The sequence below is a fragment of the Hippopotamus amphibius genome, chromosome 17 (assembly GCF_030028045.1).
Source record: "Hippopotamus amphibius kiboko isolate mHipAmp2 chromosome 17, mHipAmp2.hap2, whole genome shotgun sequence".
NCBI classification, from domain to species: domain Eukaryota; kingdom Metazoa; phylum Chordata; class Mammalia; order Artiodactyla; family Hippopotamidae; genus Hippopotamus; species Hippopotamus amphibius.
This window is the reverse complement of record NC_080202.1, coordinates 56,863,552-57,122,068: the sequence shown is the minus strand read 5'-3', so window position 1 is coordinate 57,122,068 and position 258,517 is coordinate 56,863,552. Positions and strand designations below refer to the sequence as shown.

At 55.9% G+C, this 258,517-nt stretch overlaps 11 protein-coding genes across 57 annotated transcripts; 8 read left to right on the top strand and 3 right to left on the bottom strand.

Moving 5' to 3' along the window:
- The first annotated feature begins 28,246 nt into the window (after window positions 1-28,246).
- Window positions 28,247-47,735, top strand: TMEM94 (transmembrane protein 94). 8 transcript variants are annotated; one of them, XM_057715982.1, is made up of 31 exons: window positions 28,249-28,458; window positions 34,295-34,414; window positions 34,752-34,879; window positions 35,163-35,299; window positions 35,884-36,086; window positions 36,432-36,583; window positions 36,915-37,017; window positions 37,260-37,346; window positions 37,632-37,748; window positions 38,138-38,194; window positions 38,492-38,596; window positions 38,698-38,862; window positions 39,040-39,252; window positions 39,900-40,215; window positions 40,639-40,812; window positions 41,215-41,317; window positions 41,439-41,656; window positions 42,347-42,525; window positions 42,613-42,751; window positions 43,000-43,115; window positions 43,230-43,329; window positions 43,673-43,781; window positions 43,956-44,145; window positions 44,385-44,462; window positions 44,751-44,836; window positions 45,103-45,184; window positions 45,447-45,595; window positions 45,685-45,779; window positions 45,888-45,981; window positions 46,157-46,327; window positions 46,508-47,735. In XM_057715982.1, exons 1-31 carry the CDS (start codon window positions 28,405-28,407, stop codon window positions 46,578-46,580), a joined length of 4,113 nt encoding a protein of 1,370 aa, XP_057571965.1. In that variant the 5' UTR covers window positions 28,249-28,404; the 3' UTR covers window positions 46,581-47,735. The 8 variants fall into 8 exon arrangements, 7 of the variants coding, with proteins under 7 accessions (XP_057571967.1, XP_057571968.1, XP_057571969.1 ...); XM_057715980.1 differs by having other exon boundaries at window positions 28,250-28,458; window positions 42,344-42,525; XR_009050006.1 differs by lacking the exons at window positions 45,685-45,779; window positions 45,888-45,981; window positions 46,157-46,327; window positions 46,508-47,735 and having other exon boundaries at window positions 28,247-28,458; window positions 42,344-42,525; window positions 44,949-45,184; window positions 45,447-45,582.
- CASKIN2 (CASK interacting protein 2) lies at window positions 47,544-62,190 on the bottom strand. 2 transcript variants are annotated; one of them, XM_057715989.1, is made up of 21 exons: window positions 61,353-62,190; window positions 59,655-60,201; window positions 55,524-55,575; window positions 54,916-55,013; window positions 54,356-54,501; window positions 54,158-54,253; window positions 53,937-54,067; window positions 53,623-53,731; window positions 53,179-53,287; window positions 52,851-52,945; window positions 52,123-52,384; window positions 51,881-52,002; window positions 51,728-51,788; window positions 51,523-51,614; window positions 51,212-51,322; window positions 51,034-51,135; window positions 50,805-50,943; window positions 50,640-50,665; window positions 49,181-50,204; window positions 48,869-49,091; window positions 47,544-48,423 (listed from the first exon to the last, which is right to left on the bottom strand). In XM_057715989.1, the coding sequence occupies exons 2-21, from the start codon at window positions 59,746-59,748 to the stop codon at window positions 48,333-48,335; spliced, it is 3,183 nt and encodes a 1,060-aa protein (XP_057571972.1). In that variant the 5' UTR covers window positions 59,749-60,201; window positions 61,353-62,190; the 3' UTR covers window positions 47,544-48,332. The 2 variants fall into 2 exon arrangements, with proteins under 2 accessions (XP_057571972.1, XP_057571971.1); XM_057715988.1 differs by having other exon boundaries at window positions 49,181-50,665.
- TSEN54 (tRNA splicing endonuclease subunit 54) lies at window positions 61,720-69,448 on the top strand. 5 transcript variants are annotated; one of them, XM_057716010.1, is made up of 11 exons: window positions 61,722-62,682; window positions 62,836-63,000; window positions 63,099-63,162; window positions 63,248-63,331; window positions 63,654-63,752; window positions 64,704-64,756; window positions 66,305-66,406; window positions 66,607-67,250; window positions 67,942-68,002; window positions 68,320-68,447; window positions 68,945-69,448. In XM_057716010.1, the coding sequence occupies exons 1-11, from the start codon at window positions 62,627-62,629 to the stop codon at window positions 69,013-69,015; spliced, it is 1,527 nt and encodes a 508-aa protein (XP_057571993.1). In that variant the 5' UTR covers window positions 61,722-62,626; the 3' UTR covers window positions 69,016-69,448. The 5 variants fall into 5 exon arrangements, with proteins under 5 accessions (XP_057571996.1, XP_057571993.1, XP_057571995.1 ...); XM_057716012.1 differs by having other exon boundaries at window positions 61,723-62,682; window positions 68,320-68,405; XM_057716009.1 differs by having other exon boundaries at window positions 61,731-62,682; window positions 68,320-68,436.
- A 1,024-nt stretch (window positions 69,449-70,472) lies between these two features.
- On the top strand, window positions 70,473-103,512 carry LLGL2 (LLGL scribble cell polarity complex component 2). 23 transcript variants are annotated; one of them, XM_057715991.1, is made up of 26 exons: window positions 70,474-70,673; window positions 80,891-80,987; window positions 81,186-81,278; window positions 90,057-90,279; window positions 91,913-92,028; window positions 92,404-92,562; window positions 94,311-94,473; window positions 94,614-94,746; window positions 95,016-95,070; window positions 95,598-95,752; window positions 97,563-97,780; window positions 97,854-97,921; window positions 98,061-98,214; window positions 98,304-98,408; window positions 98,760-99,052; window positions 99,158-99,308; window positions 99,660-99,810; window positions 100,444-100,560; window positions 100,741-100,907; window positions 101,254-101,518; window positions 101,750-101,903; window positions 102,163-102,191; window positions 102,482-102,529; window positions 102,739-102,781; window positions 102,854-102,941; window positions 103,170-103,512. In XM_057715991.1, the coding sequence occupies exons 3-26, from the start codon at window positions 81,229-81,231 to the stop codon at window positions 103,218-103,220; spliced, it is 3,156 nt and encodes a 1,051-aa protein (XP_057571974.1). In that variant the 5' UTR covers window positions 70,474-70,673; window positions 80,891-80,987; window positions 81,186-81,228; the 3' UTR covers window positions 103,221-103,512. The 23 variants fall into 23 exon arrangements, 17 of the variants coding, with proteins under 17 accessions (XP_057571974.1, XP_057571975.1, XP_057571976.1 ...); XM_057715992.1 differs by lacking the exon at window positions 80,891-80,987 and adding an exon at window positions 71,360-71,494; XM_057715997.1 differs by having other exon boundaries at window positions 70,476-70,673; window positions 90,116-90,317.
- A 6,018-nt stretch (window positions 103,513-109,530) lies between these two features.
- Window positions 109,531-142,240, top strand: MYO15B (myosin XVB). Its single transcript, XM_057713870.1, is given in 64 exon segments — window positions 109,531-111,596; window positions 111,951-112,014; window positions 112,247-112,356; window positions 112,525-112,603; window positions 112,887-113,003; window positions 113,242-113,345; window positions 113,524-113,587; window positions 113,759-113,872; window positions 113,972-114,133; window positions 114,858-114,971; window positions 115,082-115,140; window positions 115,220-115,352; window positions 116,965-117,060; window positions 117,309-117,440; window positions 118,909-119,034; window positions 121,888-121,965; window positions 122,155-122,270; window positions 122,359-122,404; window positions 122,553-122,677; window positions 123,381-123,498; window positions 123,734-123,897; window positions 126,895-126,988; window positions 127,660-127,716; window positions 128,033-128,090; window positions 128,270-128,400; window positions 129,082-129,177; window positions 129,282-129,517; window positions 129,602-129,780; window positions 129,996-130,068; window positions 130,547-130,708; window positions 130,909-131,009; window positions 131,100-131,176; window positions 131,302-131,386; window positions 131,585-131,683; window positions 131,832-131,941; window positions 132,038-132,234; window positions 132,437-132,516; window positions 132,687-132,791; window positions 132,875-133,112; window positions 133,201-133,291; window positions 133,406-133,613; window positions 134,062-134,174; window positions 134,401-134,460; window positions 135,012-135,087; window positions 135,219-135,337; window positions 135,530-135,648; window positions 135,718-135,859; window positions 136,093-136,204; window positions 136,315-136,469; window positions 136,858-137,003; window positions 137,170-137,233; window positions 137,325-137,397; window positions 137,778-137,854; window positions 139,187-139,260; window positions 139,359-139,474; window positions 139,567-139,661; window positions 139,766-139,843; window positions 139,973-140,069; window positions 140,219-140,364; window positions 140,555-140,670; window positions 140,933-141,066; window positions 141,247-141,380; window positions 141,500-141,640; window positions 141,812-142,240. Coding segments are annotated over 64 exon segments (9,111 nt in total). The 3' UTR covers window positions 141,872-142,240.
- On the bottom strand, window positions 142,236-176,915 carry RECQL5 (RecQ like helicase 5). 8 transcript variants are annotated; one of them, XM_057714456.1, is made up of 20 exons: window positions 176,758-176,915; window positions 176,132-176,268; window positions 175,175-175,296; window positions 173,523-174,041; window positions 172,661-172,766; window positions 171,993-172,104; window positions 170,665-170,827; window positions 164,725-164,804; window positions 146,606-146,824; window positions 146,232-146,331; window positions 146,062-146,098; window positions 145,882-145,940; window positions 145,722-145,795; window positions 145,274-145,367; window positions 144,898-145,032; window positions 144,014-144,555; window positions 143,781-143,871; window positions 143,337-143,555; window positions 143,044-143,113; window positions 142,236-142,959 (listed from the first exon to the last, which is right to left on the bottom strand). In XM_057714456.1, exons 2-20 carry the CDS (start codon window positions 176,256-176,258, stop codon window positions 142,859-142,861), a joined length of 2,970 nt encoding a protein of 989 aa, XP_057570439.1. In that variant the 5' UTR covers window positions 176,259-176,268; window positions 176,758-176,915; the 3' UTR covers window positions 142,236-142,858. The 8 variants fall into 8 exon arrangements, 5 of the variants coding, with proteins under 5 accessions (XP_057570439.1, XP_057570436.1, XP_057570440.1 ...); XM_057714453.1 differs by having other exon boundaries at window positions 144,014-145,032; XM_057714457.1 differs by lacking the exon at window positions 144,898-145,032.
- On the top strand, window positions 154,299-156,809 carry SMIM5 (small integral membrane protein 5). Its single transcript, XM_057714459.1, has 3 exons — window positions 154,299-154,318; window positions 155,128-155,288; window positions 155,742-156,809. The coding sequence occupies exons 1-3, from the start codon at window positions 154,314-154,316 to the stop codon at window positions 155,864-155,866; spliced, it is 291 nt and encodes a 96-aa protein (XP_057570442.1). The 5' UTR covers window positions 154,299-154,313; the 3' UTR covers window positions 155,867-156,809.
- On the top strand, window positions 156,989-162,396 carry SMIM6 (small integral membrane protein 6). 2 transcript variants are annotated; one of them, XM_057714461.1, is made up of 3 exons: window positions 156,989-160,248; window positions 161,017-161,094; window positions 161,960-162,395. In XM_057714461.1, exon 3 carries the CDS (start codon window positions 161,966-161,968, stop codon window positions 162,143-162,145), a length of 180 nt encoding a protein of 59 aa, XP_057570444.1. In that variant the 5' UTR covers window positions 156,989-160,248; window positions 161,017-161,094; window positions 161,960-161,965; the 3' UTR covers window positions 162,146-162,395. The 2 variants fall into 2 exon arrangements, with proteins under 2 accessions (XP_057570444.1, XP_057570443.1); XM_057714460.1 differs by having other exon boundaries at window positions 156,989-161,094; window positions 161,960-162,396.
- A 154-nt stretch (window positions 176,916-177,069) lies between the features above and the next one.
- On the top strand, window positions 177,070-209,061 carry SAP30BP (SAP30 binding protein). Its single transcript, XM_057716102.1, has 11 exons — window positions 177,070-177,215; window positions 178,470-178,579; window positions 181,088-181,135; window positions 197,567-197,609; window positions 202,409-202,497; window positions 204,646-204,737; window positions 205,574-205,634; window positions 206,041-206,092; window positions 207,075-207,133; window positions 208,298-208,382; window positions 208,641-209,061. Exons 1-11 carry the CDS (start codon window positions 177,110-177,112, stop codon window positions 208,820-208,822), a joined length of 927 nt encoding a protein of 308 aa, XP_057572085.1. The 5' UTR covers window positions 177,070-177,109; the 3' UTR covers window positions 208,823-209,061.
- A 10,180-nt stretch (window positions 209,062-219,241) lies between these two features.
- ITGB4 (integrin subunit beta 4) lies at window positions 219,242-251,118 on the top strand. Of its 5 annotated transcripts, none has more exons than XM_057714108.1 (41): window positions 219,242-219,474; window positions 222,585-222,673; window positions 223,678-223,760; window positions 223,995-224,096; window positions 224,229-224,433; window positions 225,109-225,205; window positions 225,391-225,562; window positions 226,681-226,944; window positions 227,279-227,368; window positions 227,637-227,759; window positions 228,179-228,343; window positions 228,519-228,595; window positions 229,318-229,520; window positions 231,097-231,200; window positions 231,318-231,416; window positions 231,588-231,717; window positions 232,446-232,568; window positions 232,668-232,774; window positions 233,517-233,550; window positions 233,729-233,920; window positions 234,172-234,275; window positions 234,574-234,632; window positions 234,763-234,786; window positions 235,776-235,924; window positions 236,019-236,198; window positions 237,012-237,160; window positions 240,227-240,431; window positions 241,225-241,382; window positions 241,727-241,907; window positions 242,029-242,166; window positions 245,820-246,002; window positions 246,094-246,225; window positions 247,348-247,542; window positions 248,070-248,306; window positions 248,454-248,612; window positions 249,040-249,189; window positions 249,701-249,889; window positions 249,968-250,123; window positions 250,206-250,370; window positions 250,465-250,575; window positions 250,684-251,118. In XM_057714108.1, the coding sequence occupies exons 2-41, from the start codon at window positions 222,595-222,597 to the stop codon at window positions 250,821-250,823; spliced, it is 5,613 nt and encodes a 1,870-aa protein (XP_057570091.1). In that variant the 5' UTR covers window positions 219,242-219,474; window positions 222,585-222,594; the 3' UTR covers window positions 250,824-251,118. The 5 variants fall into 5 exon arrangements, with proteins under 5 accessions (XP_057570091.1, XP_057570088.1, XP_057570087.1 ...); XM_057714105.1 differs by lacking the exon at window positions 248,454-248,612 and adding an exon at window positions 221,787-221,859 and having other exon boundaries at window positions 219,245-219,474; XM_057714104.1 differs by lacking the exon at window positions 248,454-248,612 and having other exon boundaries at window positions 219,245-219,474.
- A 109-nt stretch (window positions 251,119-251,227) lies between these two features.
- GALK1 (galactokinase 1) lies at window positions 251,228-257,121 on the bottom strand. Its single transcript, XM_057713869.1, is given in 11 exon segments — window positions 251,228-251,378; window positions 251,475-251,637; window positions 251,741-251,891; window positions 254,172-254,353; window positions 254,459-254,594; window positions 254,803-254,922; window positions 255,367-255,556; window positions 256,250-256,473; window positions 256,476-256,545; window positions 256,548-256,720; window positions 257,112-257,121. Coding segments are annotated over 11 exon segments (1,491 nt in total). The 3' UTR covers window positions 251,228-251,306.
- Window positions 257,122-258,517: the final 1,396 nt, after the last annotated feature.

Here is a 258,517-nt window from a genome sequence, read left to right as displayed (position 1 = left end):
ACATCCAAGTGGAGATGCCAAGTAAGTGAATCTGGAATTAAGAGGAGAGATTAAGACTGATGTAAGTGTGGGACTCGTCAGCATATACATGATGTTTAGGACCATAAGACTGAATTTGGCCACCTAGAGAGAGACTTTAGCAGGGAAAAGAGGAGGTCCTCCCCACTCTAATATCCGGAGGCTGATCAGAAGGGGAGCTAGTAAGGGGGATCAAGAAGGACTAACCAGTGAGGTGGGAGGTGAACTAGAGCGACCCAGACACCAGCAGAAAAATGCATTCTTCCAAGAGAGAGGAGAGGGCTGAGAGTAGCTGTTTATGTTCCAGGAAGCATGTCTGTTACCCTCTATGGTCCTGACTGCTCACTACTCACTGACCTCTGCTGGATGTTTTACTGTTTCTTTAATGCGCTCCATCCTGTTTGACTGATATGGTCCCCTCTGCCGATAAGCCAATGTCCTCTTGCACTGGGAGGAAGCTGGCTGTGTCCTCCCGTTAGCATATCTACCAGGGAAGAGGGCTCCTGTGACAGCTATGTAAACGTAGTTCAGATATCAGCAGGGGATTTCTTAGTCCTTTTAGATAGAGACAACATTAACTTGAACCCCATTTGAAAGAATTCTCTGCAGGGTCTTATGTTCTCATGAGGTTTTCTGGTTCCCAGCTGAACTGGTTTACTTCAGGGATTCTCCCACAATCCCACTGGTGTAGTTCTGTTATCTACCTCCCTGCCCCTTAATTTTAACTAAACTAACCACTCACACAGGCATCTATAGGAGTAGATCTCTCTATTGAAGGACTGGGGAGATGCAGGGGTTTACATTGTAGAAGCACAAGCAACTTTAATTAATTAATTAATTTATTTATTAATTTATTTATTTATTTATCGGCCGCGCTGAACAGCTTTCGGGAACTTATTTCCCCAACCAGGGATTGAACCCCGGGCCCTCAGCAGTGAGAGCACAGAGTCCTAACCACTGGACTGCCAGGGAAGTCCCCAAACACAAGCAACTTTAAATCCATACTAGGATATATTTTTTTTCCTAAAAGTCCTTTACTGTTTCCACAATTCAGGCTCCAACCTCCCTTCACATCACTGAAGCTTCCTCTCTGCTCTTTCCTTTCTTTCTCATCCAGCTCCAATTTTGGGGTTCACTTTTTCATGCAGAGCATTTGGGCTTATTCTCTCTTGGCACTTGCTGACCTAGGCCTTTTGGGTCTCATCTCTCCTTAAAATATTTATCAAGTATTTTCCTAAACAAAGACAGTTTCCTGCCGTTTCAGGACTTTTGGTGCCACTGTAAGGACACAACGTACATGTAAACAGCACTCTGATAATCTGTGAGGAATTACAAAGCAGTAAGGTGCTGTCCATGCTCTCAGAGAGCTCAGAAGTTAATGACATGATATTTACACCTAAAGTGCTAAGAGGCAGTGCAAAAAGGAGTCCAGAATGCCAGACAAGAAGCCTGGAGTTGGTGTTTGGGAAACAAAGTGCTGGCGATGGTACCTGGGGTTGGGGTGGGGTGTAAGGATGGTGGCTGCCTTGTCATCTGGCACCTGAACCACCTCCGATGGCTCCCTGTCTCCACTGGCTCCTCTTTCGAGTTCATCTACAAATTCATCTTTCTTCCTCCCAAACCTGACTGTCTCATTTCTCAATTTAAAAGCACGGGCGGGGGGGAGTGTTCTCCTCTTTCTTCAGGTAATAACTTTTATGGCTCCTCAGAAAACGGCCCCAACCTCCTTGAGCAAGATTTTCTGCTTCAGCCCTTCCATGAAATGCACCAAACTCTCTGACCACAACAGGCAGAGTAGATCTGTCTCAATTCCCACCGATAAGCAGTGAAATACAGCTTTCACTCTGGAAGAGTAAAACGGCTACTTTGTGGCACGCAAAAGACCTGGATGTCAGTGAGCTGATGTTATTTCTGGAAAACAAACAACATTCTCCTATATGGAATCCCAAAGATCAGTAAGATGATACAGTGACGGTGTTTCACCTAAGGCTACACAGGATTTCTCAACCTTGGTACCACTGACATTTTGGAACAGATAAATTTTCGTTGTTGGGGCTGTCCTGTGCCTTATGGTTTATTTAGCAACATTTCTGGCCTCTACACATTAGATGTCAGTCGCAGTCCCCAGTCGTGACAACCAATGTCTCTCTGGAGAGACATTGCTAAAATGACTCTGGGGGCAAAAATCACACCCAGTTGAGAGAAGAGATTGTGTTTTTTATATATATATATATACACACACTTATGCATATATATACATATACCTCTATATCAATATATATGTATTAGATACAATATCTAGATATAGATGTATATATCTATATATGTATCTTTATACATGTATATCTATATATACATGTATAAAGATATATGTATATATATCTACATTTATTAAATTATACCTCAATAAGAATATATACATATTTTATATATGTATTTCTTACTGAGGTACAATTTAAATACACTAAAACATATAGATTTTAAGTGTATAGTTTGATGAGTTTTGATAAATAGATAAACCTATATAACTCTCACTCTAATCAAGATATAGAACATTTGCTTCATCCCCCAAATTTCCCTCATGCCCCTTTGAAGTTGGTCCTCAGCCACACCCCCCATCCCTGTCCTGGATGTTCGTATAAATGGAATCGTACGGTATGTAATCTTCTCTGTCTGACTTCTTGCCTTCAGTATAGTGTCTGTGAAATTCATTCATATTGTGGTGTGTATCAGTGGTTCGTCCTTTTTTACTGCTGCAGGGTGTTCCCTTTTGTGGTTGTACCACCATCGTGTATCCCTTCTCCTGCTGATGGACATTTGAGTTGTCTCCCATTTGGGGCTACAGTAAGTCCCCTATATACGAATCTTCAAGTTGTGAACTTTCACAGATGCAAATGTGCCCCTGTATGCCAGCTGTTGTGCTGCACTGCTGTGCTTTTAAAGGTACTGTACTGTAAGATTAAAAATGTTTATTTTTTGTGTTTCTTTTTTATGTATTATTTGTGTGAAAGGTATTATACACCTATTACAGTACCGTACCATATAGCTGATTGTGTTTGTTGGGTACCTAAAGTAGCTTTGTTGGACTTACAAACAAATTGCACTTACGAACACGCTCTCGGAATGGAACTCGTTCGTATGTAGGGGACTTACTATATTATGAACCAAGTCTTTTGTGTGGATATTACCATCATCCAGAGATTTAAGTTTCAAAAAGGGAATGCAGCCAGATACTCATATTGTGTTGCAAAGTTGTGCTCTTGTTTCAGGACTGCTTTTCAGGAGGACAAATGAGCATCAGAATAGCTTCATTCTCAGTATTTACAACAAAGTTCCCCCAGAGGACCTCTCCAGTGAATCAAAGGGCTCTAGAGAAGGCCCTCATCAGCGAGACATCACTACGGCTTTCTGCAAATATTAAAGGAGCAGCTTCTCCTAAAAATATCACTCACAACTTAGAGGCAAAAGGCTCTTGGCAGTGGAGGAAGGAACGTACGACCCGCCCTTTCAAGAATCAACATTCCAAGGACTTCCCTGGTGGTCCAGTGGGTAAGACTCTGCACTCCCAATACAGGGGGCCTGGGTTCCATCCCTAGTTGGGGAACTAGAAACTGCATGCATGCTGCAACTAAGAGCCTGAATGCTGCAACTAAGACCTGGTGCAGCCTAAATAAATAAATATTAAAAAAAAAAAAAAGAAAGAATCAACATCCCAGATAATTTCTCCTGGCTTCACGTCCCAGTTATCCTCAGGCACAGCCCCAAATGCCAGGCCCTGTCATCAACGTGTCTTTCACAGGCTCTGGGCCATTTCCGGCACTTCTATCTCTCTCCAAACCTTCCCCCTGTGTTATCTGCAGCACTTGTTTCTTTGTGAACAAAATCTCCAACAGCCTCAGCTTCTTCAAAGGACACTCCGGCTACCCCGTCCTTTACCTGGGGAGTGGCTTTCCCATGAAGAGGCCACTTCTCCTGCAGCTCTTGAGCGGAGTGAGAATTCTCCTGAACCCAAGTTGGTAAGGGAAGCAGCAGCACGGTTTTCCTTGCTTTTGTAGCTCCTTCCATACCGTTCTGCTTCCTTCCTCATGAAAACTCCCTCTTTCGAGGTGCATGCCATCTGCCGAGCATCTGTGACCCCACATTTCATACTCTGCTCCAAGTTCTGTGACTCTGTATGGACAACCCATCCAAGAGCTTAGATGTCAAGTTTCTTTTTTTTTAATCGAGATATAGTTGACAAATGACATTTTGGAAACTTAAAGGGTACAAAATGTTGATTTAATACATTTATATATTGCAGTGATGGTCACTGTAACAGCGTTACCTAATATCTCTATCAAGTCGTGTATTATCATGTCTTTTTTTGTGTTGAGAACATTTAAGATCTAGTCTCTTAGGGAATTTCCTGGTGGTCCAGTGGTTAGGACTCCAAGCGTTCACTGCCGAGGGCCCAGGTTCAACCCCTGGTTGGGGAACTAGGATCCCACAAGCTGTGCGGCTCGGCCAAAAAAAAAAAAAAGAAAAGAAAAGAAAAAGATTTAGTCTCTTAGCAATTTGTAAATTTATTTATGTATTTATTTATTTATATTGGCTGCGTTGGTTCTAAGTTGCTGTGCACGGGCTTTCTCTAGTTGCAGAGAGTGGGGGACAGGGGACACTACATTGCGGTGCACGGGCTTCTCATTGTGGTGGCTTCTCTCATTGCGAAGCACAGGGTCTAGGCGTGTGGGCTTTGGTAGTTACGGCACATGGGCTCAGTAGTTGTGGCGCACGGGGTTGGTTGCTCCTTGGCATGTGGGATCTTCCTGGACCAGGGCTCGAAACCCTGTCCCCTGCATCGGCAGGCGGATTCTTAACCATTTTGCTACCCGCAATTTGAAGTATATAATACATTTGAAGTATATAATCACTATGTTGTGTTTTCGATCTCTAGAACTCAACTATCTTGCAGTTGCAGGTTAGCTACTAAGTTTCCTCCCCTCTTAGATGATAAGAATCCCTGACATCCATGTTATTTCAGCCCCTGACACCCATGCCACACCCTGGACTTTGTCATCATCTGAATAAACAAAGAAACACAAAAACAAATCCATTTAGGACTTGAGACATATCAAGCCCCCGCTTATATCCACCCAACTCTGTTAACAGATTTGAAGTGTCGGCCATCAGATCCTGCAAGAGAAATGACTGTGTGAAAACACACACACACACACACACACACACACACATATTGTTCAAAATAACTTCCAATAGTGTCCAGAGGGTTGTAAGAGTTATCCAGAGAATTCACAGGAAGGGGCTGACTTATATTCCTAAAGTCCAGACCAAAATCATTCAGCAACTGCTGTAGATACAATAATGCTTATACATGAGTGTAAGTGCAAAATGCATTAAATCAGGTGTTTGCTCAAATACATGTTCTCAGTGAAGCCTTCTCTGGTTACCGAATCTCAAAATACCCCAACCCTCAGCTTTCTCCATTCACCTCCCCAACTTGATATTTTTCTCTATATCATGTACCATCATCTGACACACTATTTTACTTACTTGTGTTTTTATCAGTCAGCAACTCTCCCCCATGCCTCCAACTACAATGGGAGCTCCGTGAGAGAAGGGATTTTTATCTACTTGTTCATTGCTGTATCTGCCGCCCACCCACCCACACAAGGCTTCGGAATTATTTCCTAAAGCTGTACTATCATAAAAAGACATAATCAAGAGTTGATCCCTTAATGGTTCTTCATCACCTGTTGTCAGATTGCCCAGTACAGATATTATAACAATGTAGATTGCAATCAAAAAGTAATGTTTAAACCTACCAGTTTCACTACAGCATTATTAAATTTTATTATTTTATTTTTTTAAATTTTATTTATTTATTTATTATTTTTTGGGGGGTACGCCAAGTTCAATCATCTGTTTTTATACACATATCCCTGTATAAATTTTATTATTTTATTTAACTGAACAGATGAGAAATGGCTCCTCTGGGTTTGTTTTCATTTTTCTTTTTTGGGGAGGGCCACACTGCGTAGCTTGTGGGATCTTAGATCCCTAACCAGGGATCGAACCCAGGCCCTCGGCAGTGAAAGTGCTGACTCCTAACCACTGGACTACCAGGGAAGTCCCTGGATTTATTTTAATGTTCTTTGCTTATTAGTGAGATTGAATCTTTCTTCCAAAATAACAATTCCTAATATTTGGTTTCTTCTAGTGTAAATTGTCTGCTCACATCCTTTGATCATTTTGTCCATCCTTTCAAAGAGCTTGGAAGTGTCCGTAGGTGGGTCTGAAACTTCGGCTGCAGCAACGATCAGTACTTAGCTATTTGCAGAATGTGGTTTCTGAAAATGTGATTTCTGGCAGCGGACTCTAATTCTGATTGTGGTGTTTAGCTCAGATGAGTTACAGAATTTCAGCCCAGGAATCTTAAATCTGGGCTGAAACCATCTCACCCTGTCACCTTTAAACACCTGATTAGGCTGAAAGGATGGCGCAAGACGAAGGATGCTCCAGAGCGAGGGGGCGGCGGGGGGAGTGTGTTTCTGCACGGATGGGATTCAGCGTGTCACTCCTTGTTCAAAAGCCTGAATCAGCCCTGCTGAGTTACTCACGTTTCCTGACTCAGATCTCAGATCTCCATCTAGGTGAAGTGAAGTCATAAATAAACAGGAATGTTTTCTCGCTGATGTTTTGTTCAGTACTTTGCTCTAAATTAGCCTCTTCGAAGCACCTGGAGCTGAACAGGTACTGTGTCATTATAACTGACACTATATGAGGTCCAGGGTGCAGAAACCTAGGAGTCATTCCCCTCTCTTTGTCCCCAGACTTTAAATCCAATCAATCACTAAGTTTTGCCTAGTGTACCTGCTAAAGATCTCTGACGACCTCTACATCTCGCCACCCAGGCTGCCACCGCCTTAGCACAGGGACTGTGTTGCTCACATTACTGCCAAGCCTCCTCTCTGGGCCTCTCACAGCTGCTCTTGCTCCCTTATGATCCATTCTCTACTCAGCAGCCAACCTGTGTATTCTTATAAATGCCAATCAGATTGTGGGCACTCTTTCACTTAAAACCCTTCAGTGGGTTTTCTTCCTTCCTTCCTTCCTAATATTTATTTATTTTAATTTTTGGCAGCCTTGGGTCTTCATTGCTGCACACAGGCTTTCTCTAGTTGCGGTGAGCAGGGTCTACTCTTCGTTGTGGTTCGCGGGCTTCTCATTGCGGTGGCTTCTCTTGTTGCAGAGCACGAGCTCTAGAACACAGGCTCAGTAGTTGTGGTGCACAGGCTTGGTTGCTCTGTGGCATGTGGGATCTTCCCAGACCAGGGCTTGAACCCATGTCTCCTGCATTGGCAGGCAGCTTCTTAACCACTGTGCCATCCTCCAATGGGTTTTCGATACTCTCAGAATAAATCTCAAAACCCTTAACATGGTGCAGAAAACCCCAAGTGAGCTTCCATCTGACTTCTCCAGCTTGGTCTCTCATCACTCCACTCTCCCCTATCCTGCAGAAATCCCCTCTAGTTCCTCAGTCTCATACCCTCCTTCCTCAGGGCCTTTGCACATGCCACCTCCTCCCTCATCTTCCCCAGCCCCCCAAGGTGTGGTCCAGGATCCCACTAGAGATGCTCATTTGCTGTACTTTGCACACTTGCGATGACATAATTATTTACTTGTTTAAGGTCTTATCTCCTCCACCAGAATATTAGCCACTTGAGGGCAGGGATCCTGACAGTTTTGTTACCACAGTTGCCCAACATCCAGCCCCAGGCCTGGCACATGCAGGGGACTCAGTAAACACTGCTAAGCGATTAGCAGGTAGACCACCGCAGCATCACATTATTGGTCGATCTTGAAAGAGTTTATTCCAAGCTGATCTAACAATATTTGAAATTTGGTTCTTAAAGTCATACAACATTGAGTTTTTCAGCTACATCTCTTAAATATTCCCCAGGGTCACAAAACAAATGAAGCACTGATTCTATGTTGACTGTAGTAGCTAAGTCATTGGGTGTTACTACACTGGCTAGTATGACAGACACATAACGTCACAGACAGAGAAGGAGCTCCTTCTTCTTTTTTTTTTTCGGTTGCGTTGAGAACCCTCGCCCCCTGCAGTGGAAGCACAGAGTCTTAACCACTGGACCACTAGGGAAGTCCCCCCTTTATTAAAAATTATTTTTTTTATGAAGGCTTTATTTTTTTAGAGCAGTTTTAGGTTCACAGAGAGGGAGCTTATTGCTCGTTGATTCATTAGCCACGTGGCAGAGAGTGTCATGTAGACCAGACCATTTCATGTCGAAGGCCTCTTCCTGTTCCTCCTCCTCTTTCCTCTTTCTTCCTTCTCCCCTTCTCCTTCTCTTTTCCCTCTACTGTGCCCCCTCCTTCTTTTGTTCTAAGGAGAGATGAGAACTGTAAATGTTTATATAGCTAGGGGAAAGGATCCAATGGACAGGAAACAACTGAAGATGCTAGAGGGACTTCCCTGGTGGCGCAGTGGTTAAGAATCCGCCTGCCAATGCAGGGGACACGGGTTCAATCCCTGGTCTGGGAAGATCCCACATGCCGCGGAGCAACTAAGTCCGTGAGCCACAACTACCAAACCTGTGTGCCACAACTACTGAAGCCAACGTGCCTAGAGCCTGTGTTCCGCAACAAGAGAAGTTACCACAATGAGAAGCCCGCACACAGCAATGAAGGGTAGCCCCCGCTCACCACAACTAGAGAAAGCCCGTGCGCAGCAATGAAGACCCAAAGCAGCCAATCAATCAATCAATCAATCAATCAATCAATCAATAAAATTTTAAAAATATTAAAAAAAATAAAGATGCTAGAGAGAGAGGATAATTGAGCACCAGCTCATTTATTCAACAAATGTTTATCAGATACCTCCTGTGTGCCGGGTACTCTGTTAATCAACAGTGACAGAAAGATGAATAAGACAGAGTCCTTGGACACGAGGGGCTCCCAGGAAGAGAGAGGACACGTAATTAGACAATATTATTAACTACATAAAGCCTAGGGATGGATATATCCAGTCTCTATACAGAATCATACACAAAGAAATAATTGGCACCTGAAAATAATTGCAAAGCATCTTCAAATCTCATTGTAGTCTCGAGAATATTGCCAAAGGGGGAATTACATAAATGATTTACAAGAAACCTTCTTAAAATCCTGTTCTTCATTTCTCTTTCCCTCCTCCTGTCTGCTAAGGGGGATTCTGTCTACCTGTTAGCTTCCCAGGTCACTCATTGTACAGTAACAGACTAACAGGGGAAAGGTATTCCACCTAATGGCCTAAGGCATTTCTCACTCTGCCCTAAAGCTTCTCTTTTTCCTCTCTCCAAACTTCCTCCAACTCTTCCCTAACCCGCACCATCCTGGTTCTTCTCTCTTCACTTTCTCCTGCTCCCTTTGCAAACCCATCTGCTCTCATCTGCCGGTCACTCTGCATCCTATTCAAAGTAAACCCAATCACTCAAGGCTTGCCTTTCTCAGTCCTACATTTCCCCTATTCTTCTGATACTGTGCAATGATCTGGCAACCTGACAGGCACAGACAGAATACTCCTTCTCAGGCAGGAGGAGAGAAAGAGACCTTGGATACTAATGCATTATTAATATTATTTCCCCGTCAAAGACATAAAACAATGTGGTAAGTGAAATGATACAGTTATTTACAGAGCAGGGACAAGCCAACCTGATCTTAAAGGATGATTGGGAGTTCAAAAGAAAGGAGGAGGGCATTTCAGGCACTGCAAACAGCATAAGCTAAGCCTAGAGATGGGAAATAGGCTGGGGTCAGGGAAAGGATTGAGGATACAGATGGGGAAAGGAAGAGGAGTATTTCTTCCTTGGTGAATGTTGAAAGGGAAGTGGAATTAAATGAAGTGGGTGAGACATCACCACTAGAAGGCCTTGGTCTTCCTATCAAGGTCATTTTGGTAGGGAGAGACAGGGAAAGCTCCAGAAAAGTGAAGAAGGATTGGTACAGCTACCTGGGGTTGCTAGACAACCAACAACACATGGCCATAGAGACCTAAGAGCCACAAAAAGGCTAGCCGGGGTGAATTTAGAGTGAGTGTATTGGTAAGTTTTGAACTGAGTGCTTTGATTCACTTCTCAGGCAAAGTGTTGTTGTTGTTGTTTTTTAATTTTTATTTTTTAGGACACACTGCCCAGCATGTGGGATCCTAGTTCGCCAACCAGGGATTGAACCCGGGTCCCCGGAGTCTTAACCACTGGACTGCCATGGAATACCATTTTAGGTGAGGTTTTATGACTGGGGGTGGAGCGTGGGTTGACAGAAGGAATAGTCAGTGGGTGAAGGACTTTGGCACAGCCCCTGAAACTGGTAGGCACTCAGTTCAAATTTGTTGAGTGATATTCATAAAACCCAATGGAACAGAGAAACGAGTATGGCCAGAGGCGACTGGGGTACAAAGTGGAGCAGGGCAGGACGACTATGTTATATTTGCTAACCTTCCAAATGCAGCCATATAAGCCTTCTGGGATGAGGTGAAAAGGCATAAGACATAGGCAATTGACTGGTTCAATTCAGCAAAATTTACTAGGTACCAGGCTCCAAGTAAGGTGCTGTGGGGACTGCCAGGATAAGCCAGCTGCCTTCAGGGAGCCTGAAGTCTTACAAAATTAATTCTGCACAAAGCATACTTTTGTAAAGGCAGCAGTGGAGACACAGAAAAGCTTAGTACCTTTCAGTGTCTAAAAGTCAGGGAAGGCTTTTGGGAAGGTAGTGTTTGAGGTAGATCTTTAGGATGGGTGTGTATTTGTTTTTGTTTTGTTTTCTTTAAGAACTTTCATTGAGATACAATTGACATACAACAAACCGCATATGTTTAAAACATACAATTTGATTATTTTTTTCCTTATTAGTAATGTATGTGTGGCAATCCCAATCGCCCAATTCATCCCACCCCAACACCCCCCCCCAGTCCCGCTTTCCCCACTAGGTGTCCATATGTTTGTTCTCTACATCTGTGTCTCTATTTCAGCCTTGCAAACCGGTTGATTTGTACCATTTTTTTATATTCTGCATATATGTGTTAATATACCATATTTGTTTTTCTCTTTCTGACTCACTTCACCTTGTATGACGGTCTCTAGGTCCAGAACGGGTGTGTATTTGAACACTGATTTTATTGGTAGGAAGGAACCTACAAAGCACAGGGAACCTCTCAGGCAAAGAAACAGAGACAGGAGGGTCCCAGGGACATTTAGGGGATGGTGGTGAATCTATGTGGCTGTAGGAGTAGTTTGGCTTGTGGGGAATTAAGCCGGAAATATATGTCTGAGTCAATTTATGAGGGGCTTTGAATGTCAGGCAGAGAGATTTGGACTTTTTCTATTTGCAAAGAAAAAACTGCAGAAGATTTTTGTTTGCGGGAAAGTGACACAATTTTACCAGTTTTAGACAACAGCTAAAACAGTTCAAACATACAAGATTAGGCACTGAAATGGTACCTTCTTGTCCAGCTGAAAAGAAAGAGAGATTTTAATTACATAATTAAATTCATTAACAGGGAGAAGGGGCTCTTACTTCCCAGGGCCAGCCATGACCTTCTTCCAATTTTATAAACAGACTAAAAACCAAAAAACTGAAAACTCTCCAGACTTAGATCTCTGGGAAAACAGAAGTAAATACTGACACAGGCTTGCTTTGTTTTCCCAAGAGAGGTCTCCCAGGCGACTTCTCTAATTATCTAGAAAAAAAATTTTTTTAAACTTGTTTTTCCCTTTAGAGTTCAGCCGAGCTGAGGAGAAAAACTGCAGTATTGCCTTCGATTCTCCAGCTTTGGTTTGGAAGCAGTATTGGTCCCAGAGGGACCCCCTCCAAGGTCTCTGAGCGAGGTGTCTCGAGGCATTTGTTCCCAGCAACAAGAAGGGAGCTTAGAAGCAGGAGACACAGGCGCTCCGCAAAGAGGAGGTCCTGTCTATCTTTTTAGGATAATTCCGTAGGAAAACTAATCGAGGTGAAAGCCGTGCCCTCGCCTCTGGTCAGGAGCTCTGGATCAGAAAACACCATGGCATGACGCTCAAGGATGGACAGTAGCTGCGCGCTCTCGCGCCGGCATCACTTGGCACCTAATTCCGCCAGGCTCCCAGAGGGGCGGTTGTGGCTACAGCCTTCCGCTCAGCTCAGCCAATAAGAAGGCAGGAATCCCCGCCTGTCTCGGATTTTGACCAATCGGCGCCCAGAACTTTAGCTAGCCAGCCGACGTCTCCGTAGTCGGAGAAGGGAAGCAAACCCCCTTGGGGTTGCCAGTAACGGACATGGCTGCGGCCCCTGGAGGAGGGGACGTGAAGTGAGGAGGGGCAGGGAGGGGAGAGGAAGCCGGCGAGGAAGACTGGTCCTCGGGTCCCGGTAAGTACAAGAAGGCCCGTGGCCCGAAGCAAGGGGGGCAAAGGGGCGTGGGGCTCGGTCTTCCGCGTCCTCGGGACTGTTGGCCGAGGGGAGGGGAGGGGAGGCTGGGGTCTGCACCCAGGGAATGGCCTCGGGGGATCTCTTCTGTGGAGGAGTCAAGAGACCGGCTCTTGCCTCCGGCTCTTGGCCGTTTCCTTCCCCCAGGTGCTCACACTTGCCCTCGGTCCTGGCTTGTCCCCTTGGGGGTCCCGCGTCAGAAATCCAAGCCTCCTGCCAACAAAGACTCCCTGCCCCAGGATTGCCGTGCCTGGGCCCGGGCCCAAAGGGCTTCCAGCGCTGGTGTCCAGTTTATTTACGGGTCTCTGGGAGCCCCCACCCCGGCCCCAGTTAGGACGGTTGTCTCCCCTGCGCGCGCTCTCAGCTGCCGCCCGGGGCCCTCGTGCTGCCCACGTCCCCCGGGTCCAGGGGGAGGGAGCCCGAGGGGCTTTTCAACCCTGAGCAGCGACGCTGCCGTTGGGAGCATGCGTTGCCTCCCCCTCGCCCCACCCCCCGCCCCCTCTGCCTCTCCTGAGTATCGTTTAAAGACTCCTTAGAAGCAGCCAGAGGAACGTGACTTGCCACCCTATAAACTGATCTCGGTGCTGTGCACCGCTGGAGCCAGTTCTTAAGAGTCCCTCGTGTGCTGTGGTGTGAGCCCCTGCCCGGTGCCAGATACGAGGGAAACCCTGCTCTTTCATTGGCGTGTAACCACGGGCTGCACTTTGGCGTGTGCACTGATTTGGTCACGTGCTGCTACATCCCACCCTCTTTTTTGTGTGTGTGGCTCTTGGGGAAGAAAAAAAAAAAAGGAGGGACTCTGTATTGATCCCTTTTCCTTCTTGTGTGTGATTTCGTGTATTGGGGAGAATGATAGTTTTCTCCAGCTTTTTCCAAGATACCCACCTCAGCTGTAGTGACACAGTTCAGTTAAGCCTGGGTACTCTTAGAAGGTGGAAGTCAGGAGGGAGTTTTAAGGTTTTATTTTACAGATGTGGAGACTACCTGTTGGCAGCGGCAAAGGGCCAGGGCCAGGGTCACCAGGGTCCCAGGACTGGAACTCTGAAGGCCAGATTCATGAGTTCTTTATCCACTAGAGCCGGTTGTTCCCTAGGTGTGATCTGAGAAAACCAAGTTCCCTCACTTCTCTCACCATCTTGCAGGGTGGTTGGGAGCATTAAATGAGGTGGCCTGTATATAGGATCCCTGGCATGGGTCTAGCACTTACTAGGTTCTTAACATATTTCTCCATTTATTAATTTTCAGTAACCAGCAAGTATTCACTGGCTGATTTCTTGTATTAATATTGGTTGTGGTCTCTATATTTGTGGGTGTAAATTAGTGATTCTCAGGGAAGGCAGGGAGGGGTGGAGTCAGGGGAAGGGAGCCCTTCCCCCCTTTGGGGGAACCACTGTAGTGTCATTAGAGGTGTCATGAGTGAGAGTGTGATTGTGTGTGAGAACGGTGCGGAGGCAGAAAAAGGTTAAGAGGCCCTGAAGAAAGGAGAAATACCATGGTGGTAAGTCTTTATGGTGATCTTGGCAAAAGAAGAGCCAAGCTTAGTATTCCAATGAGGTAGTTTTAATTTAAAAAAAAAAATGGCACAAGTAAGGTTTATTTTCTAAAAAGTCAAATAAAAGTGATCCATGGAGTTTTAAAAAAAAAAATCACTGTAAAGATCAGAAGACATCAGAAGGTAGATTGTCATTAAGCCTGGAAGTGGGTGGGGATAGATGTTCACATAAAATCCACGTACTGTATGTACACTGCAAGCTTCAAGTCTAATTTCAGCTGCCATGTCAGCTGTAACTTCCTTGCTCACTGGTTTTTGTCAGAACAAGGAACAGGGAAACTGGTGGAGACCAGGGAGAAGTGCATGGGCTGGGGAGGTGGAGTACAAACCATCCCCTTGATAACCAGACGCCAAAGAATTGAGAGTTAACTACCCTTGAACCCCCACCCCACCCCCACTCCCACCCCTTGTTTGTGGTGACCCGACATCAGAAGATTAGGCCAGGAGAACCAGGGCTGGGCGGTGAGATGGAAGAAAACAGAAAGCCCTTCACATTTCTATTTTGAGAAGTTGCTAGGGAGTGCCAGCTCCAAGCATTGAGAATCAGCCTTTTGGAAAGCTTAACTCCTGCGGAACTCAGGAGGAATGAAGGTCGCTATCCTTCAGTTCCTCCCACTGCTCCTTCCCTAATGTTGGGCTTGGGAAATAATTTCTATAGGGCAAGGGAGGGGCGCTATTGTAAATATGACCTACACCCAAGGCTGGACTGAACCTCACCTGAGTTGAGTTTGAGCTCTGACAATCGCCTTTCCCAAATCCGTTCCTAGTGTTTAAGTGAGAAAGTTCCCAGTTGTGGCTGGCACTTCGCCGCTGGTCAACGTATGTTAATCTTTTTAATCTGGGTATTGTGTCCCCTTTTTTTCACCAGAGCATCTTTCTTGACCTAAAGGATAGGCTCCTTTAAAAATATTGTTTGAACTCTGGTTTCTGAGCAGGCCCAGATTTGTTTACAGTACACAGGTGAACTAAAGGCTAAGCCGTGGCTGCAGCAGGAATGTTTTTCTTCCGAGCGGACCAGCCGGCCAGAATGTGTGGTTTTGTGACCAGGGGTTCGTGTAATAATAAGCTTTGCCTGTGGCTGCCCAGCCAGTAGTAAACAGGATCACATGGCCTGGTGAGTAGGTTAAGGGCCAGATTTAGATCCGGCCTGATGCCTGCATCCAAAGGCCTAGAGTGATGGGGAGTGAGGGGTGCCCAAAGGAAGGAGACCCTTTCAGGGCTCACAGCTGCCTTTGGGAAACTAGAAATAGTGTAATGATATGAACCCAGTTTTCTTAATTGCAGGATCTTCTTGAAAAAGAGATTCCTCATAGCAGTCTTCCTTAGTAGGGAGGTAAGGAGAAAAATATTGGGAACACCTAGAAAACGATATATACTGGAGAGTCAAAGGTGTATTTAAAAGAGCATAGGGACTTCCCTGGTGGTCCAGTGGATAAGACTCCGTGCTCCCAATGCAAGGGTCCCAGGTTTGATCCCTGGTCAGGGAACTAGGTCCCGCATGCATGCAGTAACTAAGAGTTTGAATGCTGCAACTAAGACCCGGTGCAGCCAAAATAAGTAAATAAATATAAAAAAAAAAAAAAAGCATAAACATCCCTAAAGTTGACATGGAATGCAATGGGGGGATATTCCCTGTACTATAAGCCAGAACGAATTGCAAAATCAGAAGTTGCTGATTTTTCTTTTTTTTTTTTTTTGGCCACACCGCGAGGCTTGTGGGATCTTGGTTCCCCCACCAGGGATCGAACCTGGGCCATGGCAGTGAAAGCGCCAAGTCCTAACCACTGGACCGCCAGGGAATTCCCAGAAGTTGTTGCTTTTTTTTTTTTAATTGTGGTAAAATATACATGATACAAAACTTGCCATTTTAACCAGTTAGGTGGCATTAAGTACATTCTTGTTGTTATGCAGCCATCACCACCATCCATCTCTAGAACTTTTTTGTTTTCCCAAAACTGAAACACTTAATTTCCCATTCCCCACTCCTCTAGTCCCCGGCAATCACCATTCTACTTTCTGTCTCTAGGAATTTGACTATTCTAGGCACCTCAAATAAGAGGAATCATACAATATTTGTCCTTTTGTGACTGGCTTTTTTCACTTAGCATAAGGTCTTCACAGTTCATCGATGTGGTAGCATGTGTCAGCATTGTCTTCCTTTTTTTAAAATTAATTAATTAGTTTATTTATTTATTGGCTGCATTGGGTCTTCATTGCTGCACACAGGCTTTCTCTAGTTGCGACGAACAGGGGCTACTCTTTGTTGTGGTGCGTGGGCTTCTCAGTGTGGTGGCTTCTCTTGTTGCGGAGCACGGGCTTTAGGTGCACAGGCTTCAGTAGTTGTGGCACGTGGGCTCTAGAGCGGAGGCTCAGTAGTTGTGGCGAACGAGCTTAGTTGCTCCGAGGCATGTGGGATCTTCCTGGACCAGGGATCGAACCCCTGTCCCCTGCATTGACAAGCGGATTCTTAACCACTGCACCACCAGGGAAGTCCCTGTCTTCCTTTTTAAGGCTGAATAATATTCCATTGTAGGTTTAGGCCACATTTTGTTTATCCATTCATTTGTTGATGGACACTTGGGTGGCTTCCACCTTTGCTATTGTGAGTAATGCTGCTGTGAACGTGAGTGTTCAAATAATCCATTTGGGTCCCTGTTGTCACTTCTTGTGGGTATATATATATCTTTTTTTAAAGATACATTTGGTACATTCACATGGTTTGAAAATCAAAAGGCACAAAAGTATGCACAGTGAAAATTCTCCCTTCCACTCCTATCCTCATCCACTCAGTTCCAATTTATTAATATCTTCTTTTGTGGGTTATGCTCTTGGTAGTGACTCTAAGAAAATCCAACGCACAAAGATTTTCTCCTATTATTTCTTCTAGAAATCTTATAGTTTTACTTTTCCACTTAGGTCTATGATCCATTTTTAGTTAATTCTTGTATATGGTGCAAGCTGTATTTACAAATTATTATTTTTGTGTTTGAATAGTCAGTTGTTCCAGCACAATTTGTTGAAAAGACTATATTTTCTCCACTGAATTGCCTTTGTACGTTTTCTCGAAAATCAATTGACCACGTATGTCTGGGTCTATTTCTAGACTCTATTACCAGGCCGATACCACACTGCATCGATTACTGTAGCAATATAAACCTTGACGTCAGGTGGTGAAAATATTCCAGCTTTGTTCCCCTGGGGTAGTCTAATTTGAATGTCTCTTATTGGAGTGGAGTTGAGCATCTTTTCATAGGTGGGTGCTACTGGATTTCTTGATTTCATAGTTTCTCAGAGTTAGAAGAGACCACAAAAACTGGTTTATTTGCTACCTGATGTATTTATTAGCTGCATAATTCCCCACCTCTGCTTGGATCCCTCTAGTGATGGGGAGCTCATTGCCTCTCAGGGTGGCCTCTTCCGTTCTTTAATACATTTCTAATTATGTATGGAAGATATTGCTCAGGAGTTCCCTGGAGGCCTAGTGGTTAGGGTTCCAGGCTTTCACTGCCGTGGCCCGGTTCAATCCCTGGTTGGGGAACTGAGATCCCACAAGCCACGTGGCCGAAAAAATAAAAATAAAAAGACATTGCTCATATTAAGTCCCAATCAGCCTGCTGATAGCTTCTTTTCCCTTATCTAGTCCCTGTGTTTGGAGCCTCCCAGAGTAAGTCTGGCTCTTCTTTCCCCTGGCAGCCATCACGCCCTTCTGGACCTGCTTTAACCTGATGTGTTTTTGGTGTCCTGGCTAAGTGTCTTGTGTTCCTTCAACTAATTTCCATGTCATGGTTTCTCCAGCCTGGTTGCTGCTCTCTGGAAACTTTCCACTTTTGTCATTGTCCTTCTCACAGTGTGTGATGCACAAATGAACAGACTATTTCAGATGTGCTCTGAAATGGACAGAAATCAGTCTTACCCCTCTCTTTTGGGGGACTTGGCATGTCTGTTAATGCTGCCTAAATACGAGTGAACTCTTGGTGGCCATACCGTTTGTTTCAAAATTGCGTTTAACTAAGCCATTTGCATTTAACTAAACTGCGGTAGTTTTTGAACCTAAGTGCAGGAGTTAATGTTGAATCTCTTACAGTTAAATTGAATCTATTAGATTTGGCCCATCATTACTGCCTGTTGAGATCATCTTCCTGGAGCTTAACTTTGATCTCCTTTCCAGCTTTATGCTATCCAAGAATTTGATTAGCATACCATCTGTTTCCTCAGCCAAGTCATTGATAAAAATATTGACTAGGATGCCATCAAGAATAGAATCCTGAGACTTGTGATTAAAAACCTCCCTTCCGCTGAATACCCATACATCCATCAGTGGATGGGCACAGCTATTTAGCTGAATAGGAGTCCACCAAATTGTGTTTTTGGTGTGTTGGGCATGCCTAGAATGCCAACATAGCTAATGAAGATTGTGTTGCAAAAGATAAGGACAGCTTGCCCTCACCCTGAACCTTGGGCACCAATACTGGCTCTTTTTATTTATTTTTTGTTAATATTTATTTATTTTGTTGTGCTGGGTCTTAGTTGTGGCAGGCAGGCTCCTTAGTTGCAGCATGGGAACTCTTAGTTGCAGCATGCATGTGGCATCTAGTTCCCTGACCAGGGATCAAACCCAGGCCCGCTGCATTGGGAGCGAGCATCTTAACCACTGCACCACCAGGGAAGTCCCCACACTAGCTCTTTTTGATGCTGGTTCTGAGCTTGGCAGCGGGAAGCATCCACCCCTTGGTTCTCAGTTCTGCCTTTGTCTAGATACTCATCATGGCAAACCAGGGTTATTGTAATTTTCTTCTAACTCTTCTGCCTGTATTTTCTTTCCCTTTCCCCTCTGATCCATTCTCTACCCTTTAAAAATCCTGGAACCTACTCAGAAACCTTCAGTGACTCCTCAGGGTGTCTTCGTTTCTAGGGCCCCTGATTCCCTGTCCTACGTGGTCCTTCATTTATTTCTTCACGCTGACCCACTCAGGCCTCCTGCTCTAACCAAATAGGTCAGATCACCGTCTTTCAAAAAGGCTGCTGGAGGGGAGGGATAAATCGGGAGATTGGGATTGACACACACACACTACTATATATAAAATAGATAACTAATAAGGACCTACTGTATAGCACAGGGAACACTACTCAATACTCTGTAATGGCCTATATGGGAAAAGAAGCTAAAAAAAAAGAGTGGATATATGTATGTGTATAACAGATTCACCTTGCTGTACACCTGAAACTAACACAACATTGTAAATTATACCCCAATTAAAAAACAAAATAAAACAAAACCCAAAAAGCCTCCTACATTTCTACCCTGGCGCCTTGGTTGGGACTTGCGGCTCTTACTTGGGTAGCTTTTCCTCTTCTTACTCCTAAGCACCTATTTGCAATTCTCATTTAGCATTTCAATGCCAACTTGAATTTTTGTTATCTTTCTTCACAATAACCTAAACCACTATATTATAAATCCCTCTAGGGAATGGACCACATCTTATACTTCTTTGAAAACAGGACCATTCCTTATACTTATTAAGTATCTGCAATTGTAATACCATAGGCACTGGATAAATGTTTGCTGCCTCATCCCTTCTCTTTTATATCTGCCAAATCTTGCATGTGTTAGGCATTTTAGAGGTTAGGTGAGCTCAGATTCCACTGTACTTTTTTTTTTTTTTTTTAGAACTTCATCCCCCTTTTAAAAAAATATTTATTTATTTTGGCTGCATTGGGTTTTAGTTGCAGCACATGGGATCTTTTGTTGTAGTGTGCGGGCTCTTGATTGCAGTGCACGGGCTTCTCTCTCTAGTTGCAGCACAAAGGCTCTCTGGTTGTGGCACACGGGCTCATTGGCTGCAGCGTGAGGGCTTAATTGCCCTGTGGCATGTGGGATCTTACTTCCGCGACTGGGGATCAAACCCGTGTCCCCTGCGTTGGAAGGTGGGTTCTTAACCACTGGACCACCAGTGGAAGTCCCTTCACTGTACTTTTTTAAAAAAATTTATTTATTTTTGTTTATTTATTTGTTTATTGACTGTGTTGGGTCTTCGTTGCTGTGCACAGGCTTTCTCTAGTTGTGGCGAGTGGGGGCTACTCTTCATTTTGGTGCTTGGGCTCCTCGTGGTGGCTTCTCTTGTTGCGGAACACGGGCTCTAAGGCTCAAAGGCTTCAGTAGTTGCAGCATATGTGCTCAATAGTTGTGGCTCATGGGCTCTAGAGTGCAGGCTCAATAGTGTGGCACACAGGCTTAGTTGCTCCGCGGCATGTGGGGTCTTCCTGGATCAGGGATTGAACCCGTGTCCCCTGCATTGGCAGGTGGATTGTCAACCACTGTGCCACCAGGGAAGTCCTTCCTCCACTGTACTTTTTTAAAATCAACTCTATGGAGGCAACTCTATTTCCATACAGTGATATGCACCTGTTTAAGTATATAGTTCAAAAAATTTTGACAAATGTATACACCCCTATAACCACCACCCACAGTCAAGATATTAAAGAAAAAGATCCCTGTGCCCTTTGCAGTCATTCCCTCCTCCTGCCCCCAGGCAACGCCTGGTCTGCTTGCTGCCACTATTGATTAGTTTTGCCTCTTCTGAATTTTATACAGATCGAATCATACAGTAGGCACTCTTTTGTGTGTGGCTTCTTTCATTCATCAAACGTTTTTGAGATTCACCCATATTGTTGTGAGTATCAGTGCTTTATTCTGTTTTGTTGCTGGGCAGAATTTGATTGTGTGGATTTACCACAATGTGTTCATCCATTCACCTGTAAGCAGAGGTTTGGATTATTTCCAGTTTGGGGCTATTTTGAATAAAACTGCTATGAACATTTGTATGCAGTTCTTTTTGAGGACATATGGTTTCATTACTGGGTCATATAGTGTCTATAGTTGACCCTTGAACTGTATGAGTCCACTTACATGTGGATTTCTTTAACTAAATGTGTACCAGAATGCTACACAATCTGTGGTTGGTTGAGTCCATGAATGCAAAAAAAATTGTAGATTTGGAGGAGTAACTGTAAAGTTATATGTGGATTTCCCACTGCACTCGGGGGGTGGGAGGATGGTGTCAGGGGTTGGTGTCTCTAACCCCCACTTTGTTCAAGAGTCACCTGTACTTTATCAAAAACTGCCAAAATGTTTTCCTAAGTGGTTATACCATGTTGTATTCCCACCAGCAATTTATGAAATCATATCCTCACCAACTCTAGGTACTGTCAGTCTTTTTCATTTTAGTCATTCTGATGGGTGTGTATTAATGTTAATACTGATAAAAAGTGTATTGATATGAATATTATTTATTTAAATATTAAAACATTAATATTAATATTGAGCCTTCCATTCCATGAACATGGTATAGCTCTCTATTTATTTAGGTCTTCCTTAATGTCTCTCAGCAGTGTGTTGGACTTATGTGTATTTTTATTAAAGTCATCCCTAAGTATTTCCTTTTTCTTTGTACTATACGTGATATTTACACATTTTTATTTTCCTATATTTCATTATCACATATAGAAATCTAATTTATATTTGCATTTTGTATTTTGACCTTGTGTTGTGCAACCTTACACACTTATTTGTAGATTCCTGAGGATTTTCTACATGTATGATCTAGTCTTCTGCAAATAAAGATAGTTTTACTCATCTCTCTACAATCTTTTTTTTTTTTTGGCCGTGCCTGCAGCTTGCAGGATCTTAGTTCCCAACCAGGGATTGAACCCAGACCCTGGCAGTGAAAGCACCGAGTCCTAACTACTGCATTGCCAGGGAATTCACTGTTTACAATCTTTATGCCTTTTGTTTCTTTTTCTTCTCCGTACTTTTGAGTTCTCATTCTTGACTTACGTGACTCTTTGTTCATTATTTCTTGCTTGCTGATGATAGTAGATGATAGTAATGGCAACTATTAAGACCTGCCATGAGCCAAAGACTGTACTAGGCCCTCTGCAGTAGTACTTTAAATAATTCCTGTTGCATATCTGTGAAATAGGTATCATCACTTCCGTTCAATAAACAAGGACACTGAGGCTCAGAGAGACAACTGACCCGCCAAGGTCATTTGGCACTTGATACACGATGGAGCCAGGATTCGAACCCAGAGTGTTTGGCTTTGAAGCCTGTGCTTTTTTTCACAATGGGCGGGGAGTAGACCTGGCCCTTTAAGGCTACAGCTGCTGGTTTCAGATCTGACAGTTAAGGACAGCTCTCTCCCAGAATCCCATGTATGGAGTGATGGAAAAACAGAGACTCTTAGAAAAATGTCGTGCTCCTGGCTGTCCTTTCAGAACTGCCGTGGTTCCAGCTGGCTGCAGAGTTATTTCACTCTTGGAGTGTTGGCAGGAGTTAAGCATAATCCCCATCTGGCTCCAGGTGCCTTTCCCTGTGTGGTGACTGCCTCCTCCAGCCCCTGCTGGCAAGGGGTGTCCTGGGGACCTGGAGCCGTACTGGTAAACAGGGCCTGGGGGCCTGAGTCAGAGTGGCCTTGGGGAAAGATGTGCATTCGGCCTCTCAGGATCCCATTTCAGTCGGCTACCAAACACCGAATGTTGCTGCATTGCGGGGCTGCTCCCAGCGTGGCTGTCTGTCTCTGACCCTCCAGGGCTGGCTCAGCTTTGAGAGCCCTGGTTGGAAAAGCAGAGGTAGGGACAGACTTGGCAGCGCAGGCCTGTGACGTCGGCCCTGGTGCCGCCTTGCGAGGAATTGGACAGGATTGTGGCTCAAATTTAGTGCCTGAGGAGCCTGGGCCTTCTGCCTGGGGTCCTCTGGACACAGCTTTTTTTTTTTTTTTAATTGTTTCTAGACAGCTCTTCTATGGTTGAGTTCTCCTGGGCTTCTGACCAGCTCTTCTTCACAAGGCTTTGCTGCAGGCCCCCCAAAGAACTGCCCCAGTCAGCAGGTTCATGCTTTCTCCGCGAGTAGTCACCTGGCACCGAACCAGATTACTCAGTGGCACTCTTTACCCAGACACAGGTCTGAAATCATTTAAGGTGTGTTGGCCGTCAGGATGGATGGGCGAGGGTCGGGGTTGTGTGGGAAAGGGGTGGTGGGCAGGGAGGAGGCGAATCTTCATTTTCCAGATTGTTGTTGCCTTGGATTCCCCATCCTCGTGGACACCCGCCCAGGTGCCTGTCGAGCACTGCCCCGTTGGCCAGCTGCACGAGAGGCCCACCAACTGTGGGCACGTACGCGAGGGCGTGTGTGGCGTGTGTGGCGTGTGCTTCCCAGCTGTGCTCCTGGGGGTGGTGGAGTGAGCAGGTCTCTGCTTTGATTGTCTCTGCTGCTCTCCCCACCATTTACCTGATTCTTCAAGATGTATCTAGACTCTAATTTACCTTTACTTTTTTTTTTTTTTTTTGGCTGCACTGTGCAGCACACGGGATACTAGATCCCCGACCAGGGATCAAACCCACGCCCCCTGCAGTGGAAGCTCGGCGTCTTCACCACTGGACCACCAGGGAATTCCCTCAGCTATTTAAAAGTGAAGGCATGGGACTTCCCTGGCGGTCCAGTGGTTAAGACTCTGTGCTTCCACTGCAGGGGGCATGGATTCGATCCCTAGTTCGGGATCTAAGATCCCACATGCCTCACGGTGCAGCCAAATAAAAGAAAAATAATAATAAAGAGCTGATGAGCCATGGCTTTTCCTGCTTGCTTGAAGTCAGCAAGTCAAAGAGTACACATGGAACGAAACACACGTGCCTCCAAAAATTAGGGTTAAAAGCCGGAAAGGGTGCAGCCCTCCAGCATCCCCCGCCCCGTAGCCCTCTCCCTGCTGGCCTTCGAGAGTGGAATTCTGACTGCTGCCAGGACAGGCCGGGGCCCCGGGGGTCAGCGGCACCATCTTCTCCACGTCCTGCTCGACTGTTTAGATGATACTGTTGTGTTTCACAATAGCTGCCCCTTCCAGTAACCCGGCTTTATGGGGCCTCTTTCTTTTTTTCCCCCAGATGCTGTGATGGTGACAGAGTCACTGGGGTTCGTACATGTTGGGGAGGAGCCTTCCTTTCGGGGGTGACCGCCTTCCTCTGGGTATGCCTGCAGTACCCTGGGCCCATGGACCTGAAGGAGAAGCACGAGGTAGGCCGTGATCGGTTCCCTCGTGGGGACTGTCTGTATGTCTCTGGTGGACTTTCTTTACTGTGTTTGCCTGGGAGGTCCTCATGTGGGGGCTTTACACCAAAAGTGAGGGAGGGGGCGCGGCTCTGAGGCTTGGGGTATGTGATCTGATCCCTCAACGGTGCTATCGCTCGGCTGGAACGCACAGACTCGGGGAGCCAGGACTCAAGGACAGAGGGTGGACCAGTTAACACGGCCGCATGGGAGCCAGTTTCTGATCCGGGGTTGGCTGCAAGCCAGTCCTCCGCTCCTTGCCCAGGGGTGTGTAATTTCGCTTGTTTGCTCTTTGCTGGGCTCTGCCCCAACCTGCTGAGCCATGTCGAGTACTGCTGGGCACCCTCTCTGTGGTTAGGGAAGAGCTTCCCAGTCAGGCTCCAGACACAGCTGCCGAATCAGCTGGGGGTGAGCAGCCTGGGGGTCCAGGCGTCCTCCCCCGACTCACGCACCCTGGCCTCCAGGGACACTGTCTTTACGAGGAGCTAGATTTGTCATCCATCAGAGCATCCCTCTCCTGGGATGGGGATTGCCCTGGGGGAGGTCCTTGCCCTAGGTCCTTGCCGGGCCTTCTGTTTTTCTTTTCTTTCTTTTTTTTTTTAGCTGCACCACACAGCCTGTGGGATCTTAGTTTCCCAACCAGGAATCAAACCCGTGCCCCTTGCAGTGGAAGCTTGGAATCTTAACCACTGGACCACTAGGGAAGTCCTCAGCTTGCCTGGCCTTCTGTCACACCTCCCTAATAGGTCCCTCTGTCTCTGATGCCCTGCCTCCACTCACCGGGCAGGGAAGACTATCCCAAATGCAGAGCTGAACTTTTGTTGCCCCTGCTTAAAAGTTATCATACCACCTGCCTTAACCTTTAGCGTGGGGTCCAGAGCCCTCCATAATCCCACTTCTGCCCATCGGCCCAACATCCCTCACCTCCCCATCTCAGCCTTTACTGCTGGTAATTCTGAACACTTCAGGGTGTGGGCACACACTCCACGTTTAGGCTGTTACCCAAAAATCCCCCCTACCCTTTTTCCTGCCAATCTCCTACTTTTTTTTTCTTCAAGACCCAGTTTAGGGCCTTCCCTGGTGGTCCAGTGGCTGAGACTCTGCTCTCCCAATGCAGGGGGCCCAGGTTCAGTCCCTGGTCAGGGAACTAGATCCCACATGCCGCAACTAAGATCCAGCACAGCCACATAAATAAATATTAAAAAAAAAGGGGGGGGACCCAGTTTGGGCGTGACCTTCTCCAGATATATCCTCCTCATCCCTCCAGAGTCCCTCCTGTCAACATGCACAGCACCTCCACCATCATACTGGCTATGCTGTGTTGACACCATCTGTCTGTGCCACTTTGTCTCAGTGTCCCTGGCTCCTAGCACAGAGCCTGGCATGGAGCAGGGGCTTAGTAAATATTTATTGACTTGAACTTATGGATAGTGAGCTTCCTGCCAAAGAGATCTTGGGCGGTCTGGGGAAGGAGCTGTGGGTCCACACATCGGTGCCTGGCTGACGTGTTCAGCTCCATGTTTCATATGCCTCTGGATCAGCTGTGAAACAGGCTTGTGGACCTGAACTTGAAGCATGTCTTTTCAGCCTCCAGTTCACAGATGCCTCTGGCTGCTCTGCAGGTGCTCATCCTAGCGGTGATTGGCGCACAAGGAAAGCTACACTTGCCCCTTACCAGTCTGCGTGCAGGGCTGCTGCAAACGGTTGCAAGGGCCGTGCACTGCTCAATTCCAGGGAGCACCTCCCAGAGGCTATGATGTTGTGTGATGCGGTGGCCTGCCTGGATGAGGCTACATGTCCCCAAAACAGAGGACAGTATTGTCCTCTGGTTCCAACCTGTGGCTGAAACACCCATTCCTAGTGAATTGGGGAAACAAAGTTCTGTGGTCCAGCAGCTGGCTTCTCTCTCAAGCCTGAGAAGGAATACTTGTGAACCCAGGCTGGCTGTCTCTCAGGGGCCTTTTGTCAGGAAGGGTGTTTCTTCATCCTCTTCTTTTTCTTTCTGGATAGATGCTTTCCTGACCTAGAAAGCACCATCACCATCATCGTCAGCCGTATTTATGGAATGCTTCCTTTGGGTGGTAGAAATCCAAGCCCTGGGGGGTGGCCTCTGATTTGCAGAGGCTTACAGGCTAGTTGAGGAATTAATAGGACAAGCCCCTGAGTGGTAGATCTGACGACGTTTCTGCCTTTTGAATTGTGTAAATATGGGCTTCTAAAGTGGATCTCTGGGGCCTCCAACCGCAGAAGCCTTCTTGGAGGCATAGAAGTGGGCGAGCTGGTGTGGTGCGAGTTGGTGGTAAGATGGCCCGTCGTCGCCTGGCTACAGCCCAGGGTCAGTTTGGCTGTTGCTGGTCAGTCCTTCACACCTTGCCCTCCTTCTCACTGGTCCTCAGTGTCTCCTGCAGGCCTTCCTCTCCCTTCTCCAGTCCTCCAGCCCATGGTGGAGATGCCATGGCTGTGATGGTCTGGGCATCTCCTTCTCAGATGCAGAGCTTCCCTTTTCACTTGCTGAAGTGGGCGTTGTCGGAGGGCGGGTCGGATGCCAGAGGGCTGCGTTGGGGGCGCTACGGAACACCTGGGTTAGACCCTATGAGCTGTTATTCTAGGGCCTGTTGCACAGGAGGGAGAGTGTTTGCTGAGCTGTGGGTCCCACAGAGCAGTGCCTTGGTAGAAAGCTAAAGGGGAGTGTGACCTGGGAGCCGGGGACAGGGGGACAGGAGTCTCTCCTTGGCAGTTTGGTGAGGCTGCAGGCCGACTGCACAGGCGGCAGCCGTCCTCAGAGTGACTAGCTCGGAAGCCGACCCTTCCTTCCCTGGCCTCACGGAGACTTCCTGCCCTTAACCTCTGGACTGCCCAGGCCCCTCCTTTTCTGTTCCCATTCAGCTCTGGGTTTGGCGGGGCCCCACAGGGAGCTGTACTGGAGAAGGGGGAGGGGAGAGGCCGGCTGGAACTCAGCTGAGGCGCTCTCTTCCCTTCCCTGCAGATGAGATGGTGTCGTCTAGGAAACAGGGCCCTGGAGAAATGGTCTCAGCCTGCAGCCCGTGCTCCGGTTATTGGACCTGTTAGGCCGTTTCCTCCCCCTTGAGGTTTTCTAGCCCTATCCTCAGGGTGGCCTGGATGGAGGCAGAGAAGTTTCCTGTCCACTCCCAGGGTCTTTTGCCCCAAAATCGCACAGGGGGTCTGTTCTGACAGCTTCTTGTATATCAGATTCAGGGTCCCAGGGTGAAGGCCAGGCCCCGCTTGAAGCCCCAGGAGGTGCCAAGACGTGAGCCCAGGTCACCGGCCTCTTTCTTCCTGGGATGAGGCTCGGTGTCCGCAGGCAGCGTCCTGGTCCCAGCAGCACCTGGGCAGGTGTGTCTGCATGCGGCTGGGCAGTGTTGGCTGCTGGCTGAGCCCTGCACTTGCATTGATTAGTGGCTCTTGGAGCCCTGCCCCCGCCCCGCCCTCACCTGGTGGGAAGGTGTTGCGTCCTAGGTGTTGGAATCCCAGAGGCCCGTCCTTTCAGCTGGCTCTCCCCTCTCCCACTGGCTTCCTCTGCTCACTCGCTTCCAGGCCCCCTGCTCTGCCCTCCGAGAAGTCGTCGCTGCTCCAGTTTTCTCAGTTGCCGGTCCTTCCCCCAGCATGTGGGTTGTGCTGCTATTAATAACTGTCAGGCCCCCTCTCCCCTCCTTCCCGCAGCTCTGACTGTGGAGAGGGCTGTTGGTGGCGTGCTCCATGCTGGAGTCTCAGAGGGATCTGGGGGGCCCCCTCCCGAGTGGGGCTCCCCACCTTGCCCAGGAAAGGGAGTCTGGGGGGAGAGGCCAGGTACTCCTCGGTGCCGGCAGATGCCCTCGGGGCTCCGGGCCCACAGCAGCCATTTCCTGCACAGCTGCCCCTCCGGTGGGCGGTGGGCACGTCCGAACCCCTGGGCTGCACGGCCCCCGCTGCTCAGCCTGCGGTGCCTCCTCTGGTGAATGGGCCCAGCCCCTGGACGTCTGGCAGAGCCCCGACCAACGTTCTCCTCTCAGCCCCCTCCCTCCCCCCTCCCTCTCCCCAGCCGCTCCTTCCCTCCCGCCCGCACCGGCAGCCGTGTCTCCTCCTCCCTCCCTGAATCTGCAGCCACTGGAAACAGGCTGAATTAATCAGCTGCTGCCGCTGCAGCGGCTCCTCGCTCACACGCGCTCCCTCGCTCCTCTCCTCTTTCCTCACTCTTTCCCTCTCGGTTTTGCTCTGTCTCCTCCTCTCCCTCTCTGCGGGTGGTGCTGCCAGTTCTGCAGCTGACTCGCTGCGGCTCAGGCTCTACCCCATGCTCTTTAAACGGGCAGAGCTATGGACGGCCCATCAGGGCAAAGGCAGCAAAGTGAGTATGCCAGCTGGGCTCGATGCCCCCGTTCCACCGCCTGCTTCCCCGCTCTGTGTCGGGGGCTCTGGGTTAACGGTTGAAGATGAATGCTGGACCAGAGGCAGCTTGGATTACGAGGTAGCGAGGACCGGACCGTGGAAGGAGGCTGGGGATGGGAGCCAGAAAGCCGGTGTGTGTAGCTGCGCGCCAGGCTCCTGAGTCACCCAGAGCGGGACGGGAGCCTGAGTTTCCCCGAGGGGCACCCTGTCAAGGTGTGCTGGGACCCGGGTCGTCAGGCACAAGGCTCGGATGCCAGCCCCTCCTCGGGGCCATTAAGGAGGCTTTTCTCGCCAGACCATATGGGTCACTGAGATAGGAGCCACCAGGGCCGCCGGGGGGATTTCTTCCTAGGTGTTGGCCGCATGAGGGGAGGAAGGAGACGGGTGAAAGTGCCAAGGTCCGTGTGAGCGGAAGAGTGAGGAAGAGGAGGGGGCGCCTCTGCTTGAGGCTTTTGAGTTGCTTGTCTACAGACAGTGTTGATTTGTGTCTGGCCAAACTCAGAAGAGATTTATCGTGACACCTACAATAGACCCCGGTGGACAGTGGCCGAATCTTTGCTTCAGTGCTTCAGACATCGTGGAGTCCAGCTTTGGGTCCCCTCCCCACCTGCACCAGCCAGGAAGGCTGTGACCATGGGGCCTGGCCAAAGGGCCAGCTGGTTCTAATTAGTGGTTATCTGCAGTTACTAAGGCCAAAGGCCAAGGCCAATTCATAATCTGTCTACGTGAGCCTAGGGCACCTTGATTCCACTTTCTCCTGAAACAGGTAGAATAGGAAAGAAAACAGCTGCTGTGCTGACAGAACCTCAGAGGAGTCCCAAAGGGACAGGGGTTGGGGGCTGGGGGCTTCTGGTTCTGAGCCACCTGAGAAACCTGACCGAGGTGGCACAGGAGAGCCCAGGTGTGCGGGCTCTTGAAGCCTCATTAGACCGACCCAGATGCTTACTTTGGGCCCTGGCGAGTTGGTCCCGTTCAGTAGCAGGTTCCTTGCAGTTCTGATTTGACAGGGCTGGGTCACCGCCTGCCGCTGCCCCAGGGCCCAGGCCCTGCCCGTGTTCCCCTTAGATGATGAAGCGGGCTACGATGGGCGAGTGCTGGCAGCCTCTCCCGAGCCTCCACTCCCAGAGCCTCGAGTTCCTCTGTCAGGTCCAGTTGAGGCTGAGCACTTAAAACAGTGGGGTAGGGCTGCTCCTACCCAAAAACCTTCAGTGTCGGGAGAAGCAGGGCCACGCCTCCCCTCTCTGGTGTGGAGGTCTCGCATAGCCAGCGCGCCTCAGCCTCGGGAACATCCTGGAGGTGCCTGGGGGTGGGGAGTGAGGGTTTCTGAGCGTCTGGGAGGCCGGAAGAATTGCCTTTGGGTACTTAAGTCCAGGGCAGATTCTCCTCGCCCTCCTCGGCCCTGGTAGAGGCAAGAAGAGCAGACCCCAGATGGCACGTGTGTGACGGGGCTTCCTGTTTCTCACACCATCCCTGTCCTTGCATAGACACCCCCCACCCCCACCCCGGTGGGTGCCCAGGCACTGGGTGCCCAGCCTGACTCTGTGCCCTGAGGCCAGCGGAGCCTGCTCGCCTACGAGCCCTTTCTGAATTTCCTCTGGAAACGGTGAAGGTCTTTCACGAGTTTCCTCAGCTTTGCTTCTCACACCGCATGGGGAAAAGCCATGGGGTGATGAGAGAAACAGTGATTTTATCTTCCCCGGGACCCTCCTGCTGGAGACGGGGTGAGGAGTTGCCACTGGGCCTCAGTGCGCAGCCGCGGCAGTGGGATGAGCGGGGCTGGGGCCGTGGAGGGTCAGCTGGCCTGGAGGGCTGTGTCCTGGCCCTGGGGCGCTGTGCGGGCGGGCACTCTCTTCAGGAGGCATGTAATTACAGAATGGCTTATTTTTTCTCTGCTGCGCTGTCTTTAATCTCCAGTCTGGAGTTGGTGCTGCAAGCCAGACACAGCAAGCAGGGGCGGACACACGCCCTCAGCTCTGCCGTCCACATCCCACCTCTGCCGGCCCTGCCCCGGGAGCATCTGCCACCCTCCGGCCCTTCCTCCCACACCTGGAGAGGAGCAGAGTGCAGGTTCTCAGAACCTGGAGGCAGGGAAGGATTGCTTGGGGGTGGGGGTGGGAGGTGGTGCCTGGAAGCAGGCAGCAGATGCAGGACAGCCACGGGGCAAGCAGAGGGCGCTTCCTGAGTGTCCGAGGTCTAAAGGTCTCGCCCAGAGGAAAGCCGCCGCCCTGGCTCCCTGGCTGCTCCCCTTAGCCTTTCCCTGCCTTCCAGAGCCTGGCACTCGTTCCAGACCCAGCAGCTTCCCAGGTGATTCTGCAGCCCCATGGGATTTGTCGGCCCTTCCTTTCTTCCGCCCTCTGGCATGCAGCCTTTCCACCTCTGCTGGCATGCAGCCTTTCCACCTCTGCAGGCCTGCCCTTCCCTGCCTGCAGGAGGTTTGCTCACTTTATCGTTTCTAGAGACTTGGCCTAGGCAAGTCCATCCTGGGAACCCACACATCCCACTGGGGAGGGAGCTCGGAAGGTTGCGCCTGAGGGAGGAAGGGGCAGGGGGAGAGGAGGCTGGGCCTCCCAAAGTCTCTTCTTCTTGGGCTTTCTTGGGATAAGAGGGGCAGGCATCCTCCTCTGGGCCGGCCCCTTGGACTTGAGAAGGTCTGTGGTCTCCCTTTGCTGTTCTCTTCCCTTCCCACCCCTGGCGGCTTTCTTGCCTCATGCCAGGAGTCTAGGAGGCAGAGGTGCAGGCCTTACCTGCCACTCCTTTGTCCTGGACCACGGCCTCTCAGGGAGGCCCCTGGATCCCTGCCAGAGGCAGGTGGGCGCTTTGGAGTACAGTATTTACCCTTGTGGGTGTGGCGGCTCCCTGCCCGGAGGGCCGTTTCTTCCGGAGCTGAAATAACCAGTTATCCCCTCTGGGAAGAAGCAGCTCTCATCCTCATAATCCCCCAAAGCCACTGTGGAGAGCGGGGATTAGGTGAGATTTAGCCAAGGGATCTGGGAGGTCTTTGGGCCGGGCCCACTCTGGAGCCCGTACTCACCCCTCAGGCCGAGGGAGCTGGCGTCAGGCCAGCGTGGGGCCTCCACTGGGGGGCACCCCACCGTGCCAGGTCTGCGCCCAGGGGATACAGCCCCCAGCCTGTCAACTCCTAGTCATGGAGATGTGTGTCTGCAGAGGGTCAAGGCTGCCAAGGAGGGGGTGGATGTGGAGACCGACAGGGAGGAGGAAACCCAGATGGTTTGTGGGCAAAGCCAGGGCAGGACCCCAGGGATAGGAGGGAACGGGGAGGGCCGTGAGTCCAGGCAGCCGGGGCATCACTGGCTCAGTGACTCTAGGCCAGGACTCAGTAGATAAGCCCAGCCCCTTTCTTGGTGCCCCAGGTCCAGGGCTTCGTTCTTCCTACTCAGGAACTTTCCCTGGTGGAAGCCCACACTGGTGCTCTTCAGGTGGCCCCTGGGAAACACCTACTCCTCTGCTAGGCCCTGCCTTCCTTGGGGGCCTTCTTTTTCCCAGGACCCCCGACTGGGGATCTGTGCATCAGATCCAACGCGGGCTAGGTCTCACTTCCAGAAGTTTTGATGCAGTAGGTCTGGGGTGGGGCCTGGGCATCCACATCTGTAAAAGGCTCCAGGTGTTTCTGCTACAGATCCTGGGTTGACAACCCTGAGGAAGGTGTCATCAGGCCCCATGAAACTACATGTGCGTTCACTCATTCACTCACTCAGTGTTCACTGAGCTGCCGCCATGTGCCAGGCACTGTCTTATTGGTTGGTGGAGGGGTGTGGAGATGGAAGAATCCAGTACCTGTTTTCAGGGCATTGGCAGTCTGGCACGAGAGCCAGACAAGTAAATCTATAATGACAGTCCTGTGCGATGCTGCCTGTGAGCCAGGTTGCCTGGGGTGCCGTTGGAATACAGACCTCCCCCTGTACGTGCAGCCCTGGGTTTTGGGAAAATTTCCCAGGGCTGGTGGTGTTTGAGCTGAGTCTCGAAGGAGAAGTAAGAGTTGTCTGGGGCAGGGAGAGTGTTCTTGGCTAGGAAAATCCTAGCTGGCACAGGAGCTGGGGGAGGCTGCATGCGGCAGGCGCAGCAGGGAAGGAGGCTGGAGGAGCTGGCAGATCCCAGGCCACGCTCAGGAGTCTGGGCTGGACTTTAGAGGTAAACAGTGTCAGTTGATCAGACGTGCGCTCACTGGCTGGGGTGTGGCGGTTGGTTTGGAAAAGGGTAGGGGCTGGGAGGTGGGAGGGGGAGGCAGGGGTTGGGGGGAGGGGGAAGGGCTGGGGTGTCTGGGTGAGATGGTAGCTGCAGGAGGGCTGCTGGCTCTGGCGGGGAGGGCCGGGTGGCAGTTTCGGGGTTTTGGACGTATCGACTCATAGGTACCTATGAAACAGCTGTGAGGCAGTTCAGGAAATGGGTCAGAATTTGGGGTAGCGGTGAGGCTACAGGTGAAATTTAGGAGTTGTAAGCTTATGAGTGGTGGGTGAATCCACATGGCTGAGGTTGCCCTGGAAACGTACATAAAGCTATGGAGAAGATGTCATAGAGTGGACTGTGGGCTAGACGGACAGGGGAAAACAGGAGAAGAGCGCAGGAAAAGGGGATCTCAATGGAATAGGTTAGGCCATGGGATCACATAGGACAACGTACTGGGAACCACCTCCATCCATACCGCATTCCACCCACCCTCGGTGAGATGAGAGCGTGGTGCGGTCCGTGCAGGTCCTTTCCTGGAGCAGCTGTCTTTTTTCTGAGATTGTGTCCTTCCTGATGTCGTAGGGTTGCGGTAGCCTCCCTTTAATGAAATGGTGGTAACAGAAGTTGGTGGGGTTTTTTGCTTAATGCTTTTACTAGGAACAACGTAAAACTAGCATCTCTAAGTTAGTTCTGTTCTCCCAGAACTTTGTTTGTTTGTTTGTTTCCAATCATCTTATTACAAACAGTGCTACAATAAATATTTTTGTACAGATATCATTTGACATAATTTTTGTCTCAGAACTTAAAAATAAATTTATGTATGTATGTATGTATGTATTGGCTGTGTTGGGTCTTTGTTGCTGCGCACGAGCTTTCTCTAGTTGCAGCAAGTGGGGGCTGCTCTTCATTGCAGTGCACGGGCATCTTATTGCGGTGGCTTCTCTTGTTCCAGAGCGTGGTCTCTAGGCGCGCAGCCTCAGTAGTTGTGGTGCACGGGCTTTAGTAATTGTGGCACATGGGCTTTAGTAATTGTGGCACATGGGCTTCAGTAGTTGTGGCACGTGGGCTCTAGAGAGCCGCCTCAGTAGTTGTGGCGCACAGGCTTAGCCGCTCCGAGGCATGTGGGATCTTCCCGGCCCAGGGCTCCAACCCTCGTCCCCTGCATTAGCAGGCGGGTTCTTAAGCACTGCGCCACCAGAGAAGTGCCTGTTCTCTCCACTTAAACAATACATATTTTCTGGCCCAGGAAATCGGAAGGATGGCCCCAGTGCAGGAAGGTGGGGGCTCAGTGGTGAGCACGGTCTTAGTGGGGCCAGGGGATGCTGATGGTGGTGGGTTGGGAGTTGAGTGAACGGTGAGTTAGAAGACTGAGTATACAAAGGTTTCTTTCTGGTTTTGTTTTAAACTTGGCTTTGAAGAGCAGAGGACTGAGCACTCGAATGTCTTTTAATTTGGTGGAGATCTGAACATGCTCACGCCCTGAGGAGCCAGGGTTAGTGGAGGGAGGGTGGGCGGGGATTTGGGAGGAGGGAGGAAGGTTCTAGGGAGGTGGGAGGGAGAGGACCTGGGCCTTCTGAGAGATGCTGAGCGCCTCTTCCGCTTCCCTCCAGGGCGAGCCACCCTTGGCCCTGGGTCTGTCCACCTGGAAGGCCCTCAGCATCCTGAAGGAGCAGCTGGAGGCGGTGCTGGACGGACACCTGAGAGAACGGAAGAAATGTCTTACGTGGAAGGTAAGGTGTCCTCACGGGGAGCCCAGAGCCTAGTGGGGGGCGGCGGAAAAGCTTGGGAGGCCTGTTCTTGGGGCCATTGACTTGCCCTGCCACCCTGGACGGTGTGATGCAACCAAGGCATCACTAAAAATCAGTAAGAATCCGGGGTTCCTTTCAGAGTGATGTCCTTACCCCAGCTGAGACCAAAACGAGAGGACAGAGGTGGCCGCGGGGACTGGATTTGGTGGTGAGGGAGGAAGGCGGCCAGATCCTAGTGGGACAGAAAATCTTGCCTCCTTCCTGCCCCGCCGTGGCCCCGGGGCCTCTCACTCCTGGCCTCCTGCCCCTTCCTCCTCAGGAGATGTGGAGAAGCAGCTTCCTGCACCACAGTAACCGCTGCTCCTGTTTCCACTGGCCCGGAGCCTCGCTCATGCTCCTGGCCGTGCTGCTGCTGCTGGGCTGCTACGGGGGCCAGCCGGCGGGCAGGTACTTAGCCCGCGGCCCTGCGAGGGGCTTCTTCCCACCTCTCGCAGCACAGGGTTTGGGCTTGTCCCTCTCCTGCCGCCTAGGACATCCTGGGGAGAGGGGAGCTGCCCCACAGTCAGCGCCCAGGTCGCGCAGGAATCTGCAGTCCCTTGGCCGGCTGCTGTCGGAACCATAAGGAGCCCCTCTCTTCGGAAGGGAGTAGGGCGGGCAGTGTGGGGCCCTGGGTGGGCTGGGCTGGAGAGCCCGCGCTCCCCGCCAGCACCCCTTCGCCTCTCCCGGCCAGCCGCGGGGTGGAGCTGGTGAACGCCTCTGCGCTCTTCCTGTTGCTGCTCCTCAGCCTCGTCCTCACTGGGCGCCAAGATCGGCTGAAGCGTCGGGAGGTAGAACGGAGACTCCGAGGGATCATTGACCAGATCCACGGTGAGGCCAAGGGGTGGGCGAGGCGCTTGGGAAAAGATGCCCTGGGATGTGTCAGAGCCCTGGAGCCCCCGTCCCAAGCCCCAGCAAGGAACCCCAGCATGTTGGTGTTGCCTGCGGTCAGCATTCTGGGGATAAGGATGCCCTGCTCTTTCGTTATTGGTGCAGCAAGAGCCATGGGTACCCAGGCAGTTGCGGGGGGCCGGGGGTGGGGGTGCGGGGAGGGGGTGGGCAGGAAGGCTAATGGCTCCTCAAAGCCAGGAACCAAATTATCTTAACCTTTGACATTTGTATCCCTCGTGGAGCTCAGCACACTCCTCAAAGCCCTCAGAAAAGTTAGCAAAATGTATTTGAATGGAAGTGGGGTACAGAGAATAGCAGTGTTCAGAGGAGGTGCAAGTGCCTGGGCTGCAGTGGTTGGGAGGCGACCTTGCAGAGGGAGGGGAAGTGTTGGAATGAGCGGTGTAGGTTGATGCAGGCCTTCTGGGGAGGGGAGGAGAGCAGACACAGCTCCATAGGTATGGGCTGGATCTGGGCGGTGTGTGGATCCGTGGGTGAGGCTGTTTCCCTCTTTCCATTGTCATCAGATGCCCTCAGGGATGGCAGGGAGATCAAGTGGCCAGATGCCATGTACCCAGACCTCCACATGCCCTTTGCACCATCCTGGTCCCTGCACTGGGCCTACAGAGACGGACATCTGGTCAACCTGCCAGTTAGCCTGTTGGTAGAAGGAGACATCATAGCTCTGAGGCCTGGCCAAGAATCGTTTGCTTCTCTGAGGGGGATCAAGGTAGCTGGAGGCTTTCCTCCTTCCCTGGAAATGCCGTGGGAATGTCTACCGGCAATGGTGGGAGGGTCCCTGGGCTTCATCCGGACGCTTCCAGCCCAGCTCATGGGTTTCTTGGCAAGGGCTGTAAGAGAATGGAGAAAAGCTGGAACATCTTTCTCCTTGTTCTATTCTTTCTTCTCTCTGATCCACAAGCTGCTAGGAATTCAGACCCCCAGGCCCCACCCTGACTGACTCCTTGCTTACTGAAGGTCCCTAACCCACTGAGCTGTCTCCAATGGTCCAGGATGAGTGGCTTCCCTGGAACCCATTAATTACCCTCGATCTCCTCCCCTTCGTCGCTGGCAGGATGATGAGCACATCGTCTTGGAGCCAGGAGACCTGTTTCCGCCTTTCTCTCCCCCTCCCTCCCCCCGAGGAGAGGTGAAGAAAGGGCCACAGAACCCCCAACAGCACCGGCTCTTCCGCGTCCTTGAGACCCCTGTGATTGACAACATCAGGTAGGGGCGCTGCCCTGCCTTCCTCCTGTCCCCCGACATCCTGTGAGCAGGGGGCATGGTGGGGGTGGTGCCAGGAAGGAGCTTGGTTCATACTGAGGCCCCTTGGGGCAGGCATCTCTGGAGGGCCTTCTCTTTAGCATCTTGTGAGACTTCTTAGACTGGGCGATTTGACCCCCTTGCCGTCTGAACCCTGTGGGGGCAGTTTCGGAGGCTGCCACAGGCCCCGGGCCACAGTGACCGGCAGACCACTCGGCTAGGGAATACGAGAGAATTGCAGGGCCCAGTGATGCTCAGTGAAGGGGTGGGCTTCCGGCCTCTCCTCTTTCTGCAGGTGGTGCCTGGACATGGCCCTGTCCCGCCCAGTCACTGCTCTGGACAACGAGAGGTTCACGGTGCAGTCAGTGATGCTGCGTTACGCAGTGCCCGTGGTCCTGGTGCGTGAGGCGGGGCTGCCTGGCGGGGGGGGGGGGGGGGGGGAGGGGGGAGGGTTGGGGAGGCCAGGACTTGGGGGAGCCCAGGGGCCAGACTCAGGTGAGCATGTGAGTGAAGACTGGAGGGTCCCAGCATGAGCTGGCCAGTGCTGCGGGCAGGGGTGTGAGTGGCAGAAGACAGGGAGCCTCAGAGCCTGTATCCCCCTCTCAGGGGGTTAAGGCAGTGTCTCTCCTGTTCCCAACAGGCTGGCTTCCTCATCACCAACGCCCTGCGCTTCATGCTAAATGCCCCCGGCGTCACGACCTGGCAGTACACCCTCCTCCAGCTACAGGTAATGACTGCCCTCTCCTCTCTGTGATGCTTTTCTCCTTCCCTGAGACTGGGTCCCCTCATGGTGCCCTCACTGCCCCTCCCTCTCTGCAGTCCAGGGGTCTCTCAGGCTTCAGCTTCAGAGCGCCTGCTTCCCTTCCTCCCTTCTGCCCGCTGCCTCCAGCTGTCCCTTTTTACTCGGGGGAGGACCCAGGGCCAGGGAAGCCCTTCCCTCCCTCTCCCTCCCTCCCCTCTAGCAGCTCTCGGGGAGCCTCAGTGTGGCTCGCTCTTTCTCGGTCTTTCCCAGGTGAATGGTGTCCTGCCCATCCTCCCCCTGCTCTTCCCTGTCCTCTGGGTCCTGGCAACCGCCTGCGGAGAAGCCCGTGTCCTGGCCCAGATGAGCAAGGCCTCCCCCAGCTCCCTGGTAGGTTATTCCAAGGCATTGGGGCAGGTGGGGGTGGGGGACAGTGCATAAAGAACCCAAGACAGGAGCACAAAGAGTCGGCTCTGCCCCAGCAAACAGGGGCAGAGGTCCAGCCCCCACCCCCACCCCACAGCCCAGCGCACAGGCAGGCCCTGGGCAGCTCTCCAAGGGCTTTGCCTTCTCCGGCCAGAAGGGTCTCCAGACCAGGCTCCAGGGGTGGCTGAACGTCTGCCCTGGCTCTTAGCAGATGGGGGGTTCAGGGGCTGCCCGGGCATCCTTCCCCAAAGGCACGGCGAGCCTTGCTGGCATGAAGCCCCCACCCTCCAGCCTGGAGGCCTGTGAGAGGGTGGCAGTTCCTCCCCGAGGCTCATACCCTCTTCTCTGCGCAGCTGGCCAAGTTCTCGGAGGACACTCTGAGCAGCTACACAGAAGCCGTCTCCTCTCAGGTACACGCGCCCGGGATGGATTCTTCTCCAGGCCCTGTACCTCCAGGCCGCACCCCCTCGGGCCCCTTCCGGAACCCTGCGACTCCCCTACCTTATGGCTTTTGAGCCTCCCATGGGCTCTTAGAGCCCCGCGGTCCACTGGTCCCACGTGGGTGTGTCACTGCCGTGCAAGACACAGGCTTTTCCACCCGACTTGCTGGTGCCCCCCAGACCTTTCCTCTGTCGGCCCCAGAGGCCATCTCCAGGGAAATATGGCCGAGCCCTAGACGGCCTTGCGAGCTTTGTCTCTGCCCCCAGGAGATGCTGCGCTGCATTTGGGGCCACTTCCTGCGTGTGATCCAGGGGACATCGCCTACGCTGAGCCACAGCTCCAGCCTGCTGCACAGCCTGGGCTCCGTCACGGTGAGGGCGGCCCCGCGGGAGGCCCCGGCCTCGGCAGGCAGCTCTCTGGCCGTGTCTGGGGGGCATCAAGCCCGCTGCCCGGTCCCCATCTCTCCCTGCAGGTCCTGTGCTGTGTGGACAAGCAGGGGGTCCTGTCGTGGCCCAACCCCAGCCCGGAGACCGTGCTGTTCTTCAGCGGCAAGGTGGAGCCCCCGCACAGCAGCCACGAGGACCTGACGGACGACCTGTCCACCCGCTCCTTCTGCCATCCCGAGATCGAGGAGGAGGTGCGGCCTGGGCCCAGCTGGTAGCCTCGGGGAGGGCGCGGCGAGGAGCTGGGGGAGGGCTCAGGCCTCAGGATCTGCTTCTGAGACGGGGTACCGAGGGATGTGCTGGCCCTGCCTCCCTAGCCCGTGGCGGTCGTCGGGACCCCGGTCCGAGGCCTGTGCTCCTTGTTCTTCCAGCCCCATGAACGAGACGCCCTCCTGGCCGGCTCCCTGAACGCGACCCTGCACCTTTCCAATGAGCCGGAGCGCGGCAACTGGCCAGGCGACGGCCCCAAGGCCCCCGAGCACTACTCTCACCACAGAGCACACGGCCGCAGCAAACACCTGTCCGGCTCCAGCGTGAGCTTCAGCAGGGACACAGAGGGCGGTGAAGAGGACGACCCCGGCAAGGTGAGGCGAGAGGCTGGAGAACAGCCACCTCACCAGCCACAGGGGCTGCAGGGATGCAGCCCAGCCTGGACAGACGCAGCCCGAAGCACAGGCGTCTTGGCCTCCATTACTGGGCCTCCTGAGGCCTCGCCTCTGGCTCTTCCGTGAAGTAGGCCCTTGCCCACTTTCCGGGTTTCGCCGATGGTGGTAATCGGTTGAGGCAAGACCCCTGCTCCTAATCACAGCCTTCAAGAGACAGAAAGCCGGGACTGCCCCAGTGGTCCAGTGGCTAAGACTCTGCTTCCACTGTAGGGGTCTCGGGTTCCATCCCTGGTCAGGGAACTAAGATCCCACATGCTGCTTGGCTGGAAAAAAAAAAAAAAAGTACAAAAGACAGAAAGCCAGTAGCTCCCTCTAGAAATATTTCCCCTGGCTGAGGAAGGGTCTTGGTTGCTTGTTGCTTGGTCTGCTCAGCCTCCTCTGAGCTCGTGACAGTGTTGTTGGCCACAGATCCTAGAAGCAGCCAGGAGCCAGGAAGGATGGGGAGGGGCTTTGGGGAGGGATGGGAGCGTGTGAGCACGTCCTGCTGGGAGGGGGTGCCATCTCTTGGGGACGCCCCCATTCCCCTCCCTGTCTGAGGCCCCCCTTCCCCTCCACGTTTCCTCCAGACCCAGCATGGGCTGGAGGCGGAGCCCTACGAGGCTGAGGACTTCGTGTGTGACTACCACCTGGAGATGCTGAGCCTGTCCCAGGACCAGCAGAATCCCTCCTGCATCCAGTTCGATGACTCCAACTGGCAGCTCCACCTCAGCTCGCTCAAGCCCCTGGGCCTCAACGTGCTGCTGAACCTGTGCAATGCCAGTGTCACCGAGCGGCTGTGCCGCTTCTCAGACCACCTGTGCAACATCGCCCTGCAGGAGAGCCACAGCGCCGTGCTGCCTGTGCATGTGCCCTGGGGCCTCTGCGAGCTTGCCCGTCTGATCGGTACGCGGCTGCCGCCAGCCTCTTCCAAGAAGCTGGGCCACCGGCTCCAGACGCGCCAGCCCCAGGCGTGGCCTTGGTCAAGAGCACCGGCAAACCTCTGGGCTTCTGATCGACCCCTCTATTTACTCTTTTGGCTGCACTGCTTGAGGGATTTTAGTTCCCCAACCAGGGATTGAACCCGGGCCCTCAGCAGTGAGAGTGCCGAGTGCTAACCACTGGACCACCAGGGAAGTCCCTGATCAGCCCCTCTGACCAGGCACCGCCGCTTGCCGGCGCTTCCTCACCCAGGAAGATAACTGCCCGCGGGATGGACGGGTGGAGGGAAGCCACGCAGCCTGACTGGAGTTCTCTCCCCACCGGGGAGGGCGGTGCGGGGACGGGCTTCCTCCCAGAGGCCCAGAGCTGCCGTCCCTCCTCCTGCAGGCTTCACTCCCGGGGCCAAGGAGCTCTTCAGACAGGGCAACCACCTTGCGCTCTACCGCCTCCCCAGTGCCGAGACCGTGAAGGAGATCTCGCTGGGGAGGCTGTCCTGTGTCACCAAGCGGCGCCCGCCACTCAGCCACATGATCAGCCTCTTCATCAAGGACACCACCACCAGTGAGCCTCCCCGGCCTCGCCCACTTCAGGCCAAACCTCCCAGGAGTGGGGCGGGGCTGGGCTCTTTTTAGGGTGTCTTTTTTTAGGGAGCCCTGGGCCGATGAGCGTTAGATTCTTCCCGAGACCTCACACATGGCAGAGATTGGCTTCGGGGACGGGGGCAGGGATGCTGGCGGCCACAGATGATGAGACTGTCTGGAGGACGGGCGGCTTAGTGCCTGCAATACATGCCCAGTGGCCTTGCCTACAGGTTTGCTGCCATGAGGCCTGGGGAGGTCCCACCCCCAGGGGCTCCATTAGTGCCCTTCTCAAGGGTGGCAGTATGTCCCCGGAGGTCAGGGGGAGGGGCGGGGTGGCTTGGGCACCCACGGCTTGGCCTTCCTCTCCCCCCACTGCCCTCAGGCACAGAACAGATGCTGTCTCACGGCACGGCCGACGTGGTCTTGGAGGCCTGCACGGACTTCTGGGACGGAGCCGACATCTACCCTCTTTCGGGTTCCGACAGGTAGGTAAGGAAGCAGGTGCCGGTGGCCAGAGCAGGCAGCTCTGGCAGTCTGCCTGCCCGGCGCCCGGGGTGGGGACATCCCGGGACCACTCACCTCACGTCCACCCCCCTTCCCTGGCAGAAAGAAAGTGCTGGATTTCTACCAGCGAGCCTGCCTGTCTGGTTACTGCTCTGCCTTTGCCTACAAGCCCATGAGCTGCGCCCTGTCCTCCCAGCTCAACGGCAAGTGCATCGAGCTGGTGCAGGCGCCCGGCCAGAGCAGCATCTTCACGACATGCGAGCTGCCCAGCACCATCCCCATCAAGCTGAGCGCCCGTCGCGGCAGCTGGAGCTCAGACGGTAGCGTGGGCCCCGTCCCCAGGGGCCAGGGGCCAGGAGGGCTTCCAGGGGCCTTGACGAGATCGTAGCGGAGGGCACAGCAGGCACAGCACTGGGCCTGGACTACCGCGGTGGCTCTCACTGTCTGGTGACGTGGGCGAGCCCCGTAGTCTCATCTATAACCAGGTGCTTCCTCTGCCCTGCTCACGGGTTCATTGTGCCGCTGCAGGGGGATGACGTATAGGAAAGTGCTTTCTTTGAAGGTTACGAAGAAGTAGCATGTATAGAGCATTAGCCTTGTTTGAATCAGACAAAAGACCGGGTCACAAACTCTGCTGGAGCAGGGCTCCACCCACCCCTCCCCTCTCCGCCAAACACACAGCCTTCCGGGGTCTCATGACCCAAGAGACCATGAACTGAAGCCATTGCTGAGGGTGGGGCCCGGCCCCTAGCCCTGGACCAGGGATTGTCACCTGACTGATGAGTACCTTTCCTTGTCTTTTTCCCTGTGTCTGTTGGCTCCTTTATGTCGTGGTTGTGCACGTGTGTGACTGTGTGTGTGTGTGGTCCCCTGGGGCCTGCGTGCTCATTGATTTGGGCGTGGCATCTGCATGTGTGGCCCTGGGCTGCCTCCTGGAATCTGCCGGTTCCTGGCTGTCCTGCCTGGGCCGCGTCCTGGCCGGGCTCTGTGTCTTGTGCCTCCTGAAGAAGGGATCGGGGAGGTGCTGGAGAAGGAAGACTGCATGCAGGCCCTGAGTGGCCAGATCTTCATGGGCATGGTGTCCTCCCAGTACCAGGCCCGGCTGGACATCGTGCGCCTCATCGACGGGCTGGTCAACGCCTGCATCCGCTTCGTCTACTTCTCTTTGGAGGATGAGCTCAAAAGCAAGGTCGGGGAGCCACCCCCACTGCTCCCACGGACCCTGTTCCCCACGGCCTTTTGGGCCCATCTGTTCATTGCCGTCTGCCTGGTGCAGGTGTTTGCAGAAAAGATGGGCCTGGAGACGGGTTGGAATTGCCATATCTCCCTCACACCCAATGGTGACATGCCCGGCTCTGAGATCCCCCCCTCCAGCCCCAGCCACGCTGGCTCCCTGCACGATGACCTGAATCAGGGTGAGGGCAAAGGTTTGGTGGAGGACATGAGGTGGGCGTGGGCTGCTCCCCTTCCTTGGCGCTACGGCTAGAAAGGGCCTCCGTGGAGCCCTCCCTTGGGAAAGGGCTCTGATTTCCCTGTGGTAACGGCGGTCGACAAGGTGAGGGGAGAGGACACCTCAAAATGGGAAGTGTACGCCCCCTGCAAGGCAAGGAAAGGACCCCAGAAGGCTGGCCCCAAGGTGAGGGACAGGCTTTTGTCCCCACAGTGTCACGAGATGATGCGGAAGGGCTCCTCCTAATGGAGGAGGAGGGTCACTCGGACCTCATCAGCTTCCAGCCCACGGACAGCGACCTGCCCAGCTTTCTAGAGGACTGCAACCGGGTATGATGGCGGGGTCTGTTCCCCTGGAGCCCCGGGGTTGGCACGTGGCTGATCCAGGGCAGAGGCGTGAGGGAGGAGGGACCCTGAGGCCACTGACATCTTTGCTGTCTGCAGGCCAAGCTGCCCCGGGGCATCCACCAGGTGCGGCCCCACCTGCAGAACATCGACAACGTGCCCCTGCTCGTGCCCCTCTTCACCGACTGCACCCCTGAGAGTGAGGAGCGTGGCTGCGGCTACGCGGCCAGCCCGGTTGTGCAGAGCGCTGCCAGTGCCTGGGCACCCCGTGGGCTCTGGAGGGATGTCGGCTTCCCACACAGGGAGCGGAGGAACCTGGGCTGGGAGGAGCTGGGGGCCTTGTGGGCTGAAGCTGTGGGCGGCCCGTTCTAGGGAGTCAGGAGTGACAGTGTTCATACGATGTTCACGAAACTGGGGGCAGGATGGTCCCAAAGAGGGGCCTGTTTTCCCTTGTCTCCTGCTTTGTCCTGTGGGTCTGTGCCCGGCGCCCCATGTGGGCCTCCGCCTGCCTGACTCTCGTGCCCCTGCCCCTGCCCCCTCAGCCATGTGTGAGATGATCAGGATCATGCAGGAGTACGGGGAGGTGACCTGCTGCCTGGGCAGCTCTGCCAATCTGCGGAACAGCTGCCTCTTCCTCCAGAGTGACGTCAGGTCAGGGCACCGACCTTTTCCTCCCCGAGACCCCACAACCAGGCTTGCCCTGGTCGAGACCAAGGGCCCCGGGCTTGACAGGGAGAAGAGGGAGTGGGTGCTGGCTCAGTCCCGTGGGAGCTGGGGTCTTGGCACGCTTCAGCTGACGGGTGGCTTCCCCCCTGCGTGGACCAGCATTGCCTTGGATCCCTTGTACCCGTCCCGCTGCTCCTGGGAGACCTTTGGCTACGCCACCAGCACCAGCATGGCCCAGGCCTCGGACGGCATTTCTCCTCTGCAGCTCTCAGGGCAGCTCAACAGCCTGCCCTGCTCCCTGACCTTCCGCCAGGAGGACACCATCAGCATCATCCGGCTCATCGAGCAGGTGGGGGTGGGGGTGGGGGGGGTGGCGCAAGGGGGCAGGGCCTGCTCGGGATGGGGGTGGTCTCGACACAGGACCGGCCTGAGCTCCCGAGGGTGGTTCACCTCCAGGCACAGCTCTCCCAGGCAATGTAGTTTGCCTCCGCCCCTCCCTAGTGGGAACATCTGGGGCCTGGCTCTTGGCTGAAGCTTAGCAGCTGTGGGGCCTGAGAGAGGCCACAACCTGTCCCTTCTGGTCCCTAGGCTCGGCACGCCACCTATGGCATTCGCAAGTGCTTCCTCTTCCTGCTGCAGTGCCAGTTGACTCTCGTGGTCATCCAGGTGAGGTGGGGCCAGCATGGCCGTCGCCCTTCCCTGCTGGCCCCTCCTCTGCTCAAGGGCCAACTGAGAGGCCAGGGGGATGCAGCGCAGCCTGGGGGGCCCCCAGAGCCTCTGGGAACCCCCTTGGCTTTTGGAGATGACCCCACGGGCAGAATAGTGTCCCCTCCAACGCCATCTCCTCTCAGCCAGGACATGAGTCTCTGGGCACAGGGCGAGGCAGCCCTAGGGCTCCTAGCGTCTTACTCTTTGCCAGAATCTAATCGTGCTTCCTGGCTCCTTCTGGTCCAGTTCTTCTCTTGCCTCGTCCAGCTGCCGCCAATCCTAAGTACCACTGATATCCTGTGGCTATCCTGCTTTTGCTACCCTCTGCTCAGGTGAGAGGCTGGGCCGCCCCTCCGTGCCCAGACAGGCAGGGTTGGGAGGTCACCAAGTGTCCCCAGGAGCCCAGGTTCAGGAAGCCACGATCAGTGCTCACTTCTGGCACAGGAGGCCCCAGGGGACTCTCTCCCCATCTCATCCCATCTGCCCAGCAGACTTGCCCTCACTCTCAGGACGCCTGAAATCCTTCCCACATGAGAATTTGGGGGCAGAGGGTCACAGTCGCCAAGTCACCACCCTTCACCGAGCCCCTGCTTTTCAGCATCTCTCTGCTGGGGAAGCCCCCCCATAGCTCCATCATGTCGATGGCAACAGGGAAAAACCTTCAGTCCATTCCTAAGAAGGTAAGCAACGTGGTGCCCCATGAGCCTGGGCTTTTCCTGAGGAATGCCAGTGCGGAGGGGGCTGAGGCTTGGGGAGGGAAGTGGGGGGTGGGGGGGTGGGGAATTCCATTGGAACTTCCCTAGGGCAAGGGGGAGGGGTGGCACAGAGCTGGGAAAGATCCTTGCTCCTTATCCCCCAGGCCTGCCCACTTACTGAGGACCCCGTTGGATCCGGGTGCCCATGGGGCAGCTCCCTCGGGTGACGGGCCTTCTCTTCCCGCAGACCCAGCACTATTTCCTGCTCTGCTTCCTGCTCAAGTTCAGCCTCACCATCAGCTCGTGCCTCATCTGCTTTGGCTTCACACTGCAGAGCTTCTGCGACAGCTCCCGGGCCCGCAACCTCACCAACTGCTCCTCCATCATGCTGCCCAGGTAGGTCCCCCCCCGACCCCCCCACCCCCCACCCCCAGTCCACCTCCCCGGGGCGCGGAGGAGGCTGAGCCCACACCTTGCTCTCGCAGCCACACCGACACGGCTCCAGCCTGGTTTGACGACTTTGCCAATGGGCTGCTGCCAGCTCAGAAGCTCGCCGCCGCCCTGACTGTCCTACACACTGGTGAGGGGCTCCCTGGCGTAGGGGTGCTGGGGGCTGGTGGGGCACCCTAGGGACGAGGCCTGTGGCCATGCAAAGCCTGACATCCGCCACCAACCCCATGTCCTCCAGTGTTCATCTCTGTCACCCACGTGCATCGCACCAAGCCCCTGTGGAGAAAAAGCCCCTTGACGAACCTCTGGTGGGCGGTGACCGTGCCCGTGGTGTGAGTCTCTCTGGGATGCAGGGCGGGAGCAGGGCAGGGGCTGCAGTGCGGCTGTGATGTGAGGGCAGGCTTTGGGCCAGAGGTTGAAGGGTGCCCTCCTTAAGCTACTCCTACTGAGAAGAGCAGGGAAGGAAGCAGGAGACCCCAGCTGATGCGGGGCTGCCACTTCCTGCAGGCTGCTGGGGCAGGTGGTCCAGACGGCAGTGGACCTGCAGCTGTGGACACACAGGGACAGTCGTGTCCACTTTGGCCTGGAGGACGTGCCTCTGCTGACGTGGCTCCTGGGCTGCCTCTCCCTGGTCCTCGTGGTGGTCACCAACGAGGTCGTGAAACTGCACGAGATTCGGTGAGCCACCGGCTGGGTGCCTCCTCTGGGCTCAGGCATGTTCCCTAAGCCCATCACCCCCAGGGCACCGTTTCTGCCACCCTCCCACCGCTCCTGCCTCCCTCCTCCTTGGGTGTCCTGGCCGTGCCCTGATCTGGGGGTCTGCACTAACCTGGACTTTAATCCCTGTCCCCCTGCCAGGGTCCGGGTCCGCTACCAGAAGCGACAGAAGCTGCAGTTTGAAACTAAGCTGGGCATGAACTCTCCCTTCTGAGCCATGGGCCGTGGTGGTCATAGTTGCCCTGGTCCCTGGGGCTAAAGCCAGACCCATTTCTGAGTCTGGGGAGTTGATATCATGAATGTTTCAGGGTTTGCTCTTGCATCCCATGGCACTGGAGGCCCAGCTCCTGGTGTCAGACCCAGCTGTCATCCTGCCTGTGTCCCCCGGGGCTTCCTGAAGAGATGCTGAGCTGCGGCCTCAGTGTCAGGACAGCCTGGCTCTTCCTTGCCAGGGGGAGACCCCTGGGCACTTGAATGTATGACCTCATGCGCTTAATAGAGAGCCGCCCCCCTTCAGGGTTCCTGAACCCAGAGCCCTCTGCTCTTGGGTTTTTGGGCAGGGCCATGAACCGTGGCGCCTGAGCTTCCATCTTTTGTGCGAGAACGGCTGTGGGAGGTCCCAACAGCTCTCCAGGCCACTGTTGAAGGCAGGGGTGGTGGTTCATCCTCCCTGTGCCCCTCTCATCCTGTCTTCCTGGGGCAGGGCCTAGATTTGGCCCTGAGTACTCTCCCTCCGTTCCTCTGCGGGGGAGCCTCATGCTGGGACCCGAAGATGGAGCAGAGCCCCCGCCTGGCCCTGGAACCTCCTCCTGTGTCTGCCCTCAAGCTGGCCGTGAGAGCCAGTCTTGAGGTACAGCCCAGGCTCCTTTCAGCCCCTGCCCTAGTTATCCTGTGAGACTGTTTTTACTGGTGTATATTTTTTACTGGAAATGAGCCTTTTGGGAATGAATACAGACTGGTTTGTATTAAAACTTATAAATTGCTGACGAAAAACCTGTGGCTGGTCCATGAGGCAGCCACTAAGGGGCCCACCCAAGGCTTCGTCCAGTGAGGGAGCCCCTCCCCAAAGGAGGGCCCAAGCCTTCCTCCTTGCACGTGGGCGGGAGCACTTGGGTCCGGCTCAAGCGCGACCCCTGGCCTCAGAGGTCCGTGGCGCACATCCAAACACACAGCCCGATCACGTGGAATGACACTTTCATTGGTGTTAGTTGGGGGAAGAGGTTAATGGTTACAGAGCCGGGGCTTAGGCCAACCAGGTCAGGCTTCCAGCCCCAAGGTGGGCAGGGGGTGCTCTTGCTGTGGTCTGAAGCCCCTCCCCCACTGCGTCCTCTCAGGCAGTTATAGATAGAATAAATTCCATTTAAAATATATGCATTTCTCTCTGCTTAAAAAATAACATTTACAGTTGGAAAAGTTTGGACTTTGGGGTATCTGTTTAAGGGATTTGTTAATCCCACTGCCCCCACCCCTGCCAGCTTTGCCTCACTGAGGGCAGGCAGGGGCGGGGGCAGAGGCTGGCCCCTGGCCGCTTATTTACATGTCTGGGGGACCATACCAGACACACCGCTTCCTCCAGCCTCTCAGGGCGCCAAGACAGCACAGCGGGTGGACAGAGGACCTTGGCTCAGGGACTTGAGACACTGGGGGGACAGAGAAGACACCCCAGAAGCCCGGCCACCACCTCTTTCTTCCTGGAGAGGAAGCTCTTACCAGGGTCCCTGTCCAAGAGGCAGGGCCATCCTGTCAGATTACACACTGGGAGGGGGCTTTGCTGAGATGTCAGTTCCAACAAGTCCTCTCGGCTCCCCACGGGGCGCCTCCTGGAGCCTCAGTGCTGACAGTCGCTGGCTTGGAGCAGCAGGAGAGACCCCGCTAGGGCAGCAGGGGCGTCTTCCATGCTGGGGCGAAAGGCAGTGGCCACAGAAGGTCATGGTGGGCACTGCTGAAGGCTGCCGGCAGGTCCAGCTCAATCTAGCATGGCATCCAGCTGGTTAGCCAGGGCATCGAACATGGTGCTGATGTCATCCAGGATGTGCTTGGTGGAGGTGCCAGGGGGGCTGCCGCAGGGGAAGGACTGGGTCAGATCAGCCAGTGGTCTGCACCCTGCTGGCCCTGGGCAAGGGGGCTGCCACTGGGAGTGTGGTTGGTGCAAGCACTTTGTGTGCATCTTCTCCTAATTCTCACAACTTCCCCAGGCAGCAGGAGTTACCGTTCCCTTCCTTGCACAGACGGGCTGGGGCTCACAGGGAGAAGAGACTTGCCCAAGCTCACATGCCTCTAGGGGCAGCCACCAGGATTCCCTGCAGGTCAGATCTGGGTGACCCCAGAACACAGACTTCCCCCATCCCAACAGGGGCTCCCAGCCTGAGGATCTGCCTGACATGACCATTAAGGTCCCCCTCCCAACATTCCCAGAACCCTGAGAAAAGGATTCAGGATTCCAGAGGAGCTGCTCTTATGCTGCCTTTTCCACCTCCCCGCCCAGCAGCCAGCACCCCTCACCCCTCTCGCTCCTCAGCACCAATGCTCTTCTCTGCGGCCCGCAGTGCAGCTGCCAGGGATGAGCTGGTCTGCTCCAGTCTCTGCTGGTCCCGGCCTGGGCCCGTGGCCCCAGTACTCTCTGGCCTTGGAGGGGGCACGGGGCGGGGACCGAGCCGGGGAGCCAGCTTAGGGCCAGAAAATGCCAGCTGGGTGCAGGCCACAGACACAGGCTTGGGGGCTGTTCCTGCAGAGACAAAGAGGGTGGCTTGTGACTCGGCTGGGCTGGGCACAAGCCCTGCAAACACCACCCTCCCCACAGGCCCTGCCTCATACCTGCTCCGGGCACCTTGATGAGGGCAGCAGGGGGAGCCAGGGGCTCCATCTCCCCGGGCCGCCAACTGTTCTCCAGAGCCGGCCCCTGGCAGGGAGGCACGGGGGGCTGGGTCGGGGTGCCAAGGGAGAGAGGAGCTGGAGCTCCAGGGGTTGGAAGGCTGCTAGGGTCAGGCTGGGGAGGGCTGGGAGAGGCCGAGGGGGGCTCGCCGGGGGTCTGCGAGGGCAGGGGGGCAGGGGGGCTGGCCGCGGCGCCGGCCACCCCGAAGGCCAGGAGTGCCGTCTGCAGGGGCTCCCTCTCCCGGCATTTGGGCCTCCGCTTAACAGTGTCTGACTCTGTGAGGTTGAAGTCGAGACTGGCGGGCACAGGCGTCTCCCGGGGTGGGGGGCCCGTCTCCCGGGGTGGGGGGCCCGCCGGCTTGGGTCGCTGTTTGATAGTCAGGTTTCCCTCCTCTGCAAACGGGAGCCCTTCCCCCGAGCTGCCCCGCGACGGGGGTGTCCCCTCGGGGCCTGGGTCCTCTTCCTCCGTGTCCGATGCGGCGCCGGCTGGGGCAGGGGGGCCGGGGGGCTCCGAGGGGCCCGTGGGTTCGCTCAGTGTTCGCCTCCGGGGCCCCGCGGCCCCCTCCTTGGGCGCCGGGCTCCCCTCGGGCGGCGGCGGCTCCGCGGTGGGGCCAGAGACCGAGCTGAGGCGCTTGGGGGGCGGGGGCGGGGGGCCTTTGCGGCGGGCCCGGAGTGCAAAGGACTGGCTGCGGGGAGCCCCGCGGGCGGGGGTCGGGCTGGGGCTGGTCCGCGCGAGGGCGCTGCGTCCTGGTCGCCGGGTGAGGGTGGCGTAGCTGCCCAAGGCGCTATCCACCGGCCCCTCGGCCTCCCCCTCGGCCTCCCCCTCGGCTGGGCCGGGGCGGCTCAGGCTGTGGGACCGGCGCTTGGGCCGCGGCGGGTCCGGAGGAGCGGCAGGGGGTCCGGCCAAGTAGGAGAAGGCCCGGGGTGCGCCAGGAGGCGGCCCAGGGGCTGGGCTGGAGAGCGAGCCCTGGGGGTACATGAGAACGTAAGGGGGGGCCCCTTGGCCAGGAAGTGGGGAACACAGCTTAGGGGGCCGCTCTGTGCCCTCCGGAAGGTTCCTCTCCTGAGGGGTGTTGGGGTCTCCGCCACTGGGCTGGGGGGCAGGCTGTTCCTGCGAGTGGCCGGACCCCCGTGAGCGCGCCCCAATGCTCTCCTGGCTGGGGGAGCGGGCAGGGGGCCGGGGGAGCGGCTCAGGGGCCCCCCCTGCCATGGCCGCCTGTAGCTCCGGGCTCAGCTCGCTGCCCTGGAAGGTGAGGAGGCGCGGGCCAGCTGCAGCCTGCCCGTCCCCATTCTCCAGCCCCTCAATGGCCATCAGCTCCGGGCCCCTGGCCAGCCGGCGGCCACCTTCACCTGGGGCCTCCCCCTGCAGTAGGCCCCTCCGAAGCTCAGCCAGCCGCCTCACCCCCAGCATAAGCTTCTTTTGATGACCTGAGAAGGGGTGGAGAGAGGCGGCAGCGTTAACTGTGGCTGGAAAAGGTCACCCTCGTCCCTCCTGGACCCCAAAATGTTTTTGGAGACCCGTGGAGGCACGTGGGGGCCCAGCCAGAAGGCCCAGGGTGGTCCTCACCGAGCTTGTTGACGCCAATCTCCTGCAGCTCCTCCCACGTGAGGTCGGCCACTAGCCCCATGGAATCGTAGCCACTGCTCACCAGCTGCTTGTGGTACTGGGGCAGCCCCAGCGCGCACAGCCACTCCAGCAAGTCCGCCTGCAAGAGCAGCAGCGTCGGCCCCCAAGCCAGGAAGGCACCGCAAAGCCGCAGCTGAGGGTGGGAGCCCGGGCCCCGTCACCCACTCACCGGGATGTAGTTGGGCAGCCACTCGGCGATGCTGAGCTGGGCGATCTCTGAGGCAATCTTCTTCCTGTGCCCAGGCTTGGTCACCCCGATGGCCGTCAGGTCCTGCCACACAGAGTCGTGCCATGAGACCCCGCCTCTGCCCACGCGTCCTGCACTGCCCTCCTGCTGCAGCACCTACCTCGGGCGTCATGCGGCTGATGGTGGGCACGTCGTAGCCAGCCTGCAGAAAGTGGGCAGTGTAGCCCTCTAGCTGGAACTCGCTCAGCCAGTTATGAATGGCCTGAGCATCCTGTGGCGTGGGGGGAGGGGTGAAGTTAATGGAGCTGAGTCTGCCGGCGTTGGTGGGGGGGCAGGGTGCCAAGGCCACAGTCCAGCCATCGACCCCAGCCTCCCCAGGGGCCTGGTCTGAGCAGGGACTTAAGTCCACACTGAGGCCCGTCCCACCCCCTACCGTGGGCCCACAGCCGGACTCCCCAGTGGAGGTCACACCTTCCCCTCCAGCAGCTGCTCCGGCCTCACGTCCTGGGTGAAGAGCGGCTCCCCGGAGCGGTAGTTGGCCAGAGGGCGGTGGTTCGGGTTGTCTTCAAGGAGCGAGAGGAATAGAATCAGGGTGGTAGGATGAAGGGGCGCCAAGCCTTCAGCCTCCCCCCCTGCACCTCTCCTAGCCCACCCAGGCCCCAGTCTCCCTTCCTACCTGGCAGGGACGGGGGGTGCAGTCCCAGCAGCACCTGGTCCTCTCCGGCAGAGGGCAGCGGCTGGAGACAGGGAAGGAGCTGACTCTTGTTTGGGGAACTGGCAGTGGGGGTGAGGGGGCCTGGCCCTGGTCCCAACGCCCCCTCCCTCCTACCTGGGCATTCTCAATAAGGAGGCCGGTGCTGTGACCATTGGTGCCCTCGGAACTCTGCCCGCTGCCGGCACTGCGGATGCTGCCCACGCTGCCCTCACTGCCCACACTGTTCCTGTCACCTGCTGCAGGGGGCAGAAGCCAAGGGGTTAGAGCCCCAGTTGGCCCTGCCAACAGCTGACTGGCAGTTGGCCGGAGCCAGACGCCCACCCCGGTGCCCAGCACTGACCCCTGGGAGGATGTACCTGGGCTGTCTGGGCTGAGGCCCACCCGCGGCAGCTGGCCATAGGTAAGGGGGTGCAGGGGGTCATCGGCAGGGGCCTGCGGTGTCCTGGAGAAGCCTGGGCGCAGGGGGGTGGGCACAGAGGGGAGGCGGGGTGCAAGGATGCCCACCCGCTTGCTGACCACTTCGACGATGCCTGGGGGAAAGTAGCCCACACGGTCCGTGCCCTTCTGGCTCTCATGGATGTGGCCCTTCCAGCGGCCGTCAGGATGCTGCTCTAGCACCTGTGGCAGGTGGACGGGGCGATGGACAATGACACGGTCACTTCCTGCACCAAGCACCCAGCCCTGCAGCCGCAGTCCAGCTCTTCCCCTCCCCCTGGAGAGCTGGCCTCTGACGCCCAAGTCGGCCCACGGTTCTGCCCCTGTTGCCAGCATCCAGCCCAATCCCCTGCGTCCCTCCAGAGTGTACAGACGGGAGTCTGGAGTCAGCCTGGGTTCAGATCCGGGCTCCACCGCTCGCTAGCTTGTGACTTACTAGCTTTAGACAAAAAGCTTTCATTCTCTAAGCTGCAATTTTGTCAGCTCTAAAAAGCAGATGGTAAGAGCGCCTACCTTACCTGGATTGGGAAGAATTCAATGAGATCGTGCACGTAAAGACCTTAACACAGAGCCTGACCCACAGTAGGTGCCTAAGTAAGTGACAGCAATCATTTGTGTTGTCAGAGGAAAGCCTGCATGGGGTCCTCACCGTGATGACGTCCCCTGCCCGGACATTGAGGGCAGTGGGGTCGTGGAGGTTCCAGAAATCCTTGAGTGCTCGGACCTTCAGGATCCCTGAGGCCTCTAAGAGAAGAAGGAGGACAGGTGTCTTCTGAGGGTCCTTAGGGCGTCTTCCCACCCCTCCAGTCCCCTTCATGACCCTCCCTCAGGTCCCTGCCGCATCATCCCTGCAGCTTCCCCCCCAACCAGCCCCAGGACCAGGAGTGTGACATCCACTCCTGCTCCACTTCCTGGGACCCTCTGGAGTAGTTCCGGATCCCCTGGGCTGGGTCTTCTCCCCCCACCCCACCACTCACCCCTCAGTAGCTGCTTGATTTCCCGGCTGGCCTGGGAGGTGGTGAACTGATTCACGATGTCCAGCGCCGTCTGGTTATACGTGTTCCGAATATTCACATCCACCCCGCCCTGGGTGCACAGTGCGGGGTGAGCCTGTGCTGAGCCCCTGGTTTGTCATTTCTCCCAATTCTCACAACTACCCAGGAGGTAGTTACTATTTTCAGATTTTACAGATGAGGAAATGCAAGCTCAGAGATAGGGTCAAGGTCAAAGTCAAGGCTAGTAAAAGGCAGAACTGGGGCTCGAACCAGGTCCATCTGCTCTCCAGCCACTCGGCCCCCACCCATGCAAAATACCATGTTGCCAGTGGAGACCCCCTCCCTTGTCTCCCCAGCCGGTTGTGGACCCGGCACATGGTGGGGATCCGTATACACCTGCAGGATGACTGTGGGGTCCACACCCACCTCCAGGAGAAGCCGCACCACCTCAGTCTTGCCGTACAGTGCGGCCTCGTGGAGCGCAGTGCCTGTCTTTGTCTGGCGGTTGATCTCAATCCCAGCTCTCAGGAGCTGCCTGTCGGAGGGGCGGGGGGGGGGGGGGGGGGGCGAGTTACAGGGGCGGGGGACAGGGGGTGGGGGAAGGAGAGGAAGCCGATTGCTGGGGGCTGGGAGAGAGACCCAGAACAAGGGTGAAGAGGACAGCAGGGCAGGGCACTCAGGGGACATCACCAGTCCCACAGGAAGAGGATGAGGAAGTGGGGGGGGGCCCCGGTGGGTACCTGATGACCTCTCTGTGGCCATTCTTGGCAGCCAAGTGCAGAGGTGTGGTATAGTTGGGGTCACACGGGTCCTTGGCCTCACCTTCCAGCAGCGCCACACATAAGTGGCTGTTCAGTAACAGCTGGGCCACCTACAGCAACCAGCACTCAGGGAGGGCTTCCTCCTGAGACCCCCCCACCAGACGCCCAGAACCCAGTACCCCAAGGGCAGCAGGCCCCACCTTGAGCCGTCCAAATTCACAGGCCAGGTCCAAGGGCGTCTTCTTGGCCTTGTTGACCAGGCACGGGTTGGACTGATGCTGGAGGAGCATTTCTGACTGGGGTCGGGGGAGCCAAGTGAGGGGTCTGGCCTTGGCCGGCCCCCGCGCCAGCCCTCGCCCCCGGCCCCCGCGCCCCTGTCAGTTGGCAGGCTCACGTACCACTTCATAGTGCCCGTACTGGGCGGCCAGGTGCAGCGGGATCTGCCCGTCCAGCGAGGCGGCGTTCACGGCCGCAGAGGCCCGCAGCAGCAGCCTCACGGGCTCCAGCCGGCCCTGCCAGGCCGCATAGTGCAGCGGGCGCATGCCTGCCGGAGGGAAGGAATTTCTCAAGGAGGTCCTGGGATGGCATGGGGCCAGAGAAGGGAACTGAGCAGGGTCTGGAGCCATCCCAGCTGGAGAGGAGACAGACCCACAGGGAAGCGATGCTGGCTTCACCCGGGTTTGGTCGGGGAGGGATCCAGCTGTATGGGGCCAAAGCCAGAAACCCACCTTACCCACCACGGATGATCTGGTAACCTTGTAATGGCGATGTAACCTCAATTTCCTTATCTGGATAATGGGATACCAGTACCACCCACTACCCCAGAAGGCTGGGAAGACTAAAGAGGTAAAGCATCTGCAAGCTCAGAGAAGCTACGCCAACATCTGTCAGCATTGCTACGATGCAGCAGGGGCAAAGTGACCACACGGTCTGGGGCAGGGGTACACCGGACTCTCACCATTGCTGTCCTTGATGTCTACGGTGGCCTGAGCCTCCAGCAGCAGGGCTATGAGCTCCAGGCTGCCCCCCAAGGCAGCATGGTGGAGAGCCGAGAATCTGGTGTGGTGGGACACAAGGTCGGCGGTGTCAGGGAGCAGTCCCCCACCCCCCCAATCCTGGTCTTCCTGGGGGCTGGAGGGGATGAGCTGCTTGCCCACTGCGCCCCTGCCCCCCCACCCTGCCAGCCCTGCCATGGGAGCACAGAGCCGCCGGGCTGCAGCATGAAAGGGCTCAGTGTCTCGGCTGAGAGGCCTGTTTGTCTGGCCTCCCCCCTAGCCGGCCCAGGGGAGGGGGCCGTGGGAGCAGGAGCCCGAGGGCTCCTACCCTCCAGGGAGAAAAGGGGGCCCAGCAGGAATCTGACCCAAGGAGGCCCCTCAGAGAGGCACCAGGGCCCCCTCCCCTCACTCAGGGATAGCTCCACAGGCCGGCAGGCGGGCAGGGCCCAGAGCTCTCAGCAAACACACTTCAAGGGCCAAGTTTGAGAGAGGAAGGGACTCTAGGCCCATGTCTTTCCCCTTGCCCCTCCCCCACCACCCAGCTTTCAAGAGGGACCAGGCTCCCACTCACCCGTCAGCATCCTGGTAGTTGACATTGAGTCTCTTCGTAGAGCCGAGGAGCTCTGGGTGTCAGAGGGGAGACATCAGGGCACCCTTGAATGATCCGCCCTTACCCACACCTAACCCAGTGCCCCCACCCCGCCCACCTCCCGCTCACCTCCTGGAGTGCAGGAAAGCACCTGCCCCATGGCCCTTTCGCTGTCCAGTTCCTAGGGCTCCCCACCCCGGCCCATCAGCTGGCAGGCGCCAAGTGCAGGGAGCCGCTGCTGCAGAAACCTGGCTTCTCCGGGCCCCCAGCCCCGCTAGTTTATAGAGTCAAAGGGGGCGGAGATGGGGGGGACTGGCATGCTGTGCCCTCAAAGGACAGGCCCACGAGCGCATGGTTAGCATTCCTGCCTGAACGGGCCAAGGAGCGAGTCTCATTGTCCCACTGGGCTGAGGGGGCTGGGAGAGAAAGGAGAGGACACTAGAAGCTTGAGAGTAGAGGGCGGATGCCAGGGCCAGACTCAAGGGCCACACTGCCCAGCCCTGGGGCATCCCTGAGTGGGCAAGGTGGCATCATACAGACCTCACCATACCCTGGCCCTGTCATGTACTAGCTGTGTGACCTTGGGCATGTCACTTAACCTCTGGGGCTCAGTGTCCTCATCTGTAAAATGGGCTGATCACAGAAGCTGCTCACAAGAGTTGTGAGTACAATGCCTGACCCTTGTAAAAGATGGGAGCTCTCACTGTTTAGCCCTCATTACACGTTAGCCATTACTACCAAGATACTGTCCTCCAGCGAAAGTTGGTACAGTCCCCCTACCAGCCCCTACTGGGGGAGTAACTGCTGACTCTGCACCCACGGGCTCCTAGCAGAGAGCTCCACGTCCCGGGTCAGGGGGCTCTCTGCAGGGTGGTGGCAAGAGGAGCAAGGGGCATGGGTAGGACACTGGTGCATCCCCCTCTCGGGGACAGGGACAGGGTTCATGCAGGTGTGCTCCACGTGTGAGCCAGGGCGCGGGAGGGGGCGGCCCTTGATGAGTGTCAGGGAGGAGAAGGAGAGTGCCTGTCACAGGCGGCCGGCCTCTGCCTCCTGGTGGAACCCACCCCTGCCGGGAAGGAGGAGGCCTGGCTCAACCCGGCCGGGCAGGGTGCCAAGCATGCTGGTCCAGGCCTGCCCCCCAGGCCCTGGTGGGCCCCTGAATACCCCAGCAAGACAGGGCCTCATTCCAATAGGGAGGGACCAAGCCTGCAGTGAGGAGCACAGGATGGGGCGAGGGGGGACAGCTACATCTAGGGCTGAGCCGAATTACACTACAGCGAAAAGGTAAATGCAGAGCCAAGGAGCGATGGAAGAAGTGAGGGGGTGGGGGCTGCTGGAAAGACACCCAGGCCTCCCGGCCTTCCTGTAGCCCCCCTGGAAAGTCCTTGTCACAGAGAACCATTCAGGGCGGTGCAAAGAACAGGGGCCCTAGAAGCAGGAAGTGCGTGGTTCAAACTCTTCTCCCTCTTACTGGCTGTGTGACCTTGGCCAGCCCTGGTACCTCTCTGAGCCTCAGTAAAGAGATCAAGGTCAAACAGGGAAGAGGCACAGAAAGTCCCTCCACCTGCTGCCAGCCTGGAGAGTCTGGCCCAGGGCATCTCAGCAGAGAGATGCAGCCCCTCCAGGGAGTGGCAGGACAACGTGACAGAAGGGACAGGAACAGGGGCAGGGCCAGGCTGGGTGGCTCTGTTCTTTCCAGAACAATGGCCGGAAAGGCGGTGGGAGAGGCTCAGAGTGACTGGGCTGGGGACCTTGGTGGGAGGGTGGAGGGTCCTAGGTTCCTGGCAGTGGCTCCAGGCGCTTCCCCTGCGGCACAACCTTCTTCCCAGGCCTGGCTCTGGGGGTGGAAGGGGCGCTCCTGATTTAGGCTCAGGCGGAGGATGTGAGCTCAGCGGGCCACCCCCAGCCCACTCCATTTCCTCTGGCCAGAGAAGGAGACAGCTCAGAAAAGGGAGCAGGGGAGGGAGGGAGGAAGGGTAGAGGCAAGGCAAGGGCAACTGTAGTCCTCTCCTCCCCGCCGCCTGCTCCCTGAAGAGGACCTGGGGAGGCAGGGAAAGCAGGCCCCCAGGGACCAGATATCAAATGGAGGAGGCTGAGGGAGCACCTCTCTTTGCACAGCCAGAAAGCTCCAGCCACCGCCCAGAGGGAAAACAGGGAGCCCTGACGCCTCCCTCCTGGCAGGTTCCTTTGCCTTTCTGGGTATGCAGCAGGGGTTTCCAGCCTCCCTTCTCAGAACTTTCAGAACCATCTGAAGAACTTACTGATCTGCAGAGTCCGGGGCGCTCTGTGATGATTCTGATTCTGGGGGAGACCAGGGAGTCCGTGTTTTCCGAACAATCCCTAGGTAATTCTTACGGGCAGCCAAGTGTGGCAGCACTGGGGAGAGGGCTCGGGTTTGTCTTTGATCTGCCACACAATGGCTGTGTGACCTTGGGCAAATCACTAACCCTCTCTGAGAGTCAGTTTCCTTATCTGTAAAGTGGATGGAGAAGTACCCATCTCCCAGGGAATAGAGGGGATTACAATATTTCATAAACTGCAGGGTCTGCAAAGGTCACCTTGTGATCTTTTTGTCACCAGCTTTCCCAGCTTCTCAGAGGACTGGGATGGGAGACAGCGAGTCCCAGGACCCTATCACTCTGTACCTGTGCCTACACTCTGTGCAAGTCTCCTGGGGGGTGGGGGAAGGCTCATCTTCCCCCCCCACCCCCCGACATTTCCCCCTGGACACAGGGGAACTTCCCAGAGCCTAGGAGCCTGGCTGCAAGGTTCCTGCCACCAGCCTCCAGCCACTTGCCCTCCTGAGGGCCTCAATTTGAGGCCCCAGGGCTGTGGCCAGCAGCAGCTCAACCAAGGCCCCACTGGGCAGGTTGCCAAAAACAACACAGAGGTGAGGGGAGGAGGGGGAGTGGCTCCCACTCTTGGGCCTCCAGGGCCCTTCCCGGGCCCTCCCTGGCACTTTCCACTCATCGGGCTCACCCTGCATCCACTTCCCCAGGGCACGGAGAGCACCCCCACAACTCCATCTCCCTACACCCTGGGTGTCCTGCCCTGGTGTGTAAGGGGCCACTCACACGTGTGCACAACTCCCAGGCCCTTAAACGCCTTCCTTCCGGCACCCCATTCTCCCATGTGTGGGTGGGGATAATTACATGCCTTCGGGTAGCCTGAGGGACTCCTTCCTGTGCACAGGGCCAAGCTGTGTCTTGGGGCTAGAGCCCCAGTACTCCTCTCTCCCCCAGCCCGAGTCTGGTGGCAGGAGCCATCTCCTGTCCCTGCTGGTCTAGGAACTCAAGGGGACAAGTCCAGTGTCCTCCTGGGACAGCCCAGAGAGCTTGCCCTGAAGCCCAGAGGTCTGCTCTCCTTGGAAGGGGTGGGTCTCACTGCAGAGGTACTCAGGAGATGGAAGTCAGGTGTGGCCCCCTGTGCACAGATGGAGCCCCCATAACCCTGTCGACTAGAGACCCCGGGCTGCAAAGAGACCTCCAGAAAATTAACTTTGGACACATTCCCCCAGGGGACACAGGCAGGTAAGCCGGGGGATTGGGGGCTTTAGTAAGCAGTTAGATAATGTTGAACTTTGTTTTAAGCAGAATTCTCTTTAAAAAGCTATCTTACAGATATCTCCATCAAGCTGACAAAAACGCAGAGACGCTATGGTTGAAATGGGGGGTGGGGGTGGGAGTGGGGCTCTATCTACTCAGTCTTTCCCAACCCACTGCCAGAAACCCCACGGCTCCAAAGAACACTTTGGAAAAACCACCTGCTAAAGGCAACTCCATGAGGGCAGGGATTTGGGGTTGTTTTGTCCACTGCTGTGGCTCAAGGCTTAGAACAGAGCCTGGCACACAACAGGCACTCAAAAAATTAGAATGAATGTACTTTGATCCTTTTACTTTACAGGTAAGGAAACTGAGGCCCAGAGAGGTTAAGTGATTTGCCTAAAGATACACAGCAAGGGGCACCCAACTTCCTCTCTTGGCTCTCCCACACAGAGACACTCCCACCCCAAGTCCCCAGATCAGAATGACGTCCCTCCGCCCCAGGCCTCTTTCTATAGCCTAGCACTCAGGGGAGGGTCTCAGCTGGACAGTCACCCCACCATGTACTCACTTGTTTTTGTGGCCTTGACCTTAGCCACCAGTTTCTGCACACCAGTCACATCTCCATTCTTGACAGCGAGGATCAGGTCCTGTTCGCGACCCATCCTGGTCCCTGGGCTGGGCTCTGGGCTCAGGAGTCCAGGGCAGAGGCTGGGAAACTGGTCTAAGCCGAGGTGTCAGGGTGCCATCCCTTGGCCCTCTGAAGGGCCAGGCATCCAGGGGGAGTGGGTCTGGTGTTCCAGGCAGTGGACTTCTTGTTAGGTGCTGTTGAGTACTCCCTCAAGGTGCTTCGTGAGCTGCCGCCACAAACAGGAAAGCTGGTCTCTGAGGGGGTGGAGGCTGTGTGGAAATCTGGATGGATATCAGCTTGCAGCTTCTGACAGCCCAGAGATGGGCTGGGACTGGGGGGCGCCACTCTTCCCAATGTGGCTCAGAAGCACCAGTACACACCCAGAGAGCAGCCAGCATTCCCTCGTGCGTCAGGCAGCAGTGGTAGACAGGTCTCAGGGGTCTGGAAAAGGTGTCCGCTGAAGGTCTGCTGAAGGCCGGCCTAGAACCTGTAAGGATCCCAGAAGCAGGGCTCAGAGACAGAACAGGACAGGGCTTCTGGGGAGCCCCCACATCACCCAGGCTGCCCTTCTGAGTCAAGGGAGGGGCTGAGCCACTCAAAGGGGTAGGGAGCCGTCATGCACGAAAGGAGTATTTGGAGGGGGGGAGGTGGTGTTCTGGGAGGGGGAGGCTGAGTCACTGAGGCCCCAGGGCACCTGGCAGCACCTCAGTTTGGGGCAGGAGGGGCCCTGGCAGCACGACACACTGGGGCAGGTCGGGCCAGCAGCCTGTTCTCCACAGCCTGAGGCTCTGACACCCACAGACAACTGGTGGGCCAGGAGGTGAGGCCTGGGAGGGTCCGGCACAGGCAGACGGGCAGGGGTCACTCCCTGTGGAAGGTGCCTGCCCCCAGACTCCTCCCTATCTAAGCTTTGCTCTAATAGCTGGATACCCTAGCCCCAGGACTCTTTCTGAATTCAGAGGGTGGAGTGGGGAGCTATGGGCCCCCATCTCTGGCTGTGGGGTCTGCCTGCAGGACAGGGAGGCTTTACAGCACCTGTTGTTGACCCATCCTCACCCCTTGTGCGGGATGGGGAAGCAGCTGGGCAGAGAACAGAGATGAGAGCTGGGGCACTGCTGGTAAATGGGGCTGCCTGCCCTCCCAAGCCGGAATCTGAGGCGCAGAGCCCCGACTTCACTTTAGAAAAGCTTACGTCAGTTCCTAGGTGGCCGAGAATTTGTTGCCCGAGTCCTGTGGCATGAGACCCGTGCAGGCCTGGGGCCCTAGCTGGAGTCCTCTTATTCCCCAAAAGTCCCAAGCCCGAACCAGATGGCACTCCAGCTCACGGCCCGCGGCCGACATTGGGGGAGGGCGCCCCTGGCCGTGCATGGGGTCGGGCTGGCTCCCCCGCCCCCCGGAATGCCAGTCCAGCGCCGCGCAACCCCCCAACCCAGCCCAGCCCAGGCGGACCGGGGAACAAAGCGGCGGGAGGGACCGGGAGGGCCAAGCGCTGGAGGGATTGATGCGGGAGGACGGTACAGGGGCGCGAAGAGGACGGAAGAACCCGACAGATGAAGGCGCCAGCGGATCCCGCAAGAAAAGTTAGTGTGCGCCCGCCCTCAAGGGTGCTGACCCCCAGATCCGGCCCCGCAGTCTCACCTTTCCCAGCCGTCCCGCCGGGGGTCCGGCTGGTCCTGCTCTGCCCCTGGCACTCTGGACGGTGGCTCCCACTGGCCCCCTTACCCCTTTTCTCCTCCTCCTCCTTTTCCAAGGCCGGCTCGGCGCCTCCCGCAGGAAATCCCGCCCCTCCCCCCTCCCTCCCGCCGGATCGGGAGCGGAGGGACCGTCCCGGCCGCGCAGTCGGGCTGTCAGTCAGTGCCCGCGGCCCCGCCCCGCCTCGCGTCAGGCCCCGCCCCATCTCTCGGGTCCGGACCGAGGACGCCGGCCGGGTCAGCGCATGCGCCCAGGTGAAGCGGCGGGGGCGGGAACGAGAGTTCGCGCCGCGGCGTCCTGGCTGTGTAGGCTGGGGCGACCCGGGGCTGTGGAGTTCAGACCGAAGGGAGAGATAGCCTGTTTGTGACTGGGTGGGCGAGGAGACGTGATGTGAAGAGATCTGGGAACCAAGACCCAAGCATCCCATTTGGGAAGCCCCCCCCTTCCTCTCCGCCCCTCGCCCTTTCCGGGACTCCCGCGGCGACCTCCGCCCGCGGCCAGAGTCGCCGACCGACGGCCACTGGTTGGAGCGACGGTGCCACCTAGCGGGCCGTGTCGGAACGACCCACGGGGGAGGCGGCGGGGACCCCAGCCTCGAGGAGGCGCTGAGGACGGGCTGGGGCGGCGCTTCAGCACCACCGAGGGCCGGACAGCGCCTCCCGCCCCTTCCCGGCCCTGGAAACCCGGCGTCCGAGCCCCCAGGAAGGGGCCGAACGGAAGACCCTGAAGGAACTGCGAGCCTCCGCAGACCGCACCTGACAGCGCTCGGTGGCCTTCAGCTCGCGAAGCTGTAATTCAGGAACCTAACGCTCTCCCTCCTCTAAATCACCGCTTCTTCCCTCCCTGTCCAGGGTGGGTGGTGGGGACTAAGCAGCCACCGGGGCTGCGGAGGCGAGGGTCACGCATTTGACTCTTCACACTGCACTCTGTAACGCCGGGCTCTTTGAGTGTTACTAGAGAGAGGCCCAGAGGAGGGCGGGCTGGGCATAGGAGAGGCGAGCGCCTACAAATCCAGAAACCTGCAAGCTCTCCGTCCCTGGAATCGAGGCACAGATGTGTCGGCAGGCGCTAGGACCCGGGCACCCAGGACGGTGGAAAGCAGGGGGGTCGATCCGGAGACCCGAGGAGCAGAGGTCGGACCCGCGGGCGCTAGGGCCGCGCGGAGTTCCGGCGGTGGGCGGGGCACGGGCGGCGCGCGCGCAGCCGCAGACGGCGACCCGATGGAGCCCGAAGCCGAGGCCGCCGCGGTGGAGGTTCCCGCCGGGCGCGTGCTCAGGTGCTGCGCGGCCCGGCCCGGCCCGGCCCGGGGGAGGCGCCGGCACCGCGGGGTGGACGCGGGGAAGGGCCCAGGGAACCAGGACGGGGGTCCCGGCCTGGGCCCGAGCGGCCCGACTGCGCGGCGCTAACCGCGCGTCCCTTCCTTCCCCAGTGCCCCGGAGCTCTTCGCCGCCCGTTCCCGGTCCCAGAAGCTGCCCCAGCGCTCGCATGGCCCCAAGGACTTCCTCCCTGACGGCTCGGCGGCCCAAGCGGAGCGGCTGCGCTTGTGCCGCGAGGAGCTCTGGCAGCTGCTGGCGGAGGAGCGCGTGGAGCGCCTGTGAGGGGGGCGGGCCGGGGCGGGGGCGGAGCCGGGGCGGGCGGACCCGGTAGACCGAACTGGTAGACTGAGATGGACCCCTCCCCACTCCTCGTCAGGGGCAGTTTGGTGGCCTCCGAGTGGAGACCGGAAGAAGGCTTCGTGGAGTTGAAGTCTTCTGCGGTGAGCCGTGGGGTTCAGAGACAAGGGGACCCGCCTTCTCTGCCCTCCTGGCTCCTTTGTGACATTTGCTCTGGGTCCCACGCAGGGTAAATTCTGGCAGACCATGGGCTTCTCAGAGCAGGGTCGGCAACGGCTTCACCCGGAGGAGGCCTTGTATTTGCTGGAGTGTGTGAGTGGGGCCCTGGGAGAGTGGAGAAGGGGTTGGGACCTAGGAACCTGAAGGACGTTTTTACTGGAAAAAAAAGTGTATATAAGTGAGTATTCAGGGTGCTTGTAACCTGATTGCTAGAGCAGGAAACAATACCACGTGAGGAAGCAGGCATTCAGGTCTAAGTTAGTGATGCTGCCTCCCTCTACCCCGCCCCTTCCTGGTTGGCCGTATTCCGTGATGAAGGGGGTGTAGCACGCAGATACCAGAGCAGGGAAGTTGCCCCATTGGCTCTGCCACCGCAGGAAGAGTTCACAAGCCGAGCTGTTGGCCCCACTTCCAGGGCTCCATCCAGCTCTTCCACCAAGACCTGCCGCTCTCTATCCAAGAGGCCTACCAGCTGCTGCTGACCGAGGACACTGTGACTTTCTTGCAGTACCAGGTATCTGCCACCTTTCCCAGGAGAGAAGCCACCCATCCACTAAACTAATGAGTATTTATAAGTACCTACAAGGTGGTAGGCACAGAGCCATGTGCTGAGGCTGCAAGACCAGCAAGGGCTCTGTTGTCATGGTGCTTACATCCTAGTGGTGGCACTTGGGTAACATATAAGTAAGCAAGCAAGTGGATGATTGACTTCACAGCTGAGTCCCAGGAAAAAGACAAAGAGGAGGAGGGACACAAGGCTGGAGACATAAATGTGGACCCCATTGGGCTGTATGAAGGTGTGGCCAGAGTAGAGGGCTGTGTCTGAGACCTGGGGCACTCTAACATGAGGAGGTCAGGGGGAAGATAAAACACCTGAGGAGTGTCCGACAATGCAGGAGAAAAACCAGGAGACGTGACATCACAGAAGCCAAGAGAAGGTCTTTCCAGGAAGAAGTGCTTGGCTATGTTAAAGGCTACTGAGAGATCAAGCAAGCTGGGAGCATTCCTGCATACATCTCTCAGATATGGATACAGGGACACAAGGATGAACATGGGGTCCATCCAAAGACCATTCCCCCCACCCCGCCCGTCTACAGAGGTGTTGCAGGGCGGCTAGATGTCCACCACCTGCTGTCTTGTCTGTCTTGTAGTCAGGAGCTTCACTCGTGACAGCTTTGGTGTCAGAATATTCTAGGGTGTAGTTTTTCTCCTGGTCCACCCGTTATCAGCTTTTTGGGATTTGTGTTTAAATCAAGAAACTGCTAAATATCATTTGTGCCCAGAGTAAGGTAAGTGAGAGCCAGGAATTCAGACTTGAGACCTTAGTTTGGGGACAGTGTTGATGATGGAATATGGTCCTACCAGTCCCAGAGTTTGGAATCTGGGGGTGGGGCAAATGACTTCTGTCTGGAGAAACTATTTTCCAAAGTGGACGTGTGACCTCTACTCTTTTTTTTTTTTTGAGGTCTTCAGCCACCTGAAGAGACTGGGCTATGTGGTTCGACGATTCCAACCAAGGTAAATCCCTATCTTATTTCCCCTCGAATTTATTCTAGTCCTGGAACCTGGCCGACTGGCCCCAAAGTAGAAAGTGGCATCTCCTTACCTGGAATCCATGGGGAACCGCAGTTCCCTGAACGTGGGCTGGGGGCCTCTGCTAGAAGTGCTTTATTGACAGGCATGTTGGGACAAATCTGGGTCATTTCACCTTATCCTGGGCTATCCATCTTCAGCTCATTCACTCCACAGGTAACAGCTGAGCACCTACAGCTCAGTGTGAGCATGGAGATTTGGCACCGGAACAGTACCTGGCACTTAGTATGTGTGCCAGCAGATTTGTGGAGTGAAAATATGCATGAAGGACCAAGTGAGGAATTGACCTTGAGTAGGGCTTCACATTCCTTTTGCTAGGCTAGATGTTCTTTCCTTCCGGGGCTTCTGAGGATTGACTCCTTGGTAATCCAGCATAGCTAAGAGCCACAGAGACTTTCAGATTCAGGAGGGGAAACTGGTACAGCCTTTGCAGGTTCACAGTATGTCAGGAACGCTGTAGAACAGGCACATCCTTTAACTCCTGAAAGTGGAACATATCCTAAGGAAATAGTCACAGATGTGTGCGTAAGTTCACCTGTGAAAATATTTGTTTGGTCATTTGTTTCACAATATTTATTGACTACTTGCTGGGTGCCAGGCCCTGTGCTGGCTACTGAGGAAGAGCAGAGAGCAAAGCCACTGCCCTCACAGAACTTGTATTTAGTGGGGAGCTTACACCAAACACCATCACTTTGCAAAATCAGTGATCTTGCAAACATCCTGTGAGCCCAACGGGAAAAGCATGGTCATACAGATTAAAGTTTATCCCTTAGAGCAGCGCTATCTGATAGAACTTTCTGTAGTGATAAAAGATATTTTAGGTCTGTGTTGTATATGTGGCTTGGGTAACCATGGGACTGAATTTTTAATTTTGTTCAATTTTAATAGATTTAAATTTAACTTACATAGCCCCTTGTGTCCAGGGCTACCATATTGGACAGTGCAGCCTCACGGCCATAAAAGAATCACGGCAGGGAAGAATGCTATAATAATAAGGGGTCGTATCCACAATATGTTGTTGAGTGTTAAAAAAGACGACAGAGCAGTATGTTAGTACAGTGCCATTTCTGACAGAGAAGAACATATGGAGAAAGTATATGTGTTTGTAAGAAACAAAACAGTGGTACCCATGGGTTTTATTTCAGTTTTCTTTATTTTCCAAGTTTTCTAGTCCTCCTGATTTTTCTCATTAGTGATTAATTATTTATTGCTGGCTCTGCAGGAGCCCTGGTTCCAGGGAACCTCCGTTCAAGGATGCCGTTGATGAGACCCAGAGGCCTGAACAAAGATGCCTGGGCAGGCCCCTGTGTCTTCCCCCATGTACCCCGTGTGCTGGTCTGCCCGGGGCCTTAGCCCTTGGGTGTGGCTCTAACCCTGGCCCACTGACTTGCTCTGGGCCAGCCCCTCACACATTCCACGGAGAGCATCAGACTGAGGAGGTGGATCTATTGCCCGCCCCATTCTCACCCACAGCTCCGTCCTCTCCCCTTACGAGAGGCAGCTGAACTTGGATGGCAGCGCCCAGCACTTGGAGGATCAGAATGGCAAGAGGAAGAGGAGGAGCTCCAGCTCTCAGTAATGCTCCCCACGTGGCCACCCCCCAGGGAGAGCTTTGAGGGCGTGCTGGTGTTTGGGACCTTGGAGAACACCTGGGCTTAAGAGCTGGGCTTGGGCGGCTCCCATGTAGGCTCAGGGAGGCAGTAGGGCACGTGTGGGTCACGTGCCCCTCGGCAGTCAGGAGCAGATGTGCTGCATTTCCTCCCCACGTCCCTCAGGTCCATTAATAAGAAGCCCAAGGCCCTGGAGAACCCCCTGCAGGGGGTGGATGGGACACCTGAGAGCCTGGCAACCTCCAGCCCACCTCCCCGAAACCAGAACAGCCGATGCCCAGAGGAGAAACCCCAGGAGTCAAGCCCCGTAAAGGGCCCAGTGGGCCCCTTTCAGCTTCCGGGGTCCCTGGAGCCCTGCCCTGGTCTGGCCAGGGAGGGGGTGCGGCGCAGCCAGGAGGGTGGCAAAATAGAGAATGGGGTCCTGGGGGCTCGTAAGCCACGCTGGAACTTTGAGCAGATCTCCTTCCCCAACATGGCTTCAGACAGCCGCCATACCCTCCTGCTTGCCCCCGCCCCAGAGCTGCTCCCGGCCAACGTGGAGGGGCGGGAGACAGATGCTGAGTCCTGGTGCCAGAAGCTAAACCAGCGGAAGGAGAAGCTCTCCAGGTGGGAACGGGAGCAACAGGCAGAGGCCCAGCACTTCCGGGAGGATGTGAATTCGGATCCCGAGGTGCAGCGCTGCTCCAGCTGGCAGGAGTACAAGCAGCTGCTGCAGAGGCGGCACCTGCAGAAGACCCAGAGCCGCCCCCCACACCTGTGGGACCAGCCTGTCACCCCCTTGCTGAGTCCCAGTCAGGCAGACTCCCCAGGTACCCCCTCACCCCGCCATAGGCCACTGGCAGCTGAGGAGTCACAAGACTTTGAAAGGGGCATGGATTGACCATAACTGATGGAGGCTTAAGAAAGATGGGGGAGGAGAGAACTGTTGGTGGAGTGGAACCCACAAGGGTAGTCAGCTCTGGGAAGCAGCAGAGAGACCCAGGTGGGAAGGTTTAGAAATGGCAAGTCAGTGCCCAAGGAGCGGCAAGGAGGAATGAAAACTACAAGCCCGTCCTTAAAATCATACACAAGATGCATGTGGATGGCTCTGCCACCAGCTGGCTGCGGTCCCCTGTTCTCCCACCTCTGTTAAGAGGGGAACGAGGGGGTGATATGTTGCTTGAGTGAAAGGAAGCTTCCTGTATGCCCTGCATGTTAAGAATAGAGAACCAATAGGCAAGAATGGTTTTAACTAATTCAGAACTACAGTCCTTACGGGAACATGGTGAGTTGTAAGTAACTAGAGTAGTGTTGCCAGAGCAGTTAAATTTGAATTTCAGGTAACCAACTAACTTTTTTAGTGTAAGTATGTTCCAAAAATTGCATGGGACATACCTGTACTAAAAAAAAAAAATCGGCTAAATCTGGCAACCCTAAACTAGATGGCAGATTCAGAAATTTCAGGGGGAGTCTAGATGGTTGACTCCCCTCACCAACGCCTTGTTTTCCCTGTCCTTGTAGCCACAGTCCTTAAGCATATCTCTGTGCTGCAGACAACACACCTTGTTGATGGAGGTGTCCGGTGAGTTTCCAGGTAGTGCCTGTCTCCACGGTATTTTGGGTGCCAGCAGCAGTTGGCCGCTGGGATTTTACTCCTGAAGTTGGGCATGCGCTGGGGAATCATCCCAGGGGCCCCTACCCTGGCTGATAGTCGTGTGTGTCTAGGGGAGAGGGTGAGTGAGAGATTTATCCCACGGGGTCTGAGACAGGGTAACTGTCCCTCCTTAGTCCCCCTGGAGGAGGCTGCTCCCTGGCACTAGAGGAGGGAAAAGGTGGTGTGTAGAGAAAAGGTGGGGGAGGAGAGCCCCTGTTTCCTAAGGTTTCTTACTCTGTCCTCAGGCTGCTGGAGAAGTCTGGGGGATTGGAGATCAGCTTTGATGTTTACCAGGCTGACGCCGTGGCCACCTTCCGAAAGAATAACCCTGGCAAGCCCTATGTCCGAATGTGCATTAGTGGGTATGAAACCAGTGAGCACTGCCCCCAGGGTGCTGCCAGTTCTCTTATAAACCAGGTGGACCTCCTCTCCATGCCCCTGGCTAGTTTGTCAGTCCCTGAGAAGAACCAGTGGTCCAGAGAGAAGACACATAGCCAGCTGGTGCTCTGGGAACCCAAGCTTCCCAGTCCTCAGCTCTCATTCCTGGCATTTTCGAGTAGTCTCTCTCCTGTGCCCCTTTAGTCCCAGGCTCACCCAGCAGAAGGGATGTGAATCAGAGGGATTTCCAGGCTAAGAGTGGTGAGAATCTCACTCTTTCTAGTCCCCCTACCCAACCAGGGGCTCTGGGTGTTACTTGGAGAACTTAATCAGAGCCATGCAGTTTGCAGACAGGAGAGCGCAGGGGCCAGGCTTCTTGTACCCCCAACCCCTGTCTTACAATCCCCCTTCCCTGGGAGCCTCAGAGGGCTGGGTTCTCAAAGCTTATGGGTGGGCTCTGTTCAGGTCTCAGTCTAACCTTGGTTCTCGCAGATTTGATGAGCCAGCCCCAGACCTCTGCACCCTCAAGCGGTTGTCCTACCAGAGTGGAGATGTTCCTTTGATCTTTGCCATTGTGGATCACGGAGACATCTCCTTCTACAGCTTCAGGGACTTCACGCTGCCCAGGGATCTGGAACACTGACCACGCAGCTCTGGCAGGGCCTGGGGTCTGCTCTGGGGGACCTGGACTGTCTACTCTCAGGGACCATCTCAGATGCCTCCTACACCCAGACTCTGACCTGTAGCTTCAGAGGCTAGTCTGGGCCTTGACCGTGGGTGTCTGATGCTTGCAGGAGAGCGAAGCCTTGCCCTTCTACCTGGCTGCTGCAGCACTTCCACACTCCAGGCCTGAGATTGCTGCCTTGCAGTAATCATCTCAGAACTCAGGACTAGCTTTCAGAGACCAGCCAGGTGGGGCGGAAGAGAGGACTCTGTGCCTTTAAATGAGAGGGTGCCTGCTTCATGCGATAAAGCCAAAGCCATTAAAAAATAGATCCCTTTTCTGCTGTGGCTGGATATACTGGATGAGTCCTCCCTACCCCACCATCCCATTATCCGTGGAACTGGCCCTCAGGCTTTGCACCCCCTCCCCAGCCCTCCCCCCCCCCCACCCCCCGCCCCCGGAGAGCGAGGCTTTCTCTGGTTGCAAAAGCTAAGAGCAGCCCACGGGAGGGCAGGAATGCGACCCGGAGTCTTTCTCGGGGAAGTCACTTACCTCTAGTTAGTGTGGCTTTCAGAAGGGTAGTCCGAGGAGGGAAGTCGGCACATTGCTGGGTTTTCCCTGAACGCAGCCGGGTCCGGGTAGGGGGGCGGCCGAGAGGCGCCACGTCGATGTGGCTTGAACCCTAGTTGTTCGGAGCTGTGCGGTGGAGCGTGCCATTCACGCCCAGGCCTCGGGCCTAGCCTCTGCGCCCCTTCTCCCAAGTCTCGTCGTTCCAGTCTCCTCTCTCGTGCTAAAAACTCCGATCACTGTTGCTGTCGGTGACTCGGAGGAGGGTCCAGGCCTGGGGCCCGCCCGGAGAGGAGGTGCCTCGGCGACGCCCTTGTCTCCAAACCACCTAGCTCTTGGGTCCCGAAACTTGGCCCTATGTTCTCCGGTCAGCCTCTCTGGGTTGGGCGCTTTCGGAAGAGCCGGCCGGGCTATGCCCCTCCCCCCGGGGCAGCTCGGGGCCGGGTTGTGGGAGGGATCGCTGCCCTCTGCAGTCGAGCTTGGGAGGCGGCCCGAGGCCGCCGCGCCTTCCGGGAACTATTTCCTCCTCCAGGAGGCGGCGGGACACTGGGCGCGGCGCGGCGTACTGCGGCCAGGTGCGCACAGGTGCGCACAGGTGAGGCCAGGGGCGGGCCGGCAGTCTCGTGCGTATTCACGCAGGCCTCGGCCCCGCCCTCGCGCTCCACGGAGCCGCGGATTGGCCGTGGCATGGCTCCCGCCCCTCCGAGGGCGCCGGCGCTGCGCCCCCGCCTCGACGGCTCGGAGCTGCCGGGGGCGGGGCCAGGCCCAGGAGGGCGGGCCGCTGGGGCCCTGAGCTCCGGGTTCCGCGGGCCCGGCGGGCTCACCCTTTATGTAAATAGCGGCGGCTCCGCCCCCTGCTCGCCGAGCCGGAGGTGAGCAGGAAGGAGACGGCCGCCCAGCAGCCCGTGGGCCCGCGGCAGAGCGAGCCGAGCCGGCGGCGGGCGCCGAGGGACGCGGAGGCCTCGGGCGGGGGCCGGCCCGGGGTTCCAGGTGAGGTGCGGGCCGGGACCCACCTAGTCGAGCCCGCCCCCTCGGGGCGCCCGCCACTCGGGGCGGGAGGCAGGGCAGGGCCGGGACCCCTGGCTTCCCCGGGCCGGGCGGGGAGGGCTGCGCGCGGATCCGCTCGCCTCGCCCTGAATCCCGTCGCTCGCTCGTCTGGGAGAAAGACACCTGTGGAAAGTGCCGCTGGGAACTTTTCTGTGCCTGATCCGCCCACGATTCCAGAATCTGGGTTTCGGGTTTGCACAACAGTGTTGGCTTCGGAGAGCAGGGAAGCAGGTGCGCGGCCCGGCTGGGTGTGAGGGTCCCTGCGGGCGGAGACGGAGTCCCCCGGTCTCGGGCCCCACGTGTAAGGCGCCTGGCCGGAGAGGCCGGCGACGCGCGTCTCCAGGGGCCTTCTCTCTGCCAGCGGGGCCGGCAGCGCGCTGTGTCGGCGGCTTAGCCCCTGCTCCTGCCATCTGGGCCCTCTGCCTGCCGGCCCTTTGTGCCTCCTAATCCCCGGACGCAGGAAGCCCGCGGGAGGGACTTGGGTCTTGGAGCCTTTCTCCGCTTCGGGCGGCTTTGGATACCTTTAGGGGACGCTCCGGAGACCCAGTCTCTTTTCCACGACCACCGGAGTGGGGTTGCGCTGCGGGACGTTGGGACTTGGCGAGAAGTGAAAAATTCCGTCTTGCCAGAGAAACTGTGCAAAGTTTGCTCTTGGTTTGCCCGGGCTGGACGGTTCGCGGACGCACCGAGCTTTGGCTGTGGGGAGAACTGACCGTAACCAGGAGAGCTGTGGTGTGGCCCCCTGAGGCTCTCACCTGAGACAGGTGAGCTTCGGGTGAGGTGGGCGGGGCGTAGGCTCAACGCCCTTCCCATGGGGCTCCGTGTGCCAGGTGCAGGGCATCTTAACCTGGGCTCTGGGGACCCTGTGCAGAGTTTACAACTCAAGGTCCTGTCAGGCTGCAGAGGGGATTCTGAGCAGGGAGGGGAGGAGGGAGGGGATGAGTGTGTCAGGGAGACAGGAAACCCCAGGTGGAAGGAAGAGAGCAGCAGTACCGAAGAGCCCTGGCCCAGCACTCAAGGTCAGAAGCGGCTTCAGAGGAACAGTCTGGGTCTTTGTGAGCTGAAGCATGGGAATGGTCCAGCTTCTTTGTTTTATGCACAGGGGACTCGGATTTGGTTTCTTCAGCTATTTGCCTACTGTGCTCACTTATGTCAGTGAGGACTCAAACCCAGCTCTGGGAGTTCTGACCAGTGCTTGCTCCTATACTCTGTAGTTAGACTGGGCTAGTGTCTGTGGGAGCCACTGAACAGTGTTTCCAAGGTCTGGGGTCATCCTGTATCCCTACTCTTCCCTGAGGCAGTGAAATACCCCCTTTAGCAGCAGATTCATATACTTTTAATAACTTAATAACTTAGTACTTAGTAGTGTTTTAATGCACAATAGCATTAAAATTTTTTTAAAAGTGCCTAAATCTCATATGATCCCTATTGGGTTAAAAAATTAAAACAGTAATAGGAGCCCACTGGGGCAAATGAAGTGTTTTAGAAAGTGTAAAATAAGAGGGAAAAAATTACTTCTCCCTCTTGCCTCACAGTCTTTCCTCAGATGTAGTGCTCGATAAGTTTTTTAGTGTCTTTCGGGACTCAGGTGTAGTTTTGAATTGTGCCTTGCCGGTTCCTTGCTGCATGACCTTGGCTCCGTCACTTAACCGTGCCAGACATCAGCGAGCATTGTCTTCACAGATGTTGACGAGGATGAAAAATGTCATAAACACGCGTGGCCTGGCACGTAGCTGGCACCAGGTGAGGGGAGGCGCTTGGCATCCCCACAAAGCAAAGCATAAAAAGTTTGGTCACTTGTGGGCCTTCGGGCAGATGTCTGGGCCTTTTGGACATGCCTGACGGGTTGTAAGGGAATTTGGCTTCTCTGTCCAGAAATCCTGATTTTTGAAAGCCTCTCGAGATGAGGCTGCTACTCCTTGGAGGGCAGAGTGAGAGGGCAGTGGCCTTTCCTAACCTCACTTGGGGTTCCAGTGGCCCTTGGGACCTCTGCTGTCCTTGGAAAAGCCAGGAGTGAAGCCTCACGGCCAGACCCCAGCTCGGGGGCCTTTCCTGGAAGGAGTGTGTGTGTACAATCTAATCTGCTCTGCTTTCTGCTCAGGGAAGGCTTGGCTGCATACATCTGCACCCTGGTGGGTGGGGGGGTGGGGGGAGCACATTCTTGTGCTGCTCTGTGGTCATTAAGATTTTCTGTGAACTCTTGTAGTGCCTCCTTTCAGCCTCATTCAGGGAAGGGGTATCCTCTCCTGCCAGAACTTCCTGGCCTCAGGACCCTCCCTCCCATAGAGAAAGTGGTACACGAGCTGGAAAGTTTGGCTCCTCTGCCAGCAGTCTGTGCCCCCCTGTCTACCCCATTAGAGACATTGAGCTTCCCTGGCAAGAGTCTTCCCTGGGCAATGTTGTGTTCCCTGAAGGGTCCTTCCAGACATGTCCGAGGCAGCTTTTGAGACACCTGAATCGAGGGGGCCAGGGTAGAGGCCCGAGAGGCCAATGGCCCCTGTTCCTGGGTTGGCTGCTTTGAGCAGCACTGGCTGCCTGGACTCACTTAACCTGAGTACTCAGCTCGGAGAGGCCTTCTTATCTCACTCAAGCGATATCACTATCAGGGCTCCTCCTGGGTCGAGGCATGCCAGGTCTGTTTGGCCACTTTGGTTTCCCCTGCCCAGGAGTAGTTTGCAGGGAGAAGTGGGGTATGGGATGGAAGATGGGCGTCCCCCAGTGGGGCCACTGGTACTGTTTGCCCTTCTCCAGCCCTGGCTCCCTAGGGCTACCCAGGACACCCTCCCCTCCCCGTGCCCTGTCACCACAGGGCTTTGCCCATTTCCCTTGGGGTGGCCTTCCCTCCCTGCCCTGCCTCATAGAGGAAACTGGTCCTTTGAAGAGTCACCTCACTCATTCCCCTTCCCAGGAACCACAGTGAATTCTTGAGCTAGGAGAGGCTCCTCTGGGCGTGGGGACAGGGAAGCTGCTAGGTACTTGACTCTGCCCTTCAGGAATTCAGCAGAGATCGGAGACTTTTCTCGAGACACCTGACTCAGTGTTCCCAGGGTTTGACGAGAGGGACATCTAGGCACAGGGCTGTTTGATTCTAGTAAATAATGTTATTGTTGGCTCTCCTTGCCAAGGAGCTGGGTATCCTGGAGCCTCGGGCTGAGGCAGGGCTGGTAAGGGTATCCCCCAGCAGGATGTCAGGCATGACGGGCACGTGGCCCTGGCCTTGGCCAGAGACTTGAGGACAGGGTGGGGCCCTAGCCCAGTGCTCTTTGGGGTCCGTGGTTCCTGACTGGAGAACACCTTTGCCTAATTGATCCCCATTCAGTCCCAGCTGTTCGTTTACTCAACAAGTATTTATTGGTGTCTCTGTATGTGCGGTGTGGTTGAGACACCGGGTATAATCCTTGCACCAAGAGAAGGTCTCTGCCATCACAGGCTCAGATTCTAAAGGGTGGGAAGCATCAGTGACTGGAAATAAGTGTAGGTAATAAATAATATGTTAGAAGGCAATACGAGCCACAGAGTAAAAACTAAAGCTGGGGATCGAGACCCCTTGGGAGGGGGCAGGTTGCGACTCTAAAAAGCGGCCAGGATGGGCCTTATCAAAAAGGTCACATTTGAGCAAAGACTTGCAGGAGGTGAGGGAGTTCTTTAAATAAAATTTGGGTGCCTCTCGTGTCAGGACACTGGAGATACCACCATGGATGGGTCAGGCACGGCCCGCTCCCTCCCGTCTGGAGCTGGCATATCCTGGAGGCTCCTTGGGTCAGCCTTTCAAGTTCTGAGGCGAGTCAGAGGCCATGGGAGGGAGCTTGATGGGATGAGCCAGGCAGCCTAACCCCCCCCCCAACTTCCACACCCCCACCCCAGGCAAATGGTCAGTCTTCTCCCCAGAATGGCTTTGCCTTTCCTTGTGCTTGGCCACATCCGATCTGTCACTTCCCTGGAGAGGCTGGTGTTGGATTACAGAAGGGGACTGAGGCCCCCGAAGTGGGGATGTGGAGGGGATGCGTACATTCCGACTTACCGCCCGGCCCTGCAGGAGGAGCCTGGGGGTGGCGGGAGGGCCCTCCCAGGATGGTGGGACTGGTCTGTGGCTCTGTGGGATGGACAGGGAGGGTGAGGTCAGACTCTGGCTGCTGACACCAGGTGGTCCCATCCAGCCTGCTGTTGGCGAGCCCCTTTGTCCTGGGAGGGAGGCTTGAACTGAGCAGACTGTCTATAGTCTGGTTGGCATTCAGACTGGGACTTGGACTCTTACTGCCCGGGTTGGATAGCTCTCAGAATTAGCTATTTCATAAGTCATAGTAAGAATTACATGAGATGATGCTTGTAAAGTGCTTCACGTAGCATCTGGCCACAGTTCCCCCTCAATCCCTTTTATTACCTAACAACAGCAGCGACAACAGTTCTGTGGTTCCCGCCCCCCTCTCTGTGTTCTAGTCCCACCTCCACGGAGGTGCCCTTTCAGCCAAGGTTTGGTTGCTAAGCTGCTGGCCGGGGGCTGCCCGCTGCCCCTGGGAGATTGGGTTTCCCAGGACATCTCAGGCGCTGGCAGAGCAGCCATGGGCTTCTGAGTTGGCACGGACAGATGCCCGAGGGGTCAGCAGCTGCCCCAGCCGGCCGCTTAGAGCCCTGCCTTAGCATCGCCTGGGGTGGGAGGTGCAGGGGCGTACTCACACCCGGCAGACGGAGGCCAAAGCCACACACAGCCTCACACAGGATGTCGGGGAAGGGAGGGCAGCTTAGCAGCAGCCGGCTGTGGGGAGCACAAGCAGAGGGGAGAGGAGAGGAGAGCTTGGGACTCCACCTCATGCTGTGTGTGCTCCTGGAGATTGTGAACACAGGCAGGTGCTAGTGTGGCTCCAGGAATCTTCTCTCCCGTGAGCCCGAGATGTCCAGAGTCTGGCTTCCGGATGTAGCCTCTCCTAGCAGCTCAGTGTAAATGCCCACGCTGTGGAAGCACCTTCTAGGGGGGCTGGCCCATCACATACCTCCAGGACAGGCTGGTGCAGCTTGGCCAAGCCTTGGTGTCCTGGCAATAGATTAGTCCAGGCTCCCCAAACAGTGCCAGCGTGGGAGGAGCTGTCTGCTCTGGGAACCCCCTTCTTCCTCCCTGTGACACCATCAGACCTGCTGCTTAGAGCGAGGAGCTGAGGCAAACCCACCCCCGTGCATTTATTCCTTCTCTGCCTCCAGTGGTCTCTGTCCTGAGCTCCTGAGATGCAGGGGTAGGGGCGGGGTCTACGTGCATCCCCCTTGCACGATCTGAGCAGAGGATGGAAAGGGAAGACAGGGTGTGAATTTGCTGGCCTGTTGCCAAGTAGACAGTTCCCCTATTTTTTTCCAGGATGAGCATCAGGGTGTGGGGAGACCAGTTCTAGGTCCTGGTATGTTTCACTGGCCGGCAGCAGCGTTGGATGATTAGAACAGTGAGAGGGAAGGGAATCGCCAGGTCAGCTAGCTGGCTACGGGGGACTCTCCGGCCAACTCCACGAACGCCGCACAGAACTGTGGGGAGAACGCATATGCGTCAGCCACAGATCAGCAAGCCTCATGGCCAGGCCAGCCCTGAACCCCGAGGGACCAGAGAGCCTGGTAGAGCAGGGAGGGCGGCTCCAAGGTACGTCTGGGCACGGACAGAGGGTGCGATAGACAGGAACGAAGGCCGAGGTTGGACGATCTTTAGAAGTTCAGGGGATGGAGGTGTTTCTTCTCAGGCAGCCCCCCTGCCAGGGGTCGTGCTCTAGCCAGGTGGCACCCCCAGCACAGGAAGCCAGGACCCTTGGAGCTCCCTCCATCGCCAGTGACTTTGCCTCAGCTCCTTCTTGGCATCAGACATGGGGGGCTCCTCAGCTTGGGGGGCCCCTGAAGTCTCTTCCCCCAAAGCCCTCGAGGTAGGAGCTGCATCGATGCGGACAGCCCCCGAGAGCCCGCCAGCCCCCTCCCGGGCTTTCCTGTCGAAGCTCACAGCCGCCACCAGTCACAGCCTGCAAAGTAGTAACATCCTTTCTCCCTGGCCCCTGAAGCCTGAGGTCACACAGCTGGTTCCACCCACCTGTCTACTCCCCGCCCCTGCACCCATTGGGTGTCCCCAGCAGTGGCAGCCTGGTGGGGGGGGTGGCAGGAGTGATCCTCCAACAGGACCGAGTGCCAACTTGGGGAGTGCAAGGCCACCCTCATGCCTGATCGTGGCCTGGGCCCCTCCCGTGTGATCCTCTTATCTCCCCTGCCTGGGAGGCAGATAAACAGAAGAAAAAGCATCGCCAGTAATCCCATAACCATTCCAGTGTGTTGTCGATTTATGTAAATATTTTTAATAGATTCTACCTGACTCTTGGATACATCGGACCTATGTTTCCAGGGCCATCGTCTCCTGCCCTTTTCATGAATGTGCGCCTTCCATCGTGGGGCTGAGCACCCTTCACCTGCCCCCTGTTATTGGCTGGTGAACAGGGAGGAATTGCTTCTGATTTCTCCTAGTAGCTTAATAACCAGCACGACAAGGCGGGGGAGACCATCCATGGAGGTAGACAGGTGCCCAAGTCCGCAGTGGTTTTAGGCATCCTTTTAGCATAAGGCGTGGTCAGGCACTGAGGGTGCACGGTGACTGTGGTCAGGATGGGTTCAGACGGAGAGGCTTTCTGGAAGGTGATTTTCTATATGCTGCCTGAGGGGCAAGAAGGTTACTGCAGAGGGAATCATGGAGGCAAAAGCATGGAGACTGTAGTGAATGGGCTGGTGTGGGGGCTAAGCAGATGGACCCAGGGCCAAGCAGAGGGGGACATGGGGTGGGGGAGGGGAGGGCGGACCACATCACGCCCCTGCCTAGGACTGTCAGGGGTTCCCAGCGGAGTTGAACTGCAGCTCTTCGCTGTGGTCCACCAGGCTGCCCTTCTGACCCACGTCATCCCTCCTTGTTGCCTGCGTCTGGCCCCTCCTGGCAGACGTGAACCTGCTCTGGCTGCCTGACGCCCTGCCCCGAACCCTCCCGTGGCTGACCACTTCCTACCGTTCAGCTGGGTGGAGGTGTCCTCACCACCATTCATTCAGAGTGCACACAGTGCAGTGGAGGCGAGGGTGGGAGGCATGTGGGTACCTGGAGGAAAAGTGCCTCAGGCAGAAGGAACCGCAAATGCCTGGGCCCAGACTCGGGAAAGTTCACCGAGTCCTTCCGCCCACCAAACCCTGGTCACTCCATCTGAGTGTCTTCCCTTATTTTCTTGTTGGCTCTGAACTTTATCTGAAATCACCCCGCTGACTGAATCGTGTACCTGTGAGTCAGCGCACTCCCCTGCAAGGATGTAAGCTGGGTGAACTTGAGGATCTTGTCGGTCTGTCACAGCTGTGTGCCCAGTCCTAGGACAGTGTTTGCTCCGTGCCAGGAACTGGCTTTTAGCATTGCTCCCACTGCTCACAGCAGACAAGCTCTCTGGGCTCCAGGAGCTGTCCTGGGGGGCCACCCAGCTTGGAGGAGCTGAGCTGCGATGCCTGAGCCCTGGCTGTGGGTCCCAAGCCCTAGGCTCTTTTCCTTATGTCTCCCTGCCCCCCTCAGGAGTGGGTTGAGTAGGTAGGATTTGCTCCACACCAGGAAGCTCCAGGCCCAGGTTCCTGAAGCTTCTCCACAGAGAACCTCTTGTCTGGGGTGAGTGGAGCTGGACCGTTCGCCTGGAGGCGAGACCTATCCGCCTTCCAGAAGGGATGGCACTTCTTTATGCCTTGACATGGACCCTTTTTTCTGTATTGGGAGCTACACTGAAGGGTTGGTTGGAGTGAGGAGCAGACACGGTGGCTGCCCTGCCTTGGTCCTGGCTCCATCACCCCAGGCCAGTGGCATCCCAGCCCCCAGCAGAATGAGTGGCAGGTCAGGCAAGGCCACCCAGCCCTGCCCAGCCAGCCCTCGCCAGCGGCCAGGCCCCACACTGCTTGGTTGGCTCTGAGTGGAAGGCATGTGGGAGTGTGTGTGTCTGCGTGTGTCTGCGCCTTTGAACTGCACGGCTGTAACTAGGCATCCTCTGTCCTGTCATAAGCATCCTGTGCTGCCTCCCCAGAGCCCTGAGAGTTGGGAATTTGCCACACCTCGGGTTAAATCCAAGTTCTGTTGGTTCCTTCTCAGTGACTTGGATGAGTTGCCCAGCTTCTGTGGTCTTCGCTTCCTTGTCTGCCAAGTGGGGATATTCCACTCACCTTCCGGGGGGGCTTCTGGAAGGTGAACGAACATCCAAGATGAGGTTTAGCTGCACCTTGTTCTAACACACAGAGGTCTGGTCCAGGGCCTGGTGGGCAGCAGGGGCTCCGAGGGGCAGCCGGGTGGACGGAGTGCCTGCCCTCCCTCCCCAAGTGGGGCTGCGGCCCACAGCTCCACATCCTGACTCCCTCCCTTCTGCCTGCATGTCTGCCCCCAGGGCTGTGCCGTGTACCTTTGAACCTGTGTGGGTCCTCAGCACAGATGGCCCTGTGCCCTCTTGTCCCCACCCTGAGGCCTGAGAGGGTCCCCAGGGCAGAGCCCAGGGCAGCCTCTCCCTGAAGTCTGCAGGCCCCTTTCCTCCTCCAGGGTGTCCCTCCCAACGTCCTCTGACTTCTGACCCAGTGACCCAGGCCGGGGGAGGGAGAGCGTGCATCCCCAGGAGCCCGGGGCCACCGATGGATGAGCTGGCGCTGCCCTCCCCCGTGGCTGGAATGCGAGGCCACCAGCTCAGCTGTTTGTCCAGGAGGCCGAGGTCACAGGCCCCAAGTCTGTTTTCACTCCCAGGCCCAAGAGCCTCCGGGACTTTCCCGTGTTTATTCCCTGAACCCGCTGCAGGGCTTCGGGTCAAGCGGGCACCTGGGAGTTTCCCAGCTACCTGCTGTTCCCTGGAGAAGTGGACCCCCCGCTCTGCTCTGGCTCCCCCCAGATGTGAAAGCATAGACCTCTACTATCCACCCCTCTGACAAGTGGTGGCCTTTTCAGTGTCCCCAGGAGGCGAGGCGCTTTGAGGGCTGGTCTCCACCTGTTCCCGGCTGGAGGTGTTTGGATTGCCCTGGGACGTGCGTGCGTCTCTGCCAGAAAGTCCCCCAGCTCTGCCACGCGTGTGCCTGCCAGGGTCCTTTCATAGGCAAAGTCCTGGCCTGCCGGTTAATTTTTGTCACCTTTCAAGATGCCAGAAACTTCAGGGCATCCTTCAGATCTCAGCTTAGCTACTTCCTTCTCCCATAGGACACTCCCCCACCTCCCAGTCTGGGCCGGGTGCCCCCTGTGTACTGTCCTGTCTTGACCCGCCCCCACCCCAGAGTAAGCTCCTCCAGGGAAGGGCCTGGCTCTGCCTCCTTCCCTTATAGTGCCACGCGCGGACAGAGCCGTTTCCGGGGTGGGCCTGTGCCCCTGTGTTTCCGAGGACGGGCTTTGGTGTCCTGTGGTCAGTGGGAGGTCGTGCTCCTGGAAGCCGGAAGCTGGAGCACACGTGATCCCACCCCTTCCCCAAGAATGAGCCAGAAATAGTTCGCGTTGGATTGGGAAGGCGTTCTGTGGTGGGCGGATGGTTTGGGGGCCTTGAGCTGGTTCTTTTATTGGGAGCAGGTTTCCTCTCCTGATTAGCCTGCACTTGGGCCCACGGGAAAGGGAGCCTTTCTGAGCGCACCCCAGCAGAGCCCAGGGGAGCTGGAACTGGGAGCGCCAGAGATGAGGGTGGGCGGTGGGGCAGCCCCAGAGGCCTGGGGCTGGGGCTGCAGGGACCCCACCAGCCGTGGGGGTGGACCCAGCTCTGGCGTGGGTCCCGGGTGAGGGGTGGGAGGGGCCGGCACCCCCTGACTGTGTGCTCTGCCCCTCGCCCGCTCAGGTTCCTGACGGCTGTGGCTGGTGGGAGCAGCCTAAGCCCAGAGCCCCTGGACAGCCTTCCCTGAAGTTAGAAGGAAGCGTCTGCCCAGGTGTGCTGACCCCGCGAGGGGCTTCTGCTGGCCGCTGGCCTAGAGTTGACCCGGCCTTTCCCCTCGCCTGTCTGGGCTCTGATCTGGGAGTCGGGGTCGGGGTGGACGACAGCCTTCGCTTTCCCCACCTTCCAGCCGGCTCTGGAGACAGGCTTGTGACGTTTCCCTTTCTGTTCAGCCAGAGTTTTATAGTTTTTCAGAAAACAGGTTAACAATTAAGCTTAATTAACCTCAGGGCCTCTGGCCCACTTTGTTCCCACGAGGCTACGTGGCTTCCTCCCCAGACGTCCCGCGTTGGCTTTATTAGGCCTCAGGTGGCCGGGAGCGCGCATCAGAGCATTAACCAGCCTCGGCCTCCAGGTACCGCGCGCCCTCTGGTTTCCTCGGTTTCCCCTCGGGGAGCCACACTCCGTGGATGGGGCGTGGGGCAGCCGAGGGTGAAGCTGGCCGGGCCTGGGGGCGGCCGCCTGCCGCGCTCGGCGGGAGAGGCCGCCTAAGCTGGGCGCTGGCCCGGGGCCTCCCCCGCCTGGCGCTCACCAGCTGCCCCCCTTTCCCCAGGGGGCTGCGCACAGCACGATGAGGAGGTTCCTGAGGCCGGGACATGACCCTGCGAGGGAGAGGCTCAAGCGGGACCTCTTCCAGTTTAACAAGGTAAGGGGAGCGGGGGGCCGGCACGAAGGTATCACCCTTTCCAGGGAGTTCCCTGGAGGCCCAGTGGTTAGGACTCCACGCTCTCACTGCCGAGGGCGAGGGTTCGATCCCTGGTCAGAGAACTAAGATCCCTCAAGCCGCGCAGTGGGGCCAAAAAACCAAAAAATATATCACCCACCCCACAGCTGGCGCTGGGGGCGCCTTCATCTGGACTGAGGTGCTTCCCTGGCACTGCCTGCTGTGCCCCGTGGGAATCTGACTTTGGAAGTGGGGTCTGGTTAGAGGCTTTCCTGGGAAAGGGCAGCAGGATGCCCAGGAGTCGGCTCTCTTTGTCCCACGTCTCTCTCTGGCCGTGTGACGTCTGCAAGTCACTCCGCCTCGTCCAGCCTCGGTTTCCCCACCTATAAAATGGGGATAAAACAACCTGTCCTGCCTACCTCCTCACAGGATTGTGAAGGAGGCTTCGAGCCGGGAAAGATGAAAGTATGTTGAACCCTGCAAGGTGTAGTGATGTTCCTATGATGCCAGTTTCCTTGGAGCCCTGAGGCCACAGGCTATGGCTGTTCCCTCCCTCCTCAAATTGCCCCCAAAGGAAAACACAGCTTTCCCTGCAGGCAGAACGCGTGATTCCTTCTGGCAGGCTCTAGGCTGAGTGAGTGGGGAGAGGCACCTGGGAGAAGGTGCCCGGGTTGGCATTTGACTACCCCAACCCCACACACCTGCTCCTAAGGCCCCCGAAGCGGGTGTGGGTGTCCTCTTACCCGAGACCACGGGGCTTCCCCAGGGGCTGGCCTGGGAGGGCCAGAGCTGGCCTGTAAAGGGGAAGGAGCACGGCGTGGTGTATTAGCTCCGAGGCCACCTAGCAATCTGCAGCCGGTTTGGGGTAATTAGCCCCTCTCACCTCTGCTTTGATCTAGGCCCTTGGCCTCCATGCCTGAGCTTCCCTCCGCCCCGGAAGGTGGACTGCAGGAAGGGGAGCAGCGAAATGCTCTTCCCCTCAGGGGTCCCAGGACCCCTCCAGGACATGCTGCCGGGTGGGCTTCAAATCCAGCTCAGCCACTTGGAAGCTGGGTGACCCTGTGCCTATTGCCCACTGCATAGGCTTGTTATGAGGGGTACATGGAAGAGATCATTTAAGTGCTGGGCACAGTGGTCCAGACGTGTCAGGTACTGCTTTCAGGGGCCGCCTGCCTCCGGGAGAGAGAGAGCTCCCTAGGGCTTGTTCCAGGCGGGTCAGGGTCCGGACGTGTTCTGCCTGTTTCCTCTGATTTTCTTGATGTGCGGCTGTGAGGCTACTCGCCTCTGGGATCAGGGCTTCGCTAAATGAACACCTCCTCCCACCAGGGGAAGGAAGCTGTGGGCAGGGCTTTTGGGGCCTTGGGATATGGGGTGCGTGTGTTATGAATGGGGGATCTCGGGGCCCCGGGGGCCTGCCATTCTCACTCCTGAGGGGGCAGCCCGTGGCTGTTGGGTGTGGGTCTCAGAACCTCAGCAGCCACCACGGGGCCTGGGTGACCCCCGTCGCCTTCCGTTGCCCCGATGATGCTGGGATCTCACACCCCAAAAAGGTGGCCAGTTCCAGTGGAAACCGGATAGACAGGCTCAGCAAAGGGGGGTGAACCCTCACCCCAAGTTCCGACTGTGCGGCAGCAGGGTGGGGCTGGGACAGGACTGGGGCAGAGGAATCACACCCCCCCCCATTCCCCCAAACTTGACTGCCCCACCCTCAGGCCTGGCCAGGGAGGGGGCGGGGAGGCTCCTGGAATTCCTTCTTCCTTCCATTCATTTCTAAGAAACACACATTGAATACCTACTGTATACACAACCCAGGGCTGGGGTTTTGGGAATCTCAGATAAGACCTTTGCCCTCCAGGATGTTTATAGTCTGGTGGAAGGAAGGGGGCTGATGGTCTGAAATTCCACGTCCTGGGAGGGGAAAGTCTTGGGAGGGGAGCCTTGGGGCGGGGAGGGACTTAGACTCATCTAGCCTCTGGGTGAACGGTGGGGATTGGAGGGTGAGGCCAGATGCTGGAAGATTCGGGAGCCTGGGTGGTCCTACCGTGCCAGCCCCGCCCCAGCCCCCGGGCTGTGGGGTCAAGCTCTGAGTCCTGACACCAGAGCCTGGTGGGTTTTGAGCAGGGGAGTAAGCGATCTCATTTGTGACGTAGAGAAGGGAACTTTGGAACCTTTTTCTTTCAACCTTTCAGGGAGAAGCAGGTAAGCTCAGAACACTTCCTTGACTGTTGCCTTGACTGGGTGGGGCCCAGCAGTGGGGGTGGGGCGCAGGGCTCCGCACTGTTGCCGTTTGGGGCCTTAGGGGGCTGCTGAGTTGTGAAACTGTTTGTTTAGCAGCATCCCTGGCCCCGCCTCCCCACGGCGTGACAACCAAAAATGTCTCTGGACACTGCCCAGTGTCCCCTGGCAGGTAGAATGGCCCCCGGATGAGAACTAATTCGGGATGGGGAGCCCAGGAGGGGCAAGGAGCAGAGTTGAGGGAAGTGATACGTTTGATTTAGACAGAATAGCAGCAACGGTGATCACCTATTTATCAAGAGGCAGTCTTGCCCGGGGATGAGTGGCGCCAACCCTAGCACCTGACTGCCTGGGTTCCCCAGCTGGGTGACCTTGGACAAATGACTCGTCTCTAAATGGAGAGGATAATAGAAGCCACCCCGCAGTGCTGGCGTGTGGATTAAATGAGTAAATGTGTAAGTCTGAGGGGCTTCAGTGGCTGGTGGTTCTAGGATCAGCACAGCTCTGTGAATGTTATCTGGCTCGAGGTTGAGTTTGGAGAGTCTTGGCACCCTCCGGTGAGGGTGGGTCCCAGCAGACAGTGGGATACACAGAACTGCAGCTCTGAGCCTCCCATCTGGGGAAGCAGGCAGTGTCCATCCTGGAATTGCTGGTCTGCAGGGCACTGAGCTGGGAGGTGGGATGGTGGCACCGTCATTGTCCGGTGCCAAGCGGCTTGCAGACGCCGGCTTCTAAACCAGGGCTGGGCCTCTCCCCCCAGCACCTTCTGGCCAAACTCCTTGACACCCACACCAAGCAAGGTGCCTCAGAGAGAGCAGGGACACGGCCCCCCAGGGGCCGAGAGCAGCATGTCCTGTTTCTTTGGCTTTGGTACCTGGGAAGGAGCTGTGTCTGTGGACAGATGCTCGGAACCCCCTGCTGGGGACTGACTGTCCGAAGGGCAGCTCCGGTTCACCAAGGGCTCTGTGCCAAGCAGCGAAGGGGCCAGGCAGTGCAGTGGTTGGGGTGGGGACTCTGGAGCCAGGTGGCCTGGGTCTAGATGCCAGCTGTGCTGCTTCCTCACTGAGTGACTGCAGAAACGTTACTTAACCTCTCTGCTCCTCAGTTTCCTCATCTGTAAAGTGGGCATTATACTAACCCCCACGCCCAGGTTGGCGGGCTGAGTGAGTTAAATTGCTTTGAATGGCACCCACACACACGGCAGGTGCCGTACAGTCTGCCTCATCCTCCTGATGACTCACAGGTGGGTGCTGTTCCCACCCTGCAGGGGAGGAAACTGAGGCCTCCAGGCTTTCACAGCTTGAGCACCTGAGGGGGGCACCAGCTGGGGATGCGACTCCCGGTTCCATCTGCCCACAGCTGTGTGGCCTCAGGGTGCGGCCTTCTGTCTCTTCACCTGTGCCGGGTGCTGGGTCCTTGGGCCTGTTGGGAAGACAGAGAAGTCGGCTGGCTGTGCCAGCGGGGCCACTGAGGACCAAACGAGGGAACTGTGGGACCCACCGGGCACTCAGGAGGGAGGAAGTGACCCGAGGGGATGTAAGCTCATGTTAAAGTAAATCCCCTTCCCTGAAAATCCCTCAAGGCCCTGCCTCCCCTGGGGAAACCTGCCAGCTGGTTGATAAGGGCTCTGGGGCCCTTCCTGCCTGGGCCCACCCTCCCCCACACCAGGCCCTGAGCAGTGTGTTCCTGACCAGCTGCCCTGTCCAGGGCCAGGCGGTTTGATCTTGGCTTTTGCGTGGCTGGGCCCTGGTGTCAGGTGACAGCCACACAGGGAGGGCCAGGTTGCTGCCACCGCCAGGAATCTGGGCTGGCCACACCCAGTATGGGGCAGTATCTCTCTGTCCCCCAGCCCACTCCCTTCTCACCCCCTGTGCCCCTGGGCAGCCTTCCTTCCTGCCCCCAGCAAGTGCTAGGGACTCCTCATCCCTTGACCATGGATGGGGTCCCCCCTTGCTCTCAGACAAACCATCTTTGCTCTCTCTGCTTTCCGGAAACCTGAAATGGTGTCCCGGAGCCGATGTGAGACAGACCGGCTTTCTCTCTCTCCCAACACCAAGCTAATGTTGCAGTTTGGTGGCTCCTTTCAAATCTCTCCTTTCCCAACTCCCTGTCAAAAGAGTTCATTGTTCTCTCTTCTCTTGGCAGGGGTCACCTGAGCCAGGTAGCGGGGTGGGGGCAGTGCCAGGTGGGCTGAATGCTGGGCTCAGGAGGTAGGGGAGGATGGCCCCACTGTGGTCAGCCTCCTAGCTTGAACCCGAGCTGGAGATGGCTGGGATCTCTGGCTGGGAGGGCCGGCCCTTGAACCCAGGCCCGCTGTCCCGGGCGGAGGGCTGATTGGGGTCACTGTGTGCCTTTGAAGTCCACAGCAGGACCCCCAGGGGCTGAGCCCCTCCTGTGCCCAGGGGGGTGCTTGCATTTTAAGGGAGATCAGATACCTTCCATGCTCCGGGGTCCTGAAACTGTGCCTAAACCCTAAACCAGCCTGGAGGGGTCCCTGTACCTGGTACTCCAGTAGGGGGAAACAAGTCTTAAAGGGCCATTAGGAGTTGGTGGGAGGGGCAACCAGGGGATGGGAAGGGCACCCGACCTTGGGAGGCAGCTGGAGCTCAGGCCAAAGGGTCCTCACGGAACCTTGCTGCTTCCCCAGGCCTCTCGGGCCCTGGGTGTCCAGCCCCTCCCTGTTGCCCTCAATTAACTGCCCTCTGTTCTCTCCCCATATCCAAATCCCTCCCTCCCTCAATCTCAGCAAGACCCCCTGGGCCTCTCGTAACTGGGGTCCCCACGCCTCCTTATCCTGCCAGGTGCCGGAGGTCACGCCTCATCATATGTTGCCTTGTTCAGGGAGCGTGGGTCTTATTTGCATGTTGAAGCAGGACCTGGGGAATCCCCTGTCACCACACTATTTACATTCGAACCCACTCTCTTGGCCCCAGCCAGTTAGGATCACCATGAAATTCCCTTCCCTGATTTTGTTTCGGAGGGAGCCTTGGTCCCTCCCCAGTTGTCAACTTGGAGAAGATGCCCCAAGGGAATGAGGGAGACCCTTTGAAGGAAGTGGGGGGCCTTAAGGGGCAAGGAGGCCAGCCGAGCCCTCCAGCCACGGTCAGGTGGTTGTCCTGAGGCTCGTCTTGTTCGAGCCAAGAACAGCCCTGCTCAATGCAGTCGTTAGGAGCGTCCCATGTCCCACACGTGAAACGAGGCGAAGTAGCTCACCTAAGTCCAGACACCTTGCAGGTGGTATCGGGGATTCTAAGTTTCACGGGCTTGACCCAGTTCCTGTTCTTTCTTAACCTGCCTGTGGAAGAGAAGTTGGTTCTGGAGGGAGGGGTGGCACAGTGTCCTCAGGACCCCGAAGGAAATGAGGAATGAGTATGAGTGACTGAATGATGGGGCCGACCTTTGTCTCCCCCTGAGTTGGGGAAAAGAGCTGACCCGCAGCGGGTGTGACTCAGATAAGATGTTAGAACTTCCTGGTGGTGAGTTGATAGGATAACCTGTGGCCTGAGCACCTGACAAAAAGCTGCAGCCTGTCAAGTTTTCTAATTACTGAATTGAGCGTCCATCCTCGAATTTGAGTTAAAGTTAAACAATTAAAAGTTCAGGTCCTTGGTGGCAGTAGCCACATTGCAGAGGCTTAGGACCTGCACGCGGCCTTGTGGCTGTTACACTGGCATCGGGGCCTGGGCCCCCTGCCGGCCACCAGGCCCCTGCTGGGTGTTGCCCCCGGAGTCCTCCAAATTCCCGAGGCTTTGGCCCTGAGCTGCTACTGCTGCTGGTGATGATGGGAAAATGCTCTCATCCCAGGAACCTTCTCCGCAGCTCTGGCTGCTGACTCCCCGAGCCCCCAGCAACCTGAGACCACCAAGGCCTAGAGGGGGCTCCTGGGGAAGCTTGTCCCACACACTGCATCGCGTGCCCTGCCCTCATTTTCCTGGGAAATGTTTACATTCCAGATACCCTGCTATCTCCCCAAGGCTTTTCCAGGCTCTGCATTTTTTACATAGCTAAACAGGAACCTGGGCTGGGGGGGCCGGGGGCCAGGGGGTAGGGGGGCTCCTGCTGGTGCACTGCTGTCCTCCCAGCTGACCCTTCCAGGTACAGCCATTTGCAGGGCAGACTGTGTGTCTGGCAGAGAACCAGGCTTGAGGGGCCCCCACATCTATGCGTCCCCAGAATAGGCGCTCTTTGGAGCTCTTGTCCCTGGGCCGACCCCAGCACAGGGCCCCCTTCCATGAACCACTGGCCTGGGCAGGCAGGCAGGCAGCAGTTGGGTGTGCTAAGCTGTCGATCCAGCTGTCACCAGGACATCTCTTTCTGCTCCTTGGAGGCCAAGTGAAGCCCAGAGCAGAGCCTTGGGCCTAAGGAGAACTGCCTCATTGGAGCAACCTTTTTCTGCAGAGCAGTCTCCATGGTTTAAAAAAAAAAAAAAAAAATCTTTGAAGTAACTGGCTGGCATCCTCTGTCCTGCTCTAATCTAGCTTTACAGGTTCAGTATCCCCTGGGGTGGGGGTGGGGAGGTGGGGTTAGCTGACTAACAAACAAGTGAAAACCTTCCCGAAGATGGTTTGTCAATCTCCATCTCTGGTGCTTACATCCATACCTTTTTAACCTGTAATTTCACCTCTGGGACATCTGCCTAAGGCAATACCGAGTTGCAGGGAGAGATAGGAGCCCAAGAATAGTCATCATTGCGACTGGTAGTTGCAGAACCTCTAAACACAAAGCATATGTCCAATCACAGAGGCCTGGTGACTTAGGGCACCTCCCCCTAAGAAATATTCTTTAGCCATTTAAAAGTCATTTCAGGGAGTTCCCTGGTGGTCTAGTGGTTAGGACTCGGCACTGCTGTGGCCCAGCTTCAATCCCTGGTTGGGGAACTGAGATCCTGCAAGCTGCGTGGTACAACCAAAATTTAAAAAAAAATAATGAAAAAAAAAGTCGTTTTAGTGCTCCTAGCAGCCTGGGCTGGCTATAGGTGGAAAGACAGACTAGAGAGCTATATGTGCATATGTGCATCCCTGTGGCATGGTCCCAGTTGGGTCTCTGGGTTGCTGTTGGTTTTTTTTTTTCCTTTTTATTTATTTTTATTTTATTTTATTTATATTTTTTATTTAAAAAATTATGCAGGATCTTAGTTCAGGGATCAGACCTGTGCCCCCTGCGATGGAAGTGCTGAGTCTTAACCACTGGACTGCCAGGCAAGTCCCAAAATTAAAAAAAATTTTAATACAATTTTCAAAGGTTACTTTCCATTTACAGGTAGTACAAAATGTTGGCTATGTTCCCTGTGTTGTACAATACATCTTTGAGCCTATCTTACACCCAGTAACTTGTACCTCATACTCACCACCTCTTTTTTTTTTTTTAATTTATTTATTGGCTGTGTTGGGTCTTCGTTGCTACGCGCAGGCTTTCTCTAGTTGTGCCGAACGAGGGCTACTCTTCGTTGCGGTGCTCGGGCTTCTCATTGCAGTGGCTTTTTTTGTTGTGGAGCATGGGCTCTAGGCATGCAGGCTTCAGTAGTTGTGGCTCACGGGCTCAGTAGCTGTGGCTCACGGGCTCAGTAGCTGTGGCTCACAGGCTCAGTATTTGTGGTGCACAGGCTTAGTTGCTCCGCAGCATGTGGGATCTTCCTGGAGCAGGTGTTGAACCCATGTCCCCTACATTGGCAAGCAGATTCTTAACCACTGTGCCACCAGGGAAGCCCCTTCCCACCTCTGTAAGCCCCTCCCCAGCCCTCCCCACTGGTAACCACTAGTTTGTTCTCTGTATCTGTGAGTCTGCTTCTTTTTTGTTATATTCAACTAGTTTGGTTGTATTTTTTAGATTCCACATGTAAGTGGTATCATATAGTATTTTTTCTTCTCTGAGGTCTCTGTTTTTAAGTATAGACCCCCACACACACCTGCAGTTGGACACATACCCTTGTTAGCAAGGGTTCCTCCGGTTTTGGGAGTGTGGGTGATTTTTGTTTTCTTTTTCAAACTCCTTTGTATGTTCCAAGTTTTCTACGATGTGTATTATTTCTGTAATAAGAACTGAGCAAAGGCACATGTCTGTACAACACTCCAGAAGCTTCCCCCCTGGGAAGAGGAAGAGAACTCACAGTGGCAACGAGTATTTGCGACAGAGCAGATATTCAGCGCTGGAGGAGCCTCAGCCCGGGTGTCCCAGAGTCGGACCCCAGGGTCTGCCTGGAGCTGCAGTGCAGCTGGGCTTCCTGAGCCACCTGGTGCCTCCCCTGTGCCAGCCCCGAAGAGCTTCCCCTGCACCCCTGCAGGAGTACGGGTGGTGGAGGAACCAGATCAGAGTTCCTGGAGAGCGGGGGGCCAGCCTAGTGTCTGGGGAGAATGAGCTCCCAGGGAGGGCCACGTGGCCAAGGACCAGGTCAGAAATGGACTGAGGGTGGGGCCCGGGTGGGTCCAGGTAGGGACCTGAGGGTGACCAAATTCCTCTTTCCTGCTGGAGGCGGCTCTGTGCTGCGGCTACTCCTTACGGCACTGACCCCCCCCCCCCCCCCCCCAGCTGTGAAGAGGCCGAGGGGATGTGTCTACAGGCCTGTGCCCGCCTGGTTCTCGTTGCAGACGGTGGAGCATGGCTTCCCGCACCAGCCCAGCGCCCTCGGCTACAGCCCCTCTCTGCGCATCCTGGCCATCGGCACCCGCTCGGGAGCCATCAAGCTGTATCCTTTCCGGTACCCAGGCTCTCGCTCAGGGATGCCCTGGAAGAGCCAGGGGCCTTGGCGTTGGTGAGATTCAGGAAGGACCCCCTACTCTCCAAATAAAAGCAAGTTGCAGGTGACCCCTCCTGCTCTCAGGACGTTCCAGATAGATGCCCTCTTAGCAGCCAGCCCTGAGTGCAGCAAGTGGAGGCAGGGGATGGGCCAAGCAGGGCTGTTGATGTTGGTTTTCCTTCCCCCACCCCCGAAGAATCAGTAGACTTGCCCCAGGGTTTTGTCCAGACCAGAGACAGGGTGGCCTTGGGATGGAGGAGCTGTGCTAAGGCAGCTGCTCTTTCAGATTCTACTCCCAACCGTGCACACCCCGCACGTACACACACACACACACACATACACACACACACACACACACACACACACACCCCCGAGAGTAAAGTGGACTCGTGGTTGGCAGGGACATACCTTCTTTAGCCTGAGGCTGGACATGGTCCAGTGGGTCCATTTCAGAGGTAGGCCCGCGGGTTCCAGGATGGGGGATGACTGCTTGGGTCCCCTGGCCTGGGAGTCCCACCCCCTGAATCTGACCTGAGCCCCCAGGATAAGCCAGGGTAGGACCTAGGGGAATTGGAAGGGGGGGATCCACTGGTGGAGAGTGTAGCCGGCACCTCCTCCAGCAAGGCTGTAACTCCTCCCCCTCCTCTGCTGCAGGATGGGGGCAGAGAGCCTGGGGTGTGAAACAGCACTAGGCTGGAGGTGGTGTATACGGGAGGGCAGAGGCCCAGGTCCCATACCACTCAGCCCGCCCTCAGCTGGTTAATCATTGCCCGGCCACGGCCATATCCTGGTTACAATTCTCAGTGCCAAGACTCATGGCCACAGCTGCCGCAGGTGGGCCCACAGGTGCCCTCTGCGTCTTCTCACAGGTGCCACCATGTGGTAGCTGGTCTGTTGTAGCTCAGGTTATGGGTTTTGGGGGCAGGGGGGTACAGTGAGCAGCCGAACTGTTGCCAAGATAAGGCTTCACCCCTCTACGGAGTCACCCCCACCTGCCTGGCTGCGACAGCTCTTGCTGGTTGGCTGGCTTTACCCTCAGAGGTCAGGTTACTGGCCCTGTGCCTTCAGGCCAGGCCCACTGTTATCTCTTCCCCACCCTAAACCACCCCACCATGGGTCTTGCTGCCTGGGAAGAAGGCCTTGCTGCCTGGGAAGAAGGCGAGCCCTTCTCTGCTGCTGGGTATTTACCCTCCTTGCCAGCTGGGCCCAGAGGGCAGGTTGGGGGGTGGTGTCCTGCCTTCTGGAGCTTTTCCTGAGCCTGCTGCTCCTAGCTATGGGGCCCCGGGGGTGGAGTTCATGGGGCTGCACCGTGAGAACAATGCCATAGTGCAGATCCACTTCCTGCCTGTCCAGGTGAGCCCCACCCCCAACCCATGTCCTTCTTACTGTCACAGCTTCCAGAAAGGACGTATGGAGAGGCAGGCATTGGGTGGCCCTGGGTTTGGTGCTGATGGGAGGATCGGAGACACACCTGCCTTTCCCCAGCTGCGGTTCACGGCCATCCTAGCAGTAACCAGGGGGTCTCTTGGTTCTGGGGCTCCTCGAAACGCCCTGCACAGGCTGGGCCGCCCCAGTGTGTAAAGGCCACGGTGCATGCTGTCCCTCCCTGGTTAACGAGACAGCAGCTCCTGCCCCGTTTCCTCCCTAGTGCCAGCTGGTCACCCTGCTGGACGACAACAGCCTGCACCTGTGGAGCCTGAAGGTCAAAGGCGGGCTGTCAGAGCTGCAGGAAGATAGCAGTTTCACACTGCGTGGCCCCCCAGGGTAAGAACTCCGTCTTCTTGCTCTCCCAGCCAGCCTGACTCGTGCACCCAACTCCAGGATACACTGGGGGGAGCGGGCAGGGCTGTGGCCTGCCTCCCCCCCACCCCCACACAGTGCCTACAGGGGAGAAGCCAAGGGGCTTTTTCCTGCCTCCCAGCGCCAGCTCCCTGCCGTCTGTCTCCTGACTTGGCAGAAAAGAACCAACGTGTTTGTCCTGGCCTGAGTTGTCATGGACCTCATTAAAGGACCTCACGGGCCTACTTCCCCCACCAGTCATGGCCTTCCCTTGGGCCGCTGAGGGAGTCAGGGGATCCTATCCGTGGGTCCCCCCTGCCTGGGCAGCAGCCACTCACTCGCCGTGATTCCCACCTGCAGGGCTGCCCCCAGTGCCACGCAGATCACTGTGGTCCTCCCGCATTCCTGCTGCAAGCTGCTCTACCTGGGCACCGAGAGTGGCAACGTGTTCGTGGTGCAGCTGCCAGCCTTCCGAGCGCTGGAGGACCAGACCATCAGCTCAGATGCCGTGCTGCAGCGGTGAGCCCTGGGCCCAGAGACCCTTGTGCCTCGAGGAACCCGTCCCTTGAGTTGGACGTGGCCTTCTCCCTTCCGTCCTGGTTATGTCTCAGGAGCTTATAATTTCTCTCCTGGGAAGTCTTTGGGGACAGGAGGACAGACTCTCAGCTCCCCACCTGTCTCTCAAATTGAGAATCTCACCCCAAGAAGTGTTAGCATCCCAACACTAAAAGGGGTCTTGGGAGTAACTTGTCACCTCATTTAAGAGGAAAACGAGGCTCAAAATGATTGCGGAGTGATACCAACTCTCAGCCCAGCATTCTTGGCACCACTACCACCTCTTTCAAAGCCCTGGGGGTTCTGCAGTGGGGCAGACGAGGCCCAAACCTCCCTGCGTCAGCTGGGCAGCTTCTGCTGATGCTTGTGTTTTGCAGTCTCTGCTACACGTTCATTTGCGTGCAGGCTCCATGGCCCCAAATCCCCAACGGCCACAACCTGTAGGTTTTGAGATCATTTCAGAATCTTTGCTTCTTAACAGTGGTTGTCTGTGGTAGAGAGGGAGTCAGATCAGGTCTGGGGCGGGGATGGAGGAGTCTGACAGGAGCTCATGGGGGCCAGGGTCGTGGCCATGGAGTGTTCTGCAGTGAAGAGGGGCAGGGAGGAGGCCAGGGTGCTGGGATGAGGAGCTGCTTCAGCCTTGAGCTCCCTAAGGGCTCTGGACCAGGCTTGTAACACTCACAGTCATCAGGCCCTGGGTGATGGTCAAGCAGGACCAGGCATTGCTGGGTTGGGAGGCTTCCTGCTTGGGGCTGGGTCACTCTGAGCACTGGGCAGGGTAGAGTCAGGGCAGTGTGACCATGGTCAGAGCAGGACTGTTTGCAGGATGCTGGCACAGCTGGTGCTCAGCCAGGGCACTCGGTCTGTGGGCAGGATGGCGGAAGGACCTGCTCCTCAGTGTGTGGCCATGCCGGTGCCCTCCTCCCCTGCACCAGTGGGAGTCTAGTCAGGGAGGAGCCCCTGCTGGGCTTTCCCAGCCTGAGTGCCCTGGGAACCCCTCCTATGGGTCTAAATCTTTGTTCTAAATATAGAGGGTTTGGTTTGGGTTTGAACGTAGAAATGCTCTTGGGGGTCCAGGCTATTTCCATTTTCTACTCGCCATCCTTGGTGTTAGCTCTTGGTCCCGTGCCTTGACCACCTCATGGTCTTCTGTTGGCTGCAGCACCTCCAGACTTCACATCAGCATTCCAGGCCCAGAAAAAAAAGGGGGGGTGGTCAAAGTTCAAGGCGAGGCCAGCTGATATTTTGTTTTGTGGGTCTTAAAAACTTTTTTTAATGAAATACCACCACCTTATTGAAATGCGCTAAGTTTGAATGTACAGTTTAACAGATTCTTGTTAAGTGAGTATCTGTGCAGCCAACTCTGGGCAAACACTAAACTTTGCCAGCCCCCCAGGGCCTCCCACCTGCCCTACTCAGTCACAACTCCCTCCTTCCCCCAGGGGCAACCACCATATGGACTTTTCTGGAAATCACTTCCTTGCTTCTCCTTATGTTGTGCCACCTGTGTTTGCATCCTTGGGGGTTTTCTCTGTCACCGTCCTATTCTATGCGTTGTTCTCCCTCCCCTTGGTGATGTGTCCAGCGGCTCTTCCATGCCGGCACATTCAGTGCCCACTGCTTTGTGGGATGCCATGTGTGGCAGTGCCCTGCTCTCGGCCACGCCCTGTCGGTGGATGGTGACGTGGGCCCTCGGGGCTCCCCTCGCCCAGGTTGCCAGAGGAGGCTCGCCACCGGCGGGTGTTTGAGATGGTGGAGGCTCTGCAGGAACATCCTCGCGACCCCAACCAGATCCTCATCGGCTACAGCCGGGGCCTCATCGTCATCTGGGACCTGCAGGGCAGCCGCGTGCTCTGTCATTTCCTCAGCAGCCAGGTAGGGGGTACCACATGGCTCTCCCAGGCCCCACATGACACATCCAGCCCCTGTCCGAGGCATGGGGGTATAGGTGAAAGAATTGTCTCCCGACCCCAGCCCATGCGCTCTTTCTCTCTCTCTCCTTTCCCACCATGAAGCAACTGGAGAACGTCTGCTGGCAGCGGGACGCCCATCTCATTGTCAGCTGCCATTCTGACGGCAGCTACTGCCAGTGGCCCGTGTCCAGCAACACCCCGCAGCCGGAGCCCCTGAGCAGCTGCGTGCCTTACGGTCAGTGCTCCGCCTGTCACCTGAGTCTCTCCTGCTTTCAGGTGTAGGTGCCCGACTCACAGAAGCAAAACCTGGGGCCCAGAGAGGGTGAAGGCTGTGTCCAAAGCCACACAGCAGGTTTTCTGACATCCACGGTGACTTTCTCTGGGAGCTGCTCAGAGCAAGACTCCCAAGCCCAGGTCTGCGCCGTGGGCGGCCGGGGTCTGTGCCTCAGACCCACGGGCCTCTGAGAGCAGGAGGGCCGTTAAAGCGATTTCCTTTTCTTTTAGGTCCTTTTCCTTGCAAAGCTATTACCAAAATCTTCTGGCTGACCACGAGGCAGGGGTAGGTATCAGTGTTCTAGCTGTTCCCCTGGGGAGCTGGAGAGGCTGCTCAAGCATCTGCCTGGGGGAGATGGTGCCTACTGAACGCCTTTGGGTCCCACATCCGGGTCTCCAGGCAAGGGGGAGAGGGCCATTCGTACCTCTCTCTGGAGAATTCCTAAAAAGCACTCCCCTTCTTTCCCTTCCACTCTCCTGGAGAGAGAATTCCCATCAGCAGGTTCCAAACTCTGCCTTAGCAGCAGACCTGTTTCTTCAAACAGAGCCCTACAGGGAGACCTGATGTATTAGCAGAGAAGGGGGGCGGGGGCCACTCTGGTTGAAGCAGGAGTGGCAGCAGAGACTCTGAGCCCGCGGCCTGCGTGCGCTGCTGCTCACCCCCAAGCTCCCCCGCGCTGTCAAGAGATGGGGGTCCATCCCAGGCCCTGCCGCGGAGACCCATCACAGGACCTCCCCGCGGCCGGCTCAGCCCGTGGTTTCAGGTGTGCTGTTGGGAGCCCCAGCCCACCCCCGCTCTTCCGTGCCTGCCAGGTTGCCCTTCACCATCTTCCAGGGCGGCATGCCACGGGCCAGCTATGGGGACCGCCACTGCATCTCGGTGGTCCACAACAGCCAGCAGACAGCCTTCGACTTCACCTCCCGCGTCATTGACTTCACTGTCCTCATCGAGGCGGACCCTGCGGCTGGTAGGCGAGCGGGAGTGGGTGTGGAGGGCTGGCCACTGGGAGGTGTGGGGATGCGGGCCCACCCCCATCCGTAAACAAAGAGGAAGGGCCTGCAGGCGTTGCCAAAGCTGCCACCCCTGAGTCCCTTAGCCCCACCGCACCTATTCTTAGGGCCCCTGAGGCTGCTCCCTTTCCTTCCCTGCTGGCCTGTGGCTTGTCCTTGCTGGCCACGCCTCCCGTCCACCCCAAGCTCTCTCTGCCCTTCCCCAGCTCAGTGGGGACTTAGCCTGAAGGTGGGCAGATCTGCACGTGGGGCTTAACACCCACCCAGCTGAGGCAAAGTGCTCTTGGCCTGGATGTGGTGGAGCCCTCCTTGTGGGGTGGGGCAGGTAGCCGTGTGGGCCAGCTGAGCTGGCCTCCTGGACCTCAGCCAGACCAACAAAGCCCTGAGTCAGCTTCCTAAATTGGGTGACAGGCAAGACCAGAAAGGGCTGGTGGTGAAACCTGGAGAGGAGGCCTCGCGGGAGATCTCCAGGAGAGTGGGAGATATCCAGGAGGGCGGGCCTCCTCCCCAGGTGACTCTGACCTGGCAGGCCCGAGGCCTCCAGGTGAGGGAGGCGGGCCTGCTTGGGACACTCTGGGCTGTTCTCCCAGCCTCGCCAGTGGCTCTTTGGAGGGAGACTCCTCCTTTCTCAGCCCCTTCCCTCCTCACGTGTGACGGCATATGCTGGGGGCCTGGGCCAGTGTTTGATCGATTCTTTTAGCTTTTCTGCATTGATGAACGTGTCATTTATGAACAAAGACTGTTTTACTTCTTTCTTCCCAATCTGTATACTTTCTATTTCCTTTTCTTGTCTTACTGCGTTAACTAGTACTTGAAAAGGAGTGGTGAGAGGAGGCATCCTTGCCTTGTTCCTGATCTCAGTGGGAAGGCTTCAAGGCTCTCACCATTAAGTATGACATCATCTGTGGGGTTTCGTAGATTCTCTTTGTCAAGTTGAAGTTCCTCTCTATCCCTAGTTTGCTGAGGGTTTTTATCATAAATGGATGTTGGGTTTTGTCAAATACTTTTTCTGCATCTATTGCTATGATCATGTTATTTATTTTTGTTTTTGTTTTTGGCCGTGTGCTTGTGGGATCTTAGTTCCCCAACCAGGAATTGAACCTGGACTCTCAGCAGTGAGAGCACAGAGTGCTAACCACTAGACCGCCAGTGAATTCCCGATTTTTCTTTTTTAGCCTCTTTATATATACGTATATATATAAATTTATTTATTTATTTACTGGCCGCGTTGGGTCTTCATTGCTGCGAGTGGGCTTTTCTCTAGTTACGACAAGCGGGGGCTGCTCTTCGTTGTGAAGCGCGGGCTTCTCATTGCAGTGGCATCTCTTGTTGCGGAGCATGGGATGTAGGCACTCGGGCTTCAGTAGTTGTGGCGAGTGGGCTCAGCAGTTGTGGCGAGTGGGCTCTAGAGTGCAGGCTCAGTAGTTGTGGCGCACGGGCTTAGTTGCTCCACAGCATGTGGAATCTTCCCGGACCAGGGATCGAACCTGTGTCCCCTGCATTGGCAGGCGGGTTCTTAACCACTGCGCCACCAGGGAGGTCCCTGATTAATTGATTTTTGAATGTTGACGCAGCCTTGCATACTTAGGATAAATCCCACTTAGTCGTGGCATATAATTCTTTTTATGCATTGTTGGGTTTGGAGCTTGTTTTTAAAATGCAGGTTCCCTGGCTTCAACCCTAGAGCTTCAGATTCCACGGGGCTGGGCTGGGCAAACCACTTTCTAGTGGATCCTGCAGCCCCTGACCCTTGGCCTGTCCCCTCAGCCTTCGATGACCCCTATGCCCTGGTAGTGCTGGCCGAGGAGGAGCTGGTGGTGATTGACCTGCAGGCGGCTGGTTGGCCGCCGGTCCAGCCTCCCTACCTGGCCTCCCTGCACTGCTCCGCCATCACCTGCTCCCACCACGTCTCCAACATCCCCCTGAAGCTGTGGGAACGCATCATCGCTGCCGGCAGCCGGCAGCACACACACTTCTCCACCATGGTAGGTCCGGCCCCGGCCCCAGCCCCGCCCCAGGGACAGGCTCGCCCATGAACTTCTCCGTCGTGTCCTCTAGGAGTGGCCCATTGACGGTGGCACCAGCCTGGCCCCGGCCCCACCCCAGAGGGACCTGCTGCTCACGGGGTAGGTGGCATTGATGGTACTCTCCTCCTGCCTAGTGGCACGTGTGGGGTGGGAGCAGAGCCCAGAGGGGTGAATGCCAGTCCCGGGCACCCCTGGCCTGGCATCCCTCTCACGGGTGGCAGGTGGGCTCTGCTCACAGGCACGAGGATGGCACCGTGCGGTTCTGGGACGCCTCAGGGGTCTGCTTGCGGCTGCTCTACAAACTCAGCACAGTACGGGTGTTCCTCACCGACACAGACCCCAACGAGAGCCTCAATGCCCAGGGCGAGGACGAGTGGCCCCCTCTCCGTAAGGTGAGGCCCGGAGCCTAGGAACCAAGGAGGGCAGGGACGGGACGGGTCCGGTGCTTATGGCCACTCACAGGCCTCCTCTCCCTTGTCAGGTGGGCTCTTTCGACCCCTACAGTGACGATCCTCGGCTGGGCATCCAGAAGATTTTTCTCTGCAAATACAGCGGCTACCTGGCTGTGGCCGGCACAGCAGGGCAGGTAGCAGGCTGGGCTGGGTGTGGGGAGCGGGGTGGGGAGGGGTGATCAGATGACTCTGGGCAGTGTCCAGGCCCAGGGCCAGGAACCAGCCTCCTGAGCGCCCACTGGTGGTGTCACCAGGAGCATCACCTGTCCCTGTGGCTCCGACTTCCCAGTGAATAGAAGTTCCCTGATCCCATCAGAGGGAGGCCTTTGGGATGGTGGTTTTTCCTCCAGAAACCAGAATTTAGGGCCAGAGGTCGGGGCTTGGCGTGCGTCTTGGGTCTTTTGCTGTCCCTGCCCTCAGGGTCCCTGAGGTCCTGCTGTCCCTTGGTGCCAGGGGTGGCTCAGCCCATCTGCCACCCCGCCCAGGTGCTGGTGCTGGAGCTGAATGACGAGGAGGCAGAGCACGCCGTAGAGCAGGTGGAGGCCGACCTGCTGCAGGACCAGGAGGGCTATCGCTGGAAGGGGCACGAGCGCCTGTGTGCCCGCCCGGGGCCCGTGCACTTCGAGCCCGGCTTCCAGCCCTTCGTGCTGGTGCAGTGCCAGCCCCCGGCTGTGGTCACCTCCTTGGCCCTGCACTCCGAGTGGCGGCTTGTGGCCTTTGGAACCAGCCATGGCTTCGGCCTCTTTGACCACCAGCAGCGGCGGCAGATCTTTGTCAAGTGAGCAGCCCTCCCAGGGTGGCTGGGGCCCGGGTCTGGGATTGTCGCCCAGATCGGCAAGGTCCCTTGGGCCCCGGCTGCGCTGATGGCCTGATGTCCCCCCAGGTGCACGCTGCACCCCAGTGACCAGCTAGCCTTGGAGGGCCCGCTGTCCCGCGTGAAGTCCCTAAAGAAGTCCCTGCGCCAGTCCTTCCGCCGGATACGTCGCAGCCGGGTGTCCAGCAGGAAGCGGCAGCCCGCTGTCCCCCCAGGAGAGGTGAGGCCCAGGCCAGCCACGCGCCCGGGCAGAGCTCAGAGTGGCCAGCGGCAGCTCCCAACACCCCTCCCTCCCCCGCGTGCTTTGGCCGCAGGCGCAGGCTCTGGGCTGCCCCCCCACCCCCACCAATCCTGTGACCTTGGACCTGTCACACGGATTCTCTGTGCCTCGGTTTCCCCAAGTGTGAAAGTCAGTCATTGTAACACCGCAGGGTCACGTCCTCAGTATTACCAGGCAGGTGGTGGCGGGGGCTGTGGCCAGTCTTCCCTGGAAGGCTCGCTGTTGAGCTGTCCGATGCCCCCGGGAAAGAAGGCCAGAGCCCACCCTAAGGCTTGGCCCAACCCACTGCAGGGGCCGGAGGGGAGCAGCAGGGCAGAGCGGACCGGCCTGCAGAACATAGAGCTGGCACCCGTGCAGCGCAAGATCGAGGCCCGCTCGGCAGAGGACTCCTTCACGGGCTTCGTCCGGACCCTCTACTTCGCTGACACCTACCTGAGGGACAGTGAGTGGCCAGCTTGAGGTGGGGGGCCCGGGGGAGCGCCCTCTGGCATGAGGGCGTGTCAGAGGCTGCTGGCTGGTGCAACCCTAAGAGGGCCTCCCCCTGCTCACAGGGGGAGAATGGAGCCCCCGCCGGCGCCTTTCCCTCCCCTGCCTGGGTCTCCGAGTCTGGTCATACTAACTTCCTATCCCATCTCCACCACTCTCTAGAAGTGTGACCCTGGACATGTCACGCAGCCTTTCTGAGCCTCGCTTCTCTGCCTGTAAAATGGGGAATAGCTTCCTCCTAGAGTGGCTGTGAGGGTTGGGACGTGCCACGTGCCCCTTGGCACCCAGTAGGTCCTCCAGAAGCTCCCTGGCTGTTTCTCTTCTCCTTCCAGGGCAAGGGTGGGCTGAGGGCTGTCTGCTGCTGTATCTCGAGAGCTGAGCTGTCCTTAGTTTGGGATCATCTGCCTGGGGCCCCTTGGTTGTCAGAGAGCCTTTCCAGCCTTTCCTGTCTACACCTGTCTACAGCAGCTCCATTTTACAGAGGAAGAAACTGAGGCTTATGAAGTTTGCTAACTTGACCTTGGAGTCACACAGGCTCCCCCTGACCCCCAGAGCCAGGGGTTAGATGTCAACCTTTGCCTTCTGGCAGGCTCCCGCCACTGCCCCTCACTGTGGGCTGGCACCAATGGTGGTACCGTCTACGCCTTTGCCCTGCGTGTGCCCCCCGCCGAGCGGAGAATGGATGAGCCGGTGCGGGCGGAGCAGGGTGAGTGCTGGGGGGGGGGGGGGGGGGGGGGAGCACCTGTCTGCCGCGGCTGGGGGCGGGGTGGTGTCTCCAGCCTTGCCCTCCACTGACCACCTGCCCCACCGCCTACCTCCATCCCCACCGCCTACCTCCATCCCCGCCGCCTACCTCCGTCCCCGCCGCCTACCTCCATCCCTGCAGCCAAGGAGATCCAGCTGATGCACCGAGCGCCCGTGGTGGGCATCCTGGTGCTGGACGGACACAGCGTGCCCCTTCCTGAGCCCCTGGAAGTGGCCCATGACCTGTCAAAGAGCCCAGACATGCAGGGAGGCCACCAGCTGCTCGTCGTGTCGGAGGAGCAGTTCAAGGTGGCTTATGAGAGGAGGCGGGGTCTCACAAATGGCAATGGCTGGGACTCACTTGCTGTGTGAGGGCTGCAAAGGCACGGGAAAGAAGCGAGGTCTGGGTGGAGTCCCTGGGCCCCAGGGTCAGTGGTGGGGACACTGAGGCAGGACCTGTGTCTGTGGAAGGGACAGAAAGCGCAGACAGAGAAATGAGGCTCTGGCGTCCTCGCAATCCGAGTGCAGTGACCACACGTCTGAGGGCCAGGCCCAACGGCAGCTTTGGGCAGAGAAGCGAGAAGCCCTCGCCTGACTGGATGAAGCTCTGCAAACTGGTCTGGCCAAGGGCGTGACCGGCTGCCCTGTGCCCTAGGTGTTCACGCTGCCCAAGGTCAGCGCCCGGCTGAAGCTGAAGCTGACGGCCCTGGAGGGCTCACGGGTGCGGCGGGTCAGCGCGGCCCGCTTCGGCAGCTGTCGAGCCGAGGACTACGGGGAGCATCACCTGGCCGTCCTTACCAACCTGGGCGACGTCCAGGTAGTCTCGCTGCCCCTGCTCAAGCCCCAGGTGCGGTACAGCTGCATCCGCCGGGAGGACGTCAGCGGCATCGCCTCCTGCGTCTTCACCAAATACGGCCAAGGTGTGCAGGTGGCGTGTGCGTGGGGACCTCTGCCCCCAGGCCTGGGTTTGGGGCTCCCGCTGCGCTGTGGAGGCTGCTGGGAAGGGCAGTCGGGGCCAGGCTCCTCAGGCAGAGAACTTTGAGAGGCTCTGGCCGCTAATCCCCGCCTTGTGGGGGGTGCAGCTCTGTCGGCAGCCGCCGGGCCCAGGAGCCTCAGGCTGGCCTCACCTGCTAGGCTTCTCCACCCCCCAGGTTTCTACCTGATCTCACCCTCCGAGTTTGAGCGCTTCTCTCTCTCCACCAAGTGGCTGGTGGAGCCCCGGTGTCTGGTGGATTCAGCAGAAACGAAGAACCACAGCCGCCCCCGCAACGGATCAGGTCCTGAGAAGGCCTTGGGACAGGCCAGGTGGGTAAAAGGGCAGGTGCCCTTTGCCCAGCCCCTCCTCACCCCCCCCTCCCTGGGGTGCCCACTGGGGGCTGGTCAGAGTCCCCTTCCCCCGTGACCTCAGCCTACCCTCCCCGCTCTGGCTCCCTGCCCCCCCCTTTGTATGCCCTGCCCTCCCGTGCAAGCTGGTCAGTCGGCCTCATTCTTCATGGGACCAGGGTTTTCCCAGCCAGAATGGGGAACCTAGTGGCCTCCAATCCTTACTGTCTCTTCCCCACAGGAACTCAGGGAGTCCGAGGGATGGAGAGGGTAAGACAGGCCTCTCTGGGGCTAGGGGCATGTGGGGGCAGAGGCACTGTGAGCACATCTGGGGAGGGAAGGGGCCCCCGTGTGAGCACACCTGGGGAGGGAAGGGGGCCCCGTGTGAGCACACCTGGGGAGGGAAGGGGGCCCCGTGTGAGCACGTGGTGTTTGGGCTGGGAGTCGAAACAGCTTCCCTTCCAGTCCTGGGCTCAGGCTCCAGCACCCCCACCCCCAGAAGCAGGGAGCTGGGGCAGAGGAGAGCCCAAGGCTCACTTGGCCTGGCCTCTGCCTTCCAGAGAGGAGGTCGGGCCCCGTGATGGAGCACGCTCTGCTCAATGACGAGAGTGAGTCCGGGCAGGAGCTAGTGGGCTGGCAGGAGGGATGTCAGGGCGGGGGGTGGGGTGTGCTTAGAAGGCCAGGGTGGGAATGAGGGCCGTTTTCCCGAAGCGGGGCAGGCCCGTTCACCCCATCAGTAGGAGGAGGGTAAATGCTGGTGTCTGGCCCAGCCCCTGCTGGTCTCACCTGGCCTCTGTTCCCCACTGCTGCCCTGCAGGGGTCCTGAAGGAGATCCAGAGCACGCTGGAGGGAGACCGAGGGTGAGTGACCGTCGGGCTTGCAGGGTGGGCGCCCTGGGAATGAGGGTCCTTGTCTGGAGTCCCCGTGGACAGTGATGGCCCTGTCTTCACCTGTGTAGGAGCTGTGGCGACTGGTGTTCTCAGCGAGTGGCGGCGGGGTACAGCCTCAGCAATGGGGGAGGTAGGGGCTCTGGGCCCTGCTGTGGCGTGGGGGAGGGGGGCGTGCTCCCGGGGAGGGATGGGAGGAGGAGCCCCTGTCCCCGCTCCCCAGGACCTTTACGCCCATCCCAGCCCTGACACACACCCCTGCTTGCCTGCAAACCTCCATGTCCGGGCCCAGGCGGGTGACCGAGGCCCCCGTCCTGCCCTGGATGCTCCTGAGTTGCTGTCACTCTCATCCCCCCTGCAGCGGAGTGAGCGGGCCGCACATGCAGGCTGCATGATGAACACACACTACTGAGGGCTCCTCCTCGGGGCACCACCCCCCCCAGAGAAGCCCGTGCCCTGGGCCGTGCAGGGGCTGGGGGCACCCCCAGTGTCCACCCTGCTGCTGCTCCTGGCCTTGGGAGAGGAGGGACCCCAGGCCCCTGGGGCTGTCCCTCCCCGGGGCCTTGACTCTCTCAATCCTTTTGTCAATGTTGCACAGTTTTTAACCCCGTTTCCCCCCTTTTTGTAGTGAGCTGGGTTTTAAATTATAAATGTTAACTGCCTCCGGGTGAAAAAGTTTTTAATAAACACCTTATTACCTCTTCACTGGACTGGTCCAACGACTTTAATTTTTTAATTGTGCAGAGATTTTCCACAGAAATGGAAATGACCATTAGCTGGTTCCTTGCCTTTGCCCCTTGGGTCTGTCCCCTGGACCAGGCTGGTGCTCAGGAGAATCGGTTTTTTAAGCTATCTGAATCAGATCAAATGGTATCTGGTCGTGTCTGAACACTGTATGCCTTCTCTCTTTGGGAATAAATGATAAAAGTTAACCGAATTGAGTCTCTGACTGCATCCCTGGGTCGGGGACAGCGGGAGGTGAGGACGAGGGCACCGCCGCGGGCTGCAGGAGCCCACCCTGGCCTGAGTGGGGAAGAAGCCTGTTGGAAGGACATGGTTTAGCTCAGGGAGCAGAGGAGGAGCTGAGGCCCAGGTCCCAGGACAGACTCACCGTGGGAGCATCCTCCCACCCGCCCTCCAGCGCAGCACGTCCAGCTCAAGAGTCTCTGAATTCGGGAACTTGGACCACTTGAGCATCCCTTGTTTCTCCTTAGAGGAACAGTGGGGGCTTACTGAGGTGGAGCCCCAAGAACCATGAGGAGTGGGAGGGACAAATCCCCAAAGGAAGAAAATGCTGTTCCTGGAAAAAGTGGAGAAGGGATGCTGGGCAGATGAAGACGAAACCACGGGGGTGGGGCATGGGGTAGGATGGGGAACTGCCGGCTCTGCAAGACAGTCTGGACTCCATCCTAAGACAACAGAAGACGAAGCCTCTGAAGGCTTTTTCTTTCTTTTGGCCACACTGTGCCGCACATGGGATCTTAGTTCCTGGACTAGGGATCAAACCCACACCCCCTGCCTTGGAAGCTTGGAGTCTTAACCACTGGGCCACCAGGGAAGTCCCATCTGGAGGGCTTTAAGCAGGGAAGTTCCATGAGGAGATTTATTCTTCTAAAGACTACTGTAGCTTCAACCCCAGCAAGTTGCACTCAGGCAAATTACTGACCTGCTCTGCATCAGTTTCACCTGAAAATACCAAGAGGGCTCTTTGAAAATGGACTTACCCTGCGTCAAGGACGAGATCTGCCTTAAGTCCACTGTACTTTGTGAATCCTTAGCTTGTGTTGGTGGTTAGAATATTTCAGCTCAGAAAAAAACATTCTCACATTGGGAGTGTGAGAGCAACAATTTTCATGGACAAGCATGCTCTAGAAAGGGGGTTAACGGAAGCTGGGCTGGCCCCAAGGGAGGAGTGGGGGTGTCCGGGGAGAGGTGATGCGAGCGGTGAAACAGAGGTATTGAGAGGTTGAGTTGACCAGGATGGCCGCCGGAGGGACAGGGTGAGTGAGTGAGAGAAGCCACTGCTGATTCCAAGGGCCGCCAGTCTGGAGACTTCGATCTGACGGCTTTCGGCATCCAGAGGTGGGAGATTTAGTGTTCACCTACATTTGAAAGCCTGGCCGATCCAACCCTCCATCACTGGCTTTGCCTGTGACCGGCTGTGTAACCTTGGATAGATGACCTCATTCCTGAGCCTTTGCTCACAACTCTAAAATGGGCTGTGATAATAGGGCCAACCTCAGAGGACTGCAAGGATTAAATGAGAATCTGTAACAGCACCTGGCCCCCAGTGAACACCCACCAAAGGATGTGAAAGTTATTGTGAGGTGGATGAGGCCAGGGGAAGAGGAGATGGATCAGGAGGGAGGGAGGGAGTGTGGACAGAGTCAGAAGAGGGCTCGCACGGAGGAGGAGTTCACAATCCTTGTGCGGAAAGCAGATGCAGGAATGAGTGGGAAAGGGGAGGCAGAGGGGAGAACTGGGCTTGGGGGTGGGGCCCATCTCCCCTGGTATCCGGTTTGTCCGGGGAGTTGCCTGGAGGTTGCTGGAAATCACACAGCCAGGAGGTGGGACGGGGGAGGGACCAAGCCTGTCTGGTTCCAAAGCCAAGTCCCAGCAGAAGCGCCGCGGAGCACAATAGAGGGACCCTTGAATTCGGTCCCCAATTCCTCACTTACTGGAGCACAATAGAGGGACCCTTGAATTGGGTCCCCAATTCCTCACTTACTGGCTGTGTGTCCTTAAGCCACTTACCCTCTCTGAGCCGTTTCCCCATCTGTGAAACGAGACCATATCCCCTTTCTAGGGTTTGGGGAGGTCTGAATGAAATGAAGTTTAGGAAGGAAGGGAACTGACACTGGAGGGATCAGCAGCGGCCACGCCTACCCAGCTGAGTGAGATACAAGCTCTGGCCTGGATCAACTGGAGGGCGAGGAGGGCACGGGAGGAGGCAGGAGACTGGAGAGAGGCGGGAAGCTCTCCCTCTGCCCCCAGCGCTCACAGGACACATTGTAATGGGCCAGACAAAAGGAAGTTCTATGTGTAGCTGATGGTAGTGCCTCACACCTGTTCTCCTGCCAGACCTTGGGAGCCAGACTGCCTGAGTGAGCATCCCAGTTCTTTTTTTTTTTATTTTATATATTTATTTTTGGCCGCTCCACCCGGCACACGGGATCCTAGTTCCCCAAGCAGGGATTGAACCCAGGCCCTCAGCAGTGAAAGTGCAGAGTCCTAACCACTGGCCCACCAGGGAAGTCTCAGCATCCCAGTTCTGACACTCAGCTGTGTGCCTCAGTCTTATCCATAAAATGGGACTCCTTAAAGCGCCAACCTCTAAGGCTGCTTTCAAGAATTAAGTGAATTCAGGGAATTCCCTGGCGGTCCAGTGGTTAGGACTCCGTACTTTCACTGCTGAGGGCCTGGGTTCAATCCCTGCTTGGGGAACTAAGATTCCACAGGCAGCACGGTGTGGTCAGAAAAAAAAAAAAAAATTGAGTGAAGTACTTAGAACAGTACCTGGTGCATCATCATCATCCTTATTACTATTAGTTCAGGGCCAAACAGTGAGCTCTTGCTCTGTGTTATCTTTTAAATTATAAAATGCATACAGGGACTTCCCTGGTGGCGCAGTGGTTAAGAATCCGCCTGCCAACGCAGGGGACACGGATTCGATCCCTGCTCAGGGAAGGTCCCACATGCCAAGGAGCAACTAAGCCCGTGTGCCACAACTACTGAGCCTGCACTCTAAAGCTTGTGAGCCACAACTACTGAGCCCGTGTGCCACAACTACTGAAGCTCCCGTGCCTAGAGCCTGTGCTCCGCAACAAGAGAAGCCACTGCAATGAGAAGCCTGCGTGCTACGACGAAGAGTAGCCCCTGCTCTCTGCAACTAGAGAAAGCCCGCGTGCAGCAACGAGGACCCAACACAGCCAATAAATAAATAAATAAATAAAAATTTAAAAAAATAAAATGCATACAGGATAGCACAAGTCATAGGAGTACAACCCAATAAACCTCCACAAACCGAACAAACAGTATCACCCACGGAGGTGCCCTTGTGACCCTTCTAGTCACGCCAGGCACCACCCTATAACTAGCTCAGTTTTCTCTTTTTGTACTTTATATAAATAGAATCATACAGTGATTCTATAACTCTCAGGCCCGGCTTCTTCACTCACCCTTACATTTATGAAATAACCCATGTATATTGCTGGCAGTGCTGTGTAATCATGCACTGTGTGAATACATCACCCCACTTTCTGCTTTTTGCAGGTGAAACAAGCCCTCTGAACCTCATTGCCCTTTACCTCGGTCGGTATCGGTGGTGGGGAAGCACAACTTACAGACTTGCACAAAGGCACCAGTTTTATGAGTTACATGGTAACTGATGTTACCCGTGAGCTTGTGTTCCTTTGGGACAGCTGCTTCCTTCTCTAGAAGGCTGCTTTCTTGGCAAAGGCCAAGTCACTTTCCACTCCTTGCTCAAGCCAGGCCTCTGGGCTGTGAGTGGCCCTCCTGGGTAACGTGAGTGCTTGCAGCAGCTCCATTCAGGTCTGAGGCTGGCTCCAGGAGATGCGCAGAGAGGTGGGTGTAAGGCAGGTAGGAGCCAAATGGAGCGCATTTCAAGGAAAGTGCCACAATCTGGAATGTTACCTCCCCCACTCTGATTCTGGGCGGGGCTGCTGGTGAGGAGAGGCCAGAGTGCGTGGTGTCGGTTGGCAGGGGCACAGGCTTCCTGTGGGGCAGGTCACAGCCGGCTTGATATCTCACCTGACTCCACCTTGGGTGCCCTGGAGCCTCACCTGCACCAGCTGCCTTGCCCTGGGGCCATCCAGATGGGCTCATGTATCCTGCCTGGGTTTAACCACAGTGTAACAAGAAACAGATCCACATCCAATAGAAAGATGGGTAAGGGATGATGGGTGAGCCAGGTCTCAGGAAAAAAAAAAAGGCTGTAAGATGCGAGAAAGCTGCTTTTTTTTTCCACAGAGAAGTGAACTTAATATGCATCCAGATTTTGTCATGTTCCAGAAAGGCAAAAATGTTCGGTAACACCATGCCTCAGTGCCATGTGAATATGGGTGGTCTCCCACCTTGTTTGTGGGAGTGTAAACTGATACAACCTCGATGAAGGAAAATTTACAGCTCTCCAGATAACAAATACACACACCCCATGGCCCAGCCATTCTACTTCTAGGAATTGATTCTGCTTGGACACAGGTGGAATCAATGTTGATTGTAATTGAAGCAAAGGGTGAGATGAAGGCAGCATCCGTTTCAGACGTAAAAGTCTGTTAACCTAAAGCAATTTTAAAAAGCCAGTTATTTTACCAGCAAAACAGGTTTATTCAGGAGCAGCCAAGAATCATAACACAGGACAACAACTACAGCCAACAACATACAATTCTGTTAAAGCAAAGCAGAGGAACCTTTTTTTATAGAGGAGAAAAGGAAGTTGGGAAAGGCTGTTATAAACAAAAAAGTCCTCTGGAGGAAACTGGGAGTTTGAAGTATAGTGGCTTTTCATTGGCTTAGTTTGACAGTTTCTCATTGGCTGAGCTGTTGCCAGGTGAGGTGAAAATCTTTCTTCCTCCAGCTTGCTGTAGTAAAGTAGTGTCGCTTCCTGCCTGAGATCCAAAGGACATTCCTTTCTCTTGGGATCTGTACTGAGGCAGAGTGGCAAGTGTAAGAGCTCCCCCTTCCGGCTTCTGGACTCCATTTTAGTGAGGTTTTCCTTGATTAATTTTCACACTATCAATAAAGAATTGGTTAAACTTTGGCACATTCATTTGCTGGATTCCTCTGCAATTGTAAAAAAAAAAAAAAAGAAAAAAGAAAAGTAAGATTTTTATGTATTATTATGAAATCTCCAAGTTAACCTGTTAGATTGGAAAAAGCAGAGTCAAGAGCCATGAGCTGGAAAAGCTTCCACCTGTGCTCAAAAGGAAAAATAATAATTGCTTTTCTTGGCATGGATAGCTCTTGAAGGAACTACAAGAAATGGGTAAACTCGGGCGAAAAATGAGTAGCTGAGGATCAGGAATGGGAACTATTCCTCTTGTGGATTTTCAACTATGTGAATGTACTACCTGTTCAAAAAATTAAATATTCCAACAGCACACACATTGGGACACTCAGGAATTTACGGGGTCGGGTTATGTTCCATGACTAACAGGCATTTGTTTCACACCAGTTCAAGGTCTACATTTATGTTTTAGGCAGTTTTCTTTAAATTATATTTCACAATATAGAATAAAAACAACAACAAAACTAATCCCAGCCTCCAGGGGGCAAAGGGAGGGGGTTGGTTCCCCTAGAGCCCCCAGGACGAGAAGGATGGCCCAAACAGGTTCTTTCAGCACCCCTCACCCCCTGCTGAAGAAGCAGGGAGGCGGGAGCAGAGCGTGGGCCCTCTCGATTTGGCATGATGCCAGGCTGGCTTGGCTGGCAGCAACTCTGAGAGGCACGGTTGCCCTGTCCACGGCCTTTGCCGCAGCTGCAGCTCCTCTTTCCTGGGCGGCCTCCGCTCTATTGTTGGCCGAGGAGGTCAAGACCCCCAGCCACCTGCATTATTGATGCTCACGCGTAAGGCGGGAGACGCGGGGGCGGGTAGATTGAGCTTGTGGTACCCGCCAGAGCAGATCCCGTGTGGTGTGCTGCCAAGGGCGCCTGCGGGCGGCCAGCTCCTAAGGAAAAGGAGAGGAGGGAGACGCCGGGAAGCCATGGGCAGGAGCAAGGGCAAAGCTCCCCAGCGCCCGGAGGGACTCGAGAGGCCGACCTCGGGGGAACAGGAATCCGGGTCGGCCAGTGCAGACAGCTCGCCCAGCCGGGAACGCCGACAGGGCCGCTGTAGGGCCCACGGGACAAGGCCGGTCTTCGAGCCCTGCACCGCGGGAGGCCAGGAGACCCCCAGTGGCCGCAGGAAGCCCACCGTGAAGGAGAGCGGCGACTGCAGACGGCTAGAGGCTGGGCCGCCACCGGAGGCCGAGGGGAGACGAGGCAGCGCGCGCCGTCGGGGATGCGGGCCTAAGGAGAACCACAAGCCCAGGGACGGCCGTGGGGGGCGCCTGGGGGAGGGGAGTCTCGGAGGAGAAGGAAGGACATGCGAGCGCGACCGACGCAGGAGGAAAGGGAAAGGGCGGGGATGCTCGGTTCGGCGGGGCCGCCAAGAGACCCGGAGCCGCGATGGGCACACGTCGGATGGAGACGCGGCCAGCTCCTGCCGGGACAGCGAAGCCCGCGAGGCCCAGGAGAACGGCAGCCAGGGCGGCGCAGGCCCGGAGCGGCGGCCCAACTCAGAGCAGACGGACATGGGCTCGGGAAGCACCCGAACCCGTCCGGAGTCAGCGCTGGAGGCGCGGGGGGAGCGCCCGAGCAGTGACGGCCTGAGCAGCGAGGGCAGAGGCAGCGACAGGCCCCCCGCCGGGCCCCGGAGCCCGGAAGGACCGTCGGGGGCGGGGTCCCAGGGAGAGACTGAGGATTCTGGGACAGACAAGGACTCGAGTCTGGAGGGGGCCGGGCCTGGACGGAGCCCACGGGCAGCCCCAGGAACGACGAGTGGGGCCCCTGAGGCCGAAAAGGCCGACACGGGTAGAAAAGCCGCGGCCGCCAGTCCGCTCGAGGGCAGCCGCGCGTGCGTCCCCCGGAGCTCGCGGGCTTCTCGGGACCCCAGGTCGGCCCGGGACGCAAGAGGCAGTGGGGTGAAGCCCGAGGCTGAGCCGAGGGGCCCCGAGCCCGGAAGAGCCGAACCTTCGACCGCCCGGTGTCAGCGCCGTCAGGTCGGAAAGGGGGTGGGCAACGTGCAAGAGGCGGTGGGCATGAGCGAAGCGGGGGCTGGAGGAGACGGGCCCGGGGACCCCGCGCCGCTGGTCGCCCTGGTGGCGCTCAGCCGGCTCCGCGCGAGGCCCGCGCCAGGGCCCGCTCCCCAGACCGCGGGTCCCCGCCGCTCCGGCCTCAAGGACCGGTTCCTGCGCGTGGCACGGGCCCTGGGCCTCCTGCGGTGGCTGTGGCGGAGGCTCCGCCAGCGTGGAGCCGGCGAGGGGCGGGGGGCCGGCGAGGGGCGGGGCCGCGGGCGGGGGCTGCGGCGCCGTCTAGTGCTGAGCCTGGCGGGCGTAGCCAGGCTCGGGGGGCGACCGAGGGCTCCCCCTAGCGGCGGTCCGAGTTCCCCGCAGGTTGAGAAAAGCCCGGCCCCCGACGACGCTTCTGCGGACGCGGACCCGACTCCAGATCCCACGTTCGCGGTCGTGTTTCCCAGGATCCACCGGGCAGGGAGGGCCTCGAGCAGCCAGAGCTCAGAGGAAGCGTCCGCGGACGCCCCCGCCGGGGAGCGGCACGTTTGGTCATGTGTGGGGGCTTCAGGGGACAGTGAGGGGCACAGGGCGAGTGGGGAAGGGGTGGCAGAGCCCCGCCACGGCTCTCTTGGCCCTCCCCCTGGCGAGCCCTCACTCAACGAGGGCGGCTCCAGTAGCGAAGGGGAACCCGAGGCCTTGGGAGCCGAGGCTCCGGTGCACTGGGCGCAGGGCTCGGACCCCCCCGTGGACCCTGGTCTTGGCACCGAAGCACTGCTGCCCCGACTCACCTTGGAGACCCGCCTGCGGCGGGAGAGGAGCCCGGGCCCCTGCGGGTCCCTGAGGGATCGTTGGGAGCCTGAGGATGAGGCCGAGGAGGCGCTGGAGAGGGACCTGGAGCTGAGCCTCGGGCCCGGCCTGGAGGCGCGGCCCATTCCTAGCGCCGACGGCGGGAGCCTCGGGGACGGCCTGGAAGACACCGAGGACCTGGCTCGGCTGCGGTAAGCGGGCGCGGTCCCAGACCTGCCACGCCTGGGTCACACTTGCTCGCAGCCCATCCTACCCCCGTTTTTCACGAATTGTCCCCTTAGAAGGGGTTTTGCCACACAGGGTGGTCTGGCTGGAAGGGGCCGGTGAGGGGTGAGAATCAGGTGCTCCTTCCTTCTCCACTTGGCACAAAGCTTCCCTCTGGGCTAGCAGCCTGGTGACTTGCTTAGCAGCCGGGCCCCTGTGTTATGGACCACCTTGGAGAGGGTCCATGACTTGGTGGAAGTGTCTTTGCAGCCAGTGGCAGCGCTAACCCAGGACCTCCTTCTGCCCCCAACTCCCTGCTCCTCCACGCTGCTTCCCCGCAGGCTGCTGTGTGACAGCGCCGTGCTGCTGTGCCTCAAGAAGAGGTTTCACCTGGGCCGAATTTATGTACGGGGGACCCAAGAGGGGCTGGTGGGCTGGGATTCCCTTTCCCCTGGGATCAGAGGGCCCTCGGGGCACCCCTGGAGCATCCCCCTCCATCCTTCTCCTCCCTGGGTGGGGTGCTGAACCCTGTCTGGCGTCCTGCAGAGCGGGGAGGGTCCCGGGGCATCAGAGCTCCACTCTATTTGCATCACCTGCTCCCCCCATGTTCTGATGAGAGCTTCTGCTTTCTTCCCAGACCTTTGGGGGGCCCCTACTGCTCGCTCTGAACCCCCGCCGGCCCCTGCCTCTCTTCTCACCTGAGGTCCTGGCCAGCTACCACCCTAGGAAGGCCCCCAACACCACCCCGTACGTGAATTTGCCCCACCAGCCCTCTGTTCATCCCCAGGTGGCTGAACCCCAGTATGTCCCACTGACTGAGGTCCAGGGGACTGGGGCACGACCTGCCTACACCCAGGAGGCCTCAGAGGCCCATCTCTGGTAACCGTCTCATCTGCTCCCACCCTCCTCCCGCAGACACATCTTTGCCCTCGTGGCATCAGCCTATAGCCTGTCTCGGAGCACTGGGCAGGACTCCTGCATCCTCCTGGGGTGAGTGGTAGCCGAACCCTCAGGCCGCAGTGAAGGCCGGGACGAGGGGGATGTGAGGTCCGCATTTGAAACTACCGGTCTGGTCCACTGCTGGGCAGCAGCTCTGGACTTCCTAAGATGGTGCCCCTTGAATGAGGCATCTGGGGGACTTCTTTCTGTTTGGTCTCCATGCCCCGGGTCTATTTTTTGCCTCTCTGGGAGTCTCCTTTAGGGCGAGTGTCCCTTCCAGGTGGGCATATCCCCACTTTCGAGCTCAAAGGGGTGGTCCTGTGTGCCCCTTCCTGGAGACCCTGCCGACCCCTCCCTCCTGCAGTGGGCACAGTGGCTCTGGGAAGACAGAAGCTGCCATAAAGATTGTGCGATTCCTAAGCCACCTAGAGCAGACGAGGGACAGAGGGTGTCAGGTGAGGGGCAGCTCGCCATTTCCCTGGGATCCAAGAGAGACCATCCTACTCCCTTGGGCCAGGAGCGTGGTCATCAGGCCTCTGGCTTCTCCTCGGGGACAGCCCCAGGCACCACCTACTGCGGGGGCGGGGTGGGATCAACAGAGCTCCCAGGTACATAGTGTCCTCAGCTGGGATGCCTGGTCCGTGGGCGCTGCTGCGGCTCCCAGGGGTACTTGAATGCCCCTCCCCCATCCAGCTGGACGATGTGCTGCGCTTGCTCGGCAGCTTTGGCCATGCCAAGACAGTCCTCAATGCCAATGCCAGCCGCTTCGGCCAGGTCTTAGGCCTCTGCCTGCAGCAGTGAGTAATGGGGGCCCAAGTGGGCAGGGGCACCCGTGATCAGTTTCCCTTATTAGGAACCTGAGACTGCCACCGTTGGGTCCAGCCCATGGTGGGTCCCATTCTGAGTGAGGAGGGGGGGTTAGGGTTAGGGTTGCATGTACCCTGGGCACCCTCACCCAGTGTCCTGTGCCCACAGCGGGGTCATCCTGGGAGCTTCTGTATCACATTATCTGCTGGAGACCTCAAGAGTGGTGTTTCAGGTATGACCCAGCCCCCAGCCCGCGGCTTCCAGTGTGGGAAAGAGGGAGGGGCCCCTGTGAGGGGCTGTGGTCCCTCAGCCCCCAAGCCTGCCTTCCGCAGGACTCGTCCTTGCTCCCCTGGGTCAGGGGACCAGGCTGCTGCTCCCCCTAAGCCAGCCCTTCTCCCCCAAGGCCCAGGCTGAGCGGAGCTTCCATGTTTTTTATGAGCTGCTGGCGGGGCTGGACCCCATGGACCAGGAGCAGCTCTCCCTACAGGGACCGGAGACCTACCACTACCTCAACCAGGTGGGGAGGGCCCCCTCGGTGCTGGACAACAGGGCCTGCCCAGAGAGGGAGGCTGTGGGGGGCCAGGCCCTGCCCCCTGACCCCTGCTGTGCTCTGCAGGGCCGGGCCTGCAGGCTCCAGGGCAAGGAGGATGCCCAGGACTTCATAGGACTGGTGAAGGCCCTGCGGGCGCTGGGCTTGTGCGCCGGGGAGCTGACTGCGGTCTGGGCTGTGCTGGCCTCTGTCCTGCAGCTGGGCAACATCTGCTTCACCTCTTCAGAGGTGAGCTCCCTCAGAGGCACTGGATTGGTGGTGGCTTGTTTGCATCATCAGAGCGGCACTAACAGTGCTGAGCCCTGGTGTGTAGGAGACAGCGAAGCCCCGGGCCACACGCAGGGCCTCACTGCTGCCCTGGGAAGCAGATGAACTCCCATCCTATAGGTGAGAAAACTGAGCCCGGGGTCTTCTGCACCTAAACCAATCCTGCCCCTGTAAGCCACCACCCTAAGGAGGATACTTGGCATTCATTGAGCAGCTATTATATACCTGAAACTGTGTGAATCACTGTGCATAAATTTCCTTTTCTTTTTTTGGCCACGCCACACAGCTGGTGGGATCTTACTTCCCCAAGCAGGGATTGAACCTGGGCCCTTGGTAGGGAACGTGCAGAGTCCTAACCACTGGACTGCCAGGCAATACCCTACATGTAGTTTCTAATTCAGTGCTCCTGACAACACCATAACATAAAGGTTGTTATTTTGCCTTTAACAGTAAGACAGTGGGGGCTCAGAGGAGGAAAGAGACTTGTCAGGGCCACCAGCTAGTGGAGAGGTCAAGTTAGGGTTCACACTCAGGTGCTTAGGCTCCAGAGCCGGCTCCTACCTGCCCAGACCTGCCTTTGGGTAACAGGACACTTTGCCAGGGCAAGCAAGGTGCTGCCCCTGCCCTGTGGGAAGCAGCCAGTCCACAAGCAGAGCTTTCCCTGCTCCCTCCCGCCTCTGTCCAGAGGGAGTCCCAGGAAGTGGCTGCCGTGTCCAGCTGGGCCGAGATCCACACAGCAGCCCGGTTGCTGCGGGTGCCACCCGAGCGCCTGGAGGGGGCTGTCACCAGGAGGGTCGTGGTGAGCTCAGGGGTCCTGGGCGGGCGGGGGCCTGAGACCACCCGAAGGCTTGGGCAGCGTCAGCGTGGATTCTGGGCCTGATGTATCACGTGCGCATCCTCTGACCCCAGGAGACACCCTATGGCCAGGTCTCGAGATCCCTGCCTGTGGAAAGCGCCGTCGATGCCAGGTGGCCCTGGGGACAGGAGAGAGAGAGCTGTGAGCAGGCCTGGCCCCTGCTGCACGTGGCTCACTCACCACGCCCACAGGGACGCCCTGGCCAAGGCCCTGTACTCACGGCTCTTCACCTGGCTTCTGAGGACAACCAACGTGCGGCTGGCACCCCCCGGGGAGGGAGGCAGCGTGGTCACCGTCACTGTCGTTGATGTCTACGGCTTTGAGGTCACCCCTGGGGGTGGGGCTGGGGAAGGGGCACCCACCTCACCCTGGTTATTTCTGAGGACCCCAGCAGCTCCCCTTTGCAGGGGGCACGCGTGCACTGCTTGCCTGTCTGACCAGAAAATGGTCCACAAGACAGCTGTGTGCCCCATAGGTACAGCCATTTGCCCTGTCCAGTCCTGACATTGCCTCTGGAGAGTTCTGCCTGCCTGGCCTTGCACAGCCTCACAGGAGCCTTAAGGCAGTGAAAGATGGGTCAGCCTCGCCTCCCGTGTACCCAGAGGAGCAGGAAGAGGGGGCATCTCCCAAATTGCCCTGAGTTTTCTTTCTTTTTTTTTTTTTTAATTTTTACTTATTTATTTGTTGATTGGCTGTGTTGGGTCTTTGTTGCTGCACAGGGGCTTTCTCTAGTTGTGGAGAGCGAGGGCTACTCTTCGTTTGTGATGCGTGGGCTTCTCATTGCTGTGGCTTCTCTTGTTGTGGATCACGGGCTCTAGGCGCACGGGCTTCAGTCGTTGTGGCATATGGGCTCAATAGTTGTGGCTTGCGGACTGTAGAGCACAGGCTCAGTAGTTGTGACACACGGGCTTAGTTGCTCCTCAGCGTGTGGGATCTTCCCAGACCAGGGGTCAAACCCGTGTCCCCTGCATTGGCAGGTGGATTCTTAACCACTGCACCACCAGGGAAGCCCGCCCTGAGTTTTCATAAGCTCCTCACCCCTTTCCAGAACATCCTGCCCCCTCAGGGCAGGGAGGAGGGGGTGAGAGCAAGAGGGGGTGGCCCCCACCTCAGTCCCTGGATGGGCACTGTTCACTGTCCCGTCTTCCTCTCTGCTGTGTCCGTGGTGACCGTTCCTACTCTGAGGAGGCGGATGAGTGTGGCACCTGTGTCTGTGTGTTCATGACACCGCATGTGCACTCTTGTGTTGTTTTATTAGAGCAGGTCAAAACTCTGTACAAAGCTACATGAAGGGCTTCCTAGGTGGCGCAGTGGTTAAGAATCCGCCTGCCAATGCAGAGGTCACGGGTTCGATCCCAGCTCCAGGAAGATCCCACATGCCACGGAGCAACTAAGCCTGTGTGCCCAAAAAAAAAAAAAAAAAAAAAAAAAGCTACATGAAAACAGGGGCTCTGCTAGGCTTACTAGTAAAGTGCTGGGGGGCACAGAGGAAGGAGCCTGTAATTCCAACAGGAGGAATCCTGGAAGGCTTCTTGGATGCAGCAGCCTGGAGCTCTGCTTATGAGGATGTGGCATTCTGATAGGCAGCGAGCTAGGCTGTAGGAACAGGTGCCTTCCAGACCACAGGATGGCTGTGATCAGAGGCCCGAAGGCTCACAGTGGTGCTGAGGCAGGGGGCAGGGGTGTGGGTTGCTGGAGGGAGGAATGATTGTGGCTGGGACAGGGTTGGGGCAGCCTGTGTGCTGTGCCAGCGTCTTTGGCCTTGACCCTGGAGGCGGCAGCATCAGCCTTGGGGCACCGCTCCCGCCTAGTGCTGGGGCGAACGTGGGCCGCTGTGGGAGGGGGGTGAAGGGCACCAGGCCTGTGTGCGGCCCCCCCAGCTGCCCTGTGCCCCCGCCTCATGTGGGTGCCCACCTCAATGCCCACGTGCCCCCAGGCACTGCGGGTCAACGGCCTGGAGCAGCTGTGCAACAATCTCGCCAGCGAGCGCCTGCAGCTCTTCTCCAACCAGATGCTGCTGGTCCAGGAGGAGGTATGGGGAGCTGGGCGTGAGGTGGCAGGGGACAGCCAGCTATTTCCCGGAACAGAGGCCATCCCTGATAAAGAGAGGGCACTGCACTGAGAGCTCTGCCCCAAAGTCCCCTTGCGATGGGCTGTCTTAGTCCTTCTGAGCCTCAGTTTACTCATCTGTAAAGTGGGAGGGCCATCCCTGCGCAGGCTCAGATGAGGTCCCCCACAAACATAGGTGGTCTCTGTAAACCCCGTGCTGCCCATTCCCAGGAGGAGTGTCGACGGGAGTTGCTGCCGTGGGTGCACATCCCCCAGCCCCTGCAGGAGTCCTGCCTGGACCTCCTGGTGGACCAGCCCCACAGCCTCCTGAGTATCCTGGAAGCCCAAACATGGCTGTCCCAGGTGAGCCCACAGTGTTGGGGACAAGGAGTGGGGGCCCTGGTGGCCAGGCCAGAGCCAGCAGGGCCTCCCAGGGGAGCAAGAAAGTGCTGAGTCCTGGGACGTGCCCACAGGACCTCAGCACAGCTTGGGGAGGCAGTAGCCAAAGTGGGTTCAAATCCTGTCTCTGGGTGATCTTGAATGAGATACCCGACCCCTTCGAGCATCCTCGCTGCAGAAGGGGGACAATCATGCCTGGGTGGCAGGGTGGTGGGGGCTGTGCAGGCCTCATGAGGGGCTTGTGAGGGTTTCCCCAAGTATTTGTTGTTATAAGTTCCTTAGCTCCATAAAATAACCTCTTATGGATGGTTTTTTAAAAGTATCTTTGAAAGACTTGTTCAGAAACACCTGTAACTGTGAGGCCAGACTCCCAGGAGTGATTATTAAATCTGCCTTAAAGTCTTCCAGCTCCATTTCTTTTTTTTCTCTTTCTTTCTTCCTTCCTTCCTTCCTTCCTTCCTTCCTTCCTTCCTTCCTTCCTTCCTTCCTTTCTTTCTTTCTTTTCATTCCTTCCTTCCTTCCTTTCTTTCCTGTCTTTCTTTCTTTCTCTCTCTCTTTCTCTCATCTCTTTTCTTTCGTTCGTTCGTTCTTCCTTTCTGTTCTTTCTTTTCTTTCTTTCTTTTCTTTCTTTCCATCTCTTTATTGGAGTATAATTGCTTTACACTGTTGTGCCAGTTTCTGCTGCACACCAAAGTGAATCAGCTGTATTTACACATATATCCCCATATCCCCTTCCTCCCGCGACTCTTTCCCACCCTCCCTATCCCACCCCCTCTAAGTCATCACCCATCATCGCGTTGATCTCCCTGTGTTATGCAGGAGCTTCCCACTAGCGATCTATTTTACATTTTGTAATATATATATATGTCAATGCTAATCTCTCACTTCGTCCCAGCTTCCCTTTCACCCCCCTCACCCCCCGCCGTGTCAAGTCCATTCTCTACATCTGCATCTTTATTCTTGCCCTGCCACTGGGTCCATCACTACCATTTTTTTAGATTCCATATATATGCGTTAGCATACGGTATTTGTTTTTCTTTCTGATTTACTTCACTTTGTTTGACAGACTCAAGCTCCATCCACCTCACTACAAATAACTCAATTTCATTAGCCCCATTTCTTTTAAATGATTTCATCAAGGGTCCTCTAAGCCGCCAAATCTTATTGACTGAGATGATTTCTGTGTGGGAGGCTACTGTGTTTTTTCTCCAATGTGAATCAGTTCAGAATAGTCCCTGGGAAAGAAGCCAGGCCCTTTATAAGGACTCAGATATGGAGCAACCCTTCCTAAAAAAGTTTGGGGACCAAAACCAAAGCCCACCTTCTGTTCAGTGTCTGTGGTTTGGGGGTGGAGGAGGGGCAGGGGAGGGACGCACAGCCCCGGCAGGGCAACAGCAACTGCAAAGGCCTGAGAGGCTCTTCCTCTTCTCAGGCCACGGACCACACCTTCCTGCAGAAGTGCCACTACCACCACGGCGACCACCTGCGCTACACCAAGCCCCAGCTGCCCCTTCCCATCTTCACTGTGCGGCATTACGCCGGGACTGTCACCTACCAGGTATCAGGGCGACTCAGGGAGGGCAGTGTGACCCTGGGGAGTCCCCTGACAGGCACGAGGGGTGAGCATGGGGAGGCCCCTTCGAAGGCTTGGCCACCTGCCCCTGCCTGGGCCCTCGCCCTCACCTAGCGCATGACTTACTGAGTTCTGGGTGGGCATTATGGGGTGGGGGAGTCAAAGCCTTGGGACCCTCCAGACCAAGAGGGGCAGAGTGTGTGCCTGGGACCTGGCTCTGATAACCTCAGGCAGTCTGCTTCTGCTTCTGAGCCTCCTCTGTGGAATGGGAATCTATCCTACAGCCTTGTCCTGAGAATTAATGCAATTACATGGAAATGGTGGGGCAGGTGCCTGGCACACACGAGGTGCTCCCTGAAGGGACTTCCTCTCCCCCTTCTGAGTTTCATGACAACTGCACACCTACCCAGGAGGAGAGCTGCTGAGGGGAGGGGGCCTGGTATAAAGGGTAGGACCATGTGACTAGTTCAGGGTGGGGCAAGTCAGGTAAGACTTCCTGGAGGAGGTGACACGCTCTAGTTGTAGAAGAAAACATACAAGCTACACAGGAGTTACCCAAACGAGAAACACAAGGAGTATATGTCAATTATACCTCAAAAAAAAGAAAAAATCACATTTAAACAAAAAAAGAGACACAAGGAGATTGAAGAGAACTATGAAACTGTATTGAAGGTCACAAAAGAAGACTTAAAAATGGAGGGAAAAGCTCTGTTCCTGTTGAGGAGCCCTATATTGTTCATTTTTTCCCATTTAATCTAGAAAAGTCATGTAATTCCAGAAAATACTCTAGTGGGGCTTTTATGAGAGGAGAGATGATTTTAACAAAGTTATTCTGAAGTATTATCTGGAAAAAAGTGCATGAGAATAGCCAGTAAGATATTGAGAAGCAAATGATTATGGAGGAATTTGCTCTATCAGGTATTAAAACGTATTTGAAAGCTCTAGTAATTAAAAGAGTATGGTGTTGATAAGGAACAGACCCATCAATGGGACAGAACTGAAAACCCAATAACTGACCCAAGAGTATAACAAAGCACTGGGTGCGTGACAAAGGCAGCCTTTAAAAAAAAAATGTGGTAAAATATACGTATCATAAACTTTCCCATTCTAACCATTTTTAAGTGTCCATTTCAGTGGCTTTAAGTACATTTACAATGTTGGGGTAACCATCACCTCTATCCATTTCCAGACCAGCTTTTCATGATCCCAAGCAGAAACAACTTGCCCATTAAACACTAACTTCTAATTCTCCCTCCCTCAGACTCCGGTAATACCTAATCTACTTTCCAAATCTGTAGATTTGCCTCTTCTTACGTAAGTGGAATCATAACACACACACATACACAATCCTTATGTGTCTGACTTATTGCATTAAGCATAATATTTCCAAGGTTCATCCATGTTGTAGCATGTATCAGAATTTCCTTCCAAAAATTTTTTTTCTTCCTTTTTATGGCTGAATAATATTCCATTGTATGAATAGACCCACATTTGGTTTCTCCATTCATCCATTGATGGACCCTTGAGTTGTGTCCACCATTTTGGCTATTGTGAATTTTGCTGCTGTGAACATGGGTGTACAAGTCACTGTTTGAGTCTCTATTTTCAGTTCTTTGGGGTATCTACCTAGGAGTAGGTTTGCTGGGTCATATGGTAATTCTATGTTTACCTTTTTTGAGGAGCCACCGAACTATTCCTCAGTGGTCCCACCAGCAATTTATAGGGGTTCAAGTTTTTCTACATCCTTGCAAATATTTACTTTTCATTTTTTAAAATTATACTCACCCTAGTGGGTGTGAAGTGGTACCTCGTTGTGGTTTTGATTTGCATTTCTCTAACGACTAATAACGTTGAGCATCTTTTCATGTATTTCTTAGCCATTTGTGTATCTTCCTTGGAGAAATACCTATTCAAGTCCTTTGCCCATTTTTTTAAAATAAATTTATTTATTTATTTATTTATTTATTTATTTATTTTATTGGCTGTGTTGGGTCTCTGTTGCTGCACACGGGCTTTCTCTAGTTGCGGTGAGTAGGGGCTACTCTTCATTGTGGTGCGTGGGCTTCTCATTGCGGTGACCTCTCTTGTTGCAGAGCAGGGGCTCTAGGTGCATGGGCTTCAGTAGTTGCGGCACATGGGCTCAGTAGTTGTGGCTCACGGGCTCTAGAGCGCAGGCTCAATAGTTGTGGCTCACGGGCTTAGTTGCTCCGCGGCATGTGGTACCTTCCTGGGGCAGGGATCGAACCCATGTCCCCTGCATTGGCAGGTGGATTCTTACCCACTGCACCACCTAGGAAGCCCCCCTTTGCCCATTTTTGAATTATTTCTTACCTTGTTGAGTTGCAGGAGTTCTTTACATAATCTGGATATTAATCCCTTATCTCATATGTGATATTTTCTCCCATTTTGTGGGCTGTCTTTTCACTCTCTTCATACTGTATTTTGATGCACAGAAGTTTTTCATTTTATGAAGTCTAGTTTATTTTTCCTTCATTGCCTTTGCTTTTAGTGTCACATTCAGGAGATCATTGCCAAGTCCAATGTCATGAAGCTTTCTCCCTTTTTCTTGTAAGAGTTTTATAGTTTCAGGTCTTACATTTAGGTCTTTGATCCATTCATTTTGAGTTAATTTTGGTACCTGGTGTGCGATAAGAGTCCAACTTCAAAGGTGGCCTTTAAAAAAATTTTTTTTATTGAAATATAGTTGATTTACGATGTTGTGTTAACTGTGGCCTTTAACTCCGAGGGGAGAGGCTGGATTATTTGACAAAGGAACTGGCTTCCATACCCAGCCTTCTCTCCTTGGCTCTCCTCCCCTCCTCACATTATCTCTTGCAGGTTCACAAGTTTCTAAGCAGAAACCGGGATCATCTTGACCGTGCTGTTGTGGAAATGCTTGCCCAGAGCCAGCTCCAGGTGCCCCTGCTGGCCCTCCTGTCCCCTCATTCTGCCCTCCTCACCCAGTCTTACCCAAGGGGCTTGTCTTCAAGCCCCTGACACCTTGAACCTTTGGCCGGCCCACCCTGGCTCCCTGGGGTTGGGGTGGGTGGGGGGGCAGGCTGGACAGGCCCAGGTGAGCTGGCTCGGCCCCCTCTCACCCCACAGCTGGTGGGCAGCCTGTTCCAGGAAGCAGAGCCTGAGTCTGGGGAAGGACCAGGCAAACCCACGCTGGCCTCTCGCTTCCAGCGTTCCCTGGGGGACCTCCTAGCCCAGCTGGGCAGGTGAGAAGAGCGCCCCCCACACCCGACCCTAGGGTGTTTGAATGGGAGGGCCCCTCTGCTCAAGTGACCCCCCACTTCCACCCACCAGGAGCCATGTCTATTTCATCCAGTGCCTCAACCCCAACCCGGGAAAGGTGAGCTCTCCCAGCACCTGGCCTCAGAGCCCTCCCACCCCCACCCTGCCCTTCTCAGCCCCCCTCGCCCCTCCTCTGCCCTGCCCCACATTCCCCACAGCTTTGAGACCCTTGACTCAGCTCTCCGTGGCTCTGCCCATGGCCACAGTTTCCGGGCCTCTTTGATGTGGGTCACGTGGCAGAGCAACTGCGCCAGGCAGGCATCCTGGAGGCCGTGTATACCCGCAGCGCCAACTTCCCCGTTCGTGTGCCCTTCCAGGCCTTCCTGGCCAGGTAGGGACCCAGGATGGGGGCACCCAGGGGTACAAGCATCTCAGGGCCGGGACTCACTGGGAAGGCCTGGAGTGGCCCTGGAGTGGCTGGCAGACCTGGGGCTTCTTCGGGGAAGAGGGACCTACTTTCCCAGGGACTCTGGGCCTGATGTCCAACCCTCCCTCCTTCCATTCTCTCTGTCTCACCTCCTCTCCCTCCATCCCTGTCCCCTTTCACTGTTCATTTCCCTTGCACCTCTCCACGCCTCTGTGCACTCACCCGCCCCTCCTCCTCTCAGCAAAAACTCTCCTGGGTGCCTGGCACACGGTGGGTGCTTTCCAAATCATTGCTGAACAACTTACAGACTGAATCGACCCTGAGGGGCTCAGGTGTTTCAAATGAGTGTAGAGGGACGTCCTCTCTGTGCTTGTTCTTTTCATTTTGTATTTATTTTATTTTTTTTATTCTTGTCTGCGTTGGGTCTTAGTTTCACCATGCGGGATCTTTGTTGTGGCGTGTGGGCTTCTCTCTAGTTGTGGCTCGCAAGCTCAGTAGTTGTGGCACATGGGCTTGTGGCCCCACGGCATGTGGGATCTTAGTCCCCCAATCAGGGATCGAACCTGTGTCCCCTGCACTGAAAGGCAGATTCTTAGGCGGTTCCACTGGACCGCAGGGAGATCCCCGCTGTGCTTGTTCTGACCTTAGTTCTCCATCCTTGGGGTAGGTTCCGGGCCCTGGGGACAGAGGGGCAGGAAGAGCTCTCGGACCGGGAAAGGTGTGGCACCATCCTGAACCAGGCGCTTGGGGCTGAGTCACCCTTCTGTCACCTGGGAGCCACCCAGGTGGGCGGTGTGTATGCACAGGGAGGCAGGCAGGGCTGGGAACGGGGAGGAGCATTCGGGAACCAACTCAGGATCCGGTGGTTCTTCCGGGTGGTGGGGAGATGGAGTGTGGGTGGGTGTCCCGGGCACCCCAGTAGAATCGATTGGCTGGAAGGAAGGAGGCCGCGGCCTGGGGAGAAGGGCAGGGTGGTCCCCAGCTGCCTGGCCTGCCCCCAGCCCAAACCTCTGCCCCCAGGTGCTGCTGCGGGAGCCGGGCTGGCAGCAGCTGGAACAGCACCGGGCCCAGCAGCGCGCCCAGGCCCTGCTCACCCTGCACCGAGGCCTCCGCGCCCGCATCTCCCGCCAGCGCCTCCGCCTCCTGCCATGGATGCAGGCTCGCGCGCGTGGGCTCCAGGCCAGGTGGGCAGGGTGGCGTGAGACTGTAGGCCTCCTCACGGTGGCGGTGGCGGGGCGGGGTCGGGGAGACGCAGGGCCTTGAGGCAAGTCTGCCTGCCTCCCATCAGCACCGGACTCTCCTTTCCGGCATCCCTACTCATGCCGTCTCTGCTTGGATACCCCCAGCCACGAGAAGCTCCTTATCGGTTGAGGCCACTCAACCCTGCAGTCTTGATTCCTGACTGTTCTTTTTTCTAGTCTGTTCTCCACTCTGCAGCAAGAATGCTCTATTTTATTTTATTTTAATTTTTTAAATGTATTGGCTGTGTTGTGAATCAGGTTGTGTGAGGCCCTGCCTGCTTCTCCAGCCTCGATTTAGGCCAGACTTTTACACACCAGGCTCTTTGGGCTTCTTGGTCCTATGATGCTCCCCTCACCCTTCTCACCTCATTAGCTCCGCCCCCACTCACCCTTCACTGCCCATCTTCACTCATCCATCCAACAGCTATCGGTTGACCATCGTCTCCATCTACCCTGGACTAGATGCTGGCAACACCTGGCAACAGGGATGAAGGCAGAGGTGGTGCCTCCCAGGCTAGCTGGGGAGTCAGATGCAGACAGTAAACCAGCTGCCAGTCACCCCAAAGGGGATTATTTAAGGACTGAGAACAAAATGAAGGCAGTGCCGTGACACCAGGGACGCCTCCGGAGAGGGGCCCCGTCACCACTCTATGTTTCCAAAACATTTTCATCGCCAGCAGGAACTCTGTGCCCATTCGACAATGATGCCTCCCTCTGCCTTCCCTCCAGCCCCTAGTAACCTCTAGTATACTTTCCGTTTCCGTGAATTTGCCTATTCTACATATGTCATATGTCATCTAAGTTGACTCCTACAATATTTCCTTTTACGTCTGGCTTAGCGCACTAAGCACAGTGTCTTCAGGGTGCGTCCCTGTTGCAATGTGTCAGAACTTCGTATCTTTTTTATGGCTGAACGTTGTTCCATCGTGTGGATGGACCACATTTTGTTTATGCATTTATACGTCAGTGGGCATGTGTGTTGTTTCTACCTTTTGGCTTATTGTGAATCAGGCTGCTATGAACACGAGCATTGCAAGTGACAGTTCAAGTCTCTGCTTTCAGTTCTTTTGGGGCTTTACCTCGGAGTGGAATTCTGGGGTAATTCTGTCTTCACCTTTTTGAGGAATCGCCAAACTGTTTTCCACAGCAGCTGCACCATTTTATATTCCCACCAGCAATGTGTGAAGGTTCCAGTTTCTCTACATCCTTGCCAATGCTCGTTATTTTCCGCTTTTTAAATTTTAGTCCTCCTAGTGGGTGGGAAGTGGTATTTCATTGTTTTTTTTTCAAAAATTTTTAAGATTTTATTTTATTTATTTGTTGGCTGCATTGTGTCTTCGTTGTTGCGCACAGGCTTTCTCTAGTTGTGGCGAGCAGGGGCTACTCTTTGTTGCAGTGCGCAGGCTTCTCATTGAGGTGGCTTCTCTTGTTGCAGAGCACAGGCTTTAGGTGCGCAGACTTCAGTAGTTGCAGCACATGGGCTCAGTAGCTGTGGCTCGCAAGCTCCAGAGCACAGGCTCAGTAGTTGTGGCACACAGGCTTAGTTGCTCCGCGGCACGTGGGATCTTCCTGGACCAGGGATCAAACCCATGTCCCTTGCATTGGCAGGCGGATTCTTAACCATTGCGCCACCAGGGAAGTCCCTTCATTGTGGTTTTGATTTGCATTTCTCTAATGACTAATGATGTTGAGCATCTTTTCATGTACTTCTTGGCCATTTGTATATCTCTTTGGAGAAATGTCTATTCGAGTCCTCTGCCTGCTTTTTGAGTTTTTTATTTTTCTCACTGCATTGTAGGAGTTCTTTGTATATTCTGGATATTAAACCCTTATCAAATATGTGATTTGCAAGTAGTCTCCCATTCCGTAGGTTGTCTTTGCATTCTCTTGATGGTGTCCTTTGATGTACAAAAGCTGTAGGTTTATTTATTTTTTTATTGAAGTATAGTGATTTACCATGTTTCAGATGTGCAGCAAAGTGATTCAGTTACAAATGTATACATACATATGTATATATACTTTTCTAGATCCTTTTCCATTATAGGTAATTACAAGGTATTGAATATAGTCCTCTGTGCTAAACAGTAGATCCTTGTTTATTTTATGTCTAGTAGTGTGTATAGATTTATTTTTAAATATTTATTGTGCTCAGGGCTCTTTCATTGAGGAGTCTGGTCTTTCTTATACCTGGAAAATTCTCAAAGATATTGTCTCTTCTGGGATCTCCTATTAGACTTACAGTGATGTTAGCTTTTCATTTTTAGAAGTTCTGCTTCTTAAATAATAATATGCCAGGCACTATTCCCAACACGCCTTTTAATTCATTTCATCTTATTTCGGGGCAGGCATTATAATAATTCTCATTTTAGAGATGATGAAAATAAAACACAGGGAGGTAAAGCAGGGAATTCCCTGGCAGGTCCAGTGGGCACTTTCACTGCCGGGGCCCAGGTTCAATCCCTGGTCGGGAAACTAAGATCCCACAAGCCACGTGGTGCAACCAAAACAAACAAACAAACAAATAAACCAGAGAGGTAAAGTAACTAATCCAAGATCTCAGTGACTAAACAGTAGGGGAAAAACCCAGGTGGTCGGCTCCAGAGTCTCAGATCTTTTTTATTTTTTAATTTTTTAATTTTTTATTTTTATTGGCGTATAATCGCTTTACAATGTTGTATTAATTTCTGCTTTACAATAAAGTGAATCAGCTATATGTATACATACATCTCCTCCCTCTTGGACCTCCCTTCTACCCCCCAGGCACAACAGCATCTCAGTTTAGCTGCTCTTCTTTCAAAGTGTCCCGGCCTTTCCCTTTTGCTTCCATTAGGTAGCCAGGGGCTTCACTGGGGTCCGATTTTACATTCATGTCTTAGCTTGGAGGATTCAAGGATTGGGTGTCAGTTTGGACTCCTCACCAACCCCCTTCCCGGCCTCCAGGAAGCGGTACCTTCGGCGACGGACGGCTCTGGGGCAGCTGAACACCATCCTGCTGGTGGCCCGGCCCCTGCTCTGGAGACGGCAGAGACAGCAGGTGAAGCATATGGATGGGGTGCTGCCTGGGGCTGCTCGGGGGAGAAGCCAGGCAGCCTTGCTGGCCAAGTTGGCCAAATCCGACAGTGTCCACCCTCTAAGCCCAGCTGCACAAGGACAGAGGCCTCAGAGACCATTGGTGGTGGAGTGCCTCTCATTCCCCTCTGCCTGGCCAGGGTAGCCTGGAGCCTCCAGGAGGTCGCTGCCTTCCTTCACGCCTGCCTACTGCCAGGGCCTGACTCTCCCCTGCCAGTTGGGGGTGCCTCCCAACCCCTCCAGGCCTCCTTGGGCTACTCCCCTCTCTTGCCCGATGACTCCAATCTGAGGGCCATAAAGCAGCTCAAAGGTCAATGCCCACATACTGCCCCCCCCCCCCCGGCCTCTCCCTGGCTGGACTTTGTCCCCTGGGACCATTCCTTTCCTTCTTCCTGCCCTTTTCCCGGTGCCCTGGCAGACGGGCAGTGACACCCACAGAGCTTAGGCTGGTGAGGGCTCTGGAGGGCTGGGGGGTAGACGGTTGGCCTCCTGGGTCTGCACCTGTTCCTCTGCTGGTGTCAGGGCCTCCTGGGAGGAGGAGGGGGCAGCTGAACTGCTGAGCAGGGGAGGAGCCTCTAGGGAGCTCGTGGTGACCCCTCACGGGGGCGTTTTCTCCTCCCGCATCTCCCCCAACAGCTTGGGCATCCGCACAGTTGGCACAGCGTCAGGGCCTCCAAGAAGGTGCCAAGCATGGTAGGTGGCCTGGAAGCTGGAGGGTGTGTGCTGGGTTGTGAGCCTGCCAAACCTGGCCTGGCTCGAGGGGGAGCGTGGGGTCCCAGGGGTGCGAGATGGGTCCGGCCCCTCAGGTCCATCTGTCGAGCCCCCAAGAAGAGGCCTGGGGTGCCCTTGGTTTCCCTCTGAGGGCTCTGGAGGCCCTATTTGTTTGCGTGTCCAGGACTAGAATTCTTGGTCTTTGGAGGGGAAGCTTGTAGCCCAGGGGAGAGGAGGGCCCCTGGGTACCTATGCCCCCCCCCCCCTTAGCTCCTGGTCAATTGCTCCTCTCCACCAGGAGCTGGGGTGCTTGGAGATCCCGGCTGAGCTGGCTGTCATGCTGAAGACAGCAGAGGGTGAGTCCTGATGGGCGTCACTCTTGCCCTGACCCCCTCCTGCACAGCGGATCTGTCCCTGTGGTCCCTCCCCCTGATGCTCTGGGTCCCCCCTCTGCACTGGAGCTGGACGCTGCTGCTGGGAGGTGGAAGCAGCACCAGAGCCAGGCGCCTCACCTGGGCGTCTCTGGGCTGCCTAGGCCATCAGCACACCCTGGCTGAGAGCATCACTGAGGCCGTGCCCCCGGAAGTTCCCGCACAGCCCCACTTGACCCTCCCGCCCGACATCGACAGGTTCCCTTTCTCCAGCTTCATCGCCATCGACTTTCAGGTGGGCCCCGAGGCCTCAGCCCTTCCTGGCTGATGGCCACATTTCCCCAGACGTGAGGCAGAAGCTGCGTCTCTCCTTTCTCCAGCCCGCTCCTCCCTCTCCTGTTGTGGAGGCTGTGGGCGCAACTGCCTTGCTCGGAAAATCCAAAATCCGTTGAACCTAAACATCTCGCTCTTTTGTTACTTATCGGCAATGCCACACCTTTGTTACACCTGCGGCGTTGTCCTGCCATGAAAGCATGTTTACTGACAAGGCAGAGTGTCCAGGCTACAGTGCTGGAAACAAAAGCAGGATTCAAAACTGCATGTAGGGTATGATCCAATTCTGTAAACAGCAACCACCACGGGGCGGGTGGGGAGATGACGTGTGTACCTACACGTAGGAAGTAAGACTGAAAAGAAAGAGGTGAAAATGCTTACTGTGGTTTTGTCCAGCAGTGGAATGTTAACGTGGCTTTTAGTCTTCATACTTTTCCGTGTTTTCTGAGTTTTCTGCACGCATGGGCTTTCGTTTTCTAATCAGAAAGAGCAGTGGAGAAGTATTTTTAAGATGGTTTGCCTCGCCAGCCCCTCTTCCTCTCGCAGGGCACGTGCTCCCATGGGGGTCCCCCCGGGGCTGTGTCCAGCAGGTCAGCACAGACCAGCCCCTGCTCAGGCGCCGTGTCACCCTCCTTCCTTGCAGGAGCCATCCCTGCCCCGCCCTGGGCAGCTGCTGACTAAGCCCCTGACCCGGCTGGACGGTGAGAACCCTCAGCACGCCCTGGACATCAATAAGGTGGTGAGCGACCCGCTGGGGAGGGCGCAGGGTGGGCCCATGCGAGGGGTGCTGGCCAGGCACAGGGAGCCCCGCACATCCTGCCTCGCCTCGCTTTGTGTCTGCAGCTGCTGCGGCTCCTGGGGGACGGGTCCCTGGCCTCCTGGCAGGAGCAGACCATGGGCCGGTACCTGGCGCGGCAGGGGCAGCGGCAGCCGGGGCTGCGCAACGAGCTCTTCAGCCAGCTGGTGGCCCAGGTCTGGCACAACCCGGACGAGCAGCAGAGCCAGCGTGGCTGGGCCCTCATGGCCGTCCTGCTCAGCGCCTTCCCCTCCATGTCCACCCTGCAGAAGCCGCTGCTCAAGTAAGGGGCCCGGCGGACGGGGGCCCCGTGGGTGGGGTCAGCGGGCCAGTCCGCACCCACAGCAGCCCTGTGCTGTGCCCGCAGATTTGTGTCCGACCAGGCCCCCAGGGGCATGGCAGCGCTGTGCCAGCACAAGCTGCTGGGGGCCCTGGAGCAGACGCAGCTGGCCCCTGGGTCCGCACGGGCCCACCCCCCCACCCAGCTCGAGTGGACGGCCGGGTGGCGGCGGGGCCGCATGGCACTGGACGTCTTCACCTTCAGCGGTGATGCTCACCTCCTGCTCAGGCCTCCCCAGCCCGGCACCCTCGCCCTCCCAGCACCCTCGCCCTCCCGAGACCCCCTTCCCGCCTCAGCCCTCCCGATGTGACCCTGACCTCCCTGCTGCCCTGCTTTTGGAACCCCCACGGGACAGAAGCCCCTTCCCATCAGGGTGGACCCTGCTGTCCCTCATGCGGGCCCCCACCCCTCATCCCTGCAGAGGAGTGCTACTCGGCCGAGGTGGAGTCCTGGACCACAGGGGAGCAATTCGCCGGGTGGATTCTGCAGAGCAGGTGTGGGGGGCCTGGGATGGGGGCGTGTGGCCAACACTGGCCACTGTCCCGTCCTCCTCCTGTGTCCTCCTCATCCTCCCGGCCCGCTCTCCCGCCAGGCACCTCCTGCAGCTGCTCCTGCAGGCCCAAGGCCAAGGCCTGCTCCCCAAGGGGCAGGGCGGGGGCGAGGTGTGGGGGCAGGTGGGCAGGGTGCAGAGAGTAGATTCAAGATGGACAGCAAGTAGAGAGGATGCTTAATAGATCTGGTCCAGGTTCTTATCAAATCAATGAATTTGAATAAGTGCATCAGAGCCGATGTAGCAGTAGAGGGCTGTGAGCTGGAGATACAGGAGAGCTCTCTGAGGGAAAGCGGGTCCTCAGCCAGGTTACTGTCCCCTTCCACACCCCTCCCCCCCAGCCCACCCTCAGGTCCTCGCCCCTTTCAGACGGTCATCTGCCTGGCTGACCACCCTCTACTACACACCCTTGTCTCACCCAGAGGCCTGGATCCGCCCCCGCGTGGCTGGTCTGTGTCACTGCACTCCAAGGACTCCTGGCAGGACCTGGCTGGCTGCGACTTTGTGCTGGACCTGATCGGACAGACCGAGGACCTGGGGGACCCAGCTGGTCCCCACAGCTACCCCATCGCCCCCCGTGGCTTGTAGGTGTTGCCCACAGCACCCCTGGCCTGCTCCTGTCCCTGTCCTGTCGTAGGTGACCCCCACAGCCACCCTATCGTGCCCTGGGGTTCTCAGGTGCTGCCGCAGGCCCAGCCCACCCCCCCAGCTTCCTCCCACCCCATGGGGACGACCCCCCACCCAGCCACGGCACCTCCTTAGCTGGGCCCACTGTCTCCTGCAGAGCCGAGGACATCCCCCCGGCCCCTGGCATCCAGGCCCCCGCACTGCCACCAGGTCCCCCTCCAGGTCCAGCCCCAACCCTGCCCAGCAGGAGTCGCACAGGTAAGGCTCGGAGTGGGCACACTGAGGGTGGCCAAGTGCTGGGCCTGGGGGTGCAGGAAGCCCCAGGCAAGTGACACTAAGCCTCCCCAGGTGAGTCCCGGACCTCGGGGAGTCTGGATGGCTTCCTGGACCACCTCTTCGAGCCAGTCCTCTCCCCGGGCCTCAGCGTGAGTGTTCTGCACACAGACTCCACCTCACCCCTGCCCCGACCCCACTGGGGCCTCTGCTGCCACTTCCATACCTCCTAGGGCTCTAGCTCTGACCTTGTGACCTGTGACCTTCGTCCCTTCAGGAGCTGGAGCAAGGCAGGGCTCTGAGTAGCCGCATGAAGGGAGGGGGTGCCATGGGGCCCATGCAGCAAGGCAGCTACCCCATGGGTGAGTACGGGGCTGAGCACCTCTCCAGGGTCTCCCTGCCCAGCAACACGGGCAAGCGTGGCCTGGGGTCCCACGCGGCTGTGATCAGAGCTCCAGCCAGCACCCTAGTGGCCCATAGTCTCCTCTTTGCCTGGGGCTGGAGGGAGGCTTCTTTGGGGCCCAGGTAGGGACCGACCTGGGCGGGCCCTGTTCCCTCAGTGTACCCAGGGATGATGCAGATGCCCGGGTACCAGCCAGCCATGATGCCTGCACCTATGCCTGTGGTGCCAGCAGTGGGCGCGGTCCCCGCCATGCCAGGTAAGGCTGGACTGTAACCACCGGGGTCCCTTCTCAGGCAGGGACTGGAGGAGGGAGGGTCCTGCCCGGGGCCTAGAGGGCACAGGGGGCAGAGGGCGGGGAGCTCCCTGCGGCACTCGCCTGCCCTGACTGCCTGCCCTACTTGCAGCCATGGTGGTGCCGCCCCAGCCCCAGCCCCAGCCCCTGCTTCCCAGTGTGGACGCGAGGCAGCTGGCGGTCCAGCAACAGAACTTCATCAACCAGCAGGCGCTGATCCTGGTGAGGACGGGCGGGTCCCACAGCTTGCCTAGTGGGTGCAGGTGTGGGGCGAGGCTAGGCCAGCTCTTACCTAGCGCACTGCTCCTCCCCCGTCAGGCCCAGCAGATGACCACGCAGGCCATGACCTTGTCCCTGGAGCAGCAGGCAAAGCAGCTCCAGAGCCAGCATCAGGCCCAGGCCCCTGGAGCTGCCTCCCTGACCCCACCCCCAGCCATCACCCCCAGGCTCAAGAAGACACCCACCCCCCAGAAGGAGCCAGAGCGTGACCTGGAATTGGTAGGTGCCTGCCTAAGGATGGGGAGCTGAGGCCTGGAAAATGGTGGGGCCTGGGATGGGGCAGCAAGCTCCAAGGCTGCAGAAGTGGGAGACATGGGGTGGGGGGCGCAGATATAGAAAGATGCTGCCAGGCCCAGCCCTGTGGATCCCAGTGGGTTTGCAATGTGAGTGACAGCTTGGCTGGCAGGGCTGCTCCTTCTCTTCCCCTTTCTGCCAGCAGGAGACCTCACCCGAGGCTGAAGACAGGCCCCCACAGCCCAAGAGCTTCCAGCAGAAACGGGACTATTTCCAGAAGTTGGGTGAGGGCCCTTGGGGTGGCGACCACACACAGAAACTCAGCCACTGCCCCAGACTGGCCGGGAGATGGCGGGGTGCACTCCAGTCCTCCAGGTCCCTGTGGCCTGGCTAGGTGCCCAGATGGGCGGGCCAGGTGGGGGATAATAGACAGGGCCGTCTGGGGCATTTACAGGGCAGCAGCAGATCAAGGTGAAGACGATGAAGCCTCCAGCCAAGGTGAAGATCCCCCAGGGGGAGGAAGAGGAGGATGAGCCAGAAGAGGAGGAACAGAGAGCAGGTGGTGGGGAGAAGGGGGAGAAGGGGGAGGGCCTGGCCCTGTGGTTCTGCACAGGGTCTCATGTCTTTCCTCTCCCTGGTCAGTGCCATCACCTCCTCCTTCCCTGGAAGTGAAGAAGCCACTGACACGAGGTGGGGCCAAAGCTGCACAGGAGGCTGAGGCTGAGCCAGCCACGGAGGCGGGGCCAGCCCAGGGCAGAGCCATGGTGCATAGCTCAGTCCCTGGACCCCAGCGGGCAGAGCCCAGCCGGGAGATCCGCAACATCATCCGCATGTACCAGAGCCGCCCGGGCCCTGTGCCTGTGCCTGTGCAGCCATCCAGGTGTGCCCCGGGGAGGGGGAGGGGCGGCCGGCGCTGCTCCCTTCCCAGAGAGCCACCCTCTGGACTCATGACCTCTTCCTTCTCTCAGGAAGCTCTCCCAAAATTTCCTGAAGAAAAACAACCCTAAGGATGAGGCTCTGGCTAAGCTGGGGATCGATGGTGCCTCCTCGTCCCCTTCGGTGAGGTCTCGTCCTGTCCAGGGTGTGGCTGCTCTGCTCCGGAGTCCCCCTGAGGCTCCTTGGGTAAACCTGGCCGCTAGTCACAGCCTGTGTGTGTCCTCTGTGCCTCCCCAGATGCTGCCCCCCAGCCCAGGGAAGGGCCCCCCACCAGCTGTGGCTGCTCGACCCAAGGCCCGACCACGCCTTTTGCCCTGCAACTCCATCAAGGAGAAGCAGGGGCCACTTCAAGAGCTGTTTGGCCAGAACCCACCCACTGCCCAGAAACCCCCACCTCCACCAGCACCCCCACTGCCCCCAGCAACTCCTCCAGCTGAGCCCGGCAGTAAGGAACCCCACATCCCTGTGCAGTGGGCTTTGGGCGGGGTGGGAGCCGGATTCCCAAGGGCCTCTCAGCACTCATGGCCAGGGTCAGCTTCTCAGGCTTCTGGACTTTGGAGCCGTGAGTGAGGAGACCCAGCTTCCGCGTTCCCGCAGGGGGCAGGGCCTGGGCACCCCTGGGGCCTGTCTGGCATGGAGGGACTGTCACACACAGGGCGTTGGCCTCGTCAGGAATTTAGTGGCCCTGCTGACATGGTCCGGGACAGCAGGGAACGTTGGAGGTGGGAGATGGAGGCTGGAGATGGGATGGTGTGTGGGAGGGAGGCGGCAGAGGTGGAGCGAGCTGGGCCATGAGGGGCCTCAGGGAGGTGAGGACCCTCTCTCCCTGTGCCCGCATCATTCTGGCCTGGGCAGCTCCTCACCTGATGCTCTTCGGCCCCTCCATCTGCCAGGCCTTGTGGAGCCCATGGAGGACCACGGGGTCTCCACCCAGCTGCTCGTGCCCTCGGGCAGTGTGTGTTTCTCCTACGCCAGCGCCCCCTGGAGGCTGTTCCTGCGCAAGGAGGTGGGTACGAGGGCGGGCCGCAGCCTGGCCTCTCTGGATGGTGGCCGGGGCGCAGGCGGTGGGGGCGCCAGCCTGGGGCCCCAGCATCTCCCCGCACACAAACTGCTTCCCCATCCCCACCTCCTCAGGCCTGGTTTCCTCCGGGCCCCGGAGGCAGAGGTGGGGCGGAAGAGGGGCTGGCGGGGCGCGTCCCTGCCCACTCACACTCTGCTGTGCCCTCGTGCAGGTGTTCTACCCTCGGGAGAACTTCAGCCATCCTTACGGCCTCAGGCTGCTCTGTGAGCAGGTGAGAGACCAGCCCACCTGGGATATGTACAGACAGACCGCCCCCACCCTGGGCACGAGAACAGCTGCACTTGCGGGGCGCTAGCGTGTTCCAAGCCCTGCCTTCATTTATTTAATCCTCACAACGTCCCTCAGAATTAAGGGCCATTTGGGACTTATAACGAGGATTAAAAATAAAGCGTATACAGCACCCAACACAGGCCCGGCACACAGCAGGTGCTCACTGGTGACTGTCCCTCTGCCATCTCTAGATGGATGCTTGTGTCTTTCCCCCTCATTTCTATAGTAGTTGTCCCTCTCCCCTCCCCCAAGTCCTGTTCCTTCAGGGAAGCTTATCTCAGCTGATGGAGGAGCAGCTCGACTGGTGCAGGCAGCTGGGGAGGCAGGTGGGAGCTCTGGGTGGTCATGGCCTTGGGCTTGAAAGGCCCTCCATCCCTCCCTGTTCCACCCACATGCCCATGGGGTGCTCCAGCTTTTCCGCCACGCGGTGGCTGCTTCTGGGGTGAGCTGTGGCCTCAGGACCTGGTGGTGACCGCCTGGCTTTGCCCCCAGATCCTGAGGGACACCTTCGCTGAGTCCTGCATCCGGATCTCCAAGGATGAGAGGCACAAGATGAAAGACCTGCTGGGTAGGTCCAGGGACCCTGGAGTCAGGGAGCTGGAGTGCTGGGAGTTGGGCCTGCCCAGAGGGAGGGAGCAAACTCTGTGGTCCCCGCTGTGAGGGAGGCTGAGGACAGCCTAGGGCCATTTCTGCCCGCAGGAGACCTGGAGGTGGGCCTGGACTCGCTGGACACAGCTGAGGACAGTGTCAAGAAGCGCATCGTGGTGGCCGCCAGGGACAACTGGGCCAATTATTTCTCCCGCATCTTTCCTGTCTCGGTCAGTGAGGCTGGGGATGGCAGCGCCCCAGGCTGGAGGCCAGCTTGGCCTTCTGCAACAGGATGCGAGCTGGGGGTAGACTGGGCCCCAGTGGAAGGGCAAAGGATAGCACTGGCCTGAGCAGCCCCAGGGTGTCTTGGACAGTGGCAGGGAGCCAGCAGCCTGTCTGTGACCCACCCACCTTCCGGGCAGGGCGAGAGTGGCAGCGACGTGCAGCTGCTGGCTGTGTCCCACCGCGGGCTGAGACTACTCAAGGTGACCCGAGGCCCCACCTTGCACCCTGACCAGCTGAAGACTCTCTGCTCATACAGGTGAGCCTGGGCTGGGGTGTGAGGTGGGCTGGCGAGACGGCCCCCAGCTCATGCCCACCCTCTATGCAGCTTTGCTGAGGTGCTAGGCGTGGAGTGCCTGGCCAGCTCCACCCTGAAGCTGTCGCTGAAGAGTGAACAGCTGGTGCTGCACACGGTCCGGGCGGGAGCCGTCAAGGCTATGGTCGAGCTGTTCCTGAGCGAGCTCAGGAAGGCAAGTGCAGGCCGGCAGGGGGTGGGCCGGGGCCGAACGGGGGCCCTCCACCTCTGCCACATCACACCGTCTGGTTTGGCTGGTCTTGGGGCTGTCAGCCAAGCTCCTTCAAGCTGCCTAGGCTGGGGCTGGCACTTGGGGGCGCTGAGTGGAGAGTGAGGCCAATGGGGCAGCAGGTGGGACGGGCAGGACAGGATCACAAGCAGGCTGGCCGCTCATCCGCCCACTTGCAGGACTCTGGCTATGTCATCGCCCTGCGAAGCTACATCACTGATGACCACAGCCTCCTCAGCTTTCAACGTGGGGACCTCATCAAGCTGTTGCCGGTGGCTACTCTGGAGCCAGGTACCCCAGGGACAGGCAGCGCAGCTGGTGCAGGGCGGGCAGATGAGCAGGAGCCTCCAGTGACAGAGGGGCCAGGCGGGTGAGGTGCTGTCCTTGGATGTGTCTCCCAGGCTGGCAGTTTGGCTCCACCAGGGGCCGTTCCGGACTCTTCCCTGCTGACGTAGTGCAGCCGGCTGCTGCTCCAGACTTTTCCTTCTCGATGGAGTGGAGGAGTGGCCGGCACAAGGGTCAGCTGCAGCGCGGAGAGTGGGGTAGGACGTCTGAGGTGAGGAGGACGGCAGAGGCCGAGGCACGGCCTAACTAGGAGTCGAGGAAGGAGAGGGCCCCTGAGCGGCTGAGGACCACCCCGCCTGGTGGGCAGCGCTTGGTCTGAGGCTGCCTCTCTGCCCGCTCCCGACTTCCTGCCCTGTCTCCCCAGCACGACTGTGAGCTCCCTGTGGGCAGGGGCTGGGTGGTCCTCCTCGCGTGTGGCCCTTGTGGCAGCTAGTTCGGCGCCGCCTGGAAGATGCTCAATAAACGGCTCTTGACTTTCCCGGCTTCTGGTGGTGTGCGCGCCGCGGCTGCTCTGCCTGCTCCTCTGGGTGGGGCTGGGGCGGGGCCCCTGGACAGGCCGGTGGACACTCGGGTGGCACTTGGGCTCCTGTGCTCCTAAGTTCCCCACCCGCCCCTGGAGCCAGGCACACAGTGACAACTCGGCCACCAGCCTGTCCCCCTCTGTGACCTGCGTCACCCTGCCCACGGACTCTGACTACACCATGCAGGAATTCGCCCTGCGCTACTTCCGGAAGCCCGAGACCTTGTGAGTGCCCTGGGCCCACCCCACGCCTGCCCACCCTCACTCTCCCTGAAGTGGGCCTCCCTGCTCTGAGTCACCAGGCCAGGGCTCTCAGCACCCTCTCTACCCAGCCTGGGATGGGGGTGGGAGGGCCAAGCGAGCAGGGCTGTACTCCCCTCCGTCCCCTCAGGCTGGACCAGAGTGGTGGCGATGCTGAGAGGAAGGCCATGGCCAGCCTGGTGCAGTACAGCAAGGTAAGGGGGATGGCGGGGAGGAGTCAGGCCCGCGGAGCTGGCCTCTGGCTCCCAGGGCCCCCAGACTCACAGCCAGCCTCTGTGGCCGCAGGCTCCCATCCAGGCGTCACTCATCAACATCAGTGACGAGGACGTGAACAGGCAGGCTGTGGGAAGCTTCCAGGGTGAGTGGCCACCATGTCTGCAGTGCCTTGGGCCTAGGCGCCTGGTCTCCTTCTCTCCTTGCCTGCCAACTCAGGGAAGCTCACTGGTGGCTCCTGTACCCCTACAGCCCTCACCCGCTTCCACTCGTGCCCAAGGGGTTGTGGGTTGTGTGCAGTCCGGGCTGGAAGGCAGAGGTGGGTCCGGCTCCCTGTGCGCTTGGTGTAGGCCCAGGTACCCACAGAGTCTCTCTGACCCCATCTCATCGGTGACACTGGGGCTGCCGCTCTACCTGGCTCACACGCTTTTTGAGAGCAAGGCATGAGATGGCCCCGCGTAGTGACAGCGTGAGTCAGGGCCAGGCCCCCAGCCCAGCTCACCCTGCTTCTCATCCTGCCCGCAGCTCTGATGCAGTTTATGGGTGACCAGTCCAAGCCCCGGGGCAAGAACGACCTGGATCTCCTCTATGGGCTGCTGAAGGTACGCAAGAGCTGTGTGTGCTCGAAGCTGCGGGGAGTCAGGGACCCCTGAGGGCCCTTCCTGTCCTCCTGCCTGGGCCTCCATGGGATCCCCTGTCCCTCGGTCAGTATACATTCAAATCATCCAAAAATATTTATTGAGCAGCTATTACATGCTGGGGGCAGGGCAGTGATCCAAGCCGGCCAAGTCCCCACAGAGCTTACGACCTAGTTAGAGGAGATAGTCAACCATGATGTAATGTGTCCGGGGCAAAGAGTGCCGCGGAGGGTGATAAAGCAGGGGAGGGGCTGCTGCAGTGCAGAAGGCTTGGTGACAGGGTGACCCCAAAGCAGAGGTCTGAAAGAGGCCAGAGAGGGAGGCATGTGCACGTGGGGCAGCGCGTGCGGCAGAGGAAGGGGCGGGATGACAGTCCTGATGAGAGGCCGAGCCTCGGCACCAGCAGGGCCGCTGTGGCTGGAGCCCAGCGAGCGAGGGGAGAGTGGAGGGTGAGAACCAAGAGGGACCGTGGATCCAGGTCACAGCAGGCCTCTAGTCCACTGTCAGGACTTGGATTTTTCAAGATCTGGGAAACCACTGTAGGGTTTTAAAGAGAGACGTGGCTTACATTGTGAGGTGTCGCTCTGGCTGTTGTCTGTGATTCTGGGCCACGAGAGGAATACTGCCATGATCCCAGGTGAGACATGGCGCTGGCCCGGGCCCCGAGGTAGCAGCAGAGGCGAGAAGAAAGACGCCGAGTAGCAGGCTTTCCTTGAAGTGCATGTGGGGTGTGACAGAGAGGGGCCAAGGATGACACCAAAGCCTTGGCCAGAGCAATGCTGGTCTCCCACAAGGAAGCCTGAGTGAGGAGCGGGGCTGGCCTGGTGGAGGAATCTGTTGGGAACTTCCAAGTGGAGGGTCTGGGCTTCAAGGGAGAAGTCTGGGCTGGAGACAGGCACCCGGAGTCATCAGCAGAGGGGAGCAGCCGCGATCACCAGGGAGCACGTGCAGACAGAGAGGCCCAAGGGCTCCGCAGCCCTCAGAGGTCAAGGGGATGAGGGAGTCAGCAGAGATGACTAAGACGGGGACTAGAGAAAGAGGACAGGGCCAAGCACGTCCTGGAAGCAGGTAAAGACGGCAACCTGGCGCGTGGCCAGTTGTGCAGATGCCGTTAAGCCGAGTGAGATCAAGTGAGACTTGACCGTGGGCTGTCACCCTGACTTGGCCCCCAGCCCACGGCCATGAGCAGGATTTCTCTGACTTCAGATCCCATGCCACCCCTCACTCTGCCGCACTGCGCTGCACTGCGGCTCGGCCCCACCGCCCGCTGCCCCTCTGCCCTTCCTGTCCCCACAGCTGTGCCAGAAGGAGAACCTCAGGGATGAGATTTACTGCCAGACCATCAAGCAGGTCACAGGACATCCCCGGCCGTGAGTGTGGGGGATGGGTGGGGGGCGGTGGCAGGCCTCTCGGGCCAGCGCAGTGCTGCAGTCCAGCCGGCCTGAAGCCCAGGCTCTCTGCCCTGCAGGAAACTCTGTGCTCGAGGCTGGACCTTCCTCAGCCTCCTCACAGGCTGCTTTCCCCCGTCAAGCCTGCTGATGCCCTACGTGACCAAGTTTCTGCAGGATTCGGTCCTGAGCCAAGGTGCTGATGGGAGGGGCTTCCAGGCTGGGGTCTCAGCTGCTCAGGGAGGGGTTTGGAGAGGCTCATGAACCCAGCCTGGCTCCTCTCTGCAGAGCTGGCCCGGAGCAGCCAGGAGCACCTCCAGCGCACAGTCAAGTACGGGGGGCGCCGGCGGCTGCCCTCCCCGGGCGAAATGCAGGCTTTCCTGGTACTGGGGGTGCAGGCAGCTGCGTGTTCTGGCACTCCCTTGGGGTGGGGGGATCTGGGGCCTCTGTCCACTGGTGGACTGACCCGTGGTACCTGCCTTGGCAGAAAGGACAAGTAGTCCACCTGCTCCTAATTCACCTGACCGGGGGTGTGAACTACAAGACCAATATCCACACTTTCACGGTGAGCGCAGGGCCACAGAGAAGGGGCTGGGGAGACACAGAGAAGCCACGGGCATCCGTTCTGGGGACCACCCCCTGCAGCCTCCTTCCCTCCCCAGCACCCCCCTCATGGCTCCGTCCACATGCCCAGGTGGCAGCAGAAGTGCTGGAGGAGCTGTGTGGGCAGATGGGCATCACCGACCCCCAGGAAGTGCAGGAATTTGCCCTCTTCCTCATCAAAGGGGAAGGTGAGCCACCTGGCCTGGGGAGGAAGTGTGGCCCGGCTGGATTCGGAGAGTTGCCGAGTCCACTCTTGTGGCCGCAGATGAGGCAGTTCCCACTCTGGGGCTGGCCCTGGGCGGCAGCACAGGCTGTAGACCTGGGCTTCCCCACACAGGCGAGCTGGTGCGGCCCCTGTGGCCCCAGGAGTACCTCAACAGCGTGATGGCGGGTCCGGACGTGAGCCTGCACAGCCGGCGGCTTGGCTGGGAGACCCCGCTGCACTTCGACAACCCCACCTACGTCGGCACGCACTACAGCCAGGTCAGCCCCACTCGGGCCCGTGCTGCTATGCTGCTGGTGGTTTGAGCCTCGGCTGCAGCTTGAGGGAGAGGCCCTCCCTGGGTGGGGCCCCTCCAAGCCTCCCTCCCCTCAAAGAGTGGGCTTGAGGCCCAGGAGCCACCCACTGGCTGGGGCTCTGGGGCACAGCTGCCCCCTCACCGCTCCCCGTCAGGTGCTGCGGGACTACCTGCAGGGGAAGCTGTTGGTCAGTGCCCAGGACGACGCCCGAATCGCCAGGCTGGCAGCCTTGCAGCACCTCGGCAGGAGCCACGAGGAGCCCCCCTCAGAGTGAGTGTGAACGTGGCCCCCACGCCTCCTGTCACCCCACCACCTCCAACCCCTCCTCCACGGTCAAGGCCAATTGAACCCTTCATGGCCGTAACCAGATGGGGGCTGTATACACCTGTCCCCCCACCCCACCCCATGCTCAAGGGCAGGGCCCACGCCTTAATCATGTGTCTGGATCCCCGGTCTTACCCACGGTAGCCGATGGTTCATCTATTTAGCACCTGCTGTATGCCCAGCCTTGACTGACGAGGCTGTGTCCTAGGCAAGACCTACTGGCCTACTTGCCAAAGCAGCTGCACTGGCAGATGAACACGGCCGCTGTTAGGAGCCTGACAGGCCAGGAGCTGAGGCAGCTGCAAGGATGCAGCTCCCAGGAAGCACAGATCAGCTTCATCGGTGGGTCTGGGGCAAGGGGGCAGCTGGGGCAGAGGCGGGAGGCCCGGGAAGGAAGGGTGATCGTGGAGGAGCCGAGGAAGCTTCTCGCCCTGCTCTGCCCTATCCTCTGACCCGGGGCGAAGTCCGGCAGGTCCCAGGGCCCCAGCGGTCAGAACTCCTGCCCTAGCCTTCCATCTGCAGAGGCCGCAAGCCAGCTGCCCCTCTTTGGCTACACTGTCTACACGGTGCTGCGGGTGAGCAACCCGGCCCTGCCCACTCCCGGCCTCCTGGGGCTGAACCGCCAGCACCTCATTTTCATGGACCCCAGCTCCCAGGTGGGCCAGGATCCTGCCCCGGTGCTGGCCTGGGCACCCTCGGGCCACTCGTCTCCCACCACCCACACTGACCCCTCCCCCAGAGACCAAGCTCTGCTGTCCCCCCCCCCCCCCCCCAGGAACTGTGCTGCTCCATCGCCCTGAGGGACCTGCAGCGGCTGCATGTGCTGAGCCCGATGGAGGCAGGGGGCTCCCCGGGCCTGGAACTCAACTACGGCTCGGCTGACAACCCCCAGACCATCTGGTTTGAGTTGCCGCAGGTGGGTGGCCTCTGCATACCCTGAGAAAGTGGCGAGTGCCTCACCCAGGCCTGGTGTGCCCTGGAGCCTGGGCCCAGGCTGCTGCCCACTGCTCTGGCGTGGTGGGGCTGGGGGCGGGGGGGGGAGGGGCTGGCCGGGGAGCCCTGTCCTCACATGCCTGTGCCCGAGCAGGCCCAGGAGCTGAAGCACACCATCACCTTCCTGCTGGACGGCAACCCTCCTTCCATTTAGCAGCGGGGCTTCACCCAGGAGGAGTGGGAGAGGGGCAGACGAGGACAGGAAGCCTCCCTGGCCCCGGTCTCACCCAAATGATCTCCTGGGGGTGCTGTCAGGCCAGTCTGGTTTGGACTTCACTGTGTGGCTGTCCTGGAACCCGCTGCAGCACAGCCCAGCTGGTCCATGTGGAGGGGCTGCTGTAGTGACTTCAACTGGGAAAGTGTTGCAGGACTCTCTGGGGTGGGGGCTGCAGGAACTTGGCCTGATGTTGCTCAGTCTGGGGGAGATGCCCACCTGGGCCCCGGGCCAACAGCAGCACGAGCCCAGACGTGGGAGAAGCAGCTGCCGAGGAAATAAAACTCCCGAGAGAACAGGGCTGTGCACGCGTGCATGTCAGAACCATCAGGACTTTATTCCTTTGGGAACTGTCGAGGCCCCGCCCGGCCTTCCTGCCCCGGAGCTGAGCGGGAGCCAGGCCTGGCTGTTGCCCCTCTTGCCATGAGCTCTGCGCCTGGGCCAGGCTGGAGGCTGGCATCACGAGGGAAGAGGGCAGCGGAGGCGGACCTGCGGCCAGCAGGGGCTCCCCCTGCGCAGGCCCCAAGGCCTTGGACGGGCGGGCCTTGCCCCGGCTCAACACGTGCTAAGTACGAGAGGTGGAGGGACCGTCTCTCCTTCTGTGCGTCGGGCAGCAGCCCCCCCACCCGCCACCTTCTAATCTGGGGACCTGGCCCGGAGAACCCAGCCACGAGGGCCAGGAAGGCTAGGGGAGAGAGGATCTCAGGCTTTGCAAGCAAAAAGAAAGGTGGGCTGGCCTCTGACCTTGATTTGGGAGGTATCTAGGCCCGTGTCCAAAGCAAGCTGTGGTTGGAAGGGGGAAAGAGCCTGAGAGCAGACGATGCCCCGGCGGCAGCACGCTGCCCACCTTCCCCGTTTCTGAGCGAGGCCCAGGGTGGGCCGCGACGGAGTCCAGGGAAGCCGCTGGCCCCATCGGGCAGCTCTTGGTCATCTCTGTGGGCCACGCAGGCCGTGCCAGTCAGCTTCACTTTCACAGCGGGCGCGGCCGTGGAACAGCTGCTTGATGGCGTCCTGGGCCTCCTCCTTCACTAGATTCGGGGTGGGGGAGCGTGAGGGCCAGTCTCCTGCAGAGCCCCCACAGGTACCTCCCAGCCAGTGACGGAGACACTCACCGCTCCTTCCCAGGGAGGGACTCTGGGTCAGCGAGTGTGAGAGGTGGCGGGCGAAGGCTTTGAACAGCTCCTGGGGACAGGGTGGAGAGGAGCAGAGAGCAGAGAGCACAGACCCCTGCCCTGCCCTCTGAGCGACCCACAGCCACCACCCAAGGGCAAGGCAGACCCAGGGAGGGGGCAGCGGGCTTCTGGGCTGGCCAGCTTCTGCCCTGTTTTGTCCTGGGGCTCAATCCCCTCACTGCGCCCAAGTGCCCCAGGCTCAGGGGAGAACAGAGCCCACCCACCTACCCTACCTTGGATGCAAACTTGCCCTCCTTGTAGAAAGGCGTCAGACACTTGACCACAACGTTTGCAGCCTCCTTCAGGGAGATGCCAGGAGCCAAGGGCTGGTAGGAGCCTTGGGGGTTCAAGCTGCCCTGATCGTTGGCTGAGACGCTGCCCTTGGCCTCATGTAAGATGGAGGCCTTGGCTGAGGGGCGTGGCCTCTTCTGAGCCTGGCTCTCTGGATTCTCCTGGGCAGGGCCACAGTGAAGGGTCACTCTTGGGCTCCCTGTTACTGGCCCCCTCCCTTCCTCCTGGAGGACTGGGCCTCAACATCTACTGGCTCCCACTAGCCCAGCCCATCTGCCCTGGGATGTAGAAAGAAGAGATGATTTTCCCAAACCCCTAACCCAGAGCAGACACCAGCCTGGTAGGCAGGTATCTTCCCTCCTCCACAGCCTCGCCCCTCTCAGTACCTGCTGGGGTCTGGGCCGCTTGCCTCTCTGTGCCTCCTTTGTGGGGGTGGGTTGGCCTTCCGGGGGCCTCTGGTCTCTGAGTGAGCAAGCACTGGCCAGAGAGGAGAGCAGACATCAGAGCTCCAGGTGCCAGCTGCGCCCTCAGCCCAGGCGGCCCCGCAAAGCCCATCGTGGGACGAGGCCCCGAGCTTCAGAGGCCCAGTTAGCAAAGGGGATTCCAGAGGATTCCTCACCTTGGCCCCTCCCTGGCGCACCCCTCAGCCTGGGGGTGGGCAGCCAAACATCCCACAGCTCCATCCTCCTCCCCTGGGCACGTCTCTGGGGCCGTCGGGGGTCCCCACACCCCGTCATGGGAGGGGCTGCCACCTTCTGCCCCTGGGGCTGAGGTGAGTGGAGGTGGGCTCTCGGTCCTTGGGCAGAAGAAGCGGGCAATGTTCTGAGAGTCCTTGAGGGCCGCTGTGGCCAGGAGCTGCTGCTTCTTGTTGACCCGGGCCTTGGCAGCAGGACTGCCCCGAGAAGGGCCTTTCGCCTTCTTCTCGGGGGAGGGCCCCCCACAATGAGCACTGCTTCTGAGAGCCTCTCCCCTGGGCCCAGGGAGGGGCTCAGCGCAGTCTGCATCCTGGCGGCCACAGGGCCGGCTGGGTGACTCCTGTGTGCCTCCCTGCACAGGCTGGGGGTCTTGCTCCTGGCCCCGCATCTTCTCCATCAGCTCGGTGGCCGTCTGGAATGGGCAGGAGCCTTTGGGGAAGCCAGCTCCCACCCGCTTAGGTTTGAGCTGTGAGGAGGAGAGAGGCTTCTGACCACAGGCCCTCCAGGGCGCTTGTTGGCAGGTCCAGGTATGGCCGGTCCAGGTATGGCCATGTGCGTGGGGGTCCCAGGAGCGGGGGAGGGAAAAACAGGGCAGGACAAGGCTCAGGGGTTGGGCTGGTGAGAGAAGCACTGTGGGGGCTGCAGAGGCACAGCTGCAGAGCAGGGACGCGCAAGGGCCTGCTGCGGGGCACCCTGGGCCAGGGCAGTGATGCCAGGAGAGAGAACGGACGGTGCTCTCGCTGAGGGCAAGGGGCCGTGGTGCCTTTCCTGGACCCAGGTTTGGGCTGGACACCAGGAGGCTGCTCACCGAGTACACCTGGGAGGCCGGCCGGATGTCGTACTCGGTGGGCTCTAGGGGCTCAGCCGGGGCGCTGCAGCTGTTGGCACAGCCTCCCACATGGTACAGCTGCCCATCCTTGGAGGCTTTGTGGATCTCAGCCACCTGGGGTGGGGGGGGGGGAATGCCGTGGCGGGCACCCACCAGCTCCTGAGAGCCCCAGCCCAGGCTTTCCACGAGTGGGTTCTGCGGCCCATGGCTGCAGGCAGCTGGACACGGGCCAAGTTCTAGTCCGCATAGTGTTGGCGAGGAGGACCTCCCCCGGGAACGGAGGGAAGTCAGGCTCCCCCCGTAAGTGGCCCCCTTCCACCCAGAGCATGCCCCACCCGCCCCACCCAGCGCCCACCTTCTTCAGCACGCTGGCCTTGTACAGGTTGGCCACCTTGGCATTTCGGAATGTCTCGTGTTCCAGCTCCACCGCTTTGGCCTGCAGGTCAGGTCTGAGGGTAGGAATGAGATTAAGGTGTCAGGGAGGCCTGAGGCCCCGCCCTGTTGGATTCTCCCTGGGGACCCTGGAGATGGCTTCAGGTGGGAATGGCCTTGGGCAAAGGGATTCCCACCTGGACTGTCTGGGCCCCCTATGGCTGACTATCCCTCAGCAGCTCCTGGCAGCCCCTCAGTAGGCATGGCCAAAGCTGCCCTCTGGTGGGGCTGTGGACACCCACACCCCCTGGGAGTGAGATGGGTCACAGTTGGGGAGGGGTGCCCACGTCAGCCGGGGAGGGGCTGGGGTTCCTGCGGTCTCCAAAGGAACAGGAGCCTGGGGAGCCCTCCTCAGCCCTGACGACACTCACCCCTCGGTGGAACCTGCGGCCTGGCGGTTGCTGCTCAGAGCCTCCTCCAGGAGCCCCAGGCAGTGCTCGCGCGCCTGCGCAGAGGAGGGAAGTTGGTCACACAGGTCTTAGGTTGGGGGAGGAGCCTGGGGGCAGGTGTGAGGAGCTGCCCACCTCTTACCTTCACAGTGAGCTTGGGGATCTTCCTACTAGAAGCCTCTTTCAGGGGACAGTCCTCATCTGGGGGGAGGAGAGGTGAGTCCTTCCACTCTACTTTCTGCTCTCTGGTGTCCCCAACCCCTCAGTGAAGCATCCTCCATCTATACCCTGAGGCCAGCCCAGGGGACATCTCTGTACTGACCTGGGGGTACGAATTCTTCTATCTTGGGGTCTTTGCCCTGGAAAATGACAGGAGGGCCCATGAAGCATCCTGCCCCACAGCAAGAAAGCTCCCAGTCCAGTGCCAGAGGAGGGGCTGACAGCTGTGAGGAGGGGGCCACCTGGAGCCCACTGAGCCCCTGCCCCCTTTACCTTGCGCAGGCGCATCTGCTTCTGGTAGAAGAGATTCCATTCCCGCTTGTGGGCCTCGTCTCTGCCCTCATCCCCGCTGCCTCCGGAACCTTCGTCGTACCTAGGGGACAGGCTGGGCGTGAGCAGTCCTGAGTCTGGGCTTTGCCCTCCCGTCACGCGGCACTGCCCCTCCCAGGGCAGTGATGTCTCTGATGCCCTGGCAGCTCGGAGGCGACACCGAAGTCCTGGCTCCAGTGTGGCCCTCGAGGCGGGGGTGGGGTGGGGGGTGGACCAGACCATGGCATTGTGTTGCCTCTGGTCTGGCCTTGGCACCAGGGAGAGAATGTCAGACTATTTCCAGCAGGTTGGGGGCCCCTGGCCTCATGGCCCCTCACCTGCTAAAGCCCCCATAACCCCTGCGGCCTCCCTCATACAGCTCGGGGTCAAAGCCGTTCCCCTGGGAGGGCCCAATGCAGGTCTTGCTCCAGCTGCTTCTTTGCTCCAAAGCGTCCAGCTGCTTCCGCACGGCTGCAGGGTTCTGGCAGTGGTCACAGCCTTTGGTGCAGGCAGGGGGCGCATCCCCGAAGTACTTGGCAATGGCAGCATGGCGGCACCTAGAGCAGGCAGCACGGCACGGCTAAGGGGTGAGGGACCCATGCAGGCCAGTGTCCGTTCACCCGATCCTGAGACTCTGGCCGAGCATGGCTACATGTCTGGCACTGTGGTAGGCATCTCACGCAAGCCTCACAAGGTGCCGCTGGGGTGCCCATTTTACAGATGAGCACAGTGAGCTGAAGGAGCTTTCTCAAAGTCGTGTAACACATCCAGAGGAGCCAGGGCACGAACCCCATTCTGTCCTGCTTCTCTATGGGGTACTCCTCTGCACCCCAGCCCCCTCTCTGTCCTCTGGCAGTGGGGCGCCCTGGGAAGAGCATGGACTCTGGGTGCAGACGCTGACTCTGCTGCTGAGGCTGTGTGCTTGGGAAAAGCATCTGACCTGCTGAAGCATATGCACTCTTGCCTACAAGCCGGTGCAAGAAGAGCACTGGCCCCTCGGGCTTCGTAAGGGCCAGGAAGATGCTCTGAAGTGCATTTTTTGCACAGCGCCCAGCACACGTCAAGGGCTCTTATCACTCTTCGCTCTTTTCTGAGGGGGAGGGAAGGATGGAACACCAGGGAGTGGCCCTACCACATCTCAGCACTCTGTCCTGCTTCTGTCTCCTGGTGACCTCCTCCTTGTTGTCCCCAACAAGCCTCTGCCCAGCCCAGTGTACACAGCTGGGGACTGGGGGACTGCCTGAGAGCAGGAACCAGGAAACTCAGGGCTGGCACCGTATGTCCGGCACTGGTGAGGGCAGCGAGGAGATGCAGCCTTGGCCCGAGTCTTCCTCATTGCATCTTCCACTGCCCTGACCCTGCCACAGCCCCCTTGGGGTGCCGGGCTCCAGCTGTCTTTCCTATGGGGGCACAGTCGGTCACTGGGGCAGATGCAGAGGTGGGGGGTGGTGTCACAGCTCCATCAGGGCCATTACAAACAGCCGTTCCTGCAGCAGGAATGTGGCATGGGGTGGGGGAGCCCAAGAGGAGATGCCAGGGCAGAGGCAGAGCTGTCCAGTTACCACATCGCAAAGACAAGAAGAGCTGGTATCACTGCTCTAACCAGAACACCTTTCAACATGAGCACTGCCTGGGGCTGCAAGAAACACTCTGAGGAGCCAAGACCCCAAGGGGCAGGAACGAGAACCGACTGTGACACAGCCCCTAGAGGTGTGGGCTGGCTGCCTTGTTTAGCTGAGTGGAGAATGGCTGCAGCCGGCAAGGAGGCCACAGCAGCCACCAGAGGGCGCTATTCCCACCACACCTAAAAGCGATGTGTAACTCATTTCCATTGCCCAAGCCTGTGAGACCGCACAGTGGCCGCCTGTCCGGCCCCTGGGAGGCTCTGGCATCCAAGTGGTGTGGCACAAGGCTGGCTTCCTTCCCCCTGCCCTCCCCCAAGCCCCGACTCACTGGCGTTTTGTGCTCACACTCAAAGGGCTCCATTGACAGCTCGCAGATGCGGGCTAGGGTCGGCCCCTGTCCTGCTCCGGGCACAGCCTGGTCTGCTGGGGTGGCACGACCGGCCAAATGTCAAACAGCCACGCCAGCCACTGGGCTCTGGAGCCCATCCCTGACAGTCGGGCCAGGAGTGTGGAGACAGCCCCAGCAGACACTCTTTGGCAAGAACAAGATCAGCAGTGTCCTCTCTCCTCCCAGGGCCACCCCCGAGGAACAGGCCAAGCCCAGGCCACTCCCAAGTCACTCAGGACTCCCAAGTTCTTCCCCAAGATGCCTCCCCAGAGAGCTGACTGCCTGGGTGGTCCAGCAGCTCCCCCACTATTTACTTTCTTTCCTAGGAAAAAACAGAGGGAGGGACCTGCCAAGGAGTCATCTGAAGGACAGGTTGGGGGTCGAGGGCCATGGCCCCAAAGGCCCTCCCGAGGAGGGGGCAGGAGGCGAAGAGCTAGGAGAGCCGCAGTACCGCCCACACCCTCCCGGACTCCACCGCTCAGGTGGAACCTCCCAGGGGTCAGCTTTGCCAGGGAACGTGCGAGCCGACCTCCTCTTTCATCAGCTCACAGCCCAGGCCCAGCCCACACCCGCCAGGAGGGAGGAGAGGAAGAGGAGGAGGAACAGAAGAGGGCCGTGCAGACCTCAGGGCAGGGAGCAGGACCAGGAATCTGCAGCCGCAGGGGCAGTTCCCAGCAGGGATTCCCTCACCCGCCGGGCAGGGGTGCCACCGGCCCCCCACTTCAGCGGCCGCCCCATGTAATGTGACACTTGAATCTCCAGGACAACCAACAACAGAAAAGCTGAGGCCAAGACAGCAGCCGGCTGTCAGCAGCCAGGAGCTCCGCTGCACTGAGCAGAGGCACCCAGGGAGCAGCCGCGGGTCAGGAAAGAGGCGTCCGCAAAGGAAGGAAGAGTGTGAGCAGGGGAGGCCGGGGGAGAGGCACGGAGAGGCTGCTGGGCTCCCCAGCACCTGCGGCTGCCCCCCAACCCCAACACCTGAGCTCCCAGGTGAGTGGCGCTGGTCACAGATGAGGCGGGGACGAAGGGAAGAGAGCCCACCGGGGTCCCGTCTCGAGGATGGAGGGTCACAATCCACCATGAACACAGAGAGGACGGTCCTGGGGGCCATGCCTGGTCACAGTCTCCGGACAGCCTCCCTCTTGAACCTGGGCTCTCCCTTCTCCCGCTGGGACCAGCATGGGGCACAGGCCGAGGCTGCAGCCCTTTGCTCGGGGTGGTTCCTCCCGGCCTGCTGAGCTGGCAGAGGGGCCCACAGAGCCTGCTTACTCGGCAAGTTAGTTTAAGCATTTTCTATTCAGGGGGCTTAAACGAGCGATTCGGCTGGCCTGGCCTGGCGGAGAACCGTTGCCTGCCCACTGAGCCTCCCTTTTTCCTGGGATCAAGTCCCTGCTTTCTCCCAGGCGAGGAGGCTCAGGGCAGGGTCTGCCCGGCCACCTCACACCCCCCAGGATGTGAACCTGCGGCAGCTCTGCCTACTGTGTCCTTGACAAGAGCAGCAGCTGCCACCTCCTGTGGGGGCTTGGTGTTCTCAGCTCCAGGCTAGGCCCAGGCGCTCCTCCCTGGGCCCACAGAGCTCCCCAGTCTCCCCGAACGCCACGCCAGAAGCATGAGGGCCCTAAACCCAGGGCGAGGTGGGAAGGCGCCATGGTGGGAGTGAGGCTGGGGGAGGGACGGCCCCGCCCCGTACATGGCCCTCTGCCGCCATCAGAACGCTGGTGGTTCTTGGGGTGGCACTGAGATCAGCCCTCTCGGGCAAGGTCCCAAGAGTCCAGGCTGGCTGCCTACTTCTCCTGCCTCCCTGTCCTCATGCCAGTCTCCCTCCCCAACCCCCCAGATGTTTTCCCCAAAGCAAACAAGCTAGTATCTAGTTAGAAAAACAACCACCCAGGTTAAAGTGGAAACCCAGGATCAGTCGACGTGTTCCTGGCTCAGCAGAGGTTGTGGCATTTGGCCTGGGTTGGTGGTTGGGGAGACTAAAAGCCCTGCAGTGGTGGGCAGTGATGGCACAGAGAGGGGACAGACGCCGGGCTGGCTTGGAGGCAGCAGGTCAGGCCGGGTGAGGGAGGGATGCAATGGTGAGCCGATGGCTACCGCTGCTGCCTCTTCTGTGTAAGACGGCCCAGGCAGGCGGGCGGGGGTCAGAGTCCCTGGACCCCCAGGACACAGGTGGACGGGGCCCCCCAAACAGTCTCTGTGCGGGGACAGAAGGGTGATGCCCAGCTTCTGGGGGTGCAGAAATAATCAACAGAAGCAGGAAGTGCCTCCTCCTGGCCTGGAAAAGCTACGTATGGGGCTGGGGCAGCGGGGGCTGCTGAAGGTTCAAGTGTCTACCTCCCACAGCAAGGCAGGGCCACAGAAGAGAGCACAGTGCACAGTGGGCGTCTCTGCCTTACTGGTTAAGGCCTCTGGACCCCGCAAAATTCCCCCAGCCTTCAGTTATGCTTCATTCTAGTTGGTTCTCGAACAAGCAAGGGTGGCTGAAACCCACCTTGACAAAACAACAGGGCAGGGCAAGAAGCCCTTGGGCCCCGAGCCATCAACACACCCTTATCAGACAGCACACACCCGCTCTTCCCACGCAGCTGCGGCTGGAGTTACTGTCCGTTTTGCAAGGAGGAAACAGGGACGCTCCAGTACCAAGTGGCAGCTGTCTGGCCTGCAGGATGCCTGCCTGCTCTGTGGCAAGGTTCTCTGTGCCAGGAGATGCCACACAAAGGCATGTTTTCTAGTCCCTCCAGCTCTGCCAGCCTTCCCCTCGGCCTGGCTCACTTTCCCCCTCCGCTGGCTGCCGCTCCAGCCGGGGAGCACCCTCCGAAGGCTCTGAGAAGGGCCATGCAGGCAGCTGGGCCAGGGGAAGCTGCCACTTGCTCTGGCTGCTTCTGACCAAGTCGTTACCAAGCATGGGGTTGGGGGAGATGCGTTTCCCTCGTTCACAGACAGGAAGTACAGTTTGGGAAGGAGTGTGGTGAACCTGAGACAGAAAAACTGGAAAAATAGAGAGAAATACCAGTAGCACACCGGCTTCCTTGCCCTCCTCCCTCCAAACCTGGGAAGGTTAATGGGACAAGAAAGTGCCAGCCCCAGAGCCCCCACCCTCCCCGGACCACAGCTGGGAACACTGCAGGCTCCCCACAGAGCAACAGCTGGGGCACAGGCCACACGGTCACCTGATGACGGCTGGTTATATCGGGCACCAGGCGTCAGGCACCCCTTGGCCTCGCTTTAAATAGCACATTGGGAAGCCCGCCTGGGACCTGCTGGAATGCGCCTCCGCCCTCTTAGGAGAACAAGGCCCCTCCAGCTCCCCGACGGTCCCCACTAAGGCTCCTTCTATTCAAGGCCAAGCTGGAAGTGATGAAACAGCAACTGAAAAGCAAAGGGCAGAAGAGCCGTGTTCAGCAGCCCCACTCCTGCTCCCAGTGCCGATGGGATGCAGTGAGCAGCCCTGGGGCTGACCCAGGCACCGCCGGCCGGTTTGGGTCCCCAGAGGCCGGGGGTGTCCATGTCTGCCGTGGCCTCTGCTGCTGGCGTGGAGCGCACTCTTCCCGGAGTGGGGCCCGGGTCCCCTGGGCATGAGTCTGCAGCTTTCTGACTTCCTAACCCCTGGAGGACGGCCGACTTTAGGGGCGAAGCCTTGGATCGACAGGCCCCGCCTTTCCTGCACAGCAGTTCAGCCTCGGCCGCACCTTCCCACTCCCTGCTCTGGAGATCACGGGCCCCAACTGACCAGGGTCTCCACACAACCACTTGCTCACAAGTGGAGGTGCCCCCTCTGCAATCCCTCCTGGGTCTTTGTGGGAGGCACAGGTGAAAATGCCCCCCTGCGCACCCGCTCTCCTTCACCCCTTCTACGAAGGAGTGTCTCTGATGACTACATTAGGCAGTGCAGGCCTGGGTCAATCAGGCTGCAAAAGCCAGGCCAAGTGTAGACGAAGAGGGGAGGGGAAAGAAGCCCAGCTCCTGAGTCCCGTGCGAGCTCCCCCAGGGCTTCGGTTGGCCCACTGGTCCCTCCTCCAGAAATGGGACCAGCAGGTGCGCTCCCATCCTCCTGGAAACCCAGGGAGCAGGATGCCCGGAGGCCCCAGAACAAGGGAGGGGACCACCCTCCTGTGCACACCTGCTCCACTGGTCAGCGGGAGGTCTGCTCGGTGTGACCTGAGGAGAGGGGTCCTACACTCGGGAAGGAGTTCATGAGCCTGAGACAGAAAGACTTGCAAGATCTGGCCCTTTGGTGACAAGTCATAGGAGGTTCTCGAAGAGCAGGTATGGTCGGTGAGTGATGAAAGCTGTGCTCCAGTGTGGGGTGGGGCTGACCACGCAGAGCCCTGGTCCCTGTGCTGAACCCATTGCACAGGCCAGGCCCTCAGCAGGCTGCTCCTGGGCCAACTTACCTTGCCCATCAAAGAGCAGGCTGGGGCTTTCCTGGTGGTGCAGTGGTTAAGACTCTGCGTTCCCAATGCAGGGGGCCTGGGTTCGATCCCTGGTAAGGGAACTAGATCTCACATGCATGCTGCAACTAAGAGTTTGCATGCTACAATTAAAGAGCCCACCTGCTGCAACTAAGGAACCGGCAGGCCACAACTAGGGAGTCCTCGAGCCACAACTAAGGAGCCCACCGGCTGCAACTAAGACCTGGCACAACCAAATAAATAAATATTTTTAAAAAATTAAAAAAAGAGCAGGCTGCCTGAGACAGGCCCCCATGGAGGGACAGCAAGGGCAGCACTGCCAGGCCCCTGTCCTGCAGTGTGACTGCAGAGAAGTCCCTTCCTCTCTCTGGTCTCAGTGTCCCCATATGCAAAAGAAAGGAGGCAGCAGTGGGTGACCCGCAGCATTCTAGAATTCCATGCCGCCTAGCCCACTGGAAAACTAGGATCCTATCTCCTTTGTAGAAATATGCAGGCCCTGGGGTAGGGTGTGGGAGAAGCTGGGAGGCTCTCACTCCAGGAGCCCTGCCTTTGACAGGAAACCATCTAATCCTCCAGGAGCCGTCACCTGCCGACTCCCCCATCTCCAGCTGGCCCCCCGCCACCTTCCTTCACCTCACACACCACCAACATCCTGAGCACGGAGGACACAGACAAAACTCCCCAAAGGTGTTGGAGGAAGGTCACTGATGGTGTCGGGAGGGTGGGACTGTCCCCAAAGGCCGCCTGGCCTCTCCTGCGCTGGCCGAACCCCGCCCAGAGGGGAATCACACGGGCACTCCCGGAGCCCGGCCCTCCCGAGAGACGGGCACTGCATCTTCTTGTAAAATGAGAAAAAGAACAGACTCGGAAAGATGAAGCGACTCCGTGTCACAAAAGCAGGAAGGAGGCCAGCAGCATTCAACCCCAGGATGATTCAAACGCTGTCCTACGGGCCAGGCTGACCAGACGACAGTAGTTACCCTGTGCAGAAGGAGACGCAGGAGGTGCCTGGCCGGCTGCTGTCCTGGGGGACTGTGAGGCAGAAGGGACGGAAGTGGCCTACAGGTGGGACTGACGGGGTCACCAGGAAGCCCCATCTTCTAACGATCAGAGCTGCCCAAGAAGGAGTGGGCGGGCTGGGCCGCAGGGGGGCTGCCCACCTCGAGCAAAGGCCACATGCCAGAGGGAGGGCAGGGAGCCAAGTGCGGCGCAGAGGACTCAGGCGGATGACCTTCAAGGTGGCTCTAAGGTCACTATGCTGTCGTGGCAGCACCAAGAGGGACCGGCTTCACAGACTGCAGCCACCTTGGGGAGAGAGAACCCGCCCGGCTGAGAGCAGGGATGAGGCGGTGGTAATGATAGCTTTAGGTCTGGCACAGGCCCCAGCCACCTGCAGCCCTGCCTTGGCTTAGAGCTGCCTTGGTGAACAGGTTGACGGTGGGTTGGCACAGGCTGTCCCTTTCTGAAGAGGCGCTGGCTCCCTCATGCCCACTGGGGAGGCGGAAGGGGAAAGAAAGTCTGTGTCCCGACTCGCTGACTCGGCCTGGACCTTTGGAGGAGGCTCTTGGTCATGGGGCCTGGAGGCTGAGTTGCCACTTGCCTGGGGCCAGGGGCAGGGAATATGGGGTAAGGGGGAGCGGAGGGGACTCTCTTGGTCAGCCAGAGGGACAGGTCTAAGCCAAGAGGTGGAGGCTAAACCTACCCTGGGACGCCTGGTCCCATCCTGGGAGAGGACCCCTTGGGGAAAACTGGAGGGACAGTGTCACCTCCACCTTCTCACAGGAGGACACGTATGAGTAAAGAAATGGGGCTGGTGGGAGAGGTGGGGGACCCCAGCGGGGCTCAGACCACCTCCCCCAGTCAGTTCTCACCTATGTCTGACCCTCGCCAGAAGCCCCCATGAGCCTGCTCTGGGAAGAAGCTGACCCTTTTGTTCCCACGTATGATGAAAAGCAAGGGCACCAGGCTGGGATCCTGGGGCCCCATCTCCCCACCAGGGAACCTGGGGAGGCACCCAGGGGCCGCCAGGAGAGCTGTGCCCATCCGAGGCACCCTGGCAACACGTAGGAGGTGTGTCTAAGACAAAGGAGCAGAACAGGGCAGTCACCTTCACGGTCAGCAACCGTGGCTGACCTTGGTCGGCTGGCAGACCCCTCCTGCGGCAGCCCCGCGGCAGGGCCTCAGGCTCACTGGCACCCCCTGCTTCCCTCGCCTGGGCAGTGCCAGCTAGGCGGGGGCTGAGGGCCACGGCTGAGTGCTGAGCTCTGAGTGAGGGCCCCGCCGGCTCCCTTCCTCCCTCGTGAGCCATGAGCCACCAGGGCTGTGATGGGTGAGACCTGACAAACTCGTTTTGCGGGCCGGGCCGGGGTGGGTGAGAGGGCGGATTCACTGGAGCCAGCTCCGCGGGGACTCCAGGTCCTCTCTTTGCTCTGCAGCCCAGGAGGAACCCCAGTAAGAACCCGGAGCAGCATGGCAGCCTCCAACTTTGTGCAGGAGATGCGTTCCATAGGGGAGAGGCTGCTGCACAAGCTGCAGAGGCTGCCCCAGGCCGAGCCCGTGGAGATCGCGGCCTTCTCAGTCCTTGTCATTTTCACAGGTAAGCTGGGGCTCCCGGAGTCTCCTCAGCACCCAAGGCTCCTCCTGGCGTCCAGGAGAGACGACACCATGATGCCAGCCAGAGGGCTGGCGGAGGGGGCTGGGTGGTCCCCCAGACAGAGGAGGAAAAGCAGAGGTCCCCTGGGGAGAGCCAGGGGGTCTCCCCTAATCTGCTGACATGCTGCTCTAGGGATGGGGTGTGCTGGGAACCAGGGCCCGGAGGTGCCCCCAGCACCCCAACCCACGGATGAAGAGAGCAAAGCTCCGGGGACTGGCACGGGGACAGGCACACCTCTCCCCAGACTCTCGGGTACTTCTGACCACTAAGCCAGGCCTTTGGGTGAAGGTCCTCCAGGCCTCCAGAGGGGCTTCCTCGAAAGTCCGGTGGGCGTTCTTCCTCGCTCCGCCCCCGCGCTGAGTGTCCTGTGCTCTGCTCTCTCCCCGACCCCTGCAGCCACCGTGGTGCTGCTGCTGCTGATAGCCTGTGGCTACTGCTGCTGCCGGTGCTGCTGCCCTAAGCGCAGGGGCAGGAAGGCCCAGGTGGGACCCATGACCCCACCGGGGGGGCCCAGGCGATGACCGAGGAGCAGCGGGAGAGGAGACCCCCAAAGCCGTGACCCAGGCTGTCAGCCTGGCCCTGCAGCCCTCACCCCTCAAGACAAAGATCCAGCCCCAGCCCCGGCCTAGCCCAGGAACCCGGACGCTGACTGAGACCCAGAGCCTCACGAAGGAAATAAGGGCTGTTCTGGCCACGAAACTCTCACCTGCGAGTAAACACGGGGTGCCGAGGAGGAGTCGACTGTTTCTAAGACAGAAAACCACCAGGGATTCTTTGCCTACCTGTGCTTTTTAACAACACACGGAAGCTGGGTCCCTATGCCTAGAGGACAGCCTGCACCTGTGGGGAGCTGGCAGTGGAGGCTCCCAGGCCAAAGAGGAGCTGGCCAGTCAGAGGGGCTTCATGCAATAGCTCCTGGGTCCCAAGCCCTCCAGAGTGAGGGCACGTCAGTGTTCCATTCCAGTATCTACCTGTTTCTTTCCCAGTAAAAGCTCTGGTTACGTGTCTCGTGGCACTAGCCTCCCGTGCTGGGCTCTGTGCATCGGGAGGGAGACGTGCCAGAATTCCAGGGGTGTGGCCAGTGGCTGTGCCTCCCAGGCCTCTGCTCTCCCTGCAGCCACGGAAGCTGGAAAAACACGCAGGAAGGAAAGCCATGCGGGAGGGAAGGCTGTGGAACCAGGGGAGGACGGCAGCGTCATCCCAGCCAAGCACCAGCTGCGAGCAAGCTCTGCCTCCCAGATGCCTGCCCGGCAGTGGCGGAGGCTGCGTCTGCCCCAGGCAGGTGCTGAGCTCAGGAATCCACGCCGCAGTCGCCACTGCCATTCGCTGTGGCTGGCACGCCCTGTCCCAGCAGGCTCAGGCCACTGGGTCCTCCCAACCTACTGGAGTAAGAGAGGGGAGGCCCCTATACCTCACCCTGCATCCCGCCTGCTCCATCCTTTCCCCAACGTGTGCCGGACTGTCTGTGTTCAAATCCTCACCCCCCACCCCACCAGCTACGTGAACAGAGGTTAGTGACTTGACCTCCCCAAGCCACGTTTCCTCTCCTGTGACATGGGATAATCCTGGTACCCACCTCCTGGGGTAAGCCTGTGAGGATAAACCAAGATGATCTTGGCACAGTACTGGGCGTATCCTAAGAGCTCCACTGATATTGAAGCATCGTTATTTGCCCTCTAAAAAGGGGCCGAGCCAGAGCAGCAGGGACCTATTTTAAGGACTGGTCCCGCTGACATGCAACGCTGCCCAGCCTCCTTCCCTTCAGTTTACTTTCTATCCCACAGAACTTTCCAGGTAGAGCTACGAAGCCAGGGCTGAGGGTAGGGGATGCAGAGGCTTGCGAGGTTACCCGTGCCCCCAACAATTCTCGTCTGCCAGAGCCATAAACAGGTCTGCGTTTTTCATGCGCCTCTGACATCGTGGCCTGTGTGGCCCATGCTCTGGCAGCCCAGAGGCAGAGCCCCATCTACTCAGAAAACAGGGAGTGGAAAGGGGATGCCAGCCCCCTGCGGCCCCATCCTCTCTAGCTGACAGGCAGGCAGGAGAAGCTCTCTCTCTGCTTAGTCTCACTTCCTGGTGTCCAGGGTCTTCTCCAATGGGTTTGGTTTGAGTTGAAGACCCACAGAGGAAGTGCTTCCATAGAAAATAACAGAAATTCAAGAATCTGTTGTACACTCTACCCCACCACCGCCACCACCACAGAAGAATGGGATTCAGAGCAATAATGATACCATAATAATAATGACAGCAATGGTGAGGGTAAAGGCGGTGAGAATTCACCGGGCACTCAGCCCTGCTCAAGCAGTGTCTTCAGCATTTTGATGCAGATAAATTCATTAAATCATCATGATACCCTCAGTGCCAAAGGTACCATTATTATCCCCACTTTGAAGATGAGGAAATAGGTAACTTCCCTAAATTAGATCAGCTGAAAAGTGGCAAAGCCAGGCTCCGGGCCCCGCCCATCTGGCTCCAGAGCCCCTGCTCACCACACACGGGGCCCCAGGCCTCCGGCTGCAGCACTGATAAGGCTCTCACTCCATTATCCACCATCTATAATACCAGCCCAAGATCCCAAACAGCCACACCCCACACTCTTCTCAAAGCAACCTCCCTATAAGCAGTGGGGCCTAAGAGTTAAGAGCAGGGGTGGGGCCCAACTATGTCTCCCTCCCAGAAGAAAAACACAGGGGAGGTGGGAGGATGTGAAGTCCCGCCCTTTCCAGTCCCAGCACCAGCAGCTGGAGGGTCCCCAGGAAGCCCTCCGTTCAGGAGATGCTCCAACGGGGCAGCAGCCTGACCCCCAAGTGACTTGCCCTCGAGTGAGTTTCATCAGCATCGAGAACACCCTTCCTTAGGGTGGCTGAGGCTGGGCCTCTTTTCTAGGAAAGATTCAGGCTCCCTGGTCCAGCTGCCAGGAAGTGGGAACCAGGGGTCGCCCTGGGCCCCAAAACAGGCTAACAGGAGGCTCATTCGCATCTCCCTCCTGCAGGCCAGCCAGCACCCAACTGCTGAGTGCAAACAAGATCCTGTCCCTGCTCTGGGGTGCTTACAGGGGCAGACAGCCCCGCCACCAACGGCTCCCCTGCAGCTGTCGGGCCAGGTTCCAGGCAGGCTCAACCAACCAGATCCACTCGAGCACAGCAGCAGCCTGACGTGTTCTGGCTGGACCTCTGGGTAAGGGACATGGAGAGGAAGCAGCAATCCCCCATTGTGGGGAAGGATAAAGAGAGGTCAGCAAGGCAGGTGGTGGCCACGGAAGGGGCGCCTGAGTCCCAGAAAACGTCTGGCTGACTCCGGCTGCCACACCTCTCCGTTCCCCCCGCCAGACCACCCTGGACCAAGCCGCCAGCAGCGCCTGCCCGCGGTCACAGCCGCAGTGCCCCAGCCCGTCTCAGCGCTGATCTCCCCGGCCCCTTCATGCCTCCCCTGACCTTGGCCTCTGCTCCACCACTGACCACGACTGTGGTCTCTCGGTTCCTCACAAGGGTTTCACTCTACACTTCAGATCTGTGCGGTTTACTGTCCGAATGTCATGCCTTATTAGAAACTACAGTAAAGCCACTGGTGCAAGAATCTCATTTGCAAAACTTGGCAGAGGGCGCACACAACAGTCCTCTCCTAAGTCTGTGCTCCCAAACACTACCATCTGAAAGCAATCTACAGATAACAATCTTAAGGACAACACATTTGCTTGTGGGTAATAAATTCCAGACCATAAAAAACTGAGGACAGGGAGTTCCCTGGTGGCCTAGTGGTTAGGATTCTGGGCTTCCACTGCCGTGGCCCGGGTTCAATCCCTGGTCGGGGAGCTGAGATCCCACAAGTCGTGCAGCACAAACAACAACAACAAAATAATAATTAAAAAATAAAAGTTTAAAAAAAAACAAAACTGAGGACAAATTAATTTTGTCCTTAGAAAAAGTTTCCTCATCCTCCTCGGGAACCAGCTGCCTGCCACGGAACACTGTCCCCTAATTCTAACTCTTACATCATCTTACTATCTCAACTTAAACATTGCTCCTCCCGGGGGAGTCCCCTCATGCCCCGGGCCAGGCTATCCACAGGCACCAAGAGCCTTCTCTTCCTCTTCCCATCACGTCATTCCCTTCGCGCTGATCATTTCAGAAGGATTTTCCGATCAGGGCCAGCAATTAACTGAAAAACTCAATCAAAGCAATGTTTGCATACATGACACATACATTCTCTACACTTCTCATCTGAAATGCAAACATACAGACGCACATTCCTTGGCCAGTCTTTTTGATGTAGTGGGTTTGCTGACCAGAGTTCCCGAATTGCCTATTTGCTAATTTTGATTTAAGGCAGAATAAGAACTTTAAGACGTCTGCAAGGAAACCTGAGTATGAAATCCTTCTGCATTTTTTAGAAAATGTTTACAGTTGTCTTGCCTACGTCTATTCTTGACAGGAATATTATGTGAATGGTTCCAAAATGATTCCAAAGTGGTCAAACAGGTATTTACAGAAAGAAGGACTTTCTCTCTCCATGTGCTCTGAGGCCCGGCACAAAGTTTCAGAACTCCGACTATACAGCTCTGTTGAACAGCTGGGTCCAAACCTCAGAGCAGTAACTTAGCTGTGTGACCTTGGGTAAGTTACTTAACCTCTGCATGCCTGTTCCCCGCTTGTAAAACTAGGGTTTCAGCTATTATCACTGCTTCGTTTTTATGTAATGTTAAGTGCAATTATGTAATTACAATAACAAGCATCACTGCCACAAAACAGGTTTGGGAACAAGCCGCTGACTCCCGATGAGCGTCCAGCTACGCTGCTGGAGCAGAAGTCTGAGGGTGTGCGGAGACCAGCCTGTGGCCCGGGAGCGTTCGGCAGGCCAAGGGCATTAGTCAGCATGTTTTACAGAAGGAAATGTGAAGCAGCAGGTAAGCCAGTGTCAACGAAGCCAGAATAGTTAAGTAGGACTTTACGGAACCTGCCCACCACCTCCTCCAGCCCTGGATGTGGTCAGAATCAGGGGACGAGCTTTACCCTGACACACCCAGAGGCTGATCTCTGTGCTCCCAGGTGGCGCCTGGGCACCAGAGTTCAGGAAAGCTCCCGGATGATTCGAACAGGCAGGGTTGAGGACTGGTGCCCTAGAATGTAACGCCAGGGAGGGCAAGGCCTGCCTCTCTCGCTCACAACTGGACACACGATGCCTGGCACGGTCCCTGGCCGCCGTGGGCACTCGACTCCCGTCTTCCAAGGAGGGCATGGCGGCCACCAGGTTCCACGCGCCCGGGCACAGGCCCCACGCCCGCTTCCCAGCCGCCTCACCACACTAGGGGGTGGGAACCCACGCGAAGCAGCTGAGGCCGGGCCTGAGCGGCACGCAAAGACACCAAGGGAGAAGTTAGGCCTCCACCGGAACCCAGGGCCTCAGTGGTGATAAACACCCACATGCCGGTTCCAGGAGGTGCCAGCTAGGCTGTGGTTAATCATCCACCTGGTGCCTCAGGAAGTGAGCGGCCACATGCGGCAGCCCCAGCCCCCAGGCCTCCCGAGCCCTGGGCAGGTCCTTTCAGTGGACGGGTCATCTGGACTGAGAGGAGGGGCAGGACCCAGCCACAGGTGAGGTGGACAGGTGGCCTGGGGCGAGGGGCCCAGCTCCAGTCTCTTCCCCCGCCCACCCCAAGTCTGACTTCTCTCAGCCAGGACACCTCAACCCACGCGCCCTGAGCAAACCCCCAAACGGCATCACAAGAGGGCAGAAGGCAGCAGCGGAGGGGGTAAGTGTGAAAGGCTGAAAGGGAATGCGGTTGCCAGGCAACGGGCCTCTAGCCCACCTTTGTTTGCTCTGCTGACAGCAAGCAGGTCTGGTCAGGACCAGGCAGCAATGCAACCACCTTCTCCTCCCAAAAGCTGCTTCTCTGAGTCGGGGTGCAGCTCTTGTCACCTGGTGGCCTCTTCAGCTCAGGCCCCTCAGAGTGTGTGGCCTGAAGGATTAGCCTGATCCGCCCGCCCTCGCTTAGGACACAGGAGTGTAAATAGCAGACCCAGGTAATGGCTCCTTCCTTCTCTGCCTTTACTCCCTTCAACTGGCTACAGGCGCGCAGCCTGCCCATCTCAGCTGTGTTTCAAGACTAGTTTGTCCTTCTGCTTTCACCTGCCTCTAAGGAAGCCTACCGAGGCCTCAGCTTGAGTCCGTCCACTCCTGGGCTCCTGTGCTGATCTCTCGAAATGCTTCCCAAATGTTTGCAACCGAGGCAGGAAACCCAGAAAGGGTCTTCTAGAGCACTTCTTTCTAAACTCTGGCTAAGCAGCTCTCAGGGATGGGAGAGAAAGTCCTGCTCACAGCCGGACTGTTCAGGAAAGGACTGGAGAGCCAGAGGCAGCCTCCAGGAAGAACCCAAGGGCCCCCCTCTTGGTGCCAGTACCTGCTTTTGCTTCTACGGAGGAAGAAAGCCCATTTGTTGCTTGCTGGAGGCATCGAGCCCAATGGCCCACCGTCCCTTCAATGCCCACTAGCTGCAGAGGTGGCCGCCGCGCTCTGAGGTCACACCAGAGGGTGAAGGTGGGGCAGTGGGGAGTAGCACCTGGGACAGGGCCTTGGAGAAGCCCCGGCACTCAGGGCCTCTGTCCCCACTTTTCCAGGTTCACATGGACAGACTACTAACAAGACGCGCCTGGAAGGATGAGTTCTGGCAGAACCCCTGGGACCAGGGGGGCCTGGCAGTGATCTGCTTGTTTATCACTACGGTCCTGTTTCTCACCTTGTTTGCTATTCTGTTTGGTTTACTCCCCCCACTCGATAGGGTCAACCCATGTGAAGAGTCGTGACCTGACTTTCTGTGGGCCAAGAAGGGAGGAGGCCACTGTTATACACTCTCAAGACACCATGTACCTTTTCTCCAAAGCCTTTTTAACAGTCTGGAATTATACATTTTTCATGTGATTATCTGATAAGTGCCTGTCTTCCCCATTGGTCCAAGCACCAAAAAGCAGGGGCTGGGTCTCTTTCTGTTCCCCACCGTACCCCCTTTTCTGATGTGCCATGCATGGAGTCAGTATCAATTGCTATTTGCTGGTTGAATAAATGAATTAATGAACAAATGAGCAAATGAATGGATAAACAGGGATGCTGGCCTGTTGGCTCCCCCAGCCTGGAGACCCCAGGAGATGATGGAGCCCAGTACAATCTAGGCTTAAACCAAAGCTGTTCTTCCCTTCTCAGACAGGGTGCAGAGGCCTCTAGGCTGGAGGGAGGTTGCTGTGAACCTAATTACTGTTCCTTTTTACACTCAAAGGTAAATTTGGCCCTATCATAAATAATCAAATGCATTTCCTGGCCAGGCTCAGAGAAAGTAGCTGCACGCAAAGAAGGGAGGAAGCTGGCGGGACACCCCATGCTGCCTTCATTCATGTGACCGAATGTCTTTGCTCTTGGTCTCGGAGATGCCCAGGTATTCCTCACAGGGTCCCCCAGCCCCCATGCACCTCCAACCCTACAACACAGCCCTTGTAGAAATGTCCCCGCCTCTGCCAAAGCCACCACGCTGGCCTGTCCCTGGCTGCCAGGTGCCCTCCCTTCACAAACAGCTGCTTCAACACCAACCTCAAACCAGACTATTCTTAGAAAAGGGGCAAATATCTAGTGGGGAAGGGGCTTTGCCTTCGTGCTATATACCATTTATGCAATGAAGAAACATTCCCTTTCACTCAAAGAGCAATTTCACATCCAGCCACACCAGCCGTGTTCACTCTGTCCCAGGGCCTGGAAGTCCTGGAATCTGACACCTTTACATGTGGCAAGTGAGATAGGAGAGATAAGGCTGTACACCGGCAACAGGAGGCCCACCAGTGCCCGGACCCCCGACACACTAAGAGGCCTCAGCTCCCTGGTATGAGACAGACAGCAGAGGCCCCTGGGAGGACGTGCCCTCCTGCCTGGCGAGTTGTTGCAGCCCAGAGGGATATGGCAGAGCTAACCCTCCGGAGGGCCCCACAGGGCTTCAGACTCACCCTGAACAAGAACCCAGCCAGGGTGACTTCCAGCAGAGGGGACTCTGACAACTAGCAAGGACACTGAGCCCTTTCATGACAAGTGCTTTACTCAAGGAGCCAAAGAAGGCCTAATTTAGCAACTCACTATGTTAGTACCTGAAAAGGGCTCTGGTCGCAATGGCTGTGGCAAGGGCGCCAACCACCTCTGCTGGGCGTGGTCTTACCACAGAGGCCAAATGAGAGGCGGCAGCTTGGAGAGGAGAACAGCTTCAGCCCCGGAGCCACCGGCTCGTCAGTGACTGGGGAGGGGTAGGAATCGGAGCATGCAGCCCAAATAAGTGCCTCTCTGGTTTCCAAAGGAAAGCCCCAAACATCTGCTGGACACTAGTACCGCGTCATCAGCTCCATGCTTCAAGAATCTAGGCTTGCAAAAAACAATATGGCACGTGTGTATGAAAACATACATCTCACTGACAATCGGGAGATGGGGAATTAGTGACATCTGCGCAGGATGTTAGTTCCAACCAGGGATTGAACCCGGGCCCTCAGCAGTGAGAGCTCGGAGTCCTAACCACTGGACCGCCAGGGAATTCTTTTTTTTTTTTTTTTTTCCCCCCCGCTAGGGAATTCTTGACCACAACCTCTCAAGTCTGAAGCAATCAATTCTGCCTCATCTACCTTACAGGATTGTCCAACGAGATTGGAGAGATAGGAGCAGAGAAATCAAAGAGCTTTTTTGACCAAAGGGCTACACAAATGCCAGCGCCCCCAACGTGTCCACAATGCTCCTGGACGTCCCTCACATACTGTATCCGCAGCTGCTCGGGCCCAGGGCCCGCCCTGCCACAATCCGCCTGTCACTGAGCAGCTACGAGGCACTTTCACGGCCCCCACGACCAGCAGGCGCAGTTCAATAGATAAGCAGGTTCCAAGTGGGCAGGCTGGTGTTACGTTGGAAAAGTTGATTTCTCTGAAAGTACGTTATCGCCCCTGCCCTCCCAAGACATAAGCTGGGCCACATGTCTCTGTCTGGGTCTGGGAGGACAGTGACGACTCCACAAGTGAAGCTGGCGGCCCAGCTCAGTGGCACATGACGACCACAACGTCAATGGCTCAGAACTGGTCACATCTTTCGGAACTGAGTCACCCATGGGGTGGAGTGGGATGGGTGGATGGCTACCCACAATACTCAACGAATCCTCATAGTGCCAGAGTTTCTGAGGCCTTCCACAGAAAAGTGGGAGGGTACCAACTTCCATGCTCCCTGACAGGAAATATCCCACACGGTGGCTTTCAGCAGGCAGGGCTCCCTTGGTGGCCCAAGAGCTGCCCTGCATTAGCTGGTCGACTAGTGGTGCTGGGGGAGGGAAAGGTCTCACTAACACTTGGCTCCATAAGCAAGACAAGTCACTCACCCCGATTCTTCACAGAAGGCCACCAGGGCATCAAAGGCCAAGACAGCAGCTTTATCGGATGCTTTGTTCCCTCTCTTTTCCTGGAGACAAGAAACGACCCTTCAGTGGCAGTCTTACATAGCTGGACTACCCTGTAGCCCAACAAATGATGAGAGAGAAAAATATCAACTGCCACTAATAAAGCCACTCACAGAACAGTCCCCACACCTGACCATGCATCAGAATCACCTGGGTAATTTTAAATGACCTGGGGCCCACCTCAAGACTACTGAACTGAACTTCCTGAACCTGGAGCTCTTGGGAGGTTCTATTTTCAAAAAGCTGCTCAGGTGATTCTCATGCAAAGGGCCTGGGGAATGGCATTTGGGAATCACTATATAATACGACCTAATTTAATAGGCGTTAAATACATGCACAAGCATGTGAAGCAACATGGTAACCTCTGTGTGTGTGGAAGGACATACACTAAAACGTTGACAGTGACTACTTCTGAGTGTTGGAATTAGGCATTATTTGCCTTTTGGTACATGGCTATTTGTCAAATTTTCCTTTTAAAAAATTGTGAAATTTTTTTAAAATATGGAAGAGCCAAGAAAACATAACAGACACTAATCTGCGAGACATTTTCTATTGTCTTTCTGCTTCTGGAAGCTGAATCGTCCCCATCTCCCACACAAACACATACTTCCTCTACCCCCATTCTCCCAATACGTTTCTATCCCAATTTCTTATTACATCACAATTTTCCTTAAGGTGACGATGTCAAGATTCTTCAGAGCTCACCACGTGATTATATTTTTACTATTTCCCATGATCACATACCCTTCAACAACATTGTTTCTCCTGAAATTAATAGCTCCCCTGTTTTTTCATTTACTTAGATTTCAGCGCATTATGAATTCACCCCCAAATGTTCTGACAATGAAAAATTCATTTCAGTCGGGGCCAATGATAGCAGGGTCCACTTTTATTTTGGAAACGTCCTTCCTGGTGCCTTCCGTCCCCATGTCTGACCTGGGCCTCTGCTCGCCAGGCCTTGTGCACAGCTGAGACTACCCTTCGCTCTCATCCTAGGACATTCCCTTTGCCTCACTTCTAGGTCAGATCTCCATCTTCCTTTTTTTTTTTAAAATCAATTAATTTATTTATTGGCTGCATTGGGTCTTCGTTTCTGCACACGGGCTTTCTCTAGTTGCAGTGAGTGAGGGCTACTCTTCATTGTGGTGCGGGGGCTCCTCATTTTGGTGGCTTCTCTTGTTGCAGAGCATGGGCTCTAGGTGCGCAGGCTTCAGTAGTTGCAGCACACAGGCTCAGTATTTGTGGTGCATGGGCTTAGTTGCTCCAAGGCATGTGTGATCTTCCCAGACTAGGGATCAAATCCGTGTTCCCCTGTATTAGCAGGAGGATTCTTAACCACTGCGCCACCTAGGAAGTCCTCCACCTCTCTTTCCTAATTCATTGCCTCTGCAGTGAACACCCTTTAGTAGCTTTTCCTCACGAGAAAGTTTCTTGAAATCTGTCTGAAAATGTCTTTACCCTACTTTCACACTAACTGGTTGGCTGGGTAGGAATTTCTAGATTAGAAATGGTTTATTTAGCATTTGGAGGCACTGTTTCTTGTTTCTGTTATTACAATGGTGAAAACTGGCGCTCTCTGGACTCCCAGTCCTCCACATAACACCTTTCTGCTGTACAACAAAGTGAATCAGCTGTATTTATACATATATCCCCACATCCCCTCCCTCCCACGACTCCTTCCCACTCTCCCTATCCAACCCCTCTAGGTCATCACTCATCATCGAGTTGATCTCCCTGTGTTATGCAGTTGCTTCCCACTAGCTATCTAGTTTACATTTGGTAGTATATAAGTGTCAATGCTACTCTCCCAGTGTGAGTTCTTGTAATTCACTGTTAGTAGGTTTTAAATAAATACCTTATACCTAATCACCTTACCAAAATCTTTTCCTTGTCTAATGTGAATTTCAGACAAGTTAATCATGCCCCCTTAGGTCATGGCAAACTATCATTCTTGCTCCTCGCAAGGCCCCTTCGTTCCCAGTCCCTACTTGCCTCCACCTTCTCTCCCCTGTCACTCATTGACTCATCTACTCAACACACATTTATTCAGCACTTACCATATTCCCAGCACTGAGCTAGGCATTAATTACAACCTCACAGGAAAGGTCCCTGCTCTCATGGAACTCACATTTCAATAGAGCAGACAGAGAAAAAGCAAATCTATAAAGCCGAACAATAATAAACATGGTTTTTTAAAAAAAGGAAGACAGGAGACTTCTGGGCCCCCAGCTATGCCTGTTTTCACCATCACCTCCTCTTCACGCCTCACCGCTGGGTATTTAGTTTCCCACTTTCTGTCCTCATGATCAACTGTACCATTCAAGCCCTTGAGCACATGAGCTTATGCACTGCCACTTTTATTTCAGGTGATTTGGTTCCAGAAACAGGATATCTAGATCCAAGGGTACCAGTATTTTAAAATTTAAATAGATATTGCTAGATTGCTTCTCCCCCAAAGACTGTATAACACCGCGTTCTCCTCTTGGCAAAGCATAGGCACTCTTTCCTACATGTGCCCACTAGCAACAGGTTGAGCTCTTTTACACGTGTGTCAAATCATTTTACTTTAATTTGCATTTACCTGATTACTACTGAATTTGAACATCTTTGGACGTGCCATTTGGATGAGCTTTTCTGGGAACTTTCCTTTCATATCCTATTTTTTTCTTCTCAGTTGGTGAAAGCTCTCTATTTATTCTCAGGTTTAACCTTTGGTTTGCCTTTTACATGAAATATTTTTCCAGATCTACCATTTATCTGCTGACTTTGTTTACGGTATCTTTCACCATGTAAATTTTTTCCATAGGTTCAGGACTTATAGAAACGTAAGATTTTATATATTCAAATATTTGGTTTTTCAAAAGACAGCTTTCTGGATTTTTAATTCTTTTTTTTTAAAACATGTACAGTTTAATTTTATTTATTGATTTACTTTTAGGCTGCATTGGGTCTTTGTTGCAGCACGGGGGCTTTCTCTAGTTACGGTGAGTGGGGGCTGCTCTTCGTCATGATGTGCAGGCTTCTCATTGTGGTGGCTTCTCTTGTTGTGGAGCATGGGCTCCAGGCACACGGGCTTCAGTAGTTGTGGCACGTGGGCTCAGTAGCTGTGGCGCACGGGCTTAGTTGCTCTGCAGCATGTGGGATCTTTCCAGATCAGAGATGGAATCCGTGTCCCCTGCATCATTGGCAGGCGGATTCTTTACACTGTGCCACCAGGGAACTCCTGGACTTTTAATTTTCATTGCAAAAGTATCTTCACCATATCTTCAGCCCTAAGTGATACGCTGGACTAAATTTTATTTACTTTCTACATGAGGTCCTTAATCTGTCTTATCTTATAGAAGGCATCAAACAGGGCACTTTTATTTTATTCCTGCTGTGTCGGCACCAGCTGTTCAACAATTCATTTTTCCCATTAAACTGAATTATCAGCTTCATCAAATATTGAATTATGTGCTCTAGGACCTATCCCTATTTCTCTCGTCTAGTCCACTGTTACTGTATCACACGGATCTGACCAGGGCGGCAGCACAGCATATTCTGATGCTGGGTTAAGCACGTCCCCTCATCATTCTTCCTCATACTTCTCCTGGCTGTTCTTGAGCACTTATACTTGCACATAAATTCTAAGATTCCACTTCCCAATAAAAGCCGTTGGGGATTTCAGTTGGGACTTCATGAAATATTTATATTAACTTTGAGGAGAAAAAACAGTTTTAAGTCTCCCCAATCACTTTTTGTACCTGTTTAGAGTTTGTTTTCTTTCAATGAGATTTCAGTTTTCTTCATCTAAATCAGTGGCTCTCGTCCCTGGCTGTGTATTAAAATCAACTGGGGGGACTTCCCTGGCAGTCCAGTGATTAGGACTTCGAGCTTCCACTGCAGGGGGCACGGGTTCAATTCCTGGTTGTGGAACTAAGATCCTGCAAGCCACACAGCACAGCCAAAAAAAAAAATTTTTTTTTAATTAAAAGAAAAATTAAATCAACTGGGGAGCTTTAAAAAAAAGTCTCTTGATAAAAGCCTGTAACAGTTACTTCTGGATATAAGTTTTGTTCTTGAAAATTAAACATTTTTTCATTTCCATTCCTAGGTATTTATGGTAATGTGTCTCACATTCAGCCATCTTGCCGAGTTTTCTTATGAATTTTGGTAGATTTCTAGTAGAGTCTTTGGGGTTTTCTAGGCAGACATTTGTTAAAATTTCTATCTGCTCGTGTCTTCTCTTCCTGTCCCTGTGAGTTTATATACTTTTCATCCTTTTATTGTCCTTTTGGTGGGGATCAGGAATAAGCCCTTGTGTTCAATCTTTCTTATAAGGAAAAGTCAACTTGTATCCGTTCGGAACATCACACATTGTGGGTTTTTTTTTTTTGGGGGGGGGGGCTGTTGATTCATGTTGATTCATGTAGATTTACTGCTTCATTTTTAACTGCTCTGGACCATTCCACTGTGTGACTAGCCCATTATATACTTACCCTGCACCCACAGAGGAAGAGTTTGATTTCCCCACTATGTTGCTGCAGCCAACATCCCTGTACACTTTTGCATCATCATGTGCACTGACACCCTGTCTAGCTAGATGTGGGACTGCTGAGTCACAGAGCACCAGTCCCCCCACGTACATGTGTCACCTCATGTCTCTTCAAAGCAGCTGTTCCAGCTTATAATCCTGATGACGTTGTAAGTGGCCCTCTCCCTACATCCTGAACAACAGTGATACTACACAAATGTTTTACACTTTGGCCAGTCTGATGGGTATAAAATGATAGCTTATTGTCTGATTTGCATTTCTGATTCCTAAGTGAGGCTGAGCATCTCTTTGTACGTTTATTAGAAATTCTGGCTTCCCCTTCTGTGAAATCCATCCTTTTTGCTATGCAGCTGTTTCCCTTTTACTGTTTTACCTGCAGGAGTTCTCTATACAGCCAGCCAATGATGTCTATTGTGATGAAATCCCAAAACGCCTCATTTTTTCACTCTGTTTATGTTGTCTCTCATTATGCAGAAATTTTTAGCTTGAATTTAATCAAATAGATCAAGTCTTCTTTGATGGTTTCTGCTTTTAAAAATCTTGACATAGGGACTTCCCTGGTGGTCCAGTGGGTAAGACACTGCGCTCCCAATGCAGGGGGCCTGGGTTCAATCCCTGGTCAGGGACCTAGATCCCACATGCATGCCGCAACCAAGAAGCCCGCATGCCACAACTAAAAGATTCTGCATGCTGCAACTAAGACCCAGTGCAGACAAAATAAATAAATAATTTTTTTTTTTTAAATCTCGACATACTCTTCCCTCCCTCAAAGCCATAAAATATTTTCTCCCCAGTTCTACAGTTTTTTGACATCTTTAATCTGTCTGTAATTCACATCTATATGTCATGGGAGGTAGGGTTCTAATTTTGTCTTTTTTCCAGCACCAAGTACTCAACAGTTCATCCTTTTCCTGTTAATTTCTATGCCACCTATCATACACCAAGTTCTCTATGTACCTGAGTCTGCTTCCAGGTTTTCTACAAAGAATATATAACCGATTTAAAAAAAAAGGCTAAAAACAAAGAACTTACAACCATACGGGAAAATGCTTATCTATTAGCTAACTTAATACAAGGCAGGATTGATATTGACTATGTAAAATAACATGCACTCAACAGAGTGTAAGAAGATCAATTAAGTATAAAGAAAAAAGTCTAACCTAGTTATAAGCTATCCATCAACATCCTATTCACCCCCTTGCTGTACCTTCTAGCCTCGGGAGCACCCCTCCAGATTACAGAAGCTCCATCTGGGTTCGGAAATAAGCTGCGTGCAATTGGAGAGCAGTGGATTTGGACAGGAAGGGCTCTTCCTGCCCAGGACTTACCTGGAGTTTTGCTACTTCCTTCCGGATCAGGAAGCTGACTTGGTCCCGGTCATTCCTGGAGTAATAGAGACGGCACCAGGAAGGCTTTCCGTCTCTGCCCGCCCGGCCAGACTCCTGGTAGTACCCAGCCATAGACTTGGCAATATTCCAGTGGGCGACAAACCTGTAGGATCCAAGGGACAAGCAGCATGAGAGGCAGCGGAAAAGCTGAGGGGAAGAGAGACTCTGAGTCGGCAGAGCAGGGGTCTCCACGGGGACCAGGAGTAGGGAGCTGGCAGGCAGAGAGGCAGAGACAGGACCCCAGAGCAAGCGTGGCTAGGACCCTGCAGCCTGTCAGCAGGCCTCCCTGACATGAAGCAGCCCATGAAAAAGATAGCAGACTTAACGAAACAAGATAAGGATGCTTATGAGTTGAAAAAGTCCTCTATAACATCTTAGAAGAGGGAAAGAACGTTTATTAAGTAGCTACTATGAGCCAGTGTATATATTTGTCTTAGTAAATCAGTAGTCACCACCATGCAAGGTACCCTCGTTTGGTAGACAATGAATTCGGGATTCAGAGAAGTAAATTTGTACAAGGGGACGGCAGAGTTAGGATTTGAGCCTAGGGGTGTCTGACTCCAAAGCTGGCCCCTGACAAGACAAAGTTGACCCCGAGTTCAAGTCCTGATTCCAAAGTCCATGTTCTCTCAAATGTAGTTCACGGTCTAATTCCTACTCTGACCAACTCAAGGTCACTGTGAGGTTTAACAAGACCACGTATGCAACAGTGCTCTGTAAATCATACACAGCATTACTGTTGGTGTTAGAGCACAGGGCTTCAGGCTGTAGCCCAAAATGTCTCTGGAAGGTCAAGCGTGGCTGGAGGTAAAAGACTTTCCAACAGTGGCCAGTGTGGGGCTAGGAGATTGGGATGCACCCCTCTCTTCTGGACTGTCCAGTAAGTAGTAACCAGGAGTGACAGTAACAAGATCTTTGCCTTTAGCTTCCCACAGGGAGTGGTCTTAAGACACTGCAGTTCGTTCCACCCCCTCACAGCTCCAGCTGCTAAGATGGGAGTGAGCAGAGCTGTGTTAAAGGGTGAGCCTGATGGTCTGCGTGTCACCCCTTCTCCTGGGGAATGGCAGAACTGTGATGTGCAGTCACCAGGGAACAGACCGCACAGGAACTGTCAGCATTTGGACTATATACAAGGGATCTATCCTGCGACATCTTTCTCCTCTGGCCCTAGGACACACAGACCTCATCCCATGGGCAGAGCACCAGGCGGCCCACCCCACCCTGAGCCAGGCCCTGACTGGCAAGGTAAGACAAGAACCAGAGCTCACCTGACATTGGCTTTGTCCACTCCCATCCCAAAACTAATGGTCGCAACTATTACAGGGACCTTCTCTTCCATCCACTCGTTCTGCACCAGTGTTCTTTCAGGAGCCTTCAGCCCTAGAAAAAGGAGAAAGATAAGGAAGAGAGTTCTCATTTCCCTTGGGTCTCCCCTGGGGTCCACCTTGGGTCTGACACTGTGCTGGGCACACACCCAGCACACAGGGTGTACACACACCCTGAATCCATCACTTACCAGCTGTATGACCTTGGGCCAGGCACTTAACCCACCGAGCCTGAGCCAATAAACATAAAGACCCTGGCCTGTGTGTGTTACACAGCACTCCATAAATGTGAGAGCCAGGATTCAAATCCAAGTCCACTGGCCTCCAGAGCCTGTGCTCTTTCCATGACACCAATACTTAGGCTAAAAAAACTCATCACCTGCTGCTGGGTGGACACAGGGTGACAAAAAGAATTCAGGAGTCACGATTCTCCTTTTAGATCTCATTCGGGTCTAGACTCCTTTTTGTGGATTTAAGTGAATCACTTTATCTCTGCCTGGGTATCTGGAAAAAGATGATGGGCCACCCGATTACCCAGGATCCTTAAGAAACAAGAGACCAGCTAAGAGGCTTCTGAGAGTGGAGGGCCTCATGGCCCGGGTGCCCCTTACCTGCATGGTATGCCTTGGCGTTCACGCCCCTGTAACTGAGCTCCATGGCCAGCTGTTCACAGGCCTCCCTGGTCCTGCAGTAGACAATGCCGCAGCCGGACAACAACTGAATGGGGAGACATGGGAAGAAAATAAGCACTGAGAAGAACAAAACAGCCCATCGTACTGCAGCCTGCTCTATTTATTTATTTAATTTTTGGCTGCATCTTACAGCTTGTGGGATCTTAGTTCCCTGACCAGGGATTGAACCCACATGCCTGGCAGTGAAAGTGCCAGGTCCTGGACTTCCTAGGTGGCGCAGTGGTAAAGAATCCGCCTGCCAATGCAGGGGACACGGGTTCGAGCCCTGCCCTGGGAAGATTCCACATGCCACGGAGCAACTAAGCCCGTGCGCCACAAAAAAAAAAAAAAATATATATATATATATATAAAAAGAAAGTGCCAGGTCCCAACCACTGGACCACCAGGGAAGTCCCTACGGCCTGCTTTAGAAGCAGCTCTGACTGTCTCTTGTCAACCTCACGGTCTCCTCCGAGGCAAACCACCTAGCACAGCTCTGCCACTTTCTAACAAGGCATGACCAAAGCAGCTCAAAATCCAACCTTTCTAACTCCTCAAGGCTCAAATAGGTCTGCAAAGGCCTCCCACAGGAGGACTCCAGAACATGGGAACCCCAGTAAGGGGAACAACGCCAGGAAACCAAAGGGACAACTCTGTGCACGCGTTTTAAGCAGCTGTGGCTAGTCCTGGCTAAGGAAGCTAGAAAAAACAAAGATCTTAGAAATGGAAATCCATCTCTGTGCCGCAGCTAGCACACCACTGCCCCCAATGTACCTCGGCCCCCCATCCTCAATGCCCTCACCCCTTTATCAGCCTTCTGTCCAAGAGCCTTAAGGCAGAAGTCCCTCAGGTTCCCGTAGGGATCAGAAAGCAGTTCCTTGAACTGCACATCATAGAAGAGGTTGGCCCGGAAGCAGGGAGTCTTAAAGGTAGCGACTGGCTGCTTCAGATGCAGGGCAGCAAACACATCCTCTCGGACCTGCGGGGTGGCTGTGGCAGTCAGAGCCACACACGGGGCGTGTGCCAGGCAGGAGCGCAAGGCTCCCAGACGCAAGTAGTCAGGACGAAAGTCGTGCCCCCACTGGGAAACACAATGAGCTTCATCTACCACCAGGTAGGAGAGCAGGTGGCGGGACACCAGGGAGTTCAGGGTGGGCTGGAAGGAGGCAGAAGCCGCCATCTCCGGCGTGATGTACAGAAGCTTGGTCCGGGGCTTTTCTTGCTCCAGGTCAGAGAGCAGCTCCTCCTTCTCCTGTGCTGAGAGCTTCGAGTTCAGGGAACTCACTGGGACCTTCAGGGCCAGCAAGTGGTCCACCTGGTCCTGAGGGCAGAAGGGGGAGAGGGGACTAGAAGTGGCCCAGGACTCAGTGGTAAATGTCACTGTGACTCCCTAGTATCTCCCAGCCATAAAACGTCCTCCTCCCACCCTCCAACGTGTCTTCTCTTTGCATAAAAAGTACAGAACGTGGGGCTTCCTAGGTGGCACAGTGGTTAAGAATCCGCCTGCCAATGCAGAGGACATGGGTTCGATCCCTGCTACAGGAAGATCCCACATGCCATGGAGCAACTAAGCCCGTGTGCCAAAAAAAAAAAAAAAAAAAAAGTACAGAACGTGAAACGGTTGAAGTGTGGAGCCAGACAGCTGTGATTTAATCCCAGCTCAATTACCACATGCTCTGCAGCTGGTTCTTAACCTTAACCTTTCAATTTTCTCATTCTCATTCTTTCTTTTTACTATAAAAAGAATAAAACTACCTAAAAGGATTGTTGTAAGAATTAAATGAAAATTTACACCTCAAAGGTAAGTTAAGGCCTCTAAACACTCAGCACAAAGCCTGAGACTAGTGCACACTCACCAACCACTGTCATTATTGTTCTCTGCCCCCACTCCCCTTTTCTTCATGGTGGATGGCTCTTAACCACAAGGCCACACTTCCTCATTTCTGATTCTATCGGCCCATCTGCAGGCCATAAATATAGTCAGAAATACAGTAGAGATGTTAACAATATCCCAATAAGTTTCTCATCTTTTTTTCTGTCTCATGGCTGTGCTTTCGCCAGAATAAAGTAGAATATACCAGAGGTTCCCCCATATTGATTCACCTCTTTATCTATCTGCATTTTATAACATCAAGAGTGCACACATGCACATAAGAGTGTGTACGTGTGTACACATACAGTTCCATATTCCTCCAGGCAAAAGGTCACAAAGGACGGTGAGAGACCTCAGGCAATCAAAACACAGAAGACATCTGTGACTCACCAAGGTGATAGGCACTAATGGAAAACCCCATGTTTGGGCAATTCAGAAACTCAACACAGAGAGGGATATAGGCAAATCAAAGAAAAATAAGAGGCAAAAGACCAAAGAAAGGAGAAGTAAAATTTCCAGCTATTAAAAAAAAACTTCCCCTAAACTTGCTGGGCTGCCATCTTCACTCCCCTGAGCCTCACCTGAATCAAAGCAATGAGAGGCGAGATCACGATGGTGATGCCTTTGGCCAACAGAGCAGGGAGCTGATAGCAGAGGGATTTTCCTGCCCCCGTGGGCATGCACACAAAGACATCCTTGTCACCTGCAAAAATACAAGAAGACAACATCTCAAAGTTTCCTGCCTTGTATCTCTTCCCTTCATTAAAGCTGTTGAAAATTTAAGTGAGACTGTAGGAAAAACCCCTAGCAGAGTTTTGCCTAGCACATGGAAGGGTCTCAATATAATCTCAATTCCCTTCCCGCCCTTTCTATGAAAAGGGGAGGGATCCAGGGAGATTTGGCAACGCACACAAATCATGTCCAGTAGTGGTGATGGCAACTACGAGGGTAAGGAGTCTGAGTCTGCTGGGCTATGGATGACTGAACTGAACAGCCATGACAGCTGAACACTTCTGGATGACTAGGCATACCTGCATAGACGTGGAAGCAACATCGCTTAGAGGGCTTCTGTTTATAAACGTTACAATGTAATTAACATGACACTGCTGCTCCCCTCCTGACAACCTCCATTTGTCAATACATCTCAGGTTTATAATATTATTACTGTTTCCTTCCCTGTTTGGGACTCAGGCCACTCAGGAATTACCCAGAAGGTCGGTGACTGGCTTAGGCTATTCCTGCAAGCACCCCCCCAACCCCCCCCCCCCAACACACAAACAACTTAGGATGGAAATTTACAAACTGTTTTCAGAGACAACCCTGGCTCTGGCTATGAAATATCAGAACCAGAACAGATGGGTGGTTCTGCCAATAAAACTGCAAGTTTGGAGTGACAGCTCTACACGATCTCCAAAACCAAATACGGGCCAAGGGTGGGGAGGTAGGAAGGGTCAGAAGGAAGGTGTTCTTCCTTTAGTAGTGGCAGCGCTACGGTACAGCCAGCACACATGTAAACGCAGGTAGTTTGGCAATATTACCTTTCACTACAGCCATGGTCGCCCTCTCCTGCAAAGGCGTCTTAAAAGAGTCAAACCCAAAGACCTTCTTCAACGTGCTCCGGACTCGACGCTCAGGGTCAAAAGGAGAGGAAGGGTTGGTACTCATCTTGCCGACAGTGGCCAAAGGTTAAGGCAAAGGTGATCATATGGTAGCAACGAGAACCCTCTGTTCTGCTTTTTAAAAACTGCTTATTTTTCTATATAGGTTTGCTTTATTACAAACAATATTTTCAAGTCATGTAGCTCCAGGTGAACAGCCTCGAGCAAAACATTCCTGGGTAATTAACATCTCCATTTTTATGCTCGGTGAAAATAAAAACACCTGAACTCTCCCAGGTCACGGTAGAGCGCAGAGCTAGAAATCAGATCACGAGGAAAAACACAAATGTCTTCGGAATAATTTGGAGAAGGTGGGAATTTTTTTTTCTAAGATCCACCCTCTGCTCTATAAGCAAAATTATGACGACCATTCTTCCCCCCAGGACCCCGACCCCTTCTTCCCCGCGCCCCCCAGAGGAGCGCTCTTCCCTTCTCCTCTTCTGAGCCCCAGATTCGTTCTTTTCTCCTTTCCCAGCCAAAGCCTCCCTCTCTTCACCCCAAGATATCAGAGCCGGCCGTAGGCCCCAAGGAGCGAGGGGCTCTTGTCGGGCTGCTGCTGCCCGCTGACTCGGGAACTACTCGAAGACCCCCATAGGCCACAGGAAACTCTGAGCAGCGAAGCTCCTGGGGACGCAATGTCAGGTAAAACCCACACACGCTTGTGTCCGTCGCGCAGCGATGACGTTGCCCAAGCGTTGGCACGAGGGGCGGAGCCAGGAGCGGAAATGGCCGTTTTGATTGGTTCTCGGTCTGGAACGCGCGCGGGGTCTCCTGGGATCCGGAAGAAGTTGCCTTTCCGCACGGAAGTCGGCTCATTGGAGTCATAGGAGTGAGCCACGCCGGGGCTGTGGGAATAAGATGGCGGGGAAGAAGAATGTTCTGTCGTCTCTGGCAGTTTATGCGGAAGATTCAGAGCCCGAGTCTGACGGCGAGACTGGAGTTGAGACGGCGGGCAGCGCGGCTGGTGAGGCCCGAGTAGGGAGCTGGAAGGGGAGAATCAAGTGTCTGCTCGGAATGCTGCCCCCCAGCAGGCGGGAGGGAACGAGATGGTCATTGTGCCCCAAGTATCGGGCTCCGGAGCCCCGAACGGCGCTCAGGGTCCTGGGCTAGACCGAGCGTTAGATACTCTGTAGCAAGAATAGGCCGTCTCCTTCCGTTGATTCGATGATTCTTCTGAAACTTACCGAAAGTCTTCTCCCTGCTGGGCATCGTGCTGGGCAGAAGGATGGACGAAGGGTGGAGAGGATCCAAGGCTACTGAACCACCACCGGGCTTTTCTCCGGGCTTGTTGTTTGGTGGGGGAGAGCGAAGCTTTTAATTAATAATATGCCCTAGGCATATTTTGGAGCTTTTAAAAATACACACATCCGGTCTCCACTGCGAGCGAGTCTAATTCAGTAAATCTAGGGAAGGACCTGGGCATTTGTGAGCTTTCCAAGGCTTCTTGGTGATTACATTACTTTGTGAGTTTGTCAGTGATTTTGTTGCTCTACTCAGGTTGAGAATCACAATATTAAAAAGTGGAAACAGGTCTATATGGGGGCATAGAGAGGCAGCAGGTTACCGAACGTATCTGGGCCTTGGTTTCCTCATTTGGAAATTGATTTGGGGTGGGGGTGGGGGGCTTGGACTGGGTTAGCTCCTCTCAGTTTTATGTGGTCTCTGCCTGTCAGGAAGTTCTCTGGTGGTTTCCCAGTAATTTGTTTTGTTTTGGGATTTTGTTGTTTTTGTTTTAAACTTAGGAAAAGATTTTGTTTCTCAAGTAGGTATGGTTGGGAAACTCTCAGGGCGCCCCCTGTTTGAGGTCCTGTTCGTAGGGGGAGGACACAAAAATTATGATGACAGAGTCCTTGTCTTGTCTGAGAAGACAAGTTTACTGGTGCCTGTGATACAAGGTAGACATATGCAGCTCAAAAGAGATGCTTAAACAGCGTGGTGTAATAGTTCAGGGAAGGGAAGGCTTCGGTTGGCGTAATAGGTGGATCAGAAGCATTAGACACGGTTTTCTCCCCTGTTCTTTTAATGAATTCATACACTAAACTTTGTGATCTTCGTGAAAGCAGAATCTGGGCCTGAGGTCACTTACATGAGATCTAGGTTTTTGTTTTCTCTTCAGAGATAGTCCTAGCCACTCTAATCACTCAAGTGTTTGTTTTTTGGTTTTGGGGGTTCTTCGCATTCTTTTCGCCATTCATTTTATGTTTCTCTTCTGTTTAAGAGGAGAAAGGCGGGTTGGTATCTGAAGCCTATGGAGAGGATGATTTTTCTCGCCTCGGGGGTGATGAAGATGGTTATGAAGAAGAGGAGGATGAGAACAGCAAACAGTCGGTGAGTATATCTGTTCCCAAATGCAGAGCTGCTCAAAGCCCCATTTCACTTGTCAGAAACTTTCTGACCTGTCCCAACAGTGTTCCATTTCATGCCTCATTTCATCCCCCTCCCCGCCACTTTTGTTTACTGTCAGTTAAGGAAACGGGGTTGGATAGCAGTAGTTCTGTTTCAAAATCAAATCTGTTTTCACCTGAACCATTTTGTATTAACCTTTGAATTGAAATTTGAGGGAAAAGATTGTGGACAATTTTATTTAACCCATATATCAGTGGGTGTTTTATGTTGGTTTTCCCTGTTTATTCCATGTAATCATTTATTCCATTCGTAACAGTGCATTCATCTTAATTGGTGTATCATTTATATCTGCACTCAGTTCTGTGTTATTCGTAATCTTGGTTGGGGCTCATTCAAATCTCTCAGTTTATTAAAAAGACCAGGAAGAACAGTTATTTGTGGTTTAATCTTTACTAACTCTTCTTGACTTTGTACTTGACACTTTTTATCAAAGTGTTTTTGACCACACATCTTGCCTGATGTTTAGTATGTGCTGACTCTCAAGGAAAAGAGAACTTGCATCTTAATTAACCAGAAAGACTTTAGGTACACTGTCACCTGAGCATCATGGGCCAGGATTTTCAAGTTTGGAGAAAAACAAGGATTCTGGCGGGTGCTTAATACAAAGACATACGAGGGTGAGTCACATCAAAGATTATCTGCACTCTGGATGTAGGATTCCTGCAACCAGAGTGCAGATAATTTTTGACTCACCCTTGTACAAAGTTGAATCTCAACATAAAATCTGGCTATTTAACAACAGCTATAATTAAAATGCTCAACATTCTATATTATTTGTTTGAAAATTTTGTTACTTGTTGGTACTTAAATGTTAGCACTGAAATGCTTGACAGAGAATTGCCTGGCGGTCCAGTGGTTAGGACTCTGCGTTCTCACTGCTGAGGACCCAGGTTCAATCCCTGGTTGGGGAACTAAGATTCCACAAGCCACGAGGTGCAGCCCAAAAAGGGAGTGGGGGTGGGGATAAACTGCTTTACAGATTAAACAAAAATGCGTTTTGTATTTTCTGTTCTTTTGGAAGATCTTTTTATCCCTTTAGGCCTCCCCTCCCCCATTATTGCTGATAATTCAGAATTGACTAAAATTGTTCAGAAAAGCTTTGTAAGTTGTTTCGTTTTCCTGACTTTTCTTCAGTGCGTACATACTGGCTTAATATCCGTAACTGTTTTCTTCAGCAGATGTGCCTGATGTGTGTTTTTGAAGTGTTGTTCTGCATTTGCTCTACATAGACTTTTTACCATATTTAAGCTTTATTTCATATTTTAGTAAAATCCTCGCATCCAGTCCCAGTATACACATCCTAAAATGTAACTGTCTTTGGCTGAGCTACATCTTTGATTATTTGACCTGACGGGTTTCATTTGAAGGAGATTATGGAGATTGAGTTTAAAACCTGTGGCTCACAGATGCCTCGCAGGACAATTAAACCTCAAGGTGTAGTTCAAGTCTCTCAGGTGGTGTTTATGTTAACATCTGGCGTGCTCTTTAACTTGGGGGTTAAAGTGATTGAAAAAAGCTGTTTCAAATGAAACTTAATTTTCTGTTGGATGTTAAATTATGGCTCGGCGCAGTGGGGGTGCTGGGTAGTGAAACGGACATGGATTCTAGCTACCTAACAGGGCAGCTGATCTTTGACCTTCATTAGCATTCAGTGGAATGGTGGGCTAGCTCACATGAGGTCAGGGCACACTTTGGAAAATACCTTACCCACGTGGTACTTTGTGTCAGGCAGGCCATTTGGATAAGGAGCAAGGCTGGATGGAACGGCTCAGTGGCAGTTCTGTGAGCGCTTGGATGGAGGCAGGGCCGACGCAGCTGGGACCCAGGACAGGCTGGGCATTGCCTTTCAGTCCTGCCTTTCCCAGGTCACTAGCCCTGGTCGTCTGATACCTGCCTTCCTACTGTTCGTGTTGGTGCAGATGTTGCTGGTTGAAGCGCTGGGGTACAGTGTGTGGGGGTCATGGCACTCCAGGGGCAAACGATGTTACGGGAGCTCTGAGTCTGATGTATTTGTGTACGTGAAAGGCAAAGAAGGGAAGAAAAGCTCATACCTGGTTTGAAATCACTGATATTTCGTTGAAAACAGCATGCCTGTTTTATCCTGTGGGGGCTGATCTTATTCTTTTCTCAAGCATATTGTAGTCTTTCTCCATTTTTGTGTTTATGGTTTTTAATCTCAGGCATTTCCGTTAATATAGACTGCAGCACTGCTGGAGTAACGACTTTGAGCTGCCAATGTTCTTTTTCTCCCCCCACCTCAGAATATCTCTTTTTCCCCTTCTCTTTCTCTAGAGCCTGGGTGGTATGGTAGGGGAGGGATTCTTGGTGGGACGACCCAGGCTGGGTAAATTTGCTCCAAACCCTGTTATGCATGTGAGAAGCGCAGGCCCACTCCTTTAAGCTTAATCCTCTAAATTCTTTGTCTTGTAGGAAGATGACGATTCAGAGACTGAAAAACCTGAGGCTGATGACCCAAAGGTATTTGGTGTTGGCTGTGGTGGGGTGGCTGGATACGAACAAGGCGTCTTTAACGTTACGGCTCAGTTCACATGTCTGGTCAAGATCTGTCTCACTAACGTACTGTGTAACCGTATGCAATTTGGGGGACATAAACCCAGCTTTAAGAGAAACCTGGAGATCACCCTGGAATGCCTGAGGCAGCTTGATTTCCAGCCTCGCAGCCAAGGCGAGAGGCTTGTTCTGGGTGCAGCGACCCACCTGTGCTCTGAATCCAGGTGGGCTTTGTGGGGTCACTGCCCCTGCAGGTGGGTTAGGTGTGGGAACGTTTTTAGAATCAGGAAGCCATAAGGGCTGCCTCGTGTACTGTGGTCTCTCTTGAGTCATCTAGACATGAAGAAGGGCGATAGGGGGCCAGACAAACTGAGAACTCTCCCAGCTATTGGGGATGCTGAGCCTAAGCCTTGTTTTTCCAGGCTTGTGCCCTTCCACTCTCGGGTAAACCAGGCAGAATGGTTTGTTTGAAACAACATAGTCATTTTTATCTTATAGTTCCATCCCAGTGGCAGCTGAGAGCAATTCGTGTATCCTTGACCCCATCGTGATGAAGGTACACAGGTACACACACACACATGGAAGGCTTGCTGTACTGGGCACTGGGCATTAATACAAATGTGCCTGTTGAGGAAGCATTCTTTGGGGGGGAAAGTTTTTCCCCCCCCAAAGAAAAAGACTAATTCCATCACTCTGGGCCTGTGGAATAGGGACCAAGTTTTGTGTCTAAAAACTGCTTTAAGACCAGCTGAGGCCTTTAAGGTGTCCTAGTGGAAATTAGGAAAACTATTCCCAATTATAATCTAAAATAGGGGTATATCCAAAAATATAGCATGAGCTGGTGCAAACTTGAGCTGATTCTGTGATTGGCTGGAACTGTGCGCGGCCATTGAAATAAACCCACGAAGGGCTGTGAATGATGCAGATAAGAAGACATTTTACCAAGAAAGAACATTTAGGCACCAGCATGCAAGGAGAAAGAAAAAAAATTTTGTCCCACAAACTACAAATGCCTACTCCTTTCTGTGCCTAGTGAGGAACGCAGGCTTCAGAACCCATCCCAGCATTACTAGCAGGAGGGCAGGCCCGTGGCCTGCACCACAGACCATCAAGCTCTGCTTGGGCTTGCAGGAAGAAAGTGTTCAATAGTGCTAGTGTCCTTCTTCTGTCTCAGTATTTGGGGCACGTGGGCCTTGGAGCCTGTGCATAAAATAAGCCTCAGGGGTCGCCCAGTGTCAGGGCTTCAGTTGTGGACAGAAAGGAGGATTTGTGGGACCTGGAAGCTTCATGTCTACAGTTGCCGGCCTTCACCTGAAGCTGGAGCCTCTTGGGGAGGTGGGCTGGAGAGCAGGGTGCTTGCCCTTAACCGTCACCCTCTGGAATACAGTGATACAAACAGCAGATCCCCTGGGAATGACATGCCTGTATGAAGAACAGCCCCAAAAGGGGGGGAGGGTGCAGAATTGGGAGGTGGGTTAATGGTTTTTGCGTTCCACCTCGCCTTTCTCAGTCCCACATGGAGGTTGACTGATATGCGTTACGCTTTCATTCAGTCGTTTGAATTTCCAGTCTCACTGGAACAATTGGAATTGTTCCAATCTCATGGAGCAATTTCTGTTCCTGTTGGGAAGCCCTCAGAAATCAGAACACAAAATCCAGCCTTCAGAGTAACTTGATGTAGTTCTTTTGGAGGGTGAGCATAGAGCTCGCCAGCTCAGACGTCCTCTGGTCCCCAGTAGCTAGCAGAGGCCCACCAAGGGGACAGAAAGACCGAGTCCTCCTGGCATCTCCAAGGACTAGAAATGGTGTCCCCAGCATGCATTTTGTGTGCTGCTCATATCTGGTTGTGGCCCTGACTTCCTCTCCTGCCCGAGCTGGCATCACACTGTCCCACGGGTTCCAGCCTCCGCCTCAAACTCATCTCAACCCTCACTCTATTCTGAAACTCTTCTGGTACATTTAAGTTTTATCTTGGTTGATATTTAACAATACTTTTGTATTCTAAACCCTTAGTTTTGCATATTTCTGCCTTAAGTGTGTGAAGTTTCTAACAATAGGATATGTCACTGGAGGTGTCATTTATTTTGTTAGCAAATGAATTGATGTCATAACTCTCTTTTCCACTAGATGGCCCTTCTTCCTATTTTGGCTTTTTAAGATCTGCTTTTAATTTTTTACTATAGAAGTTCTCAAAACATTTCCATTTCTTTACACAATTAAAAACTAGGATCTCGGGCTTCCTAGGTGGCGCAGTGGTTAAGAATCTGCCTGCCAATGCAGAGGTCACGGGTTCGATCCCAGCTCCAGGAAGATCCCACATGCCGCGGAGCAACTAAGCCCGTGTGCCAAAAAAAAAAAAAAAAAAACTAGGATCTCAAGAAGCTTCTGTTCATTTTGGTTTTATCTCTTGATGTTTTAAATATTTGTTTATTTTAAAATAACAAACCTATCACATATTAACATAAATAATATTTTTACAAGAAATTACCATTTCTGAAACAAAAAAAAAGGTTAGAGCAAACAATGGCATTGTTTTACCACTTTACAAGTCTCCTTAATGTCTACTATCTAGTTGAATAGGCAGCTAGGTTCTCATAACTGCTTCTGTGTTTAGTCTGTTGCAATATGTTGTTTTGGTTGAGGAATTAGAAGAAACCCTGGCTTCATACATGCAGGTCATTGGAAAGAGGAGAGTATTTTGATAGCCCTTCAAGTACTTGTGGATGTTTGATGCTTCATCAAAGCTCAGCAGGTGGTAGTTTCCTAAAGGTTAGTTGCAACGAGAATGTGAATCAATGAACTTTTGGAACTCTGCCTCATTTAAATCCACAGGTCTCTTGCGCTTTAAATGGTTCTTTTGCCCGTACACAATACGACATCATCAGACACTAGTGATTTGGACGGTGTTGGTTCACTGAGTTATGCAGATCTCCTAAGTGTTGACACATTTTGTTCTGTAGTATCCAAAACAATCTTATTTGTTAGTGACATTACTGATCTCATCACACGAGCCATGAAATATCAGGAAGCTGTCACACTTAACAGTGGGAAGTGTGTATTTTCCCAGATTCTAACTTTTGCTTGAGAACTTAATCTTACCATTGCCAATAACTGCCATGAGAGTTTTCCCTGAAGTGACAAGCTTTGTTGTTAAGAAAATGCCTGCCAGCTACATAAGTCTGAATAACCATCGTTTGTCAGCTATTCTTTCAAGTAAAAATGATACTCCACGAAGAAAGCAGCTAGTTCAGCTTCTAACTCAGTCACACAAAATGCAAAAAAAACCAAAAATGTACTCAAGGATCAAGGTGAATCATTTTTACTGCTTTGTCAAGATGTTCTTAAGTGAAAGTTGCCCTTTTTTAAGGAAAAAAAAAAAAACCAAGAGTATGACTAAATTTGGTGCCACTGCCTTGATTTATTCTAAAGGGCCATCATTGCTCCTGTAAACGTAACACAGTGAAGAAGGCAAATAATGTCTTAGTATTACACAAATAGTTTTGACCTTGCCGACCCCCAGGGGTCCGCATGTCAACTTCAAGAACTATGTTCTTCAAAAACAAAAATCTTCGGTCAGTAATATTAATTAGCTGTTTGATAACTGCTTTCATTGCTCTGTACGTGTTCACTGAGCTGTTAACCTTGTGGGGTCTTAAGCTGTGTTGGGAGCAGTAGAACACCCAGAGTACCACGAGACCACATAATCACATCATTTGTTTTGTGGGGATTCAGTGAGTAAGTGTAACGAATACTTAGCTTACTGATGTCTTGGCCCGTCCACGTTCAGTAGCTTTAGTTGCAACAACCAGTGGCCCCCTGGCTTGCTTCCCAGGCTGGTCACACGTCACTAGGCCAGTTTTGGGATACTGGATTCTGCGTTTTAAACCACACTGTGCTCCAAGGAGAGCAAAGATGAGGGTCCTTAAAGCCACATCATGGGGGGAAAACTTAAGGAGCTGGGAGAGGGCAGACCAGGGAAGAGCTGGCAGTTCTGCCTGCTGTTTGAAGGTCTGGTGAGGGTAGGGCGGTGGCAGCCCCACGTGGAACTCGGAGTGACAAGGAGATGTTTGCCTTCGCATAAGGAATAACTGTGCTTCATCTCTGGCCAAAAGTGAGTCGAAGTGCTACAGGAGGTTGTGAACTCTCTGGGCTTTTAAGGAACCACTTGTCATGAGTGTCCTAAAAGAAATGTGAGGGTGGGATTGGACTACACCCCCAAGGTGTTTCTTGGGAAAGGACTTGGCATCGTGGATAAGCAAAGTTGAGTATTCTCCAACCTTATTATCTATTGACTCTAGGAAGTACAAGTGTAGAGTACAAAGACTGGAAATTGCCCTTATTTTTATCACTCTGATGTTTGGGGTTACCTATGAGAGCAGAGTCCCGTATTTGGGAGTTTAAGGAAGAAATGAGAACTCTAGACCCCCACCCCCTGCAGGGAGGCTTTGGCCCTGATCCATCAGCCCGGGGTGGCAGGGACCGGGCCCTGGGATTGCTGAGTTTTCCCTAAACTAGAGAGAAGGAGCTGGAGGAGGTGGCAGAGCGCCCCACGGGAAACAGACCGCTTCGGCATTTCCATTCCATCACATCTTGTTCTCTAACTTCAGTTTTCTGGTCTCACTTCTTCAGTAAGCAGCCCTGATTCAGATGTTCTGGTTACTCAACAGAAGGTGGCACTGCTGTCCTAGAAAAAGTCACACTAGGAAGGGCAGTCCTCTCTCCAGCTCCTCACTGTGGGGATGGTTCCCGAAGGCTCAAGTGTTTCCTCCATCTGTTTGCCCTTGGCCTGCGAGCTTCCCTTTTCGCCACTCTCCTTTGTCCTTGTTTTACCTCGGTTGCCCTGGAACGTTTCCCCTTGTTTATTTTTTTCCCCACTCCCATGGTTCCTGTGGATAAAGGTCTTTCCACTCACTCACTGTCCCTGATACACTCTTCCTCTGCAAACAAACACGGGCGCTGATGCCCTGGCACGAGCGAGCTGGAGCAGCCCGTCGCCAGCTGACTGGGAGGCCCAGCTTCCTGGTGTGGGGCGGGACTGCCCGCCCCACCAAGGCGCTGTGGTCCAGGCTTTGACCCAGGGCAAGAATCTTCTCAGCCCAAGGAGCAAACATCTGTCAAAACAAAATAGTGTCTCTGGGTCAAGGAGGTGACACCGGGTGGGGAAAAAAAAAATTGTTCCAGCATTTTTTAAAAGGTGTGTGCAACCCCAGTTCAAAGAAAACATTTAAAAAATCCTTCGAGCCCAAAAGTGGTACAGAAACGTGGAGTTCACAACTCAGAGCCGGTCAGGCGGGTTTAGAGGCAGAAGACCTGGGTTCCCTCCAGATGTGGGCCAACAGGCACGTCACTTAAACTGCGCTCGTCCGCAGGCGGGGCTGTGATAGCCACCCACTCCACCAGGCGATCATGGTGGTGATAGGAGAGGACGTGTAGGAACATGTTTTTCTCAGCCAAAGATGCAGTTATGAGCAGTCCTTGGCCTCCTCAGCCACAGTCTGATTCTGGGCCCTCACCCCAGAGGTCAGAAGTTGCCACACTTTCTCAGTTCAAGGCACCCATGGTGTCACAGGACTTTTTCACAGAACCCCCAGGCCAAAAGAAATAAGCTGACCATTCCGTTCATTAAGTAACATGCCCCAAACAGTCAGCCGGGGTGTCCTCACAATTGAGTAGCCACTTGGGAAAAAATACATAAATTAGTGTGGTATCTGACAGATGACGAGCAAGGCTGTCTCCCTTGAAATTTTTAAATATCATGGGCACCTTTGTGGGGGACCTGGGGCACCTTGATGGACAGTTTGGAAACTGTGTTGGTAGATAGTCTTAGGATTCCAGAGTGGTGGAAAGCCCTTGGTGAAGCCCTCACTCGCCCTCCCCTGGAGGCCTGGCTGAGTGGGGTGAACAGCCCTCTGCCTGCAGTGGCTGCACATACACACCTGAATTCCCTCAAGAAGGTCCAGCGTCTGGTTACCACGTGTTATTAATTGACTCAGTTGAGAAGAAGGATTTGCCTTGGGCAGGTTGACTCCATAATTGCCATACTTCCTCTCCTCTCCAGCCCCTTCCCCCACCTCTGACCCAGCATTATTATCTATCTTTTAAAATGTCAGAATCAAAGATCGGGAGACTGAAAACAGCCCGAGGAGCTTGTTAGTTTGTTGTTGACGACTGATTCTAGGAGGAACTTTCAGGCGCCTGCCAACCATTCTCTTATTGACCATGGAAGGGAAGAGGCTGCCAGCTTCCGCAGGATCCCTGCAGAGCAAAATGTTTTCCTCTTTGTGCTTTGGGTGTGTTTGCTCTACCTCCAGGGCTCTGGAATCAGAAAGGGAGGTGCTGAGCTTTTCCCAGACAAGCAGCGTGGGGTTCTAGTCATCCTGAAGGATGCTTCAGAGGGCAGGTTGCGGGGTGCGGCAGGAGCACCAGAGCCTCTTTCCAGCCAGTGGAGATGGGTCATTGTGTGCCTTTGCTTGGCGGGCTTCTGGAGAACCCTCACGTGTGGAATGTTCTACTGAGAATTGTTTTTCAGGTTGGGACACCAAGAGTTACCCTGTTAGAGCTTAAACTTGGACTTTTTCTTAGAGGTCTTTGACGTGGAAAGGGTCATATGGTGCTTTTGCTGCTGGTTTTATCTTGTCAGGGTTTTGTTGTTTTCATATTGTGCATATTTTATTGTCAGATTATTATGATACCAAGATTGGGTAGTTTATAAAAGAAAAAAAATCACCTAATTCCATGATCCTAACAGTACAGCTACTTTCATTCTTCCATCTTTTTAGGTTTGCCTGTATAATAGCATAAATATTTTGTATCCAGTTTTGTTCTCCTTTGTATTATAAACATCTTCAATGTTGCTACCATGTGGGTAATTATATAATAGCATGACACAAATGAAAAATTAACACTTAAGAATTACCTGATGGGTTATATCTTAGTACAACTGCTGTAAGAAAGATTTTCTGGCAATTTTCTAAATACCTCCAAATGGGGAATGATGAAGAAAAGGTTGAGATTCACCAGCTTTAGTAGTAATACCAGTCAGTAGCAACACACTTTTTCACATCAGTTCCTTTAGTCTTTCTCATATATTCAGCTAGCTGAAATAAAATTCAGAAATGGCAAATTATAGGAGCAAAACATGAATATATTTTTGTAGTTGTTATTGAACAAAGTGTTACGTAGGCAATTTCTTTCCAATAAGATTCTCTTATGGACAGGAAATGTGCCGTGTTCTTTATGTAAGTCAAAAGAAATAACTCATCCTTTAAGATTTGATCTCATTGGAAGTCTGCAGGATTGATCACCCGGTGAGGGAGGAGGGCTTAGTAGGATTCAGGATTTGGTACCTTTCTTCCGTAAGCCCCCAGGAAATCTCTAGGCTAAAGCCCAGGGTGGCAGCACCCGCTGTGTATATGATTAAGTCCTCAGGACCAGCCCTTCCGTTCAGGTCAACTCAGACATTACTCACTGGGGCCCCATGGATTCTTGAGCTGTTTCCCCAATGGTTATAGTTTAAAGGTAATAGATCTGGCTGTCTTCCCCTTAAAGTCAAGGGTTTAATACCTGCTTTACCTGTGACCTGCTGTGGAGCCATTCCCGGGGAGGAATTTTACCTCCTCGGTCTTTGATGTTGGCTTCCCTAATCGTTGAACCCAGGGCTTCATAGAAACTGTGACTATTCACAACCTCCTAGTCTCAAGGGAGGCGGTGAGAAGTGGAAAGTGGTATTTCTAGGCTTTGGAGTCCGGCTGGAGTTTGAATTCCAACATTGCCATTTATTGAGCAAGAAACTGCTTCATTGTATTTTGCCTCAGTTTGCTCGTCTGTAAAATGGAGATAAATAATAAGCCTCATGGGGTTATTACGAGACTCGCATACCGTATGTTAGCTTTTAGTGAGTTCTATGTGGAGTGTGAGAGGGAGAATATATGCTTGGTCCCTCATCTTGGTTTTATTTTCCTATCTGCCCCCATGTTCTTCCCCCACTCCCAGCCCCACCCCCGTGATCCTTTGAGAGCTGATTAGGGGAAAAAAAATGACCGCTGACTCACCGAGGACCAGAGAAGGAAATGGCCCTTGACCATTCCTGGCTTGTGAGCCATCCACTGTTAACTTCTGGCTGTTGTAATTCGGCCTTTGAACTGTTGAAAATGCCCAGGCCTATTTAACATTGGCATTTCCTCGCTCTCACCACAGTGAATGGCCACAGGGCCTTCTTAGGCCTGGTCTTCAACAAGACGGGGGTTGCCCTGGCAGAGAAAGTGACACAGGATTTCCATGCTGGGGAGAACCCACCCACCCCAGGCTGGGCTCTGTCTGGGTGGTGATCTGATCTGAGCAGCAGACAGAAGGACAGAGACAGGGCAGATTCTGTAAGTAGCTCTCTTGTCCAGATTGAAAGAAATCCGAGGTAGGTCCTTCGTCCACCACCTTCCAGAGAAGGTGTGGCTGCATCTCTAGCTGAACACCGCTGGGAGAAATGCTGTAATTGCTGAAAGTTGCTCTCTCCTGCGAAGGGAAGAAGGACCATTATTCTCCCTCTAACCCCCACTCTTGGCTGCGCTGCAGCTGCCAGCAGGACCTTCTTAACTGCACTCGCTCCCAGTCAGCTGATGAGACTCCCAGAAGCCCCACCCCACCCCCGTGTGGTTCCGCATCTGAGAAGGAGCCACTGCGTGCCCGGTCCACCCGCCCACCAGCCGCGCAAGCCCCAACAGACTTCCTTCCCTTCGGGTCCACATGCTGCGGATTGCTAACCAAGGTGTGGCTGAGGCCTTCCCAGTGAGGGTTTATCTTTTTGTAATGTATGTTGTGGAAGGCAAGCTGCCTGTCTTTAGAGATCCAGCACTTCTCACATCCGTTCTGTATTTCAATCCGTGTCCCTTGAGATGCTACTGTGCGATTTCTGGATTTGACAGGATTTTACTCGCTTGTATTCTTAACATTGGGATACAGTTGAAAATTGTAAATTTTCCCTAAGCAGTGCCTGAAAGATTCTGGCATGCCCTCTGGCCCTGTAGATGGTTAATCCTCTTCCTACCAGTATGTACGTGAGGACCGGTGTGCTCGTCCGCACTCCTGGCTTTCTGGCATCTCACTTCTCTGTGCCCCAACGTTAATCCAGCATTGCAGCATGGCAGCTGACCTCCCAGGCACGGTCATGCTTCTGTGATTTGGTGGTGCTGTTGGGGTGTGTCTCAAAAACTTGGCTTTGCTGTCCTCAGCCTCAGAAAGCTGTCTCCTTTGTCCTTGTCTGGCTCCAAGCTCTCCCCCGTCCCCCCAGTCATAACTCAAAGCATAAAGACACTGTTTTTGAGGAAAACCTTTAAGAAGAAAGGGCAACCAGGCCTTACCACTGAGGACTGGACTCAAAACCTTGATGTGAGGTGACCTCTCCGCCCAGATGCAGCCCACCTGACACCCTGGGCAGGGGAGAAAGAAATGGAATGGCCCTCTCTGAACATCTTCTACAATGTTTAAGAAACTCAGGGTCTTCAGGTGTCTTGAATCAAGTCTGTGATTACACTTGGAAAAGTCAGATGATAAAGTCTCCCCTTGCGGATGTGGCTCCAGCCAGAGCTCTGCCTTCACGTGAAGTCTGGTTTGTTCCACGTGACAGCACCAGTGCCATGCTGAGACACATGGGCCTTACTGGAGACGGGATTTTCAGAGAGAAAGACTGTTTCTCTCCCCTTACCCTCCTTTGCTTCTGTCTACAAGGCCAGCTCTAGAGCTGGCTTAGTTTGTCTTGGCAGATGCCTGTTTAACCCTTTCCTGTAGAAACCTCTCTGCTGGGGGAGCTGAGCCTTCCCGGCAATGAGCTGGGAGTGAAGGCGCGTCCGTTGCATCCAAAGTGGCCCCACCAGCTTCCGCCCATTTATTTTTCTGATAAGTTGAGTGTTTCCATCCCCAGGCAGGCAGCCTGCCGTGGCAATGGCCCAATCCTGACCAACAGGATACAACTGAAGGAAATGTGCTGGGGACTGGCCTTCTCCAGGGCTCTCCTGGGTGTGTGGGTAAAACAGCCCCCACCAGGCATGTGTGTCATGGCAGGGCTGTGCCCACCTGGTACTTGGCTCAGTGACTTCCACTGCATCTTGGGGTTGCTGCTGGCTCTTAATCCACGCCCCCAACCATGTCTGTCAAACCATGATAACTCTATTCTGGAGCTTGGAGGCATTTAAACAGAAGTTCCAGAATTGCTGCTTTCTTGGCAACCCGAAGTGACTCTTGTGTCTCAGGAAACCTCCTTTGACCGTCAGCTTCAAGCTTTCAGGAGGGCTTCCTAGGCACACCAGGGGCTTCTGAAGCAGCAGGATTGTCTTCCCACAACGTCAGGAGCCTGTCGTGAGAATTAAATGAGATCTTTCAGTGACGTGCTTAGCGTAATACCTAAAATTATTCCCCAAGACTGAGTTTTGTTCATACCACATGCCCAGTGTTTGGCCCATTGCCTGGTACATGATAAATGCTTGGTAAGTTATTTGTGGAATAAATAAATGAACTATACATTATTTATTTGTCTGAAGATTGGGAGCAACAAGGTCGATGTGAGGGTCGTTTTAATTCAGTGTTGATGTGTCTCCCCTGCCCCAGCACACACACACACCCCCCGACCTGCCTGGCCCGTGTCAGCCTTTACTGCACGGCCAGCCCCTGCATTTAGCTCCTCTGCTGCCTTCCTTTCCGATATCGAGTCCACATGTGGAAACCAACGGTGGGCTTGAACTGGTTTGGAGTCTGGGGGTTAAAGCACTGCAGGTGAGGGTGGCTTTGACACTCTAAACTGTTCTGAAGAAAAACTGACCAGCGGCCAGTTGGCTGGTTCAAAAGGAGAGGGAGAGGGCGGGAGGGGGAGAGAGAGTGCGTGTGCGTGTGAGATCAGTGTTTGAGCACCTGTTGTGGGCAGGGCACTGGCTGTTGCAGGTGCTGGGAACATGATGGTAAATGAGAGCATAGAATAGGGCAGGTGTCCTTTCGGCGGCCGGATGGGGGTGGGTAAAGGAAAGCTTCCTTGAACTGAGGTCTGAAGTCCGAATGGGGCTTACTGGGCCAGAGGGGGGAGGGGGTGATCCAGGGAGCAGCTTTGTCAGGACCCTGTGGGGGGCGGGGTACTGAAATGGCCAGCATGGAGCCACTGGGGCCTCGGGCCACAAGTGAGGGTCCATTTTTAAGTGAGTACTCTGCTCATGAAGTGAGATGTCATCGGGGCTTTATAACTACGGGGGCACGCCCAGGTCTGAGAGAGCAGAGGAGGCTGTGTTTTGCTAATCTGCCTCCCCAGCTGCCCCCTACTTTTAAGATGCAGGATTACATCATCCAGTCGAAAACCTAACTCTGAAGCATTCTTTCCCCTGGAGCGGGGAGAGGCCACCCTTTGCCCTCTGTGCAGAGTGCTTTCTCTGTGCCTAATGCTCCCAGAACTGGGGAGAAAAGGCGACATTTAGATTTGGCAGAATCCAAAGCTGCCGGTGGCGACATGGCTTTGTCTCAAGTTGGATGCCAGAGCTTCGAGTGTACTTTGTGGGGCTGGTTCCGGGAAGGATTGATGCAGCATTGTTGGCTGTAAATAAACCTCGGTCCTCCCCACCAGGAGCTGCTAGTCCCCTGCTGAGTAAACCCTCCTCCCAGCTCCCAGGGCAGCTTGTCCCGCTTCGCGGAGCCATATTGTTTTTACTTCCTTCCTCTGCTCCAGCTGTAGTTTTGCTGGTGGCTGGACTCTTACATTCTGTGCAGAGGGAACCACGTTTCAGATTCTCTAGTTCCTGAGAACGAGGCCCCTGCCATGGCTGTTAGATTCTTCCAAGTCTCAGACACAATTAATTAAGAAACCAAAATTGTTAGGTTCAGATCGCAGTCCTCCAGGGATAGCCCTTGGCCCGCAGCAGCTGCCTCGCACCCTGCTTGGCGGGGCTTAAGTGAAGCCCAGGGAGGTTAGAGGGGTGCGGACAGTCTGAAGACGAGGCCTCAGAGCTCTCTTTCCTCCCTTTCCCGTCTTCTCACTTGGCTTCTTAGGAAGATATGGGTTTTGTTTTGCTTTGTTTTTCCTTGTGTCTTTTTTTTTTAAATAAATTTATTTATTTATTGGCTGTGTTGGGTCTTCATTGCTGCACGCAGGTTTTCTCTAGTTGCGGTGAGTGGGAGCTACTCTTCGTCATGGTGCACAGGCTCCTCATTGCAGTGGCTTCTCTGGTTGCGGAGCATGGGCTCTAGGTGTGTGAGTTTCAGTAGCTGTGGCTCATGGGCTCTAAAGCGCAGGCTCAGTAGTTGTGGCGCACGGGCTTAGTTGCTCTGCACCATGTAGGATCTTCCTTGAGCAGGGATTGAACCTGTGTCCCCTGCATTGGCAGGCGTATTCTTAACTACTGCACCACCAGGGAAGCCCTTTCCTTGTGTCTTAATTGGACTTGAACTAGAGAGCAGAAACAGTTTACCTGGTCTTTTCTCCTCGGAACTGCTATGTGAGATGGTCTCTGAGGCAAGACGCCCTGCTTCCACCTTCCTAAGGAACTGGGTGAAAAGCGCTCGGCCTGCTGTGTCTGAGGGGCGTGTGCTGTCACGTCCAGGTCTAGCCAGGTCTCTGGGCTGTGGGCTTCATGCCTCCCGGCTGACGTAGACAACCAGCCGTCTGGTAAATAGGTCTCCAGGCTGAGTTCATTTCTTTGACCAGCTGAACATCCACCTGGAGACCAGGGAGGGTGGATTCGTTCAAGTCAAGGCAGGTGTCCTGTGTGCCTTCAGACACTGCTTTGGGGGAAGAAAAGAAACAGCGATTTCTTGTTGCTTTTTACTTGTATTCTCTTCACTGCTCCCTTCCTGCCTCTTTAAGGACATACTGAGACTCCCTCTATAGCAGGTTTTGTAAAACCAGTTTCTTGAACTACTGGAAGTTTAATGGTGTGAACCTTCCTCCTTTCTCCTTAGCTCTGTGCTTTTAAATACCTCATCAGTTGTTTTTTCTTTCTTTTTTCTTTTTTTTTTAAATATTTATTTATTTGGTTGCTTAGGGTCTTAGTTGCGGCAGGCAGGCTCCTTTGTTGCAGCTCACAGGCTCCTTAATTGTAGCATGTGGGATCGAGTTCCCTGACCGGGGGTCAAACCTAGGGCCCCCCTGCATTGGGAGCACAGAGTCTTGTCCACTGTGCCACCAGGGAAGTCCCCAGTTGTTTTTTCTGATACCGTGGTCGGCTTCCAAGATTACTATCATGGGTGCTTTGTTCATTTTTGTGCTGAATTCCTGGTATCTGAGGCATGACTGTCTCTCTGGGTCTTTGTCTTGAATGTGGACCCCTGTCCTCCCCACAGGGCCGTTTCATTGGATGAAACTTGCCTCAGTGAACAGCTGAGTGTAAATGGTTCTGAAAAGCATCTTTGGGGGTATTTGACACCTTGTCTTCAGTGATCTCACCAGACACCCCAACTCTCCTCCCTTGCTGGGATTTCTTGAGCATCGCTTGAAGCCCTGCACCCAACTCCATTCCAAGAGCATGTGATACTGTGGCTCCAGGCCCTTTGTTGTGGGGTGTAGTTGAGCCCTTCTCCCCAGGCTTAGTGTGGGGGCGGTGGAGTAGGCTGCTTCAGGATCCGGAAGCACTGGGTGGTCGGCTCTCTTCTTCAGGGGCACCTCGGTACCACACCACATGCCCAGGAGTTCAGCAGGCCCACAACCAGCTTGTTCCCATCAGAGGGCAGAGGCATTCCATTCTAAAGCCTAACAAGGTGTGGCCACCAGGAGGCACAGAGTCCCATTGTTTGATTCTCCAGGCCTTAGGAGTCGCACAGGTGCCTGTGACACAAATGGGGGATCTGAACGACAGATTCTGGAGTCTTCCAGGAGACCTTTGTGCAGAATTGTATGGCTTCCAGTCTGTGGAGGCTCACTTATACGCTTGGCTTTTAGGGTTCTCTCAAGGCAGGAGAGTCTTCTCTCGCTTGCGGCTGGGTCCAGGGTTCATTGGTCGACGCTTGGCTTGGAGATAGCATGGAGCTGGATCCGCTGATGGAAAGGAGGGGTGGGACTTCTTTCTGGGGGTGCTGGGTTTGGCATTGAATAAGAGTCCATAACTCCATGGGACTTGGGGGGCACTGCCCTCGCTTCTGTCAGTGTGTTGTGCACGCGGTGAGTGTAGAAAGGCAAAGATTAGATGAGTTGGCAAATGGAAACCAACTAGCAAGGGTATGTTTGGTTTTTTCGTTTTTGGCATGTGGGGAAAGATAAATTACGGCGGGGGAGGGTGGGTGAGAAGCCAAGCCAAAAATGGAAAGACTGAAAAAAGTGGAAAAAAAACTTGCTGTTTGCGATTTTGCCCTATCATCTTTCTCTCCCCAGATGTGACTAAATAAACCCCAGCTAAGCCAGGCCAGGGCCTTGTGAAATGCAGGAATCCCCGCCTCTCCCCACCCCGCCCCTCCCATCGCTGGGACCCAGGAGAGCCCCAGGGAGCCTCGCGTCTGTTCATCTTACCGCGGAGCCCCTGGTGTGAACATGTACTTCCCCTTTGAAGAGCTGATGCTTGTTTGGTGATAACTTCCTGTGCCTCTGGAGCAGCCTCTGGAGCAGACGCAGCGGAATTCCCACATGGTTCCCTTGCCTCCTTCCTCGCTGCTCTGCCTTTTGGCCGCCAGAGGGGCTGGGGCAGGGCTTTGGGAAAGAGCTCTAGGGGGCCTTTGAAGAGTTAACGGGTCAGTCCTGCACGACCAGCCAAATGGCCCGGGAGGGGAGGTAGGATGTACCCAACCGATGTTTTCCCACCGTTAGCACCCAGAAAGCTGTCCCCTTGAGGGAAAATTTAAGGCCCTTTTACAGTCCAGCGTTTTGTTCCTGCCACGCTCTTTAAACATCGGTTCCTCCAGAGTCACAGCTACAAAGGGATTGTTGTGGGGCCCGTGGAGACTGGCTCTCTCTGGAGGGCAGCTGATTGATGACCAACCTGAATTTGGCACGGCAGCCCTCCGGGTGCACCCCTGCTCTGCCCACCTGATTGGCAGGGGGCAGGCGGCTGGAGGAGACAGTTGCTAAGCAGCCTGACCTGGACATCATGCCCGTCCAGGTCAAATGAATAGCTGCAGTGTTCCAAAGAACGAGGGGGTTTTGGCCTGTCCCAGAACCAGGAGGGACTTTTTGGAGAAGGGGGCTAAGAACTGCTCCTCTGGTCTTAGCATGGAGCCTGGGGCATGGCAGGGGGGGTTGGCCTTCCTGTTCCTTCCCTTCTAAGAAGTCACCTCAATGTAACACTGCTTCGTGTGAGCGGAGTGCACAGGGCTCCACAGCCGTTTCCTTGTGCCCACCGGGTCCAGAGTTGTTCCCGTCCTATCTCCTCCCTCACCAACCAGAGGGAGGGTCATGAGATCCGACCACCTCGTGAGCACAGTTTCTGCCACTGTGATCATCACCATGTTATGGCATTTGAGACCCCTACCTAACTGTGTTTCAGGGGCTCGGTTTCCCCAGAAACAGGGAAAACAGGTACGTTCTTGCCATTGTGCATTTGGGGCAGCAGAAGCATCCTCCCTGAGGTGCCGGGTGTGTGACCGCGACTGGGACCGTGCCTTCTCCAGGCTGATTTGGTTTAGGTGAAGCGTTCACTCTGAGCGGTGAAATCCAGAGTGGTCTGATGAGAAGCCTTTGCTCCTAGGGCCCTGCGTGCCGCCAGAACTGAAGGACGCGTGGAAGTGGGTGCTGGGGACGGGGGGTTGCAGGAAGGGTCCGAGAAAGCTTTTCTTTGGAGAGAGACTACGAGCCCATGTAAGCAGAGCTGACAAGTGAGCCAGGGAGAGCTGGAGCAAGGCTGCCTCCGAGCCGGGCCTCCCTGGGGCCAGTGCCGTGACTTGTTGAAGGCCCGCTGCCTACCTGCCTGCCTGCCTGCCTGCCTGCCCGCCCCTGGCTTCCATGAGCTACCCCCTTGCAATAAAGCCTCCCTTTTTTTGCTGAAACTGAAAGAAAGAACAAATGTCTTGGGGGCAGTCTTTTCTGTTTTGCTCTTGGGATTCTCATGATGTGAAGTAGCCACCTTGGTTCCTGGGCACCGGGTGGAGACGCTGGTGTTCAGGGCGGCCGGCCAGCCCCAGGGAGAGCAGCGGGCAGGGCCCAGGTGTACAGGTGACAGATGGCCGGCGTTTGCTCTCCTCTGCGTCGGGGGTACTGGTCCCCGCTGCAGGCCGTGGAGGAGAGACTGAAGCAGGTGTCTGGAGCATCCCAGCTGCTCTGATGAAGGCGGAAGGGAGATTTGGAGGTTCAGGGGTCCCAGGGCCCCTAAAATACCGGCTCATTCTTGGGGTTCCTTGTGGTGCTTTCACCTTTTCTCCTTCCTTAAAAATCCTGAGTGGTGTCAGTGAGGAGAGTGGTGATGGGTCAGGAGGCCAGGGCTTACTTGTTGTGTTTCTGTTTTTCTTTTGCAGGATAACCCAGAAGTAGAAAAGCGAGATCCCCAGGAATTAGTTGGTGAGTATCCTGGGGCGGGGGGGGGGGGGGGGGGGTGCTCGGGGGCAGGTCTCCGAGCCAGCTGGCTTCCAGCCACGCAGGCGGCTTCTCTCTGCTGCGGCCAAGGCAGCCGCTCTGCTGCGAGCCGTCCTCTTCAGACTCTCTCTCAGGGCCTTTGGCATTTCCTAACATGTCTGGGTAAGTCACCCAGGGAACAATTCTTCTTTGAAACTCAGAGTCGTGGTGCATTTCACTGGGCTTTGGTCAGTTGCCAGCGTTGTCAGGAGGGACCCAGGGCCGCCTTCGGCTGCAGCTCCTTCCCCTCGTGCCTGCGCCCGTCCTCCGGCCTTGTCGCCCCGCGGCCCCTCCGCTGGCGTATTCATGGGCTCAAGGAGCAAACGTGCAGCCTCCGCGGGCACCCTGCGCTGTCTCCCGGAGGGACCGTGCCTCACATCCCTGGAGGCTGGGGCCCTTTGTGTAACTGGCCAGGGCGGTTACATGTCTGGAAAATGGCGCACCTGTCATCCCAGGCCCGTATTAACCCCAGCCTCTGCATCCTTTCAGGAAGTCTCTCAGCTCCTTCACTTTGGCCACGGACTTTGTAAGGGCTCTCCCGAGGCCTGGCCCAACCTCATGGTGGCAGGTCAGCCCTCATCTCTGGGGCGACTGTGCCCATCTCTGTCTGCCTGTTCCATTAATCTTCACAAAGCGGGGCTCCTGCTCCCCGTGGCTCTGCTTCGCAGGCGGCCTGCAGAGCCCGCTCCTCTGCTTCCAGATGCAGCCGTCGAGGCTCACTTAGTCCACCCTGGGAAGCCCCGGACTCAGTCTGGATGTGCTGCTTCCTGCAGCTCCTCCAGCCTGTCCTTTTTCTGGACGGGATCCTTTCACCGGTGATGGGAGGTGGGGACCCGTTCTGGTTTTCCCGACTGAAAGAACTGAAAATTGTTCTTTGTATTTGTTTTCTGAGGAAGCATCGGGTAGGAGCGTGACCCCACTGAGCAGCCCAGATGCTCAGCAGGATTCTGCCTTTATCCCCGAGTTTTCTGATGAGTAGGGTGTGAGTCTTCCCTACCCTACAAACACCTGAATTTTCCTAAAACCTTAGAGTTTGCTCTTTGGAAAATGGCGCCATGGGGGTGGCCCTGTCGGCTTCACGGGCAGAGAGGGAGCAGAGCACAGCCTCCCCCGGCAGCCGTGGCCTTCCCCGAGCGGGTGACCCACGGGGCCAGGTGTGGACTGGAGCCTCGGCCTCCTCGCCTCCTGTCCCTGCTCTTCACTGCCAGACACTGGGGTGGAGGCGTGGGGTCCGAGGCGCCTGCCCTGGCCAGCGGTGGGACGTGTGTGGGCGTCAGCCATCTCTGCCCCGGCTTCTTCCCCAGCCAGCCTTCACTTTTCCTCTCCTTGTCACTTTTTGAAAATAGCTTTATTGAGGTGTAGCTCACCTAGAGTAAGGTTCACCAGCTTTAAGTGCTAACCCCCACCACAGTCATGACATGGAGCACTTCCATGAGTCCAGAATGTCCCTTCGTACGCCTCCCCTTGCAGACACTTCCTCCCTCAGCCCCAGACACTTCCTCAGCCCCAGGGATCTGCTTTCTTCACTGCAGTTTTGTCTGTTTTAGAATTTCTTGTAAATCAGAGTTTGTTGGTCTCAGCACTGTTGACATTTGGGGCTGGATAATTCTTTGTTGTGGGGGCGTGGCCTGTGCCTTGTACAGTGTTTTAGCAGCATCCTTGGTCTCTACCCACTAGATGCCAGTCGCCACCCCCTCCCCCTGCCAGATGTGACGACGAAAAATGTTTCTAGACACTACAAATGTCGCCTTGGGGGGCAGAATTGCTCCTGCTTGAGAACCATTGATACAAATGGAATCACAGTTTGTTGGGGGCTTTTGCTGGTTGGTGTTGGTCTGGCTTCGTACACTTCCCATGGTGTTTTTAAGACCCATGCATGGTCTTGAGAATATCCATAGTTTCTTTTTTTATTGCTCATCTTATTTCGTTGTAGGGTAACACCACAGTTTGAGTCCAGTCACCCACAGAGAACACACGCGGAGCTTTAAGCCTCGTAGTTTGGATTCCTTTTCCCATTTCTCACTGAGGAGGTACTAGCTGACCTGTAAAGAGTGGCCTCCACTCATGGTGCCGTGGCCGTCAGCCCCACTGCCAGAACTCAGCCCCTTTTATTCATGCCTCTGGATATAGGTTGCTCTGCTGGTGTGAGCAGTGTTTTCACATGTGTAGACAGCCCCAGGTTTAAAGGAGCAAAGGAAAGCAGAGAAGCTGGCTCCGGGCTCCCCAGCGCTGTAGCTGCTTGACAGGGCTGAGCGTGCACCCCATCATCCCCTGCAGTAGCCCTGGGGTAGTAATCCGGTTGGGTTCTCTGTGTCTCTAGTGAGCCAGAGACACTCCACTGCCTCCTGCTTCCAGCCCTACGGTACCCGCCAGGCATCCCTTCCCTCCCGCCATTACAGAAGCCCAGCTGACTAGCTGCTCCTGTGCAGCTTCGTGCCTGTTAGCTGTGGATACCAGCGCTGTTTTGTGACTCGGGCACATACCTGGGGTGAATCACACTGAAGGCAGGCTTCTCAGATCCTGAGTACAGCTGCCCACCTAGAACGCCCCCAGCAGACCCGGAGCAGCCACAGACACGGCTGCCCCCAGGTGCCTGGATACACATCTCAGTGTGATTCCAGGGAAAATGGTTTGAGGCTGGCTGCGCAAAAGGCATATATGTGGGTCTGATGTCTTCTGCTTTAGATGCTTTCTGAGACTTAGGAAAAAGAAAATCACAGGAAGATTGCTCCTGAAATATGGGAGGTAAACTTTTTATCGAGTTTCCTCAATGTTTCCCTTCATTTGCCAGTTACTCCCGAGGAATTTTCTCGTTCCTAGCCCAGTTCCTAGCTCGTGAGCTCAGGAGGGGCTCTCCCTCTCCCTGTCACACTGTATACCATTTGAGCCCAAGTATAGTTGGGTTGCTAATGACAACAGTGTCACACCCTGTTTTTCCAAACGGCTTTCCTGGCAAATGCCAAAAGGCACTCTTTGTCTCTCTGTCACATGCACACATACACTCTCCACCCCAGGGAAGCCGTAACCCTCCTTACTGTCCGCCTAAAGCCCGCCCCGGGCCCTCGTTGCTTCTGTTGCTGATGCTTACAAAATGCTAGAACCAGCACAGCCCAGCTCATTCCACTCTCAGCCGGCCTCTGCAGCTTGCTTGAGCCTCAGGCTTAGAACTCCTGCCTCTCCCAGGGCTGGGAGGAAGGAGGAAGTCAGGATGAGCTTGAACTCCCGCCAGATCTGGGTGTCACCCTTGCTTCAGGAGGAGGCAGGGGATAGAGGGTGTGGGGCAGAGAGAAGCACATGGTACCGTGGTGGAAACTGCTCCCAGGCTGCATTGGTGTCTCGGTCCACAGCAGGCTCTGTCACCCAGTCTCTGTCCTCTTCCCCTTGCCCAGAATGGGAGACCTAGTGCTCTGTTCCTGGGGCATGTCCAGTGAGGGTCCACCCACAGTGAGAGTCACACGTGTAGCTGCGTCCCTGGGCTTGGGCCCCAGCCTCAGTGTTTGCAGTGTGTGCAGGCTCCCGCCGAGACTTGTGAAGCTCGAAGCAGAAATCAGAGCACCTTATCTGCCAAGAAAATATTAGCTCAGCCTTGGGGGAGAAGAGGAAGCTTGCTAGGCCATCCCCAGGCCCTCCAGGCAGCCACCAGGGGTGAAGAACGAGCCTCACCCGGGGCCTGGCACACAGCGGTGGTACCCAGTAAGTGCTTGCTGGGTGTTATTGGTGGCGGATTGTTCATTCTTTGCCTTCATCCTGCCCCACCCCACTCCGCCTTCTGTTTGCTCATTCTATAGCCCTTTTCATGAGAGAATGTTTGAAAAGCACAGACAGAATCTTACAACAAACGGCGCATTGTCCAGGAGATCCAGAGCACGACTCCAGGGCGGCCAGAGGCAGCAGGGAAGGGAGTGAGAGGGCAAGGAGCTTGGGTGGGCGGGGGCAGGGCTCCAAGGAGATTGTCCCCTGGGAGTTGTGGTTCCTCACTTCAGAATCAGACCTTTTGTTCCCAAGAACGAAGTGGACCAAGAGAGGGTTGACTGGTTTACTGTTAAAGGGCCCTAAGCTAGGAACCAGCAGGTCGTTTTGTAAATGTCATTTATGCACAAGGCGGTTTTGAATGCTCTGAGTCCCAAAGCCTAGGGAACCCTGAGCTTCTCCGGTAGCCGGGGTAGGAGAGCCTGAGGGCGAGAAGGGTGGCCCCCGAGCCACGCTGCGTTTCCGGAACCCTGGGAGGGCATTTCAGGTGCAGAGCCCATGGGGGGCTGGAGCTGGTCACATGACGAGCCAGCAGTGTGCACCTCTCTTCCCAGCCCCGAGTTCAGCAGCTTCACGCTGGTAGCTTGACGTTAGCCGTGGGGAGGATTTACACCACAGAAACAGGCAGGTGCTGCAGGTCGTGGCTCTCCCCCTGCCCACCTCCTAGCTCGTGTTAAACGTTCACCAGTGCACCCTGGGACACAGCCTGTCCTCGGTGATGTGGCCACATGTCATCTGTACACTCATGCCCTCTGCCTGACCTTCTCTCCCCTGAGTTGGTCCATGCCGGCTCCTTCTGGTCATTTGATCTCAACTCACATGCACCCTCTCAGAGCGCTACTCCAGATGCCCTGCTTTACTGTTTCATAGTGTGCATCCCTCCTTGAAAATGTTTTATGGGCCTTTTCTGCCTTTTGGGTTTTTTATCGTCCGTGTCTGTCCCCCACCCTAATCCTCCTGCCCACCCACAGATTCCTACTGTGTTCTCTCCACAGCCTCCTTTTCTGAAAGAGTCCGGAACATGTCACCTGATGAAATCAAGATCCCGCCAGAGCCCCCCGGCAGGTGCTCAAATCACTTACAGGTCAGCACAGTGCTGCGCTGCTGAGGCCCGTGTGGACACGGAGGCCTGGGCAGGTGTCTGGCTTGGTCTGACTTCAAGAGGCTTCTGTAAAGGAAGCCGCAAGTGGGAAGGAGCCTGCAGTCCTGGTGGCCTCCCTGAGGCCGCTCCCAGGAGTTTGCTCTGCACCCACCCGCATCCTCTGCTGCTGCAGCCGGGCCCCTGGCTGCCCTCAGTAACGTCCTAAGCAGAGAAAACAACGTGCCTTTTCTGGGCAGCCCTGAGCCGGTAGGGACGGCTCAGAAGGAACTTTGCTAAGAAACTGGGGGTCATCAGAATGTAAAATAAACAGAAACGCAACAGCACCAGCACGTATACGCGTCAGCTTCAGTCCTCGTGTCCTAAAATGCCGGTTCACTGGCTTCTTATCTGACGAAACCTCGTACAGACCTAAGCTGAGGAGATGGAGCGTTGAGTGCGGTCACTCCCTCGGGGGCAGGACCTCAGGGGACAGCTGGGATTACACCTCCTTGTCAGCCTCGCTGGTTGTTTCTCCCTGTCCCTCCACATGTTCCCCTGTGAAGGAGACCTTGTGACAATAGAACAGACACCCACGGCTGCCTCAGAGTGGTGCCTGGTCCCCCTGCTCTACCTTTGATCCTGTAGGTTCTACGGGTGCCTCTGGCTGCACCACCAGCCCCCAAAACACCGTGACGGATGGGTGACTAATTGGACCTGGGGCTGGGAATGCGGTGACCTGGGCGGGGGCCCGCGCCAGGGCTGGGGGTGCAGCGCACAGTATTTTCTCTTCCGGGAAGTCTCCTCCCTATGCTGAGTCGTCCCCCCACCACCACCGCCTACCACCCTCACCCGCAGCATCGCTTCACCCCCACCCCAGGCAACAAGCCCCAGCCTGTAAGGACACTCCAGCTGTCCGCCAGGCAGACAGCCGGCCCAGCTTTCAAGATCAGGGTGTTTCTCCTTTTTCGATCCTCCTAGTGGTGGAAACCATGACACTGGGCAAACGTTCTAGTTCACCTGAGACGGGAGGACCTGTGTGATGGGCCAGGAGACACAGAACAGTCATCTGTAAAATACAGATCGGCCTCCCTCCGTCACCCTTACAGAGATAACACGGAGGCGTGTCCCACTCGCTTCTCTTTTGCCTGGTAAATGTGTTACAGACCTCTCTCTGCAATTCAGTGCTTCCTCCGGCCAGTGTTGGCTTCTGCCATCACCTCTCCTGATATTCCCAAAGTCTTGGCTTCACCTCTCCTGATATTCCCAAAGGGCCTTGCTCAGACCCTCCCACCCTGCCCACCTCCTCTTGCAGGTGAAGAGTGCCCCAAATGTTTTCCTTCTGGACAGTCTGAGTTTAGCCGCCGCTAGTGGGGGAGGCGGCCGAGAGACCCTGCCCTGGGCCAGCGCCAGCCTTCCTGGGTAAGACTGCTCCTCCTCAGAGGTGGCTCTGCCCTGAGACTCAGGTTCCTGGGGCCTCTTCACACACCGAGCAGCCCTGATGCCATCTGTTGTGCCCATCTCTGTGGGCCTGGGGACACCTGTGGCGTTGGCCCAGATCCCTGCCACGTGGTTCTCCTATTTCCCCTTGAGCCAGGGCAGGGGCCTGGAGGGGAGTTTGGGTGAGAAATGGGCTCTTGACCCCCTGTGGTGCCTCGTGATACAGTGGTGGCGACTGGCCATCTGTGAGCCACCCCCCAAAGGGCACGGGAGAGGCTTGTGACACCTCTGCTCCTGCCTTCCTAGGGCTCCTGCTGAGGACTCAACCCCGTATTAAAATTAAAAACCAGCATTCAGCCCCTGCCCAGCAACGCTAATGCCTGAAACACCTCTTCAGATGACTCGGGAACTGATTAACCAAGTGGGCATTTGTTCACTGTCTTCTCGTGGCTTCTCTGCCCTGACCTTCTTACTCCTCCCTCTACTAACCACCCAGAGGGGGTCAGGAGAGGGCAAAGCAAAAGCAGGCTGGTCTGCGTCTGTCTCGTCAGTGCGGGTCACAGGCTGGGTGGAGGAAGACTGTGTGGCCGGAGCAGGGCTTCACGTAGCTTGGTGGCTCTCCTGGGTCCTCGTGTCCACACAGCACGTGTGACCACAGACTGGGATCGTGAGGGGGTGGGGTTCTGTCATAATTCTCCTGTTTCTCTTCCGTAGGACAAGATCCAGAAGCTTTATGAGCGGAAGATAAAGGAGGGAATGGATATGAACTATATTATCCAACGGAAGAAGGAATTTCGGAATCCCAGGTGAGTTTCCCATGAGCTGCAGGGTCAGTTGGGTGGTTGGTGTCGATGGGGACGGGGATACCCCCATGGAGGTGGCAGGGAGAGGCCCAGCTCAGATCCCACCTGAGCCAAAGGGAGCATCACTCACACTGCGTTAACCTCGCCAAGGCTTACCATTTACCGCCGAAGAGCCAGTCAGAACACGTAAAGCAATGTGATGTGCAGAGTGGAATCCGAGAGACCTGGGCCGGGCGGGGGCATCTGGCTGGGTTCCCATTCCCACTCTGCTCCTAAAGCACACGACCTCGCGAGGCCTCGGTGTCTGCAGCTGTTGATGAGGGGATTGGACTGGATGATTGGCCCAGGTCCTTCTACCTCCAGAAAGTCGTTGATTCTGTGCACAGGTGAGAGGTTCTAGAAATAGAGCTGTGTCTGGGTCTTACTCCATCCAGCGCTCAAGCAAGTGACACACCCAGGAAAGAGCCTCCTGTGCTGATAGGTGGGATCTGCCCTGGCTCCTGGGGGCCTACGTGGGGTGGCCCCGACCCAGGCACGCAGACTGAAGGTCAGGTGTCCGGTTAAGACCAAACACTGCAGCCCTTACCTCGACACCATATTCATCCTGGCCGCTGGCCCCAGTCCATCTCTCTGGGAGGCTGGAGGGCCAGAAGTGACTTTTAATGTCAAGCCAGTGGACATTTGCGCTCCCATCCGGAAGCTCGCTTAGGACAGTTCGGCCAGGTTCAAAGGCTGCACCTGAGCCCAGGTACCGAATGGTTCTGATCTCTGGAAATCTGGTGCCACACAGGGCCCCGGGCCTCGGGCCTGCTCAGCGCCTTGTGGCTTTCTTCTTTCAGCATCTATGAGAAGCTCATCCAGTTCTGTGCCATCGATGAGCTTGGCACCAACTACCCAAAGGTATGTCCCACCTGCAGAGGCTGAGGGTGAGGGAGGGTACCCGGGGCCCTGCACCCTCCCCGCTGGATCCAGCCTGGAGCCACTGAAGGGTCCACGCAGCAGCGCTGCAGGCTGAGGAGCGCCGTCCTCATCTCTCTTGCTTGAGCCTCAGGGCCTCTGCTTGGTTAGGGCCTGAGCGTGGACTTGCTGTGCCGTGTAGAACAGCCCGTGCACAAACGCATCTCTTCCCTCATAATGCTAAGTAGGATTGGCTGGAGACCAGGGGTGACAGCCGAGCCCCTGTGCCCCTGAGGCAGGAGGCTCTAGGCCAGGAAGGTCCTTGAAAAGACTCGGGGAAGGCACTTGGGTTTCTACGTCACTTGCCATCGGTTGGCTCTTACTGCCGCTTTAACCTTGCCTGTTTCAGGATATGTTTGACCCCCATGGCTGGTCTGAAGACTCCTACTATGAGGCATTAGGTGGGTAGCCATCGTCTGCCTGCCCCCGCCCCATCCATCCAGTCACTAGGCAACACAGATTTCAGGGGCTCCTCCGTGTCCGGCCATGTCTGAGGAGCTGGGTCTGCAGCCTTGAATGATTCAGACGCCATCCCTGACTTACGAGGCTTATGATACAGCAGAGAAGACAGGATTAAAGGAGGGATTCCAACAATGGGGAGCGTGGGGATGGGGGGGTGCAGGCAGGGCCACCTACCCGGGCCGAGGGGGTGGGGCAGCCCCGCTGAGGAAGCCGTGTCTGAGCTGAGGTTTGAAGGTGCGCAGAGGCTGGCGAGCAGGCGCAGACGGTGTCCCAGGCAGGGGCAGCGGAAGTGTGGCACTCTCTGACGGAGCCCGTCCAGGAGAACTGGGAGGAATTGCAAAGGGCTCAATTCCCCAGGTGCCAGGTCCCAAATCAGCAGCCTGTGGTGCAGATCTGGCCTGTAGGTGTGTGTTGTTTGGCTGGTGTGGGTTTCGTCTTGCTTTAATTTGAATTCGTTGCCAACGTTTTATCTAAAAATCCAGGGACTTTCGTGTGGTCCAGTGGTTAAGACTCCGCGTTTCCAGTGCAGGGGTGTGGTTTCGATCCTGGGTCAGGAAACTGAGATCCCACATGCTGTGCGACGCAATAAATACATACATACATATGTACATAGGTACATACATAAAAAAATAAAAAATGAAAATCCAAGATCCTGGCTGCTCTTGGTTGCTGAGAAGGTAGTCACGCGAAGCCAGCTGAAGCTCGGCAGCGGCTCACCCCTCCAGCTTCGGGGCCTTTGAGTTTGACGCCTGCTTCATCCTGGCTGAGGGCTGGCACTTGATTTGCCCATCACAAAGGGATGCTTCAAACAAGAACCCCGGGGAAGCGGCAAGTGCTAGTCTGTGGTGCTTCGGCCTGAAGTATCTCCTCGTGTGGGAGTTGTTTCAGCTGCTTGTGTAACTGCCCACCTTGTCTTCATAGCCAAAGCTCAGAAGATTGAAATGGACAAATTGGAAAAGGCCAAAAAGGAGCGAACCAAAGTAAGTGGTGGACAGCTGTCCTGATGAAGAGGGCAGATGTTGGAGCGCGTGGGTCCTGCTGGCTAAGCCTGGGGGTGTGCAGGCTGCTTCCCGCCCGCCTGCTGGTTCATCACCCGATGGTGCTCTGAACAGCCTTAGAGGTGTGCCCTGTGCTGGATTTTAAGCCTCTAACTCAGCTGGAAGACACTTGCTGGTTGCTTCCCTTTGGTTTTTTGGGGTCTTATGTTTGTTGCGTTACATCATCTCCCCCCCCAACCCCCTTTCAGCCACAGAGCCCTTTGTGGGGGGCCTTCTCTCTTCAGGGTCATCAGTGTTCTCCTCGGCCTGAACAGAAGCACATGTTTCCTTCCCAGAGCGCTCTGGTCTGTGCCTTCCTTGGCTTCCAGAGCTGACCTCTGCAACCTACTTCCCACCTCTGCTCATGTCTGATGGCCAGGCGACCCCTCATTTTAGGACCCCGAGCACGCTTCTGCTCAAGCAGTGTGGTCTGCATCCTTCGGGGAACAGAAATTTGGCTGTGAGACCAAACGTCCTCTGGGCGCTGTGCCCTTTCCGACCAGAGTCTTGGAGAGAGAAAGCGGGCCTTAGGACACCAGCTCTTCCCACCTTGGGTTTGGCCTGACCCTCCCACAGCAGTTGAGGCCTCCAGGACGCGCGTCTGCCCCCAGCGCGCGCACACACACCCGCCCCAGGGCTGCAGGATTGATCCTTCGGGGAGCTGCTGCTGGGGGGTGATCATTCTTAACCCTTGAGCGAATTTCCGTCTTTCTTTCCTTCCCTCTTCCAAACTCCAAGCTTGTTGCCGTGGTGTGTCTGCAGCACCTGGGCACTGGAGCTGTCCTTCCCCTGTGCCCGCAGGGTGTGAGGGCAGGGAGGGCACCTGGGCCTGCGGTGGAGCAGCAGGCAGGGGTGCCCGCGTGCGCACAGGGACGTGGTGTTGCCAGGAGGGGTCCGATGTCTCTTTGGGAAGCTCTCTTCAGAGGAGTAAAAAGTCCTTTCAGGCACCTCTCTAGCAGCTCTCCCTCCCCTAGACAGTCAAGGGAGGTTCTCAGTGCCTCCTCTGTGTGGTGCCAAACTCCCGCCCCCTTGGAGCAGACAGCTGGCAAAACAGTGTGGATAAACAGCTTCACACAGGTCCTCACGCTTGTCCCTCTCACCCTCCAGATTGAATTTGTGACGGGCACCAAGAAAGGCACCACGACCAACGCCACGGCCACCACCACCACCACGGCCAGCACAGCTGTTGCAGGTAGGAGGCGGCTTGCTTCCCAGCCACCCCACAGATGGCGCGAGGGCTTCCCTGCCTTGTTTTGGGAAACAGACACCATGAGGATCTGGGCCTGGGCCTGGGCCTGGCCTTGCTGTGCTTTTTTTCTGAGCCGGCTCTGGAGCCTGGGGCGGGGGCCCTGCGGTTTCTGCTCCCTGAGCTCTGACCGACGGCCTGCTGGAAGGGAGTGTTGCTTTTTGATTGACGTCGGTCCTGACTGCTCTCTTGCCTCATCCCCAGATGCCCAGAAAAGAAAGAGCAAGTGGGACTCGGCCATCCCGGTGACGACGATAGCCCAGCCCACCATCCTTACCACCACCGCCACCCTGCCCGCTGTCGTCACGGTCACCACCAGCGCCAGTGGCTCCAAGACCACCGTCATCTCTGCCGTGGGCACCATCGTGAAGAAGGCCAAGCAGTGACCTGAGGGACCGGCTTGGGGTGGCTTGGACATTCTCCTCTCCGTCTCAGGAGGAGCCACTTGGACTTGACAAGACTGCAGGCCGGAGACTGGGCCCTGCTCCCCCGACGCCACCCGGAGAGGAGCCTCCGTGTGGCCTTCCAGCTGGAAGAGACGTTGCTGCAGCAGAGCTGGGCGCTGTGGACAGTGTCCGCCACCCTGTGGGGTCTGCTGCCCTATTAAAAGTGCTGAACCCTTACATCTCGGCATCTCGGATGCACTGGCCTCTTGTACAGTCTGTTTTCAGGCAAATGTGAAAGAAAGCTCAAGTGTCCTCCCCATCTTCTCGGTTGGGATTGTCACCTCGGGTTGACAGTGGGGTGACCAAAGCCTATGGCACTGCTCAGGGAGGGTGGCCCAGGAAGTCACCATGGTCGTTCCCAGTGAATGCCTCTTGGCGTGGGCAGGCAGGGGTCCAGAGCTTGCGGGAGGCCGCAGTTCCCGCTGTCTGCTCACCGGACCCTGCAACCCAGCCAGTCCTCAGGCAGGAGCCCAGGCTTCTACTCCCTTGGGGGCAATCAAGCCCTCCTCGGACCACTTCTTGGACACACCCCGGCTTTTGAAGTCAAGCCAGTCAGCAGAAGGGCTGGGGTTGAGCCGCGGCCACACGGGGAGGGGCGAGGTGTGAGCAGGCTCCCCGTGGGCAGATGAATCACCTCCCGGCCTGGCCGGGCAGCCGCTGGGTGTTGACGTGAAAGCCGGCTCCTGGGAGGCTGCTGCCTCCCCACCCTTCCTGTGCCGGTTCGCTCTGCCCCGCAGCAGCCCCGGGCAGCGCCAGTGGCCGCCGGGCTCCTCTTGGGGCCAAAACAGATTTCCCTGCCGCTGCCAAGGCCTGGAGTCCAGAGGGAACCGGTCTGCCTTTCCTGCTCTGTGGCAGCTCGCCCCTCCAGCGGAAGGGCTGTGTGTCAGAGAAGGAAGCCGGGCTGTGAAGAGCGGGGCAGCTTTCCCGGGGTGGGGGGGGCGGGGGGGGGTTAGCAAGGTGGTCCCGAGGTTGCACCCAATCCTGTTGCAGGACCAGAGGGGTGTGCGACCCTACCCTGCGGTCCCCAAAATAGAGATCAAGTCACACTCGCCCCCTCCCCACACACTCACACTCGGCACCGGAAGAGGTCAGTTCTCCCCCTCCCCTCCTTTGTGAAGACTTTGCAACCTTGGAGAGAGGGGGTGCTGCCCCCTGAGTCTGAAGGGGCTTCCTGCCCTGCAGCCTCCGACATGGGCCCCTCCCTCCGCAAGGGCCCCGTGGAGCTTGTGTGGTGGCCGTGAGGGGCCGTAGGGGTAGCGGGGCGGGGGCAGCACCTCTGCTCTAGATCCCAGTGTAAAACAAGCTGAGTTGAGTCGTGTGTGTCTTGGGCCCTTACCTCCGTAAGCCTTCTCTGTCCAATCACGGTCATAAAGCTGCTTACGGTGGTTGTGGGGAATCAATGAGATGATTTATGCAGAAGTTTTACAAACTTATTATAAAACACGACACATGTTTGTTACTGGCCAGCCCTTCTGGTTTTAGACCGAGGAGGGAAGCAAACCAGAGATGATAACACCGGCCAGGGTCATGGCCTTTGACTGTCCTCTGGGCACTCCCAGCCCCCGCCACCAAGCTGTCCGGTTGGATCAGTAATGACTGTTTCCCTGCGAGGCCCCAGCCGCGGGGACCCTGGGGAAGGAACAGTCTGGGAGTTGGGCAGCCCGGAGCTGGCAGAGTTGCTCCACTTATAAGTCTTGTGAGTGAGGTGAGATTAGTCCCGCTGAATTTCCATTTACTCTCCTGTAAAACAGGATTAGTGCCTGCACACCTTAGTCCCACTGAGGGTGCCACAGGGCAGACTATCAGCTTTCTCTGGAGACTGGGTGTTCCAGGCACTCGGGTCCCTGCTCACAAACAGCCTGTCCAAGCTGAACTCTACTCCCACCCACCCACACATCCCCCATCCTCTTCCTGTGGCCCTCATCATGATCAGGCAGGACACAAAGCTGCATCATAGACCCCTGTGCTCTCCCCCACATCCCACGAGTCCCTTCAGAGGCCTCTCCCCCATCATCATTATTGCTGCCTCGGTTCACGGAGTGCTCCGGCCTCATCGGCTGGCTTTCTCACTCTCCCACTCCCATCTAAGCATTTTCTGGCCAGCATCTTCCTGCATCCCAGCTCTTGCCATGCCATGTGTTTTCCCGCTGTCCACAGGAGTGTCCACTTGAACCTGGCAGGCAAAGGTCTCCAGCCTCCCCTGCTCCTGCTGCTGACCTCACCCGCACCCCCATGCTTGGCTCCTCCCAACTTTCTCACCATTGCCCTAGTATCACTCCCAACCTAGGCACAGATACCTTGAAGATGCAGCTCAGATTTTCTTAACCCCTTCCTGACTCCCCGGGGCGTTGGTCGCTCCTTTCTCAGTGCTCCCAGCTCTCCAGTAGAGATAAGTGCCCAGGTGATTGGAGGGACAGAGGGAGTGGTGGTCCCTACCCCCATGGTCACTGGACTGAAAATACCCAACCCATGTGCCAACCTCATGGCATCCCGCTGTACATTGGCCATGTGTTGGCAGTTGATAAGGCTCAGTGATGGATACTCTAATTTTATGTGTTTTTTTTGTTTTGGGGAGGTTTGTTTGTTATTGGGGAGCACACAGAGAAACAGTTTGTTTATTTAAGACAGAAGCAAGGCAGAGATACACAGCCAGAGAGAAAGGGTGTGGGTGTCCTCCCTAATGAGGAGGAGTGCCTTTATGTATGTTTAGAATCTCTATAATGATAATAAAAAACTGTAAATAGCCTCTGAGCCATAAAGAATGAGTAAGATCTCTGAGGCTAGATTTGGAGTGATTAATCTTCAGGAGAGAGAAAATGGGAAGGGCAAGGTGCAGAACAGTGTGTAGAATATGCTTTTGTGTAAGAAAGGGAAGAAATACAAAAAAACAGAGGAAAGAGACACAAGAACAATCCTTCATTTTAGATTTGAATTGGGGACTTCCTGGGTGAGCTCATGTGCCGCAACTACTGAAGCCCCACGCCTAGAGCCTGTGCTCTGCAACGAGAGAAGCCACCACAGTGAGAAGCCCGTGCATCACAAGGAAGAGTAGCCCCCACTCGCCACAACTAGAGAAAGTCCACGTGCAGCAACAAAGACCCAACGCAGCCAACTAATAAATAAATATATAAAAAGACTGATCTTTTTTTTTAATTTTTTTAATCAATCAATCAATAACTTTGAATTGGAAACATCAAAACGAACTCACGATTCAAAACCAAGAAAAAAGTTCCAGCTATGTCCTTTGAAAGGACCCAGAAGCAATGGCCCCCAGTAGCAATGAGCACATGCAGCACCCAGATCTTGATCCCGAATACCATCCCCCACTAAAAGGAACCAGGTCTCCTTGGGGAGAAACAGCTGATTCAGAAATCTAGGTGGGACTGGGCCAGTTTGTCCCAGAAATCAGGGAGAACTGTAAGGAGTGTTTCAAAGGTCACAGGAGCTGGTTTGAAGAGATCTCCCACTGGCCAGCTATTGTGAAAAAAGGAAGAACTCCCTTGCTTCCCATACACTGCTACTCACAACAGCCATAAAACGCTTCTGGCAACAAACGTGTGGGCTTTTCGCAACCAAGCAATTCTGACACCAACTGCCCGGAGTTAGCCCAGACCCCACAGGTGAGGGGCTCAGTCCTACAAGATTGCCCCCCTACTCAGAGACCAACTGCCCGTCAGGGCCTCCCCGACTTCTAACCAACTGGCTATAAACTGGGGGTTCCCATGACCATGCCTCAGGCTCAATAATTTGCTGAAATGGCTCCCAGAAGTCAGGAAAACAGTTTATTTGCTAGATGGCTGGTTTATTACAAAACGAAACAACTAAGGGTCAGCCAGAAGGAAGAGATGCACAGGGCACAGTATGGGGTGAGAGGGGTGGAGCTTCTTTGGGCACGCCGCCCTCCCAGCACTCCACGTATTTACAGCACTCCAAGCATTTCGCAATCTGTAGGCAATCTGAACCCACTTCGGTGAGGATTTTTTTTTTTAATAATTATTTTTGGCTGCGTTGGGTCTCCATTGCTGCATGCAGGCTTTCTCTGGTTGTGGCGAGCAGGGGCTACTCTTCATTGCAGTGCGTGGGATTCTCATGGCGGTGGCTTCTCTTGTTGCAGAGCACAGGCTCTAGGTGTGCAAGCTTCAGTTGTTGTGGCTCACGGGCTCAGTAGTTGTGGCTCATGGACTTAGTTGCTCCACAGCATTTGGGATCTTCCCGGACCAGGGCTCGAACCAGTGTCCCCTGCATTGGCAGGCAGATTCTTAACCACTGCGCCACCAGGAAAGTCCCAGGTTAGGATTTTTACAGCGGCTTCATTACTAGCATGATTCATTGAATCATTGGCCATTGGTGATGAAACTCAATCTCCAGCCCACCCCTCTTCTCTGGAGGTTGTGGGGGTTGGGGTGAGGGTGGAGGAGAGTTGAGGCTGAAAGTTCCGACTCTAATCACGTGGTTGGTTCCCCTGACAACCAGTGCCCCCAACCTTAGTGGTTTTCCAAAAGTCACCTCATTAACATAAACTCTGTTGTGGTTGAAAGGGGCTTGTGAATAACAAAGACTCTCCTTCCCTTTATCACTCCGGAGCTGTTTGAAGAACCATGGACAAAGACCAAATATATATTTCTTATTATATCACAACATCACGACTGTAAATTACTGAATAAGTGAAAACCCATTCATGTATGGTATTTGAAAAAAGAAATGTATTTGTCACCATTCTAGTTGAATATATCAACTCTTTACTCTGAAATTCATAGTTAAAAGAATTAACCCTTGTGCACTGTTGATGGGATTATGAAATGATGCAATTGCTATGGAAAACAGTATGGTTAGTCCTCAAAAAATTAAACATAGGACTACTAAGTGATCCATCACTTCTGGTTTTTTTGTTTTTGTTTGTTTGTGTATGGGGTCTTCATTGCTGCACACAGGCTTTCTCTAGTTGTGGCAAGCAGGGGCTACTCTTCGTTGTGGTGCACGGGCTCTAGGCATGCTCAGGCTTCAGTAGTTGTGGCTTGCATGTGCTCAGTAGTTGTGCCTCATGGGCCCTAGAGCGCAGGCTCAGTAGGGCCTGAGCCCGCGCTCTAGGGCAGTGGCCAAAGGGAGGAAGCTACCCAATGTCCAACAACAGATGAGTGGATAAACAAAATGTGGTCTATACATACAATGAAATCCCATTCAACCTTAAAAAGGAAGGAAATCCTGCCACATGCTGCAACATAGATGAACCTTATGGGCATTATGCTAAGTGAAATAAGCCAAACACAAAGAGACATACTGTATCATTTCACTTATATGAGGTACCTAAAGTAGTCAAAATCACTGAGACAGAAAATAGAAGATAGTTAATCAGGATCTGGGGAGAGGGGGAAATGAGCTATTTGATGGGTATAGAGTTTCAGTTTACAAGATGAAAAAGTTCTGGAAATCTGTTGCCCAACAATGTGTACATACCTAATATTATTGAACTTAAAACTGATTAAGGGAGTTCCCTGGCGGTCCAGTGGTTAGGACTCAACGCTTTTACTGCGGTAGCCTGGGTTCAATCCATCCCTAGTCAGGGAACTAAGATCCTGCAAGCCTTGAGGTGTGGCCAAAAAAATTTAAAAAACAGCAACAAAAAAACCCAACAACTAATTAATGTGGTAATTTTTATGTTACAGTGGAGATTTTTTCTTTTGGTTTGAGTTCCCCCCCCACCCCACCCCCACCCATGCCTCTCAGCATGTGGGATCTTAGTTCCCCGACCAGGGGTTCAACCCGTGACCCCTGTATTGGAAGCACAGAGTCTTAACCATTGGACTGTCAGAGAAGTCTGTGTTATGTTTTTAGCACAATTTAAAAAAAAATTGGGGGGGGTTGCTTTGTAACAATAATAGTAATTTTTTTTTCTTTTTTTTAAGAGCATAGGCTCAGTAGTTGTGGCTCACAGGCTTAGTTGCTCCGTGGCATGTGGGATCTTCCTAGAGCAGGGATCAAACCCGTGTTCCCTGCATTGGCAGGTGGATTCTCAACCACTGCGCCACCTAGGAAGCCCAATAATAGTAATTTTTTAAAAGTTCTATAACTCAAAAAGAAAAGAAGCATTTACCCTATATTTTGGAGGCTCTTAATTCATTCCCTGTTGATGATGGAAGCCTCTATTTTTTAAAAAATTAGAAGGATCCCTCTAGCAAATGTAGAAATGGAAAATCACTACATTTCAACCCCTGAAGAAAAATTGATTCAAGCAAGGATCAACAACGGATGTTAAAACCCATTCAGTGAAAGTTTTTTGGAGATCGGGCAGGGTGACAAAACATCATCACCCCCTCTTAATTACTTCTTAATCATAAAGAGAAAATGTATTTTTACAATGGAGAGAGGTGGTGGTCACTTCCTCAATAGTCACTAATAGTGGGGCAGCTGACATCACATGCCACCCAATAAAACACAGCACCGCCTCTGAGGAGCCTTGCCAAAAACATTTAAACTGAATCTAATCAGGCTTTTAGACCTAACTTCCAGTTTACAGGAGGCAAAAAAATCAAGTCCAATGACGCCACGAGGAAGCAATCAGACAAAACCAGACAGTGGGACATTCTGCAGGTCAACTGGCCTGTCTCTTTAAAGGTAAATGGGTTTTTTGGTTTTTTCCTGGGGAGGGGGTGTGTGCAGGAAGAGACTGTTTTAAGAGCAAGGAAGATAAGGGACTTCCCTGGTGGCTCAGTGATTAAGAATCCTCCTGCCAATGCAGGGGAACACCGGTTCGAGCCCTGGTCAGGGAAGATCCCTCATGCCGCAGAGCAACTAAGCCCGTGCGCCACAACTACTGAGCCTGTGTTCTAGAGCACACAAGTCACCACTATTGAGCCCGCGTGCCACAATTACTGAAGCTCACCCACCTGGAGCCCGTGCTCCACAGCAAGAGAACCCCGTGCGATGAGAAGCCTGTGCACCTCAACAAAGAGATGCCCCTGCTTGCTGCAACTAGAGAAGGCCTGCGTGCAGCAACAAAGACCCAACGCAGCCAAAAATAAATAAATAATTTATTTTTTTTAAAAAAGAGAAAGATAAAACAATCAAATGTATTAGGGGTTGATACAAGGTCTCCAGACAAGTCACCAAACTGTTCTGGTCACACATCCACTGTCTATGTATCATTTAAGTTGTTTATTTCTAGGAACAGGTACCACTCTGCCAATAAGTGATGTACATTGTAAAGCAAAAATTAATGGATCATGTGGCGTATCCCTGGAGAATATGCAGCCCTCTTTGGAGGCCTGTGGTTTAAACTGTGAGCCTCGTGAAGCGAGCAGGTGGTGTGTATCATTGATCCCCAGCACCTGGCATAAGAGCTCATTAAACGCTTGTTAAATGAATAAATGATTGAACTAGTGAGTGAGCAAGTCTGGCCTCCTGGAGGCCATGGGATGCGTGTGGGCAGGTGAGAGCTGAAATCTGAGGTTCTTGGGCTTCTCCATCCGGTTCCAGGGACCTCAGCTCTTTGGCAAAGCCTGCAGAAGGAAACTCTACTACATACCGGCCTCACTCTGGCCCTAAGGCTGCAGAAGGAGACAATGGGATTTTCTGTTTTATTTTTTACAAAAGTAATATGTAATACAATGCTCCTTTAACCCTTTGGGGGCCAGTACCTATTTGGGAATTTAGTGTAAATGAAGGATCCTCTTCCCAGCAAACCCACATTCCACTGTCAGAGACACCCTGAGTTTTGCACATGATCTCAGATGGTTCATGGACACCCCAAAGCCCACATGCAGGTTCCAGGTAATGAAACTCCAGACTCGAAGAAACTTGAGGGACCTCACGGCTTGTCTTTTGAGGGTCTCCCAGGGGTGCATATCTCACCTCTCAGCAGATGTTGGATTCCAGCCACACCAGTCTTTTTTTTTGTTATTAAAAAAATTTTTTTAAACTTTTTATTTATTTGTGTGTGTGTGTTTTATTTGTTTGTTTGTCTTTAGGCTGCACTGCTTGGAGTCTTAACCACTGGACCTCCAGGGAAGTGCCCCTAGTCATTTTTAATGTTTTTTGTTTTTTTGTATTTTTTAAATTTTATTTATTTATTTATTTTTGGCTGCGCTGGGTCTTTGTTGCTGTGTGTGGGCTTTCTCTAGCTGTGGTGAGCAAGGGCTACTCTTCATTGTGGTGCACAGCCTTCTCATTGCAGTGGTGTTTCTCTTGTTGTGGAGCATGGTCTCTAGGCACGTGGGCTTCAGTAGCTGCGCCATGTGGGCTCAGTAGTTGTGGCTCACATGCTTAGTTGCTCTGTGGCATGTGGATTCTTCCCGGACCAGGGGTTGAAACTGTGTCCCCTGCATTGGCTGGCGGATTCTTAACCACTGTGCCACCAGAGAAGGTCCCCCTAGTCATTTTTAATAATTAGTTAATTTATTGGCTGTGTTGAGTCTTCATTGCTGCACATGGGCTTTCTCTAGTTGCGGAGAGCAGGAGCTACTCTTCATTGTGGTGCAAGGGCTTCTCATTGCTGTGGCTTCTCTTGTTGCGGAGCACAGGCTCTAGGTACACAGGCTTCAGTAGTTGTGGCTCAAGGGCTCTAGAGCACAGGCTCAGTAGTTGTGGCGCACGGGCTTAGTTGCTCCATGGCATGAGGGATCTTCCCTGACCAGGGCTCGAATCTGTGTACCCTGCATTGGCAGGCAGATTCTTAACCACTGTGCCACCAGGGAATTCCTTCCTAGTCATTTTTAAAAGGGTCTGGAATGAGGCGAGGAAGGGGCTGCTGAGCCCAGTAGGATCTGTGGCATTTCTGCCTTTGGGCAGGGGTCTCCTTCTCTAGGAGGATGCGTCAGCCACCCACCACAGAGGGGTGCATATGCCCTAAGCAACCCTCTAATGGATGGAGCTGGCAGGCTGCTCTCTGAGCCCCTATTTCCCAGGGTGGACTGGGAGCCTGCCGGAGTAACTCAGGTCCACAGGGCACAACCTGGGTACCCCAACCAAACCGGGGCTCCTGCCACAGAGCTCCCGAATCCAGGAGCCAGCCTCTCTGAGCCCTTGGCCTGTGCAGAGCAGGTCTCAGATGACTGGGCAAGGTGGCTGAGTGGTGACTGTGGTTTGCACAGTTGCAGTGGACACGTGGTGTCCACAGCTCTTCCATATCCAGTCCCAGCTGCTCCCACGGTCACTCTGAGAGTTGGTGGTGTATGTGTCTGTTTACAGCTGAGAACGCGGAGGCTCAGGAAGGCGACGTGGCAGTCCCACTTGGGTCAACCACACGTATGCTGAGCACCGGCTATGTGCCTGGCACTGAGGTAGGTGCTGGGGATCAAAAGATGTGCTAGACTGTGTCCATCCTTGGGGTTCACAGTCCAATGGAGAAGAGACCCCTAAACAGGTTATTTCAAACCATTGTGTCAAGTTAGGTGAAAAAAACCATGCCCCTGGGGTACACATAATGCAATCCAGGGTGCAAGGAGGTCAAGGAGGCTCCCTGGAGAGTGCAGCCTCAGCACAATGCCCTTCAAGGATAAGGAGGATAAACCAGGCTGGGGTCGGGGTGGGAGGATCCCAAGCAAAGGGGCCAGCCTGGTGCAAAACAGCACAACACCCCCCGCCCCCTTGCAAAAGCATGCTGGCTTGAAGCTGCTTGGTTGGGGGAGGGGAGCTACCAGCAATTGGGTTTGCCGGGCATTGTTGGCAGGGTGGGGCCAGAGAAATACACCGAGCTGAAATCATGGAGCAGCTTGAGAGGCTCTGGCTTGAACACAATTAACCAGCAGCCCTTGAAAGAGGATTGGAGGGGTCAGATTTGTGAATCAGCTTGTCAAGAACAGCTATAACGATTCGAATGCCTACTCCAGGTCAGCTGGGTGCTGCCTCTCCATGGGTGTTATTCACACTTGAAGAATGTTTAATTAGCTTGCCTGAAGACACTCAGGGAGCCAGTCCCGGCTCAGATCTCCCTCTGGGCACACGTGCGTGCGTTGGAGAGTGAGGGAGGCTGAGAAGACCGGGTAAATGGCAGACCTGGCCTGGGGCAGTCGCGGGGCCCTTCCTCTGCGCTGGCGCGGGAAGGAGGGAAGGGGTGCGCGCGCTCGATTGCCGTCGGGTTGTGGGTCTGGGGCTCTATCTAGATGGCTCCCAAGGGCAGTGGGGATGGCTCAGAGCCCAGGGTCTGCAGCAGAGAGGGCGGCGATCTGAGAAAGGGGCTAAGAGGCCACCCCCAGGCCGGGGCAGCCTGGCACCCGAGTCTGGAGCCTGGAGGGGTGGGGAGGCGCCGCTCCCGGGGCTGGACCGGAGAGAAGGGGGTGGTTCCTCCCCGCCCCCGCCGCTCTGGGTCGGGGCGCGGGGCCCGGCGCCGCGGGAGCCGCAGCCTTTTCCGGGGGGCGGGCCCGGAGGCGGCAGCGCCCGGCTCCTGCCCCGACAGGTGCGCGCCGCGCGCAGGAATGCGGCCGGCCTGACTCACCAGCGACTCCTTCCTACCTGCCGCCCGCCCCCATAAAGCGGTCCCCTCCCCGCCGCCCGCCCTCCCTGCAGCCCGCCCTCCGGACCGTCCCGGCTCGCCCGCGCGCCGCATCCGGAGCCGCCGAGCAGAGCCCGGCGCGGGGAGGGCGCGAGTCCGCCCCAAGGTAGGTCCAGCCTCGGGCCGCGGCAGGCGCCCCGGGCACGGGCGCGGGGCGGGAGGGCAATCCCGCCGCACTCCGCCCGCCCCTGCAGTGCCCCGGGCCGCCGGGGCTGGGCGCCCATTCGGGGACCTCCGAGGGGAGAAGAAGAAAGTGAGCGCGCACCCCAGCCAGGGCAGCCCTGCGGGGAGCTGATTGGTGGGCCGGGTGGCTTTTGTTTCCCCGGCTCTTCCCTTCCTAAAGGCTGGCCGCCCGACCCCTCTATCCCTGCCGCCCAGGGCAGGTGCTCAGCCTGCCGGGGTGTGTCCAGGGGACAACCGGGGGAAAGGGACAGGGAGAGCTGGAGAGGGCGCTTGGCTGTCAAACCTCTGCTCCTGGAGGAGGGCAGCAGGGAGAGAGGCCCCGGGGTTGGGTGGGTGTGCGGGAGAAGTGGGCAGAGGCTGGACGGTGGTTCAAAAAGAAGCAGCCACTTAGAGGCAGAGGCCCTCCGGGTTGGGCTGTGTGGTGCCACCGTCCATGGGGGGTCTGGGGAGTCCCTGACTCTCCTCTTCTCTTGGCCCTCCTCCCAAAGTCAGCTCAGAACACCCTTCCTCCGGGAAGCATTCCTGACCTCATCCAACAGCCCTGGAGGCTGTGCCCACCACTGTAACCTCCTCCAGTGCCAACTTCCCTTTCCCACCCTCAGCCCCGGTGGCTCTCTGGTCGTGGGTGGGGGCCTCTAGATGGCTCCCGAGGGCAGTGGCTGGGCTCCTCCTCTTCCATGGCCTTGCCACACCCTGAGCCCAAGGCTATACCTGGTTGTTGCTGCCTTGGGCAGAGCTGGAAGCGAAGGCTGAGGGTCTCCATCCTGGGGGCTGAGCAGTGGGGAGAGGAGAGCCCGAAGGACAGTGGGGAAAGGGTGTGTATCTCCTTGGCCTTGATTTCTGTGGGTGATAGAGCAGCAGAGCCGTAGAGGGCAGGTGCAGACATGCTAAGCAGGGCTCCCATGGGTGGGAGGGAGGGTGTGTGTGGGGAGAGCGAGAACCTACATTCAGATGGGTCACAGCGTGTGTCTAAGAACATACATGTCCCTGTGCCTGCAAAGCCTGGGTGTGCTGCTATGTGATGACACTGGGTGGCACTCACATACTTCCGGGACCCAGGTGGTACACTAAAAGGCCCCACAACCTGGTGGGACCCAGGGTAGCCTGGGAGTACGTGTCCGTGTCCCGAGGGCTCTGCCCAGCCCACCCTGGCCACATCTCCCAATCAGCCCACAATCCTAACTTTAAGGTGAAATATTATTTTTAACACCAACAACTACTTTTAAAACTTTTTAGGGATTTCTCTTTGTGGTTCAGTGATTAAGACTTGGCGTTTTCAATGCCGGGGTCCAGGTTGAACCCCTGGTTGGGGGAACTAAGATCCCACACGCCACACACTATGGCCAAAAACAAACAAACAAACAAAACCTTTTTAAATACAAATTGAGTCAAACACAGCGCCCCTGAGTGCATCACTAGTCCCAGCTGCCGCTTTAGAGCCTCCAAGTATAACGTGAAGGTTAAAGGCGGGTTGTGCCCTGCCTGGGGCTCACCTGGGAAGTGGGGGTAATGCAGTCATCCCCCACTGGTTCCTGTACAGATTAAGTGGCAATTATGTACATGAAGTGCTGGGCACTTGCCCACTGTGTGCCCAGCCTGTGGGCACAGGAGGGTGAGTAAGAGCTGGGCTGGGCCCTCCAGTGCCTGTACCTGCCTGTGTAGTGGTGCCCCAGGGAGGCTTGAGTAAGCAGCCTGTATTGTGTAGCATGTGGGTGTGGTGCCTATGCCCCGAGGCTGCAGGAAAGTCATTTCCCCCAAGAAGCCCCCCCTCCGCTGGCTCAGGGCTCCCTTACCCCAGGCCCTGCTTACATGGTGGCTCCTCCCCAGCTGGCCCTGCCTGCGGATGTGTTGGAGCCACTAGGGCTCCTGGGGGCCAACTGCCTTGGAAGGACGGAGACACTGCCTTCCTGCAGCCCTGCCGGGTCTCCCCAGCCATATGGGGGCCTCAGCCTCCCAGAGCCTGGGGCTGCCCCTGCCCCACAAGCCAAGGACTGAGCAAGGATCCAAGGACGGAGGGCCAGTAGGCATGGTGTAGCCTTGGGCCTCTGGGTGACTGGCTCTAGAGAAAGAGGCCAAGGTCCTAACCTCTGCCCTGCAGGCCTGGTGGCTCTGGCCAGCCCCTTCTCTTCAGCAGGCTCCCCATCTTTTATTTGTTTGTTTATTAATTTTTTTTGGAGTACAGTTGCTTGACAATGTTGTGTTAGTTTCTTGCTGTACATACCCATCTTTTAAAAGGCCTCAGGGATGCCAGCGCCTGCCCCGAAGGTCACTAATGAGTTGAGATGGTTTAATAGTGAACCGAAGGCAGGTGGGTCTCCTGGGGTGATGGGCAGTGTGTGCGTGTGCATGTGTGAATGGGCAGGAGGGACTTGTAACCCAGCTGCAGGCTAACTTTTGAAAAACTCGACTGTGGGGCAGGCAGGGGTGGGGAATAGGCGGGGACCCCTCCTCTGACGGGCCAGGCAGCCACTGCAGAACTTGGCTGAGTGCCGCAAGCCTCCTCCTCCCTTCCCCAGGCCCCGGGTATTCGGAAGGGCCCGCCTCATCCTGGCTGCACCCCCTCACCAAGAGGCAAGTGGGCAAGAATAGAGAGGGGACAGGAAGGCAGAGCTGAGACCCTCTAGGGTGGCCCTGTCCCTGCCAAGCCTGCCCCAGGCCACTGCAGTCTGAAAGGCAAAGAGGGAATAAGCCCTGTTCTGCCCTCGGGGAGATCAGCACAAGAGACCTGGTATGGGGACAAGCTCAGAGCCCAGAGTCCTCAGTGGTGAGAGGGTAGGGGCTTCCTTGGGCAGGGCATGGGTCTACAGGGCATTTGGCCACTCCAGGGATGGCAAGGAAGGGGGCAGTGGAAAAGAGGGGTCAGGGGCCCTGGACCTTGCCGCTTGCAGGCTGTGTGGCCTTGGAACATCACTAAAGTTCTCAGAGCCTCAGTTTCCACATCTGTGCAGTGGGAATGATGGAGCTTGGACAGGGACCCAGTGAGCTGACACCAGGGCTGTCAGGCATCGTATGTCGATTGTTGCTGTTATACAGGAGGAAGAGGATGGCAGGGCGGCATCCCAGCCCGTGGACCAGGCTTCTGCTGGCAGCTCTGCTGAGCATCGGCTTCCCCGGGGACATGGGTGAGTCGGACACACCCCTGCAACACCCTTCTTGGTGGCGGGGGCTTAACTTTCATGGCACTGCCCTTAAGTGGAGGGTGAGGGGCCGTCTCACGGAGTGCCTTACCCAGACACTCACTCGGCCATTCAATAAACAATCATTGGCCACTTCGAAGGCTGGGTGTATGGCCCCAGAACACCCAGGGGAGGAAGGAGACTTGGTCTAGAGGAGGGAGAAGTCGTCCAGTCAGAGAACAGAGGCACTCCAGGGTGTACTGAGGCTTGGAAAGCGGAGTTGAAAAGTTTATAGGAATTTGGAGGAGAGAGAGAACCGTGGTCATCACCCGCTCTGTGAGTGTCTGCAGTCGGCAAAGGGCCGGAGCCGGCTCCTCCTTTGCCTGTCAGTGGAGGTCCCACTGAGCGCTTGAAATAGACCATGGTGGGAACCTTTACACCCTAGAAATTGGCAAATGCTGTAAGTCAGGGCTTACACCAGACCCCTTGCTAAACAGTGACAGTGCACTGTTGCCTCGAACCCAGGAGACCACCCAGTAGTGCACATAATAGGTCCTTACTGTGATTTTAACTGAGCAAAACCGAAGGGAATCCCAGCCTCTGGGGAAACTAGAGTTTCACCTCATTCATTTACTAACAACTCGGTGTGTGCCGGGCTTGGGCTAGACACTGGGGACACAGTGATGAACAAGACAGAATCCCTTTTACCCTGGAGGAGCCGGCGAGGGGAATGGTTAGGGTGTCCCCACCAGTAAATGGGCCAGCGCCCCCGTCTCAGCGCCCACCATCCTTCCCTCCAGACTTGAGTGAAGAGTCCAGGTTTGAGACCTGGCTTTGCGGGTTTCTGGCTGCGCTACCTGGGGCTGACCATGTACCCGCTGGCCTCCATTTCCCTCTCTGTAAATCGGGAGAGAAACCCCACCTCTTTCAAATGAGGATGCACAAGGGAAGGGCTTGGCCATGGGGGAGGCCCTGGGTTCTCAGTGGGTCCACCCATCTCTGTTCCCCAGCGAACCGCTGTAAGAAGGCCCAGGTGAAGAGCTGCACCGAGTGCATCCGTGTGGACAAGGACTGCGCCTACTGCACGGATGAGGTGCGCTGCTGCCAGCCAGGCCCAGCCTGGGCCACCTCCCCAACCTATGTGCCCCACCCTACCACACCCCACCCCCTGGGCTCTGGCCAAGTCCACACTTGCCACACCCTCGGCCCAGCCTCAGGCGGGCGTGGGAGAGGAGGCAAGGGTCAGGAAAACCAGGGGGAATTAAATCCAGGGTTAGGACAGCCAGGGGTGGGCGCCGCCCTTCTGACCCCATCTCCTTCCGGCCAGATGTTCAAGGAACGGCGCTGCAACACCCAGGCAGAGCTGCTGGCTGCGGGCTGCCGGCAGGAGAGCGTGGTGGTCATGGAGAGCACCTTCGAGATCACAGAGGTGCCCGGAGTGGGAGTCAGGGGAGGTTGGGTGTTTGTGGGGGGACTATCACGTCCCCTGGCTGAGCTGAGAGGTATCTCCATCAGATCTGGAGAGACCCTCCAGCCAGGTGTCCCCCTCCCCTGGACACAGGAGACCCAGATCGACACCACCCTGCGACGCAGCCAGGTGTCCCCCCAGGGGCTGCGGGTGCGGCTGCGGCCGGGCGAGGAGAGGCACTTTGAGCTGCAGGTGTTCGAGCCCCTGGAGAGCCCCATGGACCTGTACATCCTCATGGACTTCTCCAACTCCATGTCCGACGATCTGGACAACCTCAAGAAGATGGGGCAGGATCTGGGTACGGTGTGAAAGACAGCAGGGCAGGGCATGGAGAGAGTGTCCTCCCCCACCTGGCTGGGCACCTGCCGGGACTCGGGCTAGCTGCGCTCACTCCTCAAGGAAGGACAGGACATCTGAGCATCCCAAGAACTCCTCCCCCCCTTTCTCAGAGGACGGTTCTGGCCAGACCCCAGTAGCCACTCGGGAGTGCAGAGAAGGCCCCAGCCAGGTGGGCACAGGAGCCCTCTGGTCCTTTTTGTTGTTTTGGCAGCCTCACGCCTTGCAGCTTGCAGGATCTTAGTTCCCCAACCAGGGATTGAACCCGTGCCCCCTGCAGTGGGAGCATGGAGTCCTAACCACTGGACCACCAGGGAAGTCCCTCCCCTGGTCCTGACAAGGAGGGCACCGGCTGCCATGAGGCTGAGGTTAAGTCCCAGCTCTGCAGACGGCTGGTCCAGCACCCCGGCCGCCCCCTCCGAGGAGCTGCATGCTTGACTCGGGTCCCCGGAGTCCCATTTCCCTCATCCGTAAATAAGGACAAGGGCTGTTGTGTACATGAGCTGACGCCCGACGTGCAAAGTGTTGACAATAAGTTATTCTTCCTCTTCCTCCTTCCCGAGCCGGCCCCCGGCCCCTGTGTTGATGTGGGGTTCTCAGGGCTCAGCTGCCCCCTCTTTTTCCTGTTGATGCCCAGCCCAGGTCCTGAGGCAGCTCACCAGCGACTACACGATTGGATTTGGCAAGTTCGTGGACAAAGTCAGCGTCCCTCAGACAGACATGAGGCCCGAGAAGTGAGTGACCATGTGGGCCAGGGTCCTGGCCAGGCGGCCCACCCCCTCTCCACCCAGACACTTTGAAGTCTTCGGGTTGAAATGAGCTAAGGGGGCGGTCCCTAGAGAGGGTGGGCACAGGGTGGGGGGGGTCTTCTCCCCTGACTTTCTCTCCCCCTGACTCTCTCCTTCCCACCTCCGCCCAGGCTGAAGGAGCCCTGGCCCAACAGTGACCCCCCCTTCTCCTTCAAGAACGTCATCAGCCTGACGGAAGATGTGGAGGAGTTCCGGAATAAGCTAAAGGGAGAGCGGATCTCAGGCAACCTGGATGCCCCCGAAGGAGGTTTTGATGCCATCCTGCAGACGGCCGTGTGCACCGTGAGTGCCGGGGAGGGTCCTTGCGGCCTCGACCAGGGCTGTGCTTTTCTACAAGGGCATGAGCTGCCCATTGGCCTGCTCTGGTGCTGGGCTGGGGCCCCCAGGCCCTAAGACAAGCTCAGACCCTCCGAGGGGCCCTCCATTCCGATCCAAGTTTAGAGGTGTAGGGGCCTGAGGAGTCTTAGCCTGGTTTTGTATTGGCCAGCGAGGCAGACGTGAATCTTGGGGTTCTGGAATCTTCAGTGCCCTGAGGCCAGCCTCCCACCCAATCTCACAGCTAATCCTGTGCTAGAAGAGGGCACTTCTTTTTATGTGCACATCAGTTTTTTCATTTAAAAAATAACGTATTCACACACAAAAAAGGCAATTCCCTGGTGATCCAGTGGTTAAGGACTTAGTACTTTCACTGCTGGGGACCGGGGTTTGATCCCTGATGGGGGAACTAAGATCCTGCAAGCTGTGCAGCGCAGCCAAAAAATAAAATGAAATAAAATAAAAAATAAGAAATAAAAATAATGTCTCCATATGACAGACAATTTGGAAAACAAGCAACAGAAATTGCCCATAATTTCACCATCATCAGACAGCCAGCCACTGATACCCCACCAGCGTATTTTGTTCCCTTTCCCTTATTTTATATAGTTGGAATCAGTGTATGTATAGTTCTGAAACTTGCTCTTTTTTTTTCCTTCACCTGATGCTATCATAAACATTTTCTCTTGTAATACATGTTTTTAAAATCACCCCATGTATTTCTCAAATTGCCATGCACTGCTGTACTTATTTTAACTCTTCCCTTGAACGTGGCGTGGTGTACATTTTTCTATGTAGTTGAGATATTCTCGCAGAGTGGGTAAGACCTTGTGGGGACAGCTGGACGAACCTGGTTCACATCTTGCGTGGCGCCCACCGTGGGCACAGCGCCTGCATCCGTTGTCCGTTTCCTGCTCGCCATGGCTGGTTTTTTGTTCCCCCCGCCGTCATCACTCACGTGCTGTCACATGTGTTGTTCATGGAGGCGGCAGGCTGTTAATCCTGTGTCCTCGCTGAGCCCCATGTTGGGACGCGCTTTCGCTGTGTCCCCTGCTCCACGGGCACCCCCTCCTCGCTCTCCCCAGAGGGACATCGGCTGGCGCCCCGACAGCACCCACTTGCTGGTGTTCTCCACTGAGTCGGCCTTCCACTACGAGGCCGACGGTGCCAACGTGCTGGCCGGCATCATGAGGCGCAACGACGAGGAGTGCCACCTGGACACCACGGGCACCTACACCCAGTACAAGGTGCAGGACTACCCGTCGGTGCCCACCCTGGTGCGCCTGCTTGGCCGACACAACATCATCCCCATCTTCGCCGTCACCAACTACTCCTATAGCTACTACGAGGTGCAGGGGCTGGGGCCAGCCTGGGTGGGGCGGGGGCAGGGTGGGAGGGTCCGTGGACACCCCCCCTCCTGAGACACCCCCTCCTTCCTCCCTTCCTTCCCATAACTTGGGATGGGCCCTGGTGGGAAGAGGAGGTCATGGCCCATCCCCCAACCCTCCCCCCCCCACCCCGACCAAGCAGGTGGGGGCTGAGAGCACAGGCTCTGGAACACACAGCAGGCGCAGGCCTTAGCTTCCCCATCTGCAGAGTGGGTGAAGCCCAAAGCTGTTGTCTGGATTCAAAGAGATGACACTTGTCAGAGGCTGAGCCCCGGCCTGGCATTCTCTCCTGCAGAAGCTGTCCTCGTATTTCCCTGTCTCTTCGCTGGGGGTGCTGCAGGAGGACTCGTCCAACATCGTGGACCTGCTGCAGGATGCCTTCAACGTGAGGGCCCTGGAGTCTGAGTCCTTCTGGGGCCGGGCTGGAGAGAGGGCGGAACGGCAGAGGACTGGGAAATGGGACAGGAGGGAGGAAGGCTCTCCTGCGGTCCCTGAGGAGCCCCCTGGGCCTGGCCCCCAGCTCCTGCAGGCTCTGCTCCCTTGACCCCCAGCAGCCCAGGCCTCCATGCAGGTGGGAGTGCAGCCCAGGCAAGTCAGGCCAGGGTGGATGAGCCCCAGGTCCTCCAGGCTGTTGATCGCCTTCCCTCTTTTAGCGCATCCGCTCCAACCTGGACATCCGGGCCCTGGAAAGCCCCCGAGGCCTGCGGACAGAGGTCACCTCCAGGATGTTCCAGAAGACGAACACTGGGTCTTTCCTCATCCGGCGGGGGGAAGTGGTAGGCCTCCGTGGGGGTGCCGGGGCAGGGGAGGACGGGCACAGCAGGGTCTACCTGAACAGAGGTCCAGAGCGTGACCTCCCGAATCAGATAGATCTGGGTGTGAAGCCCCCTGGCTCAGCCCCTTGGCTTAGCCCCTTGGCTTGCCCTCATCTGTAAAGTGGGGACCCATCAGCGCGGAGCTCAGGGCTGCTCAGATGACTGAATGGGCCGAAGGTGGCCCTGGTTACCGTCAGTGCTACTGTTACCGTGACTGTGCCTGGAAGGAGCAAGTTTGCAGCCCTGAAGAAGGGCGGGCAGGGAGCTGGGCATCAGGGCCCAGACACATCTCTGAAGCTTGAGCGCGGAGAGCCTTCAGACACAACTGCCCCTTGGTGGTCAGGCCAGGCCTGCCTGCTCTGATAGTGGGGTCCCTGCAGGGTTCATACCAAGTGCAGCTGCGGGCTATCGAGGACTTGGGCGGGACTCATGTGTGCCAGCTGCCGGAAGCGGACCAGAGGGGGAACATCCATCTGAAGCCCTCCTTCTCCGATGGCCTCAAGATGGACGTGGACATCATCTGTGACACGTGTTCCTGTGAGCTGGTACGATGCCGCCCCGCCAGGTGGGAGGGAGGGAGAGGCTGAGCCCACCGCCCCGGGGCCCTGAGTAACAAAGCGGAGCCTCCTGTGGCCACAGCTCCCTTTTGGGGTGCCCTGAGGGGCAGCGTCCAGCGTCCCTCGCCCCTCCCCCATCCACCCCACCACGATTTCGTTCCAGCAAAAAGAAGTGCGGTCATCTCGCTGCAGCTTCAACGGGGACTTCATGTGCGGACACTGTGTGTGCAATGAGGGCTGGTGAGTGTATGGGGCAGGAGAGGGTGAAGCCAGTTTCCATAAAAGGGGCAAGGCCCCCGCAAGACGTTGACGCTGGGCACGCCATGTAGGCTGCTGAAGGTGGGGTGGCAGCTGGGCATAGAAAGGGCTAGGGAAAGGGCACACCCAGCTGGCAGGTGGATTCCGTTCAAAGCACTTTGAAATACATGGATATGGGAATTCCCTGGCAGTCCAGTGGTTAGGACTTGGTGTTCTCACTGCCAGGGCTCTGGGTTCGATCCCCAGTCAGGGAACTGAGATCCTGCAAGCTGTGCAGTGTGGCAGGAAAAAAAAAAAAAAGGGATATATAGGATTATCTCTGGAAAGACGTGTAAGAATCAGAATAGTGGTGGCCATCAGGGTGTTGTGGGTCTGGCATGGGAGGGAGACTTACTTTGCCCCCCATCCCTTTTGGACCTTTAGTATCTGAGCCATGGGCACCTATTACCTGAGCGGAAGTGAGTCATGAGAGAATGGTAGTTAAGAGTAACTTTCAGGTTTCACGATATTGAACAAGTTTGTGGTGACTTGAAGAAGGGACGGGGGAGGATCTCAGGGGACTGAGGTTTGAGTCTCCGCTCAGCCACTGCTGTCTGCATAACTGAGACTCACCGGGGCCCACTTAGAGCCTCAGTTTCCTCATCTGTAAAATGGGATGGTGAAAGCCCAGCCTTCTTGCTGGAAGTGACTGGCTTCTCCCACAGGAGCGGCAAGACCTGTAACTGCTCCACCGGCTCCCTGAGCGACCTGGAGCCCTGCCGGCGGGAGGGCGAGGACAAGCTGTGCTCGGGGCAGGGCGAGTGCCAGTGCGGCCACTGCGTGTGCTATGGCGAAGGCCGCTACGAGGGCCAGTTCTGCGAATACGACAACTTCCAGTGCCCACGCACCTCCGGGTTCCTCTGTAACGGTGAGCTGCTGGCCCAGGCGGGGCAGGGCAGCGAGTGCGGCCTGGGTACCCAGCCCCTGCCCTGCCCCACTGGCTCTCCCGTCAGAATCCAAGTTGGGAGAGTCATGGCGGGAGTCGGAACCCCCACATTCACGCCCAGTCCTCCTCCAGATTCCCTGAGTGCCTCCTCCAAGTCCAGCGCCAACCTGGACTTCCCTCTTCCTCTACAGACTTGATGCCCAAGGCCCCTGCCAGCATGACATTCCCCTTGTGTTTAAGTCTCTGGCCCCCTGAGGTCCTCTGGCCCGTGCCCACCCCCTTCTCCAATCTCCCATCCCACTAGGGTGGGTGCCACCCAGGTCAAGCTCAGTGATTGGTGGTATATAGCATGACGATCTTTCCTCTCTCAGAAGATGCTACATCTCTAGCAGGCAGGGCCTGGAGTAATGCATCCTCTGTAGCCCCACAGGGCCTAATGCAGTGTGGGTCCAGGCCATGGGCACATAGGCTGGCCAGGGCTTCTGGAGCTGGGCAGGGGTCAAAGAACCTACAGGGGCCCCATGGAAGGACTGAATGGACAAATGGAGGAGACTGAATGAAAGTCCACTTACCAAATACTTATTAAGCCCCAACTGTATACTTGCCACTGGGGGTCAAGCCCCTGCTTTTCTACTCTTTCCTCCGTTCTTGCTTTTGTCTGCCATTTCCTCTCTTCACCTGCACCCCATAGTGTGCTCAGAGAAATTAAGGGAGAACCCAGGACGTCTGGAGAAAGGCAGACATTTGGCACAGACGTTGCTGAGACAGGAGGGGAGGGAGATGCTGCCAGGAAGGAGGCAGGGCCAAGGGTTTGGATTCCAGTCCAGGCTGGGTCCAGTTTTAGTCTAGTCCTAACTTTTTCTTAAAGGGCCAGACATTAAATATTTTCAGCTTTGTAAGCCATGCAGTCTCCATCACAACTATTCAGCTTAGCCGTTGTAGCAGGAAGCAGCTATATGCAATACATAGGCAAATGAGCTGGCTCTGGTCCAGGACCACATTTGCAAAAGCAGGTGGTGAGCTGGATTTGGCCAGCAGGCTGTAGTTAATCAACCCCTATTCTAGTAAGGATATTGGACTTTATCCTTTGGGCAAAAGGGAGTCACTGGAGGCTTTAATTTCATTTTCTAACTCTGTATGTTAACCTTGTATCCAGCCACTTGCTAAACTCACTTATGAAATCTAATAACGTATATCTATAGATTCTTCTTTCTGTTTTGTGACGTGTTTCTGATATTTGCAAATAATGACAGTTTTATCTCTTACTTTCCAAAACTTATATTTCTTTTTCTTACCTTATTGCATTGGCCAGTACTCATTAGAGGTTCTTAAACATGATTGGGTTTGCGATTTGGGGTGATCACTCTAGCTGCAGAGTGGAAGGTAGAAGGGCAGAATGGAGCAGGAGAAATGGAGAGAAGAGAGTTCCAAGAAAGCGGGGAAGAGATGGCTCTGCCCCTAGCTGGAGACATCCTAGCTCCCAAGGCAGCTCCTGCAGGTGGGCCGTCTGGACTGCAGGTGCAAATATGCCTCTCCTCTCCCCTCCCCTTCTCTGCAGACCGGGGACGCTGCTCCATGGGCCAGTGTGTGTGTGAGCCTGGCTGGACAGGCTTGAGCTGTGACTGTCCTCTCAGCAATGCAACCTGCATTGACAGCAATGGGGTAGGCCCAGCATGAGGCAGGCCGTGAGGGAGGTGGAGGGGCCCCAATCAGGTCCACCCTCCCTCTCAGTCAGGGATGGGGGCACAGCTGGCTCACGGGTGCCTCCTCTTGCCTCAGGGTATCTGCAATGGGCGTGGCTACTGCGAGTGTGGCCGCTGCCACTGCAACCAACAGTCGCTCTACACAGACACCATCTGCGAAATCAACTACTCAGCGGTGAGGCCATATTCACTGGGTGTGGGCATAGGAACCCTGGCCACAGGGCAGGATGGGCAGGAGGGGCCAAGCCTGGTGCCAGAGGTGCTGGACAAGGGCGTGAGGTTGTGGGAGTGGGCCTGGCAGGGGCCGCCCAGCACAGTGCCCTTCTGCCCCTCCTCGCCCACCCAGATCCACCTGGGCCTCTGTGAGGACCTGCGCTCCTGCGTGCAGTGCCAGGCGTGGGGCACCGGTGAAAAGAAGGGGCACACGTGCGAGGAGTGCAGCTTCAAGGTCAAGATGGTGGATGAGCTTAAGAAAGGTATGCGGCAGGGAAAGAGGACCAGGCAGGGGGGCTTCCAACGGGGTCGGGGGTGTCTCTCATCTGAGCAGGGCTGTAGAGCTGGGTAGGGAGCTCAGAATCCAAACTGAGAAGATACAGTCCAGGAAGAGGGGCTCCAGACCTGGGGGTGGTCACAGAATCCAGACAGGTTACACAGACCCAGGTAGGGGACACCCGGTCTAGCCAGGGCACCCAGACCTGGGGCGGGCAGATAGCTGGGTAGGGCCATGAACACAGCAAGCTGCATACCTGGGCTGTGGGGGCACACAGCCTCCTTTCCTCTAGGTCAGAAAAATCTTCCAGAAGGGACTTCCCTGGCGGTCCAGTGGTTAAGAGTCCACATTCCCACTGCAGGGGATGCGGCTTCAATCCCTGGTTGGGGAACTAAGATCCCACATGCCACGTGGTGTGGCCAAAAAAAAATAAGAGAGAGAGAGAGAAAGAAAAATGTTCTAGAAGCCCAGCTCCTGAGCGATGCCCAGGATGGGCACAGATTTGCAGCCTTTGATGCTTCTGGGGCGGGCAGCCCCACCTCGCCCCATCCATGTGCACAGTTTGCTGGGAACTTGCATCTTCCCGGGGGGGGTGCCTCCCGCCCTGTGATGGGTGGCGTGGGCCCCAGAGTAGGGCCATGGTGAGGAGTGGACACCTCACCAGGCCCTGCGGTGGGTGGGCTTGGGTGCGCTGCTGACCGTCTGTGGGTGCAGCGGAGGAGGTGGTGGAGTACTGCTCCTTCCGGGACGAGGACGACGACTGCACCTACAGTTACACCGTGGAGGGTGATGGCGCCCCGGGGCCCAACAGCACCGTCCTGGTGCACAGGAGGAAGGGTGAGCTGGCGGGCCGGCCGGGGGCACGTGGGTGGCCTCTCAGACCCCGGTGGGAGAGATGGCACCGACTCCCTCCTCTGCCTCCTCCCTCCTCCCTAGACTGCCCTCCCGGCAGCTTCTGGTGGCTCATCCCGCTGCTTATCTTCCTCCTGCTGTTCCCGGCGCTGCTGCTGCTGCTCTGCTGGAAGTACTGTGCCTGCTGCAAGGTGGGGGCTCCCCCAGGGTCTCCCCGGGGGGCCTGCCCCCCACCAGGGTCCCTGTAGGTGGCAGAGGCCAAGCGAAACCACATGTTGCGCCCAGCTCTGGTGCCCTCCCCGCCCCAGCCCCTCGCCTCTGCCAACCATCAGTGGCCGGACACCTGGGAGCCCCTGCCCGGGGGTCAGCCTCACGCGAAGGGTCACGGGCGCCAACAGGGAAGGAAGGGCCGTGCCCACCAGGCGCTGACAGTCTTACTGGGGAGGAAGGACAGGAGACAGGAAAACATGGAGGATGGGATACTGAATTGTAGCGGCAGAGGCGACACTCCACAGTAACCCCCAGTGTTGTGGGATATTAGGGTGTGTTACAGAGAAAAAGAGTTCTGTGATCAAATACATTTGAGAAAGCGGTTTCTTCTCTGCAGGACTCCTCAGAGCCCTCGATCTGGTTGTATGCATAGTGAAACTGTATGGGGAAGGAATTCCATGCTTCTCAAATGGGTTTGATCACAGAACTGTACTTTCCAGAGTATAAAGCAGGCTTCCATGACACAAATTTGGGGAATCCTCTGCCCCATCACCCTCTGTGCCACACACCTAGACCGCTGCAACTGCCTGGCTCTTCTGGTGTCTGGGGAAGGCACTGTGGCCCCCTCTGGACGGTTGGAATGGCTGGGAGGTGGTGGTGGGAGGGGCTTACCTGGGCTGGGGCGGCTGTCTGAATTATCACCCCACCTACCTTGTCACCTAGGCCTGCCTGGCCCTTCTCCCTTGCTGCAACCGAGGTACGGGCCCAGTATTGGCAGGGGCGGTGGGTCTCTGACCACTCTTTCCTCCAGCTGGGGTGGAGGGGAAGTGGGGGCTGAGTCTGGAACAGAGGCGGGAGGCCCCAGGGTCCCACCTGCAGGGGTGTGGCGGGGAAGGTCTAGGGAGCGGCCCCGTGCTGACGACCCTGTCCCGTAGGTCACATGGTGGGCTTCAAGGAAGACCACTACATGCTGCGGGAGAACCTGATGGCCTCGGACCACCTGGACACGCCCATGCTGCGCAGCGGGAACCTCAAGGGGCGCGACACGGTCCGCTGGAAGATCACCAACAACGTGCAGCGGCCTGGCTTTGCCTCGCATGCCGCAGGCATCAACCCCACGGAGCTGGGTGAGGGCAGGGGCTGGGCACCACGGCTGCCCTTGGGATCTAGGGCACATTCACCGCTGTCCCTGGGTCCGGGATCACACCATTCCTCTTTTCTCCGGGTATGGGGTGCGGGCACAGACCTGGCTAGCTTCTGTGCTTCCTGATGGTGCTACAAGCCTCAGGTGCTCCCCTCCCCATGCATGGCTCCTGGAGGGGGCTTCTGCGGTGCCCAGGGTGCAGGGGCTGATGGCTCCCCTCCCTGCCTGCCCTAGTGCCCTACGGGCTGTCCCTGCGCCTCGCCCGCCTCTGCACCGAGAACCTACTGAGGCCTGGCACCCGAGAATGTGACCAGCTGCGCCAGGAAGTAGAGGAGAACGTAAGGGCCAAAGAAGCCGATCCCAGGCAGCGGACACCTCTGGGCCGGGTGTGAGCCAGGTGGTGGGAGAACAGAGGGAAGCAGCTGGGGGACCTGGATTTTTCTGGGCAGGAAAGCAGGGCTTCCTTGGACGTGTGCCTGGCCTGGGGTCACCCTGGGCTCTGTTCCCTGTGAGTGCTTCCAGAGGGTGGAGGCAATGTGCCTTCCCCCGGCCACGCCCCCAGCCAACCCCGAGAGGTCCTCTGGGTGGAGAGGCTCCCCCAGGGCCTGAGCCTCACCGCCCTCCCTTGCTTGGCAGCTGAATGAGGTGTACAGACAAATCACAGGCGCACACAAGCTCCAGCAGACCAAGTTCCGGTGGGTCCCGGGTCCCCGGGGTTGGGTGGGGGGCTGCCCATACAGCCGACGCCAGGGGATTTCCCCCAAGCAGATTGTGGCTCCACCCCAGGGACGGTCTGGCTCACGGTCCCCACTTTGTCCCCCACAGGCAGCAGCCTAACGCCGGGAAAAAGTGAGTTGAAGACACACGGGTGGGGTCGTACCAGCCCTAAGCACCTGCCCCCACTGCCCCTCCCCCCCATCTCCATCTCCATCTCCAACCCATCGGAAAGGAGGGCTGTCTGTGTCTGTCCTGGGGTAGGACCTTCATTGAACAAATATCAATACGAAGCCCTCACCGAAAGCCAGCCTCTGTAGTAGAACCGGAAAACCACGGGGAACCAAGCAGACCCAGTCTTGGCCCTCACACTGGTGGTAGCCCCTCACCCAGTACCTGGGATAGCCCAGTGCCAGCTCCAGCCCTCCTCCGAGACTAAAGGCCTTGATCCTGGAGGCACCGCTGGGTGCCAAGAAGATGGTCCAGTGGGTGACACACCTCTTTCCTGGTTTCTACCCTGAGTCCCAGCCCCCCAGGGGAAGACGGGGAGTGGGGCTCAATGCAGAGAGGACAGAACTGTGCAGTTAACAGAATACAGCTCTGAGGACATCACCATCAGTAAGAACTATTTAGACCAGCATTTTGAGTGCTTCCAATGGGCCAGGCCTTGTTCTAAGGGCTTCAGGTGTGTGGTTATCTTCTCCAAGTAGGTACCACTGCTATTCCCATTTTATAGTTCAGGAAACTGAGGATCAGAGACATTAAGTAACTTGCCCAAGCTTACCCAGCTATTAAGACATAGAGCCAGGATTTGAACCCAGGCAGTCTGGCTTCAGGGCCTATACCATTAACACCTTTGATGTCATGCCTCTACTTTTGTATCACCAGCCCTTCTTGGTGAGGTGGGCAGGGTGGTAGCCTCATTTCACAGATTAGGATGCTGAAGCAGCAGGGGGAGGGGCAGGGGGCGGGGCGGGCAGCATGGGCCACTAGGACTGGTTCTGAAGACCACTTTTTGCTGCCTGGAATCTTGTCCCCTGATGGAGAGAGGACAGGTAGGAGGGGCGGGACAAGTGCCAGCCTCCTGGCCGGCCTGACACCTCCCCACCCACCCCCACCCCCAGGCAGGACCACACCATTGTGGACACGGTGCTGATGGCGCCCCGATCGGCCAAGCAGGCCCTGCTGAAGCTGACAGAGAAGCACGTGGAGCAGGGGGCCTTCCATGAGCTCAAGGTGGCCCCTGGCTACTACACCCTCACTGCAGACCAGGGTAGGTGGGCAGGCTCCCTGTGCCCCTCCCTCTCACCTCCCACCCCTGTGCGGCCCCCTGACCCCCATCTGACTGCTCCGCACCACCCACCCAGACGCCCGGGGCATGGTGGAATTCCAGGAGGGCGTGGAGCTGGTGGATGTGCGAGTGCCTCTCTTCATCCGGCCTGAGGACGACGACGAGAAGCAGCTGCTGGTGGAGGCCATCGACGTGCCTGTGGGCACTGCTACCCTCGGCCGCCGCCTGGTCAACATCACCATCATCAAGGAGCAAGGTCAGTCAGGGTGGGGGCCAAAAGGGGACCGTGGGGCCCCTTGTTCCTCCTCGAATCCAAGTGGAAGTGGGGCCTGGCCACGTGGCCTAGACAGGTGACTTAACTTCTGAGCCTTGGTTTCTCCATCTGTAAAATGGGTATCAGGCTCTGGTGAGGGGTGTGTGGCTGTACATTTCTGCCCAGTGCCTGGGAGTAAGCACTCAGTGTGGGAGCTTCTTATAATCACCAGAGGGTGCTGCATCCTCCTGGAGCTGTCCCGTGTCCCTCTCTTTGTTCTTTCCCTATGGCCTTTGAACTTGGAGACTGGAGGGCCCCCTAGGATGCCAGGGCATCAGAGCAGGAAGGGGACGGGGGGTCCCACTGCCCAAGCCTGCCTAGAGGGGTGGGCAAGGCGTCACACCGCTGTCACCCACGGTGCCGTCCCTGCTAGTTCCTCAGGGAATCTGGACTTGTTGATAACCGTCCTTCCTGCATCCAGAGGGTCTGTTCTGGTCCCTGACCCCTCCTCCCCACCTGCTCCAGGACCCCAGGACTTAGGCCTACTCTGCCCCAGCCCTCGGTCTCAGCCATCATCTCTGGTCTTGCCCCTGCCTGGCCTCCTTTCTCTGCCCTGACCCTTCCAGGATGTTAGCTGGACACCGTTCCAGCCCTGTCAACTTTTCCTGGAAGACTTTTCCAGCCCCTTCCTCTGCCCTCCCCAGAGAGGGATGACAAGCAGACTCCTGCAGTCTGGGCTGGGCTGGGCCAGAGGGAGGGTGGGGGCTGAGAAGGGACTGTGGCCAAGCCCCTTGACTGGCGCCTGGCTCCTTGCAGCCAGCGGGATCGTGTCCTTCGAGCAGCCCGAGTACTTGGTCAGCGGCGGGGAGCACGTGGCCCGCATCCCCGTCGTGAGGCGCATCCTGGACAACGGCAAGTCCCAGGTCTCCTACCGCACGCAGGACAACACAGCGCAGGGCAACCGGGTGAGTCTCCGCCACGGGGTCAAGGGCACATCCCAAGGGCCGGTGAGATCAGGACATGGCAGCTGCCTGAGTCTCTGGTGGTGCCACTGGCTGGGCTCCCAAGGACACGTCCACCTGCCCTGCCACCCTGCAGCAGGGGTGTCTTGCTTACCAAAAGGACCAGTGACACCCTGAGTAAGGTCTCGTGTCCAAACCATCCGTGTCCCCCTCCCACTATCCCAGGATCCACCAGGACAGGCAGACTCGTCACAGAGACATAGATGCCCCGTGTGCCCCAGTCCAGGGACCCTGGGCTTCTTTTTTTTTTTAATTTTAAAAAAATTTATTTATTTATTTATTTTGGCTGCGTTGGGTCTTCGTTGCTGTGTGCAGGCTTTCTCTAGTTGTGAGCGGAGGCTACTCTTCAGTGTGGTGCGTGGGCCTCTCATTGCAGTGGCTTCTCTTGTTGTGCAGCACAGGCTCTAGGTGCGCAGGTTTCAGTAGTTGTGGCGCATGGGCTTAGTTGCTCCAAGGCATGTGGGATCCTCCCGGACCAGGGCTCAAACCCGGGTCCCCTGCATTAGCAGGCGGAGTCTTAACCACTGCACCACCAGGGAAGTCCCAGGACTCTGCGCTTCTTGACGTGGGATCACAGGCCCCTTGTCCCCAGGCTGTCTTTGCCAGGCTGCCCTCTGTGGGCCATGCCGCAGGAGCAGTGTCCCCTTTATCATTGGGCCCCGGTCTTGGGAACAGCCAAATCCAGGTGGTGGGGGTGCTGGGTTTGGCTTACAGGTCTGTTTGTTTTTCTAAATTTATAACCAGCATTTTATGGTGGTTTTTTGGCTGTGTTGCCCAGCTTGTGGGATCTTAGTTCCCCAACCAGGGATCAAACCCAAACCCAGGGTCACGGCAGTGACAGCGCAGAGTCCTAATCACTGGACCACCAGGGAATTCTGTATTACCAACATTTTTAAAAATTAATTTTTTGGAGCATAGTTGATTTACAGTGTTGCGTTAGTTTCTGCTGTACAGCAAAGTGAGTCAGTTATACATGTCCACATATCCACTCGTTTTTAGATTCTATTCCCATATAGGTCATTATAGAGTATTGAGTAGAATTCCCTGTACTATACAGTAGGTCCTTATTATCTATTTTATACCTATCACCAACACTTTAAAACTAAAAATATTCATATCAAAACTTCAGTCAAAAAGTAAGAAAGTCTAGTCTCACTGGCCCACTTGGCAATCGTGGGAGCAAGTGTGTGCTCAGAAGATCCCGACGTACTCCCTATTCTTCTCTCCTTCAGTAGGAACAGTTCTTATTAGTACTCTAACGCTCCCAATAGAAATTCCAAAGAGGAATTTGGGTGTCCCTAACTTTTCACTGAATATGCCATATGATAGAGATTGTGGCTATCCTGTTATGCTTTTATAAAGATCCTTTGATATTGGATTATTTTTTGAAACATTTTTGTTATTTCTCCACTTTTTATTTTGAAAACCTTCAAACCTACAGACAAATGGACTAATAAAATTAGCACCCATTGGACTTCCTCAGTGGTCCAGTGGTTAAGTCTCCTCCTTCCCATGCAGGGGACGTGGGTTCAATCCCTGGTCAGGGAACTAAGATCCCACAGGCCACGAGGTACAGCCAATAAATAAATAAAAGTTTAGCACCCATTTACTCTCTACATAGATTCACCCATTGTTAATAGTTGCTTTCTCTCTTCCTATATAGTTGTGCACATGCAGGTATATAGAGAGACGTATCTATAGCTCTATAATTAAAACTGTAGAGAGAGGGGAAGAGAGTGTTTGGTTTACTTTTGTTGGCTGATGTTCAAGGTAAGCTGCAGACATCATGTAGACCCTAAACCCTTCCGCAGGTGCCTGCTAAGAACAACATCACTCTGCCTAACTACGACAGAGTCACCAAACTTAAGAAGTGTCACATTGTCCTCGTAACTAATAATTAGTCCCTATTCGGATCCCCCCACGTTCACATGTCCCGGTAATGTCCTTTATAGCTTCCCGCCCCAGTCCAGGAACCAATCAAGGGTCTGGCACTGCATTTGTTGGCATGTGTCTTTTGTCTCTTTATTTTTTTTTATTTTTATTTTTTTTTGGCACACGGGCTTAGTTGCTCCGCGGCATGTGGGATCTTCCTGGAGCTAGGATCAAACCCGTGACCTCTGCATTGGCAGGCGGACTCTTAACCACTGCGCCACCTAGGAAGCCCCTTTTGTCTCTTTAATCTAGAGTAATTGCCAGCTTTGTCTTTTGTGCTTTGGACATTTTTGAAGCATTTCCCCCGCCACCCTACCCCCGGGTCAGTTGTCTTGCAGGTGACTCCTGCTTTGCTCACTTCCTGGGTTTTGTACCCTTTGAGTTTGTCCCTCTTTGCACAGCAGGCCTGACTAGCGGTGCCTGGAATTGAATGTTAGTTTGCAGCACCACTTAGTGGCGTCCTGTGAGAAGGATTCTCACACACACACCCACCTTGCAGTTAATCTGTCCCACCCAGGTACACACGCATCCTGGGATGCTCAGGAAAGCTCTGGGGCTTTGAGAGAAAAAAAAAAAGAAGCTAGAGATGTTGGAAGCACACCACCTGGGAGGCAGGGGCTGAGGGCTAGTGGAATCCAGACTTCAGAGCCCCAATGCAGTAAACAGTTCCTCCCTCCCTGGGTGGCGCCTGCAAATCTCAGCTGCCCCAGCTGAGTGCCTCCCTGGGTGGGACCCTCCATATCTGCATCCCTGTCTCTGTGCCTTGGTTCAAATCCCAGCTCCACCACAACTACCTGTGTGAACTTGGTAGGTTTCTTCACCTCTGTGTGCCTCAGTTTTCTCATCTGTAAAATGGGGACAATAATATCTCTACCTCACACTGCCCTGAGGAGTAAATAAGCTAATATTTGTAAAGTGCTTGATGCACAAGAGGTGCTGTAGAAACATGAGCCATTCCACGTCCACGTGGGACAGTCTGTGTGTGAGAGTCTCTGTTATCTGTGAGGTTGGGGTGCAGTGTGTGGACGTGACTCATCTCCCAGGCCTGGTCTGACCCCAACCCCTTCCCAATCCTAGGACTACATCCCCGCAGAGGGCGAACTGCTGTTCCAACCTGGGGAGACCTGGAAGGAGCTGCAGGTGAAGCTCCTGGAGCAGCAGGAGATGGACTCCCTCCTGCAGGGCCGCCAGACCCGCCGCTTCTACATCCAACTCAGCAACCCCAAGTTTGGGGCCCGTCTGGGCCAGCCTCAGTCTGCCACTGTCATCATTGGGGACCGAGGTAGGCAGAGCCAGGGGTCAGCTTAAGCGGGTGGGGAGGGAGGGCCGGGGGCTTCTTGACAGTCTCAGCAGGTAAAAATACAGGATGCTCAGTTAAATTTGAACCTCAGATAAATAACAATCACATTTGTGGTATAAGTATGTCCCGTGCACTACTTGGGATATACTTATCTTAAAAAGTATTTCTTGCTTATCTGAAATTCCAGTGTAACTAGGCATCCTGCATTTACCTGGCAACCCTATTCTCGGTCAGAGAGGCTGGGGTCATGTGGCCACCGGCCTGCTGCTGGCCGTGAATCCCACCACTAGGCCTTAGCCCTTTGACTGCAGCCTTAATTCCAGCTAAAATGCAGGTGTTCCCAGAAGGGGTGAAACAGTTCTTATAGGTCCTTAGAACTGTATAGTGGAGTCTGTGAGCCCACTTGGAGGGGAGGCTTGCCGAGATGGGGGAGGAGGAGTCGTCTTGGGGTGAGGGGGTGAGGGAGGGCGTTGGGAGGAGCAAGTGTTCTCACATGGGACACTCCCTTGGCTGCCAGAGAAAAAGGGCAAACTCCCTCCTCCCTCTCATCCCTCCAGGGCCCCCCACCAAGTTTGGCAGGATGCCCTGTGCTTTACCAATGGGGGCCCAGCCCTACAGCGACCCCTTTGGCAGGTCTCAGTTGAGGGGGTGCAGGGAAGGAGTCTTTGTATTTAACTGGGCTTCTGGCGCCCCCTGGTGGTGAGGTTGGGTTCCTGCCCCATCAAAGCAGAGGGTTTCTCAACTGGCTGCCCTGTCCTGACTTGACCCACTACAGAGGAACTGGACGGGACCTTAATGAACCAGACCCTGTCATCACCCCCACCCTCCCGGGGTGACCTGGGTGCCCCACAGAACCCCAATGCCAAGGCCGCGGGGTCCCGGAAGATCCATTTCAACTGGCTGCCCCCTCCTGGCAAGCCGACAGGGTACCGGGTAAGGTGGGGGGCAATGAGGGCGGTGGATGGGGACGCCGGGCACATAGTCGGGAGGTGGGCCACCAGGGGGCAGAGGGCCCTTGAGGGAGAGGAGAGGGCACGTTTGGCCTCAGTGGACGGGGGGAGCCCCATCTGTGCCCTGAGGGAGAGGGAATTTCCTGGAATGTGGCCCCACCAGCCCGGAGACACCTCTGCTCTGTCCCAGCCCTGCTGCGTGGACCTTGGCAGGTCACTCACCCCCTCCGTGTCTGTGTGCAAAGGGGACCGTAAGGACAGGGCTCAGTGGAGGGGTGATCGGCTCTGCCAGCTGCTCCCCACTGACCAGCCCCGTCCTGGGAGCAGGTGAAGTACTGGATCCAGGGTGACTCCGAGTCCGAAGCCCACCTCCTTGACAGCAAGGTGCCCTCGGTGGAGCTCACCAACCTGTACCCGTATTGTGACTACGAGATGAAGGTGTGCGCCTACGGGGCACAGGGCGAGGGCCCCTACAGCTCCCTCGTGTCCTGTTGCACCCACCAGGAAGGTGAGGCCTTGCCACGTCTGTCCGTCCGCCCACCTGATGCCAGCGTACGCAGCCCTGTCCCCGCTCAGAACTCTGCCCCCTCTCTGCTGACAGCTCTCCTCCTGCATCCCTTCCCCCCCAGTACCCAGCGAGCCAGGGCGTCTGGCCTTCAACGTCGTCTCCTCCACGGTGACCCAGCTGAGCTGGGCTGAGCCAGCTGAGACCAACGGCGAGATCACAGCCTATGAGGTCTGCTACGGCCTAGTCAACGAGGACAACCGTAAGGATCTGGTCCTCTCCTTCTGCCCCCAGGGAGGGGAGGAGGTCACAGCCATGCTGCTCAGTAGATGAGTCCATATATCTGGTTGCCTGGGGCATCGTTAGGTTTGTGGTCTGGTTTGGGCTGAGTTGCATTCCAAAGCCAAACCGAGAAGCTCCCAGGGCAGGTGGGGATGGAAGACCTGAGATTATGTGCAGTGGGGTCACAGGTCCAGGGGTGCTGCCCACACAAGTAACTAGAATGGCTCAATTCTACCTGGTTCTCTTAGCGCCAGAGTAGAGTTGACAGATTTAGCAAATAAAAGCAGAGGACGCCCTGAACTTTAAATAAACAATAATTTTTCTACTACAGTTCATGCAGTATTTTATCTGGCAGCCCTAGGCCAGAGCACCTGGCAGAACTATTATTTTTCTCCCAGTCCTGGAAGGGAGGGACAACCCTGCCAGTTGTCAGGATGAGAAACTATTTGAGGGAACTTGGTCCCGCCTCTCGCCTGGTGCAGGGCCCTCCTCCTTGTGCTCTCACCTCTGCTTGGTCCATCCCAGGGATGGAGAGCTTATTACCATCCTCAGATGCCATCTGTGGACCCTAAAGTGGGTCAGGCTTAGCACCTCCAGGGTGGCCCAACAGGGCAGAGGGCAGCAGGCTTGTTCTGGGCCTCAGGCTCCTTGTTCTTTACTAGCCTGACCGACCAAGCACAACCTTCTCGGCAGCTACATCACATCCTGGGCTCATTCTGAGTGTACAGCACCTGGTCCACCCATGGACCACTGTCAGGAAGTCTCTTCTGACAGCCTTTAATACCAGGAGTGATTTCAGCCCACGGCTTTAGCCCCTGCTGAGGCCTCTGCTGTGTCATGAATGTGAGAGGCAGACCTCCTGGCCCAAGAGCATCAGCACTTTGGGGTGGCCCCCTTCCCTTCTCCCCCTGATGGACAGAGATGTAAGGGGGTGGGCCAAGGGCAGCCCCCACCTCAGCAGGTAGAGACCTCCCCTGGGCTGACAGCCCAACATCAGCCAATTTTTGGAACACAGCTTTTTTTTTTTAAGTACTTTTATTGAGATGCAGTTAACAGACAATAAACAGCATATATTTAGAGTGTACAATTTGGTATCCCAATCTCCCAATTCATTCCCCCCCAACCCTCCCCGCTTTCCCCACTTGGTGTCCATGTGTTTGTTCTCTACACCTGTGTCTCTATTTCTGCCTTGTATTTCCTCTTTCATCGTTGTTAGCATTTGCCTTATGTATTGAGGTGCTCCTATATTGGGTGCATATATATTTATAATTGTTATCTTCTCTTCTTGGATGGATCCCTTGATCTTTATGTAGTGTCCTTTCTTGTCTCTTGTAACATTTTTTATTTTGAAGTCTATTTTATCAGATATGACTATTGCTGCTCCAGCTTTCTTTTGATTTTCATTTGCATGGAATATCTTTTTCCATCCCCTCACTTTCAGTCTGTGTGTGTCCCTAGGTCTGAAGTGGGTCTCTTGTAGACAGCCTATATATGGGTCTTGTTTTTGTATCCATTCAGCCAGTCTGTGTCTTTTGGTTGGTGCATTTAGTCCATTTACATTCAAGGTAATTATCAATATGTATGTTCCTATTACCATTTTCTTAATTGTTTTGTGTTTGTTTTTGTAGGTCCTTTTCTTCTGTTTCCCACTTAGAGAACTTCCTTCAGCATTTGTTGTAGGGCTGGTTTGGTGGTGCTGAATTCTTTTAGCTGCTGCTTGTCTGTAAAGCTTTTGATGTCTCCGTCGAATCTGAATGAGATCCTTGCTGGGTAGAGTATTCTTGGTTGTAGGTTCTTCCCTTTCATCCCTTTAAATATATCATGCCACTCCCTTCTGGCTTGCAGAGTTTCTGCTGAGAAATCAGCTGTTACCCTTATGGGAGTTCCCTTGTATGTTATTTGTTGTTTTTCCCGTGTTGCTTTTAATAACATTTCTCTGTCTTTAATTTGTGTCAATTTGACTACTATATGTCTTGGGGTGTTTCTCCTTGGGTTTATCCTGCCTGGGACTCTCTGCACTTCCTGGACTTGGGTAGCTATTTCCTTTCCCATGTTAGGGAAGTTTTCAACTATAATCTCTTCCAATATTTTCTCAGGTCCTTTCTCTCTCTCTTCTCCTTCTGGGACCCCTATAATGCAAATGTTGGTGCGTTTAACATTGTCCCAGAGGTATCTTAGGCTGTCTTCAGTTCTTTTCATTCTTTTTTCCTTATTCTTTTCCGCATCAGTGATTTTCGCCATTCTGTCTTCCAGGTCACTTATTCGCCCTTCTGCCTCAGTTAATCTGCTGTTGGTTCCTTCTAGTGTATTTCTCATTGCAGTTATTGTGTTGCATATCTCTGTTTGTTTGCTCTTTAGTTCTTCTAGGTCTTTGGTAAACTTTTCGATCTTTGCATCCAATCTTTTCTCAAAGTCCTGGATCATCTTCACCATCATTATTCTGAATTCTTTTTCTGTAAGGGTGCCTATCTCCTCTTCATTTGGTTGTTTTTCGGGGGTTTTATCCTGTCCCTTCATCTGGTACAAAGTCCTCTGCTTTTTCATTTTCTCTGTCTTTCTGTGGCTGTGGTTTTCAGTTCCACAAGATGAAATACTGTTGATACTGCTTGATACTGCTGTCTGCCCTCTTGTGGAGGAAGCTGTCTAGGAGGCTCGTGTATGCTTCCTGATGGGAGGGACTCGAACACAGCTGTTTTCTTATCAAATAGCATCAAGAGACTTCCCTGGCCATCCAGTGGTTAAGAATCCCAGCTTCCACTGCAGGGGGCACGGGTTCGATCCTTGGTCGGGGAGTTAAGATCCCCCATGCCACATGGTATGGCAAACAGACAAACAGCATCAAGCTTAGTAGGTGTTGTTTTCCAGAGCCTTCCTTTGGACCCCTTGGAAACTGGGACATTTTCTTGTCTCCCAGGTGTCTTCCAACATAGAGGGCCCCATCTTGTCACATCGGGGGCACCGTAACTTGCTCAGAGCAGCCTAGGGTCTCTTCCTTCTCTCTCCCAGGGCTGTATGTCCACGCTTCTAGGTGTTGGGGAGGAAGGCTGCTTCCTCTCTGCTCTCAGCTAAATGACTCTCATGTAACCTCTACTCCACCCTGGTGTCCTCAGCTCTCACAAGCCTCAGCCTGTCTTCAGATGCAGGTTCAGGCCTGCCTCTCTCCTCCCATCCTTGCCCAGGTGACCAGGGTAGCCACAGGGCGGGGTGGGGGGCCGGTATCCGAATGTCTCTACTTTTGATTCCTTAACAGAGCATTTGGGGTTTGGTTGTAGACAGTGGGGCACAGGTGGTGAGGATGCCCTCACCTCTGGAGTCAGCCTCAGACAGACACACATGGACGCAGGACCCTTTACCAACTGGTAGAGGTGACAGTGGGGCCGACTTGAGTCTAGTCTGTCTCTGCCACTTAACTTAGCGATGAGCCCGGTGGAGGCTTGGTGACACTTCTCTAAGCCAGTCATGCCCAGGTTCTCAGGGCTTGGCACGCAGCTGGGGTTCAACAGTTGCTCACTCCCTGCCTTGTTCCCAAACCCCTGGCTGCGGTTCAGGGGCTGTGTGACAGTCCTGGTGCATCAGAGGCAGGGCGCAGGCCAGAAGCTGGCTGGCCCCTCTGAAGTGCTCTCCCTGCCCCAGGACCCATCGGGCCCATGAAGAAGGTGTTGGTGGACAGCCCCAAGAAGCGGACACTGCTCATTGAGAACCTGCGGGAGTCCCAGCCGTACCGCTACACGGTCAAGGCTCGCAACGGGGCAGGCTGGGGGCCAGAGCGGGAGGCCATCATCAACCTGGCCACCCAGCCCAAGCGGCCCATGTCCAGTGAGTGGTGGGCAGGGAGGCACAGGGTGGACAGGGGCGGCGGGCAGGAGGCCGAGGCTGGGGCCCTGGCTCAGCCCCTCCCACCCTGCAGTCCCCATCATCCCGGACATCCCCATCGTGGACGCCCAGAGCGGGGAAGACTACGAAAGCTTCCTCATGTACAGCGACGACGTGCTCCGCTCCCCGGCCGGCAGCCAGAGGCCCAGCGTCTCCGATGACACTGGTGAGTGGGCCTGCGATCCCTGCGAGGAAGTGGGGGTCCTGGGTAGAGGGTGGGGCCATCACTGGTATCCAGAGAGAGCAAAGGGGCCAGTGAGCTCTGGGCATAAAGGTCACGCTAAAAGTCCCCTCTCAGCCCCAGACGAGTATCTGCAAAGCCCACGGTTCGGCAGGCACCATGCTAGCTCTGGATACAGAGGGGACAAAGCCGACGTGGACCATGTGAATTGTGTGCCCGTCTGTGTGAGGACAGGCAGACAGACGTGCTTGGGGCACACGCACACAGGCTCGTGCACATGGAACTGGAAACACAGTTTTGAGGCTGGTACACAGTTCACCAGCTACGCCATGGAATCTGGCCACCCCCCAGGGGTAGGGCTACGGGGAGGAGGCAAGCCTGGCCCAGGAGCCCCAGAGAACACCTGGCTCTGGGGCTCACAAAGCAGTGTCTCCCCACACTGGCCCTGCTCCTCCTCCCTCCTTGATTCCTGTACAATGTGATGCAAAGAGCCCTCGACTGGGACTCTGGGGGACTCAATTTTAGCTCTGGCTCCACTTCAGGAATTCAGATGAATCACTTACCCTCTTTGTGGCTCAGTTTTCTGACCTGTGAAATGGGATGCCACTCACACACTACCATGAGTGAAAATCCTCCAGGATTTGTAATATTTTCTTCCATCCTTGCCTGTACCAGCCTTCCACGGGGTCAAGCTTGGGTTTAAGGAACCCAAGCCCAGGGGTCTTGAGGGTTCTGAGGCTCGGAGGTAAAGAGCACCTGGTACCAATCAGGTGCCCCAGCTCAGCTGCCTGGGAGGCACTGGGAGGCAGGCAGGGGAGCCCTCACTCCCTCCGCTATCCAGACGGGAAACTGAGGCTCAGAGCAGGAGTCCTCACGGCTGGCGACAGAGCCAGGGCCCTGGTCCTGGGGTCTTCCCTCGCCAGCTGGGGCCCAGCCTGCCCTCTTCCACCTCGGGCTGAGGGCCTCGCCTGCCGCCGGGCTCCCCTGCGCACACCGGGATCCCAGAGAGCCGGAGGACGGGCTCACGTCGCAGCGCCGCCGGCCTCCTCCGCCCCGGCCCCTCCGCGCCCCCCGGCGGTGCCAACGCGGCCCTTCGTTGTTCCCAAGGCGGCGGCTGGAAGTTCGAGCCCCTGCTGGGGGAGGAGCTGGACCTGCGGCGCGTCACGTGGCGGCTGCCCCCGGAGCTCATCCCGCGCCTGTCGGCCAGCAGCCGGCGCTCCTCCGACTCCGCCGAGCCGCCCCGCGGGCCCCCGGACGACGGCGCCGCCGATGGGGGCGCGCGGGGCGCAGGCGGGGAGGGAGGTGACCGGCCCGCCCTGACCCGTACCCACCTAGGCTCGCTGATTTGCTGCCTCTGGGGTCCGGCCAGAGCCCACCGTGGCCGCCACCCCAAAATCAGGGGACTCCAGGGCAGGCGTTGGAGCTCTCCCCAGAGCTGGATGCCCCCAAACTTCCAAGTCTGTTGTGTGCAGGGGGCAGGCCCTGGTGCCCAAGGAGACCCTCAGAGGCCTCAGGGGACCCGAGGGCAGGCGTTGGGGCTCTCCCCAGGGCGGGACTGACTGCAGGGGCAGTGAGTCCCCGGCTGAGGTCAGCGGCCATCCGTGGTGGCATCCTGCCAGGCCAGAGGACTTGAGTTGCAGAAGCCTGGGGGGGCGCCCCTTGGACTCCTCCAGGGACCTCTGTCCCTGGTGGGCCAAGGGAGGCTGGTTGTTTTTATGCCAAGGGCCCCCAGAGGGTAGGTAATCCCAGGAATTCCCAGGGCCGCAGCCTGCCCCTCAGGGCTCCGGGTCTGATGCGGGCCGGCCCGGTGACCCTGCTCTCCCCCGCAGAGCACCTGGTGAACGGGCGGATGGAATTTGCCTTCCCAGGCAGTGCCAACTCCCTGCACAGGATGACCGTGAGCAACGCCGCCTACGGCACCCACCTGAGCCCACACCTGCCCCACCGCGTGCTGAGCACGTCCTCCACTCTCACGCGGGACTACCACTCGCTGACCCGCACGGAACACTCACACTCGGCCACGCTGCCCAGGGACTACTCGACCCTCACCTCCCTCTCCTCCCAGAGTGAGTACCTGCCATTCCCCTGCCTCTCCCGCTAACCCTTCCTCTCTCCCAGCTCCCGTAGGCTCGGCTGCCAGCCTGCTGTCCCCTTACTGCGCATTCCCGACACACACACTTCCTGCCCCTCACTCTCGTTTTGTCCTGCCCTAGGCCTCCCTCCCATCTGGGAACATGGGAGGAGCAGGCTTCCGCTGTCCTGGGCCCTGGGGTCCCGGAGTGGGGCTCAGATGAAGCGGGTCCCCCCCTCCGGGGACTCAAGAGACTCTATAATCCTGGCTGGACAGCCAACAGCGCCCTCTTGTGGTCCAGGTAGTACAGGGGTGGCCATCCTGTGTCTGCACAGCTGTCCTGCTCCATCTGTCACCCATCCACCCGCCGCTGCCACTGCCCACGCCACCTTATCCTCCATTCCATCCACATCAGTGCTGGTGCCTAACAGCCTCTGTCCTTCCAGGGTGCCGGGCTGGGGCTGGGGCAGGAGAGGGGCCAGGCCAGTGGAGGAGAGTGGGGGGCCGGCCGACTCATGGGCTCACCCTCCTCGGCACGGTCAGGGCCCGCACCCCCTCTGAGGATATTCGGGAGGTGCTGGGTGGCCTGGACAGGGTGTTGTAGGGTGAGTGGGCCGCCTGGCCAGCGGTCAGCAGATGCTACATATGAGGGTGGTCGGGGCTGGAACCAGGACTCCTGCCCAGACCCCACCCCCCAACACCGGCTGACTGTGGCCTCCTGTCTCCAGGTTCCCGCATGGCTGCAGGTGTGCCCAACACACCCACCCGTCTGGTATTCTCAGCCCTGGGACCCACATCTCTGAAAGTGAGCTGGCAGGAGCCACAGTGTGAGCGGGCACTGCAGGGCTACAGCGTGGAGTACCAGCTGCTCAATGGCGGTGAGCGTGGCTGCTGTGGGGCTGACACACAGGGGCACCCAGATGTCAGGAATCCACCCAGGTCCCTTGAACACGAATGCCCCCCCCCCCCGACCCCGCCTTTCTGAGAGGGTCTCTCCCTTCCAAGCCCCCCACTGCCCATCACTGCCTCTTCAGATGATTCCTCATCCATCTCCCTGGGCCTCTCTCCAGATCATTCCCACTGCTAGGTTTTGGCCTAGGGACCCAGGGCCTCTGCTGGCCTATGAGATGTCTTTGGGTAGACACACTGGCAGCAGCATGACCTGGGTCCATAAACAGCCAACATGCACAGATGGGGTTTCAGGTTCCACTCAGCCCTTGTATAGTGTACAACCCGAACAACCAACCACACAGTACAAGGCTGACTCCACCTGTACCCAAACCACAGGGTGGGTGACGACCAGGTCTTGGCCACAGCCTAGGGAAGGGGTGAGCTGAGGCCGGGGGTAGGAACAAGGAATAACGCTGCCTGCCTCCACCCCCGACCCAGGTGAGCTGCATCGGCTCGACATCCCCAACCCCAGCCAGACTTCAGTGGTGGTGGAAGACCTTCTGCCCAACCACTCCTACGTGTTCCGCGTGCGGGCCCAGAGCCAGGAAGGCTGGGGCCCAGAGCGCGAGGGTGTCATCACCATCGAGTCACAGGTGCACCCACAGAGCCCACTCTGCCCCCTGCCGGGTGAGTTGCCTCCCCCACCCCCCCTGAGTTGCCCCCAATTGCCCCCACCCACCGACACCCTTCCTCTGCTGCCCCCAGGCTCTGCCTTCACTTTGAGCACGCCCAGCGCCCCGGGCCCACTGGTGTTTACCGCCCTGAGCCCAGACTCGCTGCAGTTGAGCTGGGAGCGGCCACGCAGGCCCGACGGGGACATCCTCGGCTACCTGGTGACTTGTGAGATGGCCCACGGAGGAGGTGCTCCCTGCCCCCGGGTCAGGGGGACCGAGGGAGGGGTGGAGAGGGAGCCACAGAGGCTGAAGTCATCTTTCCTGCCCAGAGCCGGCCACCACGTTCCTGGTGGACGGCGACAGCCCTGAGAGCCGGCTGACCGTGCCGGGCCTCAGCGAGAACGTGCCCTACAAGTTCAAGGTGCAGGCCAAGACCACCCAAGGCTTCGGGCCGGAGCGTGAGGGTATCATCACCATCGAGTCCCAGGATGGAGGTAGCCAGCTGCAGCCCGTCTTCACCCCCCACCCCTTCTCTGGCTATGCCTTCTCCTGGCACCACCCTCTGACTGGCCCCTCTGCCCACTGCAGGCCCCTTCCCACAGCTGGGCAGCCACTCGGGGCTCTTCCAGCACCCAGTGTCAGGAGAATACAGCAGCATTACCACCACACACTCCAGCACCACTGAGCCCTTCCTACTGGGTGAGTTGCGTGGCGGGGGCTCTTGGCGCTCCCGGGGGGAGCACAGAGCTAACAGGGGAAGCGGCAGTGGGGACCCAGGTAGACCTTTCAACGCCTCTTCCCTTGCAGATGGATTGACCCTGGGGTCCCAGCACCTGGAAGCAAGTGGCTCCCTCACCCGGCATGTGACACAGGAGTTTGTGAGCCGGACGCTGACCACCAGTGGAACCCTCAGCACCCATGTGGACCAACAGTTCTTCCAGACCTGAGCTCCCCGTGCCCACCCCCGCCCCACCTCCTGTCCCTGGTGCTGCCTCAGCTTCTCCATCCTTGGATGCCTGGTGGCCCAGCCCACTCGCATGCCCATCACAGGGCCAGGGCCTCTGGCCACAGAACAGGGGGTAGGTGTCCTCTGGGAGCCACGAAGAAGGCAGAGGTCCTGGAAGGCTCTTCTGGCTGCCCTCCTGCCCCGGGCCCAAGCCCATTTGTAACCAAAGAGCTGGGACCAGCATGACAAGGTCCCAGCTTTGTTCTGCACTTAATAAAGGATTTTGCTACCGCTTGGCTCTGCCCTGCTGGTGTTTCTGGGGCCTGCCCAGAGCAGGGGAGCAGTTCTTACACCCATCTGTTTCTGATGCCCAAGCACACATCCACCTGTGGAGGCAGGCAGGTGTCAGAGGCAGAGGTAATACAAGTTTATTGAGCACCCAGGTTGGAGGGCAGGGCTGCCGTGGGCTGTCTCGGGGAGGCCCTCACAAGCACAGCACCTTGGCGCCGTCGGCCGCCTGGGAGAGGTAGAAGGTGGCGGTCCCGCCGTACTGCTCCTGTGGGAGGGACGGGGTGGGGAGCGGGGTCTGAGCACAGCAGGGCCCTGGGAACCCATCTCTTCCGCCCAACCCCCGTCACCGGCACCTCCCCACCTGGATGTGCTGCATCACTAGGGAAGCGGCGGAGGCCTCCAGCAGGGTCACCGTGCAGCCGCCAAAGCCACCGCCGGTCATGCGGCTGCCGTAAACCCCGGGCGCAGAGAGCGCAGCCTCCACCAGCTGGTCCAGCTCGGGGCAGCTGACCTCGTAGTCGTCCCTGCAGAGAGGATGTTGGGGGTGGGAGGGGAGGCATGAACCAGCCCCACCTGGCACAGGGGACAGCCTGTGCCCAGGAGGTGCAGGGCACCCAGGGTTCTCACCTGAGCGAGTGGTGACTCTCCACCATGAGGCGGCCGAAGGCCCTGCAGTCGCCACGGCTCAGGGCAGCCGCTGCCTGGGCTGTGCGCCGGATCTCACCCACCACGTGCCGCGCCCGCCGGAAGGCGTCCTCGCTCATCAGCTCCTTGCCAGCTGGGAAGGAAAAGGGGTCAGCAGACCCGCCACCCACCGCCTCTGGGCCCCTGTGGACGTGGAGGAGGGGCACGACAGCTCCAGGGCCCTGGCCCCGGGGGGTGGAGGTACCTCCAGCCTGAGACCTGGTTCTGACCCAGCTGTGGGCAGAACCTCAGGTTGGTGACCAAGGTTTCAGAGCCGCCCCTCCTCGACTATAAAAGGGGACACCTGCCTCATTCAGGGCACAGGGATGACTGAGCGAGCAGACACACGGAGCACTCCCAGCAGGGTGCCTGGCACACAGTGGGTGCTCAATAAAAAGCAAGTTTTTTAAAATTTATTGGCTGTATTGGGTCTTCGTTGCTGTGCGCAGCCTTTCTCTAGTTGCAGTGAGCAGGGACTACTCTTCGTTATGGTGTGTGGGCTCCTCATTGTAGTGGTTTCTCTTGTTTCGGAGCATGGGCTCTAGGTGTACAGGCTTCAGCAGTTGTGGCATGTGTGCTCAACAGTTGTGGCACGTGGGCTCAACATTTATGGCTTGCGGGCTCTAGAGCACAGGCTCAGTAGTTGTGGCGCACAGGCTTAGGTGCTCTGCGGCATGTGGGATCTTTCCAGACCAGGGCTCAAACCCATATCCTCTGCGTTAAGGCAGATTCTAAACCACTGCACCATGAGGGAAGTCCTAAACAGCAGTTTGAGCCCTGGACTCTTGGTGCTTCCATGGTGAGTGGGACACAGTGCTGCCTGCAAGAAGCCAAGACAAAACAGGAAGGAAAAGTCCTGCTGGTGTTTTTGCTGGAGTAACAGTGAAGCCTCTGAGGGCCAGGGCTGCAGAGTTGGGGTACGGCCCAGGGCACCCCAGAGAACCAGCAAGCTGTCCCACTGGCTAACGCTGAAGCGGGCAGAGCAAGCCAAGTCACTACTGGCAGCCCTGAGCACCTAGGACTTCACAACTTAATTCTGGGTGCCAGAGAGGTTTTGGAGCAGGGGAGGGATGGAGCTGAGCTCTAGCTGACAAAAGTGACTGCCTTGCGTAGGAGGCCCCGCTGGGAGAAGCTGGTGTTAGGAGGCCAGCCGGCAGGCAGCTGTTAAACAGTCAGAGACCACAAGGGGCCTGATGTGGGGACGAAGGAAAGAAGGGGAAGGAGTTCAGAGACCAGAGTGGGAATGGGGACAGGGAGGATTCAGAGGTGACTCTGAAGTTTCAAACAGGAGTGACAAGGGTGAGGAAATAACAGACAAGGGGAAGTCAGGAGAAGAGGCGTCCAGGGGAAGAAGGACGAGTTCTGCTGGGGTCAGGTGAAGGCTCCAGGACCCCAGGTGGAAATGCGGGGCTGCAGGCTCCCATCTGAGTCCTCAGTGGAGCAGCAGTGCTGGCGCTCTGTGCTGGGGACAAAGCCCGGGGAGGTGTGGGCAGAGAAATGGGGCTGTGACCAAGCAGATCCGGCACTGAGAGGGAGGGGAGGGCAACCCCAGGTTTCTATGGGGAGCCCCTAGGAGAGTCTGTCATGGTGGTGGCTTGGGAGATGGGTGGGCAGATTCGGAGGATTAAGAAATGAGTAGAGGGGGACTTCCCTGGTGGCGCAGTGGTTAAGAATCTGCCTGCCAATGCAGGGGACACGGGTTTGAGCCCTGGTCCGGGAAGATCGCCCATGCTGCAGAGCAACTAAGCCCGTGCACCACAACTACTGAGCCTGCGCTCTAGAGTCCTCGGAGCCACAACTACCAAAGCCTGTATGCCTAGAGCCCGTGCTCTGCAACAAGAGAAGCCCCCGCAGTAAGAAGCCCGTGCACTGCAAAGAAGAGTAGTCCCCGCTGCAACTAGAGAAAGCCTGCGCACAGCAATGAAGACCCAACGCAGCCAATAAATAAATAAATAAATCTTTAAAAAAACAAGAAAATACAGATGTTGAAACTAACGCAACATTGTAAGTCAAGGATATTTCAATTAAGATTTTAAAGTTAATTAATTAATTAAAAAAAGAAAATACAGGTGCAGAAAAACACTGGAAGGAAATATGCCAAAATAAATGCTAATAGTGGCTATCTCTGGGAATGATCTTACGGCTTTTCTTCTTTGTACTTTTCTATATTTTCCATGGTGCATACTTAATTCTCACGTTAGAACAAACAATACTGAGATTTCAAGCAGCCCGAGGTTAGCAGTGTTAGGGGAGTGGGCAGAACTTGGAAGAGATCTCTAGAGGGGACACACACCTGGGTCAAAGCCACACCAAGGCCTCAGCAGCTCCCTCCCCGGGCCATCTCCAGGACAGAGCGCACCCAGCCAGCTCTCACCCTCCAGCTCCTCCAGCTGCACCTCACGAAGGCTCTCCTTGCCCAGCGCCCGGGCCGCTTCTTCACACTGGCGCCGCCGCAGGGGATACTCGCTGGAGCCCAGTGAGTGGCGGACGTTGGAGTTGGTGATGAGCACGGCCAGCTTGGGGTCTGACAGCGGCACCAGGCTTGTCTCCAGGGACCTGGGATGGAGATGGTGCAGCAGAGATGACAAGGCCAAGCGTCTGCCGCACATGCTCCATGCAGGAGTTCCTCCACGGTGGCAGGGTACAAGGGAAGCCCCTGACCTGCAGTCAATGAGCAGCGCGTGGCCTTTCTGCCCCAGCAATGCGATGAACTGGTCCATGATGCCACAGGGCACCCCTGCGAAGCTGTGCTCAGCCCGCTGACACACCTGGGCCCGGGCAGCTATTGTCCCCGAGTCTGCGGCACAGGGTGAGGTAGGGAGGCTGGGGCCCAGGAGGGGGCACTAGGGGTGGGTGGCTGGGAGCAGCAGTAGCTCCAATGACACTCCAGGGAGATTCCTCAGCCCTCCACCCACCCCCCACCAAAGCCACAGTTGGGGTAGGAAGCTCTGATCACAAGCCTCAGGGAAGGAGGGCTGGGTTGGGGGCTGGGGTCTAGGAGGTACCTGGGCAGAGCTGCTGCAGGAAAGTATATGTGGCCACTTCCAGGGATGCTGAGCTGGACAGCCCACCCCCCAGGGGCACTGAGCTGACCACCACCGCACTGAAGCCAGGGAGGGGGGCAGCTGCAGGGGAAAGAATGGATGCTGGTAAGATGGCCATCTGGGAGGAGGAGGAGCACAAGAAGGGCAAATGTTCGGGTACAAAGGGAGGCAACTGCCTGGCGGCTGCTTCCGGAGCATGTGTCTCAATTGTCAGAGGCCACCGACCTGCTGGGCCAAGGGGTCCGCCGCCCTCCATCCTCCCACCATGAGGTTCTTGGGATGGGACAGTCTCCTCGTTCTCCTGGTTTAGGGCTCTGGAGACCAACGGGCTGGGGTTTGAATCCTGGCTCCTCCAATCATGCAACGGGCAACCTCGGGCAAGTTCTAGAACCTCTGGGGCATCAGACTCTTCACCTGCGCAGTGGCGATGCTTGCCCCTTACATGGCCACCCCGTGGTGGATGAGATGAGCTAATGAGCTTTGTGGCTGAGAGGCGAGAACTTGACCCAAGCCTGGGCCCCATACCTGGGTAGTGCTGAATCACTCCCTTGACATAGTTGGCCCAGTGCGGGGTCCCAGGCTCCAGTGGCCGTTGGGTTGTGGGCAGGGGAAACTGCAGCCGCCTGGGCTCGTCGGCATCTTCAGAGGTGGTAAGGAGGGAGACAAGCCCATCCGCCCGGGGGCTGCCCACCAGCACGGTCACAAGCTCCAGAGCCTGGCCGGAGAAACAAAAAAGCATGCAAAACTTCCAATACCAAGGGCACCGGGACAGACAAGGAGGTGACCTCCAGGCTCAAAGTGAAGGGAATGGGGAGTGTCTCAGGGAAGAGCCTGCGTGCTCATCTAGCCTTAGGGGCTTGCGTCCTACCCTATGGGTCTTCAAGGGCAGGGCCAGGGCCGCAGAGTGCAGACCTGGACTCTGCCCTAAGCGTGGGCTCCTGTCTGTGGCGCAAGGCGGAGAGAGGGCTCAACAGGAAGCCAGAATCAGAGGAACTCCTTCTGACGCCTTCTCATTTGGGAAGCTGCACAGCGGGACGGACATAACCCCCGGCTAAGGCAGCCGCGCCTCAGCTGTGTAACCCTGAGCAGATCTCTAGCCCTCTCTGAGCCTCCATTCCCTCCCCTGCGAACCGAACGGGCTGGACCAGAAGGCTAAGGGCTCTTCGCCCCGGTCTACCGTTGGGCCCCCTTCCGCATTCCCCCACAATTTGAGGGGGATCGCGGAGAGATGGCGAGGATCCCTCCCAGCTTCCTCCCGGCTTCCTCCCTCCCAGCGTAGGACACGCCCCGTCCCAGGGGCTCCCCCACGAGCGCGCCCCCCCCCCCCCCCACTCTGCTGGAGAAAAGTTCGCAGGGGCCCGCCCAAGGGTGCGCGCGGGGAGATGGCGCCGCCCGCCCAGTCCCTCACCATGGGCAGCACCAGGCCCTGGTTGTAGTCCGTGTGCTCCCCGATGAGGTTGACGCGGCCCGGGGCCGACACGGCCAGCTCGGGCTCGGCCCCGAACTCCTCCAGAAAGGCTCTCCGGGCCTTGGCCAGCAGCTCCCCAGCCTGCCGCTGTTCCCGAGCGGCCATGACGCTCAGCCCGCGGCTCCGCCGGGCGCAGTCGGGTCGGCGCGGGATGCTGGGGCGGGGCTGCGCGGCGTCTGCCCTCGGAGCTGCACGCGCCGCCCCAAACCGGGCCGCGCTGGCCCGGCCCCGCCCCGCCCGCGGCTCCGGCCCAGTCCACCCGCGGGGCGCGCGGGGCGGGCCGGCGGCGGGCTTTGGGAAGGAGCGTTGGGCGCCCACCGGGGCGGGCATTGGCCTGACTTGGAGTGCTGAGCTGCCCTTCCCTGGCCCTGGTGCCCCTCTCTGGGCCCAGACCCATCCCCACCCAGCCATCTACCCCAGCCGGCCTCCAGCACACCTGGGTTTCGCCAAGGGCTCTCCTAGGTCCTAGAGTCCTGCATCTGTGAGAGGTCACCAGCCCTGATCCTGAATCTCTAAGAGGGTGGCGGGACAATCAGTGTAAACAGAAATTAAGGAAAGCCAAGTTTGCTGGAGTCACTTTCTACAGTCTCCTTTTCTAGAGTGGACCCGCTGTCCCAGCTCCTAGCCATGGAGGAGTAAGGGGGGTGGCAATGGACAGCAGAGGGCCCAGACCCTCCTGGAGGGACCTACCCAGCTGCCAAGGTAGGTTGGGCTCTTGGCCCTAGCAGCTGTTTCCTCAGCCCAGAACCTTGGTCCCAGAGTCTGGTGCCCAGGGTCTGACACTGGCCACCTCCTCTCTCACTAGCCCGCATCCTAAACTTTCAAGCTGTCCCCAACTCCTGCCTGGATGCCTGTCCACAGTTGGCCACCCCATATGAAACCTTGGAGGGGAACGGCTGAAATGTAAGCAGACTGTTTGGGATTAGAGTGGGGGCTTTGTGGAGAGCTGTGGATAGGGTAGCTTGGGGTCTCCTCAGGGGGTTGCCCCAAGAGCATTCAAAAGTCAGCTCCGAAAACTCCTAGAAGTAAACATAAGGGGAAACCTTTGGGACCTTGGCTTAGTCAATGGTTTTTTGGATATGACACCCAAAGCACAAGCAACAAAAGAATAATAGGTAAATTGTACTTCATCAAAATAAAATACTTTTGTGCATCTAAGGACCCCATCAAGAAAGTGATAAGACAACCACAGAATGGAAGAAAATATTTTCAAATCATATGTTTAAGGAACTTGTATCAAGAATCTATACAGAGTTCTTACAACTCAACAGTAAAAAAGACAATTTAAAAGTGGACAAAAAAAGAAGGATGGTCCAGTGGGTAAGACTCTGAGCTCCCAGCGCAGGGGACCTAGGTTCGCTCCCTGGTCGGAGAACTAGATCCCGCATGCCACAACTAAGAGGTCTACTTGCCACAACTAAGACCCGGTGCAGCCAAAGTAAATAAATAAATATTAAAAAAGAGAAAAAAATTTAAAAAGATTAAATATAAGGCCTGGGGACCCATAAAGAAAAGTTTTGAAAGCTTGAAAAAAATGGGCAAAAGCTTTGAACATTTTTCCAAAAAAGATGTGAAAAGATCCTCAACATCATGAGTCATTAGGAGAATGCAAATCAAAACCACAATGAGGGGCTTCCCTGGTGGCACAGTGGTTGAGAATCTGCCTGCCAATGCAGGGGACACAGGTACGAGCCTTGGTCCAGGAAGACCCTACGTGCCGCGGAGCAATGAAGCCTGTGCGCCACAACTACTGAGGCTGTGCTCTAGAGCCCATGAGTCACAACTAATGAGCCTACGCTCCACAACTACTGAAGCCCATGTGCCTAGAGCCTGTGTCCCACAATAAGAGAAGCCCGAGCACCGCAACAATGAGTAGCCCCTGCTCTCCGCAACTCCAGAAAGCCCGAGCACAGCAGCGAAGACCCAAACACAGCCAATAAAATAAAAATTAAGTAATTAATTTTTAAAAAACTCACATGAGATGCTACTTCACATCCACTAGGATGGCTAAAATTAAAAAGAAAAACAAGACAAAATAACGTGTTTGTGAGGATGTGGTGAAATCAAAACCCTCATACACAGCTGCTGGGAATATAAAACAATTAGCAGTTCCACAAAATGCTAACCATAGAGTTATATGACCCAACAATTCCACTCCTAAATATACGCTTGACAGGATTGAAAACATATGTCCACACAAAAATTTGT

Coding starts and splice junctions, on each gene's coding strand:
- TMEM94 (XM_057715980.1), top strand. CDS start 28,405: ATGCTCTTTAAACGGGCAGAGCTATGGACGGCCCATCAGGGCAAAGGC. Junction 38,597..38,697: donor ACAGCCTGGGCTCCGTCACG/GTGAGGGCGGCC, acceptor CTCTCCCTGCAG/GTCCTGTGCTGTGTGGACAA. Junction 41,657..42,343: donor CGGCAGCTGGAGCTCAGACG/GTAGCGTGGGCC, acceptor TGCCTCCTGAAG/AAGGGATCGGGGAGGTGCTG.
- CASKIN2 (XM_057715988.1), bottom strand. CDS start 59,748: ATGGGTCGCGAACAGGACCTGATCCTCGCTGTCAAGAATGGAGATGTG. Junction 53,288..53,622: donor TGGTGCGGCTTCTCCTGGAG/GTGGGTGTGGAC, acceptor CTGTGCACCCAG/GGCGGGGTGGATGTGAATAT. Junction 50,944..51,033: donor GGCTGCCCAACTACATCCCG/GTGAGTGGGTGA, acceptor CTGCTCTTGCAG/GCGGACTTGCTGGAGTGGCT.
- TSEN54 (XM_057716009.1), top strand. CDS start 62,627: ATGGAGCCCGAAGCCGAGGCCGCCGCGGTGGAGGTTCCCGCCGGGCGC. Junction 63,163..63,247: donor TGGAGTTGAAGTCTTCTGCG/GTGAGCCGTGGG, acceptor GGTCCCACGCAG/GGTAAATTCTGGCAGACCAT. Junction 68,437..68,944: donor GTCCGAATGTGCATTAGTGG/GTATGAAACCAG, acceptor TGGTTCTCGCAG/ATTTGATGAGCCAGCCCCAG.
- LLGL2 (XM_057715991.1), top strand. CDS start 81,229: ATGACCCTGCGAGGGAGAGGCTCAAGCGGGACCTCTTCCAGTTTAACA. Junction 94,747..95,015: donor GAGCAGCTGCGTGCCTTACG/GTCAGTGCTCCG, acceptor CTTTTCTTTTAG/GTCCTTTTCCTTGCAAAGCT. Junction 102,530..102,738: donor CGCTCTGCTCAATGACGAGA/GTGAGTCCGGGC, acceptor GCTGCCCTGCAG/GGGTCCTGAAGGAGATCCAG.
- SMIM5 (XM_057714459.1), top strand. Junction 155,289..155,741: donor AGTCCTTGTCATTTTCACAG/GTAAGCTGGGGC, acceptor CGACCCCTGCAG/CCACCGTGGTGCTGCTGCTG.
- SMIM6 (XM_057714460.1), top strand. CDS start 161,966: ATGGACAGACTACTAACAAGACGCGCCTGGAAGGATGAGTTCTGGCAG.
- RECQL5 (XM_057714453.1), bottom strand. CDS start 176,258: ATGAGTACCAACCCTTCCTCTCCTTTTGACCCTGAGCGTCGAGTCCGG. Junction 143,114..143,336: donor AGGGCAAGTTTGCATCCAAG/GTAGGGTAGGTG, acceptor CCCTGTCCCCAG/GAGCTGTTCAAAGCCTTCGC. Junction 142,960..143,043: donor TCCCTCCCTGGGAAGGAGCG/GTGAGTGTCTCC, acceptor CCCCGAATCTAG/TGAAGGAGGAGGCCCAGGAC.
- SAP30BP (XM_057716102.1), top strand. CDS start 177,110: ATGGCGGGGAAGAAGAATGTTCTGTCGTCTCTGGCAGTTTATGCGGAA. Junction 202,498..204,645: donor GGTGCTCAAATCACTTACAG/GTCAGCACAGTG, acceptor TCTCTTCCGTAG/GACAAGATCCAGAAGCTTTA. Junction 206,093..207,074: donor CTCCTACTATGAGGCATTAG/GTGGGTAGCCAT, acceptor TTGTCTTCATAG/CCAAAGCTCAGAAGATTGAA.
- ITGB4 (XM_057714108.1), top strand. CDS start 222,595: ATGGCAGGGCGGCATCCCAGCCCGTGGACCAGGCTTCTGCTGGCAGCT. Junction 224,097..224,228: donor GCACCTTCGAGATCACAGAG/GTGCCCGGAGTG, acceptor CCCTGGACACAG/GAGACCCAGATCGACACCAC. Junction 236,199..237,011: donor CACCATCATCAAGGAGCAAG/GTCAGTCAGGGT, acceptor GGCTCCTTGCAG/CCAGCGGGATCGTGTCCTTC.